This window comes from Oryx dammah, unplaced genomic scaffold (genome assembly GCF_014754425.2).
Source record: "Oryx dammah isolate SB20612 unplaced genomic scaffold, SCBI_Odam_1.1 HiC_scaffold_4, whole genome shotgun sequence".
Taxonomy (NCBI): Eukaryota; Metazoa; Chordata; class Mammalia; order Artiodactyla; family Bovidae; genus Oryx; species Oryx dammah.
The window spans coordinates 19,145,659-19,434,016 of NW_024070188.1; the positions used below are offsets into that span (position 1 = coordinate 19,145,659).

At 39.8% G+C, this 288,358-nt stretch overlaps 1 protein-coding gene across 2 annotated transcripts; it reads left to right on the forward strand.

Annotated features, from left to right (window-relative positions):
- Positions 1-64,288: 64,288 nt before the first annotated feature.
- MAN1A1 (mannosidase alpha class 1A member 1) lies at positions 64,289-236,008 on the forward strand. Of its 2 annotated transcripts, XM_040238401.1 has the most exons (14): positions 95,261-95,270; positions 99,724-99,738; positions 100,813-100,817; positions 108,840-108,936; positions 111,853-111,968; positions 126,498-126,578; positions 162,163-162,257; positions 210,533-210,656; positions 212,495-212,588; positions 220,341-220,456; positions 225,873-226,092; positions 227,061-227,233; positions 232,452-232,567; positions 233,328-236,008. In XM_040238401.1, exons 4-14 carry the CDS (start codon positions 108,840-108,842, stop codon positions 233,452-233,454), a joined length of 1,359 nt encoding a protein of 452 aa, XP_040094335.1. In that variant the 5' UTR covers positions 95,261-95,270; positions 99,724-99,738; positions 100,813-100,817; the 3' UTR covers positions 233,455-236,008. The 2 variants fall into 2 exon arrangements, with proteins under 2 accessions (XP_040094334.1, XP_040094335.1); XM_040238400.1 differs by lacking the exons at positions 95,261-95,270; positions 99,724-99,738; positions 100,813-100,817 and adding exons at positions 64,289-64,554; positions 64,767-65,634.
- The last annotated feature ends 52,350 nt before the right edge of the window (positions 236,009-288,358 follow it).

A 288,358-nucleotide genomic window follows, 5' to 3' on the forward strand; every position in this document is an offset into this window, starting at 1 on the left:
TTGAACCATGTTTTTCTCTGGATATATGCCTAGCAGTGAGATTTCTGGATCAGATGATAGCTCTATTTTTAGTTTTTTATTGCACCTCCACACTGTTCTTCATAGTGGTTGTACCAATCTACATTCCCACCAACAGTGTAGGAGGGTTCCCTTTTCTCCATACCCTTTCCAGTATATATTGTTTGTAGATTTTTTGACGATGGCCATTGTGACCTGTGTAGGTAATGCCTCATGTAGTTTTGATTTGCATTTCTCTGATAATTAGTGACACTGACTATCTGTTCATCACCTTTGAGGTAAAGTAATCCTAGCCATCACCAAAACCTTGGGCCAAAAATTGTTTTCAACAATAAGATTAGCTGCAACTCTTCCTTACAGTTGGATGAGAAAAAGAGGTAGAGAAAAAACAAAAGTGTCCACACCAATCTCTCCCTAACGAAGAAGAAAATAAAATTCCCCTCCTCATGGCAGTGTGTGGATAGAAAAGGAGAGTGTCTCCCCCAACAAAGGACAGCCCATTATGAACAGATCGAGGGGGAAATAAAGAATCTAAAGTTGTGTCAGCTGAGAATGTTTGGAGCAAGAGAAATGTACCTTGAGTCAAAAAGGATCTTTTTAAAAGAAATAATGACACTTCTTTGCATAGCCCGAGATAGAGACTAGGGCCAACAGATGAGCACTAAAGTCAGACTGACCATCTGTCCTGTGTGCCCAGGACTGGCGGGGTGGGTGGGTGGGGGGGGGTGGTATCCCAAGGTACAGAGCTCACCATTAAAACCAGGGCATTGCCAGGCAAGCAAGAATATGGGTCATCCGTGATGACAGATTTCCCTTCAGTTAAAGAAGACAGCTTTCAACCGTCAGAACTTTCCAGTAGGAGATAACAAGCTTCCTGTCACTGGAGACATCCAGACTCAAACCTGAGTGAGGTGGTCAGTGATGAGGAGGTGGGAGTTGATGACTTTCCAAGGAGAGCTCACCTGTAGAACTAAGGATTTCACACCCATGCAAGGTGGATGTGAAATGAGGAGAAGCACTCCTCAGTCACCAAGGAAAGGAGTCTGTTCACTTCCAAACATGCCTCCTAGTCTCAGTATTCACTTTTTTCTCAAGGTTGACTGCTTGAGGCGAGTAGAGAGAACAGAGTTGGTGCCTTTCCCCAGGGCCAGCCTTAAGGCCTCAATTAAAGGAAAATAACCAGTATCAGCTCACAGAAGCCACCCTGAAGCAGGGAGAGCATTCTTGTGCCCTGGCCTTTAAAATATATTGGAATATGAGCATATAAGCGTTATCAAATTATTGGCTTGCTTTCAAAATATGTATAATAACATTCCTCTAAGAAACTTTTTTATACTTGTGGTTATACACATACACATATATTCAGGGGAGAAAAGGCAAATTTAGCTCTAACTAACTTAAGTTCATTTCTATTCTATTTTGCCACCCACCCCATTATCTCTAACACACACATACACACGTGAACACATATACAGTTTTATTCTGCTGGAAATGACAAGTGCATTGCAAGTCAGATGCTCTCTTAAAAGGACTGGATTTTACTTACCACTGAATTAAACAGTGGCTGGACTCAGGGAAGGGACATTAGCTCATGTAAGCCTCTCTCTGGAAGAGAAAAAAATATCTCTCTCTTTTTTTTTTTTTCTCGCAAAGAGAGAAATTTCCTTCTTTCTCAAAGACATTTATTGAAGATCTGCTTTATTTTGTAAGAGGTGGGCCAGAAAACACTGGAAAAGATATGGTCTGTGTTATCACAGACTTGTGAGAGCACAAAAATGCACTTGTAACAAATAAGTCCCTAGGTCACAATTAGCAGTGCCTTTGTTATATCTTTAAGCCTGTGGACCAAGGGCAGCAGTGAGTCACAGCTGAAGGAGCCAGAGCTGTGTTCTACTTGCAAGAGACTGAACTGGCCCATAGTCCTCATAGGAACTTATGGTTGGAACGACTCCACGTTCCCATTTCCTCAAGACAGCCCTGGTGTGCTCATGTTTTTCCAGCCTAATTTTTAATAGCATCCCAGGTTGGATGGTAAATTGAAGGATCATTTGATATGGCACTTTCCCCGGGTGTCGTCAAAGTAAGGGCTGAAATTGAATAACCAGTGGCACTAGATTGTTCCTCCAGGCTGTCTCTAGTGTTGGGTTTCTAGCATACATCCATACTGAGTCTAGGTCTCAAGCAGATTTTTTTGTCTGTGTACATATGGCTGTATTTTTATTATCATTAAATCGGGAGTTAAAGGGATTTGTGTGCATCTTAAGTCACTTCGACTGTGTCCAACTCTTTGCGACACTGTGGACTATAGCCCATTGGGCTCCTCTGTGCATGAGATTCTCCAGGCAAGAATACTGGAGTGGGTTGCCATGCCCTTCTCCAGGGGATCTTCCCCACCCAGGGATAGAACCCATATCGCTTACAATTCCTGCATTGGCAGGCGGGTTCTTTATCACTAGCACCACCTGGGAAGCCCAGAGGGATTTATGAGCACTCAAAACATAGTAAATTAGAATTCATAATATTTTTCAGTAATGCCTTTGAGGGCTTTTGTTTTGTTTTCATATCTGTTTAACAATAGGAGAATAGAGAATAACATTGTTTGGCTAACAGTTGGTGATTTTTTTTTAAATTGGATATTCTTTTTGGCACAGTTGCTGCTTTGCCCTGTCAGCTTGGCCAAATCCACCCTAGAAAAACACGTAGGTTGGACTTCTCGCAGGGACACTCCTTCTCATTTTCACTATTAGTATGCTTCACTGGGTGACCACAATATTTTAATGGCTAGGTGACAAAAGTCAAGCCTGCAAAAAACATTGACCCAGATACTGAAGATTTCAGAAGACTCGAGCAAGATCTGGAACTCAGCCAGCTGGCCCCAGCCAGGGAAGTTTTACAGACTTAAAGAACAAGTATAGGACTGTGACATTCCCAAACTGGACCAGAGATGTCCACCAGTCACCAGGAACTCAGCAACCTATAATTAGTATTTAGAAAAAAAGGACGTTTTAAAACTAAGGATCATATTGAAGAAGGAAAAGACTAGAAAAGTGTCTCCAGAATGACACAGACAGGCAGGGAGAAAAAGAGGAGGAGAGAGAGGGGAAGCACAGAACCAAATTGAAGCTGGTCCTTCAGGGGACTCGGACCTGTCCACAGATGAGGGCCACCCGCCAGGAAGTCTCCATGATTAAGGGTCTAGAAAGCTATACTAATATCAGAGAGTCAGGCAGACAAGCCTCATCCAGTTAACAAAATCTTAGTTAGGGGAGAGAAGATGCTAAATAAAGCATCGTGCTGTCACCCAACAAATCCTTACTGGGCATCTGTGACATGCCAGGCCCTGTTCTAGGTGGGGGCCTGAGACACCCAGTCAACAATCGAACAAAGAAATTAACAAGACAAATTCAGATAATAAGTACCATGAAGAACATAAAACAGAGTGATGTAATGGCACCCTTATGGGGGAAGGGAGGGGCTGTTTCAGCTTCAGTCATCAGAGGAGCTCTCTCTAAAGAGAGGCGATCTGGATGAATAAAAGGAGTGAAACAGCTGAAGATAAGAAAGCAACCATTGGGTTTGCCAGCGTAGAACTCGCTGGGGATCTCAGAAAAAAACGGTTTCAGTGGAGAAGTGGCACCTGCCGACGGGAGGGGGGCTGATGAGGTGGGGACGTAGTGAACGCGAACAAGCAAGCAGAGACAAAGACAGCGACCCCCCTTCAGATGCAAGCTTTCTAGATGTCAAAGGGTGTGCGCGGTTGCAAGAGGATTTTTAGGACAAACCAACTTGGAGCATAGCAACCTGGAGCATTGCTAGAGGAAGAGTTCGACGCGCAGAAAAGAGAAGGAAGAAAGTCCTTGCAAAAAAAGGGGAGAATCACATCCATAGCACATGTGGAGGCTGGTCTTTGACAAAAAGAGGGTACTTCCTCTGTTAAGAAAAAGGGAAGAAGGGAAGGGACTCATGCAGGAGTGGTTTTAAGTGGGTCTGAAAATGGGAACTTGAAGTTTTCGTCTCATTACTTCTATTTTCTTAATGAAGTAAAACAAATGAAATCATCAGGGAGAGCGAGTGTAAAGAAAAGACGTGAGATGTGAAATGAGGGGAGAAAATGTAAAATAATTATCTTGAGAACGGTTGAGTTTACTAGGGAAACACTATAATGTCACGCAGTACCAAGTGCCTATTTAAGGGATTTAATATTGCCTTCTCCAATGCATGAAAGTGAAAAAAGAAAGTGAAGTCGCTCAGTCGTGTCCGACTCTTAGCGACCCCATGAACCGCAGCCTACCAGGCTCCTCCATCCATGGGATTTTCCAGGCAAGAGTACTCGAGTGGGGTGCCATTGCCTTCTCCGAATATGATGATGAATTTGTTTAATGTACAATTCCAGTCTGCCTGGTCATTGATTTTTCTCCAGCCATACACAATTGCTCAGATGTAGGTGCAAAGAAAGTAGGGCTGTCAGGTGGGTGTGAGGGGTAGAGAGGTGGATAAGGAAGTTGGGAGTCTCTGCAAGGATATGATTATTGTTTGAGCCATAAAAATCTAAGCTGGGCTGAAAAAAAGAGGAGGGATGAATAATGAAATTGTGATGACATTAACAGAATGGGCGTGTCAGTGAGCATGTACCAGAGAACAAACATTAGACTGTGATGAGATAGTGAAATATGTGAGGTAGAGATTTCGGAGGTTACGAAGGATGCTGGCTGTTGTGGCAGCGAGGTAATGTGAAAAAGGCAGGAGTTGCAGTACAGGAGACCAGGGAAAAAGAGCAAGGATGGGGTTGGACCACACCACACACTACGACAAAACCTCGGAGAACTGAAGCACAGTTGGCTTCGAAGGCTGTTAGAATGTCACCTGGCGGTACAGAAAGATTCAGGATATGTGTTCTAGAGTCAGACTGCCAGAGTTGGAATGCCAGCTCCCCCATTTTCTCATAGAGTCTCCTTCAGCAGGAAAATAACAGCAAATACTTACATGGTATTTACTGAGCTCTTTATGTACAGTATAGCTCACAGTAAACCCAATGAGTTAGGCACTCTTTTATCCTCATTATTCAGATAAGAACAAGTTGCTTGACCTCTGTAAAGCTCATAATGATATGATAATGATAGTTTTCTACTTTAAGTTATTGTAAGTTTTCAGTGAAATATTCTGTGCATCACATGGCCTGGCTCAATAGAAGTGTTCTGTAAATGTTAACGATTTAATATTGTTAGATGAGAACAAAAAGGTTAGCCTCAAAGAGCAGGGTTTAAATGATAAAGAATAAAGATCTGAGAGCAACACTGGGAATCAAGGAGGACAATGACCCCATTTCTGGGTAGGAAGATGGGGCATGAAGCAAATAAAACACTACATCAGATTTTTAAAAATCCTAGTTAAGAGTGTCCGAGTGGGTCTCAGGAAAAGAACTGAAGAAAAGAGAGAAAAGCCTACAGGTAATTGAAGAGTTTGTTACTCAAGAAAGGAGTTTTAGAACATGGAGAAAGTGATAGCAATGGAGAGTGCTGAGTTGGAAAAGAAATGTTCAGAAGGGTATGGGAGGAGCTACCAGTCCAGTGGGAACGCATCACAGGCACCAGCTGCCAAGAGGTCGGAGCGCTTGAGAAAGCTCTGACTCCACTCAGAGGTCATGGAACCAATGCTCATGAAATGACATCTGTTCAAAAGGGAAAAGCAACTTGGAAAAACAGGAAACAGGTGACTCATTTTCAAAGAACAGTATATATGTTCATCTGACTGGGCAAAATTTATTCTCAAATCCAGCAAACATTTTTTTTTTTTAATCATTAACTAGATGCCAAAGTCTGAGCTGGGTACATTCATGTATATTATCTCATTTAATCCTCTCAACCACAAATCAAAATTGCAAAGGTTTAATATTAAAGCAGAGTGGATTGGTCAGCAGGTAAGCTGGAACGATTCCACCCAGTTAACCACCAGGGATGTAACAATTACTTTGAAGGAAACAAGATAGACACACCAACCTATATTCTGCCCCTTCATTCCTTCCCTTCATCTACCTCAGTGGTTCTCAAAGAATTTCTGTATAAAACCACTTACATTATCCTGTATGGATAATTTAAAGGATTTTCAAGAGTAATTCTGATTTTGCCTTAAACACTGCCCATATAGTATGAAGGAAGATGTGGGTCCTCTGTTCAAAAATTTACTGATACATGGAAAAGTTTGCATTTGGGGGCGATGACCCATGTAACAGGGACACTGGGTGGATGGAATTGTTTCTAACCCCAATTCCAACAGCTTAAGAGCTTGTTGCCCTAAAATCTCATTATACACTGGGACATAAGACAGTGGTACTTTGGCAACTTTCTAACAGAGAATTACATCAAAATAAAATGAAGATAAAACATAGCTTAGAGAAGACAAATCTTGGAAACACAACTGAGGTTGGAGGAAAAACGGGAGTCAGGAGGCACGGGAGAGTGAACACAAGACCACTCAATAATTCATGAGACTTGTGTCCATGTGTATGTTTGTGAGTGCATGTGTGCGAGGACTTCCAGAAATTCCTGGAGAAGGGGAATTTATAAGAGGCTACAATCCTGCATAAGCAGGTAGAACAAGGTGGAAATTCTCAAAAGCAAGAGAAATATTTGGGTGGTAGATTTTAGAATGATTTCTATGTTTTTTTTTTATGTTTTTGTTACTTGTTTATTTCTGACTTTTAGATTAAAGTATCATTAAGCATATCAATTTATTCAACTGGTTTTCAAATTTACTTTGAATTAGAAAAAAAAATTTTTTACCATTCCATAGAGGGAATGGTAATATCTAAAGAACATATCTAATATCTAATAATATCTGATATCTGATAATATCTAAAGAACAAATATGAATACATACAACTACAGCACCAAATAGTGTGTGTTTAGCCTCTCATAATTGCAGAATACCAAAATTACTGGCTGATTTATTCATGCCTCCAGGTATTAGAGGAAAGCCAAACCCTTTGTCTTAGGTTAAGTGAACAAAACATTTTGGTGACTGAATTGGTTTACATTTTGACCATTAACATTTGACAGGGTAGAGACAATATTAAAATGGCAATGGAAATGTGTTTGTTTGTGGTTGATAAACTTATTAAAGTATTTCAGAAAACAGAAAACAAAAAGAGTAATTTCTTCCCTCAGATTTTGAAACTATAATTGCAAAGATTCTTACTTTGCAATTTTTTGAGAATGTATACAATAATAACATTTGCAAAACAGCAAAGGTTGCAAATTAGCTGCTGCTGCTTCTAAGTCACTTCAGTCGTGTCCGACTCTGTGTGACCCCATAGATGGCAGCCCACCAGGCTCCCCCATCCCTAGATTCTCCAGGCAAGAACACTGGAGTGGGTTGCCATTTCCTTCTCCAATGCATGAAAGTGAAAAGTGAAAGGGAAGTTGCTCAGTCGTGTTCAACTCTTTGCAACCCCATGGACCGCAGCCTACAATTTAGCTAGGGAAATGCTAATTTCTCTAGAAAAATACCTTAGGAGAGGGTGCATTACAATGGATCAACTTTTATACACAGTACCGCTGAAAATAGTAAACAAGATTGTTTTAAGAGTAATTATCAGAGAATTTTGCATCTTATCCTTTAATAACATTCATATGTTTACTTGACATTATAATATAAAAATATGTGTGGCTAATAAACTGAAAACAAAAGGAGAAGGGACGGCAGAGGATAAGATGGTTAAATAGCATCACCTACTCAGTAGACTTGAGTTTGAGCAAACTCTGGGAGAGAGTGAAGACTAGGAAACCTGGCATGCTGCAGTGCATGGGGTCACAAAGAGTCAGACACAACTCAGCAACAATAGACACAGCTTTAATTTCTAAAGTATATTCTATTCCTAAAATTCTATTCTTAGGAAACTCTCTTGTCAATAGCTTTCAGAATGAAAACTAGAAATCATCATCACAACTGATTCTATCTTTTAGTTAATGAAATTGAGTTTCTCTCTCAAATCTCAGTATAAACTAGAACAGGATCTCAGAGTTCTTTATTTGGCTCTAACAAAATACCTGATTTTCTTTCCACCTTCATTCATTCTTTTTCTATTTATTGTACACAAACTCTTATCAGTTACTGTGTCCACAGTCACTGAGAAATCAGAGATAAAGGTCCCTGACCTCCGGGAGTCTGAAGAGGAAAATAATTTCAATATAAATGAAAAGGGGCTATGATCTAAGCATAAGACTTAAAATGAGCTCACAAGACAGACAACTTAACCAGTGGGAAGTTTCTCTGAGGAGCTGATGTTCAAGCTGTTTTGAAGGATGCATGCGTGCATACTAAGTCGCTTTAGTCATGTCTGACTCAATGCTACCCTATGGACTGTTGCCTACCAGGCTCCTTATCCATGGAATTTTCAAGGCAAGAATAATGGAGTGGGTTGCCATTTCCTTTTCCAGGCAGAGGGGCCAAATGATCTTCTTTGCTATGCTAAAGAGTGGGATTATTTTTTTAAGGCATTAAAGAACTATTAAAGATGTTAAATAGGATTATGAGAATATGATTTTAATGTTAGAAATTTTTTATTTTTGAAGATGAAGAATGGATTTTATGAAATTAAGACTGAATTTGGAAAAAGTAGTAAGGTGATTGTTTCCATCAATAGATGATAATGCTCAAAATTCAACCAGTGACAGGAGAAGGAAATGAATTTGGAAGATATTAAAGATGTAAAATTGACAAGACTCTGACACTAGTTAGACATGATGTAAAGAGTAAAGTTGAAACCTAGACTGTATCCCAGTTTCTCTTGGATGACTGGATATCTGCTGGTCCATTGAACAAGACACTACATAGAAGAAAACCACATTCAGTAGAGACTCCAATTTTCTGACCAAGTTAGGTTTGAGGTGCCTTGACTTAGTAAGGGCAAAAGTCCAGGAGAGATATCTGCATGTAATGTGGATTTGAGATTCACCATCATGCAGGTCATAGTTGAAGCCAGCAAAATAGAGAAGGCCTTTCATAGAATGTGTGTATATTAAGAAGAAAAGAGGTCTGAGCATGTAGGCAACTACTAGTAAATACCAATGTTTAAAGGAAAAGTAACTCAACATTCAGAAAACGAAGATCATGGCATCCAGTCCCATCACTTCATGGGAAATAGATGGGGAAACAGTGGAAACGGTGTCAGACCTTATTTTGGGGGGCTCCAAAATCACTGCAGACGGTGATTGCAGCCATGAAATTAAAAGATGCTTACTCCTTGGAAGAAAAGTTATGGCCAACCTAGATAGTATATTCAAAAGCAGAGACATTACTTTGCCAACTAAGGTTTGTCTAGTCGAGGCTATGGTTTTTCCTGTGGTCATGTATGGATGTGAGAGTTGGACTGTGAAAAAGGCTGAGTGCCGAAGAATTGATGCTTTTGAACTGTGTGTTCGACAAGACTCTTGAGAGTCCCTTGGACTGCAAAGAGATCCAACCAGTCCATTCTGAAGGAGATGAGCCCTGGGATTTCTTTGGAAAGAATGATGCTAAAGCTGAAACTCCAGTACTTTGGCCACCTCATGCGAAGAGTTGGCTCATTGGAAAAGAATCTGATGCTGGGAGGGATTGGGGGCAGGAGGAGAAAGGGACGACAGAGGATGAGATGGCTGGATGGCATCACTGACTCGATGGATGTGAGTCTGAGTGTACTCCAGGAATTGGTGATGGATGGGGAGGCCTGGCGTGCTTCGATTCATGGAGTCGCAAAGAGTTGGACACGACTGAGCGACTGAACTGAACTGAACTGAAAGGAATAAGGATGCCAAAAAGATACCCTGAAAACCATGAAAGATTGAAATGAAAAGTTTTCCTAGACAAAATGAACAAGAACACTGAACTTTGAGGAGAGATGTAGGAAGAAAAAAACTGAGAAGTATCAAATTTAGCAGTGAGAACCCTAATGATTTGGACAGAGAAATTTTAGTTAGTAGGCAGGAGTAAACTGCACTGAACTCAAGTACAAAAGAAAAAGGAGATGAAGAGGTAAAGACAGTGTTGTCTTCTTTGGATAATTTCAGCTATAAATGAATTAGAAGAATAAACTAGTAGATAGATCATGCTGTAGGGTTAGGGGTGGGTATAGATTTGCGGTTGTGTTTGTTTCCTTTGTTTGATATGGAGATTTCAGTGTGTTCACATACTAAGGAGGAGAAAATCCTAACAGGACAAAAATACAAGAAAATCAGTGGTACCAAATAAGGACAAAAGAGGAGTAGAGTCAATGGAACAATGGAGATTAAATTTCTGACAGTAGGAAAAATAATTTCTCTAAATTGTAGAGAGTAAGTTATGTCCCGGCCTAGATAGAGCCATCTAAGCAAGAAGGGGGTGGAGAAAGAAATAGGAAAATAAGGAGGAGGTTGCCTCCTGACGGGCTCTCTGTGGTCAAGAAGGTAAGAAAATCATCTGCTAAGAGAGGTGGGAAAGTCAACAGAATCTGGCCCAGGGAAGAATATTTAAGGTCTGAAATAACTTAATAAATTATGCATGTGCATGTCTGCTTACTGGTTAAGTTTATTGAGAAAAAAAGTAATAATATCACAAATGAAAGCATTTGTCAAAAAGAGGTAAAAACTATATTTGTGAATATTCTTACTCCCTGACTTTTGTTTCTTAATTTCATTTGTATCCTTGTACCCTGCCAATAAGTGGTACCTATTCTATAAGGATATTCTACATGTAGGTAATATGCTTTCTGTTAGGCAAATTGCAACAGTATTTAATAAGCATAAAAAATCATTGGCCCTACATATTTACTTTCTGTTTACATTTATTATTTGTTCTTGTTGTTGTTGTTCACTCAGTCATGGCCTACTCTTTGTGACCCCATGGACTGCAGCATGCCAAGCTTTCCTGTCCCTCACCATCTCCCGGAGCTTGCTCAAACTCATGTCCATTGACTCAGTGATGCCATCCAACCGTCTCATCCTCTGTTGTCCCTTTCTCCTCCTGCCTTCAATCTTTCCCAGCCTCAGGGTCTTTTCCAATGAGTTAGTTCTTCACATCAGGTGGCCAAAGTATGGGAGCTTCAGCTTCAGCATCAATCCTTCCAATGAATATTCAGGGTTGATTTACATTTATCATAAATTCCATTATTTTCCAAGATGGTGGATTAATACTAGTGGTGGGAAATAGGCTTAAGATTATTTTAATAGGAAAACTGTATAAATTTACTTTTACATGAAAGGAATACGATGTAATCACAGCATATAAATCTTTACAAAAGAGCTATATTATATTTTCACTTGTAATTTTTTCTCCTACCCTGTCATCTTATTTTAATTCCACTTTAATTGCACTTTGATTTTCTGAAAGGGAAGAGTAAAATAAAATAAATGACACAATGATTTAGACACAGCAGTAGTTTAGCTCAGATTATGGATTGATGATATATAACTGTGTTAAATGAAATATACTACATGAGTAAGATTTTAAGGAAAAAAAAATCCCTATTTCATATGTGGTTAATAGTTGAATTCCTATGGAGTCACATTCCTAAGACAAAAGTAATGATCTAAATCTGAGCAAAAACTTCTGGTGGAAGTCTCCTAATAATTCATTGAGAATGTAAATGCAGTGAACTGTAAATTAATATCTCCTACAAAGATTGAGCTGGATATTTCTCAAAGTAATAAATTTGCTCAATACTTTTTAAAAATTTTGTTTCATTCCTACAAAGGACAAATGGCTACTGTGAATGACAAGAGATCAGTCAATTAAAGTAGTACTGGTATAAAATAATATCAATTTGCTGTTTGATATATCATCTTGAATTTGGTACTGCTCTTCTAAAGCACTTCTGCAACTATACTGTGTCAAACTTGAGTTCAAACTGTTTTCATATACAAAGTCAACCATTAGTCATTAACAAAAATTGTTAAATATTTAACCCAATGCCTTTTTCTAGTGTTTACAAGAATTGTACTAGATTGGTGAACAGAAAGCCTACACATATAATCTCCTAGTTATAGTGCAGCACCTGGTAATAGAAAATGAATTTGTAATTGTAAAATGGGCAACCTGTTGAACTTTCCTATGAAATTTGAATGCACAGTGTAAGCAAAATGGTTAATTTCAACTCAAATTCTCTTTAAATCTATAAATGGAAGATAGTTTTTTTTAATGTCAAAAAAGTAATTTTAAAAATTTAAAAGCAAAAATGACCCAGCAATCACACTGCTGGGCATACACACGGAGGAAACCAGAATTGAAAGAGACACATGTACCCCAATGTTCATTGCAGCACTGTTTGTAACAGCCAGGACATGGAAGCAACCTAGATGTCCAGCAGCAGATGAATGGATAAGAAAGCTGTGGTACATATACACAATGGAGTATTACTCAGCCATTAAAAAGAATACATTTGAATCAGTTCTAATGAAGTGGATGAAACTGGAGCCGATCATACAGAGTGAAGTAAGCCAGAAAGAAAAACACCAATACAGTATACTAATACGCATATATGGAATTTAGAAAGATGGTAACGATAACCTTGTATGCGAGTCAGCAAAAGAGACACAGATGTATAAAACAGTCTTTTGGACTCTGTGGGAGAGGGCAAGAGTTGGATGATATGGGAGAATGGCATTGAAACATGTATAATATCATATAAGAAATGAATCACCAGTCCAGGTTCAATGCAGGATACAGGATGCTTGGGGCTGGTGCACTGGGATGACCCAGAGAGATGGTATGGGGAGGGAGGTGGGAGGGGAGTTCAGGATGGGGAACACGTGTACATCTGTGGCAAATTTGTATGGCAAAACCAATACAATATTGTAAAGTAATTAGCCTCCAATTAAAATAAATAAATTTAAATTTTTTTAAAAAGCAAAAATGAAAAGTGAGTGGGAATGTGTGTGTTTTCTCCACCTTTAAACTCAAAAAGGCTAAATAGCATGCTTTTGGAATCTTTATAGTGCTGATTGTGAGTTACTTAGCAAATGTGCTTTCCCTTATATTTATAAGCTGTCCTAAAGGCCTACCATTTAAACTTACAGTCCAGTAGCAATGCCATGAAAAACTGGGCTAACATTCAGAAAATAGCTAGCCAAGCTAACTGATGTAACATCAGAACATACCACAGAGGGAAAGCTCACTGGCTTAAAGAATATTACTGTTAAGTTTTGGATTAAAGCTAATTTTAAGATTAGGGTTAAACTTTTTTGCCTGCTCTGAGCTAAACCGTCATCACAGAGTGTTCAGTTTTTTTAATTTTTCATGTCTAATTGTAGTTAAAAAAAATACCATTTTAACCATTTTTAAGCTTAAGTTCAGTAATGTTAAGTATATTCACATTGTTGTGTGACAGATCTCTAGAACATTTCCATCCAGCAAAACTCAATCTGTACCCATTGAATGACAAGTCCCTATCCCCCTACCCAACCCACCCCCCAGCTCCTGGCAACCACCACTCTACTCTCTGTTTCTGTGAGTTTGACTAGATATCTTGTATAAGTGGAATCATACAGTATTTGTCTTTGGATGATACCATTCTAATGGCAGAAAGTGAAGAGGAACTAAAGAACCTCCCGATGAGGGTAAAGGAGGACAGTGAAAAAGCCAGCTTAAAACTAAATATTAAAAGAAAACCAAAACTAAGATCATGGCATCTGTCCATTATTTCATGCAAATAGAAGGGGAAAATGTGGAAGCAGTGACAAATTTATTCTTCTTGGGCTCTGAAACCACTGTAGATGGTGACTGGAGCCAAGAAGTCAGAAGACGGTGGCTTCTTGGCAGGAAAGCTATGACAAACTTAGTGTGTTGAAAAGCAGAGGCATCACTCTGCCGACAAAGGTCCATATAGACAAGGCTATGGTCTTCCAGGTGGTCACATGTGGTTGTGAGAGCTGGACCGTAAGGACGGAAGAGCACCAGGGAATCGATGCCTTCGAACTCTGGTGCTGGAGAAGATTCTTGAGAATCCTTTGGACAGCAAAGAAATCAAACAAGTCAATCTTAAAGGAAATCAGCCTTGAATACTCAACTGGAAATACTGATGCTGAAGCTGAAGCTCCAGTATTTGATCACCTGATGCAAAGAGCTGACTTGGAAAAGTCCCTGATGCTGGGAAAGATTGAGAGCAAAAGGAGAAGAGATGTCAGAGGATGAGATGGATGGATGGTATCACTGATACAATGGGCATGCACCTGGGCAAACTCTGGGAGATTGTGAGAGATAGGGAGGTCTGGCGTGCTGCAGGCCATGGGGTCACAAAGAGTTGGACATGACTGGGCACCCAAACAACAAAAATATCCTTAAGTTTCATCCATATTGCAACATATGATATGACTTCCTTTTTTTAATGCTGAATAATATTTGATTGTGTGAATATTCCACATTTTATTTATCCATTCATCTCCCAAAGAACACTGGGGTTGCTTCCATCTCTTGGCTTGTAAATAATACAGCAATGAACCTGTGTATCCAGATATTTATTTGAGAACCTGCTAATGTTTATCTTTTTCAACCAAATAATTATAAACTACATAAAACCTGTTTACACAGAACATCGTATTAATTCTTTAATAACCAGATCTTGTATAGAGAAAGTACAATCAAAATTATGAATAACTGTACACACAAGCCATTTACACTGTTTAATTGGGCAATAAGATCAAAAATGATAAATACATCTCACTCTCTTGTGAGGTTTTGTTTGTTTGTATCTGTTAAGGCCCTCTCCCAGTTGTTTGACTGACTTTAGCAATTAAGGCAATTAGTCCAGTTCAATTTGTTTCTCTGGCCTTACATCCTGGCAGAGCAGATGGCTGAATGCCATTCTGGGAGAGGTTCAGATAAGGCTTGCATTACAGGCTGATTATGAGCAGCAAGACTGAAAGGCTGCCTGCCACCTCGAACCTGGGAGCAGAGGAATCAAGGGAAACACAGAAAGATGAGAAAAGGCTTTCAGGAAAATATTTATACTATTTGTCTTTGGGGTCTGACTTGTGCAGTATAACTTAAGTTCTCATTCCTCTCTAAAGAACTTACTTATCAAAGGAACAGTAGAAAGTCCAGGTTAAAAGAGTTTATTCAAAGAAAGAGTGAACATTATTCCAAAAGATTTTAGTTTTTAAAACATGCAATGAGATAAAATCAATAATGATAAAAGATCTAAATTAATCGTATTGCTAGTTAACTTCCAAAAATTCTTATTCATATATTTGAATCAAAAGATGATAATGATGTGAAGTGAAGTCGCTCAGTTGTGTCTGACTCTTTGTGACCCCATGGACTGTAGCCTACCAGGCTTCTCCGTCCATGGGATTTTCCAGGCAAGGGTACTGGAGTGGGTTGCCATTTCCTTCTCCAGGGGATCTTCCTGATCCAGGAATTGAACCTAGTTCTCCTGCATTGCAGGCAGATGCTTTACCCTCTGAGCCACCAGAGAACCCTAATACTGATGTATTATAAATAATTCTACTAAGTAAAATGATTCAATAAAATTAAACTTCAAAAGGCATCAAAATGTTTGTCCAACAATATATAGATTTTCCGCAAAAAATTTTCTGCTATGAAATTCTCTCATTTTCATGAGAAGGAAAAACATAATTTTAATAAAATAGCTTTTTTAAAATGCACAGAAAATCAGTCAAAACAGTGTATTGACCCAACATTTAAGAATATGGATTAGAAAAATACTTCATGTTCACAGATTGAGCTTGATGTGGTCAGAAAAAATGACATTTCCAAGCCTAGACATCAAACAGTGTTGCAGTGAGATGAATCAGGGGCTTTCTGGTGTCAGGTGGACCTTCTCATCATGAGCAGGCCAGTTAAACTGTGCTCTGTACACTGTAATGTAAAGCTGTTTCCTTCTAATGACTCTATGGTGATTTAACCTAAATTAAATATTTAATGCTACAATCTTAGCACAACTAATGCTGATTAATTTTGTGTTCACAGTCCCAAAAAAGATCCACAAAAAGACAATAGTCCCCAGTCCTCCTAAGTCCAGGGCCTTACCTCCCAGAGTCAAGCTAACATCTGTCACTGAAGTCCCCTAGGAAGCTGATGTTGTTTCCTGTCTTGAAATTAGTTTGGAATAAAAATTAAATATATAAGCCTGCAAGACTGTCAACTAGCACTCCTCAAAAACATACAAGTCATGCATGAGGGCTCCTTTTCTGATTTGTGAGTGTATTAAGGGGATTGGTGGCTCAGCTGGTAAAGAATCCACCTGCGATGCGGGAGACCTGGGTTCAATGCCTGGGTTGGGAAGATCCCCCGGAGAAGAGGGGGCTACCCACTCCAGTATTCTGGCCTGGAGAATTCCATGGACAGTCCATGGAGTCGCAAAGAGTTGGACGTGACTAAGTAACTTTCATTTTCACTTTCTTAAGGGGATTGGAGGAGATTTTTTTTGAGACTAATAATCAAGGGCAATATTACTCCCTTTTAACAGATCTAATTAGTTAACAAATGGGGAGTGCATTGTCCTGACCTAATGGGAGAGGAATAGAAATACACATAAATAAATAAATGGGGCTGGACTGAACAGAGAATGTGAGAATTTAGGCCTATTTCCAGATATTTATCTTGCCTATAACATAAAACCACCTAATATAATTTACATAAAACAGTTTTAATTATGGATGCTTGTTTCCCCCACCCTTAACTTGAAATCAAAGCCAAGAATTCTCTTTCAATCAGGAAAGCTGCTTGAGAATCTAATAGCTTGACTCTATCCCAGTGGTTCTCTGGCTTTCCAAACTTAGCAAAAGAATTAATTGGATGTTTATTAAAATGCTGATTCAGAACTTTTGGCCTGAGAGAAAGTTCTGATACAGTAGGAATCTGATTTATCTGCATACACCAGGTGATTCTGAGGCAAACGGTCTGGGAAGCAGGACAAGCTACATAATTTGTGAGCTCAGTGTGCCTTGATCAAAAATAATCAGGAATTTCAAGATGACAACAGCAGTATTAAACCAAAAGCAAGGCCTTTCTAAGTATGGGCCCCTGTGTGACTCTGTAGGCCACACACTCATGAAGCTGGCCCTGCTGGGCAGTTGATAAATACTGTTCCAGGTGGAGTTGAAGCCAGACAGACCTACATGTCTCCAGAGTCCCTAGGGACTGAAATAGAACCTACCCCATTCCACCAAAAACCAGGCCCAGAAGGGCCAACCAAAAATGACTTCTCTTTCTCAGAAGTCCTTGAGGAATGATGTGTTAGGACCTTCTTCTAGAACAGAGCAATTCCTTTTAAATCCAGTTTTTGGAAAATTCAAGAAGGAGCCAAATGTCAATAGCCCAGTTGGAGGCCAAATCTGTTTATTTTCATTTTCTCTTTGATGGCTCGTCTATAGTTCTGTCTTTCTGGTGGCATCGCTATGAAGTGTAGAGAGACACAGAGAATGTGAAGAACAGCATAGCAGGAGGCTTTTCTCCAGCTGTACACAGGCTGGGCCATGAGCCCCAGCGTGGTTGTAAATCCTCTCAGCCTGAAATGGACATGCTGTGGGCCAGGATGTCCATTGTCCTCGAGGACTGTGTCCAGGGCCTTTCTGCCTGGAGGCATTTCCTCCCCACCCAAAACCCAGGCACAGGATAATGACGGTAAGAGGAAAACCTAGGTGAATTACCAGCCCAAAAGGTCACTCCAAAAGGTGGAGTGAAAATGACAGTGCCTGGCAACCGAACCAAGGAGACCTCAGATTTGCCTAAAAAGGTCAGGAGGCCACAGAGAGTTTGTGTACAAAGGTCATACAGCTCAGCACAAAATGATCATGAGGGAAACCAAGTCTAGCACAAGGGCTGCAACACAGAGTCCAAGAGCTCTGAACAGAATGTAGTAGCACCAGCAGTAGTGAATTTATTGAGGCAAGGTTGTAAATTATCACATGAACCCAATCATTAAGGATAAACCCTTAGAAAAAAGTGAAATTCTGTGCCAATAGAAGAGTAGATAAGGATCAGAGGAAAACAAGGAGGACTCTGGCCAGGACTCAGAATTGGTCATCAGTCCTAGGATGAGGAAGACAGCTAGGTTGGTAGGTAGGAAGGAAGGTATATTTAAAAATCTGTGTTACCTTGAAGAGGAAATGGTAGTTAAATAGGACCTTCTCAGTTATACATATTGCAATGAATTCTCAAATAATTTATATTCTAATACTCTGAGTTAAAAGGAAACAACCCTCAAGAATTATAAATAAACATATTAAACCAAAATGGACCCCACAGACTGTAACATGCTCTCAGTTCCTAATTAGGGAATTATGTTTCCCAAGTCACAAATTACACATAATCTCTGCTACACTGTTAGTTAAATCAAGTTGGTCCAGGTTGAGCATTTCCAGATTATTTCACTTTATAAATTGTGTCAAAATAAAACATTCCAACTTGGGTTTATCAAGACATGTCCTCAAAACATGGTATCAAATAGTACATGGTTGAAAGATCCTATAGGTGATTCAAGTTAATGAGACCAAAAGAGAGGGAGTGGCAAGTGGAAGGAAGCAGAGAATAAAGCACCAGAGTTCCACTGGAATGTGGACAGAAAAGGGAATTACAATAGAACAACAACAACAAAAATCTCATGTTATTCTACTTAAATATAGGTTTCAAAAATTCTACCTTTCTACCATTCATTAGAAGCAAGTATTTGGGGTTTCCACAAAACTATGATCAAGCCAAGACATTTTTCTGAACTTCTATCTCATCAATAAAATGGGAATCACCTTTTGGAATCATTAGGATTAATTAAAGATTCCTTTAAAAACTGGAAATAGAACTGCCTTATGACCCAGCAATCCCACTGCTGGGCATACATACCGAGGAAACCAGAATTGAAAGAGACATGTGTACCCCAATGTTCATCGCAGCACTGTTTATTATAGCCAGGACATGGAAGCAACCTAGATGTCCAGCAGCAGATGAATGGATAAGAAAGCTGTGGTACATATACACAATGGAGTACTACTCAGCCATTAAAAAGAATACATTTGAATCAGTTCTAATGAAGTGGATGAAACTGGAGCAGATTATACAGAGTGAAGTAAGCCAGAAAGAAAAGCACCAATACAGTATACTAATGCATATATATGGGATTTAGAAAGATGGTAACGATAACCCTGTATGTGAAACAGCAAAAGAGACACAGATGTATAAAACAGTCTTTTGGACTCTGTGGGAGAGGGAGAGGGTGGGATGATATGGGAGAATGGCACTGAAACATGTATAATATCATATAAGAAACGAATCACCAGTCCAGGTTCAATGCAGGATACAGGATGCTTGGGGCTGGTGCACTGGGATGACCCAGAGGGATGGTATGGGGAGGGAGGTGGGCGGGGGGTTCAGGATAGGGAACACGTGTACATCTGTGGTGGCTTTGTATGGCAAAACCAATACAATATTGTAAAGTAATTAGCCTCCAATTAAAATAAATAAATTTAAATTAAAAAAATAATAATATATGCATTCAATTCTTTCCATTTGCAAGGGGAAAGGATGCACATTCTTGCTGCTTCTGTCTCAAAAGCCACAGCACCAGGCCTCCTGAATAGAGAGCACCCAACCCCCTCAAAAGTGAGCACCCTGCTCCCTCTAGTCCAGCAATTCTAGTTCTTCTACCAGCTTCTCTCTATGTCTCTGCTTCTATAGCTTTTTTCTCTGGGATCTGTGACTTTCCTTTTTTTATTAGCCTTTAGTGCCTCATGGCTTCTACTTCCTCTTTTCTGGGTGCACATGTGTTCCAAACTATGTGAACCTACACTGGCATTCTCCATTCAGACTATTGAGAAACAGAGAGACTGCATGGGTTAGGCAGACACAATCCAGAAAGTGCATTCCTACAAGACAGAGTTCTCATGCCAGGCCCACACAGGGTCACTGACTTGCCTACAGATGGTGCCTTCAGGTCAATACTTTGTCCAACTAACTGCTGGACAAATCATGAGGAATCACCTGCAATGATGATCCTCAGAAGGAGCAACAGCTAGGCAGGCACTTAGAGCATTCAAACCTCAGGTAAGCTTGGAGCTCAGTGAGGAGAATGAGCGTGGTCTTTAGCTGAGACTGCAGAGCCCTTTGCATGAACTGTTCCCTTGGTATCTCTAATTTTCTTGAAGAGATCTCTAGTCTTTCCCATTCTGTTCTTTTCCTCTATTTCTTTGGAACTCTGCATTCAGATGTTTATATCTTTCCTTTAGGACAGAAATGGTATGAACCTAACAGAAGCAGAAGATATTAAGAAGAGGTGGCAAAAATACACAGAAGAACTGTACAAAAAAGATCTTCACGACCCAGATGATCACGATGGTGTGATCACTCATCTAGAGCCAGACACCCTGGAATGTGAAGTCAAGTGGGCCTCAGAAAGCATCACTATGAACAAAGCTAGTGGAGGTGATGGAATTCCAGTTGAGCTATTTCAAATCCTGGAAGATGATGCTGTCAAAGTGCTGCACTCAATTTGCCAGCAAATTTGGAAAAGTCAGCAGTGGCCACCAGACTGGAAAAGGTCAGTTTTCATTCCAATCCCAAAGAAAGGCAATGCCAAAGAATGCTCAAACTACCGCACAATTGCACTCATCTCACACACTAGTAAAGGAATGCTCAAGATTCTCCAGGCCAGGCTTCAGCAATACATGAGCTGTGAACTCCCTGATGTTCAAGCTGGTTTTAGAAAAGGCAGAGGAACCAGAGATCAAATTGCCAACATCTGCTGGATCATGGAAAAAGCAAGAGAGCTCCAGAAAAACATCTATTTCTGCTTTATTGACTATGCCAAAGCCTTTGACTGTGTGGATCACAAGAAACTGTGGAAAATTCTGAAAGAGACGGGAATACCAGACCACCTAACCTGCCTCTTGAGAAATCTGTATGCAGGTCAAGAAGCAACAGTTAGAACTGGACAGGGAACAACAGACTGGTTCCAAATAGGAAAAGGAGCATGTCAAGGCTGTATATTGTCACCCTGCTTATTTAACTTATATGCAGAGTACATCATGAGAAACGCTGGACTGGAAGAAACACAAGCTGGAATCAGGATTGCCAGGAGAAAGATCAATAAGCTCAGATATGCAGATGACACCACCCTTGTGGCAGAAAGTGAAGAGGAACTAAAAAGCCTCTTGATAAAAGTGAAAGAGGAGAGTGAAAAAGTTGGCTTAAAGCTCAACATTTAGAAAACGAAGATCATGGCATCCGGTCCCTTCACTTCATGGGAAATAGATGGGGAAACAGTGGAAACAGTGTCAGACTTTATTTTAGGGGGCTCCAAAATCACTGCAGATGGTGACTGCAGCCATGAAATTAAAAGATGCTTGCTCCTTGGAAGAAAAGTTATGACCAACAAGCAGAGATACTACTTTGTCAACAAAGGTCCATCTAGTCAAGGCTATGTTTTTTCCTGTGGTCACTTATGGATGTGAGAGTTGGACTGTGAAGAAGGCTGAGCGCCGAAGAATTGATGCTTTTGAATTGTGGTGCTGGAGACTTTTGAGAGTCCCTTGGACTGCAAGGAGATCCAACCAGTCCATTCTGAAGGAGATCAACCCTGGGATTTCTTTGGAAGGAATGATGCTAAAGCTGAAACTCCAGTACTTTGGCCACCTCATGGGAAGAGTTGACTCATTGGAAAAGACTCTAATGCTGGGAGGGATTGGGGGCAGGAGGAGAAGGGGATGACAGAGGATGAGATGACTGGATGGCATCACGGACTCGATGGACGTGAATCTGAGTGAACTCCGGGAGTTGGTGATGGACAAGGAGGCCTGGCGTGCTGCAATTCATGGAGTTGCAAAGAGTCAGACACGACTGAGCGACTGAACTGAACTGAACTGCAGAGCCCTTGCTCTGATGTTGGTCTCTGACCCAGGCATGTTCCCCTTTGGCTCTGCTGGCTATGCTATGGGATTTGAAGGAAGGTATTGCCAAATGCCTATGACATAGAGAGTAACTTTTCTGCTTTGTCATGATGTATCAGGACATCCTAAAAGCCTTTTTAATAGCTTATTTCATCTTTTAATACTAATTGGCTATTTTCCTTTTCTAGAAAGAGCTTGTTTACCTGATTATTTTTTTAAGTTAGATTATTTCTTTCCCTTATTAACAAGGAGTTCATTTTATATTCTAATTACTAGTCCTTTGTCAGTTAGATATATTGCAAAATCTTCTCCTCCTTTATTCAGTGGCAACCCACTCCAGTACTCTTGCCCGGAAAATCCCATGGACGGAGGAGCCTGGTAGGCTGCACTCCATGGGGTCACAAGAGTCAGACATGACTGAGTGACTTCACTTTCACTTTTCCTTTCATGCATTGAAGAAGGAAATGGCAACCCACTCCAGTATTCTTGCCTGGAGAATCCCAGCGACGGGGCCTGGTAGGCTGCTTTCTATGGGGTCGCACAGAGTCGGACACAACTGAAGCGACTTAGCAGCAGCAGCAGTTCCTCATTTATTAACTGTCTTTCATTATTTTTCTTTAATGAAAAAGAACTGCTTAATTTTAATGTAGGCATATTTATCAGCATTTTCCATTTGTTTTGTGGCTTTGTTTTTTGTTTAGAAATTCTTCCCAACCCTGGTTCATAAACACATTCTCAAAAGTACTCTTCCAAAAGTTGAAAATGTTGCATTTCACATTTAGATCTGTACTGCAACTGAAATTGAATTTGAAAGTGAAAGTGAAGTCGCTCAGTCATGTCCGACTCTTTGCACCCCATGGACTATAGCCTACAGGGCTCCTCCATCCATGGGATTCTCCAGGCAAGAGTACTGGAGTGGGTTCCCATTTCCTTCTCCACGGGATCTGCCCCACCCAGGGATTGAACCCGGTTCTTCTTCATTCCAGGCAGACGCTTTAACCTCTGAGCCACTAAGATCTCAATTTTTTTTCCATATTGACATCAATTGCTCCCAAATAATTTATTGAAAAAATCATTTTTCCCACTTATCATTAGTAAAACCTCTATAATATATCAAACATCCTTATTTGTGTGGTCTGTTTTTAAGTCCCCTATTCTGTACCATTTACCCATTTGACACTGAACCTGTATCTCACTGTATTAATAACTATAGCTTTATAATGAAATCTGGATATTAAGTAGAACAAATACCCTTGATGTTCTTCTTATTTACAGTATGTTAATCATTCTCAGCTTTTGGCATTTCTACATAAAATTTAGAATCAACTTGTTACATTTATAACAACCTCCTCCATCTCCAAACAGAAACCCTACTCAGAAATGTATTGGACTTTCATTTAAGTCACAGACCAATAGTGGAAGAACTGACACCTTTAAAATATTGTCTTCCAAATAATTAATATGGTATATCTCTTCTTTATATAACTCTTCTTTAATAACAAATTAAACTTTTTTATTTTTCTTTGTGAAGGTGATACCCATACACGATTATATTTATTCCTCTATAGTGTATGTTTTAATGATGCTATTGATAGTGTCATTTGTAAAAGTTCATTTTCTAAACTTTTTCCTTGTTGTGCCAAACTTCAATTAATATTTTGTATTGATTTTTAGATCTAAAAATCTTATTAAATTAGTATATTAACTCCAATATATTTTTAGTATATTATTTGTGCTTTTCTTCACAATTTTCTGAAAGTTATGACAACTTATTTTTCACTTTGTAATATGCATGCCTTTTTTCCCTTGAGTTTTTGTACTGTGTCCCTGTTAGTCACTCAGTCATGTCTAACTCTTTGTGACCCTATAAACTGTAGTCAGCCAGACTCCTCTGTCCATGAGATTTTCTAGGCAAGAATACTGGAATGGGTTGCCATTCCCTTTCCATTTGTACTGGTTAGGCTCTTTATAATCATACTGAGTACAAGTAAAAACAGGTGACATCTTTATTCCCAGTCTCAAAGGGAAAACTTTTAAGATTCTATTAAAAATCTTTTAAGCTTAAAAACATTTAAAAATTGTTTCTGCTGTTTGGTTTTTTAAAACAGATATCTCTTATCATGGTAAGGAAGTTCATTCTGTTGCTTGTAGAGAAGATTTTGATTTTATGTAAGTTATGAATGAGAGTTGATTTTATCACATCCTGTTTGTGTACCTATTGAAGTCATCACATGATTCCCTCCTCTAATCTATGAATATGATAAATTACATTAACTGACTTTCTATTTTTACACAAACTTGTCAGTCCTGGGATAAATCCAAGTTGATTATTCATTCATTCCACAAGTACACACTTTACTCCCAATTTGCCAGGGGCTATTCTGGACATTATATAAATAACCTTGTAAGAGTACCACAGAGAGAAAACTGTAAAAAGAGAAAACAGGAATGAGAAACTGGGATGCTTGAAACTGAGAATTCTGTAAGTATTAACAGAGATTCTGTAAAGGACTGAGGTATGCTATGATAATTAAATTATTGAGGTTAGGTAAGGAACATGGATCATTAAAAAAGAGGAGGTCAAGGAATTGAGACAGCAAGGTCTCAAAGCGAGTACCTGTGTGAGCCTTAAAATCTTCAAACAGTATGATAGAAATAAGGTTGGAGAGAGTGAGTGTAAGCCAGGAGCCAAAATTTTAGGGACTGAGGGTAAATGATCCAGGTCTCATTAAATGACTGCAAAAAGAAGGGATTATGCAGACTGATAATTTGAAATGAAAAGCTTAGGTAGACAGTTAGGAGAAGAGGGAAAGATTGACCTAGAACAGCAATGAGTCTCAAGGTCCATTTCTTGGGGTAGGGAAAAGTGTGGAAGGAAAAACAGCCACCATTGAAGAAGGCTGGATGGGGAGCAACGTCCTCTGGAGGAAGCCAGTTTTCCACTGAAGTGAGAAAGTGAGGAAAAGTGTTCAGACAAAAAGAGTGAGAATAAAAGAAGTTTTGCAAGTGATCGAATGTCAGTTCCAGAAGATGCAGTGGAAAGTTTTCAGATGTTAAGAAGAGAATGTTCAGATATATGGGGAAAGAGGGTTGGAGATGAAGTAGTTCTGGGAATAGGGGGTTTCTTGTGAAACAAGAATAGCGAGGGAGATTGGACATAATAAAATTGACTCTGATGAGCTCTAGGTAGAGAGATGAGGTTGAGTTTAGGAGAGCAGAGAGCAAAGTAGAGGGGTCTGGGCTGCCTTCTTCACCAATGTTTATGAAAACCTTAGAGAGTGGAGAACTGCAGACTTATTCCAATGCAGGGGAAGCTCTCTTCTGACCTAGCCAATAGAAAGAGGTCAAAGCATACTCTCTCATTTTAAGCATATTTATATGTGTGTGTGCTAAGTCAGGAGAAGGCAATGGCTCCCCACTCCAGTACTCTTGCCTGGAAAATCCCATGGATGGAGGAGCCTGGTAGGCTGCAGTCCATGGGGTTGCTGAGAGTTGGATATGACTCAGTGACTTCCCTTTCACTTTTCACTTTCATGCATTGGAGAAGGAAATGGCCACCCACTCCAGTGTTCTTGCCTGGAGAATCCCAGGGACGGGGGAGCCTGGTGGGCTGCCGTCTATGGGGTCCCACAGTGTCAGACACGACTGACGCGACTTAGCAGCAGCAGCAGCAGCAGCAGTGCTAAGTCATTTCAGTCGTGCCCGACTCTGTGCAACCCTATGGACTGCAGCCTACCAGGCTCCTCTGTCCATATTCTTCAGGTAAGAATACTGGAGTGGGTTGCCATGCTCTCCTCCAGGGGATCTTCCTAACCCAGGGATCAAACCTGTGTCTCTTAGGTCTAACCTGCCTATCACTAGCGCTACCTGGGAAGCCCCCACACACAAACACACATACATATATTTTATATATAGATATTTAATATTTAGCCATATATCAGTTCAGTTCAGTTCAGTTCAGTCGCTCAGTCATGTCCGACTCTTTGCGACCCCATGAATCGCACCATGCCAGGCCTCCCTGTCCATCACCAACTCCCGGAGTTCACTCAGACTCGCATCCATCAAGTCAGTGATGCCATCCAGCTATCTCATCCTCTGTCATCCCCTTCTCTTCCTGCCCCCAATCCCTCCCAGCATCAGGGTCTTTTCCAATGAGTCAACTCTTCACATGAGGTGGCCAAAGTACTGGAGTTTCAGCTTTGGCATCATTCCTTCCAAAGAAATCCCAGGGCTCATCTCCTTCAGAATGGACTGGTTGAATCTCTTTGCAGTCCAAGGGACTCTCAAGAGTCTTCTCCAACACCACAGTTCAAAATATGGGACTTCCCTGGTGGCTCAGACTGTAAAGCGTCTGTCTATAATGCGGGAGACCCGGGGTCGATACCTGGGTCAGGAAGATTCCCTGGAGGAGGAAATGGCAATCCACTCCAATACTATTGCCTGGGAAGTCCCGTGGACAGAGGAGCCTGGTAGGCTACAGTCCATGGGGTCGCAAAGAGTCAGACACGACTGAGTGACTTCACTTTCATATATATATATATATAGCTGATTTTGTTTGCTAATATTGTTTTTAAGATTTTTCCATTTGTGCATGTATGTGAAGACATCCTGTAACTGCTCTCATTCAGGTGGATTTTTTTCTTTTTAGTCTATATTATGGACTGAATGTGTCCCAAAATTTATACATTGAAGCCCTAAACCCCCATGTGACTGTATTTGGAGACAAAGCCTCTAAGGAGGTGAGAAAGCTTAAAATGAGATCATAAGGATAAGGCCCTAATTTGATGGGGTTAGTGCCTTTATAAGAAGAGAAAGGGACCCAGACCTATCTCTGTCCCCTGAGAACACATAGAAATGGAAACCATCTGCAAGCCAGGAAAAAGGTCCTCATCAGACACCTAATGAGCTGGCACCGCGATCTTGCATTCCCAGACTCCAGAACTGTGAGAAATAAAATTCTGTTACTTAAGCCACCAGTCTAAGACACTCTGTTAGGGTGGCACAAGCTGACTGCTGCTGCTAAGTCGCTTCAGTCGTGTCCAACTCTGTGCGACCCCATAGACGGCAGCCCACCAGGCTCCCCCGTCCCTGGGATTCCCCAGGCAAGAACACTGGAGTGGGTTGCCATTTCCTTCTCCAATGCATGAAAGGAAAAAGTGAAAGTGAGGTCTCTCAGTCGTGTCTGACCCTCAGCAACCCCATGGACTGCAGACTTCCAGGCTCCTCCGTCCATGGGATTTTCCAGGCAAGAGTACTGGAGTGGATTGCCATTGCCTTCTCCGACAAGCTGACTAATAACAGTCTATTCACATGCTGAATTGACTTCATTAATTTTTTAAAAATGTTTTTAACTGGATTTTTAAAAAAGCTGTTGTTTTTGCTGGTCACGCCATTCAACATGTGGGATATTAGTTCCCCAACCAGGGATCAAACCCACACTCCCTGCATGGGAAGTGTGGCGCTCTTAACCCCTGGACCACCAGGGAAGCCACGAGTTCATTAATTTTTAAAAATTAAGGTTGGTTTAACTCTTGCACTCTTGGGATAAATACCAATTGGGCATGATGTATTATCATTTTTATATATTGTTTGATTCAATTGGCTGAAATTTTGCTAAGAATATTTTCATCTGTGTTCATGATGAATATTACAGTTTTCTTCTCTTGTTATAGATTTGTCTGCTTTGGGTTTCAAAATAGTATTATCCTTAGGATGAGTTGGGAATTTCCCTCCAATTTTCTGGAAGAATTTATAACGGAGTTTGTATTATTCCTTCTCTAAATGTATGGTGGAATGCATCTGTGAAGATGTCTGGGCCAGGCAAGAATTTTCCTTTTGGAAAGTGTTAAACTACAAATTCATTTAAAAAATGGATTTAGGAGTTTTTCAGGTTTTCTATTCTTCTTGAGTGAATTTTGGTAGTTGTGTCTTTCAAGGGATTTGAACAGTTCATCTAGATGGTCAACTGTATTGCCACAAACTTCTACCTGTGGAATCTATACTGATATTAATTCTTACTTTCCTAGAATTTATATCTTCTCTTAATAATTTTGATCAGTCTAACTTAAGATACCATTGATTTTCTCTTTTATCATCTAATTCTTTGATTTCTAATCTTTCTAATCTCTAATCTTTTTCTTTCTCCCATTATATATGTGTTTCATTTACTCATAGCTGAGGTCATTGATTTGAGACCTTATTTTTTATCTAGTATAAATATTTTGTACCAGAAATTTCCATCCATATATATTAGCTGTATCCCACAACTTTTTATTGGATATTTTTATTTTATTCAGTTCAAGATACTTTCTGTTTCCTTTTTTGATTTCTCCTTTGGTCCAAGGTGATATAGAAGGGTGTTATTTACTTTCCAAATATTTTGAGATTTCCATGAGTATCTTTCTGTTTCTATTTCTAACTTAACTTTATTGTGGCCATAAAACAAGCTTTGTATGACTCTAATGCTTTTAAATTTATGGAGAGTTGTTTTATGGCTCAGAACACGGTCAATCTTGGTAAGTATTCTATGCACTTGAAAAGAATGTGTGTTCTGTTGTGGATTGAAGAGTTATGTAAGTAAGTAGATCAAATTGATTAACAGTGTTGCTCTAGACTTCTATATATTTTCTAATTCTCTATTTTGTTCTATCAATTATTGAAAGAGGACTTAAGATATCTGTCTATAATTGTAGATTTGTCTATTTTTTGTACTACTATCAGTGTTTTTCTTTTCAATGTATTTTGAGGTTTTGTCAGGAGGGGCAACCGTGAGGAGATACCCCTCATCCAAGATGAGGAGCAGCAACTGCGCTTTGCTGAGGCAGCCATGAAGAGATACCCCATGCCCAAGGTAAGAGAAACCCAAGTAAGATGGTAGGTGTTGCAAGAGGGCATCAGAGGGCAGACACACTGAAACCATAGTCACAGAGAACTAGCCAATCTGATCACACGGACCACAGCCTTGTCTATCTCAATGAAACTAAGCCATGCCGTGTAGGGCCACCCAAGACGGGCAGGTCATGGTGGATTGGTCTGACAAAATGTGGTCCACTGGAGAAGGGAATGGCGAACCACTTCAGTATTCTCGCCTTGAGAACCCCATGAACAGTATGAAAAGGCAAAATGATAGGATACTGAAAGACGAACTCCCCAGGTCGGTAGGTGCCCAATATGCTACTGGAGATCAGTGGAGAAATAACTCCAGAAAGAATGAAGGGATGGAGCCAAAGCAAAAACAATACTCAGCCGTGGATGTGACTGGTGATAGAAGCAAGGTCCAATGCTGTAAAGAGCAATATTGCATAGGAACCTGGCATGTTAGGTCCATGAATCAAAGCAAATTGGAAGTGATCAAACAGGAGATGGCAAGGGTGAACATCGACATTCTAGGAATCAGCGAACTAAAATGGACCGGAATGGGTGAATTTAACTCAGATGACTATTATATCTACTACTCTGGGCAGGAATCCCTTAGAGAAATGGGGTAGCCATCATGGTCAACAAAAGAGTCCGAAATGCAGTACTTGGATGCAATCTCAAAAATGACAGAATGATCTCTGTTCTTTTCCAAGGCAAACCATGAATTTGAGTAAACTCCAGGAGTTGGTGATGGACTGGGAGGCCTGGTGTGCTGCGATTCGTAGGGTTGCAGAGTTGGACACGACTGAGCTACTGAATTGAACTGAACTGAACTGAATCATATACACAAGCATTTCAGTTTCTTGTATCTTCTTGGTAAACTGACACTTTATCTTTGTGAAATGATCTTCTCTATCCTTCATAATATTTCTTGCTCTGAATCTACTTTATCTGAAATAATATAGCTAGTTCAGATTTCTTTTGAGTTGTAATTTTCATGTTTTATCTTTCCATCCTTCTCCATTCAACCCATTCCTGTCTTTATGTTTAAAATGGGTTTTGTGGGAATTCCCTGGTGGTCCATTGATTAGGGCTCAACGTTTTCATTGTCAGGGGCCAGGATTGAATCCCTGGTTGGGGATCCTGAAACCCATGCAGCATGTCCAATAAATAAAAATAAAGCAAAATGTGTTTTTGTAAGACACATATTATTGGGTCTTTTTTATCTAATCATCTGCCTTTAATTGGATATTTAGATCATTTACATTTAATGATTATTGATATCAGTTCAGTTCAGTTCAGTTTAGTCGCTCGGGCGTGTACAACTCTTTGCGACCCCATGAATTACAGCACGCCAGGCCTCCCCGGAGTTCACTCAAACTCATATCCATCGAGTCTGTGATGCCATCCAGCCATCTTATCCTCTGTCGTCCCCTTCTTCTCCTGCCCCCAATCCCTCCCAGCATCAGAGTCTTTTCCAATGAGTCAACTCTTCTCGTGAGATGGCCAAAGTATTGGAGTTTCAGCTTCAGCTTCATTCCTTCCAAAGAACACCCAGGACTGATCTCCTTTAGAATGGACTGGTTGGATCTCCTTGCAGTCCAAGGGACTCTCAAGAGTCTTCTCCAACACCACAGTTCGAAAGCATTATCAATTCTTCGGCACTCAGTTTTCTTCAGTCCAACTCTCACATCCATTCATGACCACTGGAAAAACCATAGCCTTGACTAGATGGACCCTAGTCAGCAAAGTAATGTCTCTGCTTTTCAATATGCTATCTAGGTTGGTCATAACTTTTCTTCCAAGGAGTAAGCATCTTTTAATTTCATGGCTGCAATCACCATCTGCAGTGATTTTGGAGCCCCCAAAAATAAAGTCTGACACTGTTTCCACTGTTTCCCCATCTATTTCCCATGAAGTGATGGGACCAGATGCCATCATCTTCGTTTTCTGAATGTCGAGCTTTAAGCCAACTTTTTCACTCTCCTCTTTCACTTTCATCAAGAGGCTTTTTAGCTCCTCTTCACTTTCTGCCACAAGGGTGGTGTCATCTGCATATCTGAGGTGATTGATATTTCTCCTGGCAATCTTGATTCCAGCTTGTGCTTCCTCAAGCTTAGCATTTCTCATGATGTACTCTGCACAGAAGTTAAATAAGCAGGGTGACAATATACAGCCTTGACGTACTCCTTTCCCTAAACCAGTCTGTTGTTCCATGTCCAGTTCTAACTGTTGCTTCCTGACCTGCACACAGGTTTCTCAAGAGGCAGGTCAGGTGGTCTGGTATTCCCATCTCTTGAAGAATTTTCCACAGTTTACTGTGATCCACACAGTCAAAGGCTTTGGCATAGTCAATAAAGCAGAAATAGATGTTTTTCTGGAACTCTCTTGCTTTTTACATGATCCAGCAGATGTCGGCAATTTGATATTTGGTTCCTCTGCCGTTTCTAAAACCAGCTTGAACACCTGGAATTTCATGGTTCACGTATTGCTGAAGCCTCGCTTGGAGAATTTTGAGCATTACTTTACTAGCATGTGAGATGAGTGCAATTGTGCAGTAGTTTGAGCATTCTTTTGCATTGCTTTTCTTTGGGATTGGAATGAAAACTGACCTTTTCCAGTCTGGTGGCCACTGCTGAGTTTTCCAAATTTGCTGGCATATTGAGTGCAGCACTTTCACAGCATCATCTTTCAGGATTTGAAACAGCTCAACTGGAATTCCATCATCTCCACTAGCTTTGTTCCTAGTGATGCTTTCTAAGGCCCACTTGACTTCACATTCCAAATTCACATTGATATGAGTGGGTTTAAATCTACCATATTGCTATTTGTTTTCTGTTTTTCACATCTGTTGTTTGTTCCCTTCTCTTGGCCTTTTTTTGAACTAATTATGTTATGGTTTCATTGTTTCTCCTTTGCTGACTTATTAGCTATACTTTTTTGTTATTTTAGTGATTTTTATAGTTTATATTATATATCTTTAGTTATCAATTTACCTTCAACTAATATTTTAGCATTTCATATGTAATATAATAATTTTATAACTATACTTTTATTTTTCTTCTCCCTATCTTTATGCCTTTGTTGACATATGATTTGCCTCTATGTGTTATAAACTCTCCAGTTTTTTTAAAGAGTCAATTGTCTTTTTGAGACATTTAAATGCAAGGAAAATAAAGTATTTTCTATGTAGCACACAGTTACCATTTCCAGTGCTCTGTATTTTTCTGTATAGATTCAAATTTCCATCTGCTATAATTTTTCTTTTGCCAGAAGATCTTCTTTTACAAATGTAAATCTGATAATGTCACTCCTCCACAAAGACTCTCTAATGAATTCCAATCACACTTAATATAAAATCGAAAATCCTAACCCATGATCTGTTACATTCTATATGATCTGATCCTAAGTTACCTTTCTGATTTAATGTCTCCTCCCACTCATATCTTAATTCTTCCCCAGCCACACTGGCCTCCGACCAAACACATGCTCCCCTTAAAGCTCTTGTACTTGTTCTACCCTTTACTCACACAGCTCTTTGCCCAAATTATCACTTGTCCCCCTCATTTTATGAAAATCTTTCCTCCAGCATCACGTCATCAGAAAGGACACACATACACTTCATTTTATATGCTTTATCTTACTTTCTTTTCAGAGTTCTTAATGTTACTTGAAATCATATTGTTTTTGTCGATTATCACTTGTCTCCATCATTAGAATGAAGCTTTATGAAGGCAAGCATTTTGTTTTATTCACCCATGTATCTTCAGCACCTTGACAGTGGCATCGGGCATATAGAACTAGCCGAGGAAGAAAATTGCTTTCCAATAACTACCTGAGTTAATTTTGATAATCACTATTGTTCTGTATGAAACAAATTCTGAAAAACAGGAAGGCTGGATTCTGGAAAGAATTCAAAAATAATCCACAAGTTTGGCAATCTTGAATTTGGGGTTTCTTTTCTATTAATCTAAATTAGCTAGCTTTTAATTTCAAAGCTATAATTAGGATTCTGCCTCAGGGCAATAGAGGGTAAAGAACAAAGGATAAGAGAAGCTTTTTTTCTTCTTAATTATCCTTCATCCTCCCCAAACCCCCAGGTTTACTGAGTACACAGAAGCATGAGGAAGGAGGAAAGGGAGAGGATGAAGTGCTAAACTTCCCTGGGAGATGAAGGAGCTGCCCACCTCTCCTCCCACCATCATAACCTACCAGGTTCAATCAGGTTTTAGAGTCCAAGAGTTTGGAAGTAGATAAATCTATGAAGCTGTTCCACCTTGAGTGGCTTGTTCAATTATTTTATCCACTCAGTTGACTGGAAATTGAGTGATGGTCAGAAGCCTGTACTGTTGGACGCAACCAAGGGACCCAGAGTCAAGGTCCTCTGTCCGTGGCCACTCCGCTCATCTTTTCTGCACCTGGCTAGGACTAAAGGTTCTCACTTGGCAATACACTGCATGTCTGCTTAGTTGCTCAGTCGTGTCTGACTGTTTGCGACCCTGTGGACGGTAGCCCACCAGACTCCTTTGTCCATGGGACTTTTCAGGCAAGAATACTGGAGTGGGTTGCCATTTCCTGCTCCAGGGGATCTTCCTGACCCAGAGATTGAACCTGTGTCTTCTGTGTCTCCTGCACTTCAGGTGGAGTCATAAGGGAACCTCTTGGAATTACATTATTAATATTGGTCCCTAATTTATACCCTAATTAATTTTGGTTTACACTATACTTAGTCATCATTTCCTGTGACTTATGGAGGTGAATTTATGCTACATAAATTCTGTTGAATGCAAATAACTGCATATTTTATGTTTTTCATCCACAAAAATATCCATACTTATAATCTGAGAAGAAACAATTATAAACTATTATGGTAGTAAATTTTGGACGGGGTTCCATAAGTAAGAATTATCTCCCAAACTCCTTTTATTACACCATGTTATCATAATTTATATATTTTAGAAGTATTATGGAAAATAAATGCAGGAAATAAAAATAGCACTTCACCTGGGATCCATTCTTTTCTATGACCCTGTAATCCACGACTACAATAAGAGTTAGATATTTTGACTACCCTGGTCTTTTACTTATATATAAATTGTCTAAAACCATTTTTATATAGTCCACAGTCCACACTTTTCTCAATAGATTATTTCAAAGATTAAAACATAATTTATATGAAGCATTTGACCTATACTCAACATTAATAAATATTAGTTTGTATTGATTAATAAGTGATGGTATTACATTTACATAGACTTATCCAAAAACTGTAAAATGATTCTCAAGACACTCCTTCCGGTTTTCACAGACCTGAATTACAAGAAATCTCTAGCCAAAACTACATGCGCTGGAGGATATAGAGTGAAATAATATTTTTTTAGAAACAACAGTAATTTGATGATTTCCTCAATCTCTTTTACCATGAAAGTATGATAGAAACAACTTTTATTCAACCACTAAATGTGATTTGGTCCTCCATTATGAGTCAGATGCTGGAAGATAGCAGCAAAAACACAGTAGTCTCCCTGATCCCGTTGAGCTTGCAAACTATCATGAAAGAGAAGTATTAAGCACATGACTTACAAATATGAAGACTATTAAAAATGCAAGTAAATAACAAACCCCTAAACTAAAGGTGATTTTAGTCAAGAAAGACTTTTTGGGAAGTGAGATGACTTTTCATTTTATAGATATATATATATATATATCTCATTCACTAGAGATTTTGAAATCCTGGGAAATGAAATTTCAAACTTTCATATGTGGTTATGATAATTGTAGTAAAGTCATTTTAAGCAGGGGTTAGATTCTGCAGTTACCACCTGATTATTGTATGTAGTTAAAATTACTTTTAGAAATTCATTAAACTACCCCCCAAATTCAGTATATGTGCTAATGCTGCTGCTGCTAAGTCGCTTCAGTCGTGTCCGACTCTGTGCGACCCCATAGACGGCAGCCCACCAGGCTCCCCTGTCCCTGGGATTCTCCAGGCAAGAACACTGGAGTGGGTTGCCATTTCTTTCTCCAATGCATGAAAGTGAAAAGTGAAAGTGAAGTCGCTCAGTTGTGTCAGACTCTTCACGACCCCATGGACTGTAGCCTGTGGAGATTTTGGAAATCCATGGGATTTTCCAGGCAAGAGTCCTGGAGTGGGGTGCCATTGCCTTCTCCATATGAGCTAATATCTATATACTATTGTCAATGTTGAATTTTAACTGTATCCTGTGCTACTGGAAAATAACAAAGGTTAAGAAATTCTCACACACTCCTTTTGGTAAATCATTATTTAAAAAAATGACCCTTAGATAAGAATGATACCCTCTGTCAACCTAAATAAAGAAGTAAAGTGAGACAAGCTCAAATTACCAGAAACTGAGCTTGTTCAGGAATAGCAGAGGAACTGCAACTCGGGAAACACATGATGTAGCAAAGTTATAGGCAAGTCTGTTGAGGGCTTGGAGGCAAGGAGTACAATGGGGGGGAAGTCCAGCCAGGGTTTCGGCAGTAAGTTCTTAGGCATGGGGCAGGATTCTATGCAAACAGTCATCACTCAGGAGATAGGTCTCCTTCTTCTGTAAATCGGGCCTTTGGGGAAAATCGGCCTCTCAGTTCTTAAGTTCCATTTTTGTAAGGATGCCTGTGTGAGAGTCTGCATTTTGTAGTCTCCAATTCCATTTTACTTTATTTATTTTTCTTTTTAATGTTTGTCTTTTGGGTTTTTTTTTTTTTTTTTGGCTGTGCATTCAGCTTGCAGGATCTTAATTCCCCCCAGGGATTGAATCCAGTAAAATCAGTAGAATGTAAAAGATTTGAACCCTGAATAACAGTAAAAGCACTGAGTCCTAACCACTGGATCGCCAGGAAATTCCCTCTCCAGTTTCATTTTAGATTGAAATCCTTTCACACCCCCTAGTTACCTATGATGAGACCAAACATAGTCCCTCCAAATTCCCATTCTTTGCTTCATAAATGATTTTTTTTTATTGGAGTTTAGTTGCTTTACAATGTTGTGTTAGTTTCTACTGCACAGCAAAGTGAATCAGCTTTCATAAATGGTTAGACAAAAGGCTCATCCCCACTGATCAATGCGAACAAAATGCTTCTTAACCAAACTTTAGTAATTTTTCTCTTTCCCCCAAGGTTCCTGAACTTTGGCTCACCCTCAGCCAGAGCCAACACACAACCCACCTAAACAGATAGGTCTCAGAATAAAACATCTTCTGAACTACTATCCAATCATACTATACTGTTATCTCGTTTCACTTCTCCCAACCTGGTTCCTTCTAGCCTTGTTTACTCCTCTCCATAAAAGTAAAATCAATTCCTTTTCCTTCACTCTTGAGATGCTCGCCCTTCCCTCATCTTAAACCTTTCGAATAAAGTCTCTCCTTACTATGTCTGGATTTGTTTTTTATTTGACACGGAACACTGGAAACCAACTCAGTGCCTCTCAATAAGTACAATCCAATGGCCATGAGTATGAGCAAGCTCCAGGAGATAGTGAAGGACAGGGAAACCCGACGTGCTGCCGTCCATGGGAGCGCAAAGAGGTGGACACGACTGCGCGACTGAACAACCCCAAATCACGTTTTACCAGCATCGGAAGAGTTTAATGTTTTTTCTCCATTGTTCAATGGATAAAACATGTACTTGGTAATAGAGCACAAAAAATACATGCTTTCAAACACGACAATCACGAGGAAGATGCAGGGATCATGAGAGTCCCAAGAGTAACCAAGACTGAAATAAGAGCAAAGGCCTGTCCTCCATCCCAAGCTCCGGAAAATACGCGCTCACTGATGGAATGGCTGGTGGAAATGCCACCGTGATTTTTTTCTTCCTTTTCTTTCCTTCTTTCCTTTTTTTTTTTTTTTTGTTCTGGATATATACATATATATATAGTCAGGTGTGAGATTCAAGTGTGATATGTCTTCTCCATACTCTAAAACACTATAATAGAAAGACAGACAAAGGAAAGAAAATACAAGAAAATCTCATCCATCAGGAATCCTTAGAGGATGTGTCACTCTGAAATGTTGGAGATTTGCTCACTTAAATCTCTTTGTAGAAATCTTTCTGAATTGCATTGCATATTTTACTGCTTTCTTCAAAAGGTACTCTAAATATAACTTAACCTTTTCTTGGATGATGTACAATCACTGTTATTTTAAAATAAAATTCCACTCTAGTGTATTGCAGTGATGAATGCATGGCCTACTGTGGTGCATAAGACTATGTAAGGCTGAGCTTTCTGAGTTCTCTTCTTCCTTTTCATCTTCCTTCCCCTCCCCTCCTCCTTCCTCTTTTCTTTCTCCTTCATTTTTTATAGTAACTGTATCCTTTCTACTGTAAAAAAAAAAAATCCAGTATTTTTTTCCCTCTGTCACAGTATGTGCTTGTGACAGGAACTCTTCTCCTTCCAAATGCTTCTTGTTATACGCTTTAGCTTTGGGTTGGGGACAGGAGGGAGAATGACAGAAATTTCCATACTTCTAGGACCTGTACCAGAGTATTCCGGCTCTAGGGGAGGGCTCTGGGAGCTTTTCTACAGAAGCAACTGTTCACCTGTGAGCAAACTACATAAGCTTTAGCATTTTGGATCTTCTTGTTCCCACCTTGGTTGTGCAGAGCTCTCTTTATTTCCTGACTTCCAGCCATGTTCAAAACATTGAAAAAGTAAGATATACAGAAAAGAACATCTTAGAAAAACATGGATGATGACAGTCAGGATGAAGCCTTTTGTTTGGAGAATTTGAAGGGACAGGCTAGCATATCACGTGAAAATGATTTCATTGGAAAGACCAGTTCCCTTTCAAGTAATATAATTTCCAAACCAGTCATTTTTTAATAGAAAGAAGGATCTGGAAGTATAATTTAGTGAAAAAAAAAAAAAACTTGACTTGAGGCAGAGTACTTGGTTCAAACTAAAGACCTGACATGCATTAGTTGTGTGCCCTTAAATAAATGATTTATCTATACTAATTTTCAGTTTCTCAACTATAAAATGGAACTAGAAATACTTGCCCTACCTACCTATACAACAATATTTCTGTCAAGATAAAAAAAAAAGTAATATATTTTTGATGTGGTTATAAGCTGTAAATTATTCAAAGTGAGCAGACTAAATATCATCCACCATGAACAAAGCATCTATCCACAAGTTTTCTGTGAGTCTGTTGTAGCTTCCATGGAAGTTTCCCTTCTAATTTTCTGATGATTCAAAGTACCAAGAATAGTGTTTCTCCAATACTGATTGACATGGATTGTGTTAAATTGCATTGTTAATTGCAGATTCCAATTTGGACCCCTGGGGATCAGATGGACATTTTATATTTCTAACAAGTACAACTCACCTGGAGGCAGTTTGCTACTAACCTCTCAGTTTGTTAGAACTGCAGAAATCCCTAGACCTACAGAATCAGAATCTACATTTAACAAAACGACCAGGAATTAGTATGCATTTTAACGTTTGAGAGGCCCTTTGCTAGCTTATAGAAATGATGTTCAAAGGTAAAAATGCAAATTCTCAAACCCTACTCCACCCAAACTGCTGAGGTCTCAGACAAAAATGAGGAAAAGAGTTTTAGAAACTGAAAGAAAATTCCTTCTTATAAAGTGGCAGAGAACTTGCTGAATTATGCTCTAGAGTTTTGTGGAAGGTAGAACTTTCAAGCAATGAATTTGGATCTTAGCAGAGGAGATTTTCAACCAAGTATTAAAGGGGCCACTTGGGTCCTCCTTACTGCTTTAGTAAAATGTGAGAGGAAAAAGTTGAATTAAGAAAGCAATTGGTAAGCATAAAGGTACTGGAACTTGAAGATTTGGAACATGCTAAGCCTAACCATACTGCCAAAACAAAAAAAAAAAAAGGAGGGAGGGTGGAGGCTTGTCCTAAGACAACACTAGAGCTATGGCTCAACAGTTTCTGGTAAAGGATGTGACTCATGGATTGCGATCAACCATCTCAACAGAGGCTTGGAAAAGAGATGCAATTGTATCAGTGGTGACACCACCAGTTTGGACCAAAGGAGGGGCTGAGAAAGTGGGACAGAATGAAGGAAGCTGTCACCTTGAATTTTACAGGACGGAACCATAGAAGTTTTTGGCTGTGCACATGCTTTACCCTTCAATAAAAAGGAAGAATGACCCCAAAGTTCATTCAGAGATCATCAGGACTACCAACTCAGTTTCAGCAGGCCTTATGGCCTGCCTAACATGAGGTTGTGACCCTGCCTAAGGGCTCCCAAGACAGGGCCACCACCCTAGTAGGTCCAGAAGGCAGGGCATCAAACCAAAGAGGATTATTCGCAAGTTTTCAGCTCTAACGGTATTTGCCTTGTTAGGTTTTGAACTTGGTTGGGATCCATCATCCCTTTTTACTTTCCCATCTCTCCCTTTTGGTATAGCAATGCCTATCTTATGCCTGTCCCATCATTGTATTTTGGAAACACCTAGCTTGTCTGATTTCACAGGTTCACAGCTAGAGAGGAATTTTGCCTTAGGATGAGTCATACCTCTAGTCTCACTCATATCTGATTTAGATGATATTTAGATGAAACTTCAGACTTTATAGAGTTGATGCTGGAATCAGTTAAGATTTTGGCGGCTGTTGGGATAAAATAAATGTGCGTTGCATGCAATAAGGACATTAATTTGAGGATACTAGGGGCAGAATGGTATGGACTGAATTGTGTCCCCCCAAATTCATCTGTTGATGTCAGTCAGTGTGTGACTGTGTTTGAGGATAAGGTAAAGAGGTAATTAAGGCTAACCAAGGTTGTACGAGTGGGGCCCTAATCTGATGGATGGTTTTATAAGAAGAGGAAGAGATCCTTTGACCTCACATAACTTGAAGCCTATGCACTCGGGAAAGGCCATGTAAGAACACAACGAAAACTCAGCTGTCTGAAAGCTAGGAAGCAGGCCCTCACCAGAAACACTGTGTAACATGATCAGATTTTACATTTAGAATGGATTAGAGGAGGAGAACAAAAAGCAAGTAGACCAAAGAGAATGTTGTAGTCCAGGTGAAATATGATGGTGGCCTAGACTAGGGTGTTGATATTGATTGAGGGTAGAGCTGTGGAGAGGTGGATAGACTCAATGGATATTTAGGAGGAAAAATCAATAAAACTTAATGATGGATTAGATGAGGATTGTCAAGGCTGGCTATTGGCTTGTTCAACTGGATAAATGATGGTGTCATTTACTGAGATGAGATAATAGAAGAGGACCAGGATTATGGAGGAAAGAACATTCCCTTTAAATTCTGTGTTTACTAGGGTGCAAACAACATACACAAGTGGGGCTGTCCTGGTAGCTCAGTGGTAAAGAATCCACCAGCAATGCAGGAGACACAAAAGATTCGGGTTTGATCCCTGGGTCAGGAAGATCCCCTGAAGAAGGGCATGGCAACCCACTCCAGTATTCTTGCCTGCAGGATCCCATGGACTGAGGAGCCTGGTGCAATAAGTTGAACACAACTGAAGTGACTGACCACAGCACAGGATCATACACAAGTAATGCAAATGAATTCTGACTATTTAAGTGCAAGAAAATGGAGAATAAATGCTATCAAGAGCTCACCAAATCAAAAAATTCTGAACCACAAGCCCTTGTAACCAGGCAGGAATCAAAGCAGGTCCAGAAGTTAAAGAACCAGGGGTCATAAGAAGTATCTTTTAACAAGAATCATCTGACCAGAACACCCTGACACTACAAGAATTATTCCATTATACCACCAAAGTTGAAACCTCATCCTATCTTTATGTATGTACTCCGTGTTAAAACTTACAGTCCAAGGTATCAGTGTCTAATTGGCTAGTTATATGATCAAGCCTGTCTTCTAGAGCAGACAAAAAGAGGAGCTGACATCTTTAATGTCAGTAGTGGGAGGTGAAGCACTTATCCTTTCCAAGAGAATATTCACTGAGGAATTTCCCCAATAGAAATATGGTTAGATACTAGACAGTCAGAAATAAAATGAAAAATGTACAGTCCACACCTATGGCAGACATTTATTCATATCCTTTTTCCCAAAATCACACTTCCCCCAGAATTGTTCTTCCTAATACCATTCATTACTTGTACCACAAATACACACTCCTTTTCCAAATGAAGACAGTCCCAAATCTCATCAGTTACTCTATAAAATCACAAGTCTGCAAACTCTGGGTAATGTCCCTTCCTCCTCTAGTTTTATTGTGATATGTATTCTGTTGTTTTTCAGTCGCTCAGTTGTGTCTGACTCCTTGAGACCTTGGACTGCAGCACACCAAGGCTTCCCTGTCCTTCACTGTCTCCCAGAATTTGCTCAAACCCATGTCCATTGAGTTGGTGATGCCATCCAACCATCTCATCCTCTGTCATCCCCCTCTCCTCCTGCCTTCGATCTTTCCCAGCACCAGGGTCTTTTCCACTCTTTGCATCAGGTGGCCAAAGTATTGGAGTTTCAGCTTTAGCATGAGTCCCTCCCATGAATATTTGGCTTGATTTTCTTTAGGATTGACTGGTTTGATCTCCTTAGCCTCAAAAGTAAATTTTAGAGTTAACCACTATTATTTTATAATGGAGCTTCCCTAGTAGTTCAGATGGTAAAGAATCTGCCTACAATGTAGGAAACCTGGGTTTGATCCCTGGGTCAGGAAGATCCCCTGGGTAAGAAAGTGGCTACTATTTTATAATAAGCCATACATATTATACTCTAGAATAAAGCATAGAGGAATTAATTCCACCAGACCTGCAGTTTAGGGCTAGAGAAATAAAATGTGACCTTAAAGGATTGTTTTTCTATCTCAACCCCAAGGATTCCATGACCACTGGCAATAATCCCATTGCAGTCAGCCCATTTCATTCCCTGCTGTCATTACAGTAACCAGGCCCACCAGGCCTCCAGGGGTAAGTGACCTATATGGGTTCTGCTGCCTTAAGGACTCACTGTTCCTACTGAAATCAGGAAATTCATTTCTATTTCAGCTTCTCCCACACACTCCAGAGAACTACTACACCACTTTTGTAATAAGCCAGAGATCCAATCACAACGTATGTCTCAAAGTCCTAGTGAATAGAATGTCTTCAGGGCCTGCTGGAGGAACACATTTATTGGATGAGTGGACAAGACATCTATAATAAATCAAATCCAGTATTCCAATCTCCCAATTCTTTGAATTATTTTCTTTACCTTATTCTAAGACATGTCTGACACCTCCGTTCATTTGTAAGTCTAGGGTAGTGCTCACCAGCCCAGTTCTTTACCTTCACATGCCATCAGGAATCTCTGACAAGTGAACTCATATCAATAAATTCAGTCTAATATAAAATTATGGTTCTCCATCTTTGGTTCTCTACCTTAAATTTCTATTCTTCCATACATTTTGCAAATGACTGCTGAAGTAAATTGATCAAGTCCCACAGTCTTTTGATATCTAAGCCTTCTCCTCCCAGATTTCACTTTTATAACTGGTGCCCTGGGGCTTTCTGGGTTTTAACTCTGGATACAAGTCTGCAAATAATTCTGGTTCCCACTAGCAGCATAACTGCCTCATTTAAGGGCTTAGTAGTCACACACTGGGGTTTCCCTGGTGGCTTAATGGTAAAGAATCTGCCTGCAATGCAGGAGTTTGATCCCAGGTCCTATCCTTGGGTCCAGAAGATCCCCTGGAGAAGAGGAGAAGGAAATGGCAACCCACTCCAGTATTCTTGCCTGGGAAATCCCATAGACAGAGGAGCCAGGCGGGCTACAGTCCATGGGGTTGCAAAGAGTCAGACATGACTTAGCGACTAAACAACAACAATCATGTGTTCATTCCATGAATCCTCTGCATCCTCTGATAAATCCCTTCACTTTAATTTATTGTTGGCTGAAGGAAACCAGTATTGCTTTCTGTTATCTGCAGTCAAAATTTGGAACCAGGAATTAGAAACCAGAAAAGCCATGAACACCTTTATCATGTTATAGGAAGATAACCCAGAAATCTATGGTATACAGTGACCAAAAAGTAGTCAACTATCATCTTTGGTCACCTGCATCAAGTATATCCAGTAGGGGTAAAGCTCTGGGGGACAATGTTGCCAGTACCAGTGACTTATTCAACAAATTCAGTGACTGCGAGTGGAAGTTAGGGCTTTTGACAGCATTAGAAATCTTAAAGAAAGAGATGATTAAATACAAATACCTAAAGCTTTGGTCACAGTATGAATTAAAACCTAGGAAATTCCAGTGACTATTCCAGAAGTGACTGTTCCAGTCTGACTAACAGAATCTCTCATCTCTGGCTAAACCTAAGCCAAAGTCAGACTTTCACCATTCCCAACATGAATTCTTTGGGGGTTGCTACTTTTCAATGTCCATCTATCTAGTTCTCATATGAAAATAAGAATTGATTGTTTGCAAGTGGTACCAAAAGAATTTGGATCCTGTTGGGGGACCTCCCTTAAACGCACCTTTGTCCTCAGAAGCAATCCTTACTTCTCTGACTATTCAGGATTGGAAAATAAATAAGAACTGAGGTCACCCTTGAGCTCTTAGAACCACAAAGGACCATAAACAGAAGGAATGATCTGGTCAGAACATAAAAACCACTGCTGCAGAATACCAGTATTGCCATCTAAGGCAATAGGTCTATAAATTGTTTGAGCAGGGCTCAAAGACTTGTGAGTTCATGATTCTCAGCAGACTAGTGTGGACTTTGCTATGGGTCCCCTATATAAAAACCAGTGGAGGTTCTCCTTTCATCTTGTTCTAAGTGCTGAGAGTATGGCTCTCTGACCAGTGAGAATATTTTCTCTGGTCTCCAGCATTCAGAAGGTCGTTTACCAGTGTGTGTCTGGTGGCCAGTTGAACAGACTCAAAGTCACAAGCAGCATTCTCTTTGTCTGGTCGTGCTAGCTCTCAGGGGAGTTAGTCAGAAGAGATCCTTGTCCATAAAAGGCCTTTGTCATCTCAACCTTTGTGACTTTGTTAGCACTGGGCAAGTCTCATCCTACTAGCACCAGCCCAGTGTCAAAGACTAGCCAGTGTGTAACTAGAGGTGTTTCCCATCCCATGACAGACTGGAGTCACTGTTTTCACTGCACAAGTCTTACTGCTTAATTTTCTGTATTTTATAAGGGTGTTTTGCACCCTCTTTGGGGGTACCTCTTGCATCCTTGGTAAAGCTATAAATAGGCTTATTAGTTTGAGTTGCTATTGAGATTGGGAGTTCCCTCATTCTCAGATGGTAAATAATCTGCCTGCAATGCAGGAGACCTGGGTTCAATTCCTGGGGTGGGAGGATCCCCTGGAGAAGGGAACGGCTATTCACTCCAGTATTCTGGCCTAGAGAATTCCATGGACAGAGAAACCTGGCAGGGGATGGTCCATGAAGTGGCAAACAGTCCACATAACTGAGCAGCTAAGCACAGCATAGCATTAAGATTAACATAAGATCCTATTGTCAGTGTCCAAATGATGGATTCTTTTAATTGATTATACTTAAAGGAGAAAAAAAAAATTAGGGCTCTCTGTCCTAAATAATTGTCTTGAAGATACCTGTAGAAAGACCAAGTTTGAAAAGTGAATACAAAGGAATATAACACTAGCCTGAGGGATTCCCCTAACAAGATGAAATAATAGAAATTAAAACAAAATTAAAGTCCACATACAATGTAAATTCCCCCATTTCCTCAATGAATCCCTTAACAGCTCAAATCTTCCAGCTTTCTCAAAAAATTCCTTAAACATCCAGCTGCTTATTTTAACTTTCCTTCTCCTACAAGATTTACAGGGAGCACTCAAGTCACTCTAGTGCCTCTAGTCTCAAAGCCCAGGGTTTACAAGTTACTCAGGTAAGTGTTAAAAGCCACTAAATGAATTTAGCAGAAGCACCCAAGACAGACAGTAAAACTTGTTTTGCTGTCCCTTAAAAACTCCTCCTGCTTTCCAGGGCTCCTCCTGCTTTTAGGCTCTGCCAGCTTCAGGTTTTCTTAAGCAATGTCCTTTGCAGATATGACCTAGACCACACCCCCACCACCAGCACCAGCACCAAAGAGTTCATGTTGCCTAAACCACAACAAGTCTTTTGAATTATAAGACCCTTTTACCTCCACTACCAGAAGATCCTACCAAATTTAAAGAGGAATTAAAAAGATTAATGGCCAATTACAACCCTACTCACAAGAACCTTGTTTGGCTGTTAAGGGGTGTTCTTCCCACCCATGATTATACTGTAGTTATCAGACAAGCCAGATGGCCCCCTGGAAAAAACCCTCCTCTCAGAGGAAACAGATGGCCAAAAATTCTCCCAGGCCCTTCTGCAAATGATCAGGAAATGGCTTAACTGGAAGCTGATATTCAGGGACAAATAGAAATATAAGAAGAGGTTTTCTCCTCGAAGGTGAATTGGTTTGAGGTTAAACTGTGCACTCAAACAGAAGCACATACAAACACCTTTGCTGAATGCTTTGTACAAACTTTTCAAAGCCACACTGCACTAAACCCTAAAGCTCTAGAACATAAAAATCCTCTAATTTCCACCTTGGTAGAAAATTTTCTCCCTGATATAAAATGACAAACTCAAATAGTGTGGTTCAGTGGGTTAACCCACCTCTGAGCATTATGATAAAAGCAGCTCCCCAATTTTTTGAAGATAGATTATAGAAAAGAGAAGAGTTAAAGTCAGTAATTCTTGATTTGCAACTTGAATCTTTAGAGAAACAAAAGTACAACTCTGAGAGCACCTCAAAATCCACTCATACCACTTCTTACTTGCCTTCAGACATTTGCAGGTGTAAAAAATCCAGACAATGACTGTGCAATAGTCCTGCACAGAATAAAAAATAAGAAAAAAGCAATTGCCCTAGACTTTTGATAATAGATGAATAGACTCCAAAACTGCTAAGAAAAAGCTTACATTCTTGCCATATCCTATGAAGTTATAAATCTTACCAAGTCTTTGAAATAGTAACACCTCAGGAAATAAATACAACACAGCCCCCACTTAACAGGGACTAAAAACAAAGAGGGGAGGCTTTTTAAAATACAGACTGCTATATAAACTCCCTTGCCCAAAATCTAGTCCACAGAGCTTCCATAAGATCACTTGTCAAGGGCAAATATAAATCTTAAAAACCTTCTCCATAAATGTTAATAAAAAGCTTTAGCCATCTCAGCAAGGTAACCTTAACTTATTCTGTCCGGCAGAGATATAACTTGAATTCAACTGCTATTTATAAACTAGCAAGTTTTCTATTGTTATATTTGATTCATGACTAACATTTTAGAATAAAAGTTATTTTTTAAAACATTTTCTTTCTTCTTATAAAGTTTATTTGTTATTTATTTGCTTGGCTGTGTTGGGTCCTCATTGCTGTGAGCAGCCTTTCTCTCTAGTTACAGTGTGTAGGCTTCTCATCCCAGTGACTTTTCTTCTTGCAAAGCATGGGCTCTTGGGTACCAAGGGCTCAGGATTGTGGTAGGAGATCTCAGGAGTTGTGGCTGGTGGGCTCAGAAATTGTGGTTGATGGGCTGCAGAGCTCAGGTTCAATAGTTGTGACATGCAGGCTTAGTTGCCCCATGTTCTGTGGAATCTTCCCAGGCCAGGGATCAAATACTTGTCTCCGGCATTAGCAGATGGATTTTTAACCACTGGACCACCAGGGAACTCCTAGAATAAAAGCTTAGATCTCTGTGCCCATATGTTTATGTATGTACATTACAGATATGGCATTTTTCTCTATTTTCCAGATGATATTGCCAATTAATTTGTAAAAGAATTCTATTTAATTGGCTTAAATTAAGTGTTTATGAACTAAATGTATAAAATTCTCCAAGCCAGGCTTCAGCAATACCATGAACTTTCAGATGTTCAAGCTGGTTTTAGAAAAGGCAAAGGAACCAGAGATCAAATTGGCAACATCCACTGAGTCATCAAAAAAGCAAGAGAGTTCCAGAAAAACATCTACTTCTGCTTTATTGACTATGCCAAAGCCTTTGACTGTGTGGATCACAATAAACTGTGGAAAATTCTGAAAGAGATGGGAATACCAGACCACCTGACCTGCCTCTTGAGAAATCTATGTGCAGGTCAGGAAGCAACCATTAGAACTGGACATGGAACAACAGACTTGTTCCAAATAGGGAAAGGAGTACATCAAGGCTGTATATTGTCACCCTGCTTGTTTAACTTATATGTAGAGTACATCGTGAGAAACACTGGGCTGGAAGAAGCACAAGCTGGAATCAAGATTGCTGGAAGAAATATCAATAACCTCAGATATGCAGATGACACCACCCTTATGGCAGAAATTGAAGAAGAACTAAAGAGCCTCTTGATGAAAATGAGAGAAGAGAGTGAAAAAGTTGGCTTAAAGCTCAATATTCAGAAAATTAAGATCATGGCATCTGGTCCCATCACTTCATGGGAAATAGATGGGGAAACAGTAGAAACAGTGTCAGACTATTTTGGGGGGCTCCAAAATCACTGCAGATGGTGATTGCAGCCATGAAATTAAAAGACACTTGCTCCTTGGAAGGAAAGTTATGACCAATCTGGACAGCATATTAAAAAGCAGAGACATTACTTTGCCAACAATGGTCTGTCTAGTCAAGGCTATGGTATTTCCAGTGGTCATGTATGGATGTGAGAGGGACTATGAAGAAAGCTGAGCACCAAAGAATTGATGCTTTTGAACTGTGGTGTTGGAGAAGACTCTTGAGAGTCCCTTGGACTACAAGGAGATCCAACCAGGCCATCCTAAAGGAGATCAGTCCTGGGTGTTCATTGGAAGGACTGATGTTGAAGCTGAAACTCCAACACTTTGGCCCCCTGATGCAAAGAGTTGACTCTTTGGAAAAGACCCTGATGCTGGGAATGAGGGCAGGAGGAGAAGGGGACGACAGAGGATGAGATGGCTGGATGGCTTCACTGACTCAATGGATGTGAGTCTGAGTGAACTCCGGGAGTTGGTGATGGACAGGGAGGCCTGGCGTCCTGCGATTCACGGGGTCGCAAAGAGTCGGACACGACTGAGCAACTGAACTGAACTGAACTGAACCGAATGGAGAAACTAATGGCTTCGTAAAACTGCTAACAAAAGATCAAGATCAACAAGGAATAATTATATGGGACTGAATGAACTGATGAGGATGATTATAATTTTCATGAATTTTTGTTTGAAAAGTTGTTGGTTCCTTTATTTATTTATTTCAGATTTAAGAAAACATTTCTCTGTTTTCTCTCAGGCTATGGCTAACTTAAAGCAGCTTGGTAAAGTATACCCTTGTGAACAAAGATAAAACAATTACTTTTTCTCTCTACTTAATCACTCTAAAATTTGAAAACTCTCAATGAGCATTCTTATTTTCATGGCAACATAGTTATTTGCATAAGCTCAATTAAGAATCTCTTCTCTTTGTAACAGGACACAATTGAAAACATGAGTTATATTATCAAGGCTTTGACCAGAATGTCACATTTAAGAGACATGTGCATAGACTTAAAATTTGACCAGACAGCTTTAAGAAACTAAGATAGAATTAACGAAGTCAATAAAGTCACTTGGAAAAACCTGATATCTTGCCTACAGGGTTCCTAGAGCCTTATCAGGTGAGGAAGGAAAGTCACTTCCTGACAGTTTCAGGAAGCTCAGGATTTGGGGGACCTTAAGAAGAGAGGAATGTACCCATATCTATAGGTACTGCGGGCAAAGTCCAGTGGCAAGTTCTTGATTTGGCTCTTAGCCACAAGAGGCTTTTTAGAGTTCAATATGAGTCTTTTTATTAAAAGTTCCAGCATATTCCAAGAGCCTATATGGTCATTCACCATTCTTGCTACACATATGTAAACAAGCAGGTCAAGTTTATTAAACTAGAATTATTTGCAAGCAAATTAGTCTTATTGTGGTTCTCTTTGATAGAAATGGAATGATGATGAAAAATTATGTTTCAGTACTACATCTTTGTGGATATCAAAGATCAGTGCTATTAATTATCTTTGAGGTTTTGTTTTCTACCTATAAACTGGACTGAATCCTGAATTTTAGTTTTCGCCAATATTTGACTACAACTCTCCAAACTATTATTTCCAAATTTTTCCCCCACCTTTCTGACTTGAAATCATTGAAAACTAAAACTGCCCTTGTTCCTGAAACCGTGCAAGCTAAAGTACGACAACTTGATATAAACTTCAGAGAAATCACCACAACAGCTCATATATGGACAGTCTTTGCACCTACTGCTTTGTGAACCATTCAGATCATCACAGATATTCAATCCACAAACCAGGAAAATTTATCAAATGGCCACTACTTGCCCTCATCTATCTGAAAATGCTTCGAGTTTGATATCTAGAAATCGTCTTTATCGGTTTTCTGCAGAACTCAGAAACTAGATGTATGATCTACTCCAGTCATTAATCATTGGTTTTCTTTTGTTTCCATAGACATGCCTTCTATTAAACGCCTGAGAGCTAGCACAATACAGGTCTAACTGGGGGCTCCCATTGCAGGAGATGAAAGAGATGCAGAGACGCAGGTTCGAGTCCTGGGTTGGGAAAATTCCCTGGAGTAGGAAAGGGCAACCCACTCCAGTATCCTTGCCTAGGAAATTCTGTGGACTGTGGAGCCTGGCGAGCTACAGTCCATGGGGTCACAAAGAGTCAGACACTACACAGCCTGCATACACGTGTTGCATCACCAGTTCCTGAAATGAATTTATCTGAACCAACCTATTGTTAGGAATAGAAGACTGGTTCAATGAGATGGAACAATGTACCAACACAACTTATGAGAGTGAAACTGCTTGGGAAAGTTTCAAAGGCAGGCTTGAAGGTGAACAAAATAGGCTACATCAAAATATGCCACTTTGGCATGTTGATTATTTTTAATTAAAATTATTCAAGAAATAGCCAGTGCAAGAAGAACACTCTGACTCTCTTTGTCTCCCTGAATGCCAGAAATAAATGTCCCATGTGAAAGTGTTCTCCTATACCAGGCAGGTAGAAGGCATTTTTATCACCAGAGATAGGAAATTCAAGGCTGAGAAGGCTATATAAAGAAAGCTTATTACTTCTTTATTAAATTGCTACCCCAAGCCTAAACCCCTTCATTCTGTCAAATCTTCACAAATAATAGTTTATCTAAAAAGTATAAAAGTTGCTTGCACTGGTTAGTCTCATATTTTTATGAGCTCCTATAAATATGAAATTAAATTTGCTTTTCTCCTGTTAATCTAGCTCATGTCAATTTAATTATTAAACCTGCCAAAGAAGCTAGAAAGGAAAAGGGAAAAGTTTTCCTTCTCTACATAAGATATGTACAAAAGTGTCATTGTGGTAAAAATTTTAATTTTTTTCTTTTTGTTGACCATATATCCTAAATTTTCTATAACACATGTATTATACTTGTGATAAGCTTATAAAACTATAAAAATGCAAAAGGTAAAAACAATTTGAGTAGAAAATATGCAGTTAATAGGTGTATGAATAGTATAGGAAAGCAGAAAAACAGAAAAATTCTCAGAATTTCTTGGTTTTTTTTTTTTTTTTTTTTTTTTTTTTTTTTTTTTTTTGAAGAAATACTGTTTTCTGTTTTGGTAGAATTAACTGAACATAGAAGAGTCAGAAACAGATTCTGCTACAAATTTTACAATACATCCTATTAAATACTTCTGAGTTCTTTAAAAAATTATAATAGTAGTCAATTCTTCAAAATATTTCAGCTTTTTGAGTTAAAGATCTTGAAGATAGATGATAGGGGAAAGAAAAAAAGGGAGAAAGAAAGAAATTATATAATAGATACAAATTTTACCCTGTTAGTCTTCTCAATGACATTGTGTTAGAATTCTGACGCTAGATGATTCTCCAGCTCAGTTCAGTTCAGTCGCTCAGTCATGTCCGACTCTTTGCGACCCCATGAATGGCAACACGCCAGGCCTCCCTGTCCATCACCAATTCCCGAAGTTCACTCAGACTCACGTCCATCGAGTCAGTGATGCCATCCAGCCACCTCATCCTTGGTCGTCCCCTTCTCCTCCTGCCCCCAATCTCTCACAGCATCAGAGTCTTTTCTAATGAGTCAACTCTTCGCATGAGGTGGCCAAAGTACTGGAACTTCAGCTTCAGCATCATTCCCTCCAAAGAAATCCCAGGGCTGATCTCCTTCAGAATGGACTGGTTGGATCTCCTTGCAGTCCAAGGGACTCTCAAGAGTCTTCTCCAACACCACAGTTCAAATGCATCAATTCTTCAGTGCTGAGCCTTCTTCACAGTCCAACGCTCACATCCATACATGACCACAGGAAAAACCATTGCCTTGACTAGACAGACCTTTGTTGGCAAAGCAATGTCTCTAATTTTGAATATGCTGTCTAGGTTGGTCATAACTTTTCTGTCAAGGAGTAAGCGTCTTTTAATTTCATGGCTGCAGGCACCATCTGCAGTGATTTTGGAGCCCCCCAAAAATAAAGTCTGACACTGTTTCCACTGTTTCCCCATCTATTTGCCATGAAGTGATGGGACCAGATGCCATGATCTTCGTTTTTTGAATGTTGAGCTTTAAGCCAACTTTTTCACTCTCCTCGTTCACTTTCATCAAGAGGCTTTTTAGTTCCTCTTCACTTTTTGCCATAAGGGTGGTGTCAGCTGCATATCTGAGGTTATTGATAAGTGATTAACAATAATAATTATCTAATATTAATGTATATTATTGTGTTACTAATTAATATAATTGCATGTTATTGTGTTAATAATTAATATTATTAATAGCTGTTATAATACCTTATACTCATAGAACATTCTCTGATAGACAAACAGTATCTAGTTTAATCATCATAACAACTCTTTCAATTAGGAGTTCCCATTATTTTACAGGGAAAAAAAATGGAAGTTAAGTGTTTAAAAATCCACAGAAATCAGAGCTAGTTTTAAAGACAGGTCTTCTGATTCCTAATCCAGCTCTCTTGATCCTGCATCATTTTGCTTAGTATAAAGTGCTCCTCTAAGCAGTTAACTTCTGGAAACATTTTGGTCACTACAGTGCTGTGAAGTACAGTTAATTTAATAGCAATTTTCCATGTATACAAAAAATATGAATGATATTACTTATCCATGTTTTACTTAATAGGAAAGAGTATAGAGTGTAGAAGTGATTCAGAATTCTAAAATATTACTTTGGTTTGACTACTCAGTAAAAATATATACTTCTCAAGCTGAGAATTTATAGCATTTTCCTCTATGTACTTGAAAATCTTTTTTGACTTTATACTCTCCACTTACTTTTCAAATATTTCATACCATTTTGTATGATGTCAGCTTCATCCTTTTCTTTTTACCTTTTTTTTTTTTTTTGCTTAAGGTATTCCAAGTTCTCAAGATTCTTATAAATGAGTTCTGAAAGGAAAACTTTTTTATAATAAATTTATTCAAATATAATTCACATACCATAAAAGCCACCCATTTAGTGTGTACAATTGTAGTATATTCAGAGTCATGCAACTATCACCACAATCATGGCCTCAAAAGAAACCTCATATCCTTCAGCAGTGACCTTTCATTATCACAGGACCCTAGACTAAGGCAATCAATTACTTCTTAAGTAAACTAAATTCTTACTTTTAAAAATACTGAAATTAATTTCTTGGTATGTATATAATAGAGAGAGAGAGAGAGATGGGCTTTAATACTAAGAATTTTTTTAAAGGAATGGCATGTTAAGGAACTTGATATTTTCAGTTTGTTGGTTGCTCTTCAGGTTATAATATATCATAACAGTCAGATACATTAAGCCCATTTAATATTTGGGAGAAACTGGAGAATCAAATGATCTCAGTGGACGCTCAAAAGCTGTTTATAATCTAACAGCCAGATTGCGTATCTCAAGCTCAACACATTTTAAGCCCAGAAATTTGTTGAAACCCTATATGAGACCCAGTCAGTTTCAGATCATTAAGTCTAATCGATGTATGGGTCAGTGGTTTGGAAATCTTCCCTTCTCTTTTCCTATGTTATTTGAGTATGTCCCTCCCATTCCCACAGTCTCAGTTCAGTTCAGTTCAGTCATTCAGTCGTGTCCGACTCTTTGCGACCCCATAAATCGCAGCACGCCAGGCCTCCCTGTCCATCACCATCTCCCGGAGTTCAATCAGACTCACATCCATTGAGTCAGTGAAGCCATCCAGCCATCTCATCCTCTGCCGTCCCCTTCTCCTCCTGCCCCCAATCCCTCCCAGCATCAGAGTCTTTTCCAATGAGTCAACTCTTCCCATGAGGTGGCCAAAGTACTGGAGTTTCAGATTCAGCATCATTCCTTCCAAAGAAATCCCAGGGCTGATCTCCTTCAGAATGGACTGGTTGGATCCCCTTGCAGTCCAACGGACTCTCAAGAGTCTTCTCCAACACCACAGTTCAAAAGCATCAATTCTTCGGCGCTCAGCTTTCTTCACAGTCCAACACCCACATCCATATATGACCACTGGAAAAACCATAGCCTTAACTAGACAGACCTTAGACCACTATTAATTATACCAAACAATCAGACTACCAGTCACACACTCAATAGATATAATTTGTTCAGGTCCTCTCTGCAACAAATCTGCTTTAACTTTAGCCCCTAAATGAAACTACATGTTGCAGGAGACTGCTTCAAGTGAATTTTGTTCTATGGACAAAGAACCACAAGTGAATTCCTATTCATTTATAGAGACCAAGAGCTAACAAAAAGTTCTGCCCTGAAGGGCAATATGAAAGACCAAATATGTAGTGCAAAGAGCACATTTATTCTGCAATAAAATTGGGAAGTCAAGTGCTGTCGTGTCATAGCTGTAGAGAGTTTCTCCAAAATAGGAATAGGAACAAGCACATGAAGTTTCATTTCGCTTTATTTCATGAAAAAGTTTTCACTTGTGCAGAATAACATATCATAATTTTTCTCATTTTCTGAGTTTGATTTGTCTGGGAAAGAGTGTGATCTTTATGGAATATAGAATGGAGAGGAAAAAAACTATTTTTTAAAAAAAATAAAAAGCTATTTTAAAAAAATAAATTTCCTGAAAGATGATGCTGTGAAAGTGCTGCACTCAGTCTGCCAGCAAATTTGGAAAACTCAACAGTGGCCACAGGACTGGAAAAGGTCAGTTTTCACTCCAATCCCAAAGAAAGGCAATGCCAAAGAATGCTCAAACTATTGCACAGTTGTACTCATCTCACAGGCTACTAAAGTAATGCTCAAAATTCTCCAAGCCAGGCTTCAGCAATACGTGAACCGTGAAATTCCAGGTGTTCAAGCTGGTTTTAGAAAAGGCAGAGGAACCAAAGATCAAATTGCCAACATCTGCTGGATCATGGAAAAAGCAGGAGAGTTCCAGAAAAACATCTATTTCTGCTTTATTGACTATGCCAAAGCCTTTGACTGTGGATCACAGTAAACTGTGGAAAATTCTGAAAGAGATGGGAATATCAGACCACCTGACCTGCCTCTTGAGAAATCTGTATGCAGGTCAGGAAGCAACAGTTAGAACTGGACATGGAACAACAGACTGTTTCCAAATAGGAAAAGGAGTACGTCAAGGCTGTATATTGTCATCCTGCTTATTTAACTTCTATGCAGAGTACATCATGAGAAACGCTGGGCTGGAGGAAGCACAGGCTGGAATCCAGATTGCTGGGAGAAATATCAATAACCTCAGATATGCAGATGACACCACCCTTGTGGCAGAAAGTGAAGAGGAACTAAAAAGCCTCTTGATGAAAGTGAAAGTGGAGAGTGAAAAAGTTGGCTTAAAGCTCAACATTCAGAAAACGAAGATCATGGCATCTGGTCCCATCACTTCATGGCAAATAGATGGGGAAACAGTGGAAACAGAGTCAGACTTTATTTTTGGGGGCTCCAAAATCACTGCAGATGGTGATTGCAACCATGAAATTAAAAGACGCTTACTCCTTGGAAGGAAAGTTATGACCAACCTAGATGGCATATGGAAAAGCAGAGATATTACTTTGCCAACAAAGGTCCGTCTAGTCAAGGCTATGGTTTTTCCAGTGGTCATGTATGGATGTGAGCATTGGACTGTGAAGAAAGCTGAGCGCCGAAGTATTGATGCTTTTGAACTGTGGTGTTGGAGAAGACTCTTGAGAGTCCCTTGGACTGCAAGGAGATCCAAACAGTCCATTCTGAAGGAGATCAGTCCTGGGTGTTCCTTGGAAGGACTGATGCTGAGACTGAAGCTCCAATACTTTGGCCACCTCATGTGAAGAGTTGACTCATTGGAAAAGACCCTGATGCTGGGAGGGATTGGGGGCAGGAGGAGAAGGGGACGACAGAGGATGAGATGGCTGGATGGCATCACTGACTCGATGGACGTGAGTCTGAGTGAACTCCGGGAGTTGGTGATGGACAGGGAGGCCTGGCGTGCTGTGATTCATGGGGTCACAAAGAGTTGGACATGACTGAGTGACTGAACTGAACTGAATTTAAAACTAAGGAAAACTCTTTCTCTAGTCATAGGAAGAAAACTTTTTTCCTTCAGTTTCACTCAGTCAAGAGTATATCTTCTAAGAAAAAACAAGAGTTATCTCTTCAAGTCGTAAAATTCAAACATATATATTCCAGGGTTCTGAAAGGTCACTGTTGGCCTTCTCTAGCCAGGCTTTCTTCCTGAATTGTTCTTTTCCTGATTCTTCAAGCACTGAGCAGTAATAACACTCTCCTCACATTCAGACTCTGCCATCATTCATATTTCCTCAAGTTTAAGAAATATAAAGTTGATTCTTTCGTAACCCTTTTGGTCCTATTTTTATAGAGTGGGGAAACACTGTAGGACTCTCTCCCCAAACCTGGGGCTCTTTCCCCCACTTCTCCTCTGGTGGATATTATTATTATTGGTAGAAATGAAAGTTTTTTTCCCATTTTATTTTTTTAAATTGGAATATAGTTGATCTACAACGTTGTGTTTCTGCTGCACAACAACATGAATCAGCTATGTGTATACATATAGTCCTCCCTGCTTAAGCCTTTCTCTCTCCCCGACTCTCCCGTTCCACACCTACAGGTCATCACAGAGCACCGAATTGAGCTCCCTGTGCTATGCAGAAGATTCCCACTAGTTTTCTATTTTACACATGGTAGTGTCAGTTCAGGTCAGTTCAGTTCAGTTCAGTCGCCCAGTCACGTCTGACTCTTTGCAACCCCATGGACTGCAGCACGCCAGGCTTCTCTGTCCATCACCAACTCCCAGAGTATATTCAAACTCATGTCCATTGAGTCAGTGATACCATCCAACCATCTCATCCTCTGTCATCCCCTTCTCCTCCCGTCTTCAATCATTCCCAGCATCAGGGTCTTTTCCAATGAGTCAGTTCTCTGCATCAGGTGGCCATAGTTATTAGAATTTCAGCTTCAATATCAGTCCTTCCAATGAATATTCAGGACCGATTTCCTTTAGGATGGACTGGTTGGATCTCCTTGCAGTCCAAGGGACTCTCAAGAGTCTTCTCCAAACACCACAGTTCAAAAGGATCAATTCTTCGGCATTCAGCTTTCTTTATAGCCAAACTGTCACATCTATACATGACTGCTAGAAAAACCATAGCCTTGATGAGACGGACCTTTGTCTGCAAAGCAATGTCTTTGCTTTTTAATATGCTGTCTAGGTTTGTTATAGCTTTTCTTCCAAGGAGCAAGCATCTTTTAATTTCATGGCTGCAGTCAGCATTTGCAGTGATTTTGGAGCCCCAAAATATAAACTGTTTCCACTGTTTCCCCATCTGTTTGCCATGAAGTGTTGGCACCAGATGTCATGATCTTAGTTTTCTCAATGTTGAGTTTTAGGCTAACTTCTTCACTCTCCTCTTTGAATTTCATAAAGATGCTCTTTATTTTTTGCTTTTTGCCACAAGTGTGGTGTCATCTGCACATCTGAGGTTATTGATATTTCTCCCAGCAATCTGGATTCCAGCTTGTGCTTCATCCAGTCCAACGTTTCTCATGATGTACTCTGCATAGAAGTTAAATAAGCAGGGTGACAATATACAGCCTTGACGTACTCCTTTCCCTATTTGGAAACAGTCTGTTGTTCTATGTCCAGTTCTAATTGTTGCTTCTTGACCTGCATACAGATTTCTCAAGAGGCAGGTCAGGTGGTCTGGTATTCCCATCTCTTTCAGAATTTTCCAGTTTGTTGCAGTCCACACAGTCAAAGGCTTTGGCATAGTCAATAAAGCAGAAATAGATGTTTTTCTGGAACTCTCTTGCTTTTTCTATGATCCAATGGAGGTTGGCAATTTGATCTCTGGTTACTCTGCCTTTTCTAAATCCAGTTTGAACAGCTGGAAGTTCACGGTTCACGTACTCTTGAAGCCTGGCTTGGAGAATTTTGAGCATTACTTTACTAGCGTGTGAGATGAGTGCAATTGTGTGGTAGTTTGAGCATTCTTTGGCATTGCCTTTCTTTGGGATTGGAATGAAAATTGACCTTTTCCAGTCCTGTGGCCACTGCTGAGTTTTCCAAATTTGCTGGCATATCTTTGCTGAAGGCAGCACTTTCACAGCATCATCCTTTACGATTTCAAATAGTGCAATTCGAATTTCATCACCTCCACTAGCTTTGTAGTGAAGCTTCCTAAGGCCCACTTGACTTTGCATTCCAGGATGTTTGCCTCTAGGTGAGTGAGCACACACCATCATGATTATCTGGGTCGTGAAGATCTTTTTTGTATAGCTCTTCTGTGTATTCTTACCACCTTTTCTTAATATCTTTTCCTTCTGTTAGGTTCATACCATTTTTGTTCTTTATTGTGCCCATCTTTGCATGAAATGTTCCCTTGGTATATCTAGCTTTCTGGAAGAGATCTCTAGTCTTTCCAATTCTGTTGTTTTCCTCTATTTCTCTGCATTGATTGCTGAAGAAGGCTTTCTTATCTCTCCTTGCTATTCTTTGGAACTCTGCATTCAAATGGGTTTATCTTTCCTTTTCTCCTTTGGAGGTGTATATATGCCAATGATACTCTCTCAATTCATCCCACCCTTTCCTTCGCTCACCATGTCCACAAGTCCAGTGGATATTATTTAAATAGAAAATAAAGGTTTAAAAGTGACAACTATGTGAAGAACCACATAATCCAAAATTTCTTTCCGCCACCCTTTTCTGGTTCTTGCTTAGGAGAACCATATATACACTGTTCTTTTGCCACTAGTGACATTCACTTCAGTTCAGTCGCTCAGTCACGTCTGACTCTTTGCAACCCCGTGAACTGCAGCACGCCAGGCTTCCCTGTCCATCACCAACTCCCGGAGTTTACCCAAACTCATTAGTTCCCTTTTTAGGTGAGGTGAGAAACTGAATTAAATTTCTTGAATGCTGTTGTGCCAGACACATTAGTTATATCACTTAATCTAAGAGCCACCACAATGTTATAGATGAAGAATGAAAGATACAGAAGATGGGTGACTATTCACCCATGGTCACACAGCCAAGGACATGCATGTCTTCTATAATAAATCACTCTCTTATTCAATCAGTTCAGTCGCTCAGTCATGTCTGACTCTTTGAGACCCCATGAATCGCAGTACACCAGGCCTCCCTGTCCATCACCAACTCCCGGAGTTCACTCAGACTCACGTTCATCGAGTCCATGATGCCATCTAGCCATCTCATCCTCTGTTGTCCCCTTCTCCTCCTGCCCCCAATCCCTCCCAGCATCAGAGTCTTTTCCAATGAGTCAACTGTTCACATGAGGTGGCCAAAGTACTGGAGTTTCAGATTCAGCATCATTCCCTCCAAAGAAATCCCAGGGTTGATCTCCTTCAGAATGGGGTGGTTGGATCTCCTTGCAGTCCAAGGGACTCTCAAGAGTCTTCTCCAACACCACAGTTCAAAAGCATCAATACTTCGGCGCTCAGCTTTCTTCACAGTCCAACTCTCACATCCTATACATGATCACAGGAAAAACCATAGCCTTGACTAGACGGACCTTTGTTGGCAAAGCAATGTCTCTGCTTTTCAATATGCTATCTAGGTTGGTCATAACTTTTCTTCCAAGGAGTAAGCGTCTTTTAATTTCATGGCTGCAGGCACCATCTGCAGTGATTTTGGAGCCCCCAAAAATAAAGTCTTACACTGTTCCCACTGTTTCCCCATCTATTTGCCATGAAGTGATGGGACCAGATGCCATGATCTTCGTTTTTTGAATGTTGAGCTTTAAGCCAACTTTTTCACTCTCCTCGTTCACTTTCATCAAGAGGCTTTTTCGTTCCTCTTCACTTTCTGCCATAAGGGTGGTGTCATCTGCATATCTGAGGTTATTGATATTTCTCCCGGCAATCCTGATTCCAGCTTGTGCTTCCTCCAGCCCAGTGTTTCTCATGATGTACTCTGCATATATGTTAAATAAGCAGGGTGACAATATACAGCCTTGATGTACCCCTTTTCCTATTTGGAAACAGTCTGTTGTTCCATGTCCAGTTCTAACTGTTGCTTCCTGACCTGCATACAGATTTCTCAAGAGGCAGGTCAGGTGGTCTGGTATTCCCATCCCTTTCAGAATTTTCCACAGTTTATTGTGATCCACAGTCAAAGGGTTTGGCATAGTCAATAAAGCAGAAATAGATGTTTTTCTGGAACTCTCCTGCTTTTTCCATGATCCAGCGGACGTTGGCAATTTGATCTCTGCTTCCTCTGCCTTTCCTAAAACCAACTTGAACATCAGGGAGTTCACGGTTCACGTATTGCTGAAGTCTGGCTTGGAGAATTTTGAGCATTATTTTACTAGCATGTGAGATGAGTGCAATTGTGCGGTAGTTTGAGCATTCTTTGGCATTGCCTTACTTTCGGATTGGAATGAAAACTGACCTTTTCCAGTCCTGTGACCACTGCTTAGTTTTCCAAATTTGCTGGCACATTGAGTGCAGCACTTTCACAGCATCATCTTTCAGGATTTGAAATAGCTCAACTGGAATTCCATCACCTCCACTAGCTTTTTTCAAAGTGATGCTTCCTAAGGCCCACTTGACTTCACATTCCAGGATGTCTGGCTCTAGGTGAGTGATCACAGCATCGTGATTATCTTGGTTATGAAGATCTTTTTTGTATAGTTCTTCTGTGTATTCTTGCCACCTCTTCTTAATATCTTCTGCTTCTGTTAGGTCCATACCATTTCTGTCCTTTATCGAGCCCATCTTTGCAGGAAATGTTCCCTTGGTATCTCTAATTTTCTTGAAGAGATCTCTAGTCTTTCTGATTCTGTTGTTTTCCTCTATTTCTTTGCATTGATTGCTGGGGAAGGCTTTCTTATCTCTTCTCAAACTCCTGCTCAATTACTTCAGGTAACCCTCTCCAGGAACTTATTTATCTCTTTCAATTCCTTTGTTAATCAAATCAAAAGAAAACAGAAACAAAACACCCTAAGGGTAGCACTAGTGATACACTTGAAATGGAAAGGAATCTACTTGGAGGAAACCTATACCTAAGAGCTTCCACAAACCTTACAACCTTGCGAGTTAGTTTAGAATCTTCCTGAAACATTCATTATATTGCTGCTTCTTCCAGACAAATCTGTCCTGAGGCTCCAGCAATCACGATAAATAAAACAGTTTCTAATTTAATGCTACTTTGATTACTAGCATTGCAACATTATTTTTTCCAATGTTTTATTCTTCCCTAGGGTTTTAGATCTTTATAGAGCAGACTAGCACCAAAGCACCATTTACAACTTTATTTCTATGGAGAGAAATGCTCTAAAATTTCCAAGAGCTATGCCCAAATACTTTGTAGAACACAATGTTTTTCAGTTGGAAACTGCTAATATTGATGAAATGAGTTTTGAAAACAAAAACGTTTTTCAACAGGAGCATGTAGGGACAGAGGGGGCTCCTTGATTCAGCCTCTTATTCCTGCCCACCCCTCACCCAACCTTGGCCCTAAACACACACAAAGGTGATTGAAGTTCTGTAAAAATAATCTACTACTCAAGCTGTTCCAAAGTAATCTGAGGAGGAGAAAAAACAAGGGCCAGATATATGACTGTAACTCCTCAAATAATTAAGAGAATATTATTGATAGCTTATTTTAGACTTTGGTTTATTCTCATCATAATACATTTCATGTAAAATTCAGCATTGCCAATTGAATTATTGAAATTTCAAGATTAATGTTCACAAATGAACAATTTTTTCATATTTATGTTTTGGTTTTTTAAAAATAAAAGTAAAAACTTATTCTGAATTGGAATTTGAAGACAATTAGAAAATCAGCTATAGGAAGATTTATTTTTATCAAAAATCTAACTTGTTGGAACATCTTAGTATTAATTATTATACATATATGTTAAATTCTTTCATTAGATTACATTATATTTTTAAATTAGAGAACAAAGAATGTCAAAAAGATTTTTCCATAAAACAAGAAGCACCTTCTAGAAAATTCCTAGTCAGAAAAGATTTTTGCAATTTAATTTTTGAGAACTTATTGCTTTACAAAAACATTTATTCACCACAGTTTTCATAAAAATATTGTCCCTTTTCCTTTGTAATCTTGTTTATAATTATCATTATATTTAATTTTAGCACATCTATGTAAAAGTTAAATCTACCCTTTGCTAAAAATGTTATTTTAGAAACAGAGAAATTCAAGCAGTCAAATAAATTGGAGATTTTTTTGTACTTTGGAGGATGTCTCCAACCAAAATCAAGTTTTAAAAAATTACTTGATGCTAAAGATTTTATCTTGAAACATTTTACAAATTGTCAAAGATACAGAGACATAAGCTCTAAAAAGGAAAAATTAAGAATTAAGTTTGCAAGCAAACTTGCAAGAAGTACAAGGGAGTTGCTTCAGGACTAGCTGGCCATGTAAGAAAACACGGCAAGTATCTGAACAGAAAAACTGCACAAAATTCCTAAGGATGCTAAGTTTACATTAGACTATTCATAATGAGAAAACAGCAACTTTATCACAATCATTGCATTCACAAAGATCATACGTCTTCAGGTAGGCAAGGCAGGGAGTCTGGATTTACAGGAAGTTTTATTATTTGGAGACCAGAACAGTCTCCTTTATTTTTGCTATATATGAGAATACAAAGTATTGTGATTCCAACTGTAGAGTATGTATGGTTTTGAAATTAGGGCAAAGTCTTATATTTCACTTCTACAAAATGTACATTTTTACTTATTGAACATTCTGTCCTCCTTCCTTACCATGAATACACATGGTTGGTTTTCAGGGTTTTAATGTTGTTGATTTAGTTGGTATGTCTCTTCAAATACCTTCTCTGTGAATTTTTTCAAAACTTGCTTTAGCCCAAATGTGAGCATTCCCACGTTTTTTCTCCTACCTAACACGGACTGGCGCCCTTTAATATGTATCCCATAATCAAGCACCCATGCTAATTTCTTGGTTTAACCAGTTATTAAAAGCAGGCTTCACTCTTAATAAATCTGTTTCATAAGAAAAATATATAGTAAGAAAGCAGTCTTAAAATAAGCTACATAAAGGTAAACACAAATGAATATAATAGTCACTGTAAAAGATTTAAACACAATATTGCTCAGTCATGTCTGACTTTTTTGAGACCCTATGGATTATAACCCACCAAGCTTCTCTGTCCATGGGATTCTCCAGGCAAGAATACTGGAGTAGGTTGTCATTTCCTCCTCCAGGGGAATCTTCCCCACCCAAGGATTGAACCCACCTCTGCTGCGTCTCCTGCATTGCAGGCAAATTCTTCACCACTGAGCCACTGGGGAAACCCTAAACACAATATCAGTTCAGTTCAGTTCAGTTGCTTAGTCGTGTCTGACTCTTTGTGACCCCATGAATCGCAATATAGATAAATAAAATTTAAGCTATTTAGGGGAAAAAAATCATCTTTAAGTCCATACACTAAATTTTAAATGTTTCCACTACAGGATATGGGTTAAACTCAAATTGGTTTGATATCAAAATTAAAGAAATGGCGTTAGATTTATAACTTCCTTTCTTCATCACTTTAACATGCACTTAAAAGATTTTATTGCTTCTCTGGAATACTTAGTAACATTAATCTTAATGTTTCTAAATATTTTGTGGTTACAAGAAATAATTCAATAGTTGAAATAATAAAGCATTCCACAAAAGATGATGATAAAGAGACCTTAATTCCCAGTGATTTAACTTTTCAACCTATCTACAAGTTGCAGTTTGAAACAAAAATTACCCTTCAATTATTAAAAATGAAAATTACTGTTTTCTTTTTCAGTCCTTCTAAACTTTGTTACCCTGCTTGGATATGCTGCACTCTTCTGGGCATAGAATTTCACAGCAGTTATCCAAAAAAAAAGCCATACAGTTGGCTTTATCGAACAATAATTTCCCATTAACAAAAACTTTCGTTTTACACAAAACAAATACTGTAATGGTGGTTAAAATGAATACTAAAATGAAATCTGTAATAAGGATTTTTAAATTTTATTTTAGATTTTCTCACACAGCCTAAATCCTGAGAACAACTATGCTGTGGGCACCTTCCTGAAAGGTGTCAGCTGTTTCCTTTCTTCTAAAGACAACAAGCAGAAACATCTAAAATCACCTTTCTAGAGAAGCATGCGGGGTAGAAGATAAGCCTGCTATCAACTAGCTTTCAGAAGTAGGAAATGGGAAGGTAGTCAACTGTCTTCTCTTTGATAACCCTTTATTTGCAGAGCAACAGGGGAATTACAAACACGTTTTGCAAAATAATGCTGTCTAGAAGACAATCTCTGTTGGACCAACTCCTTATTTCCCTGGAAGTAGTCAAATCCAAGTCAATTTCATCAATGTTGAAATTTATTACTTGAAGCTATGGCAGCATAAAACTTCTTCTTTAAGTGGAAAATATGACCAACTTGTATGAGGTAGGTGACTTTTGAAAGTGGGGGTGGGTGGGGGAGCTACACCACTTTTTTTTTTAAGGGGGAGAGGATTCAGTCGAAGATTTCGGAGCAACCACAAAACCATTAAGGCTCTTAGGTGATAGGAGGTTCGACCAAAGAGCTCAAGAGCTCTCCAAATCACAGCCTCTCATCAAGGGACTTTTGGGTTAACTGCTACCAAGCACTGGTGGAATCCCTGCTTTGGGTAAAGAAGAGAAACCATGCTTCATAGAGATCTGGCAATTCTTGGCAAGACCCCGTCCTTCTCGGCCCTCCTGGAGCGGGCCCCGTACGGCCAGGCGCAGGTCCGAGGGGGCAGCAAGGAGGTCCTGCATCAGCCCAGGCGCCTCCCCTGCAACTCGAGACCAGCCACCCTCTGGGACCCGGGCCCGAGGCCAGAGCGGGATAAACTCCCGGACCCCGGGTCCTGCCCGCCGCCTCCGGCCCATGGCCTCAGTGGAGGGTCAGGCTGCCCGGCTTCCCGCCGCCTCTCCCGCCCGCCTCATGCCTCAAGGGCCCCGGCTACCTCCCCGCCCCCGGCCGGGCCCCCGCGAGGCTGCGCTTCCCGTAAACTCCCCTCCCGGCACGGCCCCCCTCCCCGCCTCGGCCCCGCCCCCGGGGGGCCCTGAGCGGCGCGTGATTGGCCCGGCCGCGCCGTCACTCTCCGGCCGCATCACCGCCCTCGTTTCCGACCGCCCCGAGACCGGCAGTGGTGTTAGTGCTCGCGGGGCCGCGGCGGAGGGTGTCGCGCTGCCCTGTTCGCTCCGACTCGCCCGCGGGTCGGCGCGCTAGCCTAGCCGCGCGGTGTTCGGGGCTGCGGGGAGGCACGCTCAGACGCCACCTGGGAAGCGGAGAGACAGCTGGTCCCATCTTCGGGATGAGGAGCAGGCGAAGTTGACGAGTCCCCCACCGTTACCCCTGCTGCGCCTCTCCCGCGCTGCCCTCTGCAAGGAGGTGACCGCGCGCGGCCCTGCTCCAGGTGTGCGCGGGACACCCCGCCCCCGAGACCCGCCAACTTCAACCCTAAGTCCAAAGAGTGGGCTCCGAGGGTGGTGCCGGCAGCTGGACTCCGGACTCCGTGCCGGGGGAGCTGTCCTGGCGGCTCTCGCGGCCGTCGGAGGGTGGAGACCGGTGGAAACTTTATCACCATCCTGGTTAATTACTGTGTTTTTACTGTTTCTCTCCCCGCAGGGGCTGCAGCGAGAGGTCTGTCGCGCGCGCGTCGTTTGCCAAAGGACCCGCCTCGCGGAGAAGACCCTGAGGGGAGTTGTCTCCCCGGGGGATACCTGCAGCCCGGGCGGGGGTTTTGGGCGGCCTGGATGCCCAGGACGCAGCCCCGCGGCCGCTGACGCCCGGCGGCGGCGAAGTTTGGCTGCTGAGCGGCGCTGCGCGAGGCCACTGGACAGCGGGCGACCCGGCGGCCGGGGCGGCGGGCGCGATGCCCGTGGGGGGCCTGTTGCCGCTCTTCAGTAGTCCGGCGGGCGGCGGCCTGGGCGGGGGGCTTGGCGGCGGCGGCGGCGGCGGCAGCGGCAGGAAGGCGTCGGGCCCCGCCGCCTTCCGCCTGACGGAGAAGTTCGTGCTGCTGTTGGTGTTCAGCGCCTTCATCACGCTCTGCTTCGGGGCGATCTTCTTCCTGCCCGACTCTTCCAAGCTGCTCAGCGGGGTCCTGTTCCACTCCAGCCCCGCCCTGCAGCCGGCCGCCGACCACAAGCCCGGACCCGGGGCGCGCGCCGAGGACGCGGCGGAGGGGCGCGCCCGGCGCGGCGAGGAGGGCGCTCCGGGGGACCCCGCGGCCTCCCTAGAGGACAACTTGGCCAGGATCCGCGAAAACCACGAGCGGGCTCTGAGGGAAGCCAAGGAGACCCTGCAGAAGCTGCCCGAGGAGATCCAGAGAGACATCCTGATGGAGAAGGAGAAGGTGGCCCAGGACCAGCTGAGTAACAGGGCGGGGTTCAGAAGGCTGCCCCCCGTGTACTTAGCACCCCTGAATACAATCGGGGCGATTGACCGGGAACCCGCCGACGCAGCCATCCGCGAGAAAAGGGAAAAGATCAAAGAGGTGAGTGCGCCCAGCTAGAAGTCCCTCCAGACCTGCGGTGTTTTTCTGGGAAAAATGACAGACCTTTGAAACTCTTAACTGTGTGATATTACAGTGCTGGGGGTGGGGGCGGGGGCGGAGGGCAGGTCTGTAACATTAGTGTGGGGAGACGGGGACGTTTTCCACTCCCACCAGATGCAGTGTCAAAGGCTCTTTCACTTCCCTTTTATTGTCAGAGTAGATGTGACCCATTAGGATCTGAGGTTGAATCCCGTTGTTTTTAACTTGCATGCTCCAGTGAGCATAAACCACACGAAGTAGGTGTTAAATACATGGGCAGATCCTGTGCAGACTTCCTCTTCCACTGGCCAATAGGTGGTTAATCGTCCCTGAAAACAGCAACAGTGAAGGTCCCAAACAGCCTTCTAATAAAGCTTGGACATGGGTTTGGAATGAAGCTTGAATGTAAACGCAAAGCATCAATCACGCATCACAGAAATGTTCCAACAGCAGGCCAGCCCAGCCCGCGTTCAGTCACGTGGCCCCATTCCGCCAGGTGGCATCCTGTGTGTACTTACAGACTATAAAGGTGAAACTTGAGAACTTGTTATCATAGGGGGCACACTGTTGTTTACTTTTCACAAAATGAAAAAAAAAAAAAAAAGATATAAAAAGCCAGGCTGCTGCTTCTTGCGTTTCTAGTGTAGCTAGAAAGAGTATTCCTTGTGATGCAACAGGTTTTCCTCCACAGCAGCACAGTGACGACAGACTTAATCTCGGGCAAACATGGACTTTGTTAAGTCTTTCGTAATTTCTTTCCTGTAATTTTCGGTTGGAACTTGAAACATATGGTCAGTTTGTGCTTAGCTTGAAGCTGAAGAGGACCCTAAAAATCGTTTCAGAGTATCGTTTGAAAAATGAACGTTGAAAGGCCCAGAGCCCCAGAACCAGCTAGTGACTGAGTCAGGACTTGAAGCCCAGACTTCTTGTCACCAGGCTGTCTGTGGACAAGCCTCCTTTCTCAGCCACTTTTCCCTGTGAAACTATACCATTCTGGATTTTTGCACAATCCAACAACTGTAGAAACCATGTTAAAAGCATGTTACCCCAAATTTTGATTCCAATTTCTGAAATACACTATGAATTTTCATTTTTTTTTTTAAGTTTCACAGGGTTTGAAAATAAATGCTATGTTTTGACATTGGACCAGGTACTCAGGAAAGGAAGCTTCCTGATTCCCCCCCTCCCCCATTTTCAGAGCATAAAAAGAGTTTTGAGGTTGTGAAGAGGTACTTAGCTGAAGTGGCTGCAGATTGGAGGTAGCTTGATCGTTGTAGAATTTGTGATTTTAATATGACGACCAGATGAATTTGGTTAAGCTGTAATTGAGCAAGTTAAGGTGAATTTGGGTCCCTTTCAGTTTACCCTAGGCAGACTGCCTGCAGTCACCCCTCCTGTATCATAGCCCATCAGCCTTTTGACTATGAGACCCTTCCTCAGGCATGAAACCTTCCCAGACTTGGGGAAGTGGATTGTACTCCCTGTGACAACAGTTCTCCTTCTCCATGAAACTCTTCTCCCACTCTCCAGGAAGATGGAAAAAAGCTCTGCTTTCACCAGTCATCTCCCTCTCCTTTTCATCTCTCAGCCTCCTTGAAAATATCCCACCAAAACCCATAGATAAATTAGCCCCAAATCTGTATCTGCTTATGTTTTCCTTAAGTTTGAAGCAGTGTAATTCACATTTCATGCCTCTGAATTCCTGTGAACTGACAGTGCAGATCACAATTGTCCCAGGATATTATTTTAAATATTATAGATCCGTGGATGTGAAAAATCTATTGGTACCGATTAGTACTGAGTAAAAGTGCATTTAGATCAGAAGCACTGGGACGGTAGCAGTCAATTCAGGACAGAATATTAACAGTACGTGTTCCTCCCGTACCTGTTGCTATTAGATCCAGCATTATCTTTGTAGATCAAAAGGTCTTAATTAACCATATAAAGGAAATTTACGTAGCCTTCTGTATCAGTGTGATGCTAACATCTTTGTACCTGGATGTTTTTAAACTGCCCAGTCTTGCATAAAGTAGTGGAACTAAATGGATTCTTTAAAATTTCATGTTGCCCTGAGATCCAAGGTGGGTGGGGAGGTGGGGGTAGAAAGCCAACATGATTAGCTTTAGTATTTAGTCAGAGACTAATGGGAAGAAATGGATTATGGTTTTCTATCAGATTAGTTCAGGCAGATGTGTTCGTTTGTAAACCAAAAAAAAGGTTAACTCATGCTATTATAAAACTGTGCTGTAAACATTCAGTTTTAGAGAGGGAAGAGTGGTTGCCCATTATGAATGGACTTCAACTTGATACATTTAGATTCAGTTTCAGGTACCATGTATGCCTTGTCACGAACCAAGGGATCTTCGCCTTAATCTTGATATTTATTGTTCCTGTTTTTTCTAGTTCTTTTTATTTACTTAGGTTCTCTATCACACCTGGAGGTACTAACAGTGTTATAGGTAAAATTTAGAAAGTATTTATATAAGCAAGTCTTCTAACATATTGGGCGCTTGGACTATAATTCTGAGCCAAACTTTCATTTTGTAAATTTGGTTTAAAAACAGCCAGTGCTTTTTTTCTTTTCTTTTCTTTTCTTTTTTTTTTTTGCCAACGCAGTTGTGTTACTGCTATTGTGGTAAATTTTTTTAAAAATTTGTGTTAAGGGGAAACAGTCTTTAATTTCAAATAGGATGTTTATTGCCTAGCACTCTTCACAAAAGGTGCTAGCTACATGCTTTCTAGTACTGACTGGATGGATGGTAAATATTTGTCATAAAGCTTAAAACTGAAATTAAGACATCCTCCACCCCATGAAAACTTCATAAATAAATCAACTGTGGGACGTCCATGAAATTTATAATACATACATGGTACATATTCCCACGAGGCTGATCTTTTTAAAATTGTGCTCAAGTTGCCCTTAACTTTAAAAAGCAAATGAAGCACAGAAGTGAAAGAGCATCATGGAATTTTTAGAAAAATAGTAATTTCTTTTTCTACCCCAACATTTTTTTTTTTTAAAATCAGGAAGCTTTTAGGGAGAGTCTACGCAAAGCATCTACACTATCCTTTAGAATTAGAACCTTAATCCTAATTTAGAGTATGAACTTTTCCCCCCATTTTTGTGTAATTATGGGGAGTGTCTCTGAGTAATAGGGCCTGAAGACAGTCAAACTATCAATGTGAGCCCTCCCTTCTTAGACTAGAACCCCCACCAGTCTAAATGGGATGGGAGTGGGGAGGCTGACAGCCAGGTTTGGGTCTATCAGGTATGGTTTTAGGACCAGTTAACTGTTGGGTCACAGTTTTCTTCTCTAGGTTTCTCAAAACAGGCCTTAGTTTTTAATTCCAGAACTATTACATAATTAAAAGTTGAAAGAAAATTTTCATATTGATAGCTAATGGTGAAGATATATTTTTATGCCTGACACACTAGCCTTAGGTTGTTCATGAGTCTATAATTTATGTTAACTATAATTATGTTTAACTTTTATTAAAAATCAGACATAGGAATAATCCACCTTGACATATTAAAACAAGACATTTTTATTTTGAAACTTATTTGTATGAGTAGTAGTATGGAAAATACTATTTGCAAAATAATAAAGGCCACCATTTGAAGACCTGACTCTGAAGGAGCTTGGATGCCCTTGGGTTACCTTGCCTGTTCAGCTCACCAAGTTCTGAAACACACCAGACATTGAACAGGAGCAAATGCAAGATTTTCCCACTCTTAGGACCTTCCTCAGAGCAAGTAGGTCATGGAGCATTTGTAAAAATTTCTCTCTTTAACAAGTAAATGAATAAATTTAAGATTTCAGCAGTGTAAGTATTAGAGTAGATGCTGAGTGTTGAACATTAATATATGTACAAATGCAGGAAAAGATTGTTAATGGATAATCAGTTATGCTCAGCTTAATATTCTGTAAGCTACTGATAATTTCTTTGGGAGGAGTATTTTTCTCTTACTGGGTAACTTAACATTCATATAAAGGAGCTCTTATAGGATCTAGAACCTAGTTAATTCAGTGGAAAAGAGGTTAAAAAATGTATTTTCAAGTAAATGCATCTTTATTTCTTAAGTGAGCTAATAAACCACTTTGAGAAATTTGTGCTGATGATTCACATTTGTAAAAAGTGAATTTGTTGGACTTCAGCAGCTTAGTTAACTTATTTGTATTAAATTATATAATAAGCTATGGTAATACAAATTCATTATCGGAACAAGTTTAAAGCATGGGTCTAAAGGTCAGACAGGAGGAAGCCCAACAGGTCAGTATGAGTGATGAGGGCTATACATACATGGGTAGATCAGCACTGCATAGAACCCTTATATCTCATAACCCAGTAGAGAACCTGTGGCCTTTTAAGTCCTTTATAACCTACAAAACCACAAAACTGTGTTTGTCAAAGGTGAGTTTTGGTTGGTCACTCTTGGATACCATGACATACTTTTCCCCTAAGGAGACAGAAATGATAAAGGACAGGCCAGTGTTTGGTATTTTAAGAAAGAGATTCTTTGGGGAAACTAAGTCTTGACTTTTCCCTCAATGTTCTTTGTCTAATATCTTGTGTAGTATTAAATAATTGAGCTACCTCTAGTCCCCCACCCTTTACTACTAAATATGTTTAAAGGTCCTTTAAACAAGTCTGCCAAATTTTTTCCTATTATCAAAAAATGCTATAAAAATAACTCTGATTTTTTAAAGTAAACGTGCAGTTTAGTTCAGTCACTCAGTTGTGTCCAACTCTTTGTGACCCCACAGACTGCAGCATGCCAGGCTTCCCTGTCCATCACCAACTCCCGGAGACTTGCTCAAACTCATGTCCATCGAGGCAGTGATGCCATCCAACCATCTCATCTTCTGTCATCCCCTTCTCCTCCTGGCGTCAATCTTTCCAATGTACTCGAAGCCATAAAATATTGTATCTGAATGAGACTTTAGAGATAGCTACCATAAAGGCAGCTGAGACACAAAGATTGCCCTGAAAATCATTTAGCTAGCTAGTTAGTGGTAGAGTTGAGCATGGAAGTCCAATCCTGGATGAATGTTGCTCATTATCCGGACATGACTTGCCTCCTAAGTAAAATGTCAAGGAGGTGTATAAATAGACTCTCATATTCATTATTTGTAGACACTAATGTCAAGTAACTGCAAAACATGTACAATCCTGTAGTAGTATAACTTTGGTCTCATATGAATTACGCTAACTATTGTAATTTAAAAAAAGATCTTACTAGGGGCATGGTTAAGAAGGCCTCTTCCTTTTAAAGCCATCCTGGAAAATTTGATGGTATCTTTTTCTCCTATGAAGATACCTGCAGGGAAACAGAGGCATTAGTAATTACTCAATTGGGCATTCTTTACAAAGAGAGCTGGGGGAGAAATTAAAAAAAAAGAGGAAAGGGGTGTACCAGCGTGGAAGAGTTCTTTCAAACCATAAATGTAGGTGCTCTTTTGACATTGCACAACACATAACAGAAGAATTGAAAGTTAACCTGAAGAAGTATATATTTTTTCTTTTCTAAATTGTGAATATGATAACACATTTACAGGAGACTTGGAAAATAAAGAGCAATTATATATAGTTCCACTATGTATTATAATTATTTGTAAAAGTAGATAAATTAAGATTTTTAGTTGGTGTTTCAATATCAGACTTTCAAAAATTAATAGAATGGATAGACAGAAAATTAGAAGGATAGAGTAGACCTGAAAAAGCGCTATGAATCAATTCAACGTAATTAAGATTTATATAATTTTCACACAACAACAGAGTACAAATTCTATTCTAGTTCCCGTAGACTATAAATCTGGTGACACTGGGACATATCCAGGGCCATAAAACAAGATGCAAAAATTTCATGGTCTAAAGATATTGAAATCATATAGTCTGTTCTCTTATTACTATGGAATTATGTTAGAAATCAATATCGAAAGATACTTGAAAATAACCCACATATTTTCATGTCATGTGCAATGTGACAGTCACCAAGAGCGTCTTTACTTAGCCAAGTAAAAAGCTTCAATAAAGTCATAAGATTGAAAAAACGAAGAGGGTGATTGCAGAGAAAAAAGGTTTTAAATGAGAAAGGAATATCAAAATGAGAAATTAACATAAAAAATACTTAACCCCATGTGTTTGGAAATTAAATGTCTATTTTTAAGTAAGTGTATCAAAGAAACCATAATAAGGGAAATTAGAAAGTATTTGTGACAGAATAAAAATGAAAAGAGAAGTTATCAGAATTTGTTGCATGAGGCTGAAGCTGCTCAATGCAATTAAATGCAATATGGAATCTTGTATAAGGTATGAAAACAAATAATGGACACTAATATAAAGTTTTTTGATATTTGAACAAAATCTTCACTTTATAATACAATGTGATACAATAATACTGTATCACATGTTACTTTCCTGGTTATTGCTTTTGCAACATAGTATTTCTTTATATTCTCAGAATTGGATTAGAAGTTTCAAGCTTCATTCAAAAAAAAAATTTTTTTAAATCACCAAGATAATAAGCTTTCTAGATTATTAGCAGTGATACTAGGTGCCAGAATAAATGGAACTATATCAGAGTTTTGAGTGAATATAAATTAGAAATCTAGCACTCTGTTCATAGTCAAACAAGTAGAATCAAAATGTAATTTTTTTAGCAAGGCAAAAATTCATAATTTTCTAAATTAAATATATTGTGCATGCTATTTATGTACACATACGTATACAAAAGTATACGTATATGTAGCGTCGGACACAACTGAGCGACTTCACTGTCACTTTTTACTTTCATGCTTTGGAGAAGGAAATGGCAACCCACTCCAGTGTTCTTGCCTGGAGAATCCCAGGGACGGGGGAGCCTGGTGGGCTTCTGTGTATGGGGGTCGCACAGAATCTGGACCCGACTGAAGTGACTTAGCAGCAGTGGCAGCAGCAGCATGTATACAAAAGCTTTCTGTTACACTTCATGAAGGCTTGAGAAAGAATAACACGAAAGAGAGATGGAGAAATTGGAAAACATAAACAAAATAGCACTGAATGTGAAATAGAAAAAAATGAAACAAACTCGATAGTACTAAAAGATAATCTATAGTCCAGTAGTTTTAAACATGGCTGCTCATTAGAATCAGGTCTGGAGCTTTGAAGAAAAAAACACCACCTGTGCATTGGTATTTTTCAAAATATTCCAAGATAATTCTACTGTGCGTCTGGATTTAAAAAAGCAATTACAGGTTTTTCTCTTAAATGGTAGTTTTGGGGATATAGAATTTTACTGATTTCTGTTGATATGGTCTTCCCGGGTGGCACTGGTGATAAAGAATCTGCCTGCCAATGCAAGAGATGCAAGAGACGTGGGTTCGATCCCTGATTCAGGAAGATCTGGAGGAGGAAATGGCAACCTGCTCCAGTATTCTTGCCTGGAAAATTCCATGGACAGAGGAGGCTGGCAGGCTATAGTTTATAGAGTCACAAAAAGTGGGGCATGAGTGAGCAACTGAGCACACAGTCATGATACAGTGGTATTAAATGAATAATAAAGACTCGATGGACATGAGTCTGAGTGAACACCGGGAGTTGGTGATGGACGGGAGGCCTGGCATGCTGCGACTCATGGGGTCACAAACAGTCCGACACGACTGAGCAACTGAACTGAACTGAACTGAATCACAATAGTGTGATGGGACCAGATGCCATGATCTTAGTTTTCTGAATGTTGAGCTTTAAGCCAACTTTTTCACTCTCCACTTTCACTTTCATCAAGAGGCTTTTTAGTTCCTCCTCACTTTCTGCCATAAGGGTGGTATCATCTGCATATCTGAGGTGATTGATATTTCTCCCAGCAATCTTGATTCCAGCTTGTGCTTCTTCCAGCCCAGCGTTTCTCATGATGTTATCTTCATATTAGTTAAATAAGCAGGGTGACAATATACAGCCTTGACGTACTCCTTTTCCTATTTGGAAACAGTCTGTTGTTCCATATCCAGTTTTAACTGTTGCTTCCTGACCTGCATACAGGTTTCTCAAGAGGCAGGTCAGGTGTTCTGGTATTCCCATCTCTTTCAGAATTTTCCACAGTTTATTGTGATCCACACAGTCAAAGTCTTTGGCATAGTCCATAAAGCAGAAATAGATGTTTTTCTAGAACTCTCTTGCTTTTTCCATGATCCAGAGGATGTTGGCAATTTGACCTCTGGTTCCGCTGCCTTTTCTAAAACCGGCTTGAACATCTGGAAGTTCACGGTTCACGTATTGCTGAAGCCTGGCTTGGAGAATTTTGAGCATTACTTTACTAGCATGAGATGAGTGCAATTGTGCAGTAGATTGAGCATTCTTTGGCATTGCCTTTCTTTGGGATTGGAATGAAAACTGACCTTTTCCAGTCCTGTGGCCACTGCTTAGTTTTCCAAATTTGCTGTCATATTGAGTGCAGCACTTTCACAGCATCAAATCTTTCAGGATTTGAAATAGCTCAACCTCCACTAGCTTTGTTCGTAGTGATGCTTTCCAAGGCCCACTTGACTTCACATTCTAAGATGTCTGGCTCTAGGTGAGTGATTACACCATCGTGATTATCTGGGTCATGAACATCTTTTTTGTACAGTTCTTCTGTGTATTCTTGCTACCTCTTCTTAATATCTTCTGCTTCTGTTAGGTCCATACCATTTCTGTCCTTTATCGAGCCCATCTTTGCAGTCCATTCTAAAGGAGATCAGTCCTGGGTGTTTTTTGGAAGGACTGATGCTAAAGCTGAAACTCCAATACTTTGGCCACTTCATGCGAAGAGTTGACTCATTGGAAAAGACTCTGATGCTGGGAGGGATTGGGGGCAGGAGGAGAAGGGGACGACAGAGGATGAGATGGCTGGATGCCGTCACCGACTCAATGGACATGAGTTTGGGTGAACTCCGGGAGTTGGTGATGGACAGGGAGGCCTGGCGTGCTGCAATTCATGGCGTTGCAAAGAGTCAGACAGGACTGAGTGACTGAACTCAACTGAACTAAATCACAATAGTAAAAGATGTTTATCAGTTTTCACAATCAATAGTAGCCAGACCGAAAAAAAAAAAACCAAATAATTACAGTTGCAAGCCATGATGGAAACATGATTAACGTAACAATATAAAATAATTACATACAATTTGTGGGGTTCATCTACCCAGCAGTCTATGTTTTTTGGTTGGTACATTTTTTACATTTACATTTACCTTACATTTAAGGTAATTATCGATATGTGTGATCCTGTTAGCATTTTATTAATTGTTTGGGGTTTATTTTTTGTGGGTCCTTTCCTTCTCTGTGTTTCCTGCCTAGAGAAGTTCCTTTAGCATTCATTGTAAAGCTGGTTTGGTGGTGCTGAATTCTCTTAGCTTTCGCTTGTGTGTAAAGCTTTTGATTTCTCCATCAGATGTGAATCAGAGTCTTGCTGGGTAGAGTATTCTTGGTTGTAGGTTCTTCCCTTTCATCGCTTTCAATATATCATGCCATTCCCTGACGGAGTATGTATTTTTTAAAGTAGACATATTTAATAATAGCACTTATCTGTGGGATTCATAAAGTATGACAAAAATGAAGCAGACTCGCAGGTATAGAGAACAAACTAGTGGTTACCAGTGATGAGAGGGAAGGGGGAGGGGGAAATCTAGGGCTAGGGAATTAAGAGATGCAAACTGTTAGGTATGAAATAAGCTGCAAGGAGATACTGTGCAACATGAGGAATATAACTAATATTTTATAATAACAATACATGGAGTATAACTTTTAAAAATTGTGAATCACTGTATTGTTCACTTGTAACTTATATAATTTTGCACGTTAACTATACTTACCTTAAAAAAACAAAAAGTAGACATACATTTTAAAAGCACCAGTCTGGGGTCTCTTCACCCAAGAGGGTCCTGGAGATTCTCCGGATGCTTTTACCTGCCCCGGCTACATTCTTTTGTAGCAACATGGGATGGTGAGAAGGGCTAGTTTTGGAGTCAGACAAGTTGGGCCTGAATCTGGCTTTTACCGTGTATTAGTTGTTGTGACCTTAAGCAAGTTGCTTACTTAATCTGTCAGAGCTTCAGTTTTCTCATTTGTAAAATGGCAGTGATAATCAAGTACGCACTTTCTTGGATCAGAAAGCTTAAATGTGAGCATCTACACAAAGAGCTTAAAATGGTATTATTATTATACATGGGTTTCCCAGGTGACACCAGTGGTAAAGAACTCACCTGCCAGTACAGGAGACATTAGAGACTTGGGTTCAATCCCTGGGTCAGGAAGATCCCCTGGAATAGGAAATGGCAACCCACTCTAGTATTCTTGACTGGGAAGTCCCATGGACAGAGGAGCCTGGAAAGCTACAGTCCATGGGGTTACAAAGAGTCAGACATGACTGAAGTGACTTAGCACATATTATTATAAAGCACAGGGAGTGTATAATAAATGTTGCTTGCTGTTGTTACTGTTAGTAGTCACTACCTGAAGCCATCAAGCCAAGATTACATTGTTTCAGATACTGTTTAATGCATCAGGAAAGTGGGTAATGGTGTTTCAAAAAGTTATCAAAAACAAAGTTCAAAGTAGGTTTGCTTAAAGGGTACATTTCCAGTTCAGGATGATCTTTCAGACAGCTATGATTTTACTGTGTTACTGTCAACTCTGATTTTCTCATGTTCCTGCCAAGTCCAAAAAACTTTCAGTATCCTTAAAAATTGCATGCTTTTTCAGCTTCTGTACTTCAGAATATGTGTGAAAGAATTCATTTGTCTCTTTCTCACAGTCTCATGTGCTTGTTCCTGAAGTACCATCTTCTCAGAATGAGCACAGTTCTTGAGTTGCCTCCTTAAGCCTTGAAATTGTTCTCCAAGGTAGAGAAGAAGAGGGATTAAGTAAAATGCATTTTAACCCATTTTGTCTTTGGAGGAATATTTTTAAGAAGTGTGAAGAAAATTATTTTAGATTTAGCAAAAATGTATGTAATTATGATCAATTCTATAATCAGAGCTCAGTGTGTTACCTGGTAGTCAAAATTCACATAAATCGGGTCTAGTTTGTAACTAGATCGTGGCCTTTTTGAGAGCTTTGAATTTAGATTTATTAAGGTATCCAGCCCAGAAGGACCTCGGAGATCCTGAAGCCCATACTCACTTTACGTATGAAAAATAGGGTTCTGTGAGCCCTGAGCTCCTGAGATTCCCCAAGTGCATTTACTATAGAGCTGGGAACTGCCTCTTAGTTCTCAGGCCGGCTCCGCCCATGATGTCTTGACTCTAATGAGAACATATGCTCTGGAGGCTGGCTGGCCTGGCCCTCCCTCCTCTTCAGCCCTGAATAGCAGGCCGGCAGCTAGAAACCCCACTGAGAGTATCCTAGAAGGAGATGGAAGGTCTTTGCTTGGTGAGGCATTGCCTGAGAAAGGGATCCTGGCTACTTTCTTTGCTCTGCGGAATGCAGAGGTGCTGCCCCACCCCCACTGAGTCCTGTAAAGACTTCTGAGATTAAGGTTTAAGAGCATTTAGAAGTCACAGCCCTCATTTCTGTCATGAATACTCTGGCAGTTGCTTTAGGCACATTAGAGCTGAGCAGACCTGCAGATAATCCAGACTAGAGATAATGAAGTTAAAAAGCCCATGTAGCCTTTGTATTTGCTTGACTTTTGTAACTATCAGTAAAATGCCTCCGTCACTTCCTTTTTAAAAATGGTTAGTCTCTTAGTCTCCCTCCCTCTTAAGCTTAGCAGCAGCCTGGTCCCTCATTTGCTCCGATGCACTCTGGTTCCCCTTTGTCTGCATCCATCCATACGTTGATACGCAGGCATGCTGTATTAACTTTTATTTGCATTTTTAAATGTAATTATTAGTCGGTCTCCCATTTGATTGTCCTGTCTCCAGTGTCTAGTATGAAGGGGCTTAGTATGAGAGTGGGCCTGTAAAGGGAGGGGGTAAAAACGTGGTCAAGGGCACCAAGCTCTGCAGGGGTCCTCTGTCCATGAAATTCTTCAGGCAAGAATACTGGAGTGGGTTGCCATTCCCTTCTCCAGGGGATCTTCCCAACCAAGGTATCAAACCTGATCTCCTGCATTGCAGGCAGATTCTTTACCAGCTGAGCCACCAGGGAAGCTCAATAATACAGCACACTACACCCTAAAACAATTTGTTGCAATGCTGGTGGGGATATCTGTTTGCCTAGGCCAAGAGTTTATGAGAGAAGGTGCAACAGTAATAATGATGGACCTGTGAATAACTGGTTGAGACATGAACTTGGGCCATCCAGAGACCATGAGCTGTTGCTGGAATCTTCGTACCTGTCAAATCCTTCTTCATGGAAAGGTCTTTGTAAAGTCCTGTGTAGAGCACTTGTTTCTTCTAAGGGATGAGAGGATTCAGACATAGGAGTCCAGGACTCGTGGCCCACACTCGGGATGGCCATGTCCACCTTCTCTGAGCTGATGTTCGGAGCAAGATTAACTCTAGTTCCTCTTTCACAAGAATGTGTGCTGCAACTGCTAAAAGATTGCATTTCCTCACTGTCTGTCTGTCTGTTGGGCCACAAGATAAAAGGACAGATCTGTGGAATGATGAAGGCAGCATAGGGTGTGTACCTGGTCTCAAAAATCTCATTCCCAGCTGCCTGAAATTTCACCATCACTGCCTCCCTTTCACTTAAAGGCTCCTGTTAAAACGATATCACTAAATTTGCCCAGCGGAAATTATTATTCTTTGAGGTTTATCTTAGCAAGGGTGAGAATGAGTTTGTAAAACAAGCAAGTATCTTCCATTGTGTTATTTCATTGTAAAGTAATACCAGCTTAGGAAAGAACATTTTGAAAGTACACAGGAGTAGAAAAAAGGGGGGAAAAATTATTCATAGTTCAATTACCCAGTCCCAAGCAATGTCAACACTTCCCACCCCAGCATATCGGTTATTTTTTCTCACAATTAAAACCACACTATGGATACATTTTTTTTTTCTTTTAAAGTATCATTTTATGATAGCATAATATATGAAATAGAAGCATCAGAGTTTATTTAATCCTCCCCTGGGACCTGAACATTTAGATTATTTCCAGTTTTTTGTTTTTATCTTAGGTTGGGATAAACATCTTTGTCCGTTAAGATTCCAGCTGATTTTTCACTGCCCTTACCCCATAAGTAGGATTTTTTGTCTTAAATTTCTAATAGGGGAAATGAATAGGTCAAAGAATCATAGTACATTTTGAGGGGTGATTTTTCTTATACTTCCACCTGTAATGTAATGAACCTAGTCTTGACTCTTTCTGATTTTCATGGGTGATGAAACAGTATCGCGTGTATTTAGTTTACCCTTGTTTGAACAGCACTTTTCCCTGTGTTGGTTGACTAGTTGGATTTCCTCATTGTGAAATGTACAGGACAAGGAAGTTTTTAAAGGAGCAGGCTTGGGAATGAAGACAGAGCTTGGAGACCTAAGAAGTGGGACATCAGAGAAGATGGATCCAACAAGCTGGCTAGAGACACATGGGCTGCTGAAGGAGGCCAAGTCCTGAAAGGCAGTAGACAGCATTTTATTTAAAAAAAAAACAACAACAAAATTTGCTTCTTTCCTGGGCTAGATCCCTAGAATTTTAAGTAGTCTTTACTGATATGAGTATCTGCCAAGCACACTAGAACAGCCCACTTTCGGTCAGCCAAGACCCAGCCAGCCAACTCCCATTGGCTCATCTTCACTGTTATCATTGGGTTTTTGCATCAGATATTTGAGGAGGATGCTGGGGAAAGAGAGAGGGAATCTTCTATTTTAGAATTCATGAGGATGGCTTCCTAATATTTTTAAGATCATAATTGAAGCTCAAAAATAATCCAGATAGAATTTCAGAAGTGACCTTTTCCCCCCAGTGGTTCCAGAAGATGACAAGTCTTACAAAGCTGAATTCTTACAGAAGAAAAATTAACCAAAGGGAAATTGTTGATAAAATTTCAAAGCAACATACATTTTTATGTTTGAAGGAGCAGGCTGATCTTTTGTATATTAGAGGCCTTTGGTGACTTAAGTAGGATAAATCCACATTTTGTCTAAAGTATTTTATTCATAGTATAAAAGCAAAGCATGATTATGAAGTTTAGTTTGGTTTTTTCTTTCTTATTTTTGGCCAATTTCTTTAAATAAATGTGTTTTTAGCCATGCTTTTTTGATATAGTGAGGAGCTGCACATCTCAAAATGTATTTGTACTCTAACCTTGATTAGTTCATAAAAGTCTTCCAAATGCCAGAACTGTTTAAATTTCGCTTTGAGTTAACATGGTGAATAACGATGGACATAAACATACTATATTATTTTTATAAATTGTGGTTTGAGATTGATAGTAATTTTAGACTGTTTAGGATGCTGTTCTCTGAGACATGTTATTTTTGTAGTCAGCTAGCAGTGTGGAGTGTTATAATGTATCTAGTCAACTGCAAGTTTTCATCCCATGATTAGAACTACAGGTTTTCATCTCATGATTAGAAGTGCTTCAGCAGTCCATGTTGTGATTTCAAGAGTTAGCCTGAGCCAGCAATTCTATAAGGCATTCTTAGTAAGTTTATGTAGTAAAAAATGTATTTTATAATTGATGTACATTTAATACATAGTATATGTTCACTCATATTAAGTATTTGGTTATTCTTCATTATTTAATTCTCCTAGGGGCTTAGTTAGGCTTCCAAGGTGGCACAGTGGTAAAGACTCTGCCTGCCAATGCAGGAAACACAGGTTCTATCCCTGGGTTGAAAAGTTCCTTTGCAGTAGGAAATTGTAACCTACTCTAGTATTCTTGCATGAAAAATCCCATGGACAGAGGAGCCTGGCGGGCTACAGTCCACAGGGTCACAAAGAGTTGGATATGACTGGGCAACTGAGCACGCACACACACAGGGCTCGCTTAACTTAGAATGTGTGATGAAGAGAAAAAAGCAGGTGGGGTGGGAGGGGTGCAATTGGAGGAGCATAAAGAAATGAAGATGATGTATTAACTACTGTTGAAAAGCTGCTCTAGCAGTTAGGGTGAATAAAAATTATGATTTATTAAGTGTTCTATTAGTAATAAGATACCACAGAGGTTGGAAATACTCCTGTTTTCACTTACTCTGAGAGTGCAGAGTCTTTGTGATGTTGGCTCTTCATAGTCATGAATCTGCAGCAGGACTGTCGTGTTGAGAGCAGGACGAAGTGCTCCCCCGAATTCATCCACCTGAGCAGCTAACCCTGGGCCTCACCCGTGATAGAACCAGTAAATATGTGTAGAATGAATACACCTTTTTAAACAAGCGTTCCAGGAGGAGTTGCTTCCCTAGTGGCTCGCTGGGAAAGAATTCATCTGCCCGTGAAGGAGATGCAGGTTTGACCCCTGGGTCAGGAAGATCCCCTGGAGGAGGAAATGGCAACTCACTCCAGTATTCTTGCCTGGGGAATCCCACGGACAGAGGAGCCTGGTGGGCTAACAGGGTCCCAGAGAGTCGGACACGACTTAGTGACTAAACGACAACCAAGAGGGGTTACTTAGGTTAAGTGTGACACCCGCCCCTGTTTAACCATGTATTCCAAAAGTGGTGTCCTTGCATCTTTGGAACCTTTGCTACCTGTTCTCAGGGGCTACAGGCCCTCGTCTGGAGGGGAGATGTGATATTTTAATAACAGTCAAAAGTCATACAGAAGCAGGTCTAAAAATGGGAAACAGCTTTTCTAGTTTTAAAGTTTTTAGAATGATTTATAAAATGAAAAGCTGTATTCATTTTCTTATGTGACTTGTAACTGGCTGTAAAGGAGGTTCATAAAAAAATCTTTTAAGCAGGTGTAACATCACTGAAATAAATGTAGATATTTGTAAGATTTTTTGAAGGTCAACACTTGAATATAAAAAGTTGTCTTTTGCTTAAAAGTTGATCTACTTTACATTTACAACCCAGCATTTTGTTTTTCAGGTCTGTGATTTTTAAATTAGGTAATCCTTGTTCATTTGTGTTCTTTATTATCTAAAGTTGTGGACTACATTTAATAAGAGTTGTCATTTTTCTTACATTTCAATTTTATACATGTTACACCCTAATAAAGTTGTTGTGGATTTTTTTCCCTATCTCTGCAAGAAATTTCGAGAGACAGTGGTGTTTTTATAAATAGTGCCTACAATATCACATTGAAATGAAAAGTCATGGGTTAAATATCATTTCCTCTAGAGAAGTTAGAATTTAATAAAACTTTCTCTGTAAGAAGTGTAGTATTTTGAGAAAGAACCTTACTCTTCTGTTTCCCAGTTTCATGTTATATCTCCTGAAAAGTGTTATCTCATAAATAATTGCATGGTAGAGGCTTTGTGAATTTCATGAATTTGTACATGGTTGCTTTTCCAATTCATTCTGCATATTAGATTCATCTTCCAGAAATATCCCTTCCCTCCTGTTGCCCAAGTCAGAGGTTTTAGTGGGCTTCATTTCCTATGAAGCACTGATTCAGACTTTAGACAGCTTAAAGTCACCTGGAAAGCACATTAGCACTCAGATTGCAAGTTGGTGCTTCCAAAATTTTTAATTCACTAGATCTGGGTGGGCCACACAACATATGCATTTTTAACATATTCCTGTGGGTGATGCTGATACTTCTGGTTCCTTAACTAACTAAAGTTTAAAAAACATTGTTCTAGCTGGCATTCATTATCTTCTACAAATCCAGCTCCGTTTGCTGGAGTCACATCCCTTAAATTAGGAAGGATTCTGTGTTTGCTGAAAAGCAAAACTTGCATAGTTACTGTCTCCAAACCACACTCTATTTTATCCTTCTCAAATGGAATGTCTTTTCATTTTCTCAAATTCTATGCCACCATGGAGCTCTCTCACATTCCCAACTTTTACTGGTCTCTGCTATCTCCAGAATCACGTGGCTTTGATTGTTTCTGTCATTGACCTGTGTATCGCTAATTTCATGGGCTTGGTTATCTTCCAACTAGAGTCTAAACTCCTCCTCTGTATGGAGACACCTTTTTTTATTGCATAGGTTCATGGCCCAGAATTTAACAGTGGAAGACAGTGTGTCTTAAATATAACCAAAGTGAGAAACAAGTATATCACCAAAATTGTTTACAGTCTACTCAGATGGTGAGGCACAATGGCAGAGTAGAAACCCTTCTGAGCTTCCCTTTCCACCTGTGAAATGGAAATGGCGGGTCGTTGCCTTTTGCAGATTTCTTCTAAGAATTAAAGTAGAAGATGAATCTCTACATGATTCCTGGTACATAGCATTAGTCAATAATAGTATTTACTGGCAAGTAGGGATTGATTCAAGTAATGGGTTGAGAAAAGAGGTTGTTGGTGAGAACTGGTTTTGAGAAGTCCCTTCCAGGAAAGAAAAGGAAGCTTGAACTGCTGTATTGCCATGTTAACCCATAGCTTGTATTTTCTGTTGTTACCTCCCTTCTTAGATGTTATTGCCAAAATCCTTGCTTCCTGTCGTGGGGAAGAAAGCGTTCTTTTCCTCTTTTCAATTGTTATCTCACAGAAGTGATACTCATGCTTAGGAGAACCAGGGAGAGGACATCCATTCATCAGTGGCCAGTTACCTCTGGTTCCTGGTCTGGTGTCACACAAACACTCACATTTGCGGGGAGGAAAAAACGCGGAGGAGAAGAATGAAATCTAAAATGCCTTAAGAGCATAGAAAGAAATGTTTTGTGAGCTGAAGAAGCTGAAAATGTTTCATTCAGAGATAGCTACAGGTATAAATTTAGCTCAATAATTAGGCATATGGTGCTTTCATTTAGAAAGTATCTACACCCTGTGTGATAAGATTCGTTGATTATTAGAGCTGCTGCAGCTTTAACTACATCAGCAGCAGAGATTCCTAGAGCATTTAAAACAAGAATTGAAGAGTGAAATGGAAAATGGAATTAATAACTTATTCCTGGTTAGTTTTAATCTGCTCTTTATTAACTTTGTAGTTTATGCCTGGAGGATTAGATTTGGAAACAGAATACCAACTAGTGTTCTTAAAGTTTACTTTTTTTATTGGAACATTATATTAAAGACTTTCTGAAGAGTGTTTTGGCTGAATTTAGTTTTAACATAAGCAGTGATATCTAAGTTCTAATGATTCAATCTACAACAATAGAAAACTTTTGATCTATGATATCTATAAGTTTTTTTTTATGTTAGATTTTCAAAGCAGAATTTGTTTAATAAAAACAATTAAGAAGTAAAGGTATGCTTGTTTGCCATGAGTCTCTTTACTCTACTTTTTTTTCTAGCTTTCCGTTTTTCATGCCACCCCCACCTCCCAGGCCATCTGTTTTCCCCTATCTTAGAATTTAAACCTGTTTGCCATTGGTAGAAAGGAAAATAGGAAAAGTTAAAATCAAGAGGCATTTGCATTGCTCATGCCTTGTCAAATGCTTCTAAAATTGAAAACCAATAGATAATCCTAACTTTATAAATAGGAAAGAGTCCTATTCCAAGATATAACATGGTGTGATAAGCTTAAATACAGAAGTTTAAGAACAACTGCCCTTAGTGGAGTAGGGAAGAGAGACACTATTCATCTCTTTCTTTCTTAATGCTTTTTTAATACAGTTTCACTAGAATATGCCTGTAAATCAGGGTTTCTGTGAATGTGTTTCTGTGGTTGTAGTTCTCCACCCACCTGTGATCTGGAGAATTACACTCTAGGTTTTTGTAAGGTACAGGCACTAGAATTGGACATTTAGAAGGAACTTCTGCGGGGACTAGGAAGAAGTTTGATAAACTGTAATACCAGGGTGAGTTAACTAGTTGCAGATTCCTTATCAGGAAAACTACTCTCTGCATGTATGTGTTTTTGATAAGTGAAGGTTTTGACCTAAATCCCCTACTTTGACTTTGATGTGGTAATAGAGTTTTAGGATTTTAGGGCTAAGAACACCAAACAAGTACTCAGGTATTAGTTTTAGCTGTCTTAATTGAGCTTAACATAGCTGTGTTTTTCTGTCATTCTTTTTACCCGTGTTGTTAATTGTCATCCATCCTTTATTGTTTTCTCTTGGAGAGGTGATGCTGATGACGCAGAAGCAGAGGGTAGCACAATAGGATTACACATATTACATGTCACATTACTAGTGCCCTTAATAATCCGAAAGTGACTGTGCTTATCAGCCAGGTCCAAGGAGCACTCTGGCTTCTTGGAACCTTAAGAAGTGGATTCCAGATATTAGCACTGCACACAGCCAGATCACCTTTTCCCTGACCTGCCAGCACTCGCTGCTAGGTTTTAGAATTCCTGAGGGAGAAAGCTGTCCAGTTATATGATTGGTTAACATATTTATGGGTCTTTGGCTCTCAGTGGAATTGCTTGGAAGCTATCTCAAGAAGGAATGCCTTTGATTGATCTGAAATCTCAGGCATCATCATAGTGTCGCTCGAATTTTCCAAAACACTGGAGGATTTTTGCAGACAGCACTTTCAGGAGCTGATGTGAAGGCGGTAAACTAAACTGGCATGGAGGGAAGGTTCTTCCTCTACTTCCAGGTAGATTACAGCACCTGTACCTCACCTGGAGTATCCTGTCTTCACAAACCCCAGGGGCACAGCACACATTAGTGATCCTAAAAGAGAGTGTCTGTATATAATGCACTCTGGTTTTCTATCCTCACATAACAAGACCCCAAGTTAGCTATTTCTTTATTAAACCAAATTTTGCCTTAATCCTGGAGGAGGAAATGGCAACCCACCCCAGTATTCTAGCCTGGAAAATTCCACGGACAGAGGAGCCTGGAAGGCTACAAAAAGTCCATGCGGCCGCAAAAGAGTCGGACACGACAGAGAGATGAACACTTTGCCTTAATATTTAAAATGAGATTTTTTTTTTTTTTATTGCTTAGTTGACTCAAACCTTAGCTATTAGTTTTCAGGTATGTTTTTGTTGTTGTTGTTGTTGTTGGGTCACTCAGTCGTGTCCGACTCTTTGTGACCCCATGGACTGCAAGTACGCCAGGCTTCCCTGTCCTTCACCATCTCCCGGAGCTTGCTCAAACTCAAGTCCATTGAGTCATTGATGCCATCCAACCATCTCGTCCTCTGTCATCCGCTTCTCCTGCCTCAATCTCTCCCAGCATCAGGGTCTTTTCTAAGTAAGACCCTGATGTATAAAACTGAACAGTGTGAAAAGGTATGTTTTCCTTATGAATAGCAACAACAACTGTAACATAGCTGATAATTTTCACTTTTTCTCTAGATTTAAAATTGTAATGGCAGTCAAGACTAAATATTTAATTAAAAAATACAGCTTCTCAGTTATACTCTAAAAGATGCTCCCTTCTTTCTCCCAATAGAATGCATGTGTTAACTTTCCTTGTTCTGAGAACAGTCTCTCCTTAAGTGATTTTCTGTGTAGCTTGATCTATATATAATTAAAACAACCAGTAACTAGACTTTTACAGTCTTCATCTTTGTGTAGATTGTCTCTCCTTTATCTGCTATTTTAATTCTAGAGTGGTGAGATATATGAAAGTAAATTACATGATACCATTTGTGGAATATTTACTTCTTGTTAGGCACAGTGCTAACCACTTTCCATGCATAAACTCATTTAATTCTCAGAACAGCCCTGTGAGTTCAGTATTATTTTCCCAGTTTTAGATACAGGAAGTTGAGGGAGACAAGGTCAAGCAGGTTGCCCAGGGTTACAGAGCTCCTGGGTCCTTACCTGGCATTGGACGTGGCTCATCTGGCTACCCTGGCACACGTCCCACTCTCACTGTGCTCGCCACAGTCAGTGGCCCTCGGCCTCCCCACCCCGACCCCCATACCTTGGATCTTACCCAGCACTAAAGCCCTGGAACACCTGTGACACAGTCACTCCTCTGCCTGAGAAGTATGGAGGGGGGAGCAGGAATGTGAAGCTTGACACTGTTTCCATCTCAGCTTGTGGCAAAAAGCATCCTGGGGTTCAGGGGATTTTTTTTTTTGTTTGGGTTTTTTATATTTAATTCTCAAAGTAAAACCCATGATCAGTTCATTTGGAAATGCTTTTCTTAAGAGTAATATTATATCCAACATTAAGCATAAGTTAATTAGTGTGTATTAATGTATGTGTGTAGATGTTAATAATATGTATATGCACAATATATATAAATACATGATTATGTATGTGTATGTATATAATTATCTAAATAATACTTGACGCACTAATGGAAGAAATTGGGAGTTCTGGAAAGTTGTTTAAATCAAAGTGGAGAGGAAAAGTGGTCCCTGAAAGAAAGTCTGAACTTGCTTCCTCACTCTCATCTTGGGGCAGCTATGACTCCTAGAGTTCATTTCTTTTAAGTTTTTTTTGGATGTGGTGATGATATGGTCATTTCTTTACATTTGTTTTGGCTGCCCTGGATCTTCACTGTAGCACGCAGGCTTTCTCTAGTTGCAGTGAGTGGGGGCTGCTCTCTGGTTGGGGTGGGAGGGTTTCTCATTCAGTGGCTTCTCTCGTCGCAGAGCATGGCCTGTAGGCTCATGGGCTTCAGTAGTTGTGATTGAACTTAGTAGTTGTGGCTCTCGGACTTAGTTGCTCTGTGGGCTGGGTAGCTGGGGATCGTGGGCTTTAGAGCTCAGCCTTGGTAGTTGTGGCACACAGGTTTAGTTGTACCCCGGCATGTGGAATCTTCCCAGACCAGGGATCAAACCTGTGTCCCCTGCATTGCAAGGCATATTCTTAACCACTGAACCACCAGACAAATCTTAAATTTTAGAATGAATAATCTTGCCATAACTTACTTTTCAAGAGAGACTTTCCATTAAGTGTGACTATATTAAATGAGATGTGAATTTTAAATTCACAATGAGGTTTATTGCCAAAACAGATCTGTGAGTCAGAGTAACACAACACATCATTACTGACTTGACACTCAGGTTTTATATAGGAATGATCACAAAGACTTGTTTAATTGGTCCTGTGATGATACACCAGGTCCTAGAACTCTTTCTAGAAGTATATGCAAGTGGGTCAATGCAGTAATCATACACATGTGAATGTTTTTTTAACAAATAACCTTAATATCATTTTCCTTTAATAAACTAAGAAATGTTAGCCAACAGTGTCCTCATAGAACTATTCAGGAGTACCATGTTGTGCAAGGCATTGGAGAAACAGCAGTAAGCAGGACAGATGGAACCACTGTGTGTCTGGAATCCAAAGGGATAAAGAGCAAGGATAAATGCTTTGGTGGGGGGATTGCAGAGTGTGGTGGGGCATCTGATAGGGACAGTAAGCTCAGGTTTGGGGGGTTCAGGAATTCTTTCTAACAGTAGGAAAGGATTAGAGAAACCTGAACATGAGTAGGACCTAGCCCGCTGAAGGGCTGTTTCCTTGTAGAAAATAGCTATTAGGTCTGGCCAAGGAGCTGAATCTGGGACATGGCAGTTGAGAAGAGAATGCTAAGAAGCGGTCCAGAGAAGTAAAACAGAGAATGGATCTTGAAAGGTGTTCAGACTTTATCCTGAGATCACTGGGAGCCATGAGAAGTTTTAAGTTGGGGAAATAATATCAAATTTGCATTTTTGGATAAGACTGGAGTCAGGGGCAAGTGTTAGAAGACTGCGGCAATCTAGGTGAGAGGTAATAATGGCCTAAATGTGCAAAAGTAGTGAGGATAGAGTGAACAGGTCCTTGAGATATTTTTTTTAATATTTATAGAACATTGTATTTATATTGGGTGGGAGGGAGTGGGGAACAGAGTCAAAAATGGTTCTCAGGTTCCTGGCTTGCACAAGAGTTTTGGTGACAGTGGGGACCCAAGTGAAGCAGAGAAGTGGGGAGATGTGGTGGATTTGATTTCGGGTGTTCTGCATTAAATGGGAAAGATATCCATGTGGAGAAGGTCTCACAGGCAGTTGGAAGCACACAGTAAGCCCTGCAAAGAGAGGGGTAAACTAGAGTTATCAATCTTAAGATCATCAATCTGTGGAAGTAAATAAGTTCCGTTGAGGGTAGAGAGTCCTGTTAGAGTTCAGGGCCTAAAGTCTGAAGAACACCAACATTTAAGGGATGCAGAGAGAAAGAGGCAACAGAAAACCTTAGCCATAAACTAGAGTATGACACCCTAGAGCGTTTTTGGATATTTTCTGTTTTAAGTGGTGAGTCTCAGCAGTGTCAAATGTTGCTGAAAGGCAAGAGGGCTGAGAATTTGGGTTTGGTAACAAGCAGGTAGAAGGCCGGAGCATCTGCAGTGGACTGTTTGGGGTAGGAGCCTTGTTGTAATGGAGGTAATGAAGGACAGAGACAGGAAGGCTGCCGTGAGCAGGACAGAGAGATGGGATGGCAGCTGCGAGATGACAAGGGACAATGGGAAGGCTGAGGAGAGAAACACAGTAGCCTGCTGGGCCCTGCTGAGCACACATGTGGGGCGAGTGGCCGTGGATTTGTTATGGCCCCATCTGCTCACTTGTTTTTTTCTTTTTTTTTCCTTTAGCAGGATTCAGCCACTCTGCCATATTTGGGGAAGGTGGACAAAATAGATTGACCTAGTCTTGGGGTTTCCCTAAGTGTTTGAAACAGAAGATACATGGTCCCAAGTGCTTTTTTGGAGAATCTGTTAGAGTCTCATGTTTATAAGGATATAAATTCAGTCAACTTAGGTTAGAGAAAATAAGGAGAGATATATATTATAAAGATAAGAGGAATTAATCTCATGGATCCAGGTCAGGTGGTGCACCAAAACCTCAGAGGGCCTGGAATTATGAATCTGCAGGACACTTGAAACCAAGTCTGTTATTCCTCCTGGGCTGCTTGATCATTTGCAGACATATCTGCTTTATTCTTTCCTCTGCAAACAAATTGACATGGCCAGTGGGTTAAAGGACTGATAGAGGTTCTAAAAAGCATCTCAGAGATGCAGTTCCAAATTTCCAGAACAGAGGATCAGATCTAGCTATAATCAGCTGTGGCCAAGGGGTGGAGAATTGGTTTTTGGCCCCAGCACAGCCAGGGTGCAGAGCCTCTTGAGCGTTGGGGAGAAGAGGGTTGCCTGGCTACACGGAGACCTCCATCATCTCTGCTGCACCCAGCTGCATTTTTCTTATTGGACGTTTCTCTGTGGCAGGACTGCTTGTTAGAGGCAGGTTGGGTTTCTGCTGTATATTCACTACGGAAAGGTCTACTGTCATGAAATTACAGTTCCCCAGTATTAGTATCACCGGGACCTCCCCAGCTTCCCCAGTGGTTCAGCAGTGAAGAATCCACCAGCAGGGCTGGAGACGCAAGAGACACGGGTTCAATCCCTGGATCAGGAAGATACCCTGGAGGAGCAAATGGCAACCCCCTCCCAGTATTCTTGCCCAGGAAATACCATGGACAGAGAAGCCTGGCCAAGCTACAGTTTATAAGGTGGCAAAGAGTCAGACAGGACTTAGAAACTGAGCACACACACAAGTATTAGTATCTTCATATTGTTCCAGTAACTGTGATATAAACCTGCCTGAAAAATACCAGTGCATGAGCCAAACCTTCCCTGAGATGTTCATTATTTAATAGCCTACCATACTGCTGCCTTGATTCCAAGTTTACAGTAACAACAAAAAGTCCTAACAGTCATCTTTTTTGAAATCCTACCTGCCCATCAAAATACAACTTAAATGTTATCAGTTCCACAAATTCTAACCTGTTCCTATCCTCCTTCAGCAGAAAATCATTTGTGTTGCCGTGTTCTGATGGCCTGCTTTATTTAATTCTCTACACTATGTTTATTACACTTTACTGTTAAAGGCAGCACATGCAAGAGAGTGAGATGAAGGAGCTCGTGGCTGTGTCACTTATGGACAGCCGTACCCTATGTTAAGTACACAACTCTTTGAGCCTTTCTCATCTGTAAAAGGGAGGATAATGCCTGCCTTCCTTGGCTGTTAGGACCCAGTGATGAGTGGATGCAAAACTGTTTGCCTCCACTATGATGTAGATATTGATTATTTAAGGAAATAGTTTGGAGGTTGAAGAACCAGGCTTCTAAAACCCCTATCTACCGCTTGGTAATTTGTGGCATAGAAGTGGGTGAATTACTGTTCTTTCTTGTCTCTGGCATATCCTGTGCAGTTAGGTTTCTTGTAGCTCTGCAACAAATTATCACAAACATAGCAACTTTAAAACAATACGAATCACTATCTCACAGAGCCTGAATGGGCTTGTTTTTGGGTTTCTCCGCACTGGGTCTCATAAGGCCAAAATCAAGGCGCCAGGGTCTTATCTGCAGACTTTGGAGGAGGATCCTCTCAGAGTTTCATTCAAATTTGTTGCAAAATTCAGTTCCTTGTAACTGTAGAGCTAAGGTCCCCACTTTCTTGCTTGGCTGTCAGCCAGGAGCCTCTCAGCCCCTAGAGGCTGCCTGCCTTCACATTGAGATAACCCCCCTCCATCTTCAAACTGGCGATGTCACATTGAGTGTGACAAATCTCTCACTGAACCTGTGACTTGTCCCTTTGCTGTATCTCCTCAGTCTCCAGCTGAAAAATGTTTTCAGCTTCTAAGGGCTCAGGTGACTAGATTAGGTGTGCCCCAATACTGTGTATTTTAAGGTTGCTCTTCTCTGTATTTTAAGGTTGTCTTAATTATCCTTGAGTAACTATCATTATATCTGCAAACTTTCTTTTTGCCATGTGAAACAACATATTTACAGGCCAAGGGAATGGGCCTCTTTGGGGGATTTCTTCTAATCACCCGTGGGTATTATGTGTGATCCTGTATGTGGCACTAACTGCATGTAGCCCCTTACATACAAAAGTTACTCAACAGCCATTGGTGAATTGCCTATTGCTGTGGTTTGTGATCAACCAAGCTGTTACCTTGGAGATATTTTGTGCCTTAGGTTATGGGTAGAGGAAAGCAAACCAAAAGAAACCAGGTTTTATAGTCATTTTGTGTATGTTGCTGTTGTTTAGTCACTAAGTCATGTCCAATTCTTTGCAACCCCATGGACTGTGAAGGCTGTCAGGCTCCTCTGTCCATGGGATTCTCCAGGCAAGAATACTGGAGTGGGTTGCCATTTCCTTCTCCAACGGATCTTCCTGACCCAGGGGTCAAATCCACATCTCCAGCCCGTCTCTCCTGCATTGCAGGCAGATTCTTTACTGCTGAGCCACCAGGTATACCCAACTCTAATTGCTGTATGCAGGTAAACAGGAAAAAGAAACCAGAGATGTATCCACATGTAAAAGAGTATTGGTAAATAAGAAAAATATTCTACTCTTACAGGAAAAAGAAACCAGAGATGTATCCACATGTAAAAGAGTATTGGTAAATAAGAAAAATATTCTACTCTTTATTCTTAGAGCTTTTCTTGAAGCCTTTGATAAAGTACCTTATTTTATTTTCATTATCGTTATTTTACAAATGAGTATTCTGAACTCGGATATGTGTAGTACCCAATGTTATAGACTTAAAAATCTTGAGTGAAAAATATTTCTGATTTGTGTCTGTTCTCCATATTCATAGCAAGTGTAGTATACAAGTTAAGAGCACAAACTCTGGAGCCAGACTCCTTGGGCTTGACTTCCTCGTTTGCCCCTTATGTGTCCAGTGACCTTGGGAAACTAACTTAACCTCTCTGTACTAACTCTGAAACTAACTTAACTCTGAAACTAACTTAACCTCTTGGTTTCCTCATCTGTAAAATAAGCCCTACTTCATAGAGTTGTCATTGATGGTCAGATGGAGTTGTGCCTAGTACATGTGCTGTGTAACTATTAGGATTATTGTTCTCATCAAGCAGTTTGTTTTAATCATTGCTTCTCAACCAGGGATATTTTGTCCTCTCCCCGCAGACAGTGGCTGTCACAGTGGGATTATGTGCTCCAGGCATCTAGTGGATAGAGGCCAGGGATCCTGCTGGAAACATCCTGCAATGCACAGAAAAGCCCCCTGCAACATAGAACTCTGTCTACCCAAAATGTCAGTAAAACAGAGGCCGAAACCCTGTTTTAAACCAGTGACCTTATATGGTTTTAGTAACACCTTCATTTGCAAGTGAGATACTCATGTTTCATTAGTGACTTTTAACACTGAATATCTTCATCCTTGACAGCCATGGAGCTCTGAGTTCTACAGTAAAATAATAATAATAATAGTAATAATATTTTTCCAGTGTTTAAAAGATCTTACTTTATCTACTTGTCTATTTTTATATGTAACACAAAGTTTACAAGACTGTGCTTAACTTCTGAATACACAATTAGGTATAAGATATACTTTGTTCTTGTGAAGAAATTGACAGAATTTCTAATTAGCCTAATTTGCAAACTTTCCAGTGAGCTTTTTTCTGGAGATTATAGGAAAGAAATCACTTGAATTTGACTTGAATTTGGATATTTGCTGTTACTATGTATGTTGAACGGAGAAGGCAATGGCAACCCACTCCCATACCCTTGCCTGGAAAATCCCATGGGTGGAGGAGCCTGGTGGGCTGCAGTCCATGGGCTCGCACAGAGTGGGACACGACTGAAGGGACTTAGCAGCAGCAGCATGCATGTTGAAACAGAGTACAGACAAGACAAATGCCCACTAGAGCTACCGGTTTAGAATTCACCCCCATTGTAGTGTGTGGTCTAGACAGGCCAGAAGCATTTGCGGCAGTGTCCTTTTTACTTCTGACTGTCTCGGAAAGCTTGTGTGTTGCCTTCCCTCCTCACCTCCCTCTTACATGTATCGGATGACTTAGAATATGCTTCACCTAGGCCTTCCTCTCCATGACCCCCCAACCTTGTTACCTTTACCTCACGTTTAGCTACTTAAGCCATCTTTCTCACTATCCAGGACTATAGTTATCCACTCCCCCTTTTCACGGAGTTTGTCCTTTTGATGACTGGGTCAGTTAGTCTTCAACACCTGCGCTGCAGCTAGGGTGCAGGGAACTACGGAAACTGACCTCCAGGAGGGACAGCAAAGACTCTGGGTGCGTTCCCTTAGCTTCCTTTGTGTTGTCTGCCTGACGAAACTGAGAACCACAGGACAGAAACACAGCAACCTGCAGCTGTAAGTCATGATGGTCATGCTGGACACCAAGTAGGTGCTAGTAGGTGCTCAGAAATACTTGATTACATGGTGTGATGTACATGCTAAGTATTGGTAAAACTTGTGATTGTATGTAATAGAAATAGATTTTTCTTGTTGTAATTAACAAATTCTTGGCTCATGAGTATCAGCAAAAGGAGAGTTCCTTGCAGTGAGGGTGACATCCACTCTGTCCTTTTTGGGTCATTATGTTATGTATTAGGCTTCCCTGGTGGTTCAAACAGTAAAGAATCTGCCTGCAGTGCGGGAGACCTCGGTTCAATCCCTGGGTCGAGAAGATTCCCCTGGAGAGGAAATGGTTACGCACTCCAGTATTCTTGGCTGGAGAATTCCATGGCAGGCTACAGTCCATGGGGTCACAAAGAATTGGACACAACTGTGTGACTAACGCTTTCACATATTATGCATTATGTACCTGTAAGAGGTTCAAAGAGAAACACCCAGACACTTCATTTAAAAGGAACAAACAAAATGTTTTTGAATACACACCATATCAGCCATATTTTATCTTCAGGGCTAGAAACTGGGAAAAGCAGTTTACAGCAGAATTACACTTTTTAATGTGGTCTTTTGTTAAACTTCAAAACTTTGTTTTTATGATACTCTTTAGAAGTGGTAGAACTGTGATAACTAATTCTTCACAGACTTCATGATGAAGAGGGATTAGTTTTAGGAGTAACTTGCATCTCTTCAAGGCTTTGGATCATTTCTGTGATCTCAGACTGTTAGAACAGAGAACTTTGTCCGTCGGTGGCCACCTCGCTATGGACTTAGCTGCATCTTTGAACCTTAAAAGATCAAACTACACAGCAGTTGAAAATGAATTAAGGCCTGCCTTCAGTTTTGGAATGACTGTTACCTGAATCTTATTTGGCCACTTCGTAATTTAGAGCCTTGTGATGAAGACATTGTGGAAAAACTCTTTAACAGCTTTACCAGTGAAACTGGTAATAGGGAAATGCTTAAGTTTCTCCCTGGAGAATTAGTTGATCTGGGGAAGGGAGACCTTGGATTACAATGAATCAGCATTTACACGTAGTCTTCTATGGAAAGGACTGGTAAACAGGCTTGGCTCCGCAGCAGATGTCACAGGACCATGCCTCTTGCTCGTATAGTGTGGAGAATGGCATTTTTTTGTGATGGACCAGGCCAGTGGCTTGAGGGGTAGAGACAGAGATGAAGATCTCTATCTGGGCTGAAGATAGAGATCATGTTAGGAAGGCAGTTCAAGAACTGGCTACCAGTAGTCCCAAGGGTGGAGCTAAGCTGTGAATCCAGGTTTCAAGAAGAATGCCAGCATCAAGGCATATGATAGTAGTCCTGGGTCTAAGCTGAGCAGAGCCTGGGACCCAGAAGTCCAAGTCAGAGGAGAAAACAGCAGGACCAGAATTCCAGCAATCACTAACACTGATAAGACTTACAGCATGACAGACAGCTGTGTACTGGTTAGCCCCTTGTGGACAGGAAGTGAACGCAGCATTGGTCGTGTAGCTATAGGCACGCTGATGCTTGTGAGAGGAATGAGCCGTTCAGCCTGTCTCTAAGGAAGCAGGTGGGAATGAAGTTGGGACTTGGCATCCGGAGAGTCTTGTGTGGGAGCGGTTGCACCCCGCTGCCCCACTGTATCTGTTCTGGAGTTTGCTCTCTGCCTGGCTGACAGGGGTTGGGTCTGCTTCCTTCTCTGTGAGCACGTCCTACAGGAGCCGGCTAGCGGCTAGCATGCTGAGGCTAAGACTACATTGCCCTCACTGTTGCCCAGGGTACCTGTTTACCGGTTATGTGTTTGACCTCTTACTACGTTTCAAGACCTCAGATCTTTGCCAGTAGAATTTTAAAGTGAGTAGTTAGTTCCTAGGAAGGTATCCTTCTAAGACAGGGCTGAGGGAACAGGCAGGAGGGACACATCCCTCACAAGTCCTGACAGAGCATCCTGGGAGAACGTAGAATATTCTCCTGGTTCTGAGATGCATTTTAAACAAGGATGTTCTAAATCATAGTAGAGAGTCCTAAGCCAAGGACAGTGTTTTATATTCAGTGCTAGGAAGGTATTTTCTGTCGACAGTAGAAGGTCATACTTCTCTATTTGGAACAACAACAGTCTTGTTTCCAGAAATGAAGGATATGGAATTCTAATGTTGTTCAAACAATGAGAAGAAAATACACAGTATAAAACAGTTGGTTTATATGGAAATTGATAGTTGAGAATCACAAATACACTGACCTATTTTAAATAAGATTTGGTGTAGTTATAATAGGAAAAGGCTGTATTCTTTCATATACACATATATTTGAGGGCGATGAGATAAATTTTACATTTGAGAGAAAGAAATTGTAACTCAGCTATGATACTCCATAAAAGTAGATGAAAATTAAACATTTCAACTAGTATTGTTAGTTTTACTCACAGAAGCACAACATTTAGTGAAAATACTACATTATGTATTAATCAGAGCCCTTTTCAAGATAAGAATGTGATGCAACTATTAAGGTAATTCAGTTTTTACCATACTGTGGATAAATTCTTTTATAGAAGATGCCTGAACTAATATTTGGGATTTTCATCCAAAAATATAATCTTCTTTGATAACAGTATTTACTTGAACAGTTTATCCCATTTTGAACAAATATTTTATTTTTTTCAAGGAAGGTGGATGAAAAGAACTCAGATTGCCCCTTGAAGTTATTGTCTTCTGGGTAAATCCCGGAATCCTGACTACATAATTTTTCTTTTTTAAATTATTTATGCATGTCCTCCTACTGGTATTTTAAACCTTGAACAAAGGACTCAGGCTCCCCTAATTTCTTTGACAAATCATACTATTTACTATTATGCAACTTTTCTGAACAAACCTTCAGAATAGTTTCAGCTACGAAACAATATTATGAAAAGAAATAATGCAGAGAAAAGCTTGCTATTTCCCCAGATTGGGGGTATGGTATAAGTCCAGTTTTGATCTGGTCACTCAGGTTTATAAAACGGTAGTTACTCACACGTTAAATTCATCAGTGATTGGTAATCAGTGAGGTAAGTGACAAAATAACCTTAGTTTGAATTTGAAACATAACGGGGGACTTCCCTAGTGGTCCACTGGTAAAGAATCCACCTGCCAATTCATGGGACACAGGTTTGATCCCTGGTCCGGGAGGATTCCATATGCCGCAAAACAGCTCAGCCCGTGTATCACAATTTCTGAGTCTGTACTGTGGAGCCCTCGAGCTGCAGCTTCTGATCCTACGCACCCTAGAGTCTGTGCTCCGCAACACGAGGACCTACCACAATGAGAAACCCACCCGCCCCAACTAGAGAGTAGCCCCTGCTCACCACAACTAGAGAGAGCCTGTGTGCAGCCATGAAGACCCAGCACAGCCGAAAATAAAATTAATTTTAAAAATAAACCTAATGAGGCAGGCTATAAACCTAATGAGGCAGGCTATCGCCATCTCCTCTTCAGGACGATGCCCTGTAGTACGGGATTTACACTCATTTATGGTAGCGGAACAGCCACAGTGACAGCACGTCTGCCTGCCTCACACCTCCATTCAAGACAGAAAGAAGGGGAACAGCAGGGCTGTTGGTCAGCCTTGACTCACGTCTCATTGGCCTCAGCTTTGTCACATAGCCATCTCTAGCTGTAGAGAGATTAGGAAAATACACATTCAGCTTCTGTAACTTCTGGACAGGCAGGGAGAAGGAGCTTGGGGTGTGGGGTGAGTCAGTCTGCAATAGATAGAATATATATTCATCATTTTCCTGTTTTATTATTGTTTTGTAGTTTTATGAACAGTGAAATAAGTTGACCTCTGCTGATAAACTTGGCACTGTTTTGTTTTGTTTTGTTTTTTTTCCTTCTTAAATCTATGAAGGTCTTTGCCCAATTTTTTAAGCCATGAAATAGCTGAACAAAATTGGAAGTCATTGTACCCAAAGCTAATACTAAGTAATACCATCTACTTTAACAGGTCACTGAATCTGGTGTACATTTAATTCTGGGCACTTGCCATCTAGCAACTGTAGAATGAATGATGATTATCTCCTCCTTCCAAAAAAAAAATTCTAGCCTTATCAGAATTTAGAGTTCTAACAGAATGGTTAGAGTAATGCATTTTCAAGCCCAGGTAAATACTGCCATCACTTGCAAAACGTCACAGATGATCTTAAACCCATAGAAAATATGGCTTATCAGATGGTAAGGATACGACCATATTATATGTTAATGCTTGCCTTAACAGTGGTACCACATATAGCCCAAAGTCATTGTTTGCCATATTCACTATTAGAAACATAGCAGAAGTCTAAATAAATCTGTAATCGAGCATTGTAAAATAATCAGTATTGCTGTACTTTTTTAGTAGGTGTTTGGGCAAAAACCTGATGTTTCCAATTTACGGGAAATTTATAGAATGGTATTGACATTTAAACTCATTCTGAGCAAAATATGTTTTTTCAGTTCTCAATAAACAAAATTACTAAGGTTTTTTTGGTGACAAAATGTTGAATACTATGAAACCAAGAATAAAGATTATGATCTAACACTGTAGGATGTGCAGAAGGAAATAAACTAATGTCTTTCACTGGAAGGAAATTTTAGACATTAAAATAATATGTAAAGCAAAAGTCTTTTCCCGTGTATGTAAGATATCTTTTCCCACAGGGCATCAGAAGCAAGAGATATTCTCATTTTTATTCTAGTTTCTCAATCTACCAATATATTTAATGTTGCTCTCCTGTGTCAGCAAGGTTTTTAAAAATGGAAAAATTGGAAGATGGTTTTCCATAGCCTGTTTCTGAAGTCTCACTACTGGAAATTGAATTTATCCAGGATAATTAAATAATAGAAAGCATGCATTATATGTATCAATAACACATGAGTTAACAGTTTGTTTGGAAACTTATTTGTAAAGCATATTCCCCAGATTTCATGGGTCACATTTAACTCAGGATACTGTACAGGCTTCACAATCAGCCTGAATTCAGAGCCCCTACCCTGATGGAGGGCTGACCTTGGAAAAATTACTTAACCTCTTGATTTCTTCATCTGTGTTGATGGGACTCTCAGTGGAGAGACTACTTTCCTTGTAGGATTGTTGTGAAGGACTGAGAGAATATGTAAATGTTTCACATATTTCCTGACATATAAGTGTTCAATAAATGCTGGCCCTTTCTATTATTAAGGATGATAAGAAAATACCTTTTTGTGACACATCAATTATGAATTTTACGTCTTGCAGAAGCACTAGCTGCTACTCCAAGATTATACTTAGGAACCAGCATTTTTGATATTTAATATATATAGCTGACATTTCATAGGTAATTTTTTAAATAGAACATTTTTATTGGTATACGAGATACTAATGTTTAAAATGATTATCTGCAGTATACAAAAATTACTTTCATAATATTATAGAAGCTCAAATGACAAGGAGTATCCCAACTATTTATTAACGATGGACAGTCTTAAGGGTAATAATTTCAGAAATTAAAAAAAAATATTTCCCTATAATATGTGACATTTTTATAAGCAATATAGTGTGCATTCTACCTTCAAGAAGTAATAACTTGCAAAATTATACCAATAATTTGTAATCCTTTAGTTAAGATAGTGATTTCTAGTTTTAATTTGAAAAGGGAACAGTTGTGCCCTGCAATTCTCCTACTGATAACAGCTTTATTCATAATTGCCCAAACTTGGAAGCAACCAAGATGTCCTTCAGAAGGTGAATAGATAAACTGATACATGCAGACACTGGAGTACTATTCACTGGGAGGGATGGGGTTGGCGGGGAGGGGAGGGAAGCTGGAGGGGGAAGGGATGTATGTATAATTGTGGCTGATTTGTGTTGTTGTATGGCTGAAATAACAACATTGTAAAAATCTTAAAGTATATTCAAATTAAAAAAAAGAAATGAGGTACTAAGTCATAAAAATTGAGACATAGAGGAACCTTAAGTATATATTTACCAAGTGAAAGAAGTCAGTTGAAAGACTATACTATATGATTTCAACTGTATGATATTCTGGACAGTGAAAAACTATGGAGATAGTAAAAAGATCAGTGGTTGTAGGGTGGGGTGGAGGAGAGGGGAAAATAGTGGAGGCCAGAGGATTTTTGGGTCAACGAAACTATTCTGTGTGATAATATAATGATGGATACAAAGTCACTATACATTTGCCAAAACTCACAGAACGTACAATAACCAGAGTGAATCTTAATGTAAACTATGGACTTCTGGTGATGGTGACGTGTCAGTGTAGGCTCACTAATGTAACAGATGTATCATTCAGAAACATTGTATTATTAGTATTACTACACGTGTGTGTGTAGGGAGTATATGGGAAATCTATACTGTCCTTTTAATTTTGCTGTGAACCGAAAACTGCTCTAAAAAATTGTCTATTAAAAACACATACATATAAAAGAAAAAAAAGAAATGCTGTGTCCTGCAACTCTCCTCTTGATAACTGAAGCAGAACAGGACTCTCTCAGGCAACTCTGCTTGCTTAAGAAAATAAGAAGAAAAGAATGTAAATTTTAAAAGGCAGCTATCTCTAACTTTTGCTTATTTTTAGAAAAATTTTGCTTTTTTTTTTTCATTATTTATATATTCTTTCTCATTAATTATATTCTAACTTCATAGTATTTGTAACATTTAAAAAAGAAGTATTAAAAGAACCAATAAAAAGTTTATTAGTCTTCATGAACTTGACAAGTCTTATAAACAGATCCCTTAAAGAGCATATTTATTCTAAAACATGTGTCACACCTGCAGAAAGATAAATGGAGTGAAAATTTGAAGCTATAGCGTGACACACATGAGTTAAAAGGATGTTTGGGCTTGCTTTGTTGTTGTTTAGTTAGTCACTTGCTAAGTCGTGTCCGACTCTTTTGCAACACCGTGGACTGCAGCTCTCCAGGCTCTTCTTTCCATGGGATTTCCCAGGCAAGAGTACTAGAGTTGGTTGCCATTTCCTCCTCCAGGGGATCTTCCCAATCCAGGGATTGAACTCACGTTTCCTGCATTGGCAGGTGGGTTCTTTACTACTGAGCCACCAGGGAAGCTTATTTTATTAAAAATATTAAAACTAAAATTTTAAAAAAAATGTCTTTTGAGAGAAGAGATTCACTGAGAATAGGTTTGTTTCCTATGAAGAAACGTTTTTGAGGCCTTCTTAGAATAAAAGGAAGGTCCGTGGTACCCCAGCAGGGGGTATTGTTTTCTCTTGCCTGCTAAAAGCTCTGTAGTCACTGATGAGTCCCAGGTTTGGAAAAGCACTCACTACTAGGCCTTTGCCTGGGAACTGCGCAGGGAAGATCAGTTGGCATCTGGCCTGCAAAGGACCACTTGCTAGCCTCCCATTGACCACAGAGGTCTTGCTTAGCAAGGATAATTAATGAAAGCAGATTTAGATCAATTTAAAATCAACCAAAGAAAAACCAAGAACTCTGATGCTGCATGTTTGAACTCTGTGGGAAGAGACCACAGTCACTGACCACAAGACAGATATTTTTGAGAAGGGAATAACTGCAAGTCATAGACCCTCAGCTGATCCAGAGCTTGTCTGTGTAAAGAAAACACTCTCACTAATAAATACTTCTTTCCAAAAAAAGGAATGTACTAGATAGTCATATATGAACAAATCTTTTTCTAACAGCCAACTTTTCAGATGTGAAATTACTATTTCTTAGAATATTTTAGAGTTATATATTTATATTTTAGTCAAGTGTGGGGGGGGGCTTGAAAGGGGTGTCCTCTACCCTCTTTCATTTGGTAATAGCACAGGCATTTTATAAAAGAGTGTCAGAATTTGGTCACAGAGAAAGATCCATTAAATAGCTTATAACCCAGTTCTCTGGGCCAGACATAGAAAAACTGGGTTTTTCTTAGGGTATGAGATACTTCTTAGAAACAGGACAATCTGTCCTCTATAAGTGGTGATTAACTGGACTTCTCATTTTTTTAAAACTGACTTTATCAGGCATTCTGAGTCTTTTTCAGAAGAGATTGCTGCTCTAACTGCTGTTTCAATTCGAGGAATTAATGTTTAGTAGCCCATTAGGGTTCATACAATAATAGCATTAATAATTACTCCTCCTTTATGTATCTCCTGCTTTCTTTAAAAAAAAAAAAAAAAACACTAAATCGGCTGTGGGAGAATTCAGAACATCTGAAACTGAAGAAAATATGGTCACACATCTATCCACTCCTTGGTTATAAGGCACCCTGGGGTGCCTGGTGACTGATTGCACACACCGGGACAAGGAAGAAGAAGTCGGCTCGTGGAGAGGAGGAAAGAAGAGTGGCCACCTTTAGCCCTCGAGGTGGTGATAAAGCTCACGATATACGGCAGCTGAAGAGATCAGGAGTCAGCACAGTTGGCAGCTCAGTGTGATGAAGAAGAGTTCACGGTTCTCCATAAATCCAGGGACAGGCAGGGTCGGAGGAGGGCAGAGCCATCTTGTCTGCCCTAGTATGCCTACACAGTGGGAGGAGAAGAGTTGGGCTTCAGAGCTGGAGAGAGAGCTGAAGCAGAGGGAACAAAGGTCCTGAGGGTTGAAGGATACAATGCAGATGAGAAAAACTGGTGCTGCTAGGACCCATCCTGGAGCCAGCTTACAAGTCCAGTTTGGTGTGTGCCCTTCTGCTGCCAAACCCGGCCGTGTCCCTTTGGACCCCAGGTAGGGATGCCCCCTATGCCTGGAGCAGCAGGGGAGCTCAGTCTTAAGGTTTGCAAGCAGTAAAGTCAAGGCACTCTAAGTGATGCAGAGGAAAGAATCAGAATGGGAGAGTTCACAACCTTGCTCTTTCTGTGTGCTATGCTGGGCCTCTGCTTCCTACTCTGTAAAATGGGGTTAATAGTACCCCAGAGGCATTGCTGCTGCTGCTGCTAAGTCGCTTCAGTCCTGTCCGACTCTGTGCAACCCCACAGACAGCAGCCCACCAGGCTCCTCCGTCCCTGGGATTCTTCAGGCAAGAACACTGGAGTGGATTGCCATTTCCTTCTCCAATGCGTGAAAGTGAAAGTGAAGTCGTGTCTGACTCTTAGCGACCCCATGGACTGCAGCCTACCAGGCTCCTTTGTCCATGGGATTTTCCAGGCAAGAGTACTAGAGTGGGGTTCCATTGCCTTCTCTGACCCCAGAGGCATTAAGGAGGATTAAGTGTGTGGCAGAGCATTACCAGGTTCCTCCCCCAGTGCCTTGTAGGTGTGGGACAAAGTTAAGTCACTTTCTTCTTTACAGCTTCTGCACTTGTATGTATAGAATGGTGTAGGATTTAGAATTACAAATGCTTTCTGAAATGGGAGCTTACCTCTCATTCAGCAAGAAGAGAATTGCTGAGAGGCATGTGCATAATGCTTTATACATCTCAGGTCTTGAGGACTCGCTAATTCTGGGCAGAGTCAACACCAATGTCCTGACAGGCCCTGAACGGTCAAGAGCAGGCACTGAGGCAGCTTGGGCTGGAAGTGGGCCAGGCACTGCTCACTGAGCTGGGGGGGCAGCCTGGAGGGAAGCATCATGCCCACAGGCCTGAGAACAGAGCAGTCAGGTCTAGACATGTGCCCTTAAACTAGGGGTTGCAGTGCAGACCGCTGGTCTGTGGGCCATCTGTGGCTCACAGATATTTTTTCCCTTTCACTAGTATACTGTTTTTATTCTAGACCCCTGGGAAACCTAGCTCAAACCTTGAAAGCAAGCTTAGTATTTTTTTTTTTAAGAGTATTTCTTTAAATGGCTTTAGCCAGGGCCTTCACTCTTGTTTGGCTAAATCCCCCCATCATTTCCAATTGCCCTAAACCTGGCCATTCTATTTCTGTCTGGCCCTTGAATTTTCAGTCCTCCTTCCGAGCCCAAAGCAGAGCAGCGTACAAGCCAGGGAGCTGGCCCTGGACCCAGAACCAACAACTGAATGTATTCTATCCCTCTGTCCAGGGGCTGCTGGGTGAAGTACAGGACTGTGTTGAATTTGGAGTGGGCTACAGTCCACGGGGTCACAAAGAGTCAGATGGATACAGCTGAGCACAGCCACACAAACAGCCTTGTGGAAAGGGAGAAAGCAAGTGTTAGTCGCTCAGTCATGTCCAGCTCTTTGCTACCCCATGGACTGGAGCCTGCCAGGCTCTTCTGTTGATGGGGATTCTTGAGGCAAGAATACTGGAGTGGGTTGCCATTTCCTCCTCCAGGGGATCTTCCTGATCCAGAGATCGAACCCAGGTCTCCTGCATTGCAGGTGGATTCTTTACTGTCCGATGGAAAGGGAGAGAGAACTGATGTATTTCAGTTTTGGAAAGAGATAAATTGAGCAAGGTGCTGAATGAGTGTTTTAATCTGATACGGGGTGAATTTGGAAGCTCTCACGGCTGGGAGGGTTCTTTGTGCAGAGCAAGGACAGACAGAAGGTGGGTGGACTCGGACCTTGCCCAGTATACCGTCTTAAGGGGAGAATCTTCCCAGGACTGTCCTAGGCGGCATCCTGGTTCCATTTAACGTAACAGGGTGCCAAATGCAGAAATTGTGGTAGGCTCCAGGCCTGCAGTGTCTGTGAGTGCCGAGTCATACCGTGCTCTGCGTTCTGTCACCTCTCAGTGACACTGACCTCTTCCCTCCCCTGTGAATTTCCCTCCCGCTGAATTGCTCTGTCCACTGTGTGCGTAGCTCCGTGTCCACTTTTCCTTTGCGCTATTCTTGCTTATCTCTGTTTAAACTCCTGCACCAGGTGGGGCAGTGAGGTGGAGGTCGGCATGAAAGCCAGGAACACTCTTCAGATGTCTCCCTGTAGCCAGACGTTATCAGATCTGATCTCCTGACCATGATGTGAGGAAGATAATGCTATTCATTTATTTTTTTCATGTAGACGGTAATTTTTAGAGCAGCTTTAGGTTCACAGCAAAATTGAGTGGAAAGTATGGCGTATTCGCATAGATCCCTGCCCTAGCACAACCCAATCCGCCCGCACAGTTAACATCTGCACTGCAGTAGGATGTTTGTTTCCTTCGATTGTTGTTTTTAAAGATGAGAAACTGAGGGTCTGAGAGATCCGACCGTTAGACAACAGGGCTCCAGCTCCCCCAGCTGAAGCCCGCCTGCCTTGCTCCCTGTGACGGCATCCACAGCACAGGGTCTCCCAGGGGCTCAGTGCTCCTTCTGGTCCTCAGCCTTCTTCCCACGGGAATGTAGGGAGCTGGGCTGCACCAGGTGAGAGGCAGAGCCGGCTAGATTGTTGTCTCATGTTCACGAATCTAGACGTTGTTTTCCAGTGGGTGAGCAGGGTTTGGCCAAGCTGTGACTTGATTTCTTGAAGTTTACTTTTTCTCTTGTTTCCCTGCTGCCATGGCCCTGTTCCACCAAAGATTAAAGAAGACTGAGAGAGTGATCCTAAAAATGTTTTAGTTGAGATTTTTATCTGGATGTTTCAGAAGTTACTTTCATGTGACAAGTAATGTCAAAGTTTGGTGGAAATTACTGACAGGCTTTTAAAATCAGTTTGTTCAAAGCATCGATTGTAAATGTAAATTTAGGAGCGAAGTCCATCAATTTCTACCTTATCGGGGCGGTAGATTCAACACCCTCCCGCTTTCTCCGCTAGTCCTCAGCTGAACCAAGTGTAGCCCTCCATGTCCTTTGGAATAGCTGGAATGTGCGTGTCTCTGAACTGGTTGTTGTTGTTCAGTCGCTCAATCGTATCCAAGTCTTTGCAACCCCATGGACTGCAGCACGTCAGGTCTCCCTGTCCCTCACCATCTCCCCGAGTTTGCCCAAGTTCATGTCCATTGCATCAGTGATGCCATCCAGCCATCTCATCCTCTGACACCCTCTTCTCCTTCTGCCCTCAATTGTTCCCAGCATCAGGGGCTTTTCCAATAAGTCAGCTGTTCATATCAGGGGACCAAAATCCTGGAGCTTCAGCTTCAGCATCAGTCCTTCCAAAGAGTACTCAGGGTTGAATTCCTTTAAGGTTGATTGGTTTGATCTCCTTGCTGTCTACTGGACTGGTACGTTTATTTGTTTACACTTAATGGGTGTGGAAAGTGGACTCAGATTAATTGCCTCACTTGGAGTCACACCAATGATGGCAGAGCTCAGATATAAACCCATTTTTTAAGGTTCTTGTACCTGTGACCTGCTCTTATACATTCCTCCTCAGTAAACAAGAGGATTTTTCTTTGAGGACATACCACTGGGCAGTAAGTAAACAGTCTCAGCAGGAAAAGAGCCTCATGGAGGAGAGGAAGATAATTCATCAACATTGAGCATTCAGCACCATTGTTTGCAGTTCTGTAATCCCATGGGTGGAGGAGCCTGGTAGGCTGCAGTCCATGGGGTCGCTAAGAGTCAGACACGACTGAGTGACTTCACTTTCACTTTTCACTTTCATGCATTGGAGAAGGAAATGGCAATCCACTCCAGTGTTCTTGCCTGGAGAATCCCAGGGACGGGGGAGCCTGGTGGGCTGCCGTCTCTGGGGTCGCACAGAGTCAGACACAACTGAAGCGACTTAGCAGCAGCAGCTCTACAAGCTTGACATAATTCCCCTGGGCAGCATGCAAATAACTGACCCCCCACCTCCCGCCTTCCCCCACCCCCTCTCCCCCCACCCCCGCCGTCTGCTTCCCAGGCTCTCTCCTTGCCTTCCACCTCCCTCTTGGTTTCACCCGAGGTGACCAACCACTGGAATCCTTTAACAGGATGGCTCTTCCTGTTTATTTCACAGATTCCTGGAGAAACCAATATTAGAGCTCCATACAGGGCACTTTGACCACACTGTTTTCTTTTTCTTTTCTAACTTTATTTATTTATTTTTTTTTCTTTTCTAACTTTAACGCATAGAAAATCCCATGGGATGAGGAACCCATTTTGAGAAATGGGTCACAGCGGCTTTTGAAATACAGGCAGATAAGCAATTAGTGTCTGATTTTCCCTTAGGGAAAAAAAGATAAGGAAAGTTCATAGATATTACAGTAGTAACTCAGTGAGGTTCTGTGCCAGTGGTACATTGTATAAATGGTCATGTTTGACTAAACAACAGTCTTCTATAGGAAAGCTTGATGCTGTCTTTGAGTCATTAGTAGTACATGGTACAGATTTCCATTCAGACCTGGAGTGGAAACAAATCATCGTAACTTTTTTTTTTTTCTGTTCTTGTATTAGATGTATTCCAAAAGCTTTTGGATTTATAAAGTATCTTTGAAACAGGAATAAAGAGTTTACCAAATACAGTGCATTTAATGGGAAAACCAAATCAAACTGAGATGTAATCTCAAGGTGTTTTTGTACCTAGTGTTTATGTACCCTGTCTTTTCAGAGGCTCATTGGTTTCTATTTGTGTGATGTGAGTTTAATTGGGCTCAATATAGGCTTGAATTCAGTAGGTGTGCGATTATTCACCCTGTGCGCAGGGTGCCACCACATAGGTCATGCTCGTGTAATCCTTACATGCATCCTGTGAGGAATTATCCCAGATTTTCCCGTAAAGAAAGCCTGACTCATCCATGATTGTGTGAGTAATTGGTAGTCATTGCAAATCAAGTTATTTTCCCTTCAAACCTAGTATACTTTTCAACAAAATTAATTGATAAGGAGGAAAATCTCTAAAACTCTCCCATATACGCATTCTGTTGATGGTTAGAAGATCAACAGTCTGGTTCATCATAGGAAGGGTCTGTTGCTGACTCATCAAAGGAAGTTTATACAGTGTATGATTAATGCCATTGGCTTTGAAGTCAGGCCAACACAGGGATGAACCCTGGCTCCACAGCCGTGGAGAAATGGCATGACTCTGAGCAAACATGTTTGTGTTGTAACTTCTCAAAGTCTCAATTTTTTCATCTAGCAAACAGTGACAATACAACGTCATTCATAGAGTGGTAACGAGAATTGAGTACAATACTGAACATAGAGCACTTAGTGGAGTACCAGCAGACAGTACAGATTTTTTGGTAGCTGTTATTACTAACAGTGGTGGTGAGTTAGGAAGATACTTTGCTGATACAGAGTGATTGAAGATAGATGTGCTTCGTTATTTGGGGGGACATAGGAAGACTTTCTTATTAATAAAATCGTACTAATCTCACTGAAGATTTTTAGTGATAAACAGCCTGTATATAGTATGTATGACTTTAGTGATGCTTTTTAAGATATTTTAAAATACGGAGCTGGATTAGACTATTTCCCCATTATGTTCATATTTTAGTTACTGTTGCTAATGGATTGGGGATAGTGGCATGAATAAATTCTGGACAGGTGAGGAGTCCTCAACCCTTTTAAAAAAATGTATACAAAAATAAGTGCAGTGTATTCTTGGAGTCATTAAAAACATCTGTACAACTATTCTATAATAGTTACACAACTGTTTTGATAAGCTCTTAGAGAATGATTTCTTTCCTTGACAATTATTCATTTTCTACTAGAGTTAATATGTAACATAATAGGTCAGAGCTTAGTTTCTAAGCCAGGAAAAACTGATTGATTTTCATTGTATGTAAGTAAACTAATTTTGTTAAAATTAATAAAATTTGAAAATGAAAAATGTATATAACTAATTTATGGCAGAGAGTTTTGCACTTTAAAAACATTCCTAGTACAAGACATCTAGGTTGGGAATATATAGAATTAGCTTCTTTTTTTCATTTCCTATATTTATTTAAAAATACTTCTCCATATAGTCTTGGTCAAGATACATCAGTGTTTAAAGTAATACCTTTGGATGTCTGTACACTAAGTACAGAGAACTTTTTACAAGAAAAGGGGGAATTTTAAGTATACAGTCCTTATAGATTTTATGCATTATGAGGATGAAATAGATAAATGAATGATTTATCTGCTTAGACTTATCTATTAAGAATGATTCACCCTTTTATGATAAACTATCTGTTGCTGGGAACTGACTTTTGAAAATGATATGTATTAATATATGAAAAAAGATTAAATGGATTTAAAAAGTCTCCATTTGTAGACATAAAGGGATGATGTGTGTTTGTATGTTATGTGTGTGTTCCAGCTTATTCATACCATTGTCCCCCTTTTAATTATCATCATCCTTTTAACTAAGCAGTGAGTTTTAGTGTTTTAACCTTTAGATCTTCGATGTATGATCTATCTTGGAGCAAAAACATCTCAAATTCAAATTATAATCCCATTTTTATTTCTTTTCTCAGATGATGAAACATGCTTGGAAAAATTATAAACGTTATGCCTGGGGTAAAAATGAACTGAAGCCTGTATCAAAAGGAGGCCATTCAAGCAGTTTGTTTGGTGAGTAGAATGTGCTTTGGCTTATTCCTGGCAGTAACTTCTCTCCAATCGACTGTATTTGTGGGTGGTGGAGAAAGTCTGTGTGACCCTCCAGATTGTGTTGCTAGGAGACTTGTACACCTGATGGAGTTGTCTGCAGGGGCTGTGCGTAGTGTGTCCTTCAGACATAGCACTGACTGCACTTTGGAACCACCTGCGTCCCTTAAAAAATACTGATGCCTGGGGCACACTTCCAAAGATCCTTATTTAATGGGCATGGGCACAGTATCCTGATTTTTAGCTCCCATGTGGTACATAGCAGAGGAGTATTTGTTGGCTGCATTAACTGCTTCCTGTCAGATAAAAGCTGTATCTTTATCAATAAGCTGGCCAAGGCAGCCAGCCGTGGTGACCTTCACTGTGTCTCAGTGACTCTCAGCTTTGGCTCTGAATTTCTCTTGTTTGTGAGAGAAAGGGAGGATGGAGTCGTCTGTTATATGAACTTCCATTTATCCACTTTGGCATCATTTTATTGCTTTGGGTCCTCACAGCCTGCTTCTGTGATTAATACCTTCTCCACGTATTAATAACATTCACATTGTGGAGGTGCAGAAGCTAAGTAACAGAAGTGTTAGATGGATTCCTTGGGTCACAGAGCTCCCCAGCGCCCTTCTCCCTGAACTCCATTCCTCTTCAGTTCTCACAATTTCATCTGTAAGTAACAGGATGAAAGGCGGGGGAAGGATGTGAATCTTGGTCTGATGCTTCTGAAATCACCATGGAAAAGGTGATATTCTATCTTTTAACTGAAGCTGTTATATAGTGTGCGCTAAGTCACTTCAGTTGTGTCTGACTCTTTGCCACCCTGTGGACTTGTAGCCCACCAGGCTTCTCTGTCTATGGGATTCTCCAGGCAAGAATACTGGAGTGGGTTGCCATGCCCTCCTCCAGGGGATCTTTCTGACCCAGGGGTCAGACCTGCATCTCTCACACCACCTGCATTGGCAGGTGGGTTCTTTACCACTGGCGCCACCCGGGAAGCCCCCTGTTAAATAGATCACATTCTGTAACAAATAACAGTATCAGCTGACCCTATGTGCCACAGTGCCATTTGTGTGTCTTCTCATTTAATCCCTGTTATTACGCGCATTTTATAGATGAGAAATATGAAACTGAGAGAACAGCTTGCCCAGTGCTAGCCACCTACTAACTGGCTGAACTGGTACTTGAACCCACATGTGACTTGCTAAGGTCAGAGTCTGCTCCTAATCACCCCACTATACTTTTCCATTTATTTAGGACCTTCCATTTGTTTGGCTTGCTTTCCAGCACTGTTATTAATAAACACAAATCTTTGCAAAGTTTATGACCTAGTCCAGAAGATGTATGTACAGATAGTGAATTACCAATGGACTGGGTGGATTCTTTGAATTGTGGTATTGGAGAAGACTCTTCAGAGTCCCTTGGACTGCAAGGAGATCCATCCAGACCATTCTAAAGGAAATCAGTCCTGAATATTCATTGGAAGGACTGATGCTGAAGCTGAAACTCCAATACTTTGGCCACCTGAGGCAAAGAACTGACTCATTTTGAAAAGACCCTGATGCTGGGAAAGATTGAAGATGGGAGAGGAGGACAACAGAGGATGAGATGGTTGAATGGCATTACTGACACAAGTTTGAGTAAACTCCAGGAGTTAGTGATAGACAGGGAGGCCTGGCATGCTGCAGTCCATGGGGTTGCAAAGCTTCAGACATGACCAAGCAACTGGACTAGACTGGGTGGATTCAGCAGATAATCATTGGAAGTTCTGAAAAACAGTAGACTCTCTGGTAGGGAGAAGGACATTGCAGGAACAGTTAGGGAGCACTGGATGAGTAGGGGAAAAGGCTGGTTGGTCCATCACAGCAACTCACTTTAGAGGTGAAAAGAATCAAACCTGGAGTGGTAGCAGTACATGTGGTTTCAGATAATTCTAAAGTATGTTTTGAGGACATGGTGACCAGTTAACACGGGTGATGGTAAATAAAGAGAGAAACCCAGACACTTTATGCAGACTCAGAGTTCTTAATTTTTTTACCGCTTACTATAACTTTAAATAATTCCACTTTTGCTTTTCTCTTTATGCAAGTTGTTCATACCATTAAGAAGTTATTTACTTGTAAATTTGCCATAATCTTTATCGAAGAGATTCCTCAGTTCTGTGTTAATACAGTGATGATTTTTAAATTTGTTGTTAAGCCTTAAAAACATTCAGAGTCTTTCAGCACAGAATGTGGAGGTGAATAAGACATGGCTTCTCTATTTTGAGGAACTTCACAGGCTGAAAGGAGAGGCGTATATGTAGGTGCAGTGGGAGACAGAAAGTGATGGGTGAAAGAGCAATGTAAAGTCTTCCTGTTGAGGGAATTGAGAGGAAATGAATGAGAGTCAGGCCTGGTTAGGACATGGGAGGAGAGGTTAGGATCAGTCAGCTGCAGAGAGGGGGTTGAATTCCATTTTTGAGTAATGGTTTCTTAGAGCTATCACTAAACAATTTTAGATCTAATTATAATTAAAACAGTTTTGTGCAGGTGCTCTTTGATGTAATTACATTAAAATTAATATGTGTATTGCTCCTTGGTTTCAGGTCTTTTTTTTTTTTTTTTTCCTTGCTAGAGAATGTGATCACAAATGAAATTTCTAAGAGATTTATTTTCTGCAACTCAGAAAAGACTTTAAAGATTAGTGTACCAGTCTATAGCCTGTGATAATTTTTAGTTTGGTTTGATACAACTTTTAAATTGTCTTTCACTGGAAGAACTTTAGACTGTGTTCAATATTCTTGTTTACTAATAAATTCAGTATTACTCACTTCCTGTCCAAGGTATGCTCAGTGTGGATGTATGGATCTGTCAAAGGTGTTTTATTGAGTAAATATTTTTCTGATATTTTCAGGTAATATCCAAGGAGCAACAATAGTAGATGCCCTGGATACACTTTTTATTATGAATATGAAAGATGAATTTGAAGAGGCTCAAGCATGGGTTGAAGAAAATCTAAATTTTAATGTGGTAAGTTAAACAAAAGCTGCCTATTCAGTTCTTAAATCTCAGTTAACATGGATAAATTCTCCTGTGGGGCAAATTATTGTGTTGTACCCTAGCAGAAACAAATAATGCAATTTTAAATAGTACATTCTATATTCTTAACTTTCCTTCCCTTACTACACAAATACATCTTTGTTTTTTTTTGGCAAATTAAGAGTAAGAATGAAGAAATTAAGACCTACACGTGCCAAGTACTCTTGTTCAAGTCCCACAGTAACCCCAAGAAATGAGTATTATTTTCATACCTTCACAGATTAGAAATCAGAGCCTCAGGGCTTATCTAGACCACACAGATAGTTGTACATCAGAGCTGTGAGCCCCACAAAAGCCTTGTGCTTCTGCGCTGCACCATGGTGCAATATTGCGACTTTGTTAGATGAACCTTTGTTAGCTAGAACCCAGGGTGTTACATGGTAAGCTGCAGTTTAATGAAAGACCACAAGAGAAATTGAAATAGAGAGGTTTATTACTTAACAGGTCCTGAAAAGGTACATGACTCACCTCCAGGGGCCACACAGGGAGGTCAAGGCAGAGTATAGACAGAGAGAAAGGACCTGGGGTACGTGCCTTTATGATGGGAGATCGAGTGCTTCAGGGTTCCGAAGGGAAGGCCGAATTGCCCAATTCAAACCAGTTTAGTAGGCTCAAGTAAGGTCTTTTCTGAAGGGCACACAGAGGGCGGTCCCTGGGGGTGGGGGAAACATGACCACAAGAGGGAGTCCTACCCGGAACTGACATTTACTTGTGACCCTGGGGCTGTTAGCAAGGGCACACTCTTGCCTGAGGGACTGCTGCTGCTGCTAAGTCACTTCAGTCGTGTCTGACTCTGTGCAGCCCCATAGACGGCAGCCCACCAGGCTCCCCCATCCCTGGGATTCTCCTGAGGGGCCAGTGTTCATTTAAAGCCCCTGCCAGCCACTTGGCCGAACAGAATGGATGCCGAGTCAGTAATACCGTGAAGTAGCTTATCTGACCACACCATATGCATCCAGCAGCAGCTGCATCCACTTTCCCATAAATAAGGCTTTGAACTTTGTTGATTGTAGACCCTTATCAGTATAAACTATTTTTTTTTGGCTGTATCACGGGGCTTGCAGGATCTTAGTACCCAGACCAGGAATCGAACCTGTGCCCACTGCAGTGGATGCATGGAGTCCCAGTCACTGGATGGCCAGGGAATTCCCCAAATAAACTTTTGTCAGTTTCTATATGAAGTATTTTTAAAATTTTGTACACATACTATCATTTTTAATAAACCTCAGTACCCACTGTACATCAAGGAAAAGGTTCATAATTATGGGTAGTGAACATTTCATGATAGTCTGGGACTACATCTTGTCAGAGCAAATCTAATTCCACAGTCACTCGTTTACCCTCGTAATGGGATTAACAAAGAACTTGTTTTCAGAACAGGAAAAGTTGGCCCTGGTGATTTTTAGTCATTCACTTACGTTTGCATCATCGGTATTTTTTTAAGTTGAGTTACATACACATACCCACACACATACTTTTTTCCAGATTCTTTCCCATTATAGTTTATTACAAAATACTAAATAGAGTTACCTGAGCTATACAGTAAGTCCTTGTTGTTTATTTTGTATACAGTAGTATGTGTGTCTTAATCCCAAATTCCTAGTTTATCCCTCCCCCTTTCTCCTTTGATAACTAGAAGTTTGTTTTCTATGTCTGTGAGTCTGTTTCTGATTCATAAGTTCATTTGTATCATTTTTTTTAGATTCCACATATAAATGATATCATGTGGCATTTGACTTATTTCACTGTATTATTTTTAATCTGAGATTACTTTGCAGAAATTCTTATAAGCCTCTTTCTATCTGCTAAGCATTTACTAATATCTGTAAATCCCCGTAACCAGGCATGAGTACCGTGCTGTATGTTGAGAATGGACAGAGAAAGGGTGTCTTCCTGCTGACCCCTCTGCATTGTGGAGCTCTTCTCACCAGCACCATCCAGAGTATTAAAGGCAGCATAACACTGAGTCCTTTTCCTACCTCTTTGAATTAAAAACATATTCCTGTTCCTCTAATTAATTGCCATAAATAACCCACTTTGGAAATCACTGAGTTAAAGAATCAGATGAGTCTGTGTTTAGTCTGCCTATAACTGAATTTAGAATATAAAAGACACAGTATTCCAACAGAAAGGGACCTTGGAAATTGACGTGTTCTGTCTTTTTATTTTAAATATGAAAAAACAAGCTCAAGGATTGAGTGATTTTGTAAGATTCTATGGCTTTTTGGTCGGATATGACCTGTGATAGCTCGGATATAACCAATAGACCTGAGTGTGAAAAATTAAGGCAATGAACCAAAAGGTTTCTTTCTGAGGATTTTTCCAGTAGTCCTATATGAATGTGAGAGTTGGACCACAAAGAAGGCTGAGCACCAAAGAATTGATGCTTTCAAACTGTGGTGCTAGAGAAGACTCTTGAAAGTCCCTTGGACAGCAAGGAGATCAAATCAATCAATCCTATAGGAGATCAACCCTGAATAATCATTGGAAGGACTGATGTTAAAGCTCCAGTACTTTGCCCACCTGATGCTAAGAGCTGACTCATTGGAAAAGACCCTGATGCTGGGAAAGATTGAAGGCAGGAGGAGAAGGGGACGACAGAGGATGAGATGGTTCTGTGGCATCACCAACTCAATGGACATGAGTTGGAGCAAACTCCAGGAGATGGTGAAGGACAGGGAAGCCTGTTGTGCTTCAGTTCATGGGGTTGCAAAGAGTCGGATACAACTTAGCAACTGAACAACAACAGCAGTTCTTTCTTAATAGTACTTTTGCCCTGCCACGTTATTTTTCAGTAAACTCAGCTACCTACTGGTAAAGAACTATGGAATGTCTTCAGCTATATATGGAGGAAGGAATGGAGAATGTATTCCCTCCCCATCCTCTCTTGAGAAAAGGAGGAGAATGAGACTTCGATTCTTCCAGGAGAGTAGACCTTAGTGACATAGGCTAAAGAGTGCCCAGGTCCCTTGTTTGGCATTTATGCCTTTGCTGCCCAAAAGCTTCCCTGAACCCTGCAGCAGTTCTTTGCTTTTCCTGTCCAGTGGTAGTTTGAGAAACTCTGGAATCATTTATTTAAAAGGATGAAGCACAAAAGCCTCACACAGTAATAGTCAAGGTAACAGAAGGCAGTTGGCTGGCCTCAGACCATGACCAGGTGACATGAATGTGCTCCATGGACCGTGGGAGCCTGTGAGGAGGCAAAGGGAATCTAATAGGGGATATCAGGCTATTTAGAACTTACGAAGAGCAAATTCTTTGACTTCCTTACTTGTCAGGTAAAGGAATTAGACTATCAGTTGAATGATGCCTAAGATACTGTGCTTTGTTTTTTTAAAATTGTATTTTTGTATTTCTGTAAGATTTTCTTCAGTGACTTCACAGACTTTTATATAAAATATAATTTTAGAACTGTTATTGATAATCTTGGGCTATACCCTTCAAAACATACTTTAAAAACCATAGTCACAGGTCTCAGATTTCAGTTTATTTTACTGTTCCTAATGTAAGAGGTCTTGAAACCTGTTTTTTGCAGTTCTCTCTTTGAGTATTCAATCTATGTCATTGCAAAGAGTTGGACACAACTTGGCGACTGAACAACAACTTTGGGTATTGCTATATTTTTCTTTAAAAATATAAAAGTTTATCAGTAACATCCAAATGATAATACTTCCCATATTAAAATTAATAACACATATAAATTCAGGACAACTATATTGATTTAAAGTGCTCCAGCTTACAGTCTTCTAGTTGGTTTTATTATGTCCCATAAAAGAGTCTTTCCTGTATTCAGTCGTTCTACCCAGAGATTCTGGCAATTGTGTCAACAATTATAGTTTTCTTTCTGAAAATGCTGAAAACATTTTTCCATTTATGTAAAGGAAGGAGAAATTGGAAAAGTTAGACAGAAAACTTATTTTTATGGATAACATATAGTATCATTCCAGCCTGGATAAATTATTGCTTGTTTTCAAATTAACGCTTTTTCCTGATTTAGGCATTTTAATTGACAGTATGAAGGTAATGCAAAAAAAAAAAGTTAATGCATCCAAATTTATTGCAAGGGAAAAATAAGAATGAAACTGAAATAGAACCACTGTTGTTGAGAGTTGTTTTATCTTGTGGTGCTCCTGAGTATAAACAAATCTTACAGTCAAGAATAAATTTGTTTATATGTGAAATATTCAATTTGCATCACTTACAGGTATAAAGTACATGTTTTTTATTGGTTTATACTGTCATTAACAAAAACTCATTTTCTTTTAATTAAGGCATAGCAAGTTGATTGAATCTGCATACTTGGTACAGAGTATGTACCAACTTGTACAGTACAAAGTTCAAATGGTTGTAACAACTGACTTAAATCACTGAGATAATCTATAGGATCGGGGCTTCAGGTAGAGCTTTGTATTTATTCCAGTTGTCTAAAGGCACAAAGGTCTGGGCAGAAAACTGTAAGGGTAGGCTCTGGTGGCTGAGTTTTCTGGTTTTAATTCAAAGTAATGCTAAGACAAGGAATCTGAAGCAGATCCTTGGCTACTCATTACTCATTCATTAATTCATGCATGTATTAATTATATACTAATTACCTTTTGAAAAACCTTTTAGTTTGTATTGGAGAATAGCTCATTAACAATGTTGTGATATTTTCAGGTGAACCCCCAAAGGCATTCAGCCTTACATATACATGTATACATTTTTCCCGAAACTCCCCTCCCATCTACGCTGCCACGTAACACTGAACAGAGTTTCATGTGCTATACAGTAGGTTCTTTTTAGTTATCCATTTTAAATATAGCTATAATAATTACCTTTTAATTGTCAAGTTCTTACCCTAATGAAGCTTATAGTCTAGCAGGAATAATAGTCAAATTACCTAGCTCAGGCCAGGTTTTTTAGGAAATGAAGAAAGGACAAAGGAAATTACTATTTAAAGAGTACTGAGACAGAGTATTAATGCTAGGTGATTTTTTTCATAGATTACCTGATTTAATCTTTGTGACACATTACAGGGGGTAGGTGGTGTTTTCCCTATTTTTATAGATGAAAAGGTAACTAATTAATCTGCTGCAAATCATGCATCAGATAAGACCTGTGCTTTTTAATAAGATCTGCCTAACTCAGTACCCTGTTTTTAGTGCAAAGGAAATGCCAAGAGTTGAGAAACATAGGCAGCCAAAGAATTTGAGTCCCTCAAAAGTAGGCATGTAATCTTGATATCTCAGTACTCATTAGGATATATCATTCCATAGGTATTCACTAAAGATTAATGAAATGATGAGATGTTGTTACCTTGTCCTACTTGCTGACAAACTGTGCTAGACTCAGCTAGGAGAGAATCTGACATGGAACATGGGTAGAACATGGAGTATGACACTGCACTGTGTCATATTTTTAAATAGTTAGAAATGATCTGCAGTTCAGGTGCAAGTGATGTGCTTGTTTTTCCCTAACCTACTTCCAGAACAGGTTTGTGGTGGCTCCTGATACGGAAGGATCATTAACCTAAGAACAAATGATCAGGAGTTTCATATTTAGGCCTTTGCAAATTCAGTTCTGAACTTCCTCCTCTCTGCTGCTGCTAAGTCGCTTCAGTCGTGTCCGACTCTGTGCGACCCCATAGACGGCAGCCCACCAGGCTCCCCTGTCCCTGGGATTCTCCAGGCAAGAACACTGGAGTGGGTTGCCATTTCCTTCTTCAATGCATGAAAGGGAAAAGTGAAAGTGAAGTCGCTCAGTCGTGTCTGACTCTTAGCGACCCCATGGACTGCAGCTTACCAGGCTCCTTTGTCCATGGGATTTTCTAGGCAAGAGTACCAGAGTGGGGTGCCATTGCCTTCTCCTTCCTCCTCTCTACTGTGACTTTAAAGAAGTATTGATCACCTAGATCCTTCCATGAGGAATATTGAAAACTGACTTCCATAATGAATTTTATGTCATAGACATTTTCTCCATATAACAATTTCTTATATAAACCCTCAGTGAAAATCAAAACTATATTAAAATTATTATTAAAAAGCCTTTTCCTGCACTGAGGTAAGGTGATACCTCTGTATGAGAGGATGAGCTTTGAGAATGACTAAGGCTAATGATTAGCTTGTTCCAGACTCTAACTAGCAACACAATGAGGCTGATCTTTGGCAAGCACTTGAATTGTGCTTTTTAATTGTAATGAACACCATATGTTTTAGATAACAGAGGTATTGGTAGCAACAGTGACTGTATTTTTTAAAGATCCAGATTATTCTCTTACACAATTGGAATGCCATCCTACTTTTTAGAAAATAAGCTGTAGGGTTCTCTATCTGAAGGTTGTAAATTGACCTCAAGAAGCAAATTGGGATCTCTTCAAGTGCCTGAATGAGTCCTTGGCTTAGGTCCAGAGCTCCATACCATGGAGTATAGGAGAAGTGACCTTTGCCTTAGTATTGCTTTTATCAAAGCTCTGTTTTCGAGCAGCCTTTACAGCCTGATGGTGTAGATAACTGAGTTAATTATCCTGTCAAATGGAGCTGTTCAGTGTTTTCTCTCTGAATGCTAATCACTGTCTGCCAAAGGGGATGATTTTGGTTTGGGCTATAAGGATACTGAGCTATGATCCCTGTGACAGTAATCAGTGATAGAGTATACTGCTACTTGAGGGCCTTTCTGGACCTGCTTGGTAAAACTAACCTATTGACAGAGAGAAGAAGGTGATTTGCCTATCTTTGTTGCCCGAAGAATTTGTACTTTGTTCATCTTAAGAGGTCTATCATGTTACTTAAACATGAAGTTAAAAGCTGCTTGGACACATATTATACTAAGCTTTACTGTTTAATATTGTAATTTAATCTATTAAGAGGAGATATAATCCTCAAGATGTTACTACAACACACACTTTGAAGTACAACATACAAGTGAATGTGTATGCTAAGCCTAAACATAGACAAAGCTTATGGGTAGTTACCTGTCTTGAAAAGTCTAATGCTGTTTCCACTGGTTCTCAGTAAGATAAAGCATAGTTGTTCAGTTGCTCAGCCTGTCCAGCTCTTTGTGACCCCATGGACTGCAGCATGCCAGGCTTCTCTGTCCTTCACTATCTTTGTGAGTTTGTTCAAACTCATGCCCATTGAGTCAGTGATGCCATCCAACCATCTCATCCTCTGTTGCCCCCTTCTCCTCCTCTCCTCAATATTTTCCAGCATTAGCGACTTTTCCAGTGAGTTAGCTCTTCACATCAGGTGGCCAAAGTACTGGAGCTTCAGCTTCAGCATCTGTCCTTCCAACGAATATTCAGGGTTGATTTCCTTTAGGATTGACTGGTTTAATCTCGTTACTGTCCAGAGGACTCTCAAGAGTCTTCTCTAACACCACAGTTCAAAAGCATCAATTCCTCGGCGCTCAGCCTTCTTGGGCTCTGAGAGCCTTCTCATCATGCACATCCATACATGACTACTGGGAAAAACATGGTTTTGATTATATGGAAAGTGAAAGGGAAGTCACTCAGTCGTATCCGACTCTTTGTGATCCCATGGACTGTAGTCTACCAGGCTTCTCTGTCCATGGGATTTTCCAGGCAAGAGTACTGGAGTGGGTTGCCATTGCCTTCTCCAGGGGATCTTCCTGACCCAGGGATCGAACCCAGGTCTTCTGCATTGCAGGCAGACACTTTACACTCTGAGCCACCAGGGAAGCCCACGATTATATGGAAATGTGTCAGCAAAATGACGTCTCTGCTTTTTAATACGCTGTCTAGGTTAGTACATGTTAGTAGTGGAGCAGTTGTTATTAAACAGTTATGGCATTGGTTTGTAGTGGGGCAGCTGTTATTAATACTTGCTTGTTCCTTGCTTATAGTTCATTGAGTAGAAAACTGACAGGAAGTTTAGAGGAATAGCTAGCAGAGAAGTATTCTCTGATTTTAGGGCTCAAAGAATTAGTCTTAAAAAAACAAAACCCTCTAATAATTGGAATAGAGAATAGGATTAAGATATTTAAAATTAAGATATTTCTGGAAATAAAAATTCTTTTCTAAGAAGTCTTTTTTAGTTTAAAGCAATCCAGTCTGTCCTGCTGTATGGAATATAAGTTAAGAATTAAGGAGAGTTCCTTAAACTTGATGCAGGTTTGATTCTAAATAATTATCTTAAAACCTGAAGGTGCAAAGGAGCAATATATCTATCAAGGAAAGTTTGTGCCTCTATAATTCCTCAATCAAAATCCATGGCTGAATCTATTCTACAACCTTAATTTGTTATTCAAATGGTCAAGCCTGTTATTTCACTTACTAAAATCTATCATCTTATAATTTGCTTATAAAAGTGAATAAGTTGCTTATAAAAAATGCAACCTAATAAATTTCTTTGAATTATTTAAAATACCATCCTATCTTATAGGAGATTGATATATATATGTGGATCAGAGACCCTCAATACGAGGGTTAGGAGAATATGTTGCCTCACCAATTTAGGTACGACGCCCCTTATCAGCGCAGAAGCAGTTACGGAATGAGAACAACATCCCTTTCCCTTGGCAACATAATTCTCGTAAAAGAAAAGGGGAGAGTGAGAAGATAACAGGCAGGAAGGCTAGGGGCCCCCAAACGGAGAAAATAGGCTGCAAGTGTCAGACGTTTTTTATCTTTCTCTTAAGTTGCAGGGCTTCCCTTGTAGCTCAGCTGGTAAAGAACCTGCCTGCAATGTGGGAGACCTGGGTTCAATCCCTGGGTTGGGAAGACCCCCTGGAGAAGGGAAAGGCTACCCATTCCAGTATTCTGGCCTAGAGAATTACGTGGACTATATAGTCCATGGGGTCACATAGAGTCAGACACGACTGAGTGACTTTCACTTTATATATATTTGTATATAGTAAGCACATATACACATACTTAGTATGCCAGAGGACAGCAATACTAAGGAAAGGGGTTAACTTAATGTGGAAATTACCAGTCTAAGGCACCCTGGGCGATATGAGACTTTAGTAGGGAAGCCTAGTTTTTGCATGATTTTACCTCGATTTTAGTTGCAAACTTAATTATACTACATATTTTATTTAATTTATGTGTGATTCTGGTTAAGTGTGTTCTTTGATTCAACAGCTATTGGTAGAGGAAAGTCAAAGTGAAAGAGCAGTTTTTCCAGCCCACATAGTTTTGTGGGTAGGCTTTAAGCCGAAAATGTCCACCTTCCCCTTGCTCATCCATTGTGTATACAGTTAACAAAGACTGGATCTACTTCTCAAACTGGCACTCACATGTGTACACTCACTGTGTACTAGACACCATAGAATACATAGGGCATGTTCCTGAAATGTGACTTTACTTAAAGATTTAAGGAATTTAATCTCATTTAAAATAAACACAAGCTTCTGTATAGCACAGGGAGCTCAGCTTGATGCTCTGTGATGATGTGGAGGCGTGGGATGGGGTCAGGAGATGGGAGGAAGGCTCAAGTGGGAGGGGGATATATGGATACATGTAGCTGATTCATGATGTTGTACAGAAAAAACTAGTACAACTTTTAAAGCACTTATACTCCCATTTTTAAGATTTTTTAAAGATTACATATGTAAAAAAAACCAAACACAGATTAAAAGAGATTACAAAATCTACATTGTTAAGATAAATCACACAAAATTCTAGTGTTACAGGCTGTTTGGGGCTCCCATCCTTCACATACTGTTCTCTCCCTGGCCAGACTCCTCTTCTGTCATTAGAGGGAATCACTGGAGAAGTTTTAGAGCATCTGAAAAGATGCTGCATTAATATTAATAGGATGTGTGTCTTCATTCAAATTTAATAAGTTTATTTTCATGTAAATTAGAATCAAGACATTTATAAAATTGGCCTTAAACCCACAGATTGTAGAAGCTCACTTTGGAAAATCCCAGATATTGTATGAAGTACTTTAAGCACAAAAGGAAGTTTGGTCAGGATACTATATTTCAAAAAGAGGATTTGAAACATAACTCACTTATACGGGTATGGGACATGACTCCCAAAAGGATCAGTTTGCATTCTAGTATTTAGAAGATTATGATTCTGCAGTTTCTGACTTGCTCTTCATCCCTGAGGAAGCTAGGCCTTATTGGTTTACTTCAGCTGAGGTTTGTGCATTGTAAGGGCAGCAACTCTTTACTGGGTACTTTTACCTGTGCCAGGCAGTGTGTGCAATGCACAGACTCATAGTGCCCTGTAAGAAGTGAATGGTCCCTTTTTACAAATGAGAAAACCAAGACTCAGAATATGTGGTTTTCCTGGGATCTCACATTTAGCTGTCTCCTGAACCAACATTTGATACCAGGTCTTTCTGCCTCTAGAGCAGTGTTTTTATAGCCTTTTGCCCCCACTATAGCCAAGCAAGATGTTATGTTTTTATCTTCTTAGTCCTTTTCATCTACAGATCTGTAAAGAGTGACCTAAAGTATATAAATTTCATTCTTCTTACCTAAAACATAGTAAAACCCCAAATGTTAAAAGCTCTCAAACTTAGGTTTCAAATAAGTTGGATTTAACTTTGAGGGGAAAAAAAGGATGAAAAATTATATATTGGGAATTCAGATGTAGTTTTGGCTCTCAAAAGAAGGTAAATATGATGACTGTTGTGTATGACTAATGGTGATTTGACATTCCTGACTGAGAACTTTAAAGACAGGAACACCGGGAACTAGGAACCTGCATGGATTCACTAACAAGCCAGATTTGCTTCTTGGACGAGCTCACCAAACTATTAGATCTGAGAAATTCAAAAGACAAAGCACTGACCTTGAGCAGGGCACTTTGCAAAACCATCTCTCAATATCTTCAGACAGAGGAAGATAAATAGAATTTAGGTTCTAGAACACATTGCTAGATCAATAACTGGTTGAACAGCTGTACCCTGTAAGTGACGGATGTCTTGCTGAAGATATATTTATGATGGTGTTTGACATGGCTCAGTCCTCTACTTTGCAATAAGTTTTATCAGATATTTATATGAAAGTCCCAGTTATCCAAAGTTTTCAAAGGAGGAAAAGAGAATGTATAGCAAATTAACCCCAAACTAGAATAAGAATATAAAATCAACATGCTTCAATAGGCAGAAATGTGGATGACTGTTCTTAGGTTTAAAAACCAAAAACCACAAGTACAAATTGAGAGTGATAAGATTTGAGAGTTTTATTTATTAGATTTTATTATTAGACATTATTACCTTTAGACATAAGTGTGGCTGTGTGAGCAAAAATAAACTAATAATTTCCTTCCTTTTTCCTTATCAGTAATTTCGTTGAATATTAATCTTCTACCAATATTTGTATGATACTCATTCAGAGTGATACACATCACAGATAAATTATTACTATGTAAAGTTCTCTAATCAAATTATGTTAGGTATTAGGTACATATTACAAATTAGGGAATACAACTAAATGAACTCACCAGAGAGTCATATATTATGATGGTTTTCCCTAACTCTAACCTAGTTATTGTCTAAGTAATTTTCATGATCTTCCTTTTGCAAGAAATTTTTTGGAAAACAAAGTTGTAACTTAAGCAATTACTTAGCTTTAATTTGTGAGACCCTTACACCTTTTTAGAGAGAACATGTGGAAATTAAATGAAAACACATATCCTTTTTTTTTTTCCTTAAAATGTAGACTCCCACTAAAATGTAGACTCCATAAGTTGAGGACCTGAGGTTTCATTGCTGTGTCCCTAGAACTTAGGACAGTGCCTGGCACATAGTAGTTGCTTAATAAATGTTTGTTAAAGGAAATAATTTCTCCGAAAATTGTGACTAAGCTCATCTGCTGGATATTGACTCCATATATTAGTTTGCTATTAGCCTCTGTGATTTCAGTGACTGATTTGATGTTAGGCAAAAGTGAACAATTATCACATGGGCCCAATGACCATGAAAAGAAACTAACAAAAGCTTGGAGTCAAAACAACATACAAGTCCCTGTGTCCCTATCCTTTGAAGCAAAAGACTTTTGCTTTAGTCTTCCAGGCCTCTCTTGAGTCTCAAAAGGCTGGCTCAAGAGTTAAGGATTAGGAAATGTGAAAATGTAGAAACAAAAAATAGCTATTGGGCCTGGAACCTGGTAGCTATTTAGATTATAAATCTGCCACATAGCATAATCACTGAACTCCCAGTATCCCTGAAAGATACAGATAAAGGCCTGGCACACATTCTTATGTTATTTTTACAGGAAACAGACCCACCCCAGATGAAAACTGCTGACTGTAAGCACAGACCCTAGTCTAGTTGAAACCAGAGTATTGATAATGCTTGAAATTTTACCTTGATGCCATCCAATCCTGAGAATGGTGCATGAGCTGATCATGCACCCTGCAGTCCCCTCCCTCACACTGCCTTTAAAACCCCTTCCCTCAGAGCCATCGAGAGTTCAGGCCTTTTGAGCATGAGCTGCCCTTGTTCTCATTAGCATTGTGCAGTAAACACTGTACTTCACTGCAACCCAGTGTCAGTGGACTGGCTTTGTTGTGTGGGCAAGCAGACCCAAAGTTTGGTTGGATAACAAAGTGTATCTAACTTTCATTGTAGGTTAGCTGGGCTAAATTATCTATAATAGAATGTAATAGTCAAATATTATGAAACAATTACTGGCAATAATTACTAATTATATGCCAGAATTATATGACCATTAATAAAGAATACCTGATGCATTATCATGCGAGGTGACAGGAGTGAGGATAACAGAGCCCGAGACCACGAATCAGAGTACTCAAACTTAAATCCTGATTCAGCCACTTGTTGTCTGACCTTAAAATAGTCACAATGACCACTATAATTTTGTTTCTCCATTTGTAAAATGGACAAAAGAATAGCAGTTATTTCATACAGTTGGTATGAGGATTAAAAGACTTAGTCATATAAAGGGACTATATGACTCTATAATGCAGGATATAGTACTTCATAAATAATAATAAAAGCAAGCTATTATTGGTGCATATAAGAGCTAATTTAACAAGGTTCAACATATATTATTGCTCAGTGCTCAGTCACTCAGTTGTGTCTGACTCTTTGCAACGTTATGGACTGTATAGCCCACCAGGCTCCTCTGTCCATGGCATTTTTCATGCAAGAATTCTGGAGTGGGTTGCCGTTTCCTACTCAAGGGCATCGTCCCAATTCAGGGATCAAACCCACATCTGCGTCTCCTGCACTGGCAGGAGAATTCTTTACCACTGAGTGACCTGGGAAGTCCAACATATAATCCTCTACTTAGAGATGAAACTTACTCTCAAAGAAATATGACCATCCCAGACCAAAAGCAGTATATTTGAGATCCAGCACTAGAACCCAAGCCACTCCAACTTCATATCCTATTTAACATTCTAGCTGTGCTATTAATACCTAAAATGATGCAGGAAAAGTTACAGAATAATGTTGAACTACCAGCCAATGTATAAAGAGCTTTTATGACCAAACAGGAAAATGAATAAAATGAAAGAACACAGAACAGAATAATAGAATACCCTGAGCCTGTCATATCTACTAAAGAGCCTCTTGTGATGAAGGTAAAAGAGGAGAGTGAAAAAGTTGGCTTAAAGCTCAGCATTCAGAAAACTAAGATCATGACATCTGCTCCCATCACTTCATGGCAAATAGATGGGGAAACAGTGGCTGACTTTATTTTGGGGGGCTCCCAAATCACTGCAGATGGTTACTGCAGCCATGAAATTAAAAGACGCTTGCTCCTTGGAAGGAAAGTTATGACCAACCTAGACAGCAGAGACATTACTTTGCCAACAAAAGTCTGTCTAGTCAAAGCTATGGTTTTCTCCAGTGGTCATGTATGGATGTGAGAGTTGGACTGTAAAGAAAGCTGAGCATCAAAGAATTGATGCTTTTGAACTATGGTGTTGGAGAAGACTCTTGAGAGTCCCTTGGACTGCAAGGAAATCCAACCAGGCCATCCTAAAAGAGATCAGTCCTGGGTGTTCATTGAAAGGACTGATGTTGAAGCTGAAACTCCAATACTTTGTCACCTGATGCAAAGAGCTGACTCATTGGAAAAGACCCTGATGCTGGGAAAGATTGAAGGCAGGAGGAGAAGGGGACATCAGAGGATGAGATGGTTGGATGGCATCACCGACTCGATGGGCATGGGTTTGAGTGAACTCTGGGAGTTGCGGATGGACAGGGAGGCCTGGTGTGCTGCAGTCCATGGGGGTCACAAAGAGTTGGACATGACCGAGCGACTAAACTGAACTGAACCTCTACTGAATAGAGGGAGGAAATAACTTCATTTTATAAATATTTTTATAATTGTTATTTAAGAGTCAAAATTGCTTATAATATTTACATATATTTGACAGTTAAAAGACAAAGCTTTTTCCTCTTGTGTATAAATTTCTCTGAGCAAGCATATAAGATTGAACAAAATTTAAATGTTTCATGCACTTTTCATGGTGATATTTTTCTCAATTGTATCGTACCATTTACATATGAACATCCTTTATTCTGTTTCCCGCAGAATGCTGAAGTTTCTGTTTTTGAAGTAAATATACGCTTTGTTGGTGGACTAATCTCAGCCTACTATCTGTCTGGAGCAGAGGTAAGATGGAAAGTGGCTTATAAGTGGGAATTATGAAGTGTCTTAAAATCATATTTTCTATATGGCTTTTGTGGTATCCATTAAATTTTCACATTTTGATTGGCCTCTAGCATATACTGAATTTCTTTTATTATGTACTAATTAAGTGACCATACTGGGAAAGTTCAGCAGAACATGCATGTCAAAAACTGTTAAACAGTGCCTTTAAAAAAGCCTGGCTCCATTAGGTTACGTATCATGTGATTAAAACTACAAATTATATATGCCTGTGGACAAAGTCATCAGGTTTAGTAGAGTGGCAAGCTTGTGGATTTCTTTCTTTAAAAATTATTTTAATTTTAGTATATATCCCTGTCACTGAGTCATGTCTGACTCTTTGTGACCCCATGGACTGTAGCCTGCCAGGCTCCTCTGTCCATGGGATCCTCCAGGCAAGAATGCTGGGGTGGATTGCCATTTCCATCTCCAGGGGATCTTCCCAGCCTAGGGATCAAACCCCTGTCTCCTGTGTCTCCTGCATTTCAGGCAGATTCTTTACCCACTGAGCCATCAGACATGTTAGTATAATGTTAGCTTAATTTAAAAAAAAAAAAAATCTGAAATAAAGCAAGCTTGGCAAGTGAGATATAAAAACTAGTATTTAAGAAAATGAGTAAGATATCCTGCTTCCCAGTTAGAAGTCCTGTAGGCCAGTAAGTCCTTGTAAAGTGTTTTGTAGCTCTTCCTAGGTTAAGCTTCATTAATTATCTGCTACTCAGAGCAAAGAAGAAATTTTTCATTTTTAGCTGCTTTTTATCAGTAGATTAAGAAGAGATTTTTATATCATGCACATGAAAAGCATAGATGCTATTTCCTCAAGAGGCTTTGGGCAACTTTATGAATAACAACCTAAGTGTCCACTAAGAGTCATTAGTGGGCCTCACTTTTAATGTCAACAGTGTTAGAAGCGGACATCAAGGGAAAACAGTCACATATTTCATTTGCATATCAGTCAGCTTTGTGTTAGTCTCCGCAGTCTGGCTGGGGCAGGAGTGGATCTGACCTAGTATACTAGTCCATGTGTTTCTGTGCTCCTTGAAACAAGCGTAAGCAGAGCAATAAACATTTAATGAGAAAGACTGCGTTCCTTTGTTCTGTCTCTCAGGCACTTTCCTAGTAATAGCAAAACAGCTTGTCATTCACTTTAGATTTTATTCTACCATAGAGGTCTTCAAAGTATATAGAAGGCTTCTATATTCCTCTTAACCTGTCCTCTTTGTGTTAAATCCTGTTCTTCGTTATCCCTCTTCTTCCCTTTTTCTAGTCCCCAATAACTTCAGTTGTTCATTTTGGTTTAGGATGTTCTAAACACTAAGCAAGGGAATCCATAATTTTTAAAACTCCTACTTAAAACTAGCTACTGTTTTGTTCCTGAACAAATTTCTGCTTTTAGCATCTGTGTCTTTGCGTACCCAGTGTCTGCATATTCTCTTACTTTTGATGTGGCATACTTGGTTTTAACTCGCGTCATCATTTCTGTGGGGTGAGACAATTTGGAGGAAATAGCACTACTTCATTGTATCTAGACTCAGATAGTGTAATAAAGCATGCAAAGGGAAGCAGTTATGTATTTCTTCAAAATATTTATCATGTAAATTGGGATACTTTTTCACTCATAACAGTATCTTAAGTTTATGTGTTTGTTTCTTTATATGAGTATTATTATTAAAGACATATAATTATTTACTGATAAAAATATAACACCCACAGATAGTTTGCCTGGATAAAATCATTTGCCTAGGACCTTGTAAGAGTATTTTAAATTCTATGCTTAGCTAACTGTAGTAAGCAAAAGACCATAAAGAACACTTCCATTGAAAATAGTTATTCTTTTAGTATATATGCTTTGTCCTTATTCATGTGCAAAAAACATCGTGTTAATTTTATCTATATTTTCTGTATTTTAATTTTATGGTAAAAATTAACTTAGCTTAATTTCCTTTCTTATATACTTTTGTATGTTTATATAGAATATATTTTTAATTTTAGTTCTTAAAGATTCATCTTCTCACCACAGTTTTCACTAACTGTTCCCTAAATGTTGGACAGTTGGGTTGTTTTCAGTATTCCTATAGTTTGAATAATGTAGCTATAATCAACCAGTAAATATATTTATTCTTTAAAGTGAGATTGCCAGATGAGAAACAATTAGTATTAGACTGTTTTACCACCATCTCCTGTTTTTTCCTACCAGTTACCTCATCACTGATAGTTACCTTTCATTTGACCAATGCACTCAGGAGAACTGGCTGTCAGGAATAGGATCAAGGAAAAATTATTTACCCTAAGTCTGAGCTTGATCTATTTGTCTCCTTATCAAAATGAAAAATTAGGCATTCATTTAATAGAAAGAACATCAACATGGCCACATTATGAATTAGTTGGTTTTTGATTGTTGATAAAGTTCTATGCTACACACTTTTATGTAGATCAAGGTATTACTGAGACAGTCTAGGAAAATTCATCTTCCTAAATTATCTCATAGAGGAACTGCTAAATCACCATAATTTAACATTCTCCTTTCATCGCTCAGGTTCAGGCATATTCTGAGAACATCTTATAAATCACCTTCAAAAGTATATAGGCCTACATTGATATAAGCTCAAGATTCTTAAATTTATGCTGCAAAAACAGAACAGGAACCACTGCTTTGGGTTACATGCCTTAGGAAAATTACATTTGGAAACACTGAGCAATAATGGAGAATGTCAGTGAATTTCTAAACCTACCAAAAGAACGATAGATACATGAAATACATTTTCAAAACTTAAAATGCCTTAGCTCAGTTAAAATATGTTGTAGTATTTTTTTTGAAACCAAGTCACAGGATTTCCAGAGTCTATATAAGGGATACAGATAACCACAAAAAGTACAAACCAATGGGATAAGAATAAGATGAATACCAAACACTAAATAGTATTAAAAATAAAAGAGATAGCATTGCTGTATTATTACAAGTTCGAGGGAAACTAAAGTCTTTATTGAAGATAGTAAATAGCAGCCTCTAGAAGAGCATTCCCCAAATTATATTCTACAGATCACCTTAGATATGGCAGGATAAATCTGTATCTGTATACATTCTAAAAAATAAATTAGGAAAAACTACATCCTATATTTTTTCTTAGAAATTCAAAGTCACAGAAAAAGAAACTAATTTTATTTATTTATGTGTTTCCCATACTTACTTAACAACAAACTCTTTTTTTTAAATGTAACATCTGCTAACACTGAGTTACAAACATTATTTCCCAGAACAAATTTTGGGAAATGTTGATTAAGAGTAACCAAAGCATTGAAGATCCGCAAATGCAAAACAAGGCATTTCAAGAGACAAGATACATGTAGAAAATAACATGTATGCCTATGTCAAATATTATTGTTAGTTGTACCACAGATATCGATGGTTGTGTTGAGCAGAAAGTTAATTTAATGGGATATAGTCGTGTCACAGACATGTAAAAAAAGGCTGAAGAACAAATTGAACCTAACACTCTCAAGGTGCCAGAGAGGATGTTTATAGCTGAACAATCACTCTGGGACATCCTAGAAATAATAAATCACTGATTTTTTTCTACCCTTGTCAAGACGCAAAGCCCTATCAGAAAGGTCAGTTGTCTGTTTTAGTTAATGTGGCCCCATGAGGGTCTTGGGAAATGAAAGAGAGGATATGATAGGAGTCTTCCGTGCGGCTTGAATTCTGTATCCCATGAAGACCAAATATAGATAATTTCTAAACAGGAAATTGAGGCTCTGTTGGAAGGGTATGAAGAAAAAATGTTTGGGAGTTTAAAAAAAAAGGGGGGGGGGACATAATTTCACTATGGTGGATAAGAGGATCAGAGGAAATAGACAAGCTCTATGGAAACTGATAATGTCATAAAATACTTAGGAAAGCTTTTCCTGGTTTGAAAAACTATAAATTGAGAGAGAACATTTAGTACTGACCAGGTATTTCGTTCTCAGAGGAAACATTCAGTTAATACGGTTTAAGTATGTGAAGTAGAAAAAAAGTCAACTCATCAAAGCTAAAAAGATTGAATGAGCTTCCAGTGAATAAAAGAAAGAAAGACATCTGCTCCAAGACTGGGGAAACATGTATAATGGATTTTTCCATTAGATCAATTTACTCAGATAGCCTTCATTTTGAAGGCTGCAAAAGAATGTTTTCCCAAATTAACCAAAAGAAATCCACTGCTCCAGACATACCAGTAGGAAAGATTGCTAAAGAACTTCCTGAAAAAGAGAAGCAGCTAATATCACTAATTTTAAGACTATCAAGGGGGTAAACCTAAAGGAAGGGGGAAGGATTGTGGAGTGGGGAGGAGGGAAATTAGATTGAGAATGTGAGTATAGTGGTAGAAAAATCTATTTTTTTTTTTTAATCTCATAATAGGATTCAGGCATTTGGGATGCTTACAGGGGCTAGACATCAATTTTGTAGAGTTTATTTAGTGATGTTCCTTACATATACTTTAGATATTAATTTACTATTGAAACTTTTATAAAATAAAGGAGTATGATAAACTGAATAAGTAATATTTTCATTTAAAAATGTTTAAGTTAGCAAAATGATACTAGATGACAGTAATTTTGCTTAAATGTGTCATTGTTTCCATGGTTAATGAGTTAAATTGTTTCATGTTGAATATTTTATTAAGATTGGAAGTTTATTTTATACTTTAAAAGGGATCTAGGAGTAGGTGGAATTGTTTCTAAAATAATGTACACTTTAGTCAAATGAAAATATTACTTTTTTGTCCTACATTGAGTTATAGAAATCATCCCTACTGCTTAACTCAGGTTTGCTATATGTCTCACTCTGTACAAAGCTCTATCCTGTATTTATGGTTGTTTTTGAAAGCACAGAAATTTTATTAGCTATGAGAACTTTATCTCAGTAATTCATGAAAGCAGTTCCACAGTGTGCCAATAATTTCAGCTCTAAAACTTGTTCATGGCTAATATATAAATGCCCAAAGCTGGTATAGATTTGCATCTGATTGATAAAGATGATAGACCAAACAAGATGATAGGCTTGGCACCTAAAGGAGAGGGAAACTCAGAAAATTAACTTATTTCTTTATGAAATAGGACTGCAAATTCACATCAGTTAGAAGAGACTAGAATGATACAATAACAGCCTCAAAAATCCTAGTGGTTTAAAAGAATATGCTCTACCCACTTTATGTCCGGTGCATTCCACATGGTCTGCCCACGACTCTGCTTCTCGTCAGCCTCCCTCTGGGGCCCAGACACAGATGGACCAGTTACCATCTGAGTCATCTGCATTTGCCAAGACAGGAGTCAGGGTGTTGGAGGGTGGGGAGGTACAAAAGAAAACCGAGAAAACCACGCAGTGTCTTTTAATGCAGCTGTTGGAAAAACACCTGTTACTTCAGCTCTCTTCTCATTGGCCAAAGCAAGTCACTTGGTCACTGTAACTTAAAGGGTTGGGGGAGGGAATGCAGTGTTGCCACCACATCAGTTCAGTTCAGTCATTCAGTCGCTCAGTCGTGTCTGACTCTGTGACCCCATGAATCGCAGCACGCCAGGCCTCCCTGTCCATCAGCAACTCCCGGAGTTCACCCAAACTCACGTGCATCGAGTCGGTGATGCCATCCAGCCATCTCATCCTCGGTCGTCCCCTTCTCCTCCTGCCCCCAATCCCTCCCAGCATCAGGGTCTTTTCCAATGAATCAACTCTTCACATGAGGTGGCCAAAGTACTGGAGTTTCAGCTTTAGCATCAGTCCTTCCAGTGAACACCCAGGGCTGATCTCCTTCAGAATGCACTGGTTGGATCTCCTTGCAGTCCAAGGGACTCTCAAGAGTCTTCTCCAACACCACAGTTCAAAAGCATCAATTCTTCAGTGCTCAGCTTTCTTCACAGTCCAACTCTCACATCCATACATGACCACTGGAAAAACCATAGCCTTGACTAGACGGACCTTAATCGGCAAAGTAATATCTCTTCTTTTTAATATGCTATCTAGGTTGGTCATAACTTTTCTTCCAAGGAGTAAGGGTCTTTTAATTTCATGGCTTGCAGTCACCATCTGCAGTGATTTTGGAGCCCCCAAAAATAGTCTGACACTGTTTCCACTGTTTCCCCATCTATTTCCCATGAAGTGATAGGACCAGATGCCATGATCTTCGTTTTCTGAATGTTGAGCTTTAAGCCAACTTTTTCACTCTCCTCTTTCACCATCATCAAGAGGCTTTTTAGTTCCTCTTCGCTTTCTGCCATAAGGGTGGTGTCATCTGCATATCTGAGGTTATTGATCTTTCTCCCGGAAATCTTGATTCCAGCTTGTTCTTCCTCCAGCCCAGTGTTTCTCATGATGTACTCTGCATAGAAGTTAAATTAGCAGGGTGACAATATACAGCCTTGACATACTCCTTTTCCTATTTGGAACCAGTCTGTTGTTCCATGTCCAGTTCTAACTGTTGCTTCCTGACCTGCATATAGATTTCTCAAGAGGCAGGTCAGGTGGTCTGGTATTCCCATCTCTTTCAGAATTTTCCACAGTTTCTTGTGATCCACACAGTCAAAGCCTTTGACATAGTCAAAAAAGCAGAAATAGATGTTTTTCTGGAACTCTTTTGCTTTTTCACTGATCCAGTGGATGTTGGCAATTTGATCTCTGGTTCCTCTGCCTGCCTGGGAGTAAATAGTGTTAATGACTGCCCCTGTGGCCACTGACTTGGGTTAAACTGTGTAGCCTTCCCAACTGCCAGGAGAAGCAGAAGATAGGAATTTGTGAGAAGGAGACCTTTTTGAAGGGTTCCCAAACTGGAATTAGCCTGCACCACAAGGAAAAGACTTCCATCCTGTGGCCCTAGGGTAAGCAGTAGAGATAGGGATAGGAATAGGAATCATCATGGGATAGGAATACGTATCTTCACTAACTTTTCAAGTAAAAGGCTACTCTTCTAGCACGTCTGCAAAAATTGTTTCTCTAAGAAACATCTTCATTCTAGACTTCTCCTCTGACTTTCCATATTTCAAACAGCAAAGTTGAGAAACAGAGGTAAAGTACTTTATGGAGCAGAAGCGCCTGTCACCAGCCCTGAGTCGTCTGGTGGGCGAGTGGATCGTTGCTCTTTGGCATCACCCTGCTGTGTTGAGCCCTCCTTGTGGACCTGGTGTTTTTCGTCCAGCCACTGTTCTCTTCTGTTAAAGTGTTTCATAAGACCAAGTATTTCTTGTTTTATAAAACCTAATGTAAAAAATGAGGTAATATGTTTACATTTAGATTTATGTTGAAATATTTCATAATTTACAATACCTGTTAAAACCAGTGCTTCAAATCAGTTTCATTGCCTGAATTACATTGACATGGATTTCTACTACTAAATTTGTATGTGTATATAAGTGAAGTGAAGTCGCTCAGTCGTGTCCGACTCTTTGCGACCCCACAGACTGTAGCCTACAAGGCTCCCCTGTCCATGGAATTTTCCAGCCAAGAGTACTGGAGTGGGTTGCCATTTCCTTCTCCATGGGATCTTTCCCACCCAGGGATTAAACCCGGGTCTCCCACATTGACAGCAGATGCTTTACCGTCTGAGCCACCAGCGAAACCTCAGATTATGTGTATATATGTATGTGATTTAAACAAATGCTATATTTTTCCAGGAATATTTCCTTATATGCTTTTTCTTTGAAATTACTATGATGTCCTTTAGAAAGGTATCATGAGGTAGCTATAGCAAGGAATTTTAAATTTAATGGGACAGGTAGAAAATTCCTGAGAACTGGGATAATTTACCATCTGTTGAGTTCATGTATTGCGTGAATCAGCATCTGCTATTGAATACCTACTGTGAGGCACTGCACTTGGTGCTGCAGAAACAGTGAACAAGGGAAGTAGTCTCCGTTGACAAACATTAATCCAGATGTTACAACAGCCCTAGAAAGTAAGAGTGGAGATTGTTTTTATCCTCATTTTATATAGGAAGAAACAGAGCACTGAGAGGTCAGTAACTTACCCAAGGGCATACAAAATAGCAGAGCTGGCTTTCAGAGCTGGACAGTCTAGCTTTAGGATACCAAGTAGCAGCCAAACATTAGGGATCTCAAACATAGGCGCTGGAAGTAGGCTCTAGGCTTGAACTGAGGAGTCATGCATGGGTGCCCGGTCATGCCTGAGCACCCTAGGACTGTAACCCTCCAGGCTCCTCTGACCATGGATGGAATTTTCCAGGCAAGAATACTGGAGTGGGTTGCCATTTCCTCCTCCAGGGGATCTTCCTGACCCAGGGAACAAACCCACTTGTCCTGTAGTTCCTGCATCAGCAAGCGGGTTCTTTACCACTGTGCCACCTGGGAAGCCCAGACTTATGAGTCATCAACAGCTAAATGATAATTGAATGGATAGAAGGGAATGGGGCTGCTAAGAATATATATAGATTGAAAAGAGATAGCCTAAACACGTAGGCATTAGTGAGAGAAAGGAGCTAGAAAAGGAGACTAAGAAGTTGGAAGTTGTAATCCCAGAAGTAAGAGGAAAACCCATAAAATGTGATTATCACAGAAGCAAAGGGAAAGTAATATTTGAAAAATGAGGAAATATTCAGTGTGTCAAAGGTTGCTGCTAGGGCAGGATGTCTCAGGACTGAAAAGTATCTTTGGACATAGCTATATAGAGGTCACAGATAACTCTGCTGAAAGTACTTTTGGTAGAGTAATAGCATATAATCCCAATTGATTTTGATTGAAGAGGAGATCCTTAAGGTAGCGGAGGGGAGGATTCAGAGGACAACTTTATAGAGTGTTTCCATCTCCACTGCAGTATGAGATAATAGAGGAGAAGATAGTCATACGTGTGAGTGCCTTGGCAGATTTTGGGGCAAACATATGAGATATTTATTATCCAATGGTCCTTGTTAACTGTATGAAGAATTACCAGACAGGGTGTTGCTAAGGTTCACGAGGAGAGAGTAGACATTTCAGATGACTTTGTATACTTTGAAATTGTCATCCTAGAGAGGGCTGACTAGAGAAACATGGTAGAGTTTCTGGACAGCATCTTGGTGGGAGACCGTGAATTCATGGTGGCATCAGTCCTCAGGAGTATGATACTTGTTTCTCCAGCAGTGCTCAGCAGTTCAGATATAAGCATGAAGAAGGTGGCTGGTTTGTTTTTGTTGAGTTTTGCTAGACGGATGAGACAGAGACACCAAAAAAAGGCATGGACTTTATATGGTATTGTCAAAGAAAAAGAGTATTAAAATTATAGACCATGAAGTCCAAGAACAAGTTTGACAGTATGAAAAAAATCAGGTGAGTGATAGAAAATCGACTGGTTAAATTGCCTATTTAGTTGAAGTAGGATAGCAGTAGTAGCAGTAATTTAGCAAATAACTAGACATTCTGGAAGTTAAGGCTGCACAGTGGAATGTATAAATAAGAGATCTAAAAAATAGGGCAGTTTTGAGTGATGTCATAATCCAGGATGACATCACAAGGATGAGTGACTAAGGAGATTTTGCCAGAAACTATCTGCATGGCTTCCTGTGCAATGTATTTTAATTTAAAAACATAACTGGTCTTAAAAAAACCTTCCAAGCATCAGTGAACTTATTTTTAAATTTCCTAAGATATAAACACTTTACATAATATTTATAAATCCATATGGACATATGTACTGAGCAAAGGTCACTACTTAAAAAGGAGAAGAATATTCGTGCAGTATGAAATTTAAATATATGACAGTTGGGTAAACATTCATGACTGTAGAGCCTTAAGTTAGTACAAATGATTGGAGTTGGCAGTAGAAATGTAAACAAATGCATATTAACTAGTTAGATTTAATGCAACTATGTACCTGTGCAAAGCTATTTCTTTTCAACTATAACTAGATGAAATTTTGTCTGTGATAACTGTAGTAAACTCAATTGTAGTGATGTGAATTTGTTTTCAATTTCCTTTAGTCCATTCGCGGTGCTATAATGGTATGGTAGAATATCATAAACTAGGTGGCTTATAAACAAGAAACATTTATTTCTTATAGCTATGGTGGCTGGGAAATCCAGGATCAAGGTGCCAGAAGATTTTGGTGTCTCCTGATGGTCAGCTTCTTGTTTCATAGATGGCCATCTTCTCTATGCATCCTCATGTGGCAGAAGGGTTGAGAGAGGTCTTTAGGGTATCTTTTATAACGGCACTAATCTCATCCAAAACCACCTCCAAAAGCCTCCACCTGTCTCCAAATTATCATCGCATTAGGGATTAGTATTGCACATATGAATTTTGGGAGGAGAGGAAACATTCAGTGTATAGCAAGTGCCTTCTAAAGTAAGTCATTGAAGATTTCATTTAAAAAGCTTTCTTGTGTTACCACTTTATGATGCAGATGTGTAGTTTATGTATTTCTTTAAAGTTTTTTCTTTAAAACATTTTAGAAGATAGTTCATTGACAAATTTTAGGGTTAACTATCCTAGTAACTGCAGCCATTTCTGCTACATCATGAAGTGTTTCTCCTAGAGAGATCTGTTTATGTATGCCAATCCAGGGATCAAACCCACATCTCTTATGTCTCCTGCTTTGACAGGTGGGTTCTTTACCACTAGGGCCACTTGAGAAGCCCTTTTCTGGATATACCACCATTAATTTTGCATTTGGAAGTTCGTCTTATAATTTAGCTGAAAATTCTTTTCCATTGATAATAAAGAGAACCTAAGCCTTGAGGGTAATGTTTGTTTTTAACTTAATAATTGATCTTTATTTTAATTTGAGTTATCCAATTCTTCTGAAGCAGTACAAATAATGACTAATTCCAGGGTCCTGCAAAATGAGGAAATCCAAGAGATTTAATGATAGGGCAGAGAACCCAAGAATTTCCTCACAGCTCTTTGTTATAAACACTTTTGTTTTTCAAACATGCCATTAGGTAGGCAGTTAGGGTTAGAACAGATAAGTAAAAAAGATTGTCACCTTTTCTTCTAAATTCTGTTTGGTTAATGCATTTATTTGTTTAATATTATTTAACATATTTAAGTTCTTGATATAATAATAACCATAATTACTCTAATGTATAAATTGCTGTTAACTTCTGTGTTTCAATTCTTACAGCTCACTTGGTATTAAAATTATTAAATATTGTTTTTTTAAAACCACTGTGTCTCATGAACTTCCTCTGGTCAGGTAGAAAGTATACATATTATTCAATTTAGATTTAACTGTTAATTCAAATAACAACCATAGTATGTGTGTTGAGTTTCTGCTATCTAGTCTTTATAACTATATAATGCTATATAGTGCTTTATAACTAGACTTTTCGTTACCATCTGAGCTACCAGGGAAACCCAGAATAATATTAACCTGGAGTTTAACTCTCAAAAATTAGATACAGTGAACTTTAAAGCTCTTTCATCTTGTCAGGCTTGCAGTTATTAACATGTTTAGTTGCTTATGATTGACATCTTTATTCAGCAAATACTATGTGCCAGCTCTGATAATTTTAAGCATCTATTATGTGCCAAAGTGTGTTCTTATATCTGGAGGATTCAGTGATGCACAAATTAGATGAAGTCCCCGCTCTCGTGAAATGTGCATTCTAGTGAGATAAAATATTAAATAAGTTCACAGTATAATGTCAGATAACAGTAAATGCTATGAAGAAAATACAATTCAATCATGAGATAAAGAATGACAGAGATGGATGGGACAAGAAGGACTACTTTAGCATGAAATGGATCTCAGATTGGAATGACACCACTGAAGATCGGGAAAAAATAACATTCTAAACAGAAGAACCTAAGAATTCAGAGTTTATAGTAGGTTTCTCTCTTTTCTTTGGAACAGAGAAGAGGAGGAGGACAGTGGTAGTGATGATAATGGTGGTAGTAAGACCATTATCTTAGGGTTATTGTATGCCAGGTATACGTATCAATACTGGAGAGATTTCATAAACTCCATATTGGAGCTACACTGAAGGTCTGACTGGCTGATTCCTGAGTCATATAGTAAGTGAGAAAACTGGAATTAGACCCTGCTCTGTCTGCATAATGACCCTATCCACATATTCCCAAATCCAGAGTTACCACAATCTTCCTTTCTTATTTACTTGCTTATCAGTTCAACATGTAATGAGCCAGCTGCAATCTTCTGAAACCCATGAAATCTCCCACTTTTCTGAGCAACAAGAAATAATTGATGTATGAAAACTAAGCTATGATATGGTAACACTTAAGAGTTTATAACATATTTTTATTATCCCAATCATATTTGAAAGTATGTATTCATCATATTCATGTCTTTTTCCAAAATAAACTTTTCCTTGAATTTTTCCAAATAGTTCTTTGAGTTGCAAGTGTTCTCATTTCCTTCTCTGTGGTTTTATTCTTCACTCTCTCACCCTCTTCCTCAGAATAAAATATATTTTGAGAACCGTAGTGATTGAGAGCACTGAATGATGTACATATATATACAATTTAGAAAAAAGAATAATTACTTTCAAGTTTTGAATCATATTTTTTGATAAAGAAATATGAAGGGAAAAGGTAGTACGTTGTCATTTCAAATGAAATTAAAATAGTTTGGCTTTATTAACACATAAATTGTGAAGGTTTACCAATACAGTTGAAATGCTTTTATATAATTAGAGAATTCCAAAAAGAACTTAGAAATAGCTCATAAATCTACCATATGTTGACAACACTTTAATAAATTTCTCCTGACTTAGAATAAAAATTTGGAATACAGTTGCCTACTTGCTTTTTATATTAGACAAAGAGAAGAAGGAAAGCTCATATTTATTGTTATATATCATAAAAGTAACTGCAAAAAATGATTAAAATATCTACTTCTCACAGTCATTAAAGATGTGCAGTGAACCGTTTTCTAGTAGGTTTTCCTTCCATTAAGTTAATTGTTGTCACAAGATAAGACTCAAAACCAGGGCCCTTGAGTTAAACTAAGATTAGATCCAGGGACCTGACATTTCTCCAGTTTTTCCTGGGAGTTCATTCCATTATGGAATTTCAGGATGCTACTTCAAATTATGGGGTTTAGCTAGTGCTCAGATAAATGGGTTGTTGCCACACTTTCAAAGATTGCCAGCCTCCTGTCACCACTGCCTGGCACGCACTTCCCTCTAGTATTGCGTACCTGTTCAATGCATTCTCCCCACTCACATATCCAGACAGATGCAGAATGATCACTGACTTCTCCTTATACAAAATCACAATAAAGTAGCAACACTTCCAACTTCTTTCTCCCCCTCTTTCTTCCCTATCAAATTAGCAAAGACTAAAAACATGTTAATACCCAATTTGGTGAGAATAGGATAAAAATTTGCTCAACACTGCTGAAGGAAATGTAACTCGATTTAGTTGCTCCAAAAAGCAATTAAGTACTATGCATAGAAGAAGATCCTTACTATAAAGGTATTTATTTAGGTCCAGTTATTCAGCGTTGGGGAGTCTATCCAAAGGAAGTAATCCAAAATGTAATCTTATTATGCCAAAGCAGTTAATGAATGTATTTTATATAAATGGTAAAATAGGAAGAGAGTCTGCAATAACCAACAGCAAAAAATGGTGGAGCAGTTCATGGAATGCTCACATAATGTCATGTTGTGCAACCATTAAAATTTATGCTTGTTAATTTATTTGATGACATAGACAGTTATTGATAAATAAAACAGACAAAATTTAATGTGTATATGATTGTTTTTGATTCCCATCACCCATTTCTGGCAGCTACTATTCTGTTCTCTATATTTGTGAACTTAGTGTTTTTGTTTGTTTCTTTGTTTTCAGCTACAAAAAGATAGAAAACTACATAGGGTATTATTCTTAAATGTAAACAATATTTGCTTATAATTGTTATATGATCTTTCCCATGTCTTTTTGTGTTTCTTATCAGATTTTTCAGAGTGAGCTACTAGTAATCTTATGATCAGAAAAATATTAAAGGAAAATTGCAATAAACTTGAAAAAAATCCTTACCAAACTTTTCCCCCTAAAGTTCCTCAGGATTCAGTTGTTCTAGCCTTTTTTAAAATTTGACTATTTTTAACTTTTCTTATAAGAATCCAGCCTGTGAAGTCTTGAAAGTCACCTTTCTCCCTTTCTGACATCTGTTTCATAAAGAAAATGACTTTACTCAGTGATAATTGAATTTCCTTCTTTATAGTCAATTTATAGATTTCCATTTCAGATGGTGGATTTATTTACAGCAACATCTATTAGATGCTAGTATCATCATCAGTTCACATGGAAATGGAGGTAACACAAAGTTTAAGTAAACAGATTGGTCATCAATCCTTAATCTTTATATTTTCCAAAGCAGTTTAAAAAGACAAAAGCTGATTATAGTAACAAGATGTTTTTGTTACACACGCCGATCTAAAGTGATACAAAATAGTATGTACAGTATTTCATACTCTTAAAAAAATACATTCATGGAAAATCTCTGCATTTTCCATCCTCAACCATTTAAAAGTCAAAAGAGTGGAATTACTTGTGATTATTATTATAGATTCAGTAATAAAGTTTGTGTTCATTACTAACATAGAAGGAAATCTGGAACTACTGAGGCATTTGGCTCAATCTGTGACTTTGTCTTTCTCTACAGGATCTAATTGAAAGAAGGTATTAGGGAAGACATAGCAGAGAGCCTTTTTCCTGTTGTTACAGCAGTAAATATCCTTAAGAAACTTCAAAAACATGCATGCTTGCTTGAAGAAGAGAGTAAGAGAAAAGCTGTTCAGTAATGAGCCAGGCAAAAGGGAAAACCTTGTCTGTGAGATAAAGAAAGTGACTATAAAAAGGGGAGCGTATAGACTACCAGACTCTCGTGAGACTTCTCAAATCAAAACCTAGACTCACTTTATGACGGAAACCCAAGGTAATTAGAAACTATTTCAAATTTGTAATATTTTCCTTTGTTTTTTTAAAATCCAAAGCAAATGTGACTATATGAATTGATAGAACTTGCTTATGGGTACACAGATACTGGGAGTTTCTATATTTTGAAATACTTTTAAAAAATGTTTGGAGGAGTTTATAGATGTGATGAAAAGCCAGCTGTCTTCTTTCACTTCACTCTCTCCTCACCCTAAAACTCTGCCTCTCCTTCCATTTATGAGGATTAGCTATTCCCTGTGACCCTGTAATAGGAGTAGACTTCTGTGTAATGATCTGAGGCTCTCATTAGTTAAAATTGTATTTCTCAGGAAAGTTGCTACATTTGGGGCCTACAGGTAAAACATCTGTAAACAGGAGGCTACTTGAAATATTCATTGTTTTGGAGGTATCTACCAAATGAGCTTAAGTAGCTCATATGGAGTGGAAGGAACGTTGCTCTTAGAATCTGGAATCCTGGCTTCTCAAACCCTGTTTAGTGGTTGCCTCACTGCATTACCTTGAACAAGCCATTTTATCACTTTCAGATTTTTTTTTTCCATAAATTTGCTGTTATGGAATGGGAAATAAATGTATTTTAAGTATACTCTAAATGCAGTGTTCTGGAACTATGAAACATGGATTTTTCAAGTTCATAGAATGTTGTAAATTGGAGGAGTGGGTGTGTGGGAGAAGTTGTAAATTGGAGGAGTGGGTGTGTGGGAGAAGTTTCCTCCTCATAACTCACAACTTCTTAACTTGTTTTGGGGTGTAAATTCAGAACTCCTTCTGGTGAAATACAGATTTGTGCTTCTTAGGTTATCCAGATATGTAAATACCTGGGGGTGTAATAGAAATAGGAAAGTTGGGCCTCTTTATGCTCTAGCAAAAGCTTGTGTCCTACGGAAGATGAATTGGCTGGTTAATAGTGGAAGGGAGATGCCAAAAATTAGAGAAGCTCTGCAAGGAAAACAATAAACTTCTCTAGACACAGAGAACAGTGAGGAATATGCACTGGTTCTTTACTTATGAACACCCACAGTCTTAACTCCTTCCTTATGCAACATTTGAATGCAGATTGCTTTTCATTATAAACAGAGCTCCCATTTTAATGACAAACTCAAAGGCAAATCTGGAAGCTGTAGCAAGAATGAGAAACAAGGATTTATACCCAGCAAAACTGACTTTTCAGGTGTAAAGAGCACTGACAGAGTATTATCTTCATGCAGAAACTTGGGGAGTATTGTTTCAAAGAGCCCTTCCTGACGAGTATACCAAGCAACAAGCTTCAGACAGCCGAAGAGCATGTATCATGAGTCCATTTTTATGAAATGTCAAAAGTAGGCAAATCTATAGAGACAGAAAGTAGATTAGAGGTTGCATAGGACTGAAGTGGTTGGAGGAAATGAGGAGTGACTGCTAATGAACATGATGCTTCCTTGGGATGGGTGATAAAAAATGTTCTAAAATTTGTTGTGGGAATCAATTTAGTATGACTATACTAAAACCACTGAAATGTATACTTTAATGGGTAAATTATATGATGAAAATGTTAAAAAGAAAAACACCATAGCTCTGAAATTTAATTGAAAATATTAGTAAGAACTTAGGAGATACTATAGCTTAAAATATATAAATATGTGTGTGTATCCCCTGAAAAGGCCTGGAAACAATGAAGTATGCCCAGACTGGGTGTTGAATTCTGATTCCTTGCTAACCAGGGCTTCTGAGAAATGGCTGAAATAAAAAATATACAGTATCATTCTGAAACATCGAACCGTGTCGAACTTTGTCCGTGACAAAGACACGGACAAAGACTACGAGAGCAATGTCAAAAGGACCCAGGGGCCAACTTAAAAGAGACTCCTTCCTTCAAAAGACGGACATTTTGAGTTTCAGTATAAATAAGAAATATAACAGATTAACACCCACCAAATATGTTTAAGTCTGTAAGCTCTTAATGATATTAAAAATCAAAAACAATTGGTCACCTTCAAAGAATGAAAGGAAAACAATTTATTACCATGAAAATTGGTAAAAAGAACCAAGCCTTTGACTTGCCTTTCCTATGTGAACTGTATCACAGGAAACCAAGTGGTAGATAAGCCAAGTGTCTTAATAAAATTATTTCTGTTAATAAATGAAAGTGAAATGATAAAGGTGAAGGCACACCCATTTTTACAACTCCTGATGAGTTAATGGATCCAGGCCATGATTATCAAAGCTGCTGACTTCTCAAAAGGAAAGCAAACCACATACAAACCTCCTGATAAAAGAACGTATCACCTAGAACCTTGTCAAAGGAACCAAGACTCTGGATCCAGCTTGTAATTTGTCAGAAACACTGTAAGAAAAATGTATTGAACTGCACTATACCTGTGCAGAATGAGGCTCCTAGATTTGCAATGACTTAAATTTGTCCAGATAAATTGAAATGAAAGGGGGAAGGGGGGCAGCTTATGGTTTAAAAGAGGCCTTTAAGTAGTTTGTGTTTTTTGGTTTTTTTTTTTAAGTGGAGAAGACTGACTATAGGGTCTAAGGATGTGCTGTTGGTTGATAAAGAAATGTTAAGAATAAATGCCAGGATGTGGTTACTTTTGGAGAGAGGGAAGGAGTAATGGTTGGGACAAGGTACACAAATAGATGGCTTTTAATGGGGCTCACAGAGCCCTGTTTCTTGACCTAGATGGTAATTACTAGGCTGTGTGTCTTTAGTTATGCATTCTGTAGGCATGTGTGTTGTGGGTGGGAAGATAGGTATACACCTCTGTGTATCTTTAGAATTTAAATATGCTTTAAACATATCAATAATAAAAGAGATTACCCAGAAGAATAGTCAAAGCTTGATGGAATCAATTTTGGATCTTAGGATCTATTTTGGATCTCTTTCTTAATTGAAAGAATATTCTTTATTTGAAAGAATATTTAATGTATTTGCATTAGCTTGATGTGTATACATTAGGGAGCATATTTCACATATAAAACAAGCATAATTCAAGTGTAAAGTACATGTAAATGTTCTATATGGGCTTTCCTGGTGGTTCAGTGTTAAAGAGCCCTCCTGCCAGTGCAGTGCTGCTGCTGCTAAGTCACTTCAGTCGTGTCCGACTCTGTGCAGCCCCAGAGACAGCAGCCCACCAGGCTCCCCCGTCCCTGCGATTCTCCAGGCAAGAACACTGGAGTGGGGTGCCATTGCCTTCTCCAATGCATGAAAGTGAAAAGTGAAAGTGAAGTCGCTCAGTCGTGTCTGACCCTCAGCGACCCCATGGACTGCAGCCCACCAGGCTCCTCCATCCATGGGATTTTCCAGGCAAGAGTGCTGGAGTGGGGTGCCATTTCCTTCTCCAATGCATGAAAGTGAAAAGTGAAAGTGAAGTCGCTCAGTCGTGTCTGACCCTCAGCGACCCCATGGACTGTAGCCCACCAGGCTCCTCCGTCCATGGGATTTTCCAGGCAAGAGTACTGGAGTGGGGTGCCAGTGCCTTCTCCGTGCCAATGCAGTAGGCGGGTTCAATCCCTGGGTTGGGAGGAGCCCCTGGAGAAAGAAATGGCAACAGACTCCAGTATTCTTGCCTGGAAAATCCCATGGACAGAGGAGCCTGGTGGGCTACAGTCTGTGGGGTTCCAAAGAGTAGGACATGACTTGGTTACTAAATAACAACAAATATTCATTCTATAATATTTGTCCTAAAGTGCTGATTGAACAGATACTTTGACTTATAGCATTCATCTTTTTACTTTATGAAACAGATTGTCCAAATAACTTGAAACAGTTTTTCATTTACCACTTTTAGGTTTGGTAATAAATTTTCTAGTCATAAACATACTATCTACTTAACAGGATGTACTATGACATAAGGGCTTCCCTGATATCTCCGTTGGTAAAGAATCCATCTGCAATGCAGGAGACCCCAGTTTGATCCCTAGGTTGGGAAGATCTGCTGGAGAAGGGATAGACTACCCACTCCAGTATTCTTGGGCTTCCCTTGTGGCTCAGCTGGTAAAGAATCCTCCTGCAATGCTGGAGACCTGGGTTTGATCTCTGGGTTTGGAAGATCCCCTGGAAAAGGGAAAGGTGACCCACTCCAGTATTCTGGCCTGGAGAATTCCATGGACTATATAGTCCATGGGGTTGCAAATAGACACGACTGATGACTTTCACTTTCACTATGATGTAACATATCTAGAGAACACTGAACAATTTTTTAATTAATTCATTTCTTATTTTACAACAAATGTTACTTTTTGTCCAGAATTGTTAACAACACTCAGTTTCAGCAGTGTGGAGTAGTGGTCAAGACCATAAACTCTGGGACCAGATTGTGCATTCCAGGCTCTGTTTCTCTGCTTCTTGCTGGCATTGTGTGAACATAATCAGGGATGATAACCTTTCCCACCTCAGAAGCCTTATAGAAGAATAGAGCAACTTAGTAAATGCAGACATTCAGAAGAGTCCCTGGAATATAGTGAATTCTACATAGGCATCAGCTGTTTATTACTTGGTCAAAATCATTTATGCAGATCAGTCTTTGGGAAATTATATGGCTGAAAGCCTACTTAAACTTCCTCATTCCTAGCGTCCCTGAACTTGAGAGTTCTTACTAAATGTGTTTTCTCAGAGGTTCTCATCCTACTTAAACAACTTCTTACAGGACAGAAATATAAGCAAAGCACATTGTTCAGATTTTATAATTTATGTCTGCATATTTGCTTACAGTTAGCATGTTAGAGGTAAGTTGGGGTGAAATCTCTTTATGTTCTTTTTATTGTGAAATGTTATCGATTCACAGTGTAAGTGTATATTATTGCAAGAGCTATAAAAGAGGAAGATATTTAGGAAAGGAGGAAAAAGGAAAAAAGAGGGGGAGGAAATAAAACAACTCATGGGGAAAAGGAGTGGCCTTAAAACATTTGATTTGCAATCTACTGAGATGCATGGCATCCATGATCATAATTAGCTGTGTGATTATTTTATTTAACTGTATTTGTATTTTTTAGTGAAAAATGTTTATTGTGATTTTTTTAAATGTAAGAAGTTATTCAACCAGCACAAACCCAGTCAGTATGTTTGATCCCTCCACCCCAATTCTACATTCTAACCAATCATTGATAAGTAAAGCCTAGCCTTTGGAAAGGCCTTAGGAAACCTAAAAATATTTATATATTTAATTTTTCCAAGTTTTCTAAGGAATCTAGACATCAAGAAATATTTACGTATGTTCCACTAGTTTTCATTTCTTTCTTGTTGATTTCCTTATTAAGAACTTTAAGCCCGAAATATATCTTAAGAAAGCTGAATGTAAATCTTCTTCCCGTTGTTCATATTCATTTTACAAACATTTTTTAATTATGTGATTTCAAATCTATGGTATTGGCATAGTTCTCACAGTTGAAAAATAGTTGTTTTATTGTTTTCTAATGTGTCTGACCTTGTATGACCAGTCTTACCCTAAAACGGGGATTTTTTTTTTAACCTATGAACTACCAAAAACAGATACAAGAGCTATTTTACGTATAAATGGCTCTTTAAAACAATACTGTTGTGTGCTGATTTGCCTCAGAGTCTGTATGGAGAGAGAGAAAACTAATAAATGCTATGTTGTTAACCAATAATTAGATTCTCAATGTGGTGTAAAGTACTCACAGGAGGTTCATTCTTGGCCTCATAAATTTGACCATATCTTTCCATTCTAATGCTATTAAGTGACTTAGAGACATGACTTAACAGTAAAATAAGCTCCTAAACCACAGTGGCAAGCACATAAGACTGAAATTATGCCGCGATGACTGCTATTCGTTTAGGAATTGGCTGTCCCATTTGCTCTTAAATATCAGGCAAGCAGCAAATGGAGAGTTGGCTGTTAAACTGCAGATTCAGCATCACATGGCTTAATACCTCTTCTGTTTGCTAAACTTGAAGATTATTAAAGATCTTTTTGCTTAGTTCACTACAGAAACAGTGTACATCATACCCATGGCAATAAATATTTTTATTATTCATTCCAATCAATTTATTTCCCATTCTTATTGAATTACCTGAGTTCACCTAGTTCAGTTCAGTTCAGTCGCTCAGTCGTGTCCGACTCTTTGCAACCCCATGAATCGCAGCACACCAGGCCTCCCTGTCCATCACCAATTCCTGGAGTTCACCCAGACTCACGTCCATCGAGTCAGTGATGCCATCCAGCCATCTCATCCTCTGTCGTCCCCTTCTCCTCCTGCCCCCAATCCCTCCCAGCATCAGAGTCTTTTCCAATGAGTCAGCTCTTCGCATGAGGTGGCCAAAGTACTGGAGTTTCAGCTTTAGCATCATTCCTTCCAAAGAAATCCCAGGGCTTCTTAAACTGCGCTGTGTATCAGATTTCCCAGGAAACCTTGTTAAAATGCAGATTTGTGGGCCCCACTGTTAGGGGAAGCACACTGATTGAAACCGCCCACCCTGGCCAGGCACCATAGTAACCATTTGCATGAGTTGTTTTATGACAGGAGATCCTGATAAGGAATACAGAACTAATAAGCCAACACGAACTGGAAGGGTTCGGGAAAGGTCTAAAGGAGACACCGTGTGTCCGTCCACTTCCCAGAATCCCTCTTGCTAGCATCCATCTTGGCTGAGCAATGCGGGCATCACCAGGAAAGACTCTGAATTAGAATGATTGGCCAGAGACCACCCGGAAACTAATCCCATCACCATAAAACCCGATGCTGCTGCGAGCCACGCGGCAGAGCAGTTCTCCTGAGTTCCCTTACCCTACTGCTCTCCACCCGGGTGCCCGTTCCCAATAAAATCTCTTGCTTGGTCGGCAGTGTCTCCTCAGACAATTCTTTTCTGAGTGTTAGACAAGAGCCCCCTCTTGGGGCCCTGTAGGGGTCCCCCCTTCCGACAACACCGCTCTCAGAGTTTCTGATTCTGTAGATCTCAGTGCAGGGCTGCTAATTTGCCTTGCCCAGGTGATGCTAATGCTGCTGGTTTGAGAACCTCTGACCCCTTGCAATTAACAGGATTCCTCTTTTTTAAAAAAAATCAACTAAGAAAATAGACATCCAAATTTGGCCTTCACCATTGGTAAGGAAACCATGTCCTAATTTGCTAGATAAAGAATTGGTAAAGATAAAGAATTATAAGAAAGCTTTTTTTCCCTGAAATCTGATAAACGTTGTATCAAAGGAAGCATAACCTATTTGGGTTTTCATTTATATTAAGGACAACTCTAGTTGAATAAAGCAAACAGAAGAACCCTGTTATAATCCCCGTGGAATATGTGACACTAATTTCTATCATTACTCTAATTCATAATGATTTTTTAAGAGCCTTTTGAAATCTTATTTCCTCAAAGTCCAACATCTGTGTTGGACCTGGCCAGAATTTTTGTTTTCCTTCGTCTATCTCTAAAAAAAGAAATAGTTTCTGTTTTCTAACCCTTTAAAAGAGACATTTGTTTTTTCCTGGGATTCTCAGTCTTTTGTCTTCAACAGTACTACCTTGTAAGTGACTCAAGAATGTCCCACTCTTACTCTGTTTTGTTACAGATGAAATTTTCGACATAGATGTCAAGTTTTTTTGGTTTGTCTTTTAAACTTTTTATTTTGTGTTGGGGTGTAGCCAGTTAACAATGTTGTGATAACTTCAGGTGAACAGTGAAGGAACTCAGCCACACATACACATGGATCCATTCTCATGTTGGGTTTCTCTCATAGCTCAGTTGGTAAAGAATCTGCCTACAATGCACGGTTCGATCCCTGGGTCAGGAAGATCGCCTGGAGAAGGAAATAGCAACCCACTCCGGGATTCTTACCTGGAGAATCCCACGGACAGAGGAGCCTGGTGGGCTACGGTCTGTGGGGTTGCAGGAGTCAGACATGACTCAGCGACTAAGCTACTACTATCCTCATGTCAGGTTTCAACCCACTGCGCTGTTCTTTGTTGCTTAGTCACTAAGTCATGTCTGACTCTCTTGTGGACTGCTTTTGTTTAATGTCAAATGAACTTCACTCCATTTCCTTTGCATCTTGCTTCTGTGGGTCTGCTGCACGGCCCTTCAGCTGGACTGCTTTATTCCTCTTTTATCTTTTCTGACTGCCGTGTTTTCTCCAGTGTGCTTTCTCAGAACTTGGAGTCTCATTTGTTTTCCAGCTTCTTTGAGATATTGTTTAACATTGTGTAAAGTTAAGATGTACAAAGTGTTGATTTGATCATTTATATATGGCAAAATGATTACTACAGTAGGGTTAGTTAACACCTACATTCCATCACATAATTATCATTTCTTTTTTGTGGTGAGAATATTTAAGATCTACTCTCTTAGCATGTTTCAAGTATATATTAATAATATTGTGTTGTTAACCATAATTACCATACCATACACTAGACCTCCAGAACTTACTTATCTTATATGCCCTTTGATCAACATTTTCCCACTTTCCCATCATCCCACCTGCCCCCTTCCTCTGTTGCTCTGAGTTCAGCTTTGTAACATTCCACATATAAATGATGGATAGTCTTTCCCTGTCCATGAGTCTCTATAAAAGACTATTTCAGTGTTTCCTGTTGGAGCTAGTTCTTTTTACAGATCTAATAGGTCAATTCTTAACTCCTGTAGGTGGTTCCCATCTAAATGATAACCTTCAAGTTGTTGACTAGTCACACACACACACAAATGTATGTGTTCAGTTTGGTCTAAAGCTGAATTTGAGATCTTCAAAAACACCGAAATGGTAGCTTTCTCTACAGTTTTGTACAGTAGTTTTTCCACATATCTGGTAGCTTTGCCAATTTTGCATGGTCAGACTAATGGCAAGGATTTGTCTGATTACTTTGTGAAGTAATACAACAGTATTGTGCTTGTCTTTGTTTTCTTTTTTATTCGGAAAGGAAAGTTTATTTTGGATGCCAGCAACTGGAGAGGAGGGCAGACTCCTACCCAAAAGCCAGCTGCCCTGCCTCAACCCACCACCAACAAAACAAACAATCATGGGCAAGCACTCTTACAGATGGAGGGGGAGGGGCTACATGTGGAAACAGTACAGTCAGCTCCGACAGTAATCCTGAAAAATCGGTCATGAGATGCTGGTTTGCCCAGTGTCGTCTTGATTGTTTTAAGTGTAATTAATCTTCAGTTCCAGTGTCAGTTTGTTCCCTTATCTTTGAGGCCAGTTCTCGTGATGGTGGCACCTTCCATCGTGGCCACAGTCTGAACATCGTGTAGTTAACCTCCGCCTGTTGGGGGTTTCAGTATCTTTACAAGACAACTCACAGGATATGGCTCGAATATTATTAGCCTTTGTGAAGATACTAAAAGTCCCTGACTGTGCTTAATGACTAAACTATTCTTATTTGGCCTCCTTTGACTGTTTCCCTTTCTTTCTGCATTTTCATAATTCTCTGGTATAGCTTATTCTTCAGCTAACGTTTTTCCCCTAAAGACAGGTGGAGGATGTGCTGAGGCAGGACCGTACCCTTCTGCTCTGCTTCACATTCTTGAAGCACAGCTTCTGCTATTAATACCTTTAAAGATATGTCTTCATTTTCTGTTTGAAGAAGAAATAGAAGTTATTACTTTAGCCTTCCCTGTATTTCAGAAAATACTACTCCGAATATTTTTCGACTGTCACTCTTCAAAAGCAAGTGTCCGAGTCACTGACCACAGCTTTCTTGTTTAGTTTTGTATTCCACGTACCTTGTGAAACTTGACATGTGGTTCATAGGCATTTAATAGCTATTTGTTGAATAAATGACTTGACATCTCTGAAAGGTCAAAATTATAGTACAGGTTCCTTTTTGAATGCTCATAATTTAGAAAGTTTAAACTATGTTGAAGGGTGTATCTGTGTGTCTATGTGTGTAATCATTTTTAAAAACATTGACATAGTACAAGAGTGACCACAATTCACAAGATGAATTATGTTTTGTAGTGTTATTACTTATGCTCATATTTTAAAGAGGAAATGCCTCCCAAATTATTTCAGTTGATATATTCAAAAGTCTTCTAATAAGAAAAGTATTGAGTTATGTGACATTTTGTATTCTGATCTGATTATTGTTAATACAAGACAGTTCATTGAATTATTTACAGTACTGTAAGAATATAACACTGATCTATTAAAAACACAGTAGTGTTGTCCTGAAGTAGGGTTTATGAATATATTTTTAAATCTCTTCATTTAAATGAAAACTTTTTAATGCTTGATGCTTTCAATCAAGTTAGTATAATCCGGGGATTGGCAAACTATAGCCATGCTCATTCATTTACATTTTGTCCGTGGCTGCTTTGACCCTACAACTAGAGTTAATGAGTAAGTGAAGAAGCACATGCCCTCTGACCAGAAACTCCACGTTCAGATATTTAACCTGAGGAAACAATCGTGCATACAGATAAGTGTGTACAGGGATGTTTATTCACTACTGTTTGAAACATCTAGACAGTGGAAACCTAAGTGTCAAATGGTATGGGACTTGTATCTAAGTTCTGACATATCCATACACCTGTATACAGAAATCTATCCATTGATATAAAACAAAAGTCAACAACCTACAGCACAAATTCACTCTGAGACTTGTTTTGTACTACCAGAGTTAAGAGTGGTTTTACATTTTTAAAGATTATTTTAAAAAATCACAACATGAGGTATGTGCCTGGCAAAGCCTGCAATACTTACTATCTGACCCTCTACAGAAAATGTTTGCTGACCTCTGATGTCGAATGATGTATTTAATGTTGATTAAGTGGCTGGGGATGAATTTAAAACATTACAAAATAGTGTATATGGAAAGATGCCATTTCTCAAAAGAAATGCAATCCATTCCATTTAGAGGAGAGATAGTTAAGATGTTAACAATAATTGTGTTTGGGTGGATAGGAATGTGGTTTTTCAGTCACTAAGTCGTGTCCAACTCTTTGCAGATAGGATTAATGGGGCTCTAGTTTTTGTTTGTCTAATTTTATGATTTTTCAATAATGAGGATAGTTTTATTGCATAATAAGAAAATTAAAATTTTAGATTTTGGCATGGGCAAAAGAATAAAAAAAGAAATTCTCTTGAGTTCTAGAATGCAATTGTATATTTCTCTATTTTGTAGACAAGGAAACAGGTTAAAAGAGATTAATCACCTTGCTTTGAGGGACACAAGCATAAGACAGAAATAGCACTGCTTCCAGATCTTGTACCTTTTGATAAGGTAAAATGTTCATCGATCAACTGACATGAAATTATGCACTCTGTGCCCATAGGTACTGTGGAGCTATCCATGTATAATAAATAAAGGCAGGTCATGCAGAAATCAAAAAACACTCGATTAATGAGAATAGATGCACAACCAGATAGATTTACATTTGCTTAGATAAAATGAAAAAGGAGTGGCTTCCATTTTGCACTTTTTTTTAAACCAAAAGCAAAATAAAATCTATGGAGATATGGGTGTTTAGTTTACTTTGTAAACTTGCAAACTATTACTCCTAAATAATATACTAATTAATTGCTTTTTTCATACCTGTAGAGTTAGTAGTTCAAATGTAGTCATCTGACAAAGAATAGGGCATGTTTCCTGAGATTCACACCCTGTACCATAAGAAGAGACGTTTGACTTATCCTTAAGCCCTGGTACAGACAGCTGTTTACAAAAATTAGTCTGCAACTTAGGGGAAAGCAGACAGTTACTGTTGCAGGCTGTTATAGTGAGAAGTCTTCATTGTAATTAATGGATATCTAATAACAAAAGAAACAGTAGGGTTATAGAAAGCAGACATAAAAGCTCAGCAGTTTTTTGGACCATTTAGTGTGTGGACAAAAAGTCTAATATGCTTGCATTTTCTTGAAGGAACCAGTGTCTTATAGTGAAGAACAATGATAATGGTAACTATTACGCCCTTTAAAAAGCACTTATGCATTTAATCATATTTAATCATCTTGTGATTTGCAAGAATGATCCTTACTCACATACTTAGAAACTAAGGCAAAGAGGGGGTTAAGTGAGTTCTCCAGATCAGAGGTCCCCAACCTCTGGGATCTAATGCCTGATGATTTGAAGTGGAGCTGATGTAATAATAATAGAAATAAAGTGCATGATAAATGTAATGTGGCTTGAATTATCCTGAAACCATCCTCCTCCTCTCCCCTCCCCCAGTCTGTGGAAAAATTTTCTTTCATGAAACCAGTCCCTGGTACCAAAAAGGTTAGGGACTGGTGCTCAAGATCATACAGCTCAGTCAGCTGATGACCAAGAATTAGATCTTCTAGCCCCAACTCATGTGATGCTGATGCTGAGTCATCAAGACAGGATTTGTGTAATTGCACTAAATCAAAAGAGCAGATAAACATGTTTATAAAACTGAGACAAAAAGGTTACACTATAAATATTTCAATGCTCTTTAGAAGTAAGATTCAGTATCTGGAAAAACTCACTAGCAGAGAATGCCTCATAACTCAAAAATGCCAGAAAATCACAATGTATTTCCTTGGATGAGGCTCTCATTTTCTTTCTCTTTTCTTTCTTTGGAACAAAGGTTTCTAAGCCTGGATTTTGTATATTTTAAGTGATTTGTGAGGTTTACCTATAAACATAATAGTAAACCAAACAGTTCCTATTTTCACACTATGATTTCACATGTTAACAACCTTTGTGTGATGGCTCACACAAATTCTTTTAGAAATAATAACCAGATAGGGTTCATGGTTTCATAATTTCCTATCTCTCTATGTTTTCTTTAAAAAATTTTTTTCTTCTTGATGCAAAATAGTTCAGGAACTATTTGACATGCTTCTCCTTGACATGCTTCCCTAATATTAAATACACAATAAACTGTGTATTTTCAAAACATTATGTTGGCAGCTTGCCCATTTTTTAAACTTAAATTGAGTTGGAAAGATCAGCTCAGAAATCTATCTTTAAGCCCTGTGTAATGGCTCGGACTGTTATACTGTTATTTCTAACAGTTGCTGGGCCAGTGCTTTAGGAGTTAGAACATCTAGATAACACAATCTGTTGTACACCTCACAATAATTCTAAGTGTGAGCACTATCTAGCCATTGATTTTCTTCTCCTTTACTGTGCGGTTTTAACTTTCATACTGAGTGTATGTTAGAACATATACCTGTTGATTATCACACTATTTCCTCTTTCCCAGTCCCTGCCACATTTATCTCTACAACACATGTATACTTTCTTCTTGAGAAAACATTATTTTAAAAGGACCCTAATTACTTCTCAAGGTCTTTCCTTCAGACAGACAATGTAATGTTTCTCGATGTTGTCATTTATGCATCTTTGCCCTTACAACTAAGAAAAGCTCCCAGTGAGAACCACCGCCTTTCTCCCTGCCCCGTCTCTCAGGACCCTGATGACTGAGAAGTCCTTCCACTTGTAAATGGGAGGAACCAAGATCAGAAGTGTTGGGACTTTCTTGACGCAACTGATGTGCTCTTTTAACCAACCCTGTAACTTCTGTCCTTGACAGTTAAGGTCATTAGCCTGCCTGCTTTCATCCGTTTCTGTCTTATCGTTTTCTAGACCCTGTTAATCTTCGCCTCTAGTCAGGCTCCTTCCTCTCCCCTTCTGCTGTATCTCCCGTCCTCCACGATATTAACCCAGAGTGTGCACAAATATGTGCATACCAGCCCCCGAATGAATACACATCTGCACCCACAGAAGCACCATCTTCAGTCTTCTCTCCCCATGACCTAACTCAATCTCTCTTTTTTATTCCCCTAGTTATAGCCTATATCACTGGGTTTATTCTCTACTTCTATGTTGGTTCATATGGTTGTTTTCTGGTGTATATTTTATGTTTATCTAGTTTTATATAACTGACTTGCCTTTCTGGATTTAAGCTTCTTGGAATCAAGGATCTTATTTTTTCTTGTGTATCTCCCTTATCGCCCTTACCACACTGAGAAGCATGTAGTAAGTTCTTCTTAAGTCTTAAACCCACTTCCTGTGGAGCAGCAAAGTACCTTAGAAAGTGTCTTATCTAGTGCCTGCATTTTACAAAAAAAAAACTAGAGAACTGAAATGATGCATCTTTACTGTGACAGAGCAGGTAAGTAGGCCTGGAGCTAGAGCTCAAGCCCTGTTCAGTGTGTCCGCTACCAGGCCACCTTGACTATGGCTTACACTCAAGAAAAATACAGGACCACTTCTATGAGTAGGTGGCATTGGTTTCTGCCAGCATGGATGCTAGTGATGTCTACCTTGAACAATAGCCTGAAGTTCTTCCCAATATTTCTCCCCATTTTTCATCTTGCTCTCTCAACTTTGTAAAACCTTCTGTGCTAGAGAATGAGATTGAACCTTCAGCAAAAATCAGTATCAGGATGCAATTTTGTTAATTCATTTATCAACATTTATTTCATTTTGACAAGGGGATAGTATAAAAGCAAACTTTAATAAGTTTCACTAGCTGTTAATATTTCATAATAATGATCTTTTAAAAGCGGGGCTCAGCTGGTAAAGAATATGCCTATAGTGTGGGAGACCTGCATTCTATCCCTGGGTTGGGAAGATCCCCTGGAGAAGAGAACAGCTACCCACTCCAGTATTCTGGCCTGGAGAATTCAATGGACTGTACAGTCGCAGAGAGTCGGACATGATTAAGCGACTTTCACTTGCAAATCTAAAATGCCTGTTCAGTAAGAGCATTCTGTGGCTAGATTTTTTTTAATTTATCAGAAAATTTTTCTTTTCACTCAAACTTTGTGCTTTAGAAAGTCAAGTCTAAGATAGAGTTATTCTTTTTTGTTTTAACCTGTGATTATAACCTGTTAAAACCTGTGGTTCTTCTTTGTTATAACCTGCGATTACTGGTAGGTTAGTATGCATATCCTTGTTATATTCAGTACACAAGTTGGAAAGATGTTAGTGCTTTAATTCTTCAGAAGAATGAAGAAGTGAAGAATACTTTTTTCATCTAATGGCCTAGAGGCTAAAAATTGAATTATACTGAATCACAGGGAAGAAAGAACAGTTGATAACAGTTTTAATCTAATTAAATGTATAAATTTTAACAATGAAGTTCAAAGTACAGTTTGACAAATACAACAAATAATTTGTTTAATTTAGAAAAACTTCAGTTTAGTGTTTTGCTTAATTGTAGAGAGAATGCAAAGATTAGAAAGAGGCAATGAAAGATGTGTACACGCTTATACATGAGGGACTCACAGGGGCAATCCCCCCAGATCAAAAGAATTGCATGTATCTGGGATGGCATGAAACTGGCACTCACTTGCCTGTAGTTCTCACCAAACCATCCTACTTTGGATCATTTAATTAGGGGAATGGGGCCTCTCTGAACCTCAGTTTCCATATCTGTAACCCAAGATTATATAACTAGATGACCTTTGATGTCCCTTTTAGCTCTAAATTTCTCCTGGATTAACTATTTTTATATCTTTATTCAAATATTTAAACCTTTCCATGTTCCACTCTAAATTCAAAAGCCAGAGTAGCTCAATACAGTAGCTTATTGGTTGAGTGATTAAATTTGGCCCATATTATATGTGTTAATCAACTCAGTTAATGATATGTGGGGTATTTCAGTTATTTTAAGCCAAAGATATTTATGAGATCAACGGCATCTTGTGCTGAAAGCTTTATGTAGCAAAAATGAGTAATAGGTAAACTCTGCTTGTACTAATGGGGAATTAGTGTTTGATCTTTTAACAGTGAAGTTTTCAGCAGGAGCTTTTAAAGAAAGGCTTTTATATTAATTGTACATTTCAAATCGAAGCATGTCTGAACTGAAACTGGTTCTTTCTAGAGCCGTCTGTTGTTATTCATTTCTTCTTTCCTTATTTTTTGCTCTGGTGTGTAAATATTCTTGTGCAGTTCTTCAGGGATCTGCAAACTAGAAAGGCAAAGAAAGCCATACATCTTGTTTACAACCTGTCTAATCCTATCTGTAAGGGTAAAGTAAAAAGATAAATGTTTTTATTTGATAGATTCTAAAATCTGAAATTTTCTAGCAATAAGACTGTGATGATGTTATTTAAGTATAATGAAAATATATAATTTGGATGTAGTTATTTTGAAATTCTTAACTTTAGACCATAAATGTTTTTATTTAAATCTATTTTTTAGTTACATGCTTGAAAGATTATTTCAGAAGCTATTTCATAATATTTTACCACCCTTCTAGTAAATTTTATTAGTTTTGAATTTTTTTGATGTGAATGTAATCAGAGTCTCTATAATGCAGAATCTTTTTGAAGATTCCTTTTGGGTCATTAGATATCTGCCCGTTTCAAGCTGATTGCTGCAAGTTACTCAAGGCCATATTTAGTTTTAATGGTCATTTTTTTTTTAAAGAGTATGTCTTCTATTATCAGCACAGATTATATTTTATTACCTGTCATTTTTCATCTTTCCCTCTTAACTTTATAAAATCCACCCTACCCAATGTAAGTACCAACAAACCAAGATTGACTAAGAATTGGGTGGCACATTAATACTTTCTATCTTTATAAAAAAATTATGATAGTTTTGCTTTTTTCCAGCTTTGTGACTTCTGATGCTAGTTTTTTCAGAAGTCCAAACTAGAAGTTACCAACCCCGCTCTCCTATTTTGGGAAACTGAGATCAAAATGGTTAAGTGGCAGGCCCAGGCCTGCTACTGAGCCATAGTAAAACCCTTCCTGGGACCTAGGGCTGGCCTGGGTCCAGCGCACCCTCCATTGTGCCTGCCGCCTGGGAAGAGGCACTGAAGTACCATTTAGTGTGCTTTCTGTGGTCTTTTACTCTTGAGCACATTAACTAAGACGTGCTAGTTAAAACTTAACTGCCCTTCAGGATGATTTGTGACATTGCTCCTTCATTCTTTTAACAGTGTTAACTTTGTAAGCTAAATTGGAATTTTATTAGTCACCATTTTGGGTAGAAAGATACTCTCTTTGAGAATCTGGATTCCTCCTCCAAGTAACTAACCTCTCTTCATGTCTCAAGAGGAGGTAACAAATCAAATGTTAAGAATTGGAATTAATTTAGGCTCACATATGATTTCATTTAAAGTATCAATAGGTTAATTAATGTTTTCATCCAAAAACTATTTTGTAATTGTGCCCAACATAGAGACTGCAGAGTACTTGATATAATTACTTGCAGACATTGAAGATGATAGAAATTCATGGAATAGGACGATACTTTGCAGACATTAGAATATTAGTGGTTTCTCATTAGAGTGCTCCAGATATATTTAATATTTGATTGATTCTTTCCTTTATTAAATGAACATGCATTGAGGACCAGCCACTTTGCTGGATAGTAGGTGTATACATACAGCGAGGAGGAACAAGACAAAAGTCCTGCCCTCATGACATTTACATCTAGTGGGGTTGTCAGTCAACCGATCAGCAAGCAAATAAGATAATTAGAGTGTGATAGTGGGATCAAAATAGGGTGATATGATAAATGATGAGAATGGTCAGCTTTATGTGGAGTTTTTAAGAAAGACTTCTCTTAAAAGGGGACTTTCAAGCAGTTACCTGAAGTTAAGGATGAAACAGGTATACAAAGAGCTAGGAAACGGGCATTGCTGCCAGAGAAAACAGCAAAGGCAAAAACCTTGGGATGGGGAAGGTTGCTGTTTCCTTCCTGTATGTTAACTAAGATTATAAATGTCTTCCCACCTACTCCTCATAGGAATACTGTGGTGATATCAATAAATTTAATACAAAGTGAGCACATTTGGGTTGGATATGTATAATAGGTAGTGAAGGAGAAACGGAGATTTTTTTTCTCTACTTTTGAAGAAGAAAAGTACTTGAGGATATAAGAGAGTAACACAGGAAAACAGATCTGGATCTTGCCTTCTGTAATCAAATGCTGCACTGAGTGATGCCAGTTGTCAAGTAGAAGGTGTTAATAAATGTCTTGGCCTGGAGAATGGGTGAGTTTGGATTAGCCAACTGGAGGCAGCACTGCATGTTTTAGGATGAGAAAACCGAGTAAATAAATATATTAAGCTGGCATGATACATGCATATGGAAGATAGTTACACAAGAGGATGAGAGTGGTAACTGACCTCATTCTGGTATCCGTTTCACAATATCTACATGTATCAAATAATCATGTGTTACATCTTAAACTTACACAACGTTGTATGTCAATTATATCTCACTAGATCTGAAGGAAAAAAAAAAATTTTTTTTTTAAAGATACTAAGGTAGACAACTTGAATGAGTACTTGAGACCCTGAAGACTCAAGCTGGAGCCAGGATGGCCTTTGTAAAAACGGAAGATAATAGATGGTCGGACTCATAGAGGTCAGTAGATTAGCCAGTACGTTAGATTTTGACTTGACGTTTTACACAACAGAGGGAATCATGACGGTTTCTTGAATAAGAAAATCACGTGGTAAAAAGAAAAACATGGTAAACTAGATAGAGGCTAATGGCGATAGGAAGGGAAATCCTAGAGAATGGGAACCTAGGTAGGAAGACCTTCTTTGCTGCCATGCCCCTTCATTGTGCCTGGTGATGAAAATATGGACTGCGTTCACATCACGGAAAGGAAATGAGCCATAAATGAGATGTTTCTGGGAACTTAGATGTTGATGTTTAATAACCAAAGGGTGATGAGAGTCAGAATGTGTGCTCTCTCGTGCCCCAGGGACTGGCCGAACAGTAGTGTCAGTGATGGAACTAGGGAAGTTGGCTTTGGACATGGCTATCTCCATTTTATAGATGAAGAAGTTTAGGCATAGGTAGATTAAGCAGTTTGCCCAAGATTACCTAATTTGAAGAAGTAGAACTGAGATTGCAGCGCAGGCATTGTGTTTTCAAAGCCCGAGCCCTTAACTCCCAAGCCATATGGCTATAATATCCATGATGGTGTTTTAATTACAAGTCTGACTTCCAGTCTTATGTAAGTTTCTTGTAAAGGAGTTAATTAATTAACAGTTTTAAAAGTTGGGTGGAAACTAGAAAGTTGGCAGATGGCTGGGCAGTGATTGGATAATTCCTTACAGCAGAAGAGAACTTGGAATTCTCTAGACTAAGAGACTGGAAATAAAGAATATACCTTTTGGCTTATTTTCTTTCTCTTCCTCTCCCATTCTCTGTCAGCTGTTGAAACAGGAAATTGTCCACTTCAAAGAGTTACAATATTTTATGGGGAAAATGATATCTCTATTTCTTTAGTGCCTTATATACTACAGATGTCTTTGTCCTCATTTGTATTCCAAGAATGCTAGTTTACCTAAATTGACTGTCAGCCAAATTCTTACATTAAAACTCATTATTTTCTCAACTTTCATTACAGAGTAGGAGTTAGTTTCCAAAAGAGTAGGGTTTCAGAAGCAGCATCAATATTGATATCACTGGATTCTTCTCCGTCCGGAAGCCCCAGTGCCTAGACTTCTCTGTGGGGGGCTTAGGTCTTGCAGCAGGAGTTCCAGGGACTGGAACCCTTGCCGCTGGAGAAGCCACAAAACGCTTCCTTGACCAGGGCTTTAATGAACGCCTTCCCAGGCTGGGAGAGGACTTGGCTCCTCCTCCATGCTTTTCAGGGTTCCTGCAGCTTTTCTCACATCTCTCTTATCTGACGAAGAGACAGAAGGAAATAGTAAGTTCCCAGCCCACCACACTCAGTCATACAGCGTGGCAAGGAGAAGGGACAGGGTACCTGCCAGCAGCCACAGCTCGAGCAGGGAACGCTGCAGCAGCCCTTCCTTCAGTGAATAAATTAATGCGGTGCTTTTCTTTGGACCTAAAACTGTGACTGGATGTCGTTTAATCTTCCTAAAGCACAATTCTGATTAAGTGAACTGGCTGCTCAAAACTTTCAATATTTTTCCATTTTAATGGAATAAGATTCTTAGCCTTATATTTATGACCCTTTGTGATATGGGCCCATGCTGTGCATACCAGACCTCATTTACCAGTATTCCCTCTTGGCTCTGGACAGGGAAGCTGACCTGGTCCATTTCTTCTGCAGGCCCCCACTTGCCTGCATCAGTGCTTAATACTGATGCCTTCACAGTGCTCCCTCTCCTTCTCAGCCTGTCTCTAGAATTATGAACCCCCCATTACATGCTGCATACAATCCTCATCTAAATGGCATGCAGCCTTGCTGAACTCATCGGAACTCTTAGATGACTTTATGTCAGGGTCTGTGTGTCAGATATCTGTTCATACATTGCCTTCTTTACTAAATTCTGGGCAGAATTTGTATCTATTTTAACTGTATTTTCCGTATCACCTGCACTTAAAACTGCAGAGGGCTAAGAGGACTTACAGATTATTTGTAGGATAATATATCTTTTTACAACTTCTCCCTTCTCTGTGCCCTAGTAAATAAGTGAAACCAGAACAGGACCAGAACTTCTGATTTTCAGCCCAAGACTTAACTGGCAACAGTGGCTCTCCCCTGGGCATGCACATTGGAATCCCTTGACATGACAGGTGGTGCTTTAAAAAGTTCTGATCTGGGAGCCCCCAAGCCGTAGAAATTAGAGTATCAGGAGTACTACCAAGACATCAGTATTACTCAGACCTCCTCACGTGAGTCTAATGTGCAACCAGCATTGGTAATAAATACTCCACAGCACAGTGGCCCCTGGACCATTCTTTCTTTCCTGGGTAATTCCCTTAAGTTCAGAAACATTTTTTTATTTAATGTTAAGTAGAAATATACTCAATGTGGGGAAGTAGAATAGCACATTTTGTTTTTTCTTACAACAGTAGCTTACTTAACTGTTTAACTTTTCAGATATTTCGAAAGAAAGCAGTGGAACTTGGGGTAAAATTGCTACCTGCATTTCAAACACCCTCTGGAATACCTTGGGCATTGCTGAATATAAAAAGGTAAAACTCTTCATTTTCAACAACATGTTTTAAGTTGAAATAGTCAAGATTGTGGTCTAACAAACAGACACCAGATGGATATTTACTTGAATGGTGTTGGTGACTGATACCATTGCGAGTCTTGGCATACGTCCTTGTGTTGGAAGTTATTAGTGTTTTTCAGTGTTCCATGGGTTCCCATCTTGGGATCAAATGACCTCAAGAAAGTCATCCACATGAGACATGATTCAAGGTTTTCACTATTTCATGGTGACATTTCATCAATGATACTGTCTCTCCATAAATTCCAAAAACATCCCTTTATCATCAAAGCATTTCACTCTCAAAAGAAGCCAGTTCCTAGATCACTTCCATCAATTAAGCTGCTGGTCAGAGGCATTGCTAAGATATAACATGTAGATCAATCAGCATAATACAAGATGTAGATCAGCACATACAACAAGTGGAACAACCACACAACGAGCTAAGTGTAACTGAGACTGGGTGCATCTGAGGCTGCTCACCCACAGTTGTAAGGAGGGAAGGGAACTGCTCCACTGACCCAGATCAATCCATCCTCCTCATCCCTTGTGCGTGGAGAACCCTGGCATGCCAAGTTCATAGGAATGTGGCCCCAAGAAAAACTTGGGCTAAACTGAATTTCTCATATTTTCCCTGGAAGTATTAATAGTTTGAATTTTCATGATAGCCTGAGCATTTTGTTAATAGTTTTATCTTAAGCTCCCTTCTAACTCCTTCTTCCCCATAAGTAATTAATTGCATGTGTCTCTTTGTGATGATGATAATGACAGCTGTTTGGTCATCATAAAATATGAAGTTTTGTGTAGACACTTTACCACATTTAATCCTCGCAGCAACCCAATAAGGTCAGTACTACTGTTATCTCCATTTCACTAATCAGGAACTTGAGTCACAGAGACAGTTATTTGCCTAACATCATGCCATATGTAAATGGTAGAGCCAGAGTACTCAGATGCATGGATTCATAGGCAAAAGTTAAATGGCTTTCTTATGTTAGAAACGCCAAGAGGATGCACAGGGCGACTTGGCAAGATTAATGCACCTTTTTCCTTAATTATTTTAGTGACATTCCTTCCTAAAATTAATCATGGAAAATCATGAAATTAATTGGCTAATGTATCAGTTAAATGTCATGCTTTGTCTGTATGTTATATCTATACCTTGAAATCACCCTGTACCTGTCTATAATTTTATGTATGTGTGTGTCTCTCTGTATGTGTAAATGCATGTGTTTGGGGCAGAGGCAAAGGTGTTGAGGTGATGAGACGGGCAGAGTTCACACCCCTGGGCCATGTTAAGTTGAAGTTGCTTTCTATTGTATAACGTGGTATCTCAGGATTCATTCTTCCCTTTGGGTTCCTCTGGCTTTCTCTGTTAGCTTGGGGATCATGGCACATGTTCCAGTGTCTTAAGGTGGAAGTGGGTATATATGCTTGGCTTGAGCAGCATGGTATTAGAGATCTGTGAGCTTTTTATTTGGCTCATGTAGATCACCTCTAATACCGTCCATATCCTCAGACTTTGTATTCAGATAGTATACAGATGGTATTCAGACCTAGAAACTTCTCTGATACTTGAAATAAGATCTAGTTATGAAAACTTTGTGCACATTTAACACATATTTTCCCCACCCTCTGAGAGGAATGATATGGGCATAATAACCCACTAACTCAACTGGTTACCAAGAGACCTGGTTCTAAGTATGTACATGGATACTAAGTCGCTCCAGTTGTATCTGACTCTGCTACTCCATGGACTGTATCCCACCAGGCTCCTCTGTCCGTGGGATTTCCTAGGCAAGAATACTGGAGTGGGTTGCTGTTTCCTTCTCCAGGGCCTCTTCCTGACCCAGGGATTGAACCTGCATCTCTTGTGTCTCCTGCGTTGCAGGGAGATTCTTTACCCATTGAGCTGTTGGGAAGCCCAGAATGCTATAAGGGTAGTTCTTATTGCTTTGTGGAAGATAATGGAATTAGATAAAGACTCTTAAAACTAATTGAGGTGTGGGCCTACATCTTTGCAAAAGTGAAGTCAATTATTATAAGGTGCTGATATCATTTAATTAGTTCTAGCCTCTCTTGAAATACTTATAAGAAATTAGATTATTTTAAAACATATTTAACTTAGTGTTTCTTTTTACAGCTGAGAGGATTTTTTCCCTAGTTAAATCTATCTTTTGTGTACAGTGGAGATATTTTTCAATGCATAAAGGAATATTTCTAAAAACTATTCAGTACTGAATCCTTTGTTATCTTTATATCTCCTGAAAATTCATTAGCTGGGGCTTTACCTTTTTTTTAATCAGAACTTATTTCAAATTTACAGTATTGTACATTATTTTACAGTATTGTACTTTAGAACTTATGTTTGATTTTTAAGTATTACAGGAAAATTATTTTGATTCAGAAATAATGTGCCATTTCATTTATGTATTCTATGATGTTTTCATGTTGAACTAGAGGAAATTAGGTAACCATTTTACAACTGACAGGAACACTCTTAACTTCTTCCTGGCAACCTGTGTGAATTTTTTATTATTTTATCCACTCTCAATCTCATTTACTAAATAGCAGTGACTTACCCAAATTTACACAATAAGTCTTGGCAAAATTAATAGTAATACCAACCCACTGAAATTCATCCTACCCTTTGCCCAATCAGCTTCATTTATCGTCTTAAAGAATTTTCTGTCTATGGAACAAAAACAGCATTTGATATTTATCTGTAATAATTACATTTCAGGATGTGTTACTGATGTCACCCAGTGCATATCTGCTGTTTTCTCTGAATCTCTGTATTTTCACAGTATGGGCCAGAGGACAAAGGACAGCAGGTTTGGGGCTTATTTTCTAGTTTTTTGAAGCTTGTCACTAGTGAAGTTTCAAAAAAGGTGGGGAAAAAATATATCTGGCAAAATAATATTTTCTTAATTACCTTCTTAAACTTAGGGAGTATCAGTGGAAGGACACTCAAGAGGAAATAAAGTGTTCAAGAATGCTGTTTAGAATAGCTCCTTATTCACTATTGACTGGCTTTGAATCTCTTGGCAATAATTATGATGGGAGAGGCACAATATGCTGTCTGTAACATACTGCTCTCCCATCTCAGTTTTGAAAATGGTTATCGAGGCTACTCTTTTTTTTTTTCCATCTCAGTTTTGAAAATAGTTATGGAGGCTACTCTTTGCCAGAACCTATAGATTAACAGAAATGTGAACTTACTGGTATTATCTGTTCACATTCCTCTAGTATTTAGGTTTTACCAGTTTGAACTTAAGGCAAGCAGTATTTTGAATTGGGGAGGTTTATGTATTTGGAGCCAAAACACCAATAAACCGAATTAGATTTCAGTATTTCTGCAAACTGAGAATACCAGAGACTCTAAATTATTTACGCATATCCTACATTAGAAAGTCTGTCCCAAAAAGTCTGTTCACAAAAAAAAAAATGTTTAAATTATCTCTTGTGCTACATCTATAATAAATTCCTAATTCAAGAGTTTCTATATGAAGTTGTAAGTCAATTGAAATATGAATTGATAGTAAGTGGTAATTTGATTGAACAAACACCTGGGTGTTACACACAGTACTTGATTAGAATAACGTGCTTGCTTCACAACAGTAGAATGAGAATGCGTACATTATGTAACACCTCTGGTAAAAGGAAAACATTGCCTTTTTCACAGATTAGATTTTGGTAGAACTCAATTTTGCTACTGTGAAAATGTCAAAATTTGATGTCTGATCTTGTTAGTACTACTAGTAAGAGGCTCTATGCATTTTTTTTTTTCCAACCTAAAGAAGAAAAATCACTTCTGTGGTTTCTAAAGTCAAATGTTTCACCATTTCCATATTTCTAGTTATAATTTAAGCCTAAATTATATAAAATAAGAATAAATGTAGTAGTTTGAAGTTTTCTAAAGAGTGTTCTTAATTTTAAAAAGTATGGTTAATATTCCCATTACTCATTTATATCACAGAGCATATAGTCTGGGTGTTCCTAGTGATAATTCTGTCTTTCCTGTGAGTTAGTTTTAGTTTATACTGTTTCATCAGTTGTTTCTCTTTGTGGATTTTCCTGAACAGACACTTACCTGGTGGTTATATTAGGTTAGCAGGTCAGTCTACAGCATCTGCTTTTATTGCACACATCAGGGAAACGTGCTGGCAAGAGACTGATCTCTACTCCAATTCTCATTAGTAAGTGAGGCCACATGTGTTAGTCACTCAGTTGTGTCCAGCTCTTTGTGACCCCATGGACTGTAGCCTGCCAGGCTCCTCTGTCCATGAGATTTTCCAGGCAAGAGTACTGGAGTGGATTGCCATTCCCTTCTCCAGGGGAGCTTCCCCATCCAGGGATTGAACCCAGGTCTCCTGCATAGCAGGCAGATTCTTCACTGTCTGAGCCACCAGGGAAGCTCAAGCAAGGCCATGAATGAGCCACAACTCCCTCACCTGCTTTTATTTCCTGCTTTGTAAAGCTTTATTTACTGACTACTCTAATTATCCAACACAAATGTATACTATGTCATTAGTTACATTTTAGCTTGTATTATAATAATTAAATTGCAAATTGCTTTACTTTAACAGAACTGGGGGCTTAATTAAGAATAGTACATAGCTTAATGTTTTCTAATAGTGAAACATTATCCTTTATGAAGTAGGTAGTTTGTGTAGGGTAATAAACCCCCATTTGGGGTTTCTTAATACTTTGGTGGTATAAAATGCTTGAATATTAAATCATAATTAGTTTTAATAGACACAAACTATGAAAGACAGACTAATCAGGTTAAATATTTTAAAAAGTATTTTCCATATATCTCCCTGCATTTTTACCTGACATTGATATATAAACATCTACATTTTAAATTTGCTAACCATTTTTTAAAGTATCTGGTTTTAGATTTGAAAGAGGTATATTGTTTTAAAATGAAGCAGAATACAATTCTATAGTTTAACATCATAATAAAAATATAAAAAAATATCAAGAAACAAATTTTCTTCCCTGAGGAGATCAAACTTATCTAATGATTTGCTAATATTCTAAGAAGCAAAATAGTACTTAGTTATCTTATACATGTTTTGTAGCAGTTATATAGCCTAAGTATAAAATTAGAGCTACGTCTTATAGTTTATCTTTTATATGTTTTATGGATCTGTTAAGAATTCGAAAGTAAGTTCTACCAACTCTAGAAAAGTAAAAAAGAAGTTAGTCTTTCCAAGTATTTATGCTAAACTAGGTTTTTATTTTTTCTGATTGGATATTTTATTGGGTTTCCCTCTTTTATCTGTTTTAATTCATTTAGCCATTTATACTCTTCTGCTTTTGAACTGTGGTATTGGAATAGACACTTGAGAGTCCCCTGGACTGCAAGGAGATCCAACCAGTCCATCCTAAAGGAGATCAGCCCTGTGTGTTCATTGGAAGGACTGATGTTGAAGCTGAAACTGCAATACTTTGGCCACCTCATGCGAAGAGTTGACTCATTGGAAAAGACCCTGATGCTGGGAGGGATTTGGGGGCAGGAGGAGAAGGGGACGACCGAGGATGAGATGGTTGGATGGAATCACCGACTCAATGGACATGGGTTTGGGTAAACTCTGGTAGTTGGTGATGAACAGGGAGGCCTGGCATGCTGCGGTTCATGGGGTCGCAAGGAGTCGGACATGACTGAGCGACTGAACTGAACTCTTCTGGAAATAAAAATAACCATATTTTGAGGTTTGAAACTTACATGCATGAAGTTACTAATATCAGACATCAAAATATCAAAGTTAAAGTTGCTACTTGTTAAGATTGTCAGTATAGCTCTTCAGTTCAGTTCAGTTCAATTCAGTTGCTCAGTCATGTCTGACTCTTTGCAACCCCATGGACTGCAGCACACCAAGCCTCCCTGTCCATCACCAACTCCAGGAGCTTACTCAAACTCATGTCCATCGAGTCGGTGATGCCATCCAACTATCTCATCCTCTATCATCCCCTTCTCCTCCTGCCTTCAATCTTTCCCAGCATCAGGGTCTTTTCAAATGAGTCAGTTCTTTGCATCAGGTTGGCCTTGGATCATTCACTTATTTGAGTGTCTCTTCTCATAAGTAAAACTGAAATAGCCACAATAATAGAATCTGTCCTGATGACCTCATAAGGCATTTTTTGGGAAAATCTAGTGAATTAATATGTAAAAGAAGATTAGTCATTGCAGAGTGCTGTGAAATAAATATAAATTGAAATTATTTAATTTATGGCCATGTTTTAAATATTCCTTATAAAATAGTGTGTGTGTATAGAGCAATAAAATAAAACATAACTAGAACTGACTTGGTTTTGATGCCTTCTTATTATAATCTTCTGTTTTTAAGTCATTCAGTGCTTCTAATCCATTCTCAAACTCGAGTCCCATTCTCTAGGTCAGAAATGGAACTGCTATTAGTAGAACCAGCTAGAAGTGTGGAGAGAATGTGTGTCCCCATAGTGCATGTAGGATTGTGGGGGCTTTATGCTCCAACATATATTATTTTGAAAATTATTTTAGAATCAGTCTGTAGGGTCAAAACTCAGATACCTCTCTCAAATTATATTTATTGGTAAATTTTCTCTTCTAGAAAGAGGAACTGTTCAAGCTATGAGGTTTAAGAAGCATGTGAGCCAATAAAATGTAATGTTATTTTCCCGCATCCCACATGCCAGTTAGTGCTTAATTAATATGACATGAGTCTATGAAAATGTATATTTTTTTTGCTAGAAACATCCACATTGCCCTGTTTTCTAGTTCTTAGGCTGTCCTACTTCTAGTAAGGGTCTGACTACTGTAGTTATATTCTATCAGTGATTCTCAGCCTTCCCTGTGCTTTAGACTAACCTGTGCATTTTTTAAATATCATCACTACCTCTCTACCCTCCATTCTGTTTCAGTTGGCTTAGAGTAAGATCCTGGCATTTTTTAAGGCTCTTCAGCCATTCCATTATTAATCTAGGTTTCAGAATCACTGATGGAAGTCTAATATTTTTATCCTAAGTATAGATTCATTTCTGTTTTCAGTTACCTTTGGAAACTTTTCCTTCCCCATTGATTGCCAATTTAACTATTGAAATAAATAGACAATTGATTTGAAAACACCCAGCTGTAATAGAACAATAATTCTCAACATTCAGAGTCTGTATGAATTGCTTAGCATGCATACATGTTCAGTCTTATCCAGTTCTTTGCAGTCCTATAGACTGTAGCACACCAGGCTCCTCTATCCATGGGATTCTCCAGGCAAGAGTACTGGAATGGGTTGCCATTTCCTTCTCCAGGGGATTTTCCTGACCCAGGAAACAAACCCACATCTCCTGTGTCTCCTGCATTCACAGGCAGATTCTTTACCACTGAGCCACCTGGGAAGCCTCAAGAATTGCTTAGAAGGCTTGTTAAAACGCTTGTTGCTGGGCTTCACCCACAGAGTTTCTGATTGGGCAGGTTTTTGGTCAGGTATGATAATTTACATTGGCGTCACTGATGCAGTAGACATGAACTTGGACAGACTCCAGGAGGTAGTGAGGGACAGGGAGGCGTGGCGTGCTGCAGTCGATGGGGTTGCCACAACTTGGCCACTGAACAACAACCAGGTCTCAGCTGATGCAGAGGTTGACTGATGCTTCTGGTCAGGGACCACACTTTGAGAACCACTGTAATAGAAGAATTGACTGAGACATCCAAGCTGTTTAGATTCTTAAATCTCAGAGCTACTCAGAGGGGCAGCCAATTCCAAATTTCCATAGGGTGAAAGTGAGGGATTGGGCCGGGAGGGTGGGGGCGGGGAGTTCTATGATTAATTTACTCTTGTTAATAATTGCCCAGTATTTTCAGTTATCCCCAAGCAGTTTGTTGCTTCTTCTGGAAGACAGCTAATTCCAAACATTAATTACCAAAAAAGAGTTTGCATTGCCTTTGTCCCCTTGCAATATATATTTTTTAATCCTGTAAGACTAGAAAGCAAGATTTGGGCCATTTTAGCATAGAAGGAGGAAAGAAAGGCATTTTTAATTAAGGAACTCAGGGTAACTGTAAAAAGAAGAACCTTCTTGTTGCTTCAAGGCAAAGCAACTTTATTAACAGCAGCTGGCAACCAGTTCTTGTACCTGAGGACATTCCACACCCATGAAAAGAGGCTAAGATTATCCTTCCACCAGAGGAAGAGGGAATCTAGGCTTTTTCCGAATCATTTAATCCTCTCAGCAAGTTTCAGATCACTAAGTCCATGCCAGGTACTCAGTGGCTTGACCAAGCTCAAGGCATTTATTTATTGCAAGTGGACAATAAGGGTGGCAGCACTTAATTTAAATGCACTTTGTGTATAGCCTCTTCTATTCGGACTTAAGGGAGAAGCAATCCTGAGCAAAAGATACTTTGCTGTTTCTTAGTCACACATTCATTGTGAGGCAGATGGAATTGAAGAGCCTAAAGGAAGGCAGACTGTTCCCTTTTATCCCATTCCTCTGGTCATAATTGAAGTTAATGCCCAGGTAAATGGGGTTTTCAGTGTCTTTTGTTACCTGGAGGAAGAAGCAGATGTAATCTGTCTCTGAACACAGGCGCTAACAGTCCTCCTAACCTCTCCGCATCACCCACTCTCTTTCTCCATGAATCCGCATCTGCCATAGACCGCCTCTGTGTGCTTCTGGTAGGACAGGAACCGAAAAATGACCTGTGAATGGAATAAACTGGCTGTTTTACTCAACCATGGTCAGAGACACAGGTTCAACCCCTGGGTCGGTCGGGAAGATCCCCTGGAGAAGGACATGGCAACCCATTCCGATATTCTTGCCTGAGAATTCCATGGACAGAGGAGGCTGGCGGGCTATGAGTCCATACGGTTGCAAAGAGTCAGACAGAGCCGAAGTGACTTCACATGCACGCATGCATGGATTAGATATTGAAAAAATATTTTTTGTATATTTTCATAATGTCCTGCCTCTAAAGCTCAATTACAGCAAATGCGTAAAGTCCAGAAATGTATCAGAGGTGATGTGTAGGCAATTTAGAGACAATCTATCCTAAGAGGATTGCTTAAAACCCTTAAAAAAAACGACTTGTGGTGTGTAGGAAGTCTGTTAAGAGACCTTCCTCACTCTTCTATTTTAGGCAGATAGATTCTTGGTACAAAATCCATGGAATTGGAAGGTTAAATATGACCATGACTTTCCCCATAGCATCCCCACCATTTAAGTGGTTAACGCACCAGGAAATTTTTGTTTAAGGGCAATTATAGTTATTTGAATGCAACAAACTCAAAGCGCCTTTCATCTCAAGATTTTCAAATGCACAGAACTAGTGTTTTGCAGATTCAGCTTTGTTCACTGTGTTCACACAATTGGTGGCAAATCAGCTTTGGCAATTTGAAATGTATTCTGTGTACAGAACTTAGATTAGGAACAAGTCAGAACACATAATTCATAGGGTGCCTTTACAAGTCAGCAGTGGAATAGTTTTCTCAAGGAGTTACAATCCCAGGTTTTTAATGAAGCAGCAATCAATTTTCTTGTGATGAATCTTAAGACCAGGCTCATGTTGTTAGTGTGGGGCAGACCTTTCAAATATCTAATAAAGTTTAATTTAAAAGTTATGAAATTGTTTGAATAGGTATTTGAAAATCAGCCTAGGTCTCAAGGTACTTTCTTAGACCTTATAATTGTTAGTCACTGTAGATATTCAACTGACCACATTGAATCTTTGAGTCAAAATTGGAAGGTCAATATAAAATATTTATGCTACAGCCAATAATTTTTAAAAGAATTCACCATCTTGGTGGATACATTAACCACTCCGGGTTTCTTGCTTATGCAGTAATAGCTGTAGTTGATCTGTTCTGAAAATAGGGATGAACAATAATTAATTGAATTATCTTTTATTAAATGGAAAAGTGATGGAGCAATAGTAAGAATTAATTGTAACTTACTAATCTAGAAATTAATATGCAGCTGGGCATGAGTAGAGGCAGTGCAGTTTGGTGATTTAGGAATCATGACAGATTATCTTCATCCATAAGGTGTAGAGCTGCTAGCTTTCCATTATTTGATTTTTAGTAACAGACCCAGTTTCTGGAAGACTTTATATGAATGCTCATGTTGTCCTTTTATCCTGGAAATGTCAATTGAAGTCTGGCATTATTAATTAAATCTCACTCTCCCTCTTTGTCATGTCATGCTATAGTTTTTATGGAACATTTGTACAAAACAGTGATTACTGGTAATTGACCTGCATATGTTGAATAATCTTAAGATGCTACTGAGAGTTTAATGTACCTTGTAAATTGAGAGGCTTCCAATTAAGTCTAGTTCTTAAGATAATCACTTTCAAAACTAATCAAGTAATAGGACATTAGTAAAGCTCTTATTGACTTAATTGTGACAAATTAATAAACAGACCCAGTGCAATTACTATAATGGCTTTATCAGTGAGCAGTTTTTCCAAAAATTTAAGCATAAATCTCTTCTATCCCCCTGGAAGTACAATAAAAGTTACATAAGCTATTTTAAGGTGGGTATCATTCATATAGCTGTGTGTGAGTACACTGTACAAAGAGCTTGGATTTTCTGTGTTTCTTTTTTTAAAGTATGATTGCATTTATTTCAAAGGTCAGTGAATCTACTAGCCAAACCCTTAAAGCATATGATTTTATAAATGATCTTCTATATGCTTTGGACAAACCTATTACACATTCTTGTGTTCTCTCACTTCTATTTTCTGTGCCTAGTCCCTGGGGTTGGTACTCTCTCTCCTTAGAGAGCTAGGGAATGTCCTGTCCCACTCTCTCTGTCCCAAACTGCTGTCAGAGTGGTGATTTTTTTTGGCTAGCACTCTGCAAATAGACTTTGAAAATAAATGAATTATGAATTACATATGTGCCATAATTTTTTAGTATCTGACACTGCCAGTTTCTATAACTTAGCTGATTGTGTGTAAGAAAATGGCAGCAGAAGGAATAGGAACATAAGTCCCAATTCTGCTACATTAACAGTGTGATTTATTTCTCAAAAATACATCAAACTATATGTTTAAGATGCTGTGTTTACTGAGTATATTTTTATTACAAAATAATGGGATCACATCTCTTCTTTCAGCCTTGGCTTTCTCATTTCTTAAATGCAATTAATAAATAGTATCAGTTTTATAAGAATAATGTTTATGACAAGCCCTTAGACTTTGAGAAGTTGGGGGTCTTTTAGATACAAAAGAGGGGATCATTATGGAATTTCAGAACCCTGACATCTTTATGCTAGCTGTCCATATCACTTGTGTTTAAGTTAGGAGAGAAGAATGGATTTTCAAGTAAACGAGTGTATGTCTTTTTATGTGTGTGAGTATAACATGTATATCTGTGTGTGTGTAGTTGCTAGGTCATGTCTGACTCTTTGCGACCCCATGGACTATGCAGTCCATGGAATTCTCCAGGCCAGAATACTGGAGTGGGCAGCCTTTTCCCTTCTCCAGGGTATCTTCCCAACCCAGGGATCAAACAGAGGATAGAGGATACATCACCAGATTGGGTTTTGATCAACATCTAGACTTAATCAGCATGGGGAAGTCCAGCGTCAAAGCACATCTGGAGTTCTGATTGGGAAGAGGGTTCCCAGGCAGCTCATCCGCTCCCTGGGTGAGACTTCTCCCCACAGAACTCAGGTATGCATGTGTGCTAAATTGCTTCAGTCATGTCTGACTCTGTGTAACCCCATAGACTGTAGCCTTCCAGGCTCCTCTGTCCATGGGGTTTCCCAGGCAAGAATATTGGAATGGGTTGCCACACCCTCCTCCAGGGGATCTTGCTGACCCAGGGATCTAACCCACGTTTCTTATATCTCCTAAACTGGCAAGCAGGTTCTTTACCACTAGTGTCCCCTGGGAATCCCTTAAAATTCATCAGTTCAGTTCAGTTCAGATGCTCAGTCGTATCCGACTATTTGTGACCCCACGAATCGCAGCACGCCAGGCCTCCCTGTCCATCACCAACTCCTAGAGTTTACTCAAACCCATGTCCATCAAGTCAGTGATGCCATCCAGCCATCTCATCCTCTGTTGTCCCCTTCTCCTCCTGTCCCCAATCCCTCCCAGCATCAGAGTCTTTTCCAATGAGTCAACTCTTCCCATGAGGTGGCTAAAGGACTGGAGTTTCAGCTTTAGCATCAGTCCTTCCAATGAACACCCAGGACTAATCTTCTTTAGAATGGACTGGTTGGATCTCCTTGCAGTCCAGGGGACTCTCAAGAGTCTTCTCCAACACTCTCCAACAGTTCAAAAACATCAATTCTTCAGTGCTCAACTTTCTTCATAGTCCAACTCTCACATCCGTACATGACCACTGGAAAAACCATAGCCTTGACTAGACGGACCTTTGTTGGCAGAGTATTGTCTCTGCTTTTTAATATGCTGTCTAGGTTGGTCATAACTTTCCTTCCAAGGAGTAAGCATCTTTTAATTTGATGGCTGCAGTCACCATCTGCAGTGATTTTGGAGCCCAAAAGAATAAAGTCTGACACTGTTTCCACTGTTTCCCCATCTATTTCCCATGAAGTGATGCCATGATCTTCGTTTTCTGAATGTTGAGCTTTAAGCCAACTTTTTCACTCTTTCACTTTCATCAAGAGGCTTTCTAGTTCCTTTCACTTTCTGCCATTCCTCAAACAAGGGAAATATTAATAAGGTTTCATAATAATTGTCATCATCTGGGACCACAAAGCGGAGAAGGCAGTAGCAACCCACTCCAGTAATCTTGCCTGGAAAATCCCATGGACAGAGGAGCCTGGTAGGCTGCAGTCCATGGGGTCACCAAGAGTCGGGCATGACTGAGCAACTTCACTTTCACTTTTCACTTTCATGCATTGGAGAAGGAAATGGCAACCCACTCCAGTGTTCTTGCCTGGAGAATCCCAGGGACAGGGAGCCTGATGGGCTGCCGTCTATGGGGTCGCACAGAGTCGGACACGACTGAAGCGACTTTAGCAGCAGCAGCAGCAGCAGCAGGGACCACAAAGGGAAGTACACAATGGAACTGCCCAGCTGAAGAAAGGTTATTTTTAAGTTATGGGATACTCTAAAACAAGGGCTAAAATTGTGGCAGTTTCATTCATCATGAGGTATAAAAATTATGGTTCCTTAATGAGAAAAATTAATGTGAATGCTATATAAATATATCACTTTTAGCCATTTATTTACATGTAATTTTGTACTGCACAATTATGTCAGTACCATAAGTCCATGGTTTTTAAGCTCTTCTGCTCTCTTATCAGTAATATATTTTCGAGCACTTACCCCAGAGCATGTATTTTTACTTATAAATTTTATATGCAAATACCAGCATATTAATGTCATGATCACTTTAAAATACTCCAAATAATAAAATTGTAAAAAGATACAGATGAGGAAATAAATTTTTATTTATTTTTAGTGAGTCATATGATTTTTTTAATTCAATTTAATGCTTGTGATACAGTAAGTAATTCAAAGTTCTTGTTCTGTGTTTATTTCAACTTGCTTTTAATTTTGTCCAGCTGGAAAAGATTTAAAGTTGTGTTGATGAGAGAAGTGTGGTATTGGCTGATCTAAACACATGATGCTTGTTTTAAATCCTATTCTTTAATTATGCAAAGAATATTCTTGTAACTCTGCTGGAAATTTTCAGTATTTCTTGTTATTTCTTCTTGCAAACTAATAGAAAATAAGAAAAACCTCTGGAACTCTTCCTTTGGAAGATTCTAAAGCAGGATAGCAAATTCCATTCTCAAGTTTGACACAAATTTTGATCAATTTGTATAAATTTGCTATATTTTTTATGAATTTTAAAGATGAGTCACAGTCACACGTATTTTCATAAATATCCAATTTCAAAATGATCTTTTCTTAGAAAAACTTTCTTTCAAATTCAGATTTTTTTTATTCACGTCAAATGTTACTTTTATCTTCAAATGATGGATTGAGCATGTTTTCTATTTCTTTTCTTCCATTTTTCTTTCTTTCTGTTTTTTAATTATCTGGTAGGTAGCAAACTACAAACAGCTACTTATACTAGAAAACATCAGCAAATAGGGACACATTTCTTTTGTGAAATGTCGACTCTTAATTAAATACTTTGCCTCAAGACAATCAAAAAAATCTCTTGTTTAGTGCAGAATATTTGTGTGGTCGCTTTCCATCCTTTTACAAACTGTTATGATATTCTAATTTTTCTACTGTGTAGAGATCTTGAATTTTAAAATTAACTGCATCAATGTCATTCTGTGCTCATAAATCCCACTACATCCACAGTCCCTGAAAGCTGTAGAACAAGCAAAGGACCCACTGCCGACCTCTCCTCATTTTGGAGTCCCTATGGAAACCTCTGAGTATCTTTTATATGAAACCTTTTACATATGCACCAAGGGAGGGGAATAGTGTATATATATCTGAATATTTAATTTAATAAAGCTTTTTTCTTTTAGATAAAAAATTTAGAAACAGCAGCTTTGATAGTTTCTTCCTGTGCTAATTAAGAGTCTTGCATTCTGCTTCAAAGGCCGCTGCCATAAACAATAAATATCTAAATGTCCTTTGCCTTTATCAAGCCTGGACCCGTGTCTTATCATTTGGCAGTTTATAATGGGCATATTGTCTTAATATATTAAGTGGACTTTGATCCTGGTTAGATTACTCTTGAGAATATTTTTAAAATTGGCTTCAAGAGAAGTTCTAAATTACTTTAACTAGATCTAAATATTATAAGACTATATAATCTTGTGGTATTAATTTTCTCCACTTGAAAGTGGGCCAACCATGGAAGTGTGCCTGAAAAAGTTGTTAATTAGATCAAGAGCTTTTCTTAGGTGAGTTATTGGTTTTAAGATGAAATAGGTCAGAAAGTGCTTAAAGACATTAATCTTTAATATTGATTAGCTATGCAACAAAATGGCTGAAGGTGTAAGTCTGTACTGAAAGAGTGGTATTTTTAAATGAAAAACATATATAGTGCTAGTATCCAGAATTTTTACAAGAGTCAAAGGACTTCAAATTATAGAATTCACTCATGTGAGTTTCTGGGGATTATAAGGAGAAATGATTTCATATTTATATTTTTTAAAGAAATTTTTAAAATTGGAATTTATAGATCTATTAAGAATAATACATTTGCTTTTTCAAGTTTTTCCAAAGACAGTAAAGCCTAGGGTCTCTTTTCAAACTAAAGGTGCTACAAAATTCATTTATTATTATGTTGATCATAAAGGAAAAGATGTAAAGGGAAGGAGATGGGAAGCAAGAGGAATTATGAGTGTATATGCTACAGGCCACCAGACAAGCTAATATTAATGCCTTATGCTTCTGCAATTCTCTGTGGTCTACAGAGGAGTCCCAAATAGATGTATGTTTTAAATTTTTCACTAATGTGATTTAATCTAGTCTGGCACAGACATAAGTATCCAATTCTATAATTCAGATTTCCTTTTGAAATAGTTAACAATCGGAATAAAAAGAAATTTTTTTTTCAGGAAAAAAATAATTTCACGCTTTCAGAAAGACAGGGAATAGAAAACTGTCCTGGTATTTTACTGCCATTATAGGCTATCACCATGTTTGTCTATTTGTGCTGTATTGATCATTGAGCACTTCCTGCCTATTAAAAGTGTATTCATTGGGTCTGATAGAATTCCACATACCTCCCAGAATGAAATTTCACCAGTACCCTACTATTAGAACTATATCTTTTGTTAAACTCACTTTCACTATTTAAAGATAAAAGTAAAATAAACAAATATAATCTCCTTTCTAAAGAGTTAACATGGAAAAGTATATGCATAGCATCTTTCTTACCTGGATGAAAGAGCTAGGATTATGTAAATCTTCCCTTAATCCTCTTTTAGACGAAAGAATCTGTATTCTTTTTTTCCCAAAGAAAAGAAATTATGTTGCAAATGGAATCAACTGAAAGACATACTTTGATAAATTACAGGAATATATTTTTAAGTCTTATGTAGAACCTGAATTCTTTTCAACCCTTTTTGTTACAAATACACTTTCTTCTCTTCTACCATCTTAGTTACTCTTCTCCTGTATGTCCTCCTCATCTTTGTGATAATGTTAAAATAATCAGAATGTGGAACTGCATTACTGAAAGTCTTAGGGGTGTAGAAAGGGTGGAAGCATTTTTCTGTGGCTCAGTCTCGCCCTGCCTCTCTTAGTATAGTGTCCAGGCCCTCCGTGCAGTGAAGGAGGTCTTTGCGTCCTCTCTTACATTGACTCTTCAAGGCATCAGTCTTTTCCTCTTCATCTTTCACACCACCTACTTATTTACACCTCATCCTCCCCACTCCGTTGAGATGTTATGATACCTGCCTATGAGCCTCTCTAGATAGAAACATCTGGATATTCTATTGTTAAGCCCTAAATTTTTGGCAGTAGCCATCCTTTGATCCACATCTCTAGCCCAGTCCTCCCTACAGAATGTAATCCCTATATCCTGCTGAGTGCCAGACAGCTCCTACACTTCAATGGTGAAAGTCATCTGCATTATCTTCCTAAACCAGTGTCCCTTCCAGACTGACCTTTTGTTGTACCAGTAACCTCAGTTCATCCCGAAGACATCTTGAAATACTTACTCTGATGGTTAGTCTGTCATCAGATCCTATGTACTCTATTTCTGTAATATTTCTGACTCCTCTCACAGCCAGGTTCCTTTCCCATTCTCATTTCATCCCCCCACCCCCACCCCACCAACCCCCAGTCAGTTCAGTTCTGGTCTGGAGCAATAGATTTGGAAATACTCTCCTGGCTGCCAGTTTCTCTTCCCTCCAATTAGAGTACATGCATGTATCTATCATAGCTAGAGTAATCTTCCCAAACTGTTATCCGTCTGCTTTCCACACTTTCTCCCCTTACTCAAGAATCGTTAACAGCTTCCCAAGAACCGTTCAGTTCAGTTCAGTCACTCAGTCGTGTCCGACTCTTTGTGACTCCATGGACTGCAGCACACCAGGCTTCCCTGTCCATCACCAACTCCCGGAGCTTGCTCAAACTCATGTCCATCAAGTCAGTGATGCCATGCAACCATCTCATCCTCTGTCATCCCCTTCTCCTCCTTCCTGCAGTCTTTCCCAGCATCAGGATCTTTCCCAGTGAATCAGTTCTTCTCATCAGGTGGCTGAAGTAATCAGTCTTTCCAATGAATATTCAGGACTGTTTTCCTTTAGGATTGACTGGTTGGATCTTCTTACTGTCCAAGGGACTCTCAAGAGCCTTCTCCAATTCCACAGTTCAAAAGCATCAATTCTTCGGTGTTCAGCTTTCTTTATGGTTCAACTCTCACATCCGTACATGACTACTAGAAAAACCATAGCTTTGACTATACAGACCTTTGTCAGCAAAGTAATGTCTCTGCTTTTTAATATGCTGTCGAGATTTGTCATAGCTTTCTTCCAAGGAGCAAGCATCTTTTAATTTCAAGAGCTATAGAGCTTTTCTTCAAATAGGTATTGTGCTTTCAAACCCCCATGTTTATGTATATTTCCCCTTTGCCCAAAAGGGCCCTCTTACCCTCAACAAAACTCTGGCATTTAAAAAATTTTACTGAAATATTGTTGATTAGCAATATTGTGTTAATTTCTGCTATACAACAAAGTGACTCAGTTATACATATGTGTATTTTCCTTATTCTTTTCCATTGTGACTTCTATCACAGAATACTGAATATAGTTCCTTGTGTTATACAGTAGGATCTTGTTGTTTATCCATTCTATATATACTAGCTTGCATCTGCTGATCTCAAAACTCCCAGTCCGTCCCTCCACTTTTCCTGCCCCTTGGCAACCACACATCTATTCTCTAGGTCTGTAAGTCTGTTTCTGTTCAATAGATATGTTTATTTGTGTTGTATTTTGTATTCCACATATAAATGCTGTCATGCAGTATTTATGTTCCTCTTTCTGACTTACTTCACTTAGTATAATAATCCCTAGGTCCATCCATGTTGCTGCAAATGGCATTATTTCATTCTTTTTATGGCTGAGTGGTACCCCATTTATATGTATACTGTGTCTTCTTTGTTATCTGTTGATGGACATTTAGGTTGTTTCCAAGTGTTGGCTATTGTAAACAGTGCTGTCATAAGCAGAGAGGTGCACGTATCTTTTTGAATTATACTTTTGCCTAGGTATGTGCCCAAGAGTGGGATTGATGGATCATCTGTCTGCAGTTTTTAAAGGGCCAGTTATGTTACTTGTTCCGGGGAAGATTCTTTTTTTTTTGCTTCCTTTCTACCTTGTCCCTTCCCCACCCTGGACAAGTTTAATCACATTCCTTTCTTTGTTCTCCTAACATTTTGTTTCTTTCTACAAATACAAGCTATACCACTTAGTTGTGATATTTCTAATAGTTCTGCCTGTGTGCTGAATGCATAGAGATGAAGGCTTCTGAGTGAACTAAGAAGTAATATGATCATTTTCCTCCCCTAAAACAAAAAATGGTGCATAGAGGTATAATTACCAAAAGTGTCTTTTTGGTCAATCGCTATTGTGTAAATATGACATTAATTATGTAGTGAAAAATAGTGTAGGCAGCTTTTCACAAAATGGTGTTTCACTGTGTGCTTTTTTTCCTGTTTTACATAGCTAGAGAAGAGATTGAGGCCATCCCGTCAGCTAAACCTTAAAAACTGGTATACCAAGTTCAGTGATTTATCTAAATAATGTTTAGATTCTCTTATTCTGGCATGATCAGAAAACAGGATTCATAGGAAGGATTTAAATTATATCTGCATACTTCAAGGATATAAGAAGAATGGGATGGAAGATGTTTGGTTCAGTTAGGCTGATTTTAAAAGCTCAAAAGAGAGGGGATATATGTATACATATGCCTGATTCATGATGTTGTACAACAGAAACTAACACAACATTGTAAAGCAAAAGCAGTTATATTCCAGTTTCTAAGAAAATAATAAAATCTGTGGGAAAAAGTAGAGAGACCACCTTGCAAAAATATTCTTCATAATTTTTTAGTGGGAAAGCATTTTTAATTATAAGATGAGGTAGAAAGTAAGTTCTATTAAGAATGTGTATAGGCATGAATCTTTGGCCCAGTGCGTCTGAAGTGGAATATCACAGTGTAGTGTGGCAATACTCACCGTTAATCACTGTCCCAGTACCCAGACTGTGGTCCAGCACGTTTCTCTTGCCTTTGCCTTTTAATCTCTGGATAGACTCCTTTCGTATGAAAAAATAAGACTCAAAAATACCATCTTATTTCTTTATCCAGTAAGACTCTACTTTTCCTGAGCATTGTGATAGGCTGTTTCAGGGGTTCATGATCAGGTAAAATAAGTTCAGTAATGCTTTGGCAAGACAAGAAAGCAAGCAGACTGGTGCAAAGCAAGCACAGAATTGTAGAATCAGCAGAAGGACCATGTGGTCCAAGAAATATTCTTGTGCTTGTTATCTGAGGTCCAGTTATATATTTGTCATAGTCACTATAGTTATATTAAACCAGGGCGGCAGTGGTGCAGAGAAGCTGCTCCAGGAAAGTGGTCTGGGAACTAGACCTGTGCTTCCATTGCAGTGAGTTAAAGGAACCTGCTCACTTACTCAGCAATCATCAAGTGACCATCCTCTTCATTATAGATCCTGGGCTAGGTGCCAGTGATGAATTGGTGACTCTTAACAGAATTTACAGTCTATGGGACCAACAAGCATTAATTAATCATAAACACAATTAAATTTCAGGGAGATCGGAGACAGTTATCCTGAAGAAGTGATTTTCAAGGTGAGATCAAGGGGATGTGTAGATGAAATCTAGGTGAAGAGGAAAGAGTAGACCATCCAGGTAGTGGGGCCCATGATGGAGAATCTCCATGTCAGAAAAAAGCAGGGTAAGGCTGAGATGCAGAACAAAGGCAAGGCTGCCTGGAACCCAGAGCAGCATCTGGAAAGGAGCAACAGCAGGCTCCTCTTGGGAGTTTCATGTTTCTCTTGAGGTCAGTGGGAAGCCGTTGAAGATACATAATGGGGCTTGAGCATAGCTGGGTTAGATTTACTGCTCTCCTTGTCTTGAAAACCATAAAACATAGGACCAAATCATGCCCACTTTCAGGAGCTGATAGTTTGGGATCTCTATCTTTTCCTTCTTTCGTATTTAACTTTTCCCCAGAACACAAACCTATGAAGTAAGTCCTGCATGTGGAAGTTCACAGTCAGTCACGTGTTCGTCGCTCAGTCGTGTCCGACTCTTTGCAACCCCGTGGACTGTAGCCTGCCAGGCTCCTCTGTCCATGGAATTCTCCAGGCAAGGATACTGGAGTAGGTTGCCAGTCCTCAAGATGCTGGGAACAATTTTAAACTTGATCTTTTGTCATTAGTTTAGCCGTCAAGCAGCAGTCTCCAAGATTTCCATTCAGTTGAAATAATCTGTAAAATCAGGTTGTTTACAAGGGACTGCTACCAAAAACGACTTGACTTGAGAGAAAAACCCTGTGTTTGACACCACTAGCGGATTTGTATCTTTCAGTTCTGTTTACTTGTTTCGGTTAGTCAAAAATGAAGACTGAAAAAAGGAACCTGTTCATTTAATTTGTAGAAGAAACCACCATAGTGGGTTCAGATTCAAAACTGCTATAGCTTAGGATGAGTCCTGCTACCAAAAGCCTAAACTCAGAAGGTGCAGGTCTATATGCATATCTTTATCAGTTCATCTTACTCATGTTTAAAATAGATAAAGAAGAGGGAATTACATGAGTTGAGAATGTGACAGAGAAGTAGGACTCAGAAAAATGAGTGAAAGGTTCATAGAAGATGTAGCATTTTTTTTCTGGTATTGGTAAAGCACTTATCCTCAGAGAACATAAGTGTGTGCTGTTGATTATCGATCAAAAATGCTTGCAACTCAACCACATTTGTGAAATGTTATATCTTTATATCAGCACAGCAGAATTTATTGATAAGTGTGTTGATAGTAATTCAAACTGTGTTTCACAGAATATAATGTCCATGAGATATTAACAGGTGATCTGTGAAGAGAAAACAGCTCTGTAGGTGAATGTAAGCACTATGTTACACAGCCTTCCTCACTGTAAACTTCTCAGAGCAGTTAACTAGGGTTCAGGCTTTTTTATAACTTTGTTTCCCAGACTTCTTTCACTTGGAACCTCTTTTATCCAGAACAACTGTTGCCATTTCTGATCTATATTTCCTGTCTCCAGAATGCACTTTCATAAATTAGTGATTCAGATGAATGTTGTCACATGTTCTTCACATAGTCATCTTGATAAATATATCATTACTCTAGTATAATAAACTTATTGCCCAGAATATATTTGGAAATGAATTGAAATGTCATGTACTATTCATTTATGTTAGCTACTAATGAAAGTAACATGTGTTTAGCAATATGAAATCTTAATCTCAAAAAGTACCCTCTGTAGAAAATTAGCCTTATTGCTTATATTTATGATGCTTTCTAATTAAAAAGGAACAGACTCATATGTTTGCCCTCAGTGAGAGGTTTGATACAAACTATATTTCATTTTCATCTATAAGTAGGTAAAGCATCTGTATTTTTGTTGAGAAAAAATTTAGTATTGGCTCCATGTTTGTTTTTTAAAACTCTTTAGATTTATTCTCAGTTTCCAGTAATCCTGTGACTAAGATATTAGTTTAACAATTAGTTTTCTAAGAGTCTGAGCTTCCCCAAAAAAATCTGACTTATTTTATAAGAAAAATTTAAGGTGTATTGTTCCAAAAACTTTTTCTGAATTACAGTTACTTTTTGTGTGCTAATAATTTATTCCATGATGCATTTTTGAATGGTCAGTTAAGATGGTTGAGTTTCTCAGCAAAAAAAAAAAAAAAAAAGGTATTAAAAGTGTCATTAAAAATTGTTTGGGAATTATCAGTATATATTAAAGAAAATCCTAAGTCAATACCGCAATATCATGATATTTTCAAAGTGTAATCATTTTTATTGACCAGAGCTTTGGATTCATTGTAAACACATGAAATACCAGTAGTGTTAGAATGAAGTTAATCAGATTCTTTGCTTCTGAACTAAAGATAAAACTTTCTTCAATTAAGTTATCAAGGGGTAAATATGCTGGCAAACAATCAATAAGTAATTACCCCAGAGCTATATGACAAGGGTCTCTCTGAACCACGTCACTTACACAAGTCTAGTAAGCTTAGTATTCCAACATTGTCTAAACTTCAGTTGAATATGTTAACCTAAGAGCGAGAAAATCAAGCCGTTTTTCTTGTCTCCTTTTTTAGTCCGATAGGTATTTTTGCATATTTAGAAAAATTTTTCTAAACATTAGATTCATGTCACGTGCTCAGTTACTCAGCAGTGTCTGACTTTTTGTGACCCCATGGACCGACTGTAGCCCACCAGGCTCCTCTGCGCATGGGATTCTCCAGGCAAGAATCCTGGAGTGGGGTGCCATTTCCTTCTCCAGGGGATCTTCCTGACTTCAGGGATCAAACGTGTGTCTCTTGTGTCTTCTGCACTGGCAGGCAGCTTCTTTACCACTAGTGCCACTGCAGTGAAATACTATAGGTGTTTTTCTCTCTAGATAACATATTTTTAAAGAATTTTAAATAGTAAAATAATCTTTGGTAAGCCTGTTGTTTTTAATAAACTATATTTTCTTTTTCTCTTATTGTGAAAAAACTAAATTAATTGGAGAAAATATAGAAAAAATAAAATAATCACTCACAATTTCAATCCAGTGTAAATAAATACTTTAAAAATCATTCAGTTCTCATTTTCAAGGAGTCAACACTGAAATCCGGAGAAGGCAATGGCACCCCACTCCAGTACTCTTGCCTGGAAAATCCCATGGGTGGAGGAGCCTGGTAGGCTGCGGTCCATGGGGTCACTAAGAGTCAGACACGACTGAGCGACTTCACTTTCACTTTTCACTTTCATGCATTGGAGAAGGAAATGGCAACCCACTCCAGTGTTCTTGCCTGGAGAATCCCAGGAATGGTGGAGCCTGATGGCCTGCCATCTGTGGGGTTGCACAGAGTCGGACACGACTGAAGCGACTTAGCAGCAGAAACACTGAAATCATATACTTTTTTCCCTTGTTCTTTTTCCTTTACATGTACTTTTTTGAGATATAATTTATAGGCAAAAATGTACCCACTTTAACTATAAATTTCAATGAACTTGGACAAATATATATACTTTGTAACTACCACAATCAAGGCATACAGCATTTCATCACTCATGAAACTCTTCTTGTGACTTTTGCAGTCATCACTCCCCTTCATCTGACCATCAACAACTGCTGATACCTTGCTGTCACCATAGATGACTTTTGCCCTTTCTAGAATTTTATACAAAGGGAATCATACAATAAATGCTCTTTTCTCATTTCTTTCATATAGCATAGTATTTGAGGTTCATTAATATTATTCAGTGTATGATAGTTCCTTTTGATTGCTGAATAGTGTCTTATGGATGTACTATGGTTTTATCCATTCTGTAGTTTATGGACATTTGTGATATTTCCAATGTTTGGTTATCATGGATAAAGCTGTTTGTGAAAGTTCAAGTCTTTACATGAACATGTTATTTAGTTTTCTTAGGGTAAATATCTAGGAATGGAATTGTTGAATCATACCAGTTTTTGTTCCTGGCTCTGTTTTCAAAGATGTTTTCAACAACCTTAGAAGATAAAGTATCTAACGTGTCTTCTAGGGTAGCGGGCAGTTCTGTTTGTACGGTTTTGTTGTGGTCTTTCCTGTTCAAGATAGCAAAGATAATGTCTTGCTCTGGAGCAAACGTTGAGCAAGCTTACTAGGTTAAAGCTCCTTGACAGGAATACAAGCCAACCACATGTGTAGCCTCCACTCGGGTTTCTGCGTGTCACCCCCGTGGAATGTGAAGACAGAGGAACTGATGTCCCTGTTGAAGTGCATGCTGTCCGCTGTCTCTCCTTTTCCCCTTTCCTGTATTATTATATGTGAACATATATTTTTATATGTTGGTATATAATCTGTGTATCTAGATATAATGTATATTGCTCTAAAAATTACAATCTACTTAGAGTTCATATTCTATTTCAGGTAAAATATAGGAACTTTCCAACAGTATATAGTCAGCTCTTGGTATCCAAGAGCATCCTCCTCAGATACCAAAATCTGAGGTCCTTTACGTGCTCAGGTACTTTACATAAAATGGCATAGTATAGTTGGCCCTTCATAATCACTAAGTGTTAGTATTAGGTTTTTTTTTTGTTTTTGCTACTGGCCACAAACAATCTGTTTCTTATCTGAAAATACCTATTTCTCTTTTACCTTTGGAGAAAGGCTTCATCAGATATAGAATTTTTACTTTTCAAATCTTACTAACATTTTGAATATCATTCGTTCAGCTTGTGGCCTCCATTGATTCTGATAATAAGACAGCTATTACCTTGTCACTGTTGCCCTTTATGTAATTTGCTGTTATTTTCTGACTGCTTTTAATTTTTTCTCGTTATCTTTGGCTATTGTAAGTTTGACCCTAATGTGCCTAGCTAGGTATAGATTTTTTTGTATTTATCCTGCTTGTGTTCAATGCATTTTTCAGATTTGCAAATCATGCTTTTCAAAAAAAGTTGGGACGTTTTCAACCATTATTTCTTCAGATATTTTTTCCACTCTTCTCTCCTTTACGCTTGTTTGACCTCTAAATGTTCTCCTCTGGACTCTGAAATTTATGTTTAGATGTCTTCTTTCTGTTTGACAGATGAATTTTTACTAATAATTTCAAGTTTTCGTTTCTTCTAAGCATTTATTTGGCAAGTTTCTCTCTAGTTCTTTGAATATATTTAAATAGTTGCTTTGGAGTCATTGCTAAATCCAGCATCTAGATCCTTCTTTTGAGTATGAATCATATTTTCCTATTTCTTTTGCATATCTAGTGAATTTGGGTTGAGAACTAGATATTGTAGATATGACCTTTGACATTTTATGTCCTTCTGAGAATGGTCTTGTCGTTTAGTGAGCAGCAAGCTCCTTTGCATTCAAACTGTAAACTGCCTCCCCTGCAGTGTACAACAGCTGAGATTTCTGTTCAGTTCTTTTAGTTTCCAGATGTTATTGTTTTCAATCTGGCCTCCCGGGGAACTTTCTTGTACCTGTGCAGTTTAGCATTCAGTCAGGTTTGGGGCAAAGTTTGTGGTAGGCCATCAGTAATCTCTGTCTGCTGACACTTGAAATCAGTGAGGCTTTAGCTTTCTGCCTCCCAAGTCAGGCATAGATTCAGGAGTCAGACAAAGCCAGGAACTCACAGATCTCATGCAGAGAGATCTCACAGATCTAGTGCAGTTCTGCCTTTCAGTGGTAAATACTCCTCTGGTTTCTGTTAGCTGTTTTCCTGGTGACCCAGTGGTATCTTATTTAGTGGTCCAGCAGGGATTTGGGCAGACAGTATACTCAGATTTTTAGTCCCACATCCTCTATGGTGTCTATGGACTAGGCCCCCACACCCACAGAGACACAGACACACAAATTTTCAGCTATTCTACCAACCTTTAACTCGGCCCACCAGGCTCCTCTGTCCATCGAATTTTCCAAGCAAGAATACTGGAGTGGGTTGCTATTTCCTCCTCCAGAGGATCTTCCTGACCCAGGAATCAAATCTCCTGCACTGGCAGGTGGATTCTTTACCACTGCGCCCCCTGGGAAGTGCCATGTGATCTGGGGGAAAGCCACTGACCTGAACCCTAGCTCATTGCAGTGGTGTCTTGCACTGGTCAGCTTTTCCTTTACATTAAGCCTGATTTTGGTGACTTTCTGGTGCCTTTAATAGACAGATAGGTAACATGATTTTATAATTGTTACTTACTGGAGGATTTGCCAATCAACTCCCTTCACCATTGCTGGAAGTCAGAAGTCCTTTCATTTAAAAAAATATATATATTAAAAAGGGTCCTCCATGTTATTAAACATTTTCTTAACAACGTGGCTGCATACTATAAGATCTTCTATAGTTTTTAAACTTTTTCTTGTTGTTAGATAGCCAAGCTCATTTCAGTCTTACGTTAGTATAAACAGTACCTGAATATGCAAGTCATTTATTTATATTTGGGAATATAAGTGTTTATACTTGAGAATAAAATTATTTCTTCAGGATAAGTTTCTGGAAATGGAATTATTAGGGAGTATGACCATTATAAATTTTTTTATATATTTTGACAAACACCTGTGCAGAATGATTGTACCAGTTGTCAGTGTTACCTGTGAAAGTAAGATTACTTACTTCCCTTCAAGTCACACAGCTTTAAAGATTGTTTCTAACTGTACTTTTTTATGGACTTCCCTTGTGGCTAGAAGAATCTGCCTGCCAGTGCAGGAGACTCAGGTTACATCCCTGGGTTGGGAAGATCCCTGGAGAAGGAAATGGCAACCCACTCCAGTATCCTTGCCTAGGAAATCTCATGGACAGAGGAGCCTGGCGGGCTATAGTCCATGGAGTCCCGAAGAGTCAGATACAAATTAGCAACTAAACAACAATACTTTTATAAACTGTCTCCTTGCATACTATGCCTACATTTGTAAGAATCATAGTTGTAATATGGTTACATAATCAAAATAGTAGAATAAATAGGAACTTTAGTTCACTTAGTTTAATGATTAGGCTTCTTTTTAGTACTGAGAATATACATAGACAAATCCTAAATTTCACTTTAGGAAACTAATTCTGTTTAGAACATACTTTAGAATAAATTGTATATGTATTATTCCCTCTCTTTTTAATACTGCTTTAATGAACATACAATTTACATACCATACAATTCACCCATATAAAGTATAAAGTTTTTTAGTATATATACACAGAGCTGTGCAGATTTCACCACCACTAACCACTCTTCCTGTTGATTAATAAATTGAGAACATAAGATAAATTCCCTGCAAGGTCAATGAGTAGAGAATTTGTGGAACAGAGAGAAGGAAGATTCTGCCATAAGAGCAACTGGGCTTTCTCCTTTGCACTTCCTATCGCTGCTCAGGATGTTAGCTATGATTATATAAATAACATTTTTAAGGCAATTTTGTCCATGTCAAACTGCAGAAGAATAAATCTGGTGAGGACAGTTTCCTATGTCAATGTCAAAGTGAAGTTTAGACAGTACTTTTTTAATAGAGATGAAAAGTGCTAATAAAAATAAATTGACAACAACCAAAATGAAAAATAAACACTGTAAACTTTTGGTATTAGATGAAGATTGTAATATTTCTCTTATGCCAGCAGTACTGTAGGCAAAAAGAGCTCTTTAAAAAGTAATGGTTCTTTACATGTTGAGGTCAGTTTGTTGATGAGGTTGGATAATGACTAGGCATTACATGATTTGAAGAAAAATGTCCCTTCTCTTTGGAGATGAATATTGAACTATTTTGTGACTAGATATCTATAATTTCATTAAAATAATTCCCCAAAAGAACACTAATATGCTTACATATAGGTAGATAAGTAAAGCAAATATAACAATATGAATATTAATAGTATTAAATCTAGGTGGTGGGCATACAGATAAATCTATGTGCTTATTGAACTTTTGCTTTACCTTGTCTTTGTATTCAAAACTTTTTGTTAAAAATTAAGTTTTAAAAGTAGAGCAGTGAGTATTCTAAATATGAAACAAGAATATGGTCTTGCAAAAGTGAAAGTCATTCAGTCATGTCCCCCAGGCCAGAATACTGGAGTAGCCGTTCCCTTCTTCAGGGGATCTTCCCGACCCAGAGATCAAACGCAGGTCTCCCACATTGCCGGCGGATTCTTTACCAGCTGAGCCCCCCAAGGAAGTCCAAGAATACTGGAGTGGGTAGCCTATCCCTCCTCCAGAGAATCTTCCTGACCCAGGAATCGAACCAGGGTCTCCTGAATTGCAGGCAGATTATTTACCAGATGAGGTACTGGGGAAGCTCTATTTCTGTTAAAAGGAATGAATATTTATTCATATTAAAGTGATTCAACAGACAGGAGTGATTCTCTGTGGAGGAGAGAGAATAGGAAAAGAGAAGGTGAGGCACAAATTGAAAGTCAAACTTTTCATTTTTAATGCTTTTCAATATTTTGAAACATTTTATGTCTAACAAAAATATACATTAAAAGAGAGAGATTATGTCCTAAATTGCCATTAAGAATTGGATCCTAAAAAAAATTAAAAATTTTTTCGTGCCCAAAAGACATTTTAGATTTTGGCAAAGCATTAGGCTTATAGATCTAGTAACTCTCATTGACCTGGACATTTAGTTTATTTTGGAGTTGTTAAAAAACTGAACTTGTTTTATTTTGTTGCAAGATATCAACATCATTTTTTTCTTTATCTCTATAGTATATTTGTACTGGGGAGTTTTATTTTAAAGAAAAAGTATATTATGAGTCTGTCTTGTATGTATTATTTTCTTTTTTAAAATACCATCTTGTTTCAGATAAATGAATACTGATTGGTCCATTCCTCAATTTTCACTTAATAAATTCCTTTTGCTGTCCTAGACTAAGGTAATTTGCTTATTTTCATGGCCCTACCATCTTTAGCAGCATGAAAAATGACATGATGTATTATGTGAAATGAGTAGAAATACAAGCTGTAGAAATAGACCTGGCTTAGAAACCCACCCATTCCTGCCACTTAACTGGAAAACCTTAGAGAAGTCTCTTAATCTTACCAGTTTCCTTTGGTAAACAGTAAGGTAACATTACCTATGTGGTTGTTGTGAAGATTAACTTAATTATATAAACAACCGCCTACCAGTCCGCCCTCATTTAAAGGTAGCGCCCATTGCCTATTTTTATTTTTTTTTAAACAAATAAGTAAGGACCACTTTTTAAAAATTCAAATAAACAGAACAGTTACAATTTGATGACATGAAGCTTTCAAGGAATTTTTACAGCCAGCACCTCATTTAGCTTTTTAGGATATGAGTTAGGATCCTCATATTATTTCATTTTACTGTGAATAAAAATTTAATTAACTTATTGTAGCATTACTCTTTTGGACAACAAAAGAGTCCAAAATGCAGAACTTGAATGCAGTCTCAAAAAAGACAAAATGATCTCTATTCGTATCCAAGGCAAACCATTCAATATCACAGTAATCCAAGTCTATGCTCCAACCAGTAACGCTGAAGAAGCTGAAGTTGAATGGTCTATGAAGACCTACAAGACCTTTTAGAACTAACACCCAAAAAAGATGTCCTTTTCATTATAGGGGACTGGAATGCAAAAGTAGGAAGTCAAGAAACACCTGGAGTAACAGGCAAACTTGTCCTTGGAATACTGAATGAAGCAGGGCAAAGGCTAATAGAGTTTTGCCAAGAGAACGCACTGGTCATAGCAAACACCCTCTTCCAACAACACAAGAGAAGACTCTACACATGGACATCACCAGATGGTCAACACTGAAATCAGATTGATGATATTCTTTGCAGCCCAAAATGGAGAAGCTCTATACAGTCAGCAAAAAGAAGACCGGGAGCTGACTGTGGCTCAGATCATGAACTCCTGATTACCAAATTCAGACTTAAATTGAAGAAAGTAGGGAAAACCACTAAACCATTCAGGTATGACCTAAATCAAATCCCTTATGATTATACAGTGGAAGTGAGAAATAAATTTAAGGGCCTAGATCTGATAGATAGAGTGCCTGATGAACTATGGACAGAGGTTCGTGACATTGTACAGGAGACAGGGATCAAGACCATCCCCATGGAAGAGAAATGCAAAAAAAGCAAAATGGCTGTCTGGGGAGGCCTTACAAATAGCTGTGAAAAGAAGAGAGGCGAAAAGCAAAGGAGAAAAGGAAAGATATAAGCATCTGAATGCAGAGTTCCAAAAATAGCAAGAAGAGATAAGAAAGCCTTCCTCAGCAATCAGTGCAAAGAAATAGAGGAAAACAACAGAACGGGAAAGACTAGGGATCTCTTCAAGAAAATTAGAGATACCAAAGGACCATTTCACACAAGGATAGGCTCGATAAAGGACAGAAATGGTATGGACCTAACAGAAGCAGAAGATATTAAGAAGAGGTGGCAAGAATACACAGAAGAACTGTACAAAAAAGATCTTCACGACCAAAATAATCATGATGGTGTAATCAATCACCTAGAGCCAGACATCCTAGAATGTGAAGTCCAGTGGGCATTAGAAAGCTTCACTACGAACAAAGCTAGTGGAGGTGATGGAATTCCAGTTGAGCTGTTTCAAATCCTGAAAGATGATGCTGTGAAAGTGCTACACTCAATATGCCAGCAAATTTGGAAAGCTCAGCAGTGGCCACAGGACTGGAAAAGGTCAGTTTTCATTCCAATCCCAAAGAAAGGCAATGCCAAAGAATGCTCAAACTACTGCACAATTGTACTCATCTCACATGCTAGTAAAGTAATGCTCAAAATTCTCCAAGGCAGGCTTCAGCAATATGTGAACCGTGAACTTCCAGAGGTTCAAGGTGGTTTTAGAAAAGGCAGAGGAACCAGAGATCAAATTGCCAACATCTGCTGGATCATCGAAAAAGCAAGAGAGTTCCAGAAAAATATCTATTTCTGCTTTATTGACTATGCCAAAGCCTTTGCCTGTGTGGATCACAATAAACTGTGTAAAATTCTGAAAGAGATGGGAATACCAGACCACCTAACCTGCCTCTTGAGAAACCTATGTGCAGGTCAGGAAGCAACAGTTAGAACTGGACATGGAACAACAGACTGGTTCCAAATAGGAAAAGGAGTACGTCAAGGCTGTATATTGTCACCCTGCTTATTTAACTTCTATGCAGAGTACATCATGAGAAACGCTGGGCTGGAGGAAGCACAAGCTGGAATCAAGATTGCCAGGAGAAATATCAATAACCTCAGATATGGAGATGACACCACCGTTATGGCAGAAAGTGAAGAGGAACTAAAAAGCCTCTTGATGAAAGTGAAAGAGGAGAGTGAAAAAGTTGGCTTTAAGCTCAACATTCAGAAAACGAAGATCATGTCATCTGGTCCCATCACTTCATGGCAAATAGTTGGGGAAACAGTGGAAACAGTGTCACACTTTATTTTTGGGGGCTCCGAAAAAGATGGTGACTGCAGCCGTGAAATAAAAAGATGCTTACTCCTTGGAAGAAAAGTTATGACCAACCCAGATAGCATATTCAAAAGCAGAGACATTACTTTGTCAACAAAGGTCCATCTAGTCAAGGCTATGGTTTTTCTACTGGTCATGCATGGATGTGAGAGTTGGACTGTGAAGAAAGCTGAGCACTGAAGAATTGATGCTTTTGAACTGTGGTGTTGGAGAAGACTCTTGAAAGTCCCTTGGACTGCAAGGAGATCCAACCAGTCCATCCTAAAGGAGATCAGTCCTGGGTGTTCATTGGAAGGACTGATGCTAAAGCTGAAGCTCCAGTACTTTGGCCACCTCATGCAAAGAATTGATTCATTGGAAAAGACTGATGCTGGGAGGGATTGGGGGCAGGAGGAGAAGGGGACGACCGAGGATGAGATGGCTGGATGACATCACTGACTCGATGGACGTGAGTCTGAGTGAACTCCGGGAGTTGGTGATGGACAGGGAGGCCTGGTGTGCTGCGACTCATGGGGTCGCAAAGAGTCGGACATGACTGAGCGACTGAACTGAACTGAACATTACCAGAGTCTCATCTTCTTTCCACCAGTGAAGTTGATTACCACTTCCTTTTTGCCATCCTCTCTTCTCTGAATTTAACTCTAGTCTGATACGTTTGTTTTTGGTTTTTTTAAGTGTGAATTACCAATATGTCTGTGAAGCAGTGTAACCGATGTCAAAAATAAAAGTCTGTGAAAGGCTGTTGTTTTTGACATTGATTGCAGTGCTTCGTTATTTACAGATATTTCTAACAAGAATGAAATTTAAACTGTTTTGCTTGCAAAGTTAAGTTTAATGAAAATAAGTTTAATTAAATTAAAAATTGATGTTAACTTCAAAAAATTATTTATACCAATGACTCTTCAAGCCAAGTAAAATAAATGTTTGAGTTATCAAATCTTTACCCTTTAAAATTAAGCTTTAAACTTTCTAATGGGTTTAACCCACTGATTCACAGTTGATTAGATCAGCAGATCTGGAAATCATAATACTCTTTACAGACATTACACATTACTATAGTAAAGTAGTTAGCATAATGAGCAAGTTTGGGCCTAAGAAAGATGTTTCTGGTAAGCTTTTGGAAATCATTCTAAAATGGATGTTGTTATATAAGTTCTATTTTGGCAGGGCATAATTTATGAGAATAATCTTTAACAATTTGCTGTGTATATGGATATTTATAAATATGTGAATTTTTAAAATGATGATTCCTTAAAGACTCATAATTGATTATTTATCCAACTTGCAGAAGGGATACACTGTGCCTGTCCAGAACAAATGAAGATTTCTCACCTTTGGCTGGGGCTGGAGTGGGGGTGGAAGAATCACTCGGGGATTTTCATGTTTTCTTATATATATGTCATAGGTCTGTGCAGTTGTCTCTTACTCCTGGAATTTTTGGAATTCCCTTTTTCTAGAGGACTTGCAACATATAAGAGCTTTCTTAAAGTGCTGCTTATTTGGTAGCTTTAGAGCAATTAAATTGCTTTAAGGAAGTTGGGTGTTAATGGTTGTAATTTGTTACATTTTTAAGTTTGGGGAATGCCTTATTTTGTTTCCTTATTACTTGTGTTATAGTTTCTATCTCCAAGTGAACATTTGGTTAATTTATGTTTATTGAGTACATATCTCTAAAATTGAAGAGAAAAAAACCCAAAACAGATTTCTTTTGGTTAGCTAAATGTCAGTTACTTAATGCAAAAGATAAAAATACTTTTCTGGGCTAAACCCTATGTTTTCTATGTACTTTCATGTGAATTATCCCATGTGATCTGGCAGAAATCATAGGAGGTGGGTTGTTCAGGTGTTACTTTGTTTTAAAAAGCAAAAGATGGCTGCCTTAGAGAGTTTAAGGGCCTTGGCTATGGTTACACCTGCAAATTCTCTAAATACATAAGGTTTAAAGATTTTGTGGCCCATTCTCTGATTTACCTATAGCCTCTCCGTTATTTTTCTGGATGAAATGTTCTCCATTACATTTAAATGCAGCTTTTTTCTCTTTTTTAATGAGGAAATATTGATGAAACTACTAAATCTCTATAGGGAGGAAATAAATCACTAAATTTGCAGTAGGATCCAAAAAAATACTGAGAAAAATTAACTTTAGAAACTTAAATATTCAACAGCTATAATTAGCTAAGCTATTGAACAGGTGACCCTAATACAGTTTTTCTAAAGTATTACATAACCTAAGAAACAAAAATATTTATAGTTTTAAAATGTAAATTTTATGCTTACTTATATACAATAATACTTTGGTTTTCACTGTTGAATCTAACTTTTTTAAAAAAGGATTTATTGCCCAGATTTTCAGGATTTTTAAAGCATAATTTTGGGGGGAGAAGACTTTATAAATAGGGCACAGAAGCCAGAACTTATTGAATATATAGGGGAAAAGTTGAAAATGTTACCAAATAAAAATAATATAGCAAAAAAAATGGCCAAAATCAAATGACAAACAGTAACTTGGGGAAAAATTACCAAAACACATGCTAGATAAAAAGCAAGTTTTCTTAATGTGTAAACAGCTATTCCTACAAGCATGAGTATGAATATGGATGGTTAACATGGCATAACTGCAGTATTTAAAAATTTGAAGAGCTCTACCTGTTTATCAGTAGAGGACTGGCTTAATGAAATGTGATTATCCATTCTATGGAATATTATTATGCAGCTGTTAAAAATTATTATCCCAGAAAGTGTCTGTGATAAGCTGTTAATTAAGACAGGCACCCCACAAAGTAGTTTATATAAAGTAATCTCTTTTATTGAAAAGAACAAATCCTTGAGAGACATATATCTGTGTAGATATATATCTGTATGTTTGTATGCATGTGGTTGGAAGACACTGGTTAACTAGGATTGACAGGTGGGAAACATTACAAGGGGGTAGAGATTCAGTGGGCTTCCCTGGTAGCTCAGCTAGTCAAGACTCTACCTTTAATGCAGGAGACCCCGGTTTGATTCCTGCACCAGGAAGATCCCTGGAAAAGGGACAGGCTACCCACTCCAGTGTTCTTGGGCTTCCCTGGTGGCTCAGATGGTAAAGAATCCGCTTGCAATGTGGGAGACCTGGGTTTGATCTCTGGGTTGGGAAGATCCTCTGGAGGAGAGCATGGCAACCCACTCCAGTATTCTTGTCTGGAGAATCCCCTGGACAGAGGAGACTGGTGGCTACAGTCCATGGGGTCGCAAAGAGTCAGATAGGACTGAGCAACTAAGCATAGGGATTCAATGTTTAACTGTTTCTCAATTCATTTTTACATTGTTTCTTATATAATACTTGTATATTTTTTTAATTTATAAAAAGTAACAGAATAGAGGCAGCAACTAAACCATTAAACTATTTAGTAGTTTCATCAATATTTCCCCATTAATACAGGAGAAAAAAAGCTGCCTTTAAATGATAATGGAGAACATTTTGTCCAATCCGTACATGAAACAATTTCATAAACATGTGTTTCTCAGAGAAAGATGCAATTGTCCATTGAACATCAGAAGCTCATAAATAAATGCAAATTAAAATAGCATTAAGATGTTACTTTTCACCTAGCAAATTTACCAAGTTTCAAAATTTTGATAAATGCCCAGAGTTAGTAGCTAGAATGTTCTCATGCACACTTAAAGGGAATATGTATTGGGACAAATTTGTTAGAAGGTAATTGGGTAGTGTTCATTAAATTTTAAACATACTCTTTATGACCTGGAAATTCCACTTGTAAAATTTTATTCTTCAGACCTGCTGATGAATGTGCAACATTGTTTATAATAGCAAAACTTGAGACCAAAGACAAGTGATTGAATAAGTCACTGTGTACCCATACCCTGGAGTACTATGCAGCTGTAACATGGTACAACACCAAGATACTTAAATCTTTCATGAAGCACAGTGTATAGTAATATGTATAGCATACTTCCTGGAGAAGGCAATGGCACCCCACTCCAGTACTCTTGCCTGGAAAATCCCATGGATGGAGGAGCCTGGTGGGCTTCAGTCCATGGGGTCGCTAAGAGTCGGACACGACTGAGCGACTTCCCTTTCACTTTTCACTTTCATGCATTGGAGAAGGAAATGGCAACCCACTCCAGTGTTCTTGCCTGGAGAATCCCAGGGAAGGGGGAGCGCGGTGGGCTGCCATCTATGGGATCACACAGAGTCAGACACGACTGATGTGACTTAGCAGCAGCATTAACAGATAGCATACTTCCACTTATACTTTTAAAAAGTTTGTCTAGTGACCATGCATTAGGAAATTTGGGGAGAGATTTCAGTAAATTCTTGATGGTGTTTTCTCTGAAAAATAATTAGTGAAAATGAAGGTGTTAGTTGCTCAGTCATGTCTGACTCTGTGACCCCATGGACTGCAGCCTGCCAGGCTGCTCCACCTGTTAGAATTATGACTTAGAATATGATGCTAATTTTGTTTTGATTACATATTCTTTTCTATGTTTTCAATTTTTTGCCATATTCATGTTATTTTCACAATTTTTAAAGTTCAGAAAAAGCATTGTAAAAGTTCCTTAAATTGCATAAATTGATCTTTATAAAAAAAAACTTAAAAAGGAAAGTTAAAATGATCAAATTTGGCTTTGTCCTTCTAATTATAAATGATGATTATTATAGCAAACTCTGAAAAAAAGAACTCATACTTTATCATGGCTTCTCCTACATCAGTCTTCTGCATCTTCTTAAGTGGCATCAATACTCCCTCAGCTGCCAAAGCCAAAAAATTAAAAATCTGCCTTAATTCTGGTCTTCCCTCATCCCCAAATCCATTTCCTCCTCCAGACATAGCCGGAATCCCTCCACGTCTGTCCATGCCCACTGCCAGCACCCATGCAGGCCACTAGCTTAATCTTGCCTGGACACCTGCACTTGCTTGCTTACTTCCAGTCTTGCTTTCACATAGTGGCCTGCGTGAACTTTAACAATGCAAGTCACTTCCTATTTAAAACCCTAAGTGAGTTCCCATTGCACTTAGAATAAGGCCCTGCTTGCTCTGTCCTGCCAGTCCTGGGTGATCTGCCCCTCTGTCAGCTCTCCAGTGTCCCTGCCACAACAGCCACACAACCAGCCTCTGTTTTCACGGTTTGCAGAGTCATGTCCCCGTTTAGGGCACTTGTAGGAACCATTCCCAGGTCCTCACTGACAGATTGATTTTTACCTTGCTCATCTGCACTTGAAAATCTCCTCTTTAACGTGCTCTTCCCAAAAAACCCATCTAAAAAGGCTCCCCATCAGACTCTGTCACATCAGCTTGTTTTATTCTCTTCTTGGTGCTTAACATTACATGATAATTGTGCCATTTTCCACATTGGAATCCTACCCTTAACTGAAGTCAGTCATCTTAAATTCCAAGAGAGTACATTTTCCCCAAAGACCTTAGGAGAGCATTTTCATTTTGAATGAGGGAGGCAGGAAAGAGACCGTAAACATTGTGATTGTTTTTAAATTGGCATTCATGGAACAAGACACACTCATCAGAGCTCTAAGACTTATTTTGTACCAAGAGTAACCCCAATCCATAAAACCCTGGAATCCCCCTACTTGCTTTATTTCACAACAGCTCATTTCAGACCAGATCTACCTGGAAAGTCTGGTCTCAACCTTAGTCTAATATTGATTGTCCTGAGTCTTGCCTCTCCCCTTTCATTCCAGATTCCTCTGTTTCTTATATATTCTTTTCATAACATCACCAAACCCTATCTTCAGTGCGTTAAGAGCAGCAGTGTTTGGTTGTGATTTAGTCACTAAGTCCGACTCTTGCGACCCCATGGACTATATAGCCTGCCAGGCTCCTCTGTCCTTGGGATTCTCCAGGCAGAAATACTGGAGTGGGTTGCCAGTTCCTTCTCCAGAGGATCTTCCTGACCTGGGTCTCCTGCATTGCAGGCAGACTGTTTACCGACTGAGCTACAGGGGAAGATCCAAAAAGCAGTGTTTGGGGCCTATTCATTACGTAAAATTCTCTGAGCCATCATGTTTCCACTGAACCTTATATGAAATATAAAGCCTAACCATCCCTGGGTCGGGAAGATCCCCTGGAGAAGGGATAGGCTACCCCCTCCAGTATTCTTGGGCTTCCCTGGTGGCTCAGATGGTAAAGAATCTGCCTGAAATGTGGGAGACCTGGGTTTGATCCCTGGGCTGGGAAGATCCCCTGGAAGAGAGCATGGCAACCAGTATTCTTGCCTGAAGAATCCCTTGAACAGGGGAGCCTGGCAGGCTACAGTTGATGGGGTTGCAAAGAGTTGGACATGACTTAGCAACTACACAAATAGATAAAATGAGAGTGGCTATTATTTTTAACTTTGAAATGTTATTTTGATGTTTTCATTTTAGCATTTTATAATGTTTTCTAACATTAAAGTTATCAAAAGCTACATTTTTGTGATGGCACTCATTTATCTGATTATTTCCTTAATGGTAAAATAAATAGGACTGAATGGTCTCAAAATATTATGCTCATGTATTCGTTGTGGCATTTTACAGAACTAGCACACGTTATAGATTTTAAAAGTTAGTTGTGTTTGTCAGTGCTCATATTTTGAATATTCTGCTGGGAAACAGGTAGTTTTACTATCAAAGTTCCACCAACAATTTGCTTAGTATTTTGAAATGTTTTGTGAATGTTCGTATCAGGATTAGGAGACCACCAAAGGTTCAGACCATGTAGTTTACCCATTTTGATTATTTTTACTTTGTGAAAGTTTTTGGGAGATTAGTTACTTTTTTTTAGTATTTTTTTCCTATAATAGAAAGAATCTCAATTACTGAAAATATTTTACACTTGTAAATTAAAGGTAAACATAAACTATAAAATATTTTAATTATAATAAACCTTACTCAGAATTTTAATTACAGTAATATTAGAAGTAGATTTGTTACCCTAATATATAAATGCATCGAATATCAAATTATGGCCTATACTATGTGAGTATCTCTTTGAAGGAGGAGTGGTGGTTAAAAAAAAAAAAAAAAAGACATTTTTATCTCTCTCTGTGGATCTTATTCTCTGGTTAGAGAGATGAGTTTCAGCATGTGGAAGAATAAATAACAGAGAAGGTGTCACCAGGCAGCATATAGCTAATTCTACACAGATGATTCTATAGCACAATTCTATTTTATATAAGGATGTCAGTGAGAGTCAGAACAGAACAGACGTTGATTTCATGGTAGTAGGTAATGTTCCGTTGAGGACACCCGTCTTTATTGCTGAATTTTCCTCAACAATTTATGCTTCCTCTTTATTTCTATTGTCCTCTTTATTCTTTTGTCATAATTTTTCCTTATCTTTATGTTTTCAAACCTTTAGTTGCCACACTATTTCATAACACTGTTTTCCACAGTCTTAGAAGCATACGTTGTAGGCAGAAGGCAGAAAAATGAGAATGCAATAGCTGGTAGCTTTATTCTCCAGCATCTGTTCAGAGTAATCCCATAGTCTGTTTGTTCTTCCCACAAGCTATACACACATTTTTGTTTGTGTGATACTTCTTATGTAAAAATTCAAAACTAAGAAAACTACCATTTCCAATGATAAAGTAGTTTAACTAACCATGTAGTTTCTTTGGGCTGGTTAGATTTCCATTAGATGGTAAGAAAAATATCTAAATTTACCTAATGTTACTTAAAAGAATGCATTGGTTATTAGCCCTGATTACCTTGATATCATCCATTTTTTGGTGTAACTGATAGTGAGCTTTCCAGTAGTAATTGCTGTGTAGCTTTGACTGTATCTTACAATTAGTGGTGCCAGATTTTTAGCTTTCATGGACCTGGTAAAATTTCCCCAGTTATTGAGAGACCAGCCTTACATTGCCAGCATTTTTTTTTTCATTTAAAAAAAAAAAGAAAAAAAAAGATGCTCAAGAAAACAAAAAGGAAAACTACCTCCTTTCATTATTCCATTTGGGAAGAAAAAGATAAGCTTAACATCACAAAAATAGGAAAGACATAGATTCAGAATTAAAAAGTCATTAAATTGAATAAAATTTAGCCTTTATGAAATTTACCATTCTTTCCATACTTTCCTCATTTCACCTCTAAGTTCTTAGAAATCACAACCTCAGACTACCTCAAGTATATGGTAGAAAACTATATGATTAAGCCAGCGACTATGTTTTTTCTTAACTTGGCTTTGAGCGGGCAGGTGTATGGTGACATTAATGTAGGATTATATAAATTAGGGGGAGGAGGCAATAAAAACACCCTTTTGTTAATTTTTTTTTTCAATTTTATTACATGAAGCCTGAACTGAGCACCTCTCTTTCTTGGCAGTGCCTTAGACTTTGAGGTTGCACAGGTTCATAAAGCAGAATCTGTCTCCCTAAGGATTTAGAATCAGGTAGAAGGGAGAAATCCTGGCCATTCTGGTTATGGAAAGAGACTATTGTATAGCATACAGAGAATCAAAGACTTGGGGTCTGTACTGATTTCACTGGTCTTGATCTGTAGATGAGCCATAAGTAAGTGTTAGTCACTCAGTCGTGCCCAACTCTTTGCGACCCCATGGGCTGCAGCCCACCAGGCTCCTCTGTCCATGAGATTTTCCATGCAAGGATACTGGAGTGGGTTGCCATTTCCTTTTCCAGGAGATCTTCCCAACCCAGGGATCGAACCCAGGTTTCCTGCACTGCAGGCAGATTCTTTACCAACTGAGCTACAAGGGAAGCCCCAAGATGAGCCATAGACCCATACAATGCAAGGCAGAAAAAGAGGGCAGTGCCAAAGAATGTTCCAACTACCATACATTTGCACTCACTTCACGTGCTCTCAAGGTAATGTTCAAAATCCTTCAAGCTCAGCTTCAACAGTATGTGAACCAGGAACTTCTGGAGGTATAAGCTAGATTTAGAAAATGCAGGGGAACCAGAGATCAAATTGCCAATATTCACTGGATCATAGAAAAGCAAGGGAATTGCAACACAACATCTGCTTCACTGACTATGCTAAAGCCTTTGTCTAGATCACAGCAAACTGTGGAAAATTCTTAAAGAGATGGGAATACTAAACCATCTTACCTGTCTTCTGAGAAACCTGTGTATAGAACAAGAAGCAACAGTTAGAACTGGCCATGAAACAACAGACTGGTTCAAAATTAGAAAAGGAGTATGTGAAGGCCATATATTGTCACCCTGCTTATTTAACTTCTATGCAGAGTACATCATGTGAAATGCCAGACTGGATGATTCACAAGCTGGAATCAAGATTGCTGGGTGAAATATCAACAACCTCAGATATGCAGATGATACCACTCTAATGGCAGAAAGTGAAGAAGAACTAAAGAACTTCTGGATGAGGGTGAAAGAGGAGAGTAAAAACCTAGCTTAAAACTCAGCATTCAAAAAATTAAGATCATGGCATCTGGTCCCATCTCCTCATGGCAAACAGATGGGGAAAAAGTGGAAACAGTGACAGACTTTATTTTCTTGGGCTCCAAAATCACTGCAGATGATGACTGCAGCCATGAAATTAACAGACACTTACTCCTTGGAAGAAAAGCTATGACAAACCTAGACAGCATATTAAAAAGCAGAGACATTACTTTGCCAACTAAGGTCCGTCTAGTCAAAGCTATGGTTTTCCCAGTAGTCATGTACCAGATGTGAGAGTTGGACCATAAAGAAGAATGAACACCAAAGAATGGATGCTTTCAAATTGTGGTGCTGGAGAAGACTCTTGAGAGTCCCTTGGACTGCAAAGAGATCAAACGAGTCAATCCTAAAGGACTTCAACCCTGAATATTCATTGGAAAGACTGATGCTTAAGCTGAAGCTCCAACCACCTGTTGCGAAGAGCTGTCTTACTAGAAAAGACCCTGATACTGGGAAAGATTGAGGGCAGGAGGAGGAGGGGGTGGTAGAGGATGAGATGATTGGATGTTGAGCAAACTCCATGAGATAGTGAAAGACAGGGAAGCGTGGCGTGCTGCGGTTCACGGGGTCTCAAAGAGTCAGACACAATTTGGCGACTATAACAAACGTAATCAAATCTGACTCTAGGCTTGGACCTTAAGTCATGTCTTGGAATGATGTTATATGTTAAACTCTTACAGTAGTGGAATAATTATATCTAAAATCAAAGGAAGGGAATGTCTGACAAACTGTTAATTTTATTAGTGAATTTCCATTTGGAAGATGGAACGTCCTATGCTTCTGTTCCACCCCGAGGTTTATTAGAAAAGTGTCTGGATGTGAAGTCCTTGTCTGTAACTTCCACCACTCCAATTCTAAAGGACTTAATGTGATGATTTATAACAAATGGACTTGAGCTACCCCAAGAGTTCTAGAAGCTACCAAATGTGATGGTATGTAACGAGCCCACTTTGTAAGGAGAGATATCTCTGTAAACGGTGGACATATATGCCTCCAGTATACATTCCCAAGCCCATCCTCATTATCAGTTCAGACAAGCTAACAGCTTCCAACTGGAATTGATGTCAACATTTTTTATGTAAAAGTAAGTTAGCTTTATCAAAGGTCTACACTTATCAGCAAATTATTTATAGTGGTAAAATCATAAATAAAAAATAAATTAGCTTCAGTGTCCATCAGTAGGGGTGGTTGTTGTTCAGTTGCTCAGTCATGTCCAACTCTTTGCAACCCCATGGACTGCAGTACACCAGGCTTTCCTGTCCTTCACTATCTCCCGGAATTTGCTCAGACTCATGTCACTGAGTCAGTAGGTGATATTTAAGTAAATTAGAATATATCCATTCAGTCAGTTCCTATGCATTCAGTACTCCACAACAACAATGATGTACATTGATTGACGTGGGAAATGTCTGTGAAAAAAACATGTATATTTAAAGCAAACAAGTAGAATATGATTTTTTTTAAGTATGATAAAGTAAATATATGAGCATGCTCACACATCCTAAAGTCACTGGAATATTTTCTCGTTAGTACTGCCTTTTGGTGGGGTTCCCTGACCTAATGGTAGGATATTCCATGTGCCCCATAACAGGGAAGAAAGTACATTCAGCTTATTTTCAGTCTGTTGAAAGTGGTTAGGAGGGGCTCCTTACCTAAAGAGCAGCTGGAAAACAGAGTTTTAGCATCTTTGAATCTCGGGAGCAAATCCGTTATGGAGAGAGGACTTAACAATCTCAGTCTTTGTAGCCCTGAGCTTATCCTCCAATCCAAGATGGTCAAGTACAAGGACAGCAGTATTGAGGGTGAGAATAAACTAAAATAATAACTATTCAGTTCCAATTCTGTCTAAACTAAATACCTGCAAAGTGGAACAAGATCTGGATAATTTTTAAAAAGTTATGTGGGCCCTTGGTTAAAAAATTTTAAGTATGAAAATTCTTTAGAGGTATAATCCACATGCTACTATTCAGAAACAGTTAAGTACTGAATTATGAATTAATTCAGTCAAGTGACTGCCCTTTATTAAAACAGCTTTCCCTGGAAGGATAGCCCTCAGGAGATCAGTGCTCCCCAGTCAGAATTTCTGTTCATGAGCTACAGTGGAATGATGTCTAGTCTTAGTCCCTGGAATTGTAGTCCAAGTCTTAATGAGATCTTAGGCTAGAAACTTGAAAGACTGGCACTGTGCGAACCTTTGCAGGAAGGAAGCATTTGTAATAAGTGAAGCTGAAATTGCTTAGTCTAGAAATCAATTAGCTTTGGAAATATGTTTAAATGAAACAATCATCATGAACTTTCTAATTATTTTTTCCTAATTTGTGCTAAAATCCAAAAGGAATAATATTGGATTATCTGCTGTTCTGAATTAAATATCCTCGTGTGCCCCTTCATTTGCAAACATAAGTAAAGCTTTACAATGATATATAGAACATGGGAAATTTTTTTTCTTCCAAAACTTGTTAACTCTATAGCCCCAAGGAATAAGCTGTATTTTGGACTGTGAACTTGAAAGAGTTTGTTTACTAATCAGCTAATCAGAAATTATTCAGGCAAGAATCCTCAAGAAATTTCTTTATTGGCCCATTTCCCATTTTATGAAGAAGAGCAGGCAGCAAGGAAGAGTAAATTTAAAGTCTGTAACAGGACTTTATAACCATTTAATGTTTTGCTTGTATATTCATCTGGCATTTTTTTAGAATTGTTCAGGTCTATAAATTCTTTGTTACATTTGATGATATGAAGAAAACAGGTGTATTTGTTAGTGTTCTAACTTGTATCTGGGAAGTAACTATAACATATAACTTCAGGTACCTGGATTTAAGATTAATTTGAGGGGGTATACCATCAATCCTGAACAATCCTCCAGCTACTTGATTCATTATAAGCTCTGGCAAAAGACTTTGTGTCTCTTTTGAGTTGAATCTCACAGGATTCAAATGTGAGTAGAATAGCATCATTACTACTGTACTTCCTTTCTTTGGTGCTGTTAACTATTCCCAAGAGAGAGAAGGGAAACACATAACGCCCATTGCTTATCAGAGTTATAAGTTCAGTAAATTATTATACCTTCTTGCTTTTGAGTGCGGTCGAATGAGGAAGTATATTACAGCTGCTAATAAACCACATTCAAATTACAGTCTCTAAAGCAACAAAACAGTAATCCACATTTTCAAAAGAATCATAGCAACTCAGTTTTTTAAAAGATATGTTTCTAATTGAAGTTGCCAGAATCAGTTATTTTCTGATGTGATGTTTTATTTTCAAAGAATTATTACCTTTGTAGAATTGTGATGTTTTAAATTAAAAGTTGAGACACATGTATTAAATAATATTCCAATTTAAAATGGAACAACTGAAGATTGGAGGAAACAGAAATAAATGAAATTAGGATGATACCAAAGTTTGAAGTTCTATTCTAGGATTCTTTGAACCAAACACTTAGCAGCTCTTCACATCATGTTAATTGCCTTTCTGGGTATGTATTTCCATATGCTGAGTCATCATTTTGGCTTAATATGCAGTCACTATAACAAGATTGGCAGTATTTAAGTATTCTTTCCTTTCATGCTTGCCTTATGGAATTTATAGTTTCTGAGCACAAACTGTTATTTTATCTTTAAAACACTTTTCTAAAATATTAGTGCTTGTAAAATAAAAATAAAGAACATGATTTCCTTTAAAATACTGTGACAACAGAACTAAAGTTAAAGATACTCTCAAATGAAATTCATTTTGACCTTATTTAATATAAGGATGTAATGATGCCTTATCTGATTTCTTGAAACCCTTTCAGGACTTAGATTTAAGAGCCAGTGTAACCATTGATCTTATAATTTTACTGAAATATATTAATTTTGTAGGTTGAAAGAATGGCAACCAAAACTATACTTTCACATAAGCATAATACATGCATTTGGAGCCCCGCTTCCTTTCTGTTCATATGACATATCCTTTGCTAGTGCTTTTAATGTTTTGCTTCCTATATAATTAGTGATACAGTGCTGTTTTCCTTCTGATACGAATGAGTGCAAAGACAGAGAAAGAACATATATATGTGTGTGTGTATATATATATAACTTTTAAAAATCTTTATTTTTTCACATATTGGAAAATTTTCAGTGTGTATCTGATATTCTCTTGATTAACCACATTAATAGCAGAGAGCAAATACCTGCATACAAAAGTAATTTGAATTTTATTTAGAACCTGTACTGCTTGTTTTGCATCTGAGTGCCCTCCCACACCCTCTGATACCCTGAATTTGAACCAGTCCCTGAAGATCTGGAAACAGGCTGTCCTCTTCCTTCTCTAGCATGGAGTCATTGTTTCCCCTTGCTTGGTTTTGTAGCTTTGTTTTTTATAGATTCTCTGGAACATGGAAATTTGTAGTTTTGCTAAATAGGCTTATTGACTTTGGTCAGTGATGGAATGGTTAGAATAAAAAAATAATATGTCATGACAGCAAATTAATGACCAATTACCCTGTGCATTTGCCATATGTTAATAAAATTTGAAAGTAGCTGTTCATCCTATTTGGATGACTGGCCATTCCTTTTACCTAAGCCAACCATGAAAATAAAAACTGACTCTCAGTCCCAGAAGTTAGTAAGTGCAAGGCATTTTCTAAAATAAATATTTTCAGATCTCTGTCTTTTATTTCTTTTTATTAGGCTTACTATAAATCTGTGTTTTAGAAACAAAACCTAGATTTTTCTAAAAAGAAACAGGGAATAAGAGGAAGGCATGCCATGTCAGATACCAGTTTGTCGTCATCACTTTCCTTTTCCTGAGTGTCCTTAGAAGCCCTGCGGCAGAAGCAATGACAGAACAGAAGGGTTACCCAGGGTTGTGAATGCCTCAGATGAAAAACAAAGCAAGCGGGAAACCTAGGGTCCACCAGTAGCAGTGTGTTAGTGGAGCCAACTTAGAAAGAGAGGAAAGGGACAAATCCACAAGCCTCCAGGTGTTGTTTTTGATCAGCTGCTGAGTTGTGTCTGACTCTTTGTGACCCTGTGGACTGCAGCACATCAGGCTTCCCTGTCCCTCACTATCTCCTGGAGTTTGCTCAAAGCCATGTCCATTGAGTCGGTGATGCCATCCAACCATCTCATCCTCTGTCACCCCTTTCTCCTCCTACCCTCAGTCTTTCCCAGCATCAGGGTTTTTTCCAGTGAGTCGGCTCTTTGCATCTGGTGGCCAAAGTATTGGAGCTTCAGCTTCAGCATCAGTCCTTCCAATGAGTATTCAGGGTTGATTTCCTTTAGGATTGACTGGTTTGATCTCCTTGCAGTCCAGGAGACTCTCAAGAGTCTTCTCCATCACCACAGTTTGAAAGCATCAGTTCTTCAGTACTCAGCCTTCTTTATGGTCCAACTCTTACATTCATACATGATTACTGGAAAAACCACAGCTTTGACTAGACGGACCTTTGTCAGGAAAGGGATCTATTTGCTTTTTAATATACTTGTCGTAGGTTTCCTTCCAAGGAGTAGCTGTCTTTTAATTTTATAGTTGCAGTCACTGTCCACAGTGATTTTGGAGCCCAAGAAAATAAAATCTGTCGCTGCTTCCACTTTTTCCTGATCTATTTGCCATGAGGTGGTGGGACCAGATGCCATGATCTTAGTTTTCTGAATGTTGAGTTTTAAGCCAGCTTTTTCACTGTCCTCTTTCATCCTCATCAAGAGGCTCTCTAGCCACCAAGACTTGGCTTCAACTTAACCTTGTAGCCGTCTCTCCTTCCCGCCTTCCCCTCCCCCCACTTACCAGTCTCTGGAGCTACCTCCAGTTCCTGGCTAGCCCTTCTGCTATGAGTCTCTCACTGTCGATTCTCTGTCCATTCTTCTCTCACTATTCCTTACTTACCCTTCAAGAATCTACTCAAGACTCTTCTTGAAGAAGCCATCTTGATCACTACCATGCTGGATTGCGTGTCCTGGCTTTAGGCACTCAGAACACTTCACACATTTAACTTAAAAGTGATTAGAATTATTTATGCTTGGGTCTTTCTCTCCCATTATACTAGAAGGAAGTTAAGAGTGATTTGTTCATTATAAAAATCCTTTGAACCCAATGTCCTACTGTAGTCCCTGGCAAAGAGTTCAGTTCAGTTCAGTCGCTCAGTCGTATCCGACTCTTTGCGACCCCATGAACTGCAGCACACCAGGCCTCCCTGTCCATCACCAACTCCTGGAGTTCACCCAAACCTGTGTCCATTGAGTCAGTGATGCCATCCAACCATCTCATCCTCTGTCATCCCCTTCTCCTCCTGCCCTCAATCTTTCCCAGCATCAGGGTCTTTTCAAATGAGTCAGCTCTTCACATCAGGTGGCCAAAGTATTAGAGTTTCAGCCTCAGCATCAGTCCTTCCAATGAATATTCAGGACTGATTTCCTTTAGGATGGACTGGTTGGATCTCCTTGCAGTCCAAGGGACTCCCAAGAGTCTTCTCCAACACCACAGTTCAAAAGCATCAACTCTTCAGCACTCAGCTTTGTTTATAGTCCAACTCTCACATCCATACATGATCACTGGAAAAACCATAGCCTTGACTAAAGGGACCTTTGTTGACAAAGTAATGTCTCTTCTTTTCAATATGCTGTCTAGGTTGGTCATAACTTTCCTTCCAAGGAGTAAGCGCCTTTTAATTTCATGGCTGCAGTCACCATCTGCAGTGATTTTGGAGCCCAGAAAAATAAAGTCAGCCACTGTTTCTACTGTTTCCCCATCTATTTGCCATGAAGTGACGGGACCAGATGCCATGATCTTCGTTTTCTGATGTTGAGCTTTAAGCCAACTTTTTCATTCTCCTCTTTCACCATCATCAAGAGGCTCTTTAGTTCTTCTTTGCTTTCTGCCATAAGGGTGGTGTCATTTGCATATTAGGCATACAATAAATGTGAGCCTGAATGAAAACCAAAATATGGATTTTCAGCTTCTGGAAGGGAATTTATTGGTCAGGAGAATCATTAGCGTTATTCTTTATTTGAATTATCACCTGTGTTTGACATTTTAAATAGCCTTACCAAAATAAACTATACCCAAGGGTGTGACCATGTCTCAAGAGTCACTTATGCGTATCTGTGTCAGTGTATGTTTGGGACTAACTTTCTAAAAAGCATTTCACTAAGATAAGCCACAAGGCAATCACTTTTTAAGTGTATACGTTTGACCTCTTTCAGATGTGAATTACATAATTTTGTTGAAATTTTTGAGCATAAATTAACTAGATCATGGAATAATACATGAGTGCCTTAGAGAATAGGTAATATTGTATGAAGGGAAACATAAGAAAGGACATCAAGTAAATGGGGAGGAAGTTTGAAGCGAGTTGGAATGAGTGTTGGATCTTATATCCAAGAATAATGTTTTATAGAAAATGTTATATGTAAAATCTATAAAAAAAACCCTGGACTTTTATTAAATAAAATGTTGAAAGGCTTTATGTGGGATCTGGAACATGGTGGGGGTATTTTGATCTGATTTTGTTTTATATTCTAATTGGAATGGGTGTGTATCTCTATATGGCACCTATACCTTCTAAAATATTTGTTCATCAACAGCAAGCACATAACAACTTCTTTCTGACTTACATCAAAAGTAATTTTCCATCTGGAGATAAGGGTCAAAGCTTGAAACCAGTAGCCAAGGAAAACAGCAGTGAATATTTTAAAATATATAAAGTGATCTGTTAGCTGAAATGTCGTTATTCAAAAACTGTCTCTTTAGCTTCTACTACTTAGAGCTGCACAAACATGGAATTAGTCTGACCCATAACTCTTCACTCTTCTCTTCTGTAGTGGGATTGGAAGGAACTGGCCCTGGGCCTCAGGAGGAAGCAGTATTTTGGCAGAATTTGGAACTCTGCACTTGGAGTTTATGCACTTGAGCTACTTATCAGGAAACCCCATCTTTGCTGATAAGGTGAGATTCTCCAGTCGACCCTGCATTGCAAAAGAGTACTTATAGGAAAATATCCTCTCTGGGGAGATTTAGGCATATGGAATGTGGAAAAGAACAACCAAGTCTAATGGAGCCCTTCGTGAAATTTTGTTACATGCAGCATTGCTTGTAACCAAACTATAAAGCACTATTTCATGGCACTATTCTAACCCAGTGCAAAGAGGGCCTGAATTACATGTCTGATCCTCTGCACCTCCACTAACTAACTTTACCTCTCTGAATTTTTTCCCTTTTCTCAAAAAGTGTTTTGTGGACTATGTGAACCACACATGGGAAAGAATTTTTTAAGCTCAGTTTTACAAATGCAAGGTAGCAGTTGAATTGATTTTTAATTTTCAAGAAACACACCCACCACGCCACCACTCTGCCCTTATCTAGCTTTCACCCCGCTTTGTCGGCTCCCCTTTACAGCAGAGTCCCTTGGGCGCATTGTCTGTGTCTGTTGTCTTCTCTGCCTGACTCCCACTCCCTGGAGCGCTTTCCCGCCGGGCTTTTCTCCCAGCCACACTGTTGCCACATCCAGGGACCTTTCTCGTCTCTCCGTCTTCCTCGCCCTCTCAGCGTTGATACACTGGATCACTTCCTCCTCCAGGAGGCTTTTCTGGCCCTGGATGCAGACACGCAGTACTCCCCCAGGTTGCTTCCTTCTCACTCTCTTCTGTTGGATCCTCCTTCTCACCCCAAGCTCTAAACACTGGAAAAGCCCAGCACTCAAACTGGGGGCTCTTCTTTTTACTTTCACCCTCTCCATTATTCTCCCCAGTCTCATGACTTGACGTGTTATCTGTATGTTGACTGCCTCCACGTTTCTAAGTCCAGTCCCAACCTGCCCCCTGAACTCCAAGCTCTATAGCCAAGTACCTGTTCAACATCTTCACTGTGAGGTTGCTCAGACAAGTCCCACTTAAAATGCCTCACACCTGCTTCTCCTCTAGTCTTTACTGTCTGGGAAAAGACACCTCAGTTTACCCAAGGGCTCAGACCAAGACTCTTAAAGTTATCATGGTTCTTCTCTTTCTATAAACCTCAGGTCCAAACCATCAGGAAATCTTTCGTATCCCATCCCCTGTGCGTTACCCTGGCTCAGGGACCCATCATCTCTCACCTGGACTGTGCAGTAGCTGTCTGACTACCACTTCCTCTCATACCCTCAGTCACACTGATCCTGTAAAAATACAAGTTTTCAATGGCTTTGCATCTTACTCAGATTAAGATATGATTTGAGAGGCCTGCACAGTATGGGTCCTGGCTACCTTTGCTTCCTCACCTTCAGCCTTGGTGGTCTTGCCAAACCCACTCTCTTCTCAGGGCTTTTGTGTACTTGCTCCTCCATTGCTCTGCACTGCTTCCTCTTTTATTCCTTTAAATTTGTGCTTAAACACTCTCCCAGTACCCTCCCCAGAGCACCCTCGCCGAATGCAGCCTCACCACCTCCTCACTCTATCCTGTTGCCCTTTTGTATTTTTTATAGATTTTATTACCACTTGACGTATTTATTTGTTTCTTAGCTGTCTCACTCCACTGGATGCAAACTCTAAAACAGTAATGACTTTGTTTATCCAGTGTATCCACTGATACATTCTACTTCTTTATATGGTATCTCGCGTATGGTAATCAGTGTGACTATATTCACTTACTGTAATTATTTGTAAGCTGGTGGCAACTATCTTTGTTCTAATACTGCATCATTTAAATCAACTTTTATTCTAACATGGAAAAAATGTAGTCAAGAAAGAGAAGAATGGCACCAAACTTTTTTCTTTAGATTTTTCATAGTAACATTTCATTTTCTATTGTAGGTAATGAATATTCGAACAGTACTGAACAACCTGGAAAAACCAGAAGGCCTTTACCCTAACTATCTGAATCCCAATAGTGGACAGTGGGCTCAATGTAAGTCAAGAGTTAAGCCTTGTTTTAGCTCTTTATAGTACCCAGCACTGTTCTAGTAACAGAGAGAAGGAACACCAAAATAGCCCAAATCTTGTTGGAGAATCCTTAGAAAAGAGGAAAGTTCCCTTCATAAATAAGCTTCTGTCATAAGGCAGACTATAACTGTTACCAGGGGAGCTATATTGTTTTATTTTTCATGCATAACTGTGAGCCTGATTATCTGTAAGCACATTTAAAGGTGTTAATCAGAAAGGCAGATCTGGTCAGGGTAGTGTGGGGATGATAGCCTCTAACAAACTGATTATGCAGATAAGAAAATTGTTCCTTTGTGCTAATGACTAGCAGGATTTGCCCAGAGTAGTTAGAGCATTCTATTTCATAACATTTTCTCTTTCTGCTTGGCTACAGGATGAAAGCGGAGCCTGAATCTTTAAGGGCTGAGAAATTGAAGGAGCAAACAGCGTACTTTTCTTTAGTTAGTTTTAAGGTGGCAGATAAAGGCTTCTCGCCAGGAGAGCTACCTTTACCATAGGAGAAAGTATTGTTCTAGAAGCCCTCACTTCAGATCTTCAGGGACTTTGACCAAGGCTATAAAGACTCAGAGTAGCTGAAAGAAATGCTCTCAGGCTGATTGGGGAAAACAGTGGTAGATTAAGCAGCACCTGAGAGCAAATGAAGAATCCTAAATGAGATGCCTGGCAGTGACAAGGATGTTAGCGACACCTTGAGATTTTACTCAAGAGTTTTTTCTTTATATTTAAATAGGGTATTAGATGAGTATGCCTCACTGTTACTTCACAAGTATTTTTCTTAAAGAATAATTTAGTAGGAAAAAATGTGCTAAAATCTGTGTCTGCGTTAGTATTGTCTGTGGAAGGCTTGGCATTGACATCATAAGCCCACAATCAAGGTTGCCACTTAACCTAAGCGTGGTCTGCTAGGTCATTAGATGTTCTTTGGACCTCTCAGGGGATCTCCACAATCAAAGCTATTTTTATAATAACACTTTTCACCGTGTTGACATTTGCAGTTATGTTGCAAAAGCAGTAGTGGGTAAAACTGCTAAACCCATGGTGAGAATCATGCCAGAAATACCAGATACTAACAGGCAAACCTCAGAAACATTGCAGGCTCCGTTTCAGGCCACTGCAGTAAATCAAATATCACAATAAAGCAAGTGACACAAATTTTTTGATTTCCCAGTACATATAAACGTCATGTTTATGCTGCAGTCCATTAAGCATTCAGTAGTACAATATTATATCTAAAAAGCAATATACATTCCTTAATGTAAAAACGCTTTATTGCTAAAAAGTGCTAGCCATTTTCTGAGTCTTTAGCAAGTCACAGTAGCATCAAAGATCACTGATCACAGTTGGCCATAAAAAATATAATAGTAGTAAAAGACTTAGAAATATTGGAAAATTACCAAACTATGATCCAGAGACAGGAAGTGAGCAAGTGGTGTTGGAATAATGATGCTGGACTTGCTGAATGCAGGGTTTCACAAAATTCCAACTTCTAACAAACTCAGGCAATAAAATGAAGGGCAGTAACTTGAGATTTGCCTGTGGTTATGTCCTTCACTACAGATAACCACAACAAATAAAAAGCTGCCACTTTCACTCATGAATGCTGTTAATGAAGCAAAACATTTACTGATTCTAGTAAATCTCAATCACTGAGTAGATCACATCCTTGTAATATTCTGTATGATTAAATGAAAAAGACACAAAACGCTTCTGCTGCATGATGAAAAACCTCATAGAAAAGCACTTGTGTTGTGATTTGAGTTGCAAGCTGAACTAGCTGCCATGCTGTTTCATGAGTCATCATTTTTACTTGAAAGAAGTGCTGAAGACAAACTGATTATTCAGACTTGGGTAATTGGTAAATGTCACAAAAATGAGCATGTTTCTTCAAGGAAAATGAAGAGTGTCTCTACCAAAGATAAAACTTGAGCTTATAATTAGAATTTTGAAAAATTTGCACGTGCTACCATAAGCTTAATGCCTTTCACCAACACTAAAAGATTCTTCTTCTAAGATTGGTGATGATATAACAAGTATGGTTTTTTTGATGCTATGTAATCAAATGTATCATCATCTGGAAGATGTGCATAATTCGGGGAACCAGTATGTCCCAAATGACCATGCATGATGTTGCAAAATCATGTATGAGAAAAAGTGCACTCAAAGTGCAGGATGGCCCAGTGGATTTTAATGTAATAGTGCAAAAATTCATTGATGTGATTTCTAACTCCACATTGTAACTGTTAAAAACTTTAACCACTTGTCAAGTTTTTGTTGTAGTACCAAAAAAATTATCTGCAATTATCTGAAAAGACTATCAAAATACTCTTTGCTTTCCAACTACATAAATGTGTGAGGCTGCATTTTCTTCATATGTTTCAGCCAGAACAACACATAGCAACAGATTGAATGTACAGCAGATATGGAAATCCAATTGTCTTCTAGTACAGCAAACATTAAAGAGATTTGCAAAAATGTTAAACGGTGTCTGTCTTCCCACTAAGTTTTTTTTTTTTTTTGTAAAATATAGCATATTATTCTGAAAAGCCTATATATTAACATAATGGGTATATTATTACTTTACTAAAATATTTTCAGTTCTGTTGTAATTTCCAATACGGTAAATATTGATACGCATGCATGCTAAGTTGCTTCAGTCATGTTCGACTCTACTGCGTGGACTGTAGCCTGCCACGCTCTTCTGTCCATGGGATTCTGCAGGCGAGAATACTGGAGTAGGTTGCCCTCCAGGGGATCTTCCCAACCCAGGGATCAAACCTATGCCTCTTGTGTCTCCTGAATTGGCAGGTGGATTCTTTACCACTGGCACCACCTGGGAAGCCCAAATATTGATAGATGTTACATAAACAAATTCTTCAGCATGCGTATTCATTTTTAAGAGTGTTAAAGCATACTGAGGTTAAAAATGTGAGGGCCACCATAATATTTGGGGAAAATAGAACTTGAGGAACTTTCTCAATTCAAGATAACTAGATATGATTCTCTGAAAGGAAAAGTATTTTTAAAGTTATCCTCATGAAAGATTTCAAAAGTTAAAGAAAAGTCTCCGTGAGTTGCTGTCTCCTTCCTGTGTTATAGGGTTTAGAGATCACTATGAAGAAGGACAAAAAGAGTCACTTGTTCTGGAACATCTCAGTCTCACCTTCTGGGTCACCAGTGTACTATGTATTTGTCCATGCTTCCTGGTACAAAGGGCCCTTTGTAATTGAATTGCTTATGGGCCAGTTTCCTGATGGAAAAACAAATAGAGTTCATGCGTCTCCTGCCTCTCTTCCCCCATCCCCATCCAATGTTCCAGCCACGAGGAAGAGGCACTTTTTTTTAATTCATTAATCAAGTTCTGCTTGGCCATATCTTGGCCTTTGTGCCTTTTCCCTCAAGCCTTTTTCCTGTTTTTCTAACTCTACCAAGAGCCAACTCAATCACCCTTTCTTCTTCGTGGCCTTCTTCAAGACACTGTTTGGAAATTGTTCACCCACTCCTCCTCTGCTTGCCCCCATCTTCATCCCCCATCCCAACACTTTGGGTACTTTCCTATCACAGTCCTCTTCCTAATGGTTCATATACATATCCATCTTCCTAGGGATCCAGAGCTTTTGAGGACAGCGACTTCATCATATTTGTTAACCCAGCACATAGTGGCTTACAGCTAGTAGAAGTTTACTTGAATTTTGTGAATACTCATGCAGTATGTATCCAATCTAACTCCTTCTGCCTCTGCTTTTAGTAATGGGTCTGGTTTTCCTCTCTGAACCATTTGGCTCCTGCTCCTCAGCATCTAGTCCTCATCATTAATAACATATCATGACTGATGAGGCCAAAGATGGGGCTCCATGTCTATAAACAGAACTGTCATCCTTCTTCAATTAATAGAGACAACATTGTGTGTGTTTAGTAACACCATATTATATATACATACAGTAACACAGTATTATATATATGTATAAAATATGGTGTAATGAGCGTCATTGGGGGATTGCTTTGAAGAGAGAAGTTCACATTCAGATGAAGTCTATAAAACTAAAGGGTTAAGATAGTGAGTATATAATCCTTTTTGTCTTGATTCTTTTGATTTTTTTTTTCTCTTTTAAAGTAGCAGACATCCTTTTCTGGCACCTATTCCTATTGAAAAGAATAAATTACCCCTTTTTTAGAAGAGCATAATATTTGAGTGGCTGTCATACACATTGTGTTTACAGCATTTGGAAATAAGAATACCATATATGTTCCTTCTAGTAGACAGTCCTTTCCTGCTGATAAAATGAGGCATGTTCTCTCTTACAGCCACTAAGATGTTTACACAGGACTTTGTTGCCAACACAAATAGTCATCCAGACATGGGGGGGAGCTTAGTGAGTGAAATACTAAATTATTAAAAAAGAATTTTTCTTGTTTGTCCTCATATTCCTTTATGTTCCTTTATTTTGATTCTTTCCAAATATAAAAATTTTATAGGTAAAACAAAATGGAAAACTAACTGGCATTAAAGCAAATATGTAAACCCTTTTCCTTTTTTTAAAAAATCTCTAAATGTCCAAGCTTGCGTCTTCCTCCATTATAGAATCATAACCCAAGGGGGAAGAAAACGAAGCTGCTTCTGGCTGTTCGTTTTCAGCTCTCATTGCTTTAACTCTGAAGGACATGTCTGAATCATGGCCATCATTTCCTATTACTTCATTTAGTCCCTGTTATTTTGAAAGTAACTAAACAGGGATTTGCTTTACCCTGCGTCACTTGCATTTGTCTCCTGTGATCGTGTTTATAACAACAGGCTTCTTATTGATGAGATAGTACTTAGTCCGTTTAGTTTGTAAATGTCAGAGGTTTCTGTGGCGGTCTATTGAGGAAATTGTAAAGGTCATGTCAAACTGCTATTTTAAGAATCAGCCTTAGAATTATAAAAATACTAATTTTACAATAAAATTTAAACTGTAATTCTGGGCTTTCTGCAAAAGAATATCACACATTAAAAATATATCTCTTCTAGGTTTCATAGGTGTAGTCCTTAATAAAATTAACTTAAAAGAATTTGGCTTTGTTTGTTAGTTATTTACTGAGTACCTACTGTGTGCACGATACTTCATAGGGGTTGACGTGGACTGGAAAACATACCAGGTCTAGTCCCTGCCTTCCTGAACCATAATCCCATGGAGAAGACACACACACAATAAATGTCACCATTTTATGAAAGTGCAGATGTGGCAAACGTGTGCTGTGAGAAAGTGCATGGAGAACCTAGTGGGCGGTCTGATCCATGAAGTGTGAGTAAGGATTACTAAAGGAAGGGGAGAGGAGTCAGGGAGCACACTTCAGGCAGAGAGAACAATACCTTGAGAGACCCTGAGGTGGGAAGGAGTCTGATTGTTTTGAAAACCCAAAAGAAGGTCAGTATATCTAGAGGGCAGAGAGCAGGGTTGATGACATAGGGAAGGCTGAGATCATGCAGGGCCTCCTTGGTCTCCAAACACCCAGGATTTGAGTCTTTAACATTAAAGGCATCAAGAAAGGGATGATCCAATTCACACGTTACAAGGGTTGCTCTGGCATTAATGTGGAGGATAGATTGGAACGGTACTGGCATTGGGACTTTGTGTGACGGTGGAAATGTTCTGAATCTTCCTTCCAGTGCTGTCACCAAGGCCTCATGTAGCTCTTGAGCTCTAGTATGGCTGAGGAACTGAGTTTTTAATTAGTGTAAATAGCAAAATGCTGTCACAGTGCAGGAGACAAGATAATTTGCCATTGCAGACTCAGGCATAGTGGTAGCTCAGGCCAAAATTGTATTAGTGAAGACAGGAAGGAGTGGATGGACTCGAGAGATACATTGGGGGTAAAATTAGTAGAGTTCAGTAACTCAGTGAATATGGGAGTGAGGGAGATAAGTAAAGAATGGTCATCTGATGTCTGACTTATGCAGACCTGGCAGTATGAAGGTGCCACTTACTGAGATAGGGATCAAGGCTAAGATAAGGTTGAAGAGGGAAAGAGAATACGTTCATTCTTGTCACCTCTTCAGTTTTAGGTCCCAATGTCCTAGTTTCATTGTTGGGTGGGACTCAGGAGAAAATTGTTTGGATAGTGGTATAAAAATCAGTTTACTTTTTTGTAACTAAGTCAACAAAGATTTTTTATTAATAGATACATAAAATTAGTTTTAAGGTTTGAAACTTCAAATGCAAATTTCCCAAATAAGACTGTCTTATTAATGTTCAAATTGTCTGTGAACTCTAGGAATGATCTTTCAAAGAGAATGTGTCTCTGTTTTTATAGGTAAATATGCTTGGAAAATGTATTAATTCAAGTAGTAGGCAAAAGAATACGTACGGTTGGTGTATATGTTGGAGAGCAAGTGATTACAAATTTGAGACCCTATGGGGGCTGGAGAGTCACCTGGCACCTACCAGTGTTAAAATCTCATTTAGCTCCTCTAAGCCTCTTACCTCACTTTTAAAGAGAATTACCTACCTACAAGTTACAAGATTGTTTATAACATACATAGTGGATCTAGCATAATAAATGACAGTGGAGGGGGATTGTAGGAATGAAGTATATTCCATCCTTCCTATCTGTAGAGTATAGCTTCCAGGACTCCACAGTACCAAAATTTACGGATGCTCGTTCCCTTATATAAAATGGCATAGTATATGCAAGTAACCTATGCATATCCTCCAGATACTTTAAATCATCTCTGCTGCTGCTGCTACTAAGTCACTTCAGTCGTGTCCAACTCTGTGTGACCCCACGGAGAGTACGTTTAATACCTGTGTGCATGTGCGTGCTTAGTTGCTCAGTCCTGTCTGCCTCTTTGTGATCCCGTGGACTCTAGCCCACGAGGCTCCTCTGTCCACAAGAGTTTTCCAGCCAGAATACTGGAGTGGTTTGTCATTTTCTCATGCAGGAAATCATCCCAACGCAGGGATCAAATCCGTGTCTCCTGCACTGGCAGACAGATTTTTTACCACTGCACTACCTTTAATACGTAATACAATGTAAATGCTATGTAAATACAGTATAAATGCTATTAAAATAATATTTGGCTGTGGGTGGCAAGTTCAAGTTTTGCTCTTTGGAACATCCTCGAATTTTTTTTCCATATATTCAACCTACAGTTGATTGGATCTACTTACAGGGAGCCCACAGGTACAGAGGAGTAACTGTATTAGGAAGAAAAACTTCTGCCCTGTCTTCTTTCTTACTGGCCTCCCCTGAAGAATTTTGAGCCTTCAGATAGATAATACTACAAAAGCTATCAAATAATAATAATTAGAAGAAACTGAGGAGTTTCTGGTTATATTTCAGGCCAGGTTTTTTGTTTTTGTTTTTTGTAAGATATGATATTCATAGCTTTGCCAAGGTTTATTATCTTACTGAGAGATAAAGCAATTAAAATTCCTGTATATATGGTGAAACATTTTAATTTAGTATTTTTTCAAGTGAAACAATTTTAGAATTAGGGTTGACTATTTTTTATCTGCATGTTTATAAAACTACACTGGTTATTAAAGTATATCACATTAATTAACAGCACATCTGCTCATTTCAGAATATCTTTCTGCAAACAGGACATTTGTTGGAATTTAAATGTAACATTGACTTGCTGTTGACTTAGGGTTTTGCATCCTGCTTACTGATGTGATTTTACTGCATTATCTGAATTAAAGTCTGAATCAGTCTAAAATTCATTTCCTTCTCTTTGCAGATCATGTATCAGTTGGAGGACTTGGAGACAGTTTTTATGAATATTTGCTAAAGGCATGGTTAATGTCTGACAAGACAGATCTCCAGGCTAAGAAAATGTATTTTGATGCTATTAAGGTAAACACAAGTTTTAATCATTATTGGCACTCAACTAACTAATAACTTGCATATTAATCAAGCTTTAATGAAAAAATGAAATACTACTTGAGTGGGTTGCAAAATATTTTCAGTTAGGTAGAATTCAATATGTGCTAGTATAATTATAACAATAATAATCATAGTTGATATGGTTTAGCTCTAATAGAGCAGTTAAAAGTTATTTTCATGGTTCAAACCTCAGTTAAGATTCACACATCTGAAAATGAGGTATTTTTCTTCAACAAGTGTGAGTTCCCTGTTAAAGTCACAGTTAAAATTACTGTAAAATCCTGACTTTATATTCTAAAAATTAAATAAGTTAAAATTACCCACAATTACAGACAGTCCTAATGGCTACTTCCATTTAATTATGGACAGTATTTTGAAATAAAAACCTGAACCAACCAAACTAATCTGTAAGGGACGATTATTAATAGTTTTCAAAGGTCCTTGTGATAGAAGAGGAATAAGGGGGAACAAATATTTGTTGATTTACTGTGTAATAATTAGTGTGTTAGGTAAATATATAATATGTTTGTTTCCTTAAATAGTTTTTTGCTTTTATTTTCTATTGGAGTATAGTTGATTAACAATGTTGTGTTTAGTTTTTTTTAAGTGAAATGTAGTTGATGTATGATATTATATTAGTCTCAAATGTACTATATAGTGATTCGACATTTGTGTAGGTTATCAAATTATCACCCACAGTGAGTCTAGTAACCATCTGTCCCCATACAAAGTTATTACAGTATTATCAACCATATTCTTCTCATATCCTCATCAACATTTGTTATTTGTTGTCTTTTTGATGATTGCCATTCTGACAGTTGTGAGGTGATAGCTCCTTGTGGTTTCCCCTGATAATTAGTGATGTTGAGCATCTTTTCATGTGATTGTTGGCCATCTCTCTGTATTCTCTCTTCTTTGGAAAAATGTCTATTCAGGCTTTCTGTCCATTTTAATTGGGTTGTTTGTTGAGTTGTATGAGTTCTTTGTGGATTTTGTTTAATCCTTTATCAGATATATTTTCAAATATCTTCGCCCATTTAGTAGGTTTTTTGTTGTTCACCCATTTCTTTTGTTGTTGTTGTTGTTAGTGTCCTTCACTGTACAAAAGCTCTTTAGTTTGATGTAGTCTCCCTTGTTTGTTTTTATTTTCCTTCCCTAAGGTGACAGATCAAAAAACGATATATGGAATTCTCCAGGCAAGAATACTGGAGTGGATAGCCATTCCCTTCTCAGGGGATATTGCCAACCCACAGATTGAACCCAGGTTTCCTGCATCACAGGCAGATTCTTTACCATTTGCACCACCAAGGAAGTCATATAAATATATATATAGTTCTAGGACCAGTGTCAAAGAATGCACTGCCAATATTTTCTTCTAGGAGCTTTATAGTTTCAGATCGTACTTTTAAGTCTTTAATCCATTTTGAATTTATGTTTATATATGGTGTGAAAAAGTAGTCCAGTTTGAGTCTCTTGCATGTAGCTGTCCAGTTTTCCCATCACCACTTTTTAATTGGAATATAATTATTTTACTGTGTTGTGTCAGTTTCTGCTGTACAATGAAGTGAATCAGCCATATGCATACCTATATCCCCTCTCTCTATATTTAATATTACATTGGTTCCCTCCAAGGTCAATAGTGAACTTTACTACACAGAATAGATACAGCTCTTTAATGTTTCAGATATTGGGACCAGACACCTTAGTTAGAACCGTGGCCTTCATTTCGCACAGCCTTTAAGACACATGATAAACAATAAAAGCAGACTAGGATATGGTCCATATGCCCTCTTCCAGATTTATTTTTTCTTCATTCCTGTGAGGTTTCAGGTTTTAACTCAGGGAGTTCTCCATACAGTATGGTTTCCATTATATCATTTTTAATTACTGTCCTGGCAGACATTTTAATTATTCTAATCTTAAAATGGCCCCCTAAGATCTTGATGTTCCAGGAAAGACAACTTTAAAACACTCTTTCAAATACTTTTCCCTTGGTTTCTAGAACTATACCCACCCAGCTTTTAACATATTGTATTTAGACAAACCATTGACAGGAAAATCCATTAAGAACAAATAAAGTCAAAGTGTTTCCTCTTTCTCTTAATAGTAAAAACACTTTCAATCCATATTGTGTTTTTCAACTTAGAAAGCAAAGTTAGAACAATTGCACTTCTGATTTGAAGAAGTAGTCATGTCTTACATAGTAAAGTTTCTTTGTGCTGGTTATATCTGGCTGCTTGCATGCATGCTAAGTTGCTTCAGTCGTGTCTGACTGTTTGCCACTACAGACTGTAGCCCGCCAGGCTCCTCTGGCCATGGGATTCTCCAGGCAAGAACACTGGAGTGGCTTGCCATGCTCTCCTCCAGGGGATCTTCCCAATCCAGGGATCGAACCCGTGTCTCACGTCTCCTGCACTGGCAAGCGAGTTCTTTAGCACTATCACCACCTGGTTGTACTTTAAAAGATCTTTGTTATGAAGTAGAGGATCCCTTGCAATGTTGTTCTGGACAGTCAATTTACTGGACATGTAGTCCATCAGCTTTGGCTTCTAGTGCCTTTTGAAAATCATTTAATCCTAGAGTGGCATTTTTTTTTTTTTGATTGTGTTAATAACAGATACTTTTGAGTTTTTACCTGGCTGTTATGTGGCCTCATCTGGAAGCCATACTAAGAATCCATGGTGGTAGGTTCTCATGCAGCCAGAAAGTCCATTGGAGTGATCTGGACAGGTGATGTATTAGGCATTTAGGATTCTAGAGGCACATCCAACTAATTTTTTTCAAATATAGAAGGATGAAATCACAAAATATACAAGTTTTTTTTTCCTAATCAATTCTCTATAGGCTTAACACAACACATTTTAAAACCACTGAAGGCTAATTTCTCCTCCTTTATTTACATTTTCCCATTGCCACACAAACATTGTTTCAGAAGTCTTGGAACTTCACTGTAGTTTGTTTTGAGAGATAGTGACTTGGTCAGAATCATGCCAAAAATAATACAGTACTTTATTCAGGATCCATAACAGGGTAATAATGTTTCTCTAATGCATGCTCAAAGCTATTACTCTTGCCATGTAGAAAGAATAATTTCTTGGGTGATGAACAAGTATCTGCTTGAAGGACTTTATTGCAATTTGTGCTATGAGAAGTGTAAATAACTAAGATGTTCAGTTGCATTAAATAAGAATGAAATATTAATATAATAACTAGACCATCAATAAAATTAGCTTAACCACAGTTAATGAGCACAGTAGTGTGTTCATTTATTTCCTACCATCTTGGTTTCATTTGTTTATTTCCAATAAAGGTAAAAGAGGTTTTATCTACCTATGCATTCATTTTCCTTCATTCTTCTCTATCACAGTTTTGTCTGCATCTACTACAGGCATGCCTCAGAGATATTGTGGGTTCAGTTCCAGACCACTGCAATAAAGCAAGTAACATAGTAAAGCAACTCACATGAAATTTTTGGTTGTCCCATGCATATAAAGTTATATTTACACTACACCCTAGGCTATTAAGTGTACAATAACAGTATGTATAAAGCAAACAATGTATATACTCTGGTTAAAAATACTAACCATCATCTGAGTCTTCAGTGAGTCATAATAGTAACATTAAAGATCATGGATACAAATCACCATAATGAATATAATACTATTGAAAAAGTTTGAAGTGTTGCAAATTATCAAAATATGACCCAGAGACATGAAAAGAGCAAATGCTTTTGGAAGAACAATGCTGATAGACTTTCTTAACACAGGGTCACAGCAAAATTTCAGTTTGTGGAAAATACAGTATCTGCAAAGTGTAATAAAGCAAAGCACAATAAAAAAAAAGGTATGCCTGTATTCCATGCTTCCTAAAATCTCTTTTTTGATGATACTATAACAGTTATAGACACAGTCATAGCCCTTCTCCTTCCAAGAAGTATTAATAATTGAGAGTGTGGGGGGTATTTCCTATTTAAGTAATAAAAATAGTAATGCCAAGCCCTTACACCACAACTTTGTTTTTTCCTAATAAGGCTTATTTTGTTTATATACTCAGAAGAATATCAACTGTTCTGGGGCAGAAATAACCAAAGATGTTTAGTCATTTTTGTAAAATCATTTCTCCCAAATTTAAAGACCATTTTTCTTTTAAAAAAAAAAAAACACCTTATTCATCATATATTATATTAATATCCTTTTTAATAGAATTATTAGGAAGGAATATAATTCATGTGTTACCACAGTGGTGATGTGATGATAATAAATGGCTTTTATCAAGTGCTAATCACTGTACTGACTGCTTTATAAACAAAATGTTGCAATTTTCTTAATGGATACTACTATTCCTATTTCATGGATAAGGATACTGAGATTTAAAGGTACAGTAAGCAAATTACCCACAAAGTTTACAGATAGTAAGTGTCAGGGCTGGAATTTGAAGCCAAGCAATTGGGGCTTCCCAGACCAAGATCTACCTGCCAGTGCAGGAGATGTAAGAGACACTGTTTTGATCCCTGGGTCAGAACGATCCCCTGGAGTAGGAAATGACAACCCACTATAGTATTCTTGCCTGGAAAATTCCATGAATAGAAGAGCCTGGCGTGCTACAGTCCATGGCGTCGCAAAGAGTCAGACACGACTGAGCAGCTAAGCGCACACGTACCCAAAATCTGACTGCCTGAAGAACAGCTCCTTTTTCTCCACTCTGTTTTGCCACCCTTTTAAGCCCAAGGGAGGGAAAGGAAGAGTAATAGCACTGGCCTGGGGTTTATACACAAATATGCTCTGTCCATTATTCAGAGCTGAGCCTGTGCTTTGTGTTATTTTTGAAAATGGAAATGCATTAAAGCAGCTCTCAACACTATACCAGTGGCCTGTCTTTGAAAAGGAGACAGCTTTTCTGGTCTGAGGACTACAAGTGTTTGATCATGGAACCAAGAAAAACCTACAGGGCTGGCCCAACAGCATTAATTCTAATGAACCAAACTAACAAAGCATAGATTAGAGGAGATATACAAGAGCAATAAATGAAATCTCAAGTTGAATTGTATTTATGGAACCAAATTCAAATTGTGAGTGATGTTTTATTCTTTTATATATATATACACACACTGTTGTGGTGAAACTGAATGTGTTAGTTGCTCAGTCGTGTCCAACTGTTTGCGACCCCATGGATGGTAGCCCACGAGACTCCAGTGTCCATGGGATTTTCCAGGCAAGAATACTGGAGTAGGTTGCCATCTCCCTTCTCCAGGGGACATTCCCAACCCAGGGATCGAACCCTGGTCTCCTGCATTGCAGACGGACTCTTTACCATCTGAGCCACAATGTATTTTCAGTATAAATCTGAGAAAAGATTACAACATGTTGAAAATAAGTATTATTTTCAGGCTATTGAGACTCACTTGATCCGGAAGTCCCGTAATGGACTGACTTACATCGCAGAGTGGAAAGGGGGCCTCCTGGAACATAAGATGGGCCACCTGACCTGCTTTGCTGGAGGCATGTTTGCACTCGGGGCAGACGACGCTCCTGAAGGAATGACCCAACACTACCTTCAACTTGGGGCTGAAATTGCCCGGACCTGTCACGAATCTTACAATCGCACCTGTGAGTCCCTGTTACTCTTCATATATAATCTTTGTGCTTTTTATTTCATTCAGTAAGTAACTTTGTCCATTTGTTGCCATCAAAAGAACATCTACTGTGCCTGATGAATATTTGATGATTATGATTAATATCTTAAAAGAATTTACATTTTTACTTTAAGAGGCATTGCTTTTCTGCATAAAAATATTTACCTTTAGTTTACCAATAAACAAAAATCCAGACCATAAGAGGTCAAGTCTAACTTATTGACCCTGCTTTACGTAAATAACATTGGGCGAGAGTCCCTGTCCAAATACAGAAGAAATTTGGTATGTTATAAACCATTATTAATCTTCCCAGAATCTCCATGAAATATACAATGAATCTACATGCATGCTAAGTTCCTTCATTTGTATCTGACTCTGCAACCCTATGGGCTGTAACCCACCAGGCTCCCCTGTCCATGAGATTCTCCAGGCAAGAATACTGGAGGGGGTTGCCATGCCCTCCTCCAGGGAACCTTTCAGACTCAGGGATCAAACCCATATCTCTTAGGTCTCCCACATTGGCAGGCAGGTTCTTTACCTGGGAAGCCCCATGTGATGAGTCTAGCTGCCTTCTTATGAAAGTTTGGTGCACAAATACTATGTAACCTTCATGCCATAATGACTTAGAATTCTCAAACACTAATTTTTTAGCTCACTAATAAGGTGATGCTTTGCACTGACCCAGTGAGTGCTCAGTAAATGGTAGTAAAATGAAAGAAAATAAAGGATTATTACCACTTTCTTAAATGTACTCTTTTCAGTAGATAAATTTAAAATGTATATTGAATATTGCTTATTATACAATGTTTATAGCTATTCCTTAAAATGATCATTTTGTCACCCCTCTTGAATGTTTTAAAGTATCTTTTAATTTCATTTAAGTTATAGACACTAAGCATTGTCAGAGACAATAACCCTAGTCCCCCACTGCATGTCTTTTAGTTGTGAAACTGGGACCAGAAGCTTTCAGATTCGATGGCGGTGTTGAAGCCATTGCTACGAGGCAAAATGAGAAATACTACATCTTACGGCCAGAAGTTGTTGAGACTTACATGTACATGTGGCGACTGACTCATGATCCAAAGTACAGGAAATGGGCCTGGGAAGCTGTGGAGGTGACGTTTTAGTTTGCTTGTGTTTCTTATGGGAATATGTGTGTGGAAAAAATACTCGATGATCCCTATCAATCTAGTATATTAACTCTTTCTATGATGCTTAAAGCTTTGACCAGCCATCTTTCCATTCAAGACTGTTTTCAGTTAAGTCATCCCACATCCCTGCCTTCAGCTCTGTTTTTTGTATATAAATATACCTCCTCTTGTATTGAAGGAGAATCTAGAAAGACCTTTTATAAAATTAAGTTCTCATGTTTATAAAAACATTGACCAGTTAATCCCACAAAGGGTATCTGGCAACTTGGGAATAGTCACCCTTACCTGTTGTGTGTTTCAAGAAACCACTGTTTGATGTTTCTTTTAGTCTTTGAGCATCATAATGGTAATATATGCTTTTAATTAGAGCAAATGAGCTACTTACATATAACTTTTAGACAGTACCTATAGAAGAACTACTTTGTACACAAATATTCCAACAGGGGTCTCAGAATCCTCAGAATAGCTGTACACTTTCTATCTGTCCAGTGTGTTATTTGGATTATCTTGGCATTTCATGGATCTCTTCCTGCTGAATATGATGTATCATCTTCCTAAACGAATCTGTTGAACACTTTGTGTGCTGAATGCCAGAGGAGGTGTACTTTAGGATATGCATCAAACAATGTCTAATTTTAGGAGCTATTATTTCAAAAGGAGTGGGAGGAAATTCAGGGGATAAGAACAGGCAAACACTTTAATTATCAATACATTCTCTTATTGTCTAGCACTCTTTGTTAGAAAGTTAGCTGTCTTTTAAAACCGTTAGCAATAACTTCTCTTAGGAAATCTAAAATGAGCATTGCCTTTGTGTAAAATTTGACTAATAACTTAGGAAGCTGTTGATGAATCTTGCTTATTACTCTTTTCATTTGGTTGGTATCTTATCACCAGTTGTCAGTTATTTTAAGTAATAGCAATTCTTTATGCCTTTTTTTTTTGCAAAATTTTCTAATTATGGTTAGTCAGTTGTAATTCCAGTTTCTTTATGTTTTTTCCTCTGAATAAAAAGTATATTAAAATTGAGATTCAGCTAAGCTTTGGTAATTGGGAATTATTTTAGTCTTCAATAGGCCAGCAAGGAAATTAAGGTTAACACTCCCTTGCAAGTATCAGTTTAAATTAAAAATTTCAGTAATAACATTTCATCAAATATGAAACGCCATAATTGATAAGAAACCATTATTTTATATACTGTTAAGAAAATACAACAATACCAATTAAATTATGACATGCCAATTTTAGATGTTAAAGTGTGAAAAAAAAATTGTATGACAGTTTGTCGTGTGGGCAGAAAGCTTTGATTTGCTTGGTTCTTGGGGAGGGGGTTGTCTGTAGGGTATGAGGGTTGGTTTGATGTGTTGGGGTTTTTTATCTGTTGACGCCTTTTACTGTAGCATATGATGTCAGATTGTTTGCTTGTGTCGCAACACAGGAATTCCCCTGTTGTTGCCTGTGGTAACTTCTGTTAGAACTTGAAATGTAGTGGAGGGTGGTAGTGCTGGGGCCTCTTGCCTTCTGTGAAAAACCACGAAGATCATAGACTCAGAAGGTACAGCAGCACCTTTTGTTCCCCTTCTGCTGTGTCCCGTCCCATCAGCCCTCCCTGTGTCCTGGCTTCAGCTCCAGTGGACAACGCCCTGGCCTGCCGGCCCTGTCATCAGCGCCAGTGCTTCTCAGCTGTTCTGACTCAGAGGCTCTTCCAAGGCAGCTGGCGGAGGTCTGGGATGTGTGGGAGGCTGCAGCCCCAAGGGCCACCCTCGGCCACTGAGGTTTTGGAGTTGATACATCACTATCCCAGAATAGTTATTCTGAAGAATCATTCTGAGAGGCATTCTATTTGGCTCTTTAGAGGGTTTCCGGCGGGAGCGAGCCCCCATGCACACAGCTGTGACCTGCCCCGTATGTATTTCACTGGCCCTCCTCCCTTCCTTCACTTTTCCCACCACTCGATCACTTCCTGATGTCACTTCTGTAAAAAGCAAAGCTCCCTGCATCCAGCCCATGTCTCATGCTCTGTTTTTGGAGGAACCCATGTCCAGAGGCTGAGAGTCCCAAAGATGGTAGTGAAATGATGTTCTGATCAGACTAAGCGTCCTGGGTACGTGGCCTCTTCCACTGTCGAGAAACGGTAAAGCCAGGGACTGTCATGGGACCCAGGAGAGCTGCTTGTCCCCAGCTTCACATCTCTGAAGTCTTAAAATTTAGACTTGAGATGAAGGCTTTTTTTATTTTTTGAAAGTTAAAAATATCTCTTTGGCATTTCTCCCTGCCTTGTTTTTCTTTTTAATTTACCCAAAACCTCAAAATATTAAAGTAGCTAGGCCTTTCTAAGCTTCCCCGGTGGCCCTAGCGGTGAAGAGCCCACCTGCCAGTGCCTGAGACATGAGAGGCGTGGGTTTGATCCCCGGGTTGGAAAGATCCCTGGAGGAGGACACGACAACCCACTCCAGTATTCTTGCCAGGAGAATCCCCGTGGACAGAGGAGCCTGAGACAGCCCATAGGGCCGCAAGGAGTCAGACACGACTAAAGCGACCTAGCACACAGGCAGGCCTGTCTAAACTTCTGAAAGGCCCGCGCTGTGCTAATAATAGTGTGTCATCTTGTTCTTTTCTCAGGACAGCCTCATGTTGAGAAAAAGGATGCTCCCTGGATCCAGACAACTGAGGCCACAATGAGGAAGTCTAGAAATGGGACTTAGCCCCCACCTCTAAAATGTCAGATTGTGTTCTTGACTACTCTGGTTCACCACATTAGGCATGGGAGAGAAAAAAGAATGAGTGGAAGTGAACTGAAAAGATGAAAAATGTTTGGGCAGCACCTGCCCCAAAACAACTCTTTTTTTCTACAACAAGAGAAGGAGCTTATAGAAATTTTGGATCCCTGGGTCGGGAAGATCCCCTGGAGAAGGAAATGGCAACCCACTCCAGTATTCTTGCCTGGAAAATCCCATGGGCAGAACAGTCCATGGGGTCGCAAAGAGTTGGACACAACTGAGCAACCAATACATTATCACATAGAAATGTCTATAGGAAGGAGGGTTAGCTGTTTATCATGCCTGGCCCTCTCTTTAGTTTATCACAGTACCAAAGAACTTCAAGGGAGGAAAATCAAGAAAAATTTTTGTGGATAAATTCTTCTTTTAAGGAAATGTCTGGAAATAGGATTTCATTACGTTCAGTGACAACAAATTTACCCACTTCTTCTGAATCTTTATTTTTTTACCCTTTTTTACAAATAGTTTTTGGCCTACTCCATGTATCTGGCATTTGACTTTTTATCAAACAGAACAGTTATCAAAAAAGGAAGGAAGGAAAAATATAATAGAACCTGAAAGTCCCTTTCTTCAGGCTTTCCTTCCATTTAGTTCTTTGTCTGAAACTAAGAGTATAATCGAAACTGCTTTTTTTTAAGTTGATTGTTCGTATGTTCCCTAGGCTTTTAAAAAGTTCTACACTGGGAGACATGTTCACGTAGCCTGCCACTTAGATTTTCTTTCACCTGGTAATTAAATGCTTTTTCTGCCGACCAGTGCTGTCTCCCTTCTGCCCTCCAGCCCTAGGGTGTGGAATCAATATCCTCATTATCAGTGTCTGCAGATGGAAGTGGATCGCTCAGCACCACATTCCTGCTCCCTGCCTTTGCCTTCCACCTCACCTTTTCCAGGCTCCGCATTCTTAGAGCCATACTTTCCTCCTAAACCCTTTTCTCGCTGATGAAGATTTTTCTCAATTAATATGGCAAGAGCTATGCCATATCCTCTTGGTAGTTGAGCTGAATAGGAGGAAAATGCAATATAATTATACAAAAATTTTTTTTAAAGGGACATGGTTGTGATCTGTAGAAGAAAACTGAAAAATAACCTGAAGAATAACTTTATCTTATTCATGTTTCCTTTATCTCATTAAACATTGTAAGGAACTTAGTCTTACACTTTATTATTTTTGTCCACATTCTATGAATTAGAACCAGATTTCCAGTAAGAGTTTGTATACAGTGGGAATCTGTATTTGACCATATAGTTATGAAAATCAATAGGATGTAGTGAGTAGAAAATAACTTCCTGGAGATGACTGTGCCTGTTAACCAGTAAGGCAAACCAGTGTAATATCCAGATATCCAATACAAAGAGCAGTCAGGTTAGCAGTAACTGACACAATGGAAAGCAAGTCATTTTAAAATTTTGTTACCTAAATTTTCACTCCCACACTGCCCATCCCTTGCCTTTTCCCATCTCTGACTATAATACTCACTTGTAGTCAGTCAGCGGTAAGAATGTAGGATCCTTTCTCTCTGGGTAGTTAACCAGTGGTTTAATCCCATCTTCTTCCATCTCAGTCTAAAGAAAAGAAAAATATATTTCAGAAATAGATGCCAGCCATGTTTTTTTTCACTGGTTTTCATTTTCTCCTTTTATATCTGTCAGTCACCAATATCACTCATTAGTACTCCATCAATTTTTTAAAGATAAGCTGTTCTGATGACCGTAGCAGTCCAGCACACTCTCTCAACCAGTGGTTTAGAATCCCAGTTGACATTAACAGTCTTTCCAGATCAAGTGTCAACAAATTTTCTGTAAGAGCCAAAGAGAATTAGGCTTGGGGGCCGTAAGCATTTACTCAGCTCTGCCACTGTAGTGAAAAAATAGCCATACACAATATATAAATGAGTGTGTCTGTGGTTCCGTAATACTGTATTTACAAAAACAGAAAGCAAGCTGGATGTACCTTGTGGTCTGTAGTTTGACGAATCTTGCTCTAGACCATAAGACGAATGATTTAAAAAAAAAAAAAAAACACTGAAAAATTATTCCAAAATTAAATGTAAAAGTGTTTCCAGTTAGATGAGATATACTGTCCATGGGCTTCCCAGGTGGCGCTGGTGGTAAAAATAAATAAATAAATAAAAGCCTCCTGCCAATGCAGGTAGACAGAAGAGACCTACCTGGGTTCTGTCCTTGGGTCGGGAAGATCCCCTGGAGGAGGCCATGGCAACCCACTCCAGTATTCTTGCCTGGAGACTCCCATGGGCAGAGGAGCCTGGTGGGCCTCAGTCCATGGGGTGGCACAGTCGGTCAGCTTAAGTCCTTATTTTATTTAAACGTGAAAGTCTAGTAGTAAAACTCTGTGACAGCCAGTTTCCTGAAATGTGACCATTTTTCCCCTCCTCTTTGCGGTTTAGGCCCTGGAGAAACACTGCAAAGTGAAAGGAGGCTATTCCGGCCTCAGGGATGTTTACTTCAACAAGGAGAGCTACGATGATGTACAACAGAGCTTCTTCCTGGCGGAGACGCTAAAGTAAGTAAAAGTTATTCTCAGTGCGTGTGACCGAGATACCTGAACACATCTTTCTAGTTGTCTTTATCATGAGCACAGTCAAATACTATCAAGCATGACTGCTTCCGAAATCCATTCTACGCGCATGGCAGTAGCTTTGGGTGTGTTTTCATCCTTGTGTAAGTTCGGCGGCTGGGGACTGCCTTTTTTTTTTTTTTTTTTAAAGTTAACATTTTTACATGTTCTACCTTTTTAATTTTTAATTGTATTTATTTATTTTTGGCTGTCCTGGGTCTTCGTTGCTGCACAGGCTTTTCTCTAGTTGTGGTGAGGGGGCTGCACTCTGGTTGCAGTGAGCAGGCTTCTCAGCACGGTGGCCTGTCTTGTTGCAGAGCATGAGCTCTCAGGCACCTGGGCTTTAGTCCTTGCAGCACACGGGCTCAGGGCCCTAGAGCACAGGCTCAGCTGTTCCAAGTGTGGGGTCTTCCCGGATCAGGGATTGGACCCATGTCTCCTGTGCTGGCAGGTGGATTCTTTCCTACTGAGCCACCAGGAAAGCCCCTTGGGACTGCTGTGTAGGGTTCTTGTCCAGGGGACCAAAACACACTGCTTTTACTCAGCATTAACGAGTGCACTTCTTAAGGTTTTGCTATGCTTGAGTGTTGTCCACACTTCTCCATAAGGGGAATGGAGATGCTGATGTGGTTTTTTTCTGTGTCTTTGTGGTTTCACTGACTAACCGGGTCCCTCAGGCCTCACATGCCCATGTTTCTCTCTCCAGATATTTGTACTTAATCTTTTCTGATGACGATCTACTTCCTCTGGAACATTGGATCTTCAACACCGAGGCACATCTTCTCCCTGTACTCTCTAGGAATTTAAAGAAAGTTGAAGACGATGGGAAATAAAAAGACATTTTATGTTTTACTCTGCTCCACTCCTTTCACTGCATACCTTAATAATTCTTTTTCTGGTGATCAGGCACATGACGAATTTTTATTAATAGATCTGTGATTATTCTAAGTTTTAAAATTGTTTTGCAGTCTTATATGTTTATTATCATACATATACATGGACCTAAATTCCTTACTGTATCCTTTATTATTCAGCCAGTGAATCACAGGGTTTTTTTGGTGTTGTTTTTAAGTAATCTGTTATCTCTAGAGTTTATGAAGATGTAGTATTATTTTTAGTAAACTGAATAGAATGGTATACCTATGCTCTCTTAATTACAATTTTGATTTGACTGCAAAACTTTTTCCTCCTCTATGAGGAGATGATGTCTGCTTTAAGCTGTAATGTTTTGCCATGTTGCAAAAAGCCATAATAATGAATTAAATAATAAAAAAGCTTTTTTCCTTTCCAATTTCATGTTAATCGGGTTTGTCTATCCACCAGAGACAGATCTTATAACTGTGACAGTGTCCTTATGCGGGTCTATCATTATTTGATAGAATATCTTCTAGAATACTTTACTCACATTATAATTCAAATTAGAATATCATCCCCAAAGGATCATCTCCTGTCGACCTCATTTCATCAGATCCACGGTATATTTTTGTCAGTTAATTATATTAGTGTTCCCTAATTTGGGAAATAGTTTTCAGATTTTATTTTAAACACCCTGTGTCATCTCTGGATCATGTACTGGTTAATTTCTTCCATTCTCCACCACACAACAAAGTCAGCTTTTCAGTTTTGCAGAGCTCTGCTATTACCGAATTACATTTTTTAAAGGGAAACTGTATAACTTTTAGTGTGTTAGCTTTTGCTTTTATCTGAATATGTAAAGAAATCGGGGCTCACTCTCTGGAGAGAGGGTATTTCATATGGTTTTTTTGTTTGCATTTCATCTTTAATGTATTTTTCTTGAAAAAAAGAAACTATTACATTTGTTTAGGTTTTTCAGGTTTGAAAAGGGTCTTTTCTCAAACAGTAAATCATTCGTTTCAGTTTATGAAAGCAGGATTTAACTCAAAGAATCTTTGGCAATGTGTCTATTCATGGTCAATTGAGGAAAAATCTAATAAACTTTTAGGCCAAATTAGGATGTAGTATACTTTGTCTGGTTAAGTTCAATGTAGCAATCTCCGCTTAGAAGTAATACATAGGAATGGACACTCCCAATCCTCTATAGTCCTGTAGCGGATCAAAATAATTATAATTGAATGATTCTTCAAAACATTTTTTGAGATTTGAATTGTTTTCCCAGAAATAGATTAGGTTATCATATTGGTTCCTATTTTATATATATTCCTATGAAAGGGCTAATATGATGAGGCATGTACTGAGGTACAGAGATTTTGACCATCTGTACTTCTCAACTACAGCGGTCACATAGACCAGTGCAACCCCAGAGATTAGGTTGAAGCGTATGAAATTAAGGCATTTGTAGTTTAAAAATTGCTCAATATCGGCAATTTCATATGCTTCAGCCTAATAGTTTTTAAGACAGTTATTTTCTTAGATCTCAATAGACTTAGCTGTTTTAGCTGTTTCAGCTTTTGAAAGCTTTTCAAAAGATTTCCATTGTCTGAAAGGCATATGACCTGCCCCTTTTGTCAATATTATTCATTGGTATATGTCAAAAAATAAATCAGTAAAGTTAGTAAGTGGAAAAGATCCTTTAGGACATCATGATTGCTATTTCCAAAACTTAAAGGCAAAGTATAGAAGATTCTCATCAAAATTGGGCCATATGTATTTAGATTATAACTTTCATATGAATGTCTTTGAACTAGCAATTTAAAATAATTTATTTTCTTTGCTTTTCAATCTGATTTGAAAGAGCACAAGCTGATAGGTATTTCCACAGCAGATAGGATATTAAAGTCAGGTTGTATGAACACATAGGACTGTACTATGATGAACCTTTTGCTTTCTGATATAAATAGGCAAGAAGATTGTACTACATGTTGCCCAGCCAATAGCAAGAACAAAGTTATTTCAATTCTAGAACTTGGATATTTTTAGCCTAGGACCCAAAATACCAATCATGTAAGCAAACTAAGAGATTACTATTATGGTGATGTAATTTAATTAAAGTTATATTTTGTGTTAATTATTTTAAACAACTGAAGTCCTTAGGTAGAGGCTGTCTTTCGTTCATTTTCAGCAAAAACTGGGCAATTATGTTTACATATGTTTTCACATCCCAAAAGGTGAATAATTAAAATAGCACTTAATTTTGTTTCTGCACATGTTTGGTGTACATTGTGTGATACACATATAAGTTATATGGCAGTTTACAGAGCTTCAGTGATGTTCGTCATGACATCTTCCTGTGTACTAGTAGTTCTTCCCATTGCTTTTTGTTTGTGCTTAAATCCACTGTGTCATTTTCAACTTTATATAAATCTCTAATGTTATGGGAAACATAATAATAGATTGACACATAATTTTTAAAGACTATATTTGTAAAATTTCTCTATTGTAAATAAAGTCTTTTGATATATCTCCTCATTTGTTGTGTTTTTCTCCATTTAAGTAAGCTTTTGGATGTTTGGGGATGAGTGTGTCCCATGGCAAATGGGCATATTAAAACCTAACGGTGATTCCGTACCATACCCAGAGAATTGTGACAAGGACAGTTTTCCCATTAAAAATTTTAGACTGCAAATAATGTTGCATAACCACCTTTGGTTAATCAGATACTTTTGTTAAGAATCTGGCATATGTTGAACACCAGGGCACATGGAGCAGAGACAGGGAGTTGGCATCAGAAATAACATGAAGTGTGTTTCTGTTCTTTTTCTTTTAATTATTATGTATTTATTTTTGGCTGCATGAGGTGTTTGTTGCTCGCATGGGCTTTCTCTAGCTGCAGCGAGCAAAAGCAAAAAAACTCTAGTTGCAGTACTCTGCCTTCTCACTGCAGTGGCCTCTCTTGTTGCAGAGCATGGGCTCTAGGTGCACAGGTTTCAGTAATTGTGGCCAATGGGATCAGGAGTTGTTGCATGGGGACTCAGTTGCCCCGAGACATGTAGGATCCCTGTTCCCAGACTAGGGATCAAACCCGTGTCCCCCACCTGCGCAGGCAGACTGTCCACCACCAGACCACCAGGGAGACATCAGTGGTCCTTGTTCTTCAGTTGACAGTCCAATTGAGATCAAACCCCACCACCACCACCACCAGTGCAACAAAACATTTCATTGTATTAAATGACAAGTTAAATTCTGCTATAGATGTTCAGAGGAGAAGGAGGTCACTAGGTTTTAGTGGTCAAAGAGGCTTAATAGAAAAGAACTTAAGCTACAAGAGAACCTCCAATATTTTTTAAAAGGCTAGGTTCTTCAGATTCAGGTTGTACTTTTTAAAATGTTTCAAACATTTGGGCTTCTGTTCTCTCTGCCCAGATCTCTCCTAGATGTTTTTCTGGCTCATCCTCACTTTATTCAGGCCTCTGCTTAATTAGCACCTTATCAGAGTGGATTCCTTGACAAATCAATATAAAATTCCCAATCACCCTTTGCCCCTTACTCTGTTTTATTTTCTTTTTAGATTTGTTATGTAACGTATTTGTTTTCCTTATGTGTCTGTTGTCTGCCTGACCTCTTAGAATATATGAACAGAAGGTTACTTTATTGGGTCTTTGTCCCCCGGCCGTTTTCGGTGCTGGAGTGGCATCTCATACCTGGTGTACACAGTGAATGTTTGGTTAACGGGTGAATGAATGAATGAAATTCTACCTTGTATTCATGACTTTGCTACAGCTATTTACAAATGTCTTAATAAGTAGCACTTTTTTTTAAAAAAATGCTAATACCAATATTACCTGCTATTGTCTTAAATAACTAATCACAAGAATGGGCAGCTTTTAAAACTGCTGTGGTAATGAATCCGCCTGGCAATGCAGGAGATGTAAGAGACGTGGGTTTGATCCGTGGGTTGGGAAGGTCCACTGGAAGAGGGCATGGCCACCCCCTCCAGTATTCTTGCCTGGAGAATCTCATAGACAGGGGAGCCTGGCAGGCTACAGCCCATGGGGTCACAAAGAGTTGGACAGAACTGAAGCAACTTAGCACATAGTAGTTTTAGGGAAATATAGAGTAAATTAGTATTTATGATTGGAATAACCTTCAACCAACAGATGTTTTTTACACCATTTATATCATTAAGGTACTGTGTATATATAGCCTTGTGTAAAATACATACCAAAAAAATTGTAAGTCACCATTTCTCCAATATTGAGTTTTTTTCAGTGTTTCTATTTGAATAGCCTACTATTGTTTTCTGTAACTTAATCTCCCAGTCACTATATCATAAAAAGAACCTATTTCAATAGCATCAAGCAAATAAATTGATTTTTTTACTTAACATAGAATTAATTAAAAGGGAACCTTCTGAATTCAATTATTTGTAACACAAATAATGTTGGTTTTGTTTACTCCATTGGTGACAGGATTACTTAAAAAGATTCTAAGCATGATTTTTTTTTTTTACACTGATATCAACCATCCATACAGAGATGACAACTTGGCAATCAGTACATCTAATTTCTGATAATTATGTGTTGGTGGTGGTGGTTTAGTCACTAAGTCGCGTCTGACTCTGTGACCCTATGGACTGTAGCCCAACAGGCTCCTCTGCCCAAGGGATTTCCCAGGCAAGAATACTGGAGTGGGTTGCCATTTCCTTCTCCAGGGGATCTTCCTGACCCAAGGATCAAAACCAGGTCTCCTTCATTGCAGGCAGATTCTTTACCAACTAAGCTACCAGGGAAGCCCAATTGTAAGTAGACTGTTGCTTAAATTTTTAAGAAAATAATATAGATCTTTTAATTTATTTAAGCCTAGAGTTCATATATCTAATTGCCATTCTAGCTCCTTAGGTTGTGCCTGACATCTGGGGGGACGCAGAAGGGGATGAAGAGAATTTTTTTTTTAATCTTTTAAACTGATTTAATGGCCCAAAGACTGATTTCTGTTTCTTCTGGTTCATTCCATCTACATTGGCCAATACATGAGTCATAATCTTTACAAAATATTTGCCAGGCATCAGATATGCACATAAAGTATTAGAACTACATAGGAGTCTAGACAGCATTTAGTCCAATTCTTTTATTTTAAATATGAGGAAACTGGGAAATTCTCCCAAGGTCAGGAACTGTTTTCTGTCCTGGCTCTGTGCTACCAGACACAGAGATTTAGTAAGATGTATGCTTATAAGAAAGAACAATATATGAGAGCGTACATTATATCCAACCAGCCCAAAATAAAGGTGTAAATTCAGAGTTCACTGTTGGAAACTGGTCTAAGGCTATATTTCTCAAGGTGTCAGCTGCTGTTCACCTGTGCCAGAATCTCTTGTAAGTCTTGTTAAACTGCAGATTCCAGAGCATTGGTCTAAACTAAGCAAATCAAAATTAGAGGGTGGCCTGGAATATCCATGTTTAGTGAGCTCTTTCTGTAATTCCCATCCATTCTAAAGTCAAGAGCCACAATTTTAAGTTATAAGTAGGTGGAAGTCCTAAAACAGCAGAAGAAATAATGAATTAAGTAGCAAGTCATGACAAGCATATGTACCTTCTGAATTTTTATTGCTACTTCAAGCATATGTACCTTCTGAATTTTTATTGCTACTTCAAGGTTTAAGCACAACAACAACAACCTGAAACAAAAATTTGGATCACTTTGGAAACATAGCTTCATCCTTTTACAAAAGCATTTTTAAGTAGTAAGCCATACACCTAAATCTTTGAGAAATAGATTTACATTGGATTTTTAAACAACTCTTTCTTATTGAAGGAATCTTAAAAGTATTAACTTCAATCACCCCAATTTTTAATTCAGTGACTGTTCCATTTGCTTTCTTCTCCCAATAGCTGCTTTTAAAGTCAATTCTTAAATTGTTTCTTCTGTTTTTCTTGAAATTTAACATGGCTGTCACTTGTGCAGAGTACACAGAATTCCTAGTGGGCCATGTGTGATGTAAATGTATAAGATGTTCTTGGAAATGACCTCTGAAAAGCACCTTTATTTCCATCCACACCCACCTTTGCCCCTCCCACCCGCCCTATTTTTACATTCATTATAATGCTAATCACCAAAGATTTTTTTTTTGACTTGTCATTGTTATGATCACTTTGAATGCCCTTAAAACCTTACTTACTAATAAATTAACGTAAACTTGTGTTACAGATTCATTTCATTCCCCAGTGAATGCAAATCAGCATGAAAGCCTAGAGAAGAACAGTGATGGATGCAGAGCAACTTTCCCACATCCTGGCTTATTTTGGCCTTAGGCTAGGAACACACATTAATTCATAATTCTGCACAAAGGGCCATAAAATGTACTGATTTTCAAGTAACATTTTCCCAAAAAATGACTGGCACCTAAGAGTTTTTTGTTTTGTTTGTTCTATTCTGTTTTGTTTTTTGACTCTCCTAGGAGAAATGGGGAAGGCAATGGCATCCCACTCCAGTACTCTTGCCTGGAAAATCCCATGGACGGAGGAGCCTGGTGGGCTGCAGTCCATGGGGTCGCTAAGAGTCAGGCACGACTGAGCGACTTCCCTTTCACTTTTCACTTTCATGCATTGGAGAAGGAAATGGCAACCCACTCCAGTGTTCTTGCCTGGAGAATCCCAGGGTCGCGGGAGCCTGGTGGGTTGCCGTCTCTGGGGTCACACAGAGTCAGACAAGACTGAATCGACTTAGCAGCAGCAGCAGCAGCAGCAGGAGAAATGATGATTCTCATTGGCCGAATTTTTAGGAACTTTGTTCCTTGTTGGGGGCCAGCGTGAGGAACTCCGCCCATGGCAAAGGTCATGAGGAAGGAGGCTTGGCATATGCAAAGGCGTGATCAAGCCTCAGGAAACCCCCTGTTCCCGAGCATCTACCCCAAAACCAGAGTCTGTTTTATGCTCTCCCCCATAACTGTTTCTCTTGGAGAAGGAGTTAACTTGCAGCTCCAAGGCAATAAAAATTCCTGGGCGTGACAAGAGTGTTTCAGCTTACGGACTCCTCTGAAGGTTATCCAGCCCGCCTGCATAGGTTTGTCCGGCCACATGTGATTGTTTACAGCCTCCCAATCTGAGAGGCATGAGATGTTTTAGACTTACTAAAGGCAAATTCTTTTGGGGAGTTAGAAATTATTAGTATAGTGGGTTGGTTAGGAATTATATTGGTGAAGGGTTTTTCATTTGTTGTCCCAAAAATTGCTGCTAATTCCCTGCCCTGGGTGGGACAAGGATGTCTCAGGTCAAACCTCTCTGCTGACAGGCTAGCTTGTGTGACAGGATTATCCATACTCCTGCCACATGATTGTTTACTACCTCTCCACCATAAACAGCACAGAGTTTTGGAGTATTTTGAGAGTCTTAATTAGCATAGGGCTTTTCTCATTGTTGAGTCAATGATTGCCGCCAGGCCTCAATATCCTTAGGCACCTGGGAATATATTAATGTATTTGGAATACAGAAAAGGAAATATAGTAGTTTTTGATGTTAGCAATACTAGACTTTTTGAGTTAATGAATTTTCTCTTTCGTAATAGATCACTGTGCTTTGTTATAAATCACTATGTCCTTGTTATGTAAAAATGTAACTTTATAGCTATCTTAAGACTAAATAGATCTTAAAGGGGAGCATTGATGAAAGGATTTTCATTTGTTGGGCTGATGTTTGCTGCTAAATCTCCATATTCCCTGCCTGTATAATGAATATAACTAACATATAGGAGAAATAAGTATTAACCTTTAAGATTAATCCTGTTAACCTTGGGTTAAATAAATTCCTTTCTCGATTGTAACTCACTACACCCTCACTCTATAGGAATGCAACTTTATCTGGAGGGTCGTGCCTGGTTTAAGAAAAAACACCCTTGGAGGAAATAAGGTTTTTGGTTATCAGAAAGAAAGGATCATAGAATGTCAGCAGGTCTTACTCATGGCCAGAAGATGATGTAATATCCCTAAGACCCCCACGTGACTCTGTATTCATCCGTATGTGTAACAAAAGGTATATAAGCAAACCCCAAAATAAAGAAATCGGATCAGTTTCCGGAAAGACTGATTCCACCATGTCGCTTCTTTCTTGCTCCCGTTTCTCTGGCTGAAATTCAGCCTCTTTTCTCCACTAATTCTCCTACTACACTATCCGTTTCTAATCTCTCTATATATCTGTAATTAAATATGTATTTTTCCAAAGACGCCGACGCCGTCCCCACCTTCGAATTCCCTAGATCCACCGGGGCTGGACCCGGGCAGTTCCTGACTTTCAATTTTTGTAGTTGTTGCTAGAAAGTAGAAACACATAGCATCAAATCGCCCCTTAGAACTAAGCTGAGAAGTCACCATACCAACTTAAGGCAGGCATGGTGCTGTTGGCCCCGTATCATGGGCATGACAGCTTTGACTCTTGGGACCCAAGGCATCTATTTAGTAAGTGACAGAAGGACTAGCAAGCTGTCTCTTCCTTCTTTGTACAAAACCTCACCACCACCCTGCCAGTCCATACAACACTTTAGCCTCACTAGTTAAATAAACCCTAAGTACATTTTAAGTACTGTTCACCTTGCTATCTATTTCCAGATGGATAACTTTGTGACTTAATGTACTCTTGGCCAGGAGCTGCAAAATTTTATATATTTTAAATACCACCACTAAAAACATCTAGTCTCTTTTCTTTATATAATGCAGTAGAGAAGAATAACACAGGTATAGTTGGGCCAGTGGCAAGCAGATTTCACTAAGAATCAAGACAACTGAGTTCCAGACTTGGCTATAGCATTAACTTCCTGTATGATTTGAAACAAGTTTTTACATCTCAGTTTCCTCATCTGTAAAATGAGAGGAGTGGATCAGCCCAGTTGGAGCAGCTAGGCTGTACCTTCAGTAATGTCTATTGTGGATGGTGTAGCAGGAAACGCAATACACAAGCAAGGAATGTTCCATGCCTGGACTTAAGACCACCACACCCAAATTATAAGACATCAAAACCTTACTTTTCTCATCTGTAAAATGGGAATAATAACACCTACATCATGAGGACTAATACAGCTCATATATGTACATGTTCTTATCTCTATACCTGGTAGGATTATGCTTCGATCCCTGAATCCAAGTCCCTATTTCTTGCTTTATAAAGAGCTAAAAAGAATCATCTCCTGCAAAAGAATCATCTCTCCTCTACCTTGGGAAGCCTCCAGCTTGTTTTGTTATGACAACACATTTGCTATTATTTTGCTTGCGGTTTCCAACTACCCTAGGCTTTTTTGGATGCCGTCCTTCAATCAGACTGCTTCAAACACATGTTATTGCTCATCTTCCAAGGTCAGAGTTTAGCTCTTATTTTCTGAGATGAGAACAGAAATATCCAGCTCTTTCTTCACACCAGTGTGCTGCACTAATTGACTTTTCCACATACTTTTTATTAAAGAACAGGTGGCTTTCTTGGAGCATTTATAGAAGAAAAGAAATAGGGATCAACCTGCCTGATTGCTGCACTAGTAAGAGCACTATTATCAGTTGTGTCATTGATGTATTCAAATATTGCCATGAAAATAAAAGTGACTGCAAGTTAAGAACTGCTTTTAAATTGAAGTATAGTTTTGTTTTCATCCAAAAGTAGCTTTGGAAACCAACAAAATCAATTTTATGAACTAGGAAGGATTGCTGAAATAATTTCTGAAAGGGCCAGTATTGCTTCCAAGATCAGCTTACATGTTTGTGCTCTCCAAAAGTCAAATCTGTTTCCCCCAGTCCCGTGGAAGTCCTGTCATCAAACCCTGCTGGCCTTCAAGGTCGGATTCCCTGGGGATTCCCAGTCCCTTTGCCAGATCCCCAGGCTGGGAAGCCTGACTTGGGGCCTAGAACCTTCACAGTGGGAGAACTTCTTTGGTGTTATTGTTCTCCAGCCTGTGGGTCACCCACTCGGTGACTATGGGATTTCATTTCATCGTGATTGTGCCCCTCCTACCATCTCATTGCATCTTCTTGTCTTTGGACTGGGGTATCTTTTTTTGGTGCTCTGGCAGAAAGAGATGAGCACACATCCTTCTACTCTCCCATCTTGAACTGGAAGCTCCTCAGCTTAAATGTTTGAAATGTACTTATAGTGATTTAAAACTAATCACATCCTTTCAAAGACAAATGCATAAAGTGATTTTGATTGAGAGTCCAGTTACCTGTCCCCCGCCTTCAAAAAGAAAAAAAAAAGAAACTGAGAGTTTCTATAGCATTGAGAACATGAATTATGTCAGAGTGACACTTGCCTTTTCATCTAGTACTCCCTACCAGTGAAGCAGACTGTTCACTTCTAAAGAGGGGCTTGCATTTCTGCCCTAGATTCTGCCTAACAAAGTATACACAGTTCCCCTCTCCTCCCCTGCCACACCCCTGCTGACTTTCACTTTTCTGCACTCCACCTGAAATGGCCCTTCCTGTCTGTATCCTACTCTTCTTAGAAAAATGTCTATTCACCTTTTAAGGCTCAGTTTACATGTTTGTGACCTATCTGCCTCTCTCTTTCCCCAATTTCTTCTTGCTTCTTATGAGTCTCCAAAGGACTTTATGCAAACTCCTATTCACATGCATCACACTCTTGGGTCATTATTTTTTACTCATTCATTCCACAGACATTCATTAAGCTCCCAGAGTGTTTCAGACACTATCCCAGGTTCCTAGGGATTCAGCAGAGAGCAAGTTAGACTTGCTTCTTGCTTGAACAGAGCTAGAAAATGGGGCAAATATGCAAAAATATATAATATTTTAAAGGAAAATTGCCATGGCTTATTAATGAATAAAAATATAAGACTTAATGTGGCCTCTGGCATGTATTTGTCTTCAATCTGGTTACGTCCTTGCATCCTGCACTAGAAGGCACTCAGAGAACATACTATAAAGACTGAACAAAGTGCTAAGGGCTTCCCAGGTGGCGCTAGTGGTAAAGAGCCCGCCTGCCAGGGCAGGAGACATAGAGACCGGGCTTCGATCCCTGGGTCGGGAAGATCCCCTGGAGAAGGGCATGGCAACCTACTCCAATATTCTTGCCTGGAGACTCCCACAGACAGAGGAGCCTGGAGAGCTACAGCCCAAAGGGTAGCAAAGAGTCAGACACAACTGAAGTAACTTAGCACATACAAACAAAGTATTATAAAGGAAAAGTCTCAAACTTTTGTTGAAAAAATTAAAACAGAATTTTCATCTTAAGTTTGCCTGCAACAGAACACAGCCTCTGCTAGGCCCTACTAACGCAAAGTGGTACTTCTATCTGCAAGATTGAACGCAGATTCTATTTTTAGTGGTAATCTCATGTTTACCTTAACTGTGAGATACCTAATTATAAGCTGTCATTAGAAAATTCTCATCACTGTACTTGCAACAGTAAACTCACCAAAGATAGAACAGTTTTCTCATCTCTTGGCATGTTCAAACAGAGAAGGCAATGGCAACCCACTCCAGTACCCTTGCCTGTTTCCAGGCAAGAAATCCCATGGATGGAGGAGCCTGGCAGGCTGCCGTCTACGGGGTCGCACAGAGTCGGACATGATTGAAGCGACTTAGCAGCAGCAGCAGCATGTTCAAGATATATCAGTTGTCTCAGGGAAAACCCACAGGAGCCCGAGCTGTATTCCTCCATTTTAATTGATCTGGACTACACACTGCTGGTAAGATCAGCAGACACACCAGATACTCTCTCATCATTAGGATTAGGCTTGCTTATTTTGTTTTAGAGGGGATGGGGGGTTTTTTGTTTGAGCCATCATAGTTAAAGGCTGCTCACACATCTGAGACTGGCCTCTTTTGGTCAGTGAAACACGTGGGAGACACTGTCCGTGAGGTAAAGAAGAACACCTCTTAGCTACTGCAGCCTTTTTGTAATCCTCTCTAGAAATAGGATCAAGGATTTTAGGAGTCACGCAAATCCCTCAATAATTACATTGTTATATTCTTCCTAATAAGTTCATCTTCCTTTTCCCAAGCTGGCCTTTCTTCAGCGACAATAACAGGTGACAAAATGGCTAGCTAGAATTTTCACTGTCATCAACCTTATCTTCTTGTCTTGTTTATTTCTGGTGGAAGTGCTAATATAAATGAGCAAATATGGAGAGGGAGAATAAACAAGAGATCTCAGAGAGATTAATCAGTCCCTGAAAATCTGAAAGCGACTTTTGTCGTTATTATCAATCAATATACACAATTTCTTTTAAACACTAGATAAAAGCATATAATACATCAAAAACATGATTAAAAGGTAAATAAATATAATGAATTTTCACAAGATCTTGGATTTATTTTTCTGTTGTAAAAACAGTATAGAATAGATTTAGTTTTCTTTCTGTCTCCTCATACAATGATGAGTGCATTAAGGAGAAGTTGCAAAATTTCCACATTGTGTATCTGGGCTTTTAACCTCTCCCAAAGATCAGATAAAGACTGCCAAACCAAAAAGCATTCTTGGCTCATGTACACAGCTCCTTCTTTAAATAGGAGATTCAGCACGTCTGAGCAAGAGCAAAGACTTCTCCAGAGTCTTTATCTATTGATTAACTGTAGAAGCTATTCTGTTTAAAATGAGTCTTGAATACGCTGTAAAATAAATTGTTTTATTCTATTTTGGAGTAAAAGGTGTGAAGGGAAAAATGAGACGTACATACTCCTCCCTTACCCTACAAATATGTGCTGTATTACATTTTTGCCCATGATATTTTTATAAAAAGCTGGAAGCAAGAAAAAAAATCCATTTGGCAATGAGATTGTATTTTACCTCGTGAGATAAAAATCCAAGACCAAGTGTCAATTCTTGCTCCACTGTACAGAGGTTACTTGGTGGCTCCTCAGTACATTTTAGGAGCTTCCCTGAGACCTTTGGTGAAACTGCTGATATGCCCCACATCTCAAAGTAAGTTGGCAAAACCTTCTTTTTTCTGTGATTCTCATGGTTACAATACAAGATCCCTAGATTCTCAGAAGCAGGCATCACATTGTGAAGAGATTTGTTTAAAGTGAGAAATCCTCCAGGTTCTTCTACGGTCATTATCTTTGTAATTATTACAAGTGGGGTCAGCCAGGGAACCAGAAACCACTCAGTCTCAACAAGAAGAAATTCAACACAAAGAATGTGTTACATTGCTGATAGAAGAGCTGAGCCATCAAACAGTGGATGGTGAACTCTGATGGCAGTTCAGAAATTAGCAACTGCAAATTTGGCACTCTCTGGGCAGGAGGAGGAAAGACACAAGGTAAAGGCGATGCTGCAAGAGAGCAGAAAAGGCCAGAGCGTGAGCTAGATCAACAACGGGGGACTCAGCGGAAGCCGAGACCGCAGCGGGAAGGAATGGTCCAGGACAGGCTGGAATCACGAAGGTGGCATAGCAATGGCTAGGCAGCGCTGGAAGCACAATGAACAGGAAAATGCCCTGGCTTCTTCCTTTCTCCTACCTCACAGTCTATTACCAATGCTTCCCATTGGCCAAGACGACCAAGACTACCAGGAAAACAGAACAAAGAAGTCTGAGAACTGTAGTTCCCCGAGATGCAGAGTTAACCTTAAGAAGCTCAAGGAAGAGATAGGAGAGGAAACAGGTAAATGTCACCAAATTAGCTATAGCTAGACTCACCATTTGGAACCTTCGCTTAGCTTGAGAGATCCTCATTGAAAAAAAAATAAGCCTTAAGACTACCAGCTGCTAGAAACTAATAGATTGAGAGCCTTGATTACAACAATCCATGAGTCCTCCCTGAGCTGCAGAGCAAAAATATTGAATGTATTTTTGAGCCTTCATATCTCAGTGATGAACTTGCTGGTGAGAAGTCACATTTACCCATCCACAAAAGATCCAAAAAGTTCAGCATGTGCTTTCAGTCAAAGAATAGGCTTCAGAGAAGGAAATGTGTGAGTCCATGAAGCACCTGTTCTCAGAGAATAGAGGGACAGATGAACCTGAAATAAAACCTGAAAAAAGCTTGGCCATCAAAATGATCGTTTCAGATGTCAGTGATTAAACTTTGGCTACCCTGCTTTGGATCACAATTGATCTTAACTCCAGATTTTCACATGACTAATAGTAGCACTTTTCTAAGCCTTTATCTGCCAACCCATATATATCAGCTTAGTTTTATATCCTACTTAGTGGAACATAAAAATGATGAAAGCTAAATGATCTTCCAAGAGAGAGAACTTAGATTTTTTTCAAAACACTGACTCTATTAGTTTAATAATACTTCAGTTCAGTTCAGTCGCTCAGTCGTGCCCGACTCTGCGACCCCATGAATCGCAGCACGCCAGGCCTCCCTGTCCATCACCAACTCCCGAAGTTCACTCAGACTCACGTCCATCGAGTCAGTGATGCCATTCAGCCATCTCATTCTCTGTCATCCCCTTCGCCTCCTGCCCCCAATCCCTCCCAACATCAGGGTCTTTTCCAATGAGTCAACTCTTCTCATGAGGTGGCCAGAGTATTGGAGTTTCAGCTTTAGCATCAGTCCTTCCAATGAACACCCAGGGCTGATCTCCTTCAGGATGGACTGGTTGGATCTCCTTGCAGTCCAAGGGACTCTCAAGAGTCTTCTCCAACACCACAGTTCAAAAGCATCAATTCTTTGGCCCTCAGCCTTCTTCATAGTCCAACTCTCACATCCATACATGACCACAGGAAAAACCATAGCCTTGACTAGACAGACCTTTGTTGACAAAGTAATGTCTCTGCTTTTCAATATGCTATCTAGGTTGGTCATAACTTTCCTTCCAAGGAGTAAGCATCTTTTTATTTCATGGCTGCAGTCACCATCTGCAGTGATTTTGGAGCCCCAAAAAATAAAGTCTGACACTGTTTCCCCATCTATTTGCCATGAAGTGATGGGACCAGATGCCATGATCTTCATTTTCTGAATGTTGAGCTTTAAGCCAACTTTTTCACTCTCCACTTTCACTTTCATCAAGAGGCTTTTTAGTTCCTCCTCACTTTCTGCCATAAGGGTGGTGTCATCTGCATATCTGAGGTGATTGATATTTCTCCCAGAAATCTTGATTTCAGCTTGTGCTTCTTCCAGCCCAGAGTTTCTCATGATGTACTCTGCATAGAAGTTAAATAAGCAGGGGGACAATATACAGCCTTGACATACTCCTTTTCCTATTTGGAACCAGTCTGTTGTTCCATGTCCAGTTCTAACTGTTGCTTCCTGACCTGCATGTAAGTTTCTCAAGAGGCAGGTCAGGTGGTCTGGTATTCCCATCTCTTTCAGAATTTTCCACAGTTTCTTGTGATCCACACAGTCAAAGGCTTTGGCATAGTCCATAAAGCAGAAATAGATGTTTTTCTGGAACTCTTGCTTTTTCCATGATCCAGCGGATGTTGGCAATTTGATCTCTGGTTCCTCTGCCTTTTCTAAAACCAGCAACAGAACAGGAAAGTCTAGAGGTCTCTTCAAGAAATTAGAGATAAAGGACAGAAATTAATAATACTTAGCATCATAGAATCCTGTGATTAAAAAAAATTATTTAGAGACATTTTGGAATACTTTTCTCTGCATTCTTGGCTGGGTTTGGATGGAAATGCTTTTTTTGCTAAGTCCAGTTCAAATGTTACCTGTGAACCTCTCTAACCCTGTCTTCTTTCTTTTTGATGTATTAGCATCTTGGATAAGCCTAAAGGGGTGTACTTATTACATTATACTGCAGTTATTTGTGCCAGTCTATCTCTCTCTACTAGTGATTTAGACCAAAACAATTTATCAAAAGCAATTAAGGCCAGTCTGCATTATAATTTGGTCAAAAAAATAATATCCTCAGTCACTGTTGCCAAGTTTGATCATTTTGTTGTAGAACAGTATTTTGGTTTTGGGGGAGGTTCTTTTGTTCTTTTTTTTTTTTTCCCAGAGTTGGGAGTGGAGTTTTTCTCATTTTGCTAAATTATTTCCTCTGTTAGTTGCTACTCTATATTACTTATAAAAATTGAAACAACCAAAATACCAATTTAGGAGATTGAGTAAGACAAGTGTCTAGTACTAGGCAACAAATTGAAACAACTTTGAAGTCCAAAATTGATTTCTAGAAAACAATATTTAAGGTATGTTTTCCTTTTTATAGAAAATACTATAATGATGCATATTCATCTTTGACTCTAGCTCATAGTATATAATAAGCACCTAATAAATGAGTATGTGCTATAGACTGAATACGTGTCCCTCAAATTCATATGTTGAAACCTAATTCCCAATACAATAGCACTTGGAGGTGGGGCTTTGAGAAGTTATGAGGTCATAAGGGTGGAGCCCCTCATGACCTCTTATAAGGGCAAGTGTCCTTATAAGAAGAGATCCCAAGCCTCAGAGAGCTTTCTCATCTCTCCTACCAATGGAAGACACAGCAGTAAGGTCACCTGTGAACCAGGAGGAGGGCCTTCATAAGACATCGAATCTTCAGAATCTCAAACAGCCCAGAACTGTGAGAAACGAATGTCCATGGTATTGTATTATAGCAGCCCCAATGGACTAACTGTAAATATAATTTTGTTTTTTTTTCCTTCTAAATTCAATCCATATCTACAGATGTTGCCCACTCCTTCATGTATTTGACAAATATGTATATTGAGAGGTCTTTCTTTAACAAAAACTTTTCATGAGCCCATTAGTTCAAATTTGATTCTACTGAACTGTGATGCTATTTTTCAAAATAGGAAATATTGTTTCTCTCCCTACTCTGCTCTGTGTATTTCTCCAACTCCCAGCTCCCCCTATTCAGTATTGCTCCTCCCCAAATATTAAGCAAAAGTCTCACTCTCTATAAAACATATGCTGGAATAAAGTTATCCTTCTCGTAAGTTATTTTCCTCCCTACTCTAAGAATTTCATTGAGAGCACTCTTGAGGGCTCTCCATATCAAAGCTATATATTACTGCTAAAGGCAAGGAGCAGAAAAAAAAAAATTAGCAAGCTCATAAATTGTCCTTGAGTGGTTTATCTACTTCCAGAATCACATAGGAGAGTATGGTTACAACAGGTATTCTTTTTAACAGACCCTGTCAAAGTGTGAACTGGTGTTATTTCTAGTGTATAATGAAGAAGATGTGAAATCTAATTTGGTATATTAATGAACACTAATGGTCTATAATCAGTTTATAACAAGAAATCAGTGAAACAAACAAGCAATTGATTGATTAAGTGTAATTAATAAGATTTCTAACTCAGGTCAGAATGTAATTGCTTTTGTCAGGACCTGTATTGGAGTTACAGTAACTCCAATCAGAGTACTGTGGAGAAATGTTGTTTTGTTTTTGTTTTTGTTTTTTTTCACAAAATGAGGTTAAAGCATCTGCCTGGAATGCGGGAGACCCGGGTTCGATCCCTGGGTCGGGAAGATCCCTTGGAGAAGGAAATGGCAACCCGCTCCAGTACTCTTGCCTGGAGAATCCCATGGAGGGAGGAGCCTGGTAGGCTACAGTCCCTGGGATCACAAAGAGTCGGACTCGACTGAGCGACTTCACACACATACAGTACACACCCCAAAAGTACCTGTCCCACAAAGATTGGTGAGCAGGTGTGTCATGACTTTTCAAATAATTGATTAGAGTGAAATAAAAATAAAGAGGCAGTCTGAATTATTAGAATGTGAAAGGTCATATGTTAGAGCAGTTTCCATAAAAGATACTACCTGCTACAATATGAAGCTAAAGTTTTGATGCTGAATTTTAAATGGCCAATTCAAATGATAATAACAATAATATCAACATTCTCAATTTGGCTTTTTATGATATATCTTTTCATATATTATTTCATTTATTCATTCTAACAGAAAATGTCATACATATATATTGTTGTTCAGTCATTAAGTCATGTCCAACTCTTTGTGACCTCATGGACTGCAACACACCAGGCTTCCCTGTCCTTCACTATCTCCCAGAATTTGCTCAAACTCATGTCCTTTGAGTCGCTGAGGCCATACAACCATCTCATCCTCTGTTGCCCCCTTTTCTTCCTGCCTTCCCTCTTTCCCAGCATCAGGGTCTTTTCCAGTGAGTTGGCTCTTTGCATCAGGTGGCCAAAGTATATTGGAGCTTCAGCTTCTCCATCAGTGCTTCCAATGAATATTGATATCCTTTAGGATTGACTGGTTTGATTTCCTTGCTATCCAAGGGACTCTCAAGTGTCTTCATGTATATATACATTTAGTATGTGTACATGTTTCAGTATAAACAGCAAACTTTTGCACATTTCTAGAGAGCACACCAAAGAACATAAACACAAGAGATTTTTGGCATGGTGTCAGATGAGCAATTGTTGGCCTAGGAGTCTATGAATGGGGCCTGTGAGTGTATAGGATTCCCTGTTATCTGAAAAACCTTCTGTATGCCGAAATGGTGTAAGCAAAGAAGCAATTACCTTAGGAGGCATTTGCTAATGGATACACAAACTGAGATAAAGCCCAGATGCTTACAGACACAGTTCAAAGCTATGGTGCCTGGATGCTGAGATGCTGAGCATGGGAAGGAGCTTGGAGGTGACATTGTTGCTGCTCAAGGTGTAAGCTGCCTCTGTAACAGCACACTGCAAGACACGTGCTGAATGCTATTTTCACTTTCTGTCTTTTTTGTAAAATCAGAAATCCTCCTTGGATTTCTTCTTGTTAGTGAAAACAAGAACTGATGTAAGTCTTCATTAAAATGGCCTAAAGTGAACTTTCAAACATGAGGGTATACCTCTATGTGCATTTTTTAGAAATGAGAATCTAAAACTTTAACCAGATTCCCAAAGTGGGAGAAAGAGAGTCTGTGACCTGAAAAAGACTACAAACCACCGTTGCAGATAGATGCTACAGTTATTAAAAACAAGCAGTTCAGTTAACCTAGGCGCTCTCGAATGTAGGTTCATTGCACTATTTGGGTCTGGAGAATTCTGCTAAAATTGTTCAGTTTTCTTCTGTGATCCCAGTTAACATATAGTGACGAAGTTGAGTCTCTTTTTTATTCATCTGGGAGCTTTTGTGAGAATACTAAGGAAGAGATGCTCAAATGAAGAGGGATATTGCTACTATGTCGACACCCTGTGTGCTTTCTGCTAGACCAGGCAGTCTGGGGCCAGGGGCAAACTGCATCCAGGTGAGCTATACACTTTAGGAAGCCAAGCAGATTTTCTCAGGTCACCAAGATGCTATTTTTTAAAACTATTTTCTTTACTTGTTAGGTCATCAAAAAGTGACAGTCTCAATCCGAAGATGCACTTCTGTTACAAAGTAACTCGTGAACAGAAACTGTATATCCACTGGGAGCAAGACTAAATCACCCAGAATTACCCAGAGCTGACTGAAACAATGAAACACTCATTCCAAATACTGAGATTATCTGCAATGAAAAATCATAGAGAGGTGATTTATTTTCATTATAGTCCATTTTCTTTTTTTTTTAAGATTTTTTTCAATGTGGGCCATTTTTAAAATCTGTTGATTTGTTACAATATTGCTTCTGTTGTGTGTTTTGGCCCTTTGGCTGCAGGCATATGGGATTTTAGCTCCCTGACCAGGGATTGAACCTACACCCCCTGCATTGGAAGGCAAAGTCTTAACCACTAGACCGCCAGGGAAGTTCCTAAGTCCATTTTCTAAATGCTGTTCCTGAGAACATGTATTAGTTGCCTGTATGTCATCAGCCAGGCCTGATTTGTGTTTCTGTTCAGATTTTCCTCATCATAATATTTCTCCCAATACTCTGTTTTATAGTTATATGTGCAATCGATCTCTATATAGAGATTTATGTTGAGATAGATGCCGTAAGCGAGGAAATGGTAAATTAATTCCATTACTCTCTTTTGTGGGGAAGAAAATGCTTGTTGTTGACCAAATACCAGCCTAACTGGCAGTTCTCTGACTGGGTTAATATGTTCCAGACTGGTGTTCCTAGCAGTTGGAGTGTTCATTAAAACATTAATTCTGGGGCTATCCCAGAAACACTAACATAGCCAGTAAGTATAAGAATAAATAAAAATGTTCCCTTTCACCCAGAATCCAAACCATGTGTAACTTTCTATTACCAAGCCACTGAGATTAGGAAGAAAACTGTCCTTAATGCCAACATAAACAAGGTCAGCTAATAACAGGAACAAAAACAAAAAAAAAAGAAAATAGAAGCCAGAATCACAGCATAACAAGTAAAAGGACCAGGTAAATGGAGTTCAGGGGAGAATCTGTTCTGAGGAAACTGGTTATGAAATGAGCAAGAAGATGTCTTCATCCTTTAAGCCAGTGGACCCCAACTGACCCAAGTCTACCCTCATGTTATAGAGTTTCTTCATAGTCTCCATCCCCAGACCCTCATTAAAAATAAAAACAACAAAACCACTGTCGCATCTCAGCCCTCTAGGCTCAGCTGCCTTTCTGCCCAGAGAGCAGCCTCTCGGGAGATACCTGGTGCCCCTGCTCCACCGGCTTCTCCTTGCATCCTCTCTAGCTCTGTGCTGCCCTGATACCTCCAGCTCATGCCTTGCAAGCCCCAGCTGTTTCCCTCCATCATTTCCTAAAGAGCAAATCCTTCGAGCAAGGCCGGGAGCCAATTCTGGATTTGACAGGTGTCTGACTTGGAGAGATTGCAAGCTTGTGTCTTGAGCACGCAGCATGGGCCCAGCGGCTAGTGTTGTTTGGAAGAGCTCATTCAGGACATTCCTGAGGACCACAGAGCTTGGTGTCCTATGACCAGGAGTGTGCCACCATCTCTGGATGCCAGCAAACCTGTCAACCAGGAAAAACAAGGCCAGGCCTTGTGTTCACAGCCTCTGATATCCCTGCTGTTGAGGAGTAGCAGTCTGATGGGGGAAATCCAGTTAACAGGCATCTCTTGAGCAGCCAATAGCCTGCTTTCCACCTGGACAGGCTTTGGTTTCTGAGATGGAAGAGCAAGATGACACCTTTAGAGTTCGAATCCAGCTCTGTCTCTGTCTAGATCCAGGCGAGGGTGACCTTTCATTAAAATGATTCCTCAGCCATGGACTGAATGCCTGCCACCTGCCAGTCACAATGCCAGGCACTTCAGAGACAGCTGTGGACAAACAGGCCACTAGCAGAAAATGATAAATTTCATAAATACAGAAATTATGATAAACCTAGAGAGCATATTAAAAAGAAGAGATATCATTTTGCCAACAGAGGTCTGTCTAGTCAAAGCTATGATTTTTCCAGTGGTCATGTACAGATGTGAGAGTTGGACCATAAAGAAGGCTGAACGCTGAAGAATTGACTCTTTTGAACTGCGGTGCTAGAGAAGAATCTTGAGAGTCCCTTGGACAGCAAGGAGATCAAAGCAGTCTATCCTAAAAGAAATCAGCTGTGAATATTCAATGGAAGGACTGATGCTAAAGTTGAAGTCTAATACTTTGGCCACCTGATGCGAAGAGCTGACTCATTGGGGGAAAAAAACCCTGCTGCTGGGAAAGACTGAGGGCAGGAGGAGGAGACAACACAGGATGAGGTGGTTGGTTGGCATCATTGACTCAATGATGAATTTGAGCGAACTCCGGGAGATAGTGAAGGACACAGGGAAGCCTAGTGTGCTGAAGTTCATGGGGTCGCAGAGAGTCAGATATTATTTAGCAACTGATGGATGGGAGGATAGGAAAACATGAAGAAGATGAGAAGGACAGGAAATGGGACAAGATTAAGACATCACAAGAGCCAGGGATGATACCTTCTGTACATGTTGCAGTATGAAGATCGAGTGGGCAGGGTGGACCACCATGGAGAATGGGAGACTGGTGGAAAAGCATGGAGGATATGAATAATTAGGCAGGGAGTTTTGGGGGCCCTCCAGGAGAAGAGTGTTCCAGGAAGAGGAACTGGCTAGAGCAAAGGATTTAAGACACAATGGAGGAGGCAGGAGATAACTTGGGAGACTGGGGTTGACACATATACACTAGTATGTATGAAATAGATAACCAATGAGAATCTACTGTATAACACAGGAGGAAAAAAAAGAAGGTGTAATCTGTTTGTAGGACAACTTAACCTGAAAAATGCATTCCCAGCATACAGTAGGTGCAGATAAATACTACTGGACTCCATTATACGAGGTACCTAGAATAGAATAGTCCAATTCATAGTCAGAAAGTACACTGGTAAGTGCCAGGGGCTGAGGGGGAGAAGATGAGGGAATGGGGATTAGTGTTTAAAGGGGACAGAGTTTCAGTTTAGGAGGATGGAAAATTCAGGAGATGGACAATGGTGAGAGCTACACGATGTGAATGCGCTTAGTGCCACTGAACTGTACAGTGAAATATGGTGAAAATAGTATGTTTTATTTATGTGACTTTTACCACAATAAAAAACATTTTTTTAAAAAAAGATACAATTAAAAAAAAAAAACAGGGCATGAAGGTCAAGGAACAGTGAGGGGACAGGCCAGGAGGGGGTGGGTGAGGGCACTAAGGAGAGGAGAGGCTGCAGGCGGGGCTGGAGACCACGGTGGGAGCAAGCCCCTGCCCTCGGCGCTCGTCTGCTCCTGAGTGTGATGGATATGAAACGCCTTCTGTGAAGGGCTGTGAGAACGCGATAACGGCTGAAGGGCTCCGCAGAGCACAAAGTGGAGCTCCATTAAGATCAGAAGAATTTCCTTCCACCTCTTTCACCTCAGGTGCAAAGCTCGTGCAAATGAGCCCAAAAGCAGGGCTGGGAAATGGAAGCTGTGCCCCAGAGCAGAGTAGCAGAGGGCACACTTCTTAAAACAAGGTGTCTTTTTTGCAACAAATTTGAACATTTTCACCATCACCACCCCCCATACCCACCCTGCAGCCAGCAGTCCAAGCTCAGGCCCACCACAGGCCCCCTGGAGACCCAGGGTGGAGGGAGAGAGTCAGAAATGCAGGCACTTTTGTTCACAGGGAGGGTCCCCTTCCCTGGCCAGGTCTCCCTCCGTGCTCCACTCCCATGCCTGACCAGGCCCTGAACTGGGACGTGGGGTTCTGTCCTGCAGCTCAGGGTCAGGAGGGCCTGACCCTCAACTGGGTACCACTGGGTACACTGAACAGTGAGGTGGGTGTGGACCAGCAGGTCCCTGAGAAGGATGGGGCAGACTGAAGAAGGGGCAACAAGCAGGTAGGTGGGGGCCTTCCCCAGACGGACATGCTTGGCTGCCCCTCTCCGGCGCTTCCTGGGGGAGGGAGAACTAGTCGTCATTCCTCTGGCTGATGTCTCACTGCCAATGAGAGGAGGTGAAATGCTGATGTGAAGAGAGAGTAACATCCACTTCCCACCACGGAGGTGCAGTGCTTGGATGGGAGTCCACCGAAGCCAGGTTCCCACAGCACCATCTCTTGCAGTAAGTGCCCCCCTTCACATGGACCTCCGCCTCCAGGGAGGAGCCAACACAGTGAAGTGCTGTGGATTCCTCTGTGGGGTTACAGAGAGTCAGACAGACTGACGCGACTTAGCAGCAGCAGCAGCAGGACCGCAGGCCTTGGTTTCCCCTCTAGCCCCACCTTACCACCTGGAGGGAAAAGAGTCTAGGATCGACCAGAGGGGCAGGAGTGGCCACCCCAGGTCCTGTTCCACTGGCAGTGTTACTGACTTCCAGGAATTGTTCATCCCACTCAGCAGCCAGCGCGCCCTTGTTCCTCTTCCTCTTCCGAGAACACGCTGTACCTCCCTGCCCCACGCAGGTCACAACTCTTAAGAGTTGGGTCTTAGCTCAGAGACACAAGACCTGAACCCCAGCAAAACCTCGCCCTTGTCTGTTTTGACTAATATGTGGCTTCAGAGAGAGCAATTAGGCAGGGACTCTAGTAAGTAACGCTCAAAGTTCTCCAAGCCAGGCTTCAGCAATACGTGAACCATGAACTTCCTGATGTTCAAGCTGGTTTTAGAAAAGGCAGAGGAACCAGAGATCAAATTGCCAACATCTGCTGGATCATCGAAAAAGCAAGAGAGTTCCAGAAAAACATCTATTTCTGCTTTATGGACTATGCCAAAGCCTTTGACTGTGTGGATCACAAGAAACTGTGGAAAATTCTGAAAGAGACAGGAATACCAGACCACCTGACCTGCCTCTTGAGAAACCTATGTACAGGTCAGGAAGCAACAGTTAGAACTGGACATGGAACAACAGACTGGTTCCAAATAGGGAAAAGAGTAAGTCAAGGCTGTATATTGTCACCCTGCTTATTTAACTTCTATGCAGAGTACATCATGAGAAACGCTGGGCTGGAGGAAGCACAAGCTGGAATGAAGATTGCTGAGAGAAATATCAATCACCTCAGATATGCAGATGACACCACCCTTATGGCAGAAAGTGAGGAGGAACTAAAAAGCTTCTTGATGAAAGTGAAAGTGGAGAGTGAAAAAGTTGGCTTAAAGCTCAACATTCAGAAAACGAAGATCATGGCATCTGGTCCCATCACTTCATGGGAAATAGATGGGGAAACAGTGGAAACAGTAGCTGACTTTACTTTTTTGGGCTCCAAATTCACTGCAGATGGTGATTGCAGCTATGAAATTAGAAGACACTCCTTGGAAGAAAAGTTATGACCAACCTAAATAGCATATTGAAAAGCAGAGACATTACTTTGTCAACAAAGGTCCATCTAGTCAAGGCTATGGTTTTTCCAGTGGTCATGTATGGATGTGAGAGTTGGACTGTGAAGAAAGCTGAGTGCTGAAGAATTGATGCTATTGAACTGTGGTGCTGGAGAAGACTCTTGAGAGTCCTTTGGACTGCAAGGAGATCCAACCAGTCCAACCTAAAGGAGATCAGTCCTGGTTGTTCTTTGGAAGGAATGATGCTAAAGCTGAAACTCCAGTACTTTGGCCACCTCATGTGAAGAGTTGACTCATTGGAAAAGACCCTGATGCTGGGAGGGATTGGGGGCAGGAGGAGAAGGGGACGACCGAGGATGAGATGGCTGGATGGCATCACGGACTCGATGGATGTGAGTCTGAGTGAACTCCAGGTGATGGTGATGGACAGGGAGGCTTGGCGTGCTGCGATTCATGGGGTTGCAAAGAGTCGGACACGACTGAGCGACTGAACTGAACTGAACTGGCCTTGATGCATTTTTAAATGAACTGAGGGAGACAAAACTGACACCAGAGACCAGAGTGAGCTTTGGAAGAGTGTACATTAAATGTGTGCCAAGCAGGGATCAGAAAGGAGGAGACCTGGGAGAGTCTACAGAAGACGAGGCATCTAAGAACAGGGCCAACAGGGCGACTGGACAGAGGATGAGACGTTAAGTGTGGATGAGTACAAAACAAGTTGCATAAGCAGGGTGGGGCCAGACTCTGTAGGATGATGAAAGTGGGAGAAAGAGTTTAAAATTCTCCATTGAGAAATGCGGAGTCACTGAAGGTTTCATGTGTTGGGCTGATGTGGCCGAGGAAATAGACCAGCTCCACATCACACATAAGGCCGCCCCCCACCCCCGCCCCACTGCACCCCACCCACCAGACAGCACATCACATGCTCAGCTCCTCACTGGGAACAATTTTTCTGCCCCAGCACCCGTGAGCAGGCAGCCACAGACAATGTCCTTCTTGAGTGGATCGGATCTCTGGGGAAGCTTCTCGACCCTGAGACTTATTTCTGGCGGCCAAAGAAGACTGCCAGGATATGAGAAGCCCTGCCTATGAAAACAATATCAGTTGCCTCTGGAGGGGAGGCTGGAAGCAGAATCAATCAGAAAACTCACAGATGGCAAACACAGACCTCAGGGCTCTGACACCCTCCATTTTTGTTCTTTTATTCTGCGTTTCCAGCTTCCAACCAGAGTGGCCGGGGGAACATTTCATCACAGAGAGCTGGGCGGGGTTGGGGGACAGTGAGGCAGGTTCTGGGTCTGTTACTACTTGAGAGATGCCGCCAAAGCCTCACCCACCAGCAGCAGATGGTGGCCAGGCAGTCACAGCCGACCTTCGCCCTCCCCATCTTGTCCTCTGTCACTTCCAAACCCACCCATGGAGGAAGGAGCTCTCTCCTCTCCTATTTCCATCTGGCAATGACTTCCTCCAGGTCAGGGCTTCTTCCTCAATTAGGTCATCCCAGCTTCAGTTCAGTTCAGTTCAGTCGCTCACTCGTGTCCGACTCTGCAACCCTATGAATTGCAGCACGCCAGGCCTCCCTGTCCATCACCAGCTCCCGGAGTTCACCCAAACTCACGTCCATCGAGTCCGTGATGCCATCCAGCCATCTCATCCTCGGTTGTCCCCTTCTCCTCCTGCCCCCAATCCCTCCCAGCATCAGGGTCTTTTCCAATGAGTCAACTCTTCACATGAGGTGGCCAAAGTACTGGAGTTTCAGCTTTAGCATCATTCCTTCCAGAGAAATCCCAGGGCTAATCTCCTTCAGAATGGACTGGTTGGATCTCCTTGCAGTCCAAGGGACTCTCAAGAATCTTCTCCAACACCACAGTTCAATAGCATCAGTTCTTCAGCTCTCAGCTTTCTTCACAGTCCAACTCTCACATCCATACATGACCACTGGAAACAACATAGCCTTGACTAGACGGACCTTTGTTGACAAAGTAATGTCTCTGCTTTTCAATATGCTATTTAGGTTGGTCATAACTTTTCTTCCAAGGAGTGTCTTTTAATTTCATAGCTGCAATCACCATCTGCAGTGAATTTGGAGCCCAAAAAAGTAAAGTCAGCCACTGTTTCCACTGTTGCCCCATCTATTCCCATGAAGTGATGGGACTGGATGCCACAATCTTAGTTTTCTGAATGTTGAGCTTTAAGCCAACTTTTTCTCTCTCCACTTTCACTTTCATCAAGAAGCTTTTTAGTTCCTCTTCACTTTATGCCATAAGGGTGGGGTCATCTGCATATCTGAGCTTATTGATATTTCTCCTGGCAATTTTGATTCCAGCTTGTGCTTCCTCCAGCCCAGCGTTTCTCATGATGTACTCTGCATAGAAGTTAAATAAGCAGGGTGACAATATACAGCCTTGATGTACTCCTTTTCCTATTTGGAACCAGTCTGTTATTCCATGTCCAGTTCTAACTGTTGCTTCCTGACCTGCACATAGGTTTCTCAAGAGGCAGGTCAGGTGATCTGGTATTCCCGTCTCTCTCAGAATTTTCCACAGTTTCTTGTGATCCACACAGTCAAAGGCTTTGGCATAGTCAATAAAGCAGAAATAGATGTTTTTCTGGAACTCTCTTGCTTTTTCGATGATCCAGCGGATGTTGGCAATTTGATCTCTGGTTCCGCTGCCTTTTCTAAAATCAGCTTGAACATCAGGAAGTTCACGGTTCACGTATATGCTGAAGCCTGGCTTGGAGAATTTTGAGCATTACTTTACTAGGGTGTGAGATGAGTGCAATTGTGTGGTAGTTTGGGCATTCTTTGGCATTGCCTTTCTTCGGGATTGGGATGAAAACTGACCTTTTCCAGTCCTGTGGCCACTGCTGAGTTTTCCAAATTTGCTGGCATATTGAGTGCAGCACTTTCACAGCATCATCTTTCAGGATTTGAAATAGCTCTACTGGAATACCATCACCTCCACTAGCTTTGTTCGTAGTGATGCTTTCTAAGGCCCACTTGACTTCACATTCCAATATGTCTGGCTGTAGGTGAGTGATCACACCATCGTGATTATCTTGGTCGTGAAGATCTTTTTTGTACAGTTCTTCCATGTGTTCTTGCCACCTCTTCTTAATATCTTCTGCTTCTGTTAGGTCCATACCATTTCTGTCCTTTATCGAGACCATCTTTGCATGAAATGTTCCCTTGGTATCTCTAATTTTCTTGAAGAGATCTCTAGTCTTTCCCATTCTGTTGTTTTCCTCTATTTCTTTGCATTGATTGCTGAGGAAGGCTTTCTTATCTCTCCTTGCTATTCTTTGGAACTCTGCAATCAGATGCTTATATCTTTCCTTTTCTCCTTTGCTTTTCGCTTCTCTTCTTTTCACAGCTATCTGTAAGGCCTCCCCAGACAGCCATTTTGCATCCCAGCTTAGTCTATCTTTATTTTTCAAATGTTTTTGTTGTTGCCCATTCATTCCTTTGGCTACACCAGGTCTTCGCTGCTGCACACGGCACCTTTAGTTGCAGCACTCCTACCCTTACTCACAGCAAGTAGGATCTAGCTCCCTGACCAGGGATCGCAACCCAGCCCCCTGCACTGGGAGTACAGAGTCTTAACCACTGGACCACCGGGGAAGTCCCCATCACAGCTTAGTCTAGAAAAACTACTGGAGAAGAAAGGAAAGGGATGTGTTTTCCCATTACATATTCCATATTATCCTTCTTGCAGAGGGTGAAGGTCGGGGTAGGGAGGGTGGTTGCTGCAGGGAAAAGAACTACCGTTTGTATGAAAAATACATCCTCTCTCCCTCTCCCTCAGTGTTACCTGCTGTTGAGAACGTTGCTGTCTTCTTGCAATGAATAGTTAGGGCGCACATACTCCATGCTCCAGGGCAAGTGCTAGATGCTTACGTTAATGGTCTGTGTGGTTGCTAAACCCCAAGAACTCTCGATGCCTTCACCGAGCTCTGGTCTGCCCATCGCTGCCAGCCCTGGGAGACCGTGTACTGCACAATAAGGCCAGAGTCAGCTCTGCAGAGAACCTCTGAAAAGAGCCAGGTGTAAACAATCCACCTGCCCACTTAGCAGCCTCTCAGCTCTTATCTGGTTTGGTTACCAGGAGAATCTTAGCCAAACTCGCAGGCCTTGGCATCTCCTGTACTGAAACACAGACTGAACCGTGGCTTCTTCATTAGGCAGCTAGACTGAACGTCAGGGAATCCAGAGGAACTCTGGTCAGACAGGCAGGAAGTCAGTCCTGTTGGAAGTGGGGGAAGCGGCACTGGTGAGGAAGGTACCCATTAAGGCAGCAGCAGGCCTGGCCTGGCCATGGATGTGGTGAGCATTTGGTGGATGCTGGGTCTGTTTGCAGGTCGATGACCTCAAGGAGACCTGCTCCAGGCTCCTGCAAGCGGAGCTCCAGCCAGCGCTCATGCTGATTCTTGGAAAACATCACTGGCTCCTTACCGGGTATCACACGCTAAGGCCAACGTTAGGCCGGGAGAAGTTCCCAGTTCTAGTTATGAGATACATGCTTGGGGTTTTAATAAACCAACACCCGGTCTTGGTTTCCCTGCCTCCGAGGAAGATGTCTCACTCAGCCTAACTCTCTACCCTCCTCCCCCACCATCAAAGGTAGGGAGCTGAGATGCTCTTCACGAGGGCCGGGATCCCGCCGGTGCCTTCTGGGCTCATGTACACATTCCTGAGTTATAGGGATTGCTCCCCACCTATCCAGTCTGTCACAAAAACACGGCGTCATGCTCCGCACCACAATACCCCAGAGTAATTTGGCTCAGCATCATAGAGTGTTGGCAGTATTAACCACCTTGTAAAAATATATTGGCAAGGGTTGTTGGCCACGTGCTATTTTTTTTAAACCACAGTGTTTGGGCTACCAGTTAAGTGTGTGTATCACCGGTTTAAAAGTTCATGCTGTTAATTCATAAGTGTCTTCTTTAATCCTGCCTGTCATCTATTTCCAGATCGAATGTCTCTTTTGTTCTAAAACCAGAAATTTCAGTAGTAGAAGAATGAAGTATTTGGCTATGGACTCGGGCATGCTGACACTTACCTGCACCCTCCCTTGACCATGCTTCCCACGCTGTCCTTGCCTCTCTGCCTCTCTCATACCTGGGATATGCAGCTTTCCAACACATGACCACAGTTCCCCTGACTTTCTAAGGATTTCCTTTCTTCTGGACCGGCCAGTCTCTCAGGTATCGGTGGTGGTGGTTTAGTCACTAAGTTATATCTGACTCTCTGTGACTGTATGGACCATAGCCCACCAGACTCCTCTGTCCATGGGGTTCTCTGGGCAAGAATACCAGAGTGAGTTGCCATTTCCTTCTCCAGGGGAATCTTCCTGACTCAGGGATCAAACCTAGGTCTCCAGCATTGCAGGCAGAGTCTTTTCTCACTGAGCCACCAGGGAATGGTAACCCAGAAAATGTCTACAAGCGGAGGTGGGCACTCAGCCTTCTAAACCTCTTGACCCTCTCCTGACCCATGACCATCCTGAGGGCCATCACGTGCCAATAGCTGGGGCCTCTTAAGCAGTCCACTAAGCCTCTAGCCCCATGGCAGCTGGAGATCACAGGCCAGTCCTAGGGATTTACACAGGAGCTGCCCCAGTGCAGAGCTGGGGACCAGAACCAGCTCCATGGCTTCAGCCTCGTGGCAATTTCTGTTCAGTCCAGTTTAAAAATCTACTGTAGCTTCTCAGGTCTTAGCCACAACAAGGCTACCTAGGGACAGTCAAGGTAGCTGCCTCTGCAGCTATGGAGACTGGCATTCTTTATGTAATGTTTGGGGCTAAGGGGCACCCATCTGGTCTTCTAATGAGAGCTGCTGCCACACACTGTTGACAGAATCACCATGTCCTTGAGTTCGTGCTGGAGTCCAAAGTAGTCTTCAGAGGGTGACAAGGGGCATGAATTCAGGGGATTGGTGAGGTCAGTAGGTGCTCAGGGTGACTGAAGGCTGTCATAAAAATATCCTTACCTTCATCCTTTCTGTCCTGAAGAGGATACTCCTGAATGACCCCATCAATCTCAGGGTTTTCAAAACCCTTTTGTGGATGTTAAGGAAATGTCCAGGGCATTCAGACAGCCCTGGAAGGGGCAGGGGTGGGGTGCCAGAGCATTGTAAACATGCCTGAGATAATGAGACAATTCAGTAGGTAGTCACAGGCTAGAGGAGTAGGAATTACTGGGTCTCTATCCTGAAGAAAGAACCATCTGCAGACTAATAGCTGGTAACAATGTTTCCACTTACCCAAGGTCACTAATAAAAGGCAGAAAGTCCTAGTGTTTACTCAGATATACTGCCCTGAACAGCTTGGGAGAAAAAAAGATTTTTAGAAATCGATTCTAAGCACACAATCGGAAATGCAGACTGGAATTTATATTCAGTCTTCTTTGCAATGTTATTTATAATAGTGAAAAATCAAAACTGACCTACATTAGAATAAGAGAAATAGCTAAATAAAATAAGGCACATCAATTAGTCAGAATATCACATAGCCATTAAAAAGGATGTTAACCCAAAAGATTTGACAATGAAGGAAAATATTAAGTAAAGAGCAGAATAAAAAACTATGTGTGCCGTATGAATAAGGCTATATTAACAGTTCTTAATTTTATGTGGGAGGATTCTGTATCATTTATATTTTCTGTGTTTCCTAGGTTTTCAGTCCGGGATACATATTACTGTACAATCAGGAAAACCTAAAGACAAGACTAGAGATTTTAAGTGGATAAAAGAATCAGTTAACACACAATATATTTAATGTGTCTCAAAGCAGTTAACTCCCTTATTTGGGCTTCCCCAGTGGCTCAGTGGTAAATGCAGGAGTCACAGGAGACGTGAGTTCAATCCCTGGGCCAGGATGATCCCCTGAAGGAGGGCATGGCAATCCACTCCACTATTCTTGCTTGGAGAACCCCATGGACTGAGAAGCCTGGCAGGCTATAGTCCAAAGGGTTGCAAAAAGTCAGACATGACTGAAGCGACTTAGCACAGCAGAGCATGATTGAATTACCATGTATGATTCATTAATTGAATAAATATTATGATGGACAAAATTAAATGTTTAAGTTAATGTAAAAAAAATGAATAAATATTTATTAATCCCTAAAATTTGCTGAGTAATTTATTTATTCATGCAACAAATATTTATTGGAGACTGAGCAGGGGATAGAGAAGATAGCAAAATATATTCTCTGCCCTCTTGTAGCTAAGAATCTACTAGGAATTAGCCATACTCAGGTAAAGACAAAACAAAAACAAAAGTCTCCTCTCAGGCAATGCCAGAATCCAGAGAGAGACAGGTTGATAGAAGATGATGATACCTAGCATAGGACTAATACTCTTCTGAGGATGCACAGGGTGCGCTGTGAGATGTCCCAAGGGAAAAAGAAAGCGAGCCTAACTGACTCTTGGTTAGGAACCCAGTCTTCTGCCCAAATGCAGGTTAACTCCTCATGGTTCCCCCCACCCACCCCACTTTGGCTTATGTTACTTCCCTCACTGTTTTTTTTATCCCTCCTATGCTAGGGGTTTCAACTGTGTTCAAAAGGCAACTTGGAGTCCATTTTTAATTGAAAACAAAACAAAAAAAGAGATCTGAGTTCTCCATGTCTGTACCCACCTCACTGGCAACAGAGGAGTCTGCCACTGCCATGGATGGGGTGTTTTTGTTCCCCAAAATTCAAGTGTTGAAGTCCTGTATGGTATTCGTAGGTAGGGTCTTTGAGAGGTGCTTGAATCATGAGGATGGAGCATTCATGAATGAGATTCAGTTTCAGTTCAGTCGCTCAGTTGTGTCTGACTCTTAGCGACCCCATGGACTGCAGCAAGCCAGGCCTCCCTGTCCATCAAAACTCCCGGAGTTTACTCAAACTCATATCCATTGAGTGGTGATGCCATCCAACCATCTCATCCTCTGTTCTCCCCTTCTTCTCTTGCCTTCAATCTTTCCCAGCGTCAAGGTCTTTTCAAATGAGTCAGCTCTTCGCATCAGGTGGCCAAAGTATTGGAGTTTCAGCTTCAACATCAGTCCTTCCAATGAACATTCAGGACTGATTTCCTTTATGATAGACTGATTGGATTTCCTTGCAGTCCAAGGGACTCTCAAGAGTCTTCTCCAACACCACAGTTCAAAAGCATCAATTCTTTGGCACTCAGCTTTCTTTCTAGTCCAACTCTCACATCCATACATGATTACTGGAAAAACCATAGCCTTGACTAGATGGACTTTGTTGGCAAAGTAATGTCTCTGGTTTTTAATATGATGTCTAGGTTGGTCACAACGTTTCTTCCAAAGAATAAGCATCTTTTTATTTCCTGGCTGCAATCACCATCTGCACAGATTTGAGAACCCTCAAAAATGAAATTTGCCACTGTTTCCACTGTTTCCCCAACTATTTGCCATGAAGTGATGGGACCAGATGCCATGATCTTCGTTTTCTGAATGTTGAGCTTTAAGCCAACTTTTTCACTCTCCTCTTTCACTTTCATCAAGAGGCTATTTAGTTCTTCTTCACTTTCTGCCATAGGGGTGGTGTCATCTGCATATCTGAGGATATTGATAACTCTCCCAGCAATCTTGATTCCAGCTTGAGTATCAAGCCCAACATTTCTCATGATGTACTCTGCATATAAGTTAAATAAGCAGGGTGACAATATACAGCCTTGATGTACTCCTTTTCCTATTTGGAACCAATCTGTTGTTCCATGTCCAGTTCTAACTGTTGCTTCCTGACCTGCATACAGGTTTCTCAAGAGGCAGGTCAGGTGGTCTGGTATTCCTGTCTCTTTCAGAATTTTCCACAGTTTCTTGTGATCCACATAGTCAAAGGCTTTGGTATAGTCAATAAAGCAGAAATAGATGTTTTTCTGGAACTCTCTTGCTTTTTCGATGATCCAGCAGATGTTGGCAATTTGATCTCTGGTTCCTCTGCCTTTTCTAAAACCAGCTTGAACATCAGGAAGTTCACGGTTCACATATTGCTGAAGCCTGGCTTGGAGAATTTTGAGCATTCTTTTACTAGTGCATGAGATGAGTGCAATTGTGCGGTCGTTTGAGCATTCTTTGGCATTGCCTTTCTTCGGGATTGGAATGAAAACTGACCTTTTCCAGTCCGGTGGCCAGTGCCGAGTTTTCCAAATTTGTTGTCATATTGAGTGCAGCACTTTCACAGCATCATCTTTCAGGATTTGAAATAGCTCAAATGGAACTCCATTACCTCCACTAGCTTTGTTCATAGTGATGCTTCCTAAGGCCCACTTGACTTCACGTTCCAGGATGTCTGGCTCTAGGTGAGTGATCACACCATCATGATTATCTGGGTCATGAAGATCTTTTCTGTGTATTCTTGCCACCTCTTCTTAATATCTTCTGCTTCTGTTATGTCCCTACCATTTCTGTCCTTTATTGAGCCCATCTTTGCATGAAATGTTCCCTTGGTATCTCTAATTTTATTGAAGAGATCTCTACTCTTTCCCATTCTTTTGTTTTCCTCTAATTCTTTGCACTGATCACTGAGGAAGGCTTTCTTATCTCTCGCTGCTATTGTTTGGAACTCTGCATTCAGATGCTTATATCTTTCCTTTTCTCCTTTGCTTTTGCCTTCTCTTCTTTTCACAGCTATTTGTAAGGTCTCCTCTCACAGTCATTTTGCTTTTTTTGCATTTGTTTTTTGGGGGGATGGTCTTGCTCCCTGTCTCCTGTACAATGGCACGAACCTCCATCCATAGTTCATCAGATACTCTATCAGATCTAGGCCCTTAAATCTATTTCTCACTTCCACTGTATTATCATTAGGGATTTCATCTAGGTCATACCTGAATGGTCTAGTGGTTTTCCCTACTTTCTTCAATTTAATTCTGAATTTGGCAATAAGGATCTGAGCCACAGTCAGCTCCCAGTCTTGTTTTTGCTGACTGTATAGAGCTTCTCCATCTTTGGCTGCAAAGAATATAATCAACTGAAATCAATCTGACTTCAGTGTTGACCATCTGGTGATGTCCATGTGTAGAGTCTTCTCTTGTGTTGTTGGAAGAGGGTGTTTGCTATGACCAGTGCATTCTCTTGGCAGAAGTCTATTAGCCTTTGCCCTCCTTCATTCTGTACTCCAAGGCCAAATTTACCTGTTACCCCAGGTGTTTCTTGACTTTCTACTTTTGTATTCCAAACCATATAATGAAAAGGACATCTTTTTGGGGTGTTAATTTTAGAAGGTCTTGTAGGTCTTCACAGAACCAATCAACTTCAGCTTTTTCAGCATTACTGGTTGGGGCATAGACTTGGATTACTGTGATACTGAATGGCTTGCCTTGGACACGAACAGAGATCATTCTGTCGTTTTTGAGACTGCATCCAAGTACTGAATTTCGGACTCTTTTGTTGAACATGACGGCCACTCCGTTTCTTCTAAGGGATTCTTGCTCACAGTTCAGTTCAGTTCAGTTGCTCAGTCGTGTCCTACTCTTTGCGACCCTATGAATCGCAGCACGCCAGGCCTCCCTGTCCATCACCATCTCCCGGAGTTCACTCAGACTCACGTCCATCAAGTCAGTGATGCCATCCAGCCATCTCATCCTTGGTCGTCCCCTTCTCCTCCTGCCCCCAATCCCTCCCAGCATCAGAGTCTTTTCCAATGAGTCAACTCTTCACATGAGGTGGCCAAAGTACTGGAGTTTCAGCTTTAGCATCATTCCTTACAAAGAAATCCCAGGGCTGATCTCCTTCAGAATGGACTGGTTGGATCTCCTTGCAGTCCAAGGGACTCTCAAGAGTCTTCTCCAACACCACAGTTCATAGTAGTGGATATAATGGTCATCTGAATTAAATTCACCCATTCCAGTCTGATTCCTAAAGTGTCGATGTTCACTCTTGCCATCTCCTGTTTGATCACTTCCAATTTGCGTTGATTCATGGACCTAACCCCATGAACAGTATGAAAAGGCAAAATGATAGGATACTGAAAGAGGAACTCCCCAGGTCGGTAGCGGAGTTCATATGCTACTGGAGATCAGTGGAGAAATAACTCCAGAAAGAATGAAGAGATGGAGCCAAAGCAAAAACAATACCCAGCCGTGTATGTGACTGGTGATAGAAGCAAGGTCCGATGCTGTAAAGAGCAATATTACATAGGAACCTGGAATGTCGGGTCCATGAATCAAAGCAAACTGGAAGTAGTCAAACAGGAGGTGGCAAGGGTGAACATTGACATTCTAGGAATCAGCGAACTAAAATGGACTGGAATGGGTGAATTTAACTCAGATGACCATTATATCTACTAATGCAGGCTGGAATCCCTCAAAAGAAATGGAGTAGCCATCATGGTAACAAAAGAGTCCAAAATGCAGTACTTGGATGCAATCTCAAAAACGACAGAATGATCTCTGTTTGTCTCCAAGGCAAACCATTTAATATCACAGTAATCCAAGTCTATGCCCCCAACCAGTAACACTGAAGAAGCTGAAGTTGAACAGTTCTATGAAGACCTACAAGACCTTTTAGAACTAACACCCCCAAAAGATGTCTTTTTCATTATAGGGGACTGGAATGCAAAAGTAGGAAGTCAAGAAACACCTGGAGTAACAGGCAAATTTGGCCTTGCAATGTGGAATGAGGCAGGGCAAAAACTAATAGAGTTTTGCTAAGAGAATGCACTGGTCATAGCAAACACCCTCTTCCAACAACACAAGAGAAGACTCTACATATGGACATCACCAGATGGTCAACACTGAAATCAGACTGATTATATTCTTTGGAGCCAAAGATGGAGAAGCTCTATACAGTCAACAAAAACAAGACCAGGAGCTGACTGTTGCTCAGATCATGAACTCCTTATTACCAAATTCATACTTAAATTGAAGAAAGTAGGGAAAACCACTGAACCATTCAGGTATGACCTAAATCAAATCCCTTATGATTATACAGTGGAAGTGAGAAATAGATTTAAGGGCCTAGATCTGATAGATAGAGTGCCTGATGAACTATGGACAGAGGTTCGTGACATTGTACAGGAGACAGGGATCAAGACCATCCCCATGGAAAAGAAATGCAAAAAAGCAAAATGGCTGTCTGGGGAGGCCTTACAAATAGCTGTGAAAAGAAGAGAAGCCAAAAGCAAAGGAGAAAAGGGAAGATAAAAGCATCTGAATGCAGAGTTCCAAAGAATAGCAAGAAGAGATAAGAAAGTCTTCTTCAGTGATCAATGCAAAGAAATAGAGGGAAAACAACAGAATGGGAAAAACTAGAGATCTCTTTAAGAAAATTAGAGATACCAAGGAAACATTTCATGCAAAGATAGGCTCGATAAAGGACAGAAATGGTATGGACTTAACAGAAGCAGAAGATATTAAGAAGAGGTGGCAAGAATACACAGAAGAACTGTACAAAAAAGATCTCCACGACCAAGATAATCACGATGGTGTGATCACTCACCTAGAGCCAGACATCCTAGAATGTGAAGTTAAGTTGGCGTTAGAAAGCATCACTACGAACAAAGCTAGTGGAGGTAATGGAGTTCCAGTTGAGCTCTTTCAAATCCTGAAAGATGATGCTGTGAAAGTGCTGCACTCAATACGCCAGCAAATTTGGAAAACTCGGCACTGGCCACCGGACTGGAAAAGGTCAGTTTTCATTCCAATCCCGAAGAAAGGCAATGCCAAAGAATGCTCAAACTACTGCACAATTGCACTCATCTCACATGCTAGTGAAGTAATGCTCAAAATTCTCCAAGCCAGGCTTCAGCAATACGTGAACCGTGAACTTCCTGATGTTCAAGCTGGTTTTAGAAAAGGCAGAGGAACCAGAGATTAAATTGCCAATATCTGCTGGATCATGGAAAAAGCAAGAGAGTTCCAGAAAAACATCTATTTCTGCTCTATTGACTATGCCAAAGCCTTTGACTGTGTGGATCACAAGAAACTGTGGAAAATTCTGAAAGAGACAGGAATACCAGACCACCTGACCTGCCTCTTGAGAAACCAATATGCAGGTCAGGAAGCAACAGTTAGAACTGGACATGGAACAACAGACTGGTTCCAAATAGGAAAAGGAGTACATCAAGGCTGTAAATTGTCACCCTGCTTATTTAACTTATATGCAGGGTACATCATGAGAAACGCTGGGCTGGAATAAGCACAAGCTGGAATCAAGATTGCTGGGAGAAATATCAATAAGCTCAGATATGCAGATGACCCCACCCTTATGGCAGAAAGTGAAGAGGAACTAAAAAGCTTCTTGATGAAAGTGAAAGTGGAGAGAGAAAAAGTTGGCTTAAAGCTCAACACTCAGAAAACGAAAATCATGGCATCTGGTCCCATCACTTCATGGGAATAGATGGGGCAACAGTGGAAACAGTGTCAGACTTTATTTTTTTGGTCTCCGAAATCACTGAGATGGTGACTGCAACCATGAAATTAAAAGACGCTTACCCCTTGGAAGGAAAGTTATGACCAACCTAGGTAGCATATTCAAAAGCAGAGACATTACTTTGCCAACAAAGTCCATCTAGTCAAGGCTATGGTTTTTCCAGTGGTCATATATGGATGTGAAAGTTGGACTGTGAAGAAAGCTGAGCACCAAAGGATTGATGCTTTTGAACTGTGGTGCTGGAAAAGACTCTTGAGAGTCCCTTGGACTGCAAGGAGATCCAACCAATCCATCCTAAATGAGATCAGTCCTTAATGTTCATTGGAAGGACTGATGCTGAGCTGATACTGTAATACTTTGGCCACCTCATGCAAAGAGTTGACTCATTGGAAAAGACTCTGATGCTGGGAGGGATTGGGGGCAGGAGGAGAATGGAACGACAGCGGATGAGATGGCTGGATGGCATCACAGACTCGATGGACAGGAGTTTGAGTGAACTCCGGTTTTGGTGATGGACAGGGAGGCCTGGCGTGCTGCAGTTCATGGGGTTGCAAAGAGTCGGACAGGACTGAGCCACTGAACTGAACTGAACTGACCTGATGGACCTAACATTCCAGGTTCCCTTGCAATATTGATCTTTACAGCATGGGATCTTGCTTCTATCACCAGTCACATCCCCGACTGAATGAGCTGAAATTAGCGTCCTTTATAAAAGAATGAGATTACCATCCTTTATAAAAGAGGCCACAGAGAGGTCCCTCAGACCTTCCACCACGTGACGAGCTGTGTTTTGTGGTTCTTATTTTGTGTGCTGTTGTTGTTACTGTTTGCAAGGGTGACTGGAGGAAGCATAGAGATGCAGGAAGTAGAGGAGAGCAGTAAGTGGATGATAAGGGGCTAATTATCAACAACCAGAAGTTACGGGTTGTGAATTATTTATGAAAACATGACCTCACTGCATCACATGCTGTTGGGGTAAGGACATTCAAGTTCCACATGTCATCTCTTAAAACCCTTATCTTCTCTGTGATCATAAAGATCATATAACTGACCCTTAACCCATGAATTCTCAAGAATCTAAGTTGTATTTAAAGCTTAATTTCAGGGATTTCCCTGGCAGTCCAGCAGTTTAGACTGTGTGTTTCCACTGCAGGACACAGGGGTTTCATCTTTGGTAAGGAAATTAAGGTCTCACATGCTGTGCAGCCAAAAAAAATAAAATTAATTAAATAAATAAATAAAGCTTAATTACAGAAACTAGGTGGCCCAGCCCACCCCTCCCCACCCCCAACATATTTTTCCTGACTCAATCTTGACTTTCTACTATCACATGTAATATCCTTATTTCATCCTTGTTTCTGGTTCCTTAATTTTATTTTACCATTATTTTCTTGTATTATATGTGTGGTCAGCAGATAAAATCTTGCTTGGTGGAAAACTGAGTCTTTATCGATAGATACATGAAAATACGATCTTCAGCAATAGTTCTGGGACATAGTTATCCTCATGGTAAGTCTCAGTTTCCCATATGAGGAAACTAAAGTGAAGGTGTGTCAAGTTGTATAATATTGTGTTACCTTGAGTATTTGCATGTGGAAAGAGGGCAGTGCTTTCAGAAACAGGTGAGTTATGAAGTGAAATTTCTAACATCGTGGGGGAGAATTTTATCTTTTTTATATGCCAATAAGCCTATTTCTGATGTCATGCTCTTCTTACTGAAATATGGCTGCTGCTGCTGCTAAGTCACTTCAATCGTGTCCGACTCTGTGGGACCCCAGAGACGGCAGCCCACCAGGCTCCCCCGTCCCTGGGATTCTCCAGGCAAGAACACTGGAGTGGATTGCCATTTCCTTCTCCAGTGCATGAAAGTGAAAAGTGAAAGTGAAGTCGCTCAGTCATCTCTGACTCTTAGCGACCCCATGGACTGCAGCCCACCAGGCTCCTCCGTCCATGAGATTTTCCAGGCAAGAGTACTGGAGTGGGGTGCTGTCTCCTTCTCCAGAAATATAGCTAAATGATAAAAAAAAAAAATAGATGGGAAAAGAACTATCAGGTGTTGGAGAAAGTAGTATTTGTTCTCCAAGGGGACACAGACAGGAGGACCAGCTATAGAACTGAAAAAGAAAGGGGTGAGGGAAAGCTGAGCCATTTCAAATGAAAAATTAAATTAATTTTAAAATCTAATTTAAAGCAAAATACAGCAGCAGATGTGGAGGGAGTTAAAACTCCTCCTTGGATTGTATTCCCTAAACTTTCCTATTCTTTCATTCAGCCTGAACATCATCCTATTTATACCAAATAGCAAAACTGGATTAATTAAGAAATAAAATACTCCAGACAGTTCATTTCTAGGGATTGTTTGTATATTGTATGTATGAGAGGAAGAGAATGCTTGTAATTTTAATTTCTCTGGAAAGACAGACCATCGATGCTTTCCACCTGAAACTTTCATAGTGTGTTTCCAGTGAGACCATCCTAATGATCTTTAAGGTCAAGAATCAAGCATTAGTAAAATACATATTTATTTTTGCAGTTCATATTCTTCCAGCACATACATATTGTTGAACAGTGAGTAAGAAACTGTGTGAGCTTCTGTGCTATGTATGTGGTTTTAGATACAGTTTAAATACCAAGATACAAAATCAAGTCACAGGTCAGATCGGTCAAGACTCCTGAGTAGTTGTCATCAGCAAGACAGGTCATACCAAGAAATGAGAGAATAAAACTGCTTCTATTGTGCTGTCACAGGACAAGTGTAAAATAAAACAGCCACTGAGGAGCCCCGCTAGGAATCTTGTATTTTTCATGAGATGAACTTCCACTCCCTGGAAACGTGTGAATAGCAAGTCAAGATGCCTCATCCTCACTCTCTGAGCCGCTGATCTGTCCCCTGCTGGCCATGGGCCTGACACCTGCCAAAATGCCTCACAATTTAATCAGAGATGTTTTCTGGTTCCACCCTCACCCTGTATAAAATCATTCTTTATATCCTGGGCTTTCTATTTAATGAAGCTCTGTTCATGGTGCTTGCATGTTTTAAAAATCCAAACAACAGCTTGATTGAAATCTGCGTTTGTATATCCCTTTCTGTACGTGTTTAAACATCACAAGAAAATGCATGTTCTAGAAACCAAGCAGGGGAGACCAGCTGGGAATATTTGTGTGCAAAGGAACTAATGTTAGAAAAGGTAAGACATGTCATTAGCCAACAACCACAGCAATAATATCTAAGATTTATTGAATGCTTAGGAGATACCAACCACTGGGTTAGTGCATACACACTGTGTTAGTTTGTGGGGTAGGGGTAGGGGCTAATGTAACGAAGTGCCGCAAACTAGCTGACTTAACAGAAATTTAGCATCTCACAGCCCTGGAGGCTGGAAGTGTGAGATGAAGGTTTCAGCAGCGTTGGTTCCTTCCCAGGGCTGTGAAGGAGAATCTGTCCATGCCTCTCTCCGAGCTCTGGTGTTTGCTGGCAACCTTTGGTGTTCCTTGACTTGTAGGTGCGTCACCCTGATCTCTTCCTTCATCCTCACATGGTGCTCTCCCCATGGTAGCTTCTTTCTGGATTCAAATGTCCACTTTCTATAAGAACACCAGTTGTATTGGATTAAGGCCCGTCCTAATGACCTTAATGTGTAGTCAAAACTATGGTTTTTCCAGGAGTCATGTATGGATGTGAGAGTTGGGTTATAAAGAAAGCTGAGCACGGAAGAACTGATGCTTTTGAACCGTGGTGTTAAAGAAGACTCTTAAGAGTCCCTTGGACTGCAAGGACATCCAACCAGTCCATCCTAAAGGAAATCAGTCCTGAATATTCATTGAAGCTGAAACTCCAATACTTTGGCCACCTGATTAGAAGAACTGACTCATTGGAAAAGACCCTGATGCTGGGAAAATTTGAAGGCGGGAGGAGAAAGGGATGACAGAGGACGAGATGGTTGGATGGCATCACCAACTCAATGGACATGAGTTTGAGTAAGCTCTGGGAGTTGGTGATGGACAGGGAGGCCTGGTGTGCTGCAGTCCATGGGGTCGCGAAGAGTCAGACACAACTGAGGGACTGAACTGAAGTGAAATGAACTGAATGACCTCATCTTAAGTTGACTGTCTGCAAAGACACTATCAGTAAATGAGGTTACCGTGGCAGGTCCTGAGAGTTAGGACTTCAGCATCTTTTTGGGGAACACAACTCAATCCACAGTACAGGGATTATCTTGTTCAGTGCTATAACGGCTATGATTGTTACGATTACAAACTGTGACACTGAGGCTTGGAAAGCTTTTTATTTTACCTTTGCCGAACTCATCTGCTGCACAAATGGCAGAACCACAGTTTAAATCCAGATCTTTTGACTCAAAAGATCATGCTCTTCATCACCATGTGGCGTTTCAGGAGAAGCACGAGGCCGTCTCCTGACCTTTCAGCCACTTGACCGTGGGTTAGGATCTGTGATCATCCAGCCTAATCACAGGAATACTATTAATAGCTCCAAATGATTGAGTACCTTCTGTGCATATTTGCCTTATCTGATTTAATCCCCCCGAACAACTCCAGAAGTCAAATATTCTTTACCCCAGTTCGCAGATAAGCAAATTAAAGGTCAAAGAAACTGAGAACATTTGGCAAAGGTGGCAAAGAACTGAGCCAGGATTCAGCCTGTTCCGTCGCCGCGTCGGGATCCTGGAGATGTATTCCATTCCCCCCACCCCACTCTGTTTCGCTGTCTTTGATACAGAGCTCAGAGAACGTTAGGCTGTCAGTCAGTCGCATTAAAACAGAAGCCGTCCACGTAAATCTCACCATTGCTGTTTTTAAAAGCATGCACAAAGCAAATCTCCGTTCCTAAGAATCTGAATCAGCCAGGGAAGGTACAGGAAAACAGCAAATGTTTGTATGATTACTCCGGTAACCTTGCCTATGTTATGTAAATATGTAATGACTAATCAGCCAGGGGCAGCCGAGGGATTTTTCTTAATGTAGGCAGTTTTCATTTGCGCATGTTTGCCCAGCTCTGTTTGTGTAAAGGGAAAAGACATCTAACTATGTAGCATAACCATGAACCAAAACAAAAGGAGAGAACAGTTCAGTCATGCTTAAATGAGACATTTTAATCTTTCTTACATCTCTGTGTGTGTAATTTTGGGTTCATGGCAACTGGCAGACTATTTAGGACGGAAATGTATTGAGTGCAAAGAGAAGAGAGCCCTGGGCAGTGTGGCTGCGTGCTGAGGAAGAGGGTTGACGTTTGGCAAGTGTCAAACACCAATAACCATTGATTAGGAAGAGTGCTTGACGAAACAATATTAAGATTTTCCAGAGGCTGTTGACCATTACCAGTTTTCAGTTTTGTGACTTTCACAAAAACAGACAAGCCCAGATCCCGACTCCCTGGAGCTTTGCTGTTGCCAACTCAGTAAAAGCATTGGCAACTTTCTAGTGCCATCATGTGGCCACTTAGTGTCTTCCAAAATTCAGCTAGAGCCAAGCCTGGCAGGGAGACTGACTGACAGTCGTGTTGGGGGTGTTGTGAGAGCAGGGCTGGCTGGTCCTCTGTCTGATAGATGCAGCAAGAGTGTGTGTGCTGGGGAAGGGAAAGTCAGGACTGAAAAGACCCCTGGAGGCAGAGCAGGGGTGGGCTGCTGGACTGCCACGTAGACAGGCAGCGGCAGAGAGGAAATGTACCCAGAGTCAGGATACTTGCTGTCTTAGTCAGGATCGGATGAGGAACTTGAAAGAAACTTAAGCTTCAAGAGGAGGAAGTGGCGGTGGTGCTGATGGCAGTAGGGCTGATAGCGGTAGGGCGGCCCATCCTGCGGGCAGCTGAGGGAGGCAAGAGGCGTGAAACAGAGCCTGCCACGGTTTCATAGGGTAACTTGGTTCCTCTATGAGAGTTTGGAGTCCTTGCTCTATCTTGGTGAGAAACTATATTTGATTTCCTAGAAATGCAGTTGACCTCGTCAATGCAGCTGCTGGGCCTTTCATGTTAAAAATTCCAGTGGGTGAGTCAGAGAACCAAAGTATATCAATCAACTTTGGATTTGAGCTTTTTATATTGCCTGCCCTTTCCCAGCCCCTTGGTTCTCAGTGACAATATTCTTGTTTTCTCCTGACACTCACTGTATCAGGCAGAGTCTCAGCAGGAATTGGATGGTACCCAAAGGAGTCATGTAAGAGACCAGTAATAGAGCTGTTGATGGAGCTGTGCCTGGACTTCCACGTACCCATAATGCACTGTAGCCTGCAGCCAATCCCCAAACACCACGCCAATCTGGACTCTACTGCTGCTGCTAAGTCGCTTCAGTCGTGTCCGACTCTGTGTGACCCCAGAGACGGCAGCCCACCAGGCTCCCCCGTCCCTGGGATTCTCCAGGCAAGAACACTGGAGTGGGTTGCCATTTCCTTCTCCAATGCATGAAAGTGAAAAGTGAAAGTGCAGTCGCTCAGTCGTGTCCGACTCCTAGCGACCCCATGGACTGCAGCCCACCAGGCTCCTCCGTCCAGGGGATTCTCCAGGCAGGAGTACTGGAGTGGGTGCCATCGCCTTCTCCCTTATGTCCTATTCCCTTGACCTTTCTGAATAAGGTCAAATATGTAACCCCAGCCAATCATGCCCTGTTTCCAAGTTGCTTTTTCTAACACTCTATAAAACTGGCTCTTGTTTAAATTCCCTCCAGAAGAGTGTACCACTGTTTTGGAGGCATTGTATTCCCCCTAGCCCACGGACTGCTTTCTCTTGAATACAGGACTTCAAACTCACTACTAGAATGTTTTAGTTTTGTCATTAGGAGGAAGCTGTTCCTGGATCTCTGGGCGCTCCAAAGCCAAGAAGGGTCACCCCACTCTGCCCCCAGTGGGAGCTGTGGCCTTAGTGGAGGAATTCAGCCACGGGCCAGCAGTGAGGATGCAGACAGAATAAATACCTAGCGTGAATGGACTCTCCTCCTGCCTGTCATCCCCTGCCAGTGGTTCCTGGGGGCTAAACCCAACTGGAAGCCAGAGGGCAAGGGGAGCACTGGACAGGTCAGCCTTAGACATCAGCAGAGGAGTGTGGAAAAAGTATGCTGAGGACTGACTGCAGAGGAACCAACACATTTACTAAGACTGTGATGCTTCTCTGTCTGCATGTGATAGTCCTTAAATTTTGCCCCTTAAATTCTCAGAAGAAATGCTAAGCGAATCAGACTGTAAATGTGTATGTCAACAACACAAACACAAGAGAAGGCACAGGCAAAATAGAGGCATGTACTACCCATCTAGGGCCCCCCCCCCCCCCCCCCCCCCGCCACAGGCCAAGGGCCACCACCCAGGAACTCAGCAGCTCAGCCCTCGGCTCCCATCCAGGAAACAGAACAGAGGCCATCTCCCAGCCCTGGCCACAGCTTTGTTAGCGAGCACCACAAAGGAAACAAACCATGCAAAGGACCCCCACACCACACTTCTACACCACAAACCAGCAAAATCAGGAAGCAGAGCAATAAAAATCCCCATCCTACTAACAAATTGAGGATGTGCAAGTCTTCTGAGAGAAGAACGTAACCCTGGAAGTCTCGGGAGCAGATAACCATCATCTGCACAGACCTGCAGGGTGAGGCCGGCACCCTCAGAGGGTGGGCTTCCAGGCCCCCTGGAGGAAGGCAGGTGACTCCCCCTTATTTGAAGCCTCCCTTAAGGTGGAGGGCCTAGTCAGTGCATGCTTAGTTGCTCAGTAGTGTCCAACTCTTTGCAACCCAATGGTCTGTAGCCCACCAGGCTCTTCTGTGCATGGAGATTCCCCAGGCAAGAATACTGGAGTGGGTTGCCAAGCCCTCCTCCAGGGGATCTTCCCAACCCAGGTATCGAACCCAGGTCTCCTGCACTGCGGGTGGATTCTTTACCCTGTGAGCCACCAGGGAAGCCCAAGAATATTGGAGTAGCCTATCCCTTCTTCAGGGGATCTTCCCAACCCAGAAATCGAACCAAAGTCTCCTGCATTGCAAGCAGATTCTTTACCAGCTGAGCTACCTAGGTGGAAACAATATTTTCTTGAGGGAAGAAACCAGCCCTTTCAATCCGGCTGCCTGCTCACAGCAAATCCAATCTAACAATCCTGTTATCAAAATATGCTCCCTCCCTCTTTTTAAATTGTGGTAAAATACACATAAAATTTATCACATAATCATTTTTAAGTGTATAGTGCAGGAGTGTTAAGTACATTTACTTGTTGTAATACCAATCTCCAGAACTCCATCTATCTTGTAAAACTGAACTCTATACCCATTAAACAACTCCCCTCTGCCCCCTTCCCTCAGCCTCTGGCAGCCAGGCTTCTACTTCCTGTCTTGAGGGATTTGACTGCTCTAGGTCCCTCATATCAGTGGGATCATACAGTGTTGGTCCTTATGTGATCCACTTATTTCTGTTAGCAAAATGTCCCCAGGTTCATCCATGTTATAGTATGTGTGTGCATACTAAATCGTGTCTGATTCTTTTGAGATCCCATGGACTATAGCCTGCTAGGCTCCACTGTCCATGGGATTTTCCAGGCAAGAATACTAGAGTGGGGTACCATTCCATTCTCCAGGGGATCTTCCCTACCCAGCGGTCAAATCCACATCTACATCTCCTGCATTAGCAGGTAGATTCTTTACCACTGAGCCACCTGGGAAGCCTCATCTGTGTTGTACTGTAAGTCAGAATTTCCGTTGTGTTCTAAGGCTGAATTACAGTCCATTGTATATATATATATACATTCCACATTTTGCTTACCTATTCATCTATCAGTGAACATTATGGCTGCTTCCACCTTTTAGCCATTGTAATGCTGCTGTAAGTACAGGGGTATGAATATCACTTTGAGACTTTGCTTTCAATACTTTTGAGTATATAGCCAGAAATGAGCTATCTACACATCTCTTTCTTATTCACCTTCATGTCAATTGTTTCAGAGGCTGTGTTGAGAGAAGGGCCAAGAATTGAAAGTCATCAATCTGGGTTTTAAGTTTCCATTCTAACTCCCTGTGCTATGTTGTGCTTAGTTGCTCAGTCATGTCAGACTCTTTGGGACCACATGGATTGTGGCCCCCTAGGTCCCTCTGTCCATAGGATTCTCCAGGCGAGAATACTGGAGTGAGTTGCTATGCTCTCCTCCAGGGGATCTTCCCAACCCAGGGATTGAACCCAGGTCTCCCGCATTGTGGGTGGATTCTTTACCAACTGAGCCACCAGGAAAGCCCATGCTAACCTCCTACTGACTATATAATCTTGGGTATGTTTCTTAACATCTCTGAAACCTGTGTTTTTTTTTCATACAACTGGAAATATATCACCCACAGGATTAGTTTCTCATGGATATCATAACCAAGTACTATAAACTAGATACCTTAAAACCACAAGCATGTATCCTTTCTTCATTCTGGATGCTATAAAGTCCAAAATCAAGGTGTCAGCAAAGCTGGTTCCTTCCTGGTAGCTCAGAGGGAGAGTGTGTCCCATGTCTGTCCTCTAGCTCCTGTGGTTGCTAGCAATCGTGGCCTCCTTGACTTTCAGCTGCACCCATTGTCGCATGGCTCCTTTATCACACGGCTGTCTTGCCTTGTGTGTCTGTATCTTTACCTGACATTCTCTCCTCTCTGTGTGTCTAAATTTCCCCCATTTTACAAGGATACCAGTCACTGGATTAGGGCCCATTCTAATCCAGTATGACATCATCTTAAATTGATTATATCTGCAAAGACCCTACTTCCCTGGTGGCTCAGACAGTGAAGCATCTGCCTACAGTGCGGGAGACCTGTGTTTGATCCCTGGGTCAGGAAGATCCTCTGGAGAAGGAAATGGCAACCCACTCCAGTCCTCTTGCCTGGAGAATCCCATGGACAGAGGAGCCTAGTAGGCTACAGTCCATGGGGTCGCAAAGAGTCGGACACGACTGAGCGGCTTCACTTCACAGGTACTAGGGCTTCCCTGGTGGGTCAGACAGTAAAGAGTCTGCCTGCAATGTGGGAGACCTGGGTCTGATCCCTGGGCAGGAAAATCCCCTGGGAAGGAAAATGGCAACCCACTCAAATATTCTTGCCTAGAAAATCCCACGGATGGTGTTGCCTGGCAGGGTACAGTCCATGGGATTGCAAAGAGCTGAACACAACTGAGCGACTTTCACATACATGTATACATACACACATACACAGGTACTAGGGCCAGGACTTCAACATTACCTTCAGGAAGATGATTCAACCCTCAACAGCTAGCCTCCGGGATCTCTGTGAACATTCAGTGCATTTTGTAAATGCTGAAGAATCATACTGGGTGGGAGTATCATGTCTAAGCTGAGATTTAGCTTGTGTGCCTTCTGACCGTAAGGAGTTCCTTCTCCCTTTGCCTCTTGGTCTGGACTGCTGAGTTCATTCTTGCTTACTGAGTGCCCCTCTGGTTCTAACTGGGACTGCCTTCGCTATGTGTTGTTAATGTTCAATGTCGTTTTCATCCCTAGGAGAAGGCAGAACATTAAGGGTGGACTTCAGGAGATCAAGTCTTGTCTTCGCACTGTGTTTTTTGTATCTTTGGATCTCTGAAGAATACACTCTCTGCTGCTTTGCATTACCCCCCTTGTCCCAAAGGACAGGCAAAAATGTTGTTCCTGGACACTCTTGGGAAGCAAGACTATAGGGACTGCAAGTTCATCATGTCCTTCCCTGGCTTATCTAATTGCCACCACCTCCTTGAATACTGCACCCCAGAGGAGCTTAGGCTGCCTCGCTGAAATATTATCTTCAGATGTTTGTCTGTGTCCTCTGCAATGTTCTTCAAGCTGAGACACACAAAACAAATTTACTGAGAGAGGGAACAGAAATTATTCAATCTTGGTACTTTAAATAACTATATTGCTGCTAAACAGCTTACTAACCCCTGAAACTTGTTCTCTAGAGGAATAACCATTTGCCAACATGCGAAAATCAGCAATTCTAGAAGTACAATTAAGGAATGATTATTTGTGTTTATAAATGATTTGTTATGTGATTCCTTAAGTGAGACTATGAAAATAATTCCTTAAATGAAACTATACTAGCCATAATAATGGCCGAGCGCCAAAGAATTGGTGCTTTCGAACTGGAGAAGACTCTTGAGAATCCCTTGGATGGCAAAGAGATCAAACCAGGTAACTCTAAAGGAAATCAACCCTGAATATTCACTGGAAGGACTGATACTGAAGCTGAAGCTCCAGTACTTTGGCCACCTGATGTGAAGAGCCAACTCATTGGAAAAGACCCTGATGCTAGGAAAGACTGAGGGCAGGAGAAGAGGGTGACAGAGGATGAGATGGCTGGATGGCCTCAGCGACTCAATGGACATGAGTTTGAGCAAACTCTGGAAGATGGTAAAGGGCAAAGAGCCTGGCATGCTGTGCAGTCCATGGGCGACTGAACAACCAGCCATAATAATAATAAAAGATTTCACTTAAAATTTTTCTGAGCTCATCTACTGAAAAAAGGGGCTACTGACATATCTATCACATAGACTCTTCCAGATATGCAAGTCTGGGGTCCGGAGCCAGGCTTCTAAAGGAGTTCAGCTGATCTCCCCCATTCAACAGCTCAGCTGCCCTACAATCAGGGCTCACCCCACACCTGACCATCGAAACTGCAGCAGACAGCAATTTCGACCGACACAGTGACACAAACTCCTCAGCTGCCTGGACAGGTCCACCTGGCAATTTACTTACAGAGGCAGTTTTGCTTTAAGATCAACACCAGGGCAATTTGACTAGGCAGGTTGCTAAATCCTAAGGCAACAAGCATACTGAGTCACTTCAGTCATGCCCGACTCTTTGCAACCCTATGGACTGTAGCCCGCCAGGTTTCTCTGTCCATGGGATTCTCAGGTAAGAATACTGGAGTGGGTTGCCATGCCTTCCTCCAGAGGACCTCCCCAAACCAGGAATCAAACCCACATCTCTTACGTCTCCTGTATTGACAGACAAGTTCTTTCCACTAGCGTCACATGGGAAGCCCTAAAGCAAAGTCAGAATTTTAAAGTGTGTTTTTCATGCTCTCTGGGTCTAGTTGGCTTTAACATGCCATGCTTCCTAGTGAAAGAATGACAGCAATACCCCACAGGAACAAACCACGCTGGAAATCAGAGCCACAAACGCCCACATTTTCCTCTGACCCTGTCACCCACCTGAAGTCAGGTGAAGAAGCCCTGGCTTTTACACATCGAGACAGACAGAACATCGGGGTAGCTTATCTCCCGTTGTAAAAGCTTGCTGAATGCTACTAATAGCATATGTAATTTCTCTGGGAAGCCTGGGGAGGAGTTTTCCATCCATTACCTAGAGAATCAATTCTAGCTTTAATAGAAAGGACGTGGGCTGCAGTCCTCAATGCACCAGGAAGTACCTCATGGAAATCCTCGCAGGGTTTGATGCCAGGGTTTTGAAAATGAAAGAGAGGCCCTTCCTCACCTCCCTTTCACCCATTTCCCTGCTTGGAGTGTGGGAAAGGAGACTCAGCCCCCAGCGGAGGCAGTGTCTGTTCTCCAGCCGGTGCCCCTGAGAACTGATATCGCAGCTCGGGGAACAGAGGCCAGCCAGCCGCTGGAAGGCGCGGACGAGATGCTGCAATTACAAGGACTGAAAGAAAGCAGAGTAGGGTTCAGACAGGGGCTGAGAAAGGAAGAAAGATGTGCACTATGAGTGCAGGAAAGTGCACAGTGTGGATTGCGGGCCTCTCGTGGTTTTGTCTTTCAAAGACATCCCTCCTGAAATTCATTTGTCTGCTTCTCCCAGGGGCCTTCCCAGAGGCCGGGGAAAATGAAGAATCTTGTTTACTGAAGAAAGCAAATCTGACCGGAGGACCCATGAGTGTGGTGTATGGCAAGCAATACAAACATGGGGCTGGGGGACTTCCCTGGTGGTCCAGTGGCTAAGACTCCACCCTCCCGATGCAGGAAACCTGGGTTCAATCCCTGGTCAGGGAACTAGATCCCACATGCCACAACTAAGACCCATGACAGCCAGAAAAAAAAAAAAAAATAGACATGGGCCCAGAAAGTTTATTTTCCTGCCCTCTATCTCAGTGTACCTTTCCACTGTCAGCTCCCATCGCTTGTCACACCGGGAATAACTCATCAGGGCAGATGGACCTATTTTCCATTGGATAATAGCCTTGATTTCTGGCACCACTCTAGTACCCATCCTCCATCTCAAGCCCTTTTCATCCACGTACTTGAAACCACTCTCTACTGCTGGCCCTTATACCCTCTCACTCACAGGAGCTGAGGATCCAAATCAAACCTGCCTGCAAAGTGCAGCCAAGGACCCTGCCGGGCACTGCGGCAGACCCAGACCTCAGTCCCACCTGTTACAACGTGTGCATCTGAAGCGGGTAACTTTTCACTTGCTGTTACTGAGTTGGCAGTTTCTTACTTGGAATCAGGAAACCCTAGTCATTTTCTTGAAGGAAGAAAAAAAGAGAATTTGAACTTAACCTTTTTTTTAACTTAACCTTTTATTTCTTTTTCAGAGCTCTTCTAACACAGCCATGGGAAAGATTTATAAAATTACAGCCTGGTCCCTGATGAAATGCCAATAAATCTCCCGGGGTGTTTTTCTCATCCCTTAATAGCAGCATTGTAGGAAAGTGTAATTCTTTAAGGAATTGATTAGAATTGCTTCCCCCTTAAGGAAACAAGTTCCAGAACTTTTCTTAATCAACTGAATCTTTTCCTACCTCTGTGCTGTAAAATGTGTCAGGGCATATTCTTTGTGTGTGTTAGTCGCTCAGTGGGGTCTAACTCTTTGTGACCCTATGGACTGTAGCCCTCCAGGCTCCTCTGTCCATGGGATTCTCCAGGCAAGAACACTAGAATTGCCATTCCCTTCTCCAGGGGATCTTCCCAACCTAGGGACTGAACCTGGGTCTTCTGCCTTGCACGCAGATTCTCTACCACCTGAGCCACCATCAGGGTACATTCTTGAGAGTGTTGTTTCTTCCCCCACTAGTAACCCTGTAGGAAGGACATTGTGCTCGATAGACCACTCACAGTTAAAGATTTCCGGATACTGTCAGGAATAGTCTGAGAGCAGCAAGGCAGCTGAGATAACTAGGGACCACCCGCTCAGCCCTCCTCCCCAGCTGCACGGGCGAGGCCTGGGGTTTTGACACTAGACCCTCTCGTAAAGAGGGAACCTCCATGATTCTCTAAACCTCTCAGACACAGGAAAAAGGGACTGAACCAACGTGGTTGTCCCTGTGATTCCCTTTACTGTCCCATAACACCCTGGGGACGTCACCAAAAAGAGAGATGAGAAAACGTGATTCCATGTCATGACTTGGACAGACTGTAACTGCATTGGGGAGTAGGGTCAGCAGAATAATGATCCCTGCCAAAGGTGTCCACATGCTGACCCCCAGCACCTTATGTGATAGAAGGGACTTCTCAAGTGTAATTAAGTGAAGGGTCTTCAGATGGAGCCACTGAGATGCATTTCAGGTTTCTGACCTCCAGAACTGAAGGTAACAAATGCGTGGTGTTTTAAGCCTCTGAGTTTGTGGTAATTTGTTACAGCAACCATAGTAAACTAATACTGGGAAAAAGCTGAAAATCAGTATTCCCTAGAAATCTGTAAACTGGAGATCCCAAGGTAACCATTCACATTTGCGTAGTTTACATATCTCGTTTGGACTCTATAACAACCTCAGTAGAATGCAAGCCATTTTACTAGCGAAAAAGCTGTAAGAGGTCAAATTCTGTGTTTTGTTCACTGCTATGTATGTCCTCAGCACCTAGAGAAGTGTCTAGTTCAATATATGCTGAATGTATTACTCAGTAAACATCACTCTAGGCCAATCAGGTAGAATTATGTAATCCGCAGGTAACTTAAACAGTAACCTTGTTTAGAAATGACTTAACAGGTTGAGACTTCCCAGTGGTCAAGATTCCAAGCTTCCAATGCAGGGGGTCAGGGTTCAATCCCTAGTCAGGGAACTAGATCCCACATGCTGAAACTAAGACCTGGTGCAGCTAAACATCTATATATTGAACATGGAAAGAAATGACTAGTGTGTTTGTCTCTACTCTCCCCATTCTTTTCCAAACCACCATCCTCCCCAGCTGCTTCACTAATCTTGCCTCAGCCACCTCTTGGCGTTAGCCTCTCAGTCGCATCCAACTCTTTGGGACTCCATGGACTGAAGCCTGCCAAGCTCCTCTGTCTGTGAGATTCTCCAGGCAAGAGTACTGGAGTACGTTGCCATTCCCTTCTCCAAGGGATCTTCCCAGCTCAGGGATAGAACCTGGTCTCTTGCTTTCCAGGCGGATTCTTTATCGTCTGATCCACCAGGGACGTCCATGCTCCTCTCTCAATACTCTGCCATATTCTAGACTAAGGGATCTTTTGAAAACACACGCTGGAGTGTCCTTTACTCTCCCCGCTTCCCACCAGGTCCTGGAATAGAGAACAGAATCTCCAGCAGCCTGGCAGCTCCCTACTCTTGCCCCTGCATGCCTGCCCAGGCTCACCAGACATCACTCCTGCCAAGTCTCCCTCTGACCAGTGAGAAGTTCAGCGTGCCCAGTCCCTCTGGCCTCAGGGGCTATACTCATGCTGGTCCCTGTGTCTTGAAGGTTCCCTCTCCCACACTGCCCCAGCCTGCTCCTAGGTAACTTCTGCTCATCCTGCATTTTCGTTATCATTTCCAGGAAGCCTTCTGCAACCTACACCACCAGATTCATTGTTCGCTCCTCACCCCGCCCACACGCTCTCACAGCACCCCACATTTCCCTTCATAGCATGTATCTCTGACTTCTCAACACCTAGCGGCAGATTTGCAAGTAGGAAAGCAAGGCACATTTGTGGCACAGATGAATTTCCTGAAGGTAAGTGATTTCCCTAAAGTCACACAGCTTGAAGTGCTGGAGCTAGGAATAGACACAGGTGTTCCGACTTCCACACCTTTCCACAACTCCACATGGCCTCGCAAAAAAAAAAAAAAAAAAAAAAAACAGGAAAGTGATAACCAAGACCGGAGCAGAGAGTGCTCCAGAGCGGAAGTGCGGAAAAGTAATGGACTCAGACAAGTCAGTCTGGCATATGGACGGTAGACACGAGCCTCTGGCTTTGAGCACAGTGTTTCCTGGTCTAGGAAGAGCAGAAGCAGGGTTTCCCACAAACCTCTGACAGATTACTTAGAAAACAGCACGAGTTCACCAGAATTTACAATCAAATTTGTGCATGAGGACAAGAAGACTATCAAAGTGAGTTAGCAAATCGTGAATCCCATAGTGGTATCTGCCAAAAAAAAACTACTGTGTCTCCATAAAATTTATATGTTGAAGCCCCAACCCTCAGTATGACTGTATTTGGAGATAGGACTATTAAGACATAATTATCTACTTTCTACTCATTTGCACAACCCCATGGTACCCATCATATCGTAGGTTCACAACTTTTTAATAACAGAATCATTTTGCAAAAACTCCTAAATAGTAACTGCTAAAATGAACTGAAACTTTCTAGGTCATGGGAAAAAAAGACAAGGTTGCATGAAGTCATAAGGGTGGGGTTCTAACCTGATAGGACTGGTGGCCTTAAGATAAAGAGACAGGAAGGACCATGTGAGGACAGGTGACCATCTGCAAGCAGGAAGAGATCTCTCCGCAGAAGCCAACCATGCTGGCATCCTGATCTCAAACTTCTAACCTCCAAAACTGTGAGAAAATTAAATTCTGTTGTGTGAGCCACTCTATCTATTGGATTTATTTATTTATTTTTTGTGGCAGTCCAAGCAGACTAAGACAAAGCACAAATGTTTATAGCATTAATTTAAATTGTGCAGTGGTTCCGGATAAGAAGATTACAGCAAAATTAATTTCTGTTAAGAGGGTTACAGTGGATATCTGCTATTTTCCAGCTCAGCATCAGTACCCCCTGTTCTTTTAGTAACAGCATCTGATTTTACTTTGGGAACTACCGAATCTTTTCCCACTACCACCCCAAACTTTTGACT

Coding starts and splice junctions, on each gene's coding strand:
- MAN1A1 (XM_040238400.1), top strand. CDS start 65,014: ATGCCCGTGGGGGGCCTGTTGCCGCTCTTCAGTAGTCCGGCGGGCGGC. Junction 162,258..210,532: donor GCATTGCTGAATATAAAAAG/GTAAAACTCTTC, acceptor TCTCTTCTGTAG/TGGGATTGGAAGGAACTGGC. Junction 232,568..233,327: donor TTCCTGGCGGAGACGCTAAA/GTAAGTAAAAGT, acceptor TTCTCTCTCCAG/ATATTTGTACTTAATCTTTT.